At 60.1% G+C, this 249,451-nt stretch overlaps 14 protein-coding genes and 5 non-coding genes across 24 annotated transcripts; 8 read left to right on the top strand and 11 right to left on the bottom strand.

Moving 5' to 3' along the window:
- The first annotated feature begins 30,080 nt into the window (after positions 1-30,080).
- Positions 30,081-31,419, top strand: FAM163B (family with sequence similarity 163 member B). Its single transcript, XM_065928141.1, has 2 exons — positions 30,081-30,173; positions 31,018-31,419. Exons 1-2 carry the CDS (start codon positions 30,081-30,083, stop codon positions 31,417-31,419), a joined length of 495 nt encoding a protein of 164 aa, XP_065784213.1.
- Positions 31,420-35,649: 4,230 nt separating this feature from the next.
- On the bottom strand, positions 35,650-69,356 carry ADAMTSL2 (ADAMTS like 2). Of its 4 annotated transcripts, none has more exons than XM_065928081.1 (19): positions 69,137-69,356; positions 67,077-67,167; positions 66,369-66,511; positions 65,449-65,502; positions 64,228-64,330; positions 63,578-63,718; positions 63,317-63,440; positions 59,378-59,458; positions 56,978-57,153; positions 52,093-52,441; positions 50,522-50,894; positions 45,828-45,925; positions 41,359-41,485; positions 40,704-40,917; positions 40,304-40,459; positions 39,732-39,902; positions 38,891-39,067; positions 36,511-36,655; positions 35,650-36,240 (listed from the first exon to the last, which is right to left on the bottom strand). In XM_065928081.1, the coding sequence occupies exons 2-19, from the start codon at positions 67,164-67,166 to the stop codon at positions 36,122-36,124; spliced, it is 2,841 nt and encodes a 946-aa protein (XP_065784153.1). In that variant the 5' UTR covers position 67,167; positions 69,137-69,356; the 3' UTR covers positions 35,650-36,121. The 4 variants fall into 4 exon arrangements, with proteins under 4 accessions (XP_065784153.1, XP_065784154.1, XP_065784151.1 ...); XM_065928082.1 differs by having other exon boundaries at positions 63,573-63,718; XM_065928079.1 differs by having other exon boundaries at positions 63,573-63,718; positions 65,427-65,502.
- Positions 69,357-77,691: 8,335 nt separating this feature from the next.
- On the top strand, positions 77,692-85,108 carry MYMK (myomaker, myoblast fusion factor). Its single transcript, XM_065928137.1, has 5 exons — positions 77,692-77,826; positions 81,358-81,472; positions 81,692-81,840; positions 84,290-84,406; positions 84,959-85,108. Exons 1-5 carry the CDS (start codon positions 77,692-77,694, stop codon positions 85,106-85,108), a joined length of 666 nt encoding a protein of 221 aa, XP_065784209.1.
- Positions 85,109-116,545: 31,437 nt separating this feature from the next.
- On the top strand, positions 116,546-124,419 carry SLC2A6 (solute carrier family 2 member 6). The gene is made up of 10 exons (XM_065928106.1): positions 116,546-116,710; positions 117,230-117,392; positions 118,661-118,867; positions 119,500-119,599; positions 120,533-120,744; positions 121,149-121,301; positions 121,869-121,977; positions 122,299-122,484; positions 122,659-122,804; positions 123,670-124,419. The coding sequence occupies exons 1-10, from the start codon at positions 116,619-116,621 to the stop codon at positions 123,823-123,825; spliced, it is 1,524 nt and encodes a 507-aa protein (XP_065784178.1). The 5' UTR covers positions 116,546-116,618; the 3' UTR covers positions 123,826-124,419.
- Positions 124,420-126,143: 1,724 nt separating this feature from the next.
- CACFD1 (calcium channel flower domain containing 1) lies at positions 126,144-133,646 on the bottom strand. Of its 2 annotated transcripts, XM_065928138.1 has the most exons (5): positions 133,449-133,646; positions 130,244-130,316; positions 129,642-129,767; positions 126,906-127,013; positions 126,144-126,378 (listed from the first exon to the last, which is right to left on the bottom strand). In XM_065928138.1, the coding sequence occupies exons 1-5, from the start codon at positions 133,567-133,569 to the stop codon at positions 126,288-126,290; spliced, it is 519 nt and encodes a 172-aa protein (XP_065784210.1). In that variant the 5' UTR covers positions 133,570-133,646; the 3' UTR covers positions 126,144-126,287. The 2 variants fall into 2 exon arrangements, with proteins under 2 accessions (XP_065784210.1, XP_065784211.1); XM_065928139.1 differs by lacking the exon at positions 129,642-129,767.
- Positions 133,647-134,597: 951 nt separating this feature from the next.
- ADAMTS13 (ADAM metallopeptidase with thrombospondin type 1 motif 13) lies at positions 134,598-163,510 on the bottom strand. The gene is given in 29 exon segments (XM_065928716.1): positions 134,598-134,762; positions 135,368-135,552; positions 137,046-137,222; positions 137,556-137,702; positions 138,182-138,488; positions 139,194-139,398; positions 141,467-141,649; positions 142,768-142,897; positions 144,289-144,409; positions 145,010-145,179; positions 146,021-146,223; positions 146,764-146,893; positions 146,975-147,110; positions 148,849-149,030; positions 149,849-149,929; positions 150,379-150,499; positions 150,824-150,972; positions 151,410-151,539; positions 153,936-153,999; positions 154,085-154,236; positions 154,596-154,700; positions 155,465-155,627; positions 155,878-156,024; positions 157,847-157,993; positions 158,114-158,238; positions 158,738-158,821; positions 160,847-160,986; positions 163,166-163,243; positions 163,438-163,510. Coding segments are annotated over 29 exon segments (4,200 nt in total).
- Positions 163,511-172,625: 9,115 nt separating this feature from the next.
- On the top strand, positions 172,626-180,363 carry REXO4 (REX4 homolog, 3'-5' exonuclease). The gene is made up of 8 exons (XM_065928117.1): positions 172,626-172,882; positions 174,864-175,198; positions 176,423-176,560; positions 176,723-176,916; positions 177,546-177,634; positions 178,370-178,444; positions 179,007-179,081; positions 179,591-180,363. The coding sequence occupies exons 1-8, from the start codon at positions 172,682-172,684 to the stop codon at positions 179,702-179,704; spliced, it is 1,221 nt and encodes a 406-aa protein (XP_065784189.1). The 5' UTR covers positions 172,626-172,681; the 3' UTR covers positions 179,705-180,363.
- A 72-nt stretch (positions 180,364-180,435) lies between these two features.
- Positions 180,436-202,335, bottom strand: STKLD1 (serine/threonine kinase like domain containing 1). The gene is made up of 19 exons (XM_065928142.1): positions 202,112-202,335; positions 197,971-198,057; positions 195,811-195,855; positions 194,488-194,562; positions 193,649-193,750; positions 191,110-191,180; positions 190,355-190,470; positions 188,645-188,763; positions 188,033-188,196; positions 187,465-187,595; positions 186,745-186,828; positions 185,355-185,471; positions 183,842-183,982; positions 182,918-183,046; positions 182,288-182,416; positions 182,088-182,216; positions 180,912-181,052; positions 180,704-180,783; positions 180,436-180,569 (listed from the first exon to the last, which is right to left on the bottom strand). Exons 1-19 carry the CDS (start codon positions 202,244-202,246, stop codon positions 180,492-180,494), a joined length of 2,073 nt encoding a protein of 690 aa, XP_065784214.1. The 5' UTR covers positions 202,247-202,335; the 3' UTR covers positions 180,436-180,491.
- A 150-nt stretch (positions 202,336-202,485) lies between these two features.
- Positions 202,486-213,911, top strand: SURF4 (surfeit 4). Its single transcript, XM_065928134.1, has 6 exons — positions 202,486-202,686; positions 209,302-209,488; positions 210,019-210,095; positions 210,460-210,503; positions 210,809-210,995; positions 211,618-213,911. The coding sequence occupies exons 1-6, from the start codon at positions 202,639-202,641 to the stop codon at positions 211,882-211,884; spliced, it is 810 nt and encodes a 269-aa protein (XP_065784206.1). The 5' UTR covers positions 202,486-202,638; the 3' UTR covers positions 211,885-213,911.
- Positions 213,820-217,754, bottom strand: SURF2 (surfeit 2). Its single transcript, XM_065928135.1, has 6 exons — positions 217,632-217,754; positions 217,380-217,534; positions 216,076-216,179; positions 215,126-215,311; positions 214,797-214,963; positions 213,820-214,280 (listed from the first exon to the last, which is right to left on the bottom strand). The coding sequence occupies exons 1-6, from the start codon at positions 217,707-217,709 to the stop codon at positions 214,197-214,199; spliced, it is 774 nt and encodes a 257-aa protein (XP_065784207.1). The 5' UTR covers positions 217,710-217,754; the 3' UTR covers positions 213,820-214,196.
- Positions 217,755-217,807: 53 nt separating this feature from the next.
- On the top strand, positions 217,808-221,670 carry SURF1 (SURF1 cytochrome c oxidase assembly factor). 2 transcript variants are annotated; one of them, XM_065928131.1, is made up of 9 exons: positions 217,808-217,916; positions 218,013-218,064; positions 218,962-219,095; positions 219,176-219,258; positions 219,919-220,110; positions 220,873-220,945; positions 221,026-221,188; positions 221,340-221,421; positions 221,498-221,670. In XM_065928131.1, the coding sequence occupies exons 1-9, from the start codon at positions 217,839-217,841 to the stop codon at positions 221,565-221,567; spliced, it is 927 nt and encodes a 308-aa protein (XP_065784203.1). In that variant the 5' UTR covers positions 217,808-217,838; the 3' UTR covers positions 221,568-221,670. The 2 variants fall into 2 exon arrangements, with proteins under 2 accessions (XP_065784203.1, XP_065784204.1); XM_065928132.1 differs by lacking the exon at positions 218,962-219,095 and having other exon boundaries at positions 217,847-217,916.
- Positions 221,671-221,848: 178 nt separating this feature from the next.
- RPL7A (ribosomal protein L7a) lies at positions 221,849-224,801 on the bottom strand. Its single transcript, XM_065928717.1, has 8 exons — positions 224,797-224,801; positions 224,432-224,685; positions 223,737-223,886; positions 223,293-223,433; positions 223,022-223,101; positions 222,572-222,702; positions 222,226-222,295; positions 221,849-222,041 (listed from the first exon to the last, which is right to left on the bottom strand). Exons 1-8 carry the CDS (start codon positions 224,799-224,801, stop codon positions 221,937-221,939), a joined length of 936 nt encoding a protein of 311 aa, XP_065784789.1. The 3' UTR covers positions 221,849-221,936.
- On the bottom strand, positions 222,394-222,458 carry LOC136165759 (small nucleolar RNA SNORD36). The gene has a single exon (XR_010662741.1). It is a non-coding gene; the product is annotated as a small nucleolar RNA SNORD36 (small nucleolar RNA).
- On the bottom strand, positions 222,774-222,846 carry LOC136165757 (small nucleolar RNA SNORD36). Its single transcript, XR_010662739.1, has one exon. It is a non-coding gene; the product is annotated as a small nucleolar RNA SNORD36 (small nucleolar RNA).
- On the bottom strand, positions 223,175-223,249 carry LOC136165758 (small nucleolar RNA SNORD36). The gene has a single exon (XR_010662740.1). It is a non-coding gene; the product is annotated as a small nucleolar RNA SNORD36 (small nucleolar RNA).
- On the bottom strand, positions 223,961-224,033 carry LOC136165762 (small nucleolar RNA SNORD24). The gene has a single exon (XR_010662744.1). It is a non-coding gene; the product is annotated as a small nucleolar RNA SNORD24 (small nucleolar RNA).
- On the bottom strand, positions 224,732-224,806 carry LOC136165761 (small nucleolar RNA SNORD24). Its single transcript, XR_010662743.1, has one exon. It is a non-coding gene; the product is annotated as a small nucleolar RNA SNORD24 (small nucleolar RNA).
- A 435-nt stretch (positions 224,807-225,241) lies between these two features.
- MED22 (mediator complex subunit 22) lies at positions 225,242-231,761 on the top strand. The gene is made up of 5 exons (XM_065928136.1): positions 225,242-225,460; positions 225,971-226,132; positions 227,554-227,634; positions 228,416-228,624; positions 230,959-231,761. The coding sequence occupies exons 2-5, from the start codon at positions 226,010-226,012 to the stop codon at positions 231,149-231,151; spliced, it is 606 nt and encodes a 201-aa protein (XP_065784208.1). The 5' UTR covers positions 225,242-225,460; positions 225,971-226,009; the 3' UTR covers positions 231,152-231,761.
- Positions 231,762-232,572: 811 nt separating this feature from the next.
- Positions 232,573-239,256, top strand: SURF6 (surfeit 6). The gene is made up of 5 exons (XM_065928130.1): positions 232,573-232,923; positions 236,528-236,722; positions 237,068-237,156; positions 237,974-238,183; positions 238,276-239,256. The coding sequence occupies exons 1-5, from the start codon at positions 232,830-232,832 to the stop codon at positions 238,753-238,755; spliced, it is 1,068 nt and encodes a 355-aa protein (XP_065784202.1). The 5' UTR covers positions 232,573-232,829; the 3' UTR covers positions 238,756-239,256.
- Positions 239,257-249,451: the final 10,195 nt, after the last annotated feature.

Here is a 249,451-nt window from a genome sequence, read left to right on the forward strand (position 1 = left end):
AGGACTTGTCCTGAGGTCCACTTAAGGAGCCCTGAGGGACCCTTGTCAGGGCACCTCACTCAGTGCCAAGGCTTCCTCGCTCAGCAGCCTTGGAGACTCCTAGAGAACGAACGATCAAGCTTGCTGTCACAACGTTTTAAAACATTGCGGTAATTAAGAACCACCAGTCATGTCTCTTCAAACAGACGAGGCTGTCTGTTCCAACCAGGGCAACTGGGATCGCCCCACTCACCACGTGTGCGGAACGCTGGCACGCACACACACACCCGCCCACTCCCGACCCCCTGCACGCCGGGTCGCATAGCCCTCTTGTTCTCACACACTTCGATGCCTCGTTTTTCTCTTGGTCACGTCCAAACGGCATCCAATCCAAAGTCCTTGATCTAGGATGTGAGTACACTCTGCTAGCCCACATCACAAAATAATCCCAGTGTCACGGCACTGCCTATCTCGAAAAAAAAATTTTTAATTATCTGTTCTCTGAATGAACTTGACCTGTGACCTTGATATAGTGACATCAGCGGACCTGCCGCCAGCCCATTCAATCCGGCAGAACCGCTGGGAGAGCAGACCAGAGAACTAAACAACTGGATGAGCAAACAAAGTTTAATGCAGAACTGCCCAAAGGTATGGACGGTTTCCATGAGCACCTCGGTCATCTGGCCTAGAGCCCGCAACCTTGGAAAACTCAACAGGGGGCCCTTCTAGGTGCCCAAGATCCACCATCAGCCAAAACAGATGCTGAGGGAAGTGGGAGCCCCTCTGGGCAGCCATCGGCAACCCTTTCTGAAATCTCATGGACTTCCAAGGCTGGAAACGTCCCCGGGGCCAGGTCAGCCAGCTCGTCCGACCCTGTTGTAAGTGAAGGCCAACCGCTGCTTGGACACTCCTGGAGACGGCGAACTCACCCCCTCCTGAAGACATACAAAGAGTTGGAAAGGCTTTGGGCCATTAGTCTCACATCCTGGCAGAAACTTCACTCCTCGAGCACTCTGCTCCTCTGCAGGACCAAATTCAGGCCAGAGATCGCAGCTGGGCAAATACCCTTGGCTCCCAATAACTTAATTCAGTTACCCAAACTTGCAAGTGGCTGCATGTGCGATGTGGCTGTGAGGAGAAGGCTGAGTCCCCAGGTGAAGTTGTGGTCCCTCCCCTGCAGGCTACCCGCACTGCATCCAAGAAGCATGTGGCCAGAGAGGTCCTGTCTTTACGTGTCGGACTCAACTTCCAAGAGCCCCGTTTGCTCTTAGTGGGAAATGAACCTCTGTGAATTGCCATGCGTGATCCAACGTGCTGGGATTTTTTTCGACCAACTTGGCCATCTGCTGGATTTGAGTTCTATCCATGTAGCTCTGCATCGCGGAAAGACGGTGGAGCCGGGGACAGAGTAGCTGCCGTAGACTGAAGTTGCCATGCAACGGAAAAGCAGATTGTAGTGGAGGCAACGCCAGCGGGGCGGCGCAGGGCTGCTCCTCCCGCCCCCGGGCCTGCTTTTGGCCAACCTGAGAGAACTGTGTGTAGCTCAAATCCTTTTTTTTCATGCACGGGAGAAATTGCTATTTAAGGAAATCTGAAGGTGAATTGTTTCTATAAAGTCAGACCAATGAATCCTCATTTCCCCCCATTTTTATTTTTGGAAATGAGGTTTTTGCTTAAAATGAAGCCACGCGTTGGCCACACAAAGAACCAGTTTGGTGGTGACCACGAGGCATGGTTATCCAAAGAAAATCCATTCAGTGCAGCCACCTCCTGGTCAGTCGCGTGACCACGGGTAAACTAATTCACCCTCTGCTACCATCTATAGACTGAGGATAAGGTGTCTGCCTTACATGTCAGTGGGCGATATTCAGGCTGGTTTTAATAAAATGCGCTTGGACTGCAGCGTCACAAGCACCAGGAGTCCATCTCTCTGCACAGCCTGGGAGGAAACAAGTGCTTCATCAGGTCAAGAGCTCCAGAGCCTAAATCAGCTTCAGAGATTTGCAGCTGCCCAGACCCACGGCTGTGAAACTCCGTAGAGTGAATGAAAAGCAGGCCTGAGGAGAAGAGGAAGGGCCTGCGAACTGGTTGGTAAGGAGGGTTTGGCAGTGACGCTCCTTTTAAAATTCCTGGCACACAGTTGCTAGGATCCAAGAAATCTTGAAAAAAAAGAAAAAGTTGCTCAGTTGTCAAAACGAGGATTTTGACTGGAAATGCTGATTTAAAGGATTCCTGTGCCGCCTGCTAGGGCCCTGAATGGCCGGCTACTTTGCCCCTGTCTCTCGGTCTGCTCTTTCTCTCTCTGTCTCTAACTCCTTATATGGAATTTCTATTCATATTTCCACCTCTTTTCCTAGTTTGGGGACAACGTGGAAAATCTGGAAGGAGACTACTAGGAGCCCATGCTTGACAACTGGTCTGACCCACCTCCAGCCTACTGCTTTTAAAAACCTCAATCTTCAGCTGCAAACTTAGGCACCAAGAGTCTCCATCTAGCTGGGCTGGTGAGGAGTAAACGCAGCAATGCAGGACAAGTGTTCAGCCTTTGTGTCTAGAACATATTCAGCACGTAATGATGTTTATCATGAGATACGTGCCTGGTGGAGGCAGGCACGGCTCACAGTCAATTAATGAATTAAGCACAGCCACCAGCCCCTGGGAGATGAGGCAGGTGACATTTAATTACCCTGCTTGGAAGGGACAGAGATACTTGCAGGGAAGCCTGCAGCTCTTCTCGTTAGTTAAGAGGAACGAGCTACTTGCCTGGTTTGCTATAAGGAAGCTCTCCAGAGTCAAAATTGCTTGAATAACTCTGGAAAACCAGACAGGGACCCTTGCCAGAGGAGGCGGCAGGGGCAGGCTGCAGTGGAGCCTGTCTGGTTTGTAAGCACTCACCTCTTGGCCCTCTCGTGTGGCTCTGAGCAAGTTGCTTACCCTTCTGTCCTCAGCCCGTCTGTAAGGTGGGAATGGACTCCCTGGAGGTCGCTTTACCTCCTCTGTCTGTTTTCGGTATTCTCATCTCGAGAACGGGGTGAAGTTACACGTTCTTCCTACCAGGGTATATCTTCTTATAGAGAACATCAGGGTCAATAAGGGGCTTCCCTGGTAGCTCAGCTGTGAAGAATCCACCTGCAATGCAGGAGAGACCCTGGCTCAATTCCTGGGTCGGGAAGATCCACTGGAGTAGGGAGAGGCTACCCACTCCAGTATTCTTGGGCTTCCCTGGTGGCTCAGCTGGTAAAAGAATCTGCCTGCAATGTGGGAGACCTGGGTTCAATTCCTGGGTTGAGAAGATCCCCTGGAGAAGGGAATGGCTACCCACTCCAGTGTTCTGGAGAATTCCACGGACTGTGTCATCCATGGGGTTGCAAAGAACTGGACACAACTGAGCAACTTCCACTCTCTCTCTGAGGATCGGTAAGGGCTCCCCAGCTGGTGCTAGTGGTAAAGAACCTGTCTGCCAATGCAAGAGACATAAGAGATGCATGTTTGATCCCGGGGTCGGGAAGATCCCCTGCAGAAGGGAATGGCAACCCACTCCAGCGTTCTTGCCTGTAGAATCCCGTGGACAGAGGAGCCTGGTGGGCTACAGTCCATGGGCCACAGGGAGTTGGACACGACTGAAGCAACTTAGCGCACACGCAAAAGTCAATCAAGCAAACATGCAAACAGCGCTTTCAGAGAGCCTGACGTGGTTTTCCGTGGTTACACATTCAAACTCAAAGCCTTTTAAATTCCAGAACTTTCTCAGTTCAGGGTCTCTGTGGCCGCAGCCTGGAGTGTCCGTGGGGACAGAGGTCACAGAACACTCCGTTCGGGTCAAGGACCCTCCATCAGAGCGTTTTCTCTGGTACCCAGCCCAAAGCTGCCTCACTTTAACTTCTGACCGTTGGTCCTGAGTCTGCGTTTTGCGGTCCTGAGGAAGAAGTCCACTCCCTTCCCCTAGGAACGCTCTAAGAGGTCCAAAGACAGCTATCAAGCCCCCAACACCGGCCAGCCCAGCTCAGGATCAGCACTGCCCCCTTCTCTCACTTGCTCTGTGCCTGCTAACCAAGAAAATGGGGGGAGGAGGAGGAATCGTGATCAAGGCAAGCATTTCCTACGCACTCATTGTGCGCCAGGCACCTGGACGTGGTTGAATTTCATCCTCAGACCGACGTCCCAGGCACTGCTCCTAGTCCCATGCCGAAGATGAGAGCCAGAGGGCACCCCAGCAAGGGACTTGCCCCAAGGCTGCACTCTTGGTAAACAAGCAGCTTCGGTCCGGGTCCCAATCTCAGCGCGGTGGAAACGGGGACCGCACGGAAAGCAGGCGAGGAGCCAGGGAGACCCACAAAGCGCGGGGCGAGGGTGGGGTCGCTCCCACCCCGGCCCGGAGCGCACCCGCCGTCAGCACCGGGGACAGCTCCCAGGCCGCTCCCCGCAGCCCCCGACGGCGCCGCGCGGGGTCGGCGGCGCGCTTCTCGCCCGGCTCGGGCGCGCGCCCTCCCCGCCTGCGCGCGCGCCCCGCGCCCGGGACGCGGCCGGAGCAGCGCGCGTGCCGCTCGCCGGGAGCCAGCCTGGCGTCCGGAGCAGCGGCGCAGCCGGCGCTGGCGAGGGGCTGCCGCCTGGGCACGCAGCCGCCTGCCGCGGTCCTCCGGGGCCTCTCGCGCGCTCGCCTCGCCCGCCGGGCCCCAGCAGGCGCCGCAGCCGCGGCCTGGGCATGAGCGGCCGCGACTAGCTGCGCCTGGCCTGGGACGGACGCCGGACCGCCCCGTCACGTGCGCCCAAGTCCTCGGTCAGCCGGGGCCGCGCCGTTCCCATGGTTCAAGGTAAGGGCCGAGCGGGCGCGCGGGTCACGGGGCGCGTGGGCAGAGGAGGCAGGCGGGGAAGCCCAGGCGCAGTGCCTACTTGGTCTGAAGCGCCCACCACAGCCTGCCCCGGGCTGCCTTGCGCCAGGCTCCTGTCCCGGGCAGCTGCGGGGCCGCTGACACCCGTCCCATCCCTGGATGCCCTCAAAGTACGCGCCTGTCGAGGAGGCTGTGGACAGAACCGGAGGTGGGCGGCGAGGGCCTGAGGAAGAGCCGGGGGCACCCGCCGTGCCAAGGGATGCCTAGTCTCCCTCCCTGCCGGGGGATGAGGGATGCTGGAAAGGGAAAGTTTCCCAGCGAAGCCTGGCCCCATTCTCTCTGCCGCCAGGGGCTGAGCCCTTTCTTTACCAAGATCGCCTCCCAAGAGACACCCTGCTGGGGCCAGACCTGCGGTGTCACCCATTCAAGGCACTCAACACCCAGGAGAAGAGGGGCATTAGCCCTCCTTGACAGATGAGGAAACCGAGGCCCAGAGAAGTTTAGCCACTTGCCCAAGGTCACACAGCTAGTAAGGGGTAGAGCTGGCCTCAGACACACCACCTGCTACCCGCCTCACACCTACCTTTGTCTGTCCAACATCTCAGCTGAAGTGGGGGAGGGGAGCACCAGTCTGGTGTTTGGGTTTTTCCAGCCGGGGGTGGAAAGACTCTGCAAACACTCAAAGTCCAGGGGAGGTTTCCTGTCCACCCTCCCAGCTCTGCCATTTCAACTCACGCCACGTCCCAGACTCCCAAGGCCAAGGGCCACGTGGGCATGCGGGATCCTGCCAGTGGGCAGCCCCCTGCAGCTCTGAGACTAGGATCTTGAGGGTCAAGTTCAAGGACCCATCTGGAAAATCAGGGAGCATCCTGGAGGCCATCGCCCCAGCAAGCCCCCTCTCATGCCCCCAAGAAGCTGGCCTGGGAGACTAGGAGGGACCCCTGCTGGCCTTCCACCAGCGATGCTCTCCACCCAGGCCAGGCCAGACTTTTGGGGGCCTTCTAGGAACAATGAGAACTTCCAACCCCCAAAGTTCGGGCTTGCCAGGAGAACGCACGTGCCCATCTTCCCACCCTCCTCCTCCTCCTTGGGGGGCATTGGGTCTTAGTGACGGGGCTCTTCTTGTCTAAGCAGGTGGGGGTGAGTACCTCCTGCGCTGGGAGCTCGTTTAACCCCAGGCGTGCTGACCACTCGCTTTCTAAAGAGCTTGTGTGCTAGGAGCTTCGGAAAAATCCGTCTTGCTCCTGAAGCCAGAGCTCAGGCAGTGTGGGATTTTCTTCATTCATTCCTTTATGTGGTAGTGGCTGGCTAGACACCTGGAGAACAAGATGAAAAAGAGAGTAATCCTCATGCCCTGGATCATGCTGAGTTCTTGTCTCCCCATGGACTGCATTTCCAAAGGGGCTGAATCCCAGGGATTCGCTAGGAAAGCTTGGGAGTGGTCTCCTGAAGGGTTTGGGGTCTGAAAAGGACCTCCAGGCTCTCCCAGCCTCGGAGCTCCCAGGACGCACAGGAGTAGGGGGGGGGGGAGCCCTGCTGGCCTTTCTGGAGCGAGCGGATGCTCTGCTCCAGGCTCTTGCCCACAGAAGGGCTGCCGCTTCTCCATCTTTGTCTCTCTAGCCTGGGGAGGGGAGAGCTCCCCAGAGCTCCCGTCCAGCCTCCAAGGCGTTGAGCCCCCAGACACCACGACACGTCAACACGGCGGTCAGACATGAACGAGGGTGCTGGGCGGGGAAAGGCAGCCACAGCCAGAGGAGCCGGGACTTCTCTGCCCAGTTTGGTCCACCTTTCTGGGTGACCTTGGACAAGTCGCTCTCTCTCCAGACCTCGCCTTCCCATCTGTGAAATGATGGGGTGAATCACGTCACGTCCCCCTGGGCCATTGTAAGTCCGTTCATCGCAGCCCCAAATGGAGCAGGTAAGGTTGGGAGGAATTCCAGTCTTAGAGGAGTTCAGAGGGGTTTTGAAATCTCAGGGCTGGCCTGGGGCTAATCCCACCAATGCCACTTCCCTCTCAAGTGAGGACCCCACTTGAGTGTGGGGTCTTGCGTGTCTGGGGGCTGGTTCAAAGTCACCGACTCCCGGCACTGATTCCGGACAAGCCAGGCAGTGCGACTGGCCGGGAGGCTGCGGAGCCCCATTCCCGCAGACAAGCCTCTGGGCTCCGGCCACGTGGGCCGGCTCTATGGAGTGATGGCAGCGGGAGCCCAGAGGAGTGATTACAGCACTCGGGAGGGGCAAGGGGCCAGACGGGGCTGCGGGAGAGATTCATTACATCTCAGTAAATCACATCTGACTCGAGGCAGGAGGCAAGGCAGAGTGGCAGCCGGCCCTTGTGCCGTCCTCCACGGCAGCCCCCAGCCTGCCACTGTCTCCAGAGTAGCAGGTCCACATCTGTGCATCAGTGAAAAGGCAATTCCCATGGCAGAGAGAGTGGATTCCAGGCTGCCCTGGGCAAATCACTCAGCCTCCTCATGTGCAAAAAGCGGGTGCTCCTGCCTCCACCCCCAGCACATGGGGGGTAACTGAGAGTCCTGGCCGCGTCACCGGTGCCCGGAGCCTAGTCCAGGGTCGGCCTTGCCGAGGTCACGGGGCTGGGCTTCTCTGCCTGGCTCTGCTGCCCTGCTTGGCGCTGGCTTTCTTTGCGGTGGGTCAGTCCTTTTGGATTTGGTCCAGAGGGGATTTGACAAGCCCAGCATCTTCAGTCTGCCAGCTTCTCTCCTTCCACTGTGCAGCAGAGAGGCTCCTGGGTGCCCAGCTTGCGCCTATTTGTCTTTGCAAAGCTCTTTGTTCCTTTTGGAATCAGGTCCCCTCCCTGCAGAGGCTCACGGTGGCGAACCTCCCCCACCCGCTTCCTGGGGGCGTCCGAGGGTGGAGGGGGGGATGGAGGAACTGCAGGAGGAAGCCCGGGTGGACGGGCCAGCTTGTCCTGGGCAGAGGGTAAGCAAGAACCCTGAACTCAGACCGAGGCGTGGGTTCCAAGCCCAGCACGGCTGCTTGCCAGTTGTGAAGTGGGGACTGTGGCCCCTAATTCCCTGGGGGCCTTGGAGGATTAAGTAAGCAGTCCTGGTGAGAGCCCTGGGACTGGAAGTGGGGAGCAGGTGGGGATCAGATCAGGCAAGGCTTGTGAGCCCAGCTCTGTGGGTGGGCTTTCTCCAAGGTGTCTAGGAACCACAGGTGGGAAGAGCCTTAGGAGGACCTCAGGCAGGTCTGGCTCTCAGGAGTGCAGTGCAGTGTGGAGGGGACCCGAGAGAGGGTGAGGCTAGAGGCAGGGAGGCTTGGGAGGAGACTGCGGCATTCATCCAGAAGGAAAGCAGTGGAAGCCTGGGCCGGAAGAGGGAGAGGCAGGCAGGTGCCAGGCTCAGCTTTCCCACCTGGCAGGGGTGAGAGAGGGCTGGACCAGCCCGGAGGCCCGAGTGGGGCTGATCAGGGGCCTGGGCAGCGGCCCCAGCCCAAGCCAGGCTCTCGGAGCTGCAGCCCGGCCTGCCACCTGCCCCCGCCGCTGAGGACAGGCGGGCAGTGCGGCCCAGTAGGCACAAGCGCAGCCTTCGGGGCCGACTGGAGCTGTGTTTGTGTCCACGCTGTGTGTCCTCAGTGAAGCTGCTTGGCCTCTCTGGACCCCAGGTTCTTCATTCACAAAGCGGCAGTAATGACGTCGAGTTCACACACGGCTGCGCGTTGGCAGGAACCTCACTCCCCAGCCAGGTCTACCCCGGGGCGGCTCCCGCTGGGGGTCACGGCCGGGCTTGGCCACAGGCTGGTCTCACGGCTGAGAAGCGGGTAGACCCCATGCTGGGACCACACGGCTCCCTGACGGCCACCTGCGTCTTGATCCTACCTGACCAGCGGCAGGGCCTCTGCAGGCAGCAGGAATGGCAGAGGTGCCCCCGGGACACTCGCAGGCCGGTTCTGTCTGGCAGCTGGCCTGTGTGCGGGCCTGGGTCCCTGGAAAACTGGATTCTCTCTGTGACTGTTATTGCCGCTGTTTGCCGTATTTAGTCGCCCATACCGTCCGGTGCAGAGTCCGCCTGCCAAGCAGGAGATGCAGGAGACCCAGGTTCGATCCCTGGGTCGGGAAGATCCGTCCTCTAGGAGGACCTAGTGCCTAAGCAACAACAACCGTCCAAGCATCAGCCCGGAGCAGTGGTCCTCTGCAGACCTGCAGCTTCAGCATCCCTGGGGGCTGGTTGGTGGCTGGGAAATCAGGTTCTCAGGCTCCCTCCAGACCTGCTGTAGAACTCTCATGCTCAGCGAAGTTTGAGACACGCTGTTGTGGAAAACATACTCTAATCCAGAACAGGAAAAGGGCTGTGCCTGCAGAAGGCTCTTGTAGGTGACGGTCTACCTTATGCTCCTCACGTTATTAATTAACATATATTCATTGTAGTCTACATTGAAGAGTTTTTTAAATAGAATAAATGCACGCCTGCTGTTAAAAAGAAAAAAAATCAAGCCATGCAGCTTTGTCACAAAGTAAAGGCGCCGTTCCAGCTGCAGCCCCCAGCCCTGAGCGTAGCCGCCAGCGTCGCTGCAGCCACGCTGGGCGTCACCGGGGCTGTTGTGCCTCCCTTGTCCTTTTATCGGCTGGTCTGGAGCATCTTCCCACGCCAGCACCCCTTCCTCTCGTCGAGTTACCGGACGCCTCTTAGCAGGTTTTTGCCTGTGATGTGTAGTTTGTACAGATGTGTTCAGTAATCCCCACAGGGAATGGCTTGGGGTGAGGGAGGGAGGCAGGGCCCCAGGGGAGGAACATGCATGAATTGAATGAGCTGACAGGACAAGGGCAGTTCTCTGTGGATCGCACCTGGGTGTGAGCTGTCCTGGGCTCAGAGGAAGGTACCCTGTGGGCTGGGGCAGTCAGGGAAGGCTTCCTGGAGGTGGTGTTCGAGCTAAGCCCTGAGAGATGAGCATGGAGTGGAGAGGAGCAGGCACGCTGGAGAGATGGCGCGTTTCTGCCATCCCTGGGATGTGGGGGCACCGTCGGTTGGTAACGGGGGACCCACTGAAGATGCTCTGGGTTTCCCCACCTCTCTGCTCCCTGTGAGAACCACCTGGGCGCCTTCCTGGGGGTCTCTCTGGCTCGAAGCACTCGAGAATGTGCTGTGATTGAAGTTGGTTTCCCCATTCACGGCCCCCTCTCTCATCCTCTGGCCTCTCTGCCTGGCTTGAAGAGGCACACGCGTGCACACACACACACACACACCCTGCCCCCTGTGCTGAGGGATTCGGCTGCAGTAAATGAAGGACCCGCTGCAGAGCCCCCGCCCCCGGCCCAGCTGTGGCCGCCGCGTTTGCAGTTGCTGCCGACGCACCCCTAGTGTTAGCGCCTGTTGTTTTGCCGAGCGTGGGAGGAGGCAGGAAAGCCTGAGGCTGCAGTGGGGACCTTGGGGTGTGTTTGACCCAGCGGAGGTGGGGGGCGGCCCGGGAAGCATCATTAGTTCATCCGGAACACTGTCCCGGGCCTCACCTTGCAAGTGGAAATATCACGTTAACATCCTGTTTTCCAAATTCTTCCACTTGGCTTTGGCAAATGTGCCCACACTCTGTCCATTCAGGGACTGTCTTCAGACAAAATTAAAACACTTTTCAGTTCAAAGGCAAGTCTTGCCGCCTTTCTCCGCAGGGGGCCCTCCCCCCGCGCAGCCGCTGCTCCCGGGGCCCAGCAGAGCCGCTGGCTTAGAGACGCACCCGCGTGTACAGTCAGAAACCGCATGTCTTTTCCTGCCGGGGTCTCCCCTCGAAGCACTGCAAAACCAAGCCTGGCTTTCAGAGGGCCGATCCCAAGATGCAGTGACCCCATCCTGGTTTGGAGGAGGACGGTGAAAAGAGTCCGTTTCACCACAAAAACGGCAACCACTCCTTTGTCACTTTGAGCGTCTGGTGTTTACCTGTGTTGAGGGTTTGTTGGGTTAAAGCACTCATTATGCAGAAAGCTCCTGGCTCAGTGCAAACCCGTTTACAAAATGAAAAACATAGTCAACTTTAATTGTACCTTCGTGGAACTTCCCACATGGGAGAGTTCCCCCTAATTACTAAACAGATTTCTCTTCCCCCAAAATATTTTGTTTTATGACACTGTGTCTTGAATAATCACTTTCACTTTGGCTTCCCTGGTGTTTCAGACGGTAAAGAATCTGCCTGCAAGGCAGGAGACCCAGGTTCGATCCCTGGGTCGGGAAGATCCCCTGGAGAAGGGAATGGCTACCCACTCCAGTACTCTTGCCTCGAGAATCCCATGGACAGAGGAGCCTGGCGGGCTACATGTCCATGGGGACTGAGCCGATGCGACTGAGCGACTATCGCTTTGTCACCGCGGGGCTGTGTCTGGGTTTTTGCTGTCTGCCCTCCGCGTCGGTGCCTTTAGACGTCAGGCTGACGGAAGGTGACGGCAAGGAGGAGGGCGTGGGGTGGGGGTGGACGGGGGCCGGCAGGGCTGCAGATGCAGTGGGGAGCTCAGAACAGGCACAGGTCTTAGGACCCGGCACGCGCTCCTCCAGCTGCTGACCTTAGGTGTGTGACTGAGCTTCTCTGTGCCCAGGTTCCTGGTCCACACGGGCAGGGGCGGCCGTCCGCCTCTCACAGTGAGGATTCGTCATCACCCACCTAAGACCCCGCACACCAGAGGCGCGTGACAGATGCAGCCTGCCGCTGGATTCTGGGGCCTCTGGCCTGGTGGGTGGGGGCCGTGGAATGGCTGTCGTGCTGGAATTCAGGTTTTCCGTGCGTGTGATTGGCACTCGTGCGTGTGTTCAGGCGTCTCCGACGCTTTGTGACCCCGGGACTGCAGCCCGCCAGGCTCCCCTGTCCATGGAATTCTCCAGGCAAGAATACTGGAGGGGATTCCCGTTTCCTTCTCCAGGGGATCTTTCTGACCCAGGGATTGAAATCACAGATCCTGCGTCTCCTGCACTGGCAGGCAGGTTCTTTACCACTTCACCACCTTGAAAGCCGTCCCCACTGAGGCCAGCTCCCAGATGCCTGGTGTGGTCCAGGGGCCCTGCAGGGGACAGACCCTGCCAGCTCCCACCCCCAACCTCCTCACTGACCTCCCCTGCCGCACTTGCTTCCATTCTGGAACATTTGAGACCCTCGTCCCTGGGGGTCCTCCTGCCGCCTCGCCTCCCTGCCTGAAAGATCCATGATGGCTGGCACAGGTCTGCCCGTCAGGGAAGCGACCCTGACCTCACGCCGCCTCCCGAGGAGGTCAGGTCCAGGACACACTCTTGGCCGGTCAGCACCCGGCTCTGAGGCTTGTCCCCCGGCCTCCTTCCAGCTACGGCCCAGTAGCCCGTCAAGGATGGCAGCTGTCGGTCTGGCTCATCAGAGAGCCCAGACCTGGCACCCGAGTAGGGGCACTTACGGAGTTTTGTCAGACGGCTGGATATTTCTGTGCCATTCTCCAGGTCAGCCTCATCTGCTGGGGACAATGAGGGAGCAGTGGCCTTCGCCGACTTTCCCTGGACTGAGGACCACCCCCTCCCCCCAACATCTCAAGTCAGAAGCAACATCTATTTTCCCATCTGGATCTCCCTTCCAAACAATCCAAACCTGTTCGGGGAAGGAAGGGTTCAGAACCTCCCAGAGACAGGAAGTCAGCCAAGCTGGCAGGAGGTCGGCCCGCACCCAGGGGTCTGGCCATCAGCAGAGTCTGTTCCATGCAGTGCCCACCGCCCTCCAGCGGTGGAAGCGTCATCATCAGACAAGGTATTGGTTGACGGCCCCGAATTCGCGGCCTCACTAGGTGGGGCCTCGGCTCCTGGCCCAGCCTTGGGGGTTAATGCCACTCTTCACTGACAGCGACTCCTGATTTTGAAAAAAAAAAAAATCCTTTAATCTGCAAGACGGGCCCTTTCAACAACACGCCTACACTCACTTAAAAATGGCTGAGCCCAACTTTTTTTTAAGGGAAAATGGATGTAAACAGATCGCTTTGAACAGGGTTTTCGCTGGCTCCTGGGCCAGGGAAGACTGCCCAGGGCAGCTGAGCGGCCCCCAGAAGCGGACGAGGGGTTGCTGAGTCGGCCGCGGTGGCCAAGGGTGGGAGGAGGGCTTGCGGCGAGTTTGCAGCCGTGGTGCCGGCAGGCCCGGTGGGCAGTCGAGCTCCATACACCATCAGACGAATGAAGAGGCGAGGGAGTGGGCCAGGGGTGAGGGTGGGGCCAGGGGCTGACTGCCGCCCTTTGAGGCCTCTGTCCCGGGATGGGGGTGCACAGGCCGGGAGGAGGCCTTCTTCAGGGGCCCCCCTGGCTTGTACTTGGAGAGAACCAGCCGTGACTCCAGGGAGGAGCAGAAAGCTTAGCAATTGGCTGAGTGTCAGAGGTGGTACTGCCCTCCTCTGCCCCCTGGGGAGAATTGGAGATCCGACCCCTTGGGTTGACCACATTGGATGAATTGTGATTTCAAGAGGAGAAAAGTTCCCTTACTGTTCACGGAGCAGGTGATTAAGCCAGGTAACGTCCAAAGGCCCTTCTGAACCTAGGAGGAGGAGACTGGGGGGATTCCGCTTCTAGGCATCTGTGGCTCAGACGTTCTGATTTTCTAAGACAGCAGGACTTGGGTGCGTGGGTCCTGGGAGTCCCTGAGTCCACCACCTCAGAGCAGCCTCTTTCCACCTGCTCCACGGGTCCCCTGGCCACCCATCCACCCTTCACCCTCTGCCGCCCACCTTCCTACTTCCCCACACCCAACGCAGACCCTCCCTGAAGTCACAAGGCAGACGCTGAACCTGACTTAAATGAGTTGTGCTGGTCAGAGGCAAGGGCCGGGGCCCAGGGGGGTTTCCTTGGCAGGGGCCAGGTCCCCCGAACTTAGAGGGTGTGTCCAGACAGAGTGGTAGTGACAGCCCCGCCCCCAGTGCTGGGCGGTCCAGCCTGTGTCTGAAAAGCCCGGTGGCTTGGTTTACCTTTGCCTCTGCTCATCTGCTCTTTAATCACCATTAGCACCGCACACACACACACACACACACACAGATGTGCATACACATGTACACAGGAGCACGGAAACACACGCACACATGAACACACACAGATACACGTGTGCACACACACATACAAACAGATACACGTGTGCCCCCCCCACAGACACACGCACGCAGCTCCAGGGCAGGTGGCCCGGCCTGGCTTCAGCCGGGGGCGCTGGCCTGGCCCCTCCATCTGCTCTGGGTGGTCTCCAGCGGGGGTGGGAATTTCAGGGCCACCCCGGGCGTGCCGGGCATGCTGGGTGTGAGTTCACAAGTGCCCCAGCCGCCCAGGCCTTCGTTTCACTGAGTGTGGTTTCCTGGGTGGCCCGGGTCCCAGGCGTCACTGCCCGCCTGCGGGGAGGGTGGCGTGCTGCCGTCCGAGCCCGCAGGCTGCTGGTGCGGGGGGTTCCCCGCCTGAGAAGTCAGCTTACACTGGAGAGCGCGGTGACGTCACGGGCGCTGTTCTACTGAGCCACCGGAGTCCGTGCCAGCCGGGGCGGGGGCCCGGGGGAGGGACGGGACATCCTGGCTTGCTTTCTGCCCCCCTCCCCGCTCCAGCCCCGCAGCCAGGCGCCTGGCTCCTGGGCCAAAATTAACTGTGCCAGTGAGTGCCCTGCTCCCCCGGGTTAAGGGGAGCCCCACCTCCTCACCCCAGTGCGTGCCGCGCAGCGGTAGCCATGGCAACTGCCTGTAACCTTGTGAACAGCTAAAGTGTATGTAGTTTTTGGTTGGTTGTTTTTAAAAACATTATGCAGATATCCTTTGCGCTTTCACACTCCTGTGGGGATGAGTGAGGGGAATGCAGGGCACGAGGTCGTCCTGCCAGTGTGCCTCCACCCCCTCCCCCTGCGCTCACGTGGCAGGGCCCGGATCCCAGAAGCCGGGGTCCCCAGTGGAGTGAGCCCTGAAGGGCCACTGCCCCTTCCACTGGGCCTCCCCCAAGACAAGCCCTCTCCACCCAGCGTCCCCAAGAGCAGGGAGCTTCCCACGCAGCTCCCCCGCCCACTGCTGAGGGAGGGTCCCTGGGAACCCAAACCCAGTGAGAACCTAAGACTTCTCCAGCAGAAGGTCCAGATGTGTACCCTGGCAAGGAGCAGAGCTGAGGGCCCTGCCCTCCAGGGCTTTCTCGTCGAGAAGAGGAGCGCGTGCTCGTATTGTCCTTATTTCACCTTAATGTCACAGAGCTGTTCTGCTGGGCAGCGCATTCTAGGTTGGGGCGCCTTCTTTGGAGACGCTGCCCACTGTCTCCTGGCTTTCATCGCCTCGGTGCAAAGTCGGCCGTCCTTACCTGTATCCCTCTAAGCGGCCTGTGCCTTCTTCTCTAAAGGCACCTTTGTCTTCATCCTGGTTTTAAGGAATGTGGTTTGTTCCTTGGTGTTGTTCTCTTCCTGTTTCTTGTGTTTGTGTTTCTGAGTGTTTGGGTCTGTAGGTCCACAGTTTTGCATCCACTTTGGAAATTTTTCATCCAGGACTACTTCTGATCATTTTTCTGCATCCTCCTTCCTTTAGGATTTCCAGTTACACGTATATGAGGTCACTTGAAGTTTCCCCATCTCTCTGAGGCTCTGTTTGCTTATTTACATTTTGTCTTTTCTCTCTCTGTATTCATTCTGGATAGTTTCTATCGCTGTCTCTAAGCTCACCTGTCTTTGCTTCTGCACTATGTAAATTAGTGTTAACCCCATCCAGTATATTTTTCATCTTAGACATTGTACCTTTTTTTATCTCTAGAAATTTGATTTTGTTCTTTTTAACATCTTCCCTGTTTCTACTTAATGTGTCCAATTTTTTCTCTAGTGTTTCAACATGTGGGCGACAGTTACAATAACTATCTTAATGTTCTTGTATCCTAATTCTATCATCTGTGCCATTTCTGGGTTAGTTGATTTTTCTCTTCATTGTGGATTATATTTGTTTTTGCCTTTGCATGCCAGGGAATCTTTTACTGGATGCTCACCTTGTGAATTTTACCTTGTTGGGTGCTGGACCCTGTACGTGTTTGTGAACTTTATTCTGGGTTTTGGTAGTTGCTTGAAGATAGTTGGTTTCGGCCCTAGCTGTTACGCTCTGGGAGGTGAGAAGAAAGCATGTTTAGTCAAAGCCCTCTGAGTTTCCTACCCAAGGCTCCAGGAATTATGAAGGTTTCCTCTCTGATAGGAGCAGGAACTATTCCTGGACCTGTGTGAGCTTCCAATATTGTTCCCTAGAATCCTTTCAAATGGTTCTTTCTCCTAAAAAAAAAAGTTTCTCTCTCTGACCCCAGGGAGTGTCACCCACATAGCCATGCTGAGCGGCGTGCAGCTGGCTTTTCAAGGGGACCCTCGTCAGGGACTCCTACTTCTCTCTATGTAGCTCCTCCTGCTGGGACTCTGCCGTGTGCAGTAGCATCCCTCAGCTTCCGGGACTCAGCTCTCTCTCCCCAGCTCAGGGGGACCACCAGGCCCCACCTGGATTCCCCGCCCTGCAGCCCGGAGACTCACCAGGTGGGGAGCCGTTCAGTCTGGACTCTCCTCGTTCCTTGCCCATCTCTTGAGGATGGTCCTTCGTCAGCTGAGGTCAGTGCCTTGGGAACCGTTGTCTCAGAGATTTTGTCCTGGATGCTTAGCTGTTTCAGGCCGTAGGGTGAATCTCAGCCCAGTTCCTCCGTCTTGGCCAGGACCCTGATTAGCCAGTGCCGCTCCTCAGGGCATAGGTTAGTGCTCCCACTTATGAGGGGAGTCCCAGCATCGCCCCCACTTTGTCAGTGAGCACAGAGACACAGAGGCGTTGAGTGACTCACCCGGGGTGATGCCGAGCCTGGAGGTGAGCCCCGGGTCACCCCATGCCGCCTCTCAGAGACAGAGGCTCCCCATCACGCAGCCACCCAGGCCCGAAGCCTCGGGGTCCCCAGGGCTCCTCCCCATCCTGCCTCCCAGTCACCCCCTTCTCTGTCTCCACCGCCCTTGTTACCTGAAGCCGATGCTAGCCTCCAGATGGCCCCTCCTACCCTGCCTCGATGCCCAGCCACCCACCCCACGGCCACAGCGGGACTTTTAAGAAGCAGAACTGAACCAGTGGCCGTCCTTGTCAACGCCCTCCTGTGCCTGCCCGCTGGGTTCACTCATTCACTCGTCACTCAACTGAGCTAACACAAGCCACTGTTCCGGGCACCGGGACACAGCAAGAAGCAGAGTGACAGAGCCCTGTCCCCGGTGACTCGGATTCCCGGGAGAAGAGACAGACAGTAAATGAATATATAATGTGTGAAGGGGCAAGGGCTGGAAGGATGAGACTCTCGGGGTATGGGGCGGCCATGGTAGGGAGGGAGGTTATTTTGGACAGATGGTCACAGGTCTCTCAGGAGGAGACATTTGAGCAGAGACCTGCGTGGAATGAGGCCAGGAGCCCCACAGCCCGTGAGAGCAGTGCATCGCAGGCAGAGAGGCAGCGTGCAAAGGCCCCGCGGCCGCCGTGGGCCTACTGCGAGGCAGAGCAGGGCCCGGGGAGCAGGCGGGCTGGGGAGAGCGGCAGGGGCCACGGCCCGGAAGGGCTGGTGAGGCGGGAGGGCCCCAGGGATGCAGCAAAACAGTACTCAAAACACAAAGGGGAGGCGGTCAGCAGGGCTCTGTCAAGGCTCCCTGCATCTCTGGGCCAGGCTCTGGGCTGCCCGGAAGGCCCACTCCCTGAGGACCGAAGAGGCTGGCACCCCAGCCCTGTTCCCCGCTGTGACCTCCACACGGCACAGGCTGGCTCACTGCCCACACCCCACAGATGCTCGCAGAGACTGGCGTGAACATCTTGTTCCAAAGAAGAGGACATGATGCCCGTGGTCGCCCTGGCACCAGGGCGAGGAGCCTGGATTCACCCCCAGGTCTGTCTGACTCCCAGACAGACCAGGGCTGCCGCCTCCCCCAAAGTCTGTGCTGACCATGACCTCTGCTCTGAGCCGTCCGGCACTCAGCCCCATGCGCCTCTGTTCCCTGGAGCATGGGACAGCCCCTCCAGTCCTGGAGTCAGGACGCAGTGGCTGGCTGTTTATGCTGGATGGGGTGCTTGTTCAATCACTGTGCGATGCCAGAGGTGGCCGGCGTTTCTGTAAAAGTCTCCTGTCCCCCTAGCCTGGCCCCGAGTTCTGCCTGTCACTGACCCTGGGCGAGTGCCAGTCTCTCCTTGAGCCTCAGTTTCCTCATCTGTAAAATGGGGTCAGTTTTTCTGACTCCAGGGACAACGTGTGTGTGTGTGCTCAGTCGCTTGGGTCGTGTCCAACTCTTTGTGACCCCAGGGACTCTACGCTACCAAACTCCTCTGTCCACGAGATTTTTCCTGGCAAGAATACTGGAGTGGGTTGCCACGCCCCACTCCAGGGGATCTTCCAGACCCAGGGATTGAACCCACATCCTCTGCGTCTCCTGCATTGCAGGCACATTCTTTCCCGCTGAGCCACCGGGGAAGCCAAGGATGATGGTGCAGCGTAAAGATGTGACTTGCGCGGTCTCCCCGCAGCGCCAGTGGCGCGGGCGCTGTCCCCATCTGCTCTCGCAGACGGTAAACCGGAGCTCTGGGGGCGGTGGGGCTTTCCTGACGCCATACAGCAGGCCAGGAGCGGAAGCAGATGTGGTCAGGGTCTCCTGGGCTCAGCAGCCTCAGTCTCCCCCTCCACTCGCCCCTCTGGCATGAGCCCTTCACAGCCAGCTTGAATCTCTTCCCAGAAATGCATCAAAGGCTCCAAAGGCTCCGTCCGCCTCCTCCAGCACTTAGCTGCCGGGGCTCTGCTGTGGCCAGTGACTCCATGCACGGGTGCGCAGAGAGCGCCTGCTGATTACCGGAGCCTGTGCATCGAGGGCAGGCTGACGGTGCAGGGCTCCCAGGGCCTCTCGGGGACTGGCAGGAAGGTGGCGGCTCATACGAAAGCGCGGGGTATGCAGAGGACAGCTGGGTGCACAGAGGAGGGAGCAGGCTTCCCTCAGACGGGGAGACCCGCGCATCGGCCGGCAGGGTCAGCAGGAATCGGCCGCCTGGAAGGAAGCGGGCGGCGGTCCCAGGGGCGTCCCAAGCCGAGGGACCGTGGGGCAAGGACAGGCTGGTGCCCCCACAGTGCAGAGGCGGGGCACCCAGGCTGGCCCCAGGGAAGTGGCTTCCATCCTTCCGACGGCAGTCCTCCTAGGGAGCTCCCTGGCCCAGCGGCATCAGCAGCTCCTGAGGACCTTCTAGATGTGCATTCTCAGCCCACCTGGGCCTCTGAGCAGAAGCTTCCAGGGGAATCCGTGCAGCCCACAGCCCCCCAGGGGAAGCCGGTGCGGCCTAGGGTGAGAATCTCCAATTTGAGGGGGGCCCTCGAGGGGGGCAGGCACTGGCTGGGGAGCCAGTCTGGCCCAGGGTCCAGGAGGCAGGAGGGAAGGGGGCGGGATGGAGCGCTGAGGCCTTGGTGTTGTCTCAGGGGCCACTCCTGCCCCCGACTCACCCAGGCAGACAGCGCCCTGAGGTTAGGCCTGGGGGGGGGGGCTCCCCAAGCCACAGTGGCACTGCTCTGTCGACTCTTGGGCTTCCACGGGCCCCTCACGGAGAGGGGAGGTCTCGGAAGTTGGGGTCGGCGCCAGCACGTAATAGACACAGACGTGTCAAAGGAGCAGACAGGCAAGTGGCCGGGACCGGCCGCGGTGTGGGCGGGAGGCTCGTGCAGGTGGGGGTGGCCGACTCACTTGGATGCCTCAGCGATCTGGCGGCCGCGGGGGTCATGTCACTGTGGCCCCCTCAGGCCTGGGCAGTGGCCGGCCCTGAAAGCCCGCCCTGCCGTGCCCGGGACAGCCGTGCGGCTGCGGGGGCGGGGCCCAGCCTGCCTCGGGCGCGCAGTCCTGGGTCACCGGGGACAGGCGCGTCCCTGCCGAGTGTCTGAGCTTCTGTTTGCCCCCCGGGGTCTGGCTGAGTCACGAGGATTTTACCAAATGCTCGTAGGGTTTTATGGATCCCAGGGCTGGGCCGCGGCCCTGGGCCAAGGCCGAATCGGGTCCTGCTTGTGCCCCGGGCAGACCCGGACACCCCGCATCTGTTCCTTGCCCGTGCTGAGGGTTCCTGTGAGGGCAAAGCGAAACGCGGCAGGCAGAGCCGCGCCCAGCGCCCAGCGCCCAGCGCCCAGCTTTCGTGCGTGCTTAGTAAGTGGGGCTCTGGCGGTCCCAGGAGCCGTGGCCCGGATGCCCTCCCGCACAGCTCCCCAGCTCTAAGCTGGTTCCGGGGGCTGTGCCCAGGTCTTAAACGAGGAAGGTAAAAAGAATAAAGTTGCCAAGGAGCAGAAAGGGGTTTTGCAAACCCAGCTTCTGCACATGGTTATTTTAACGGAGAGGAAAAGCCTGCCGCTGAGCTGGGCTTCCCTCAGGGGTCTCAAACCGCCCTCCCAGAAAGCCCCTGAATGGTGCACCCCAGTGCCTTTCTCCTGACCGGGACCCCCGCCCTCCACGCCCTGTCCTGGCCTGCAGCACCCACCGTGTGTACCGTCCGCTCCACCTCCCCAGGACACGCTGGGGGCAGCCATGCCAGAGCTGGGAGCCGCGGGGCCGAGACCCCATCCCTCGCTTTCCCACTTTCAGGGCCCGCTCAGGCAGGCCGTGCCAAACGGCCCCTGACAGTTCAGTCCGCCTGCCGCGTGGAGCCATCTCTGTGTCCTTGGGCGGCCCTGCCCCCGGTGGCAGGAGGAGTACGGAGCCAAGGCCCCCCAGGTCCCTGCATTCAAGGGGCTTCCATTCAGCGGGGGGCCGGGAGACACGTGCGTCCCGCCACCCATAGGCAAGCAGGGGTGGGCTGGGAGCAAGGGTGACCAGACAAGATGCCGACCCGGGGCGGCGTGCCCAGGCTCCGCCCAGCTCCCCACCTCTAATCGTGTGAGCTGTGTCTGGCTTTGTTTCCTTGTTGGCCGAAGGGGACCATGACGACCCTGCTCAGACCCTCCTAGGGATTCAAGATGCTTGTCAAAGGCGTGGTGCCCCGCCTGGCACATAGGAGGTGTTCAGGATAGGACCATGTGCTTACTGCTATTGTGAGGCCCTGGGGAGCCGCCCAGGGTGTTGGAGGGAGGCCGGGGCCTGCCCAGACTCAGGTTCAGGGGCCCCAGGGCAGTGGCGTGGGCAGGAATGCCAGGTCCTGGGACGCCCTTGCAGACTCTCTGCTGTGTTGCGTTGCTGACCTCAACAGCTGGGGGGCCCGCCGAGAGATGGGCTTGAACTGGGAGCGTCTCCACAGTGTGCAGACTCTCTCAGACCATGAGAAGGGCAGGCCGGTGAGGTCTGGGCGCTGCTGAGCTCAACGTCCAGCAGCTGGGGGCCTCGCCCTCCTCCCCGCTCCCACCCGATTCCCGCCGCCACCTGGGGGCCCAGAGACACAGTTCAGGGTCGCTGGCCTGTGGCCCTCTGAGCAGACGTTGGGGTGACCCTGAGCCAGGCTTCCCGCCGAGCACAGCCACCTGTCGGTACGGTGAGCAGGCGATGATGTGTTCACAGCCTTCCACACCCCTGGGCCGGCCCCCAGGGAGCCAGGGCTCTGGCTTCCTTTGACCGCAGTCCACAGCGCGTGCACCCCGAATTCCTGCTCCTCTGGACGAGCCGGGCAGTGCGGGAGGCAGGGGCTCTGGGCTGGACAGCAGTGGCCACAACTCAGGCTTTAATTTTGCAGTGGGTTCTGAACGCTGGCCTCACAAGAGGACCCTCTGGGCCAGGCACCCACCCAGCGCCGCCCACTGTCCCAAACGGCCAGGGAGACCCCGGGCAGCGTTGGCCCAGCTCCTTAATGGAAGCCAGGAGGGGCTCCTCCTGCTGCTCCCTGGGGACAGCGCCCTCCTGGGGACCAGGCCAGAGGGGGCAGGAAGGCCACCCAGCTGGGGGTGCCCAAGTGGTGGGGAAGCCGGGACGCCCGGCCCACTCAGGTGTGGCAAACCCCTGCTCCCCCCAGTTCCCCAGCCACCAGGCCCTGGGGTCCGCCCAAAAGCCTCTCCTCCCAGACCACAGAGCCTCGGACTTCTCCCCTCAGCTCCAGCTGTATCCCCAGCAGGGCGGACAGGGCCACAGAAATGGGGTGTCCATCTGATCGGGTTTTCCTCTTTCATGGTGGGTTGACTCACTCCTCCAGCCTCAGTGGACCCCTGGGAAGCGCGAGTGGGGTGATGGTGCAGAGAGATGCGTCTGAGCCCTGCTTCCCATGTGGCCCGGGAGTGGGGGTGGGGGGTGCCCTGCGGTGCACCCTGGGGGAGCTGCGGGGTGAAATGAGATCAACACGCAGATGTGGTGATCACTGACGTCCTCCTGAGGCCTGACGTTGCTGAGCTGAGGCCCGGAGAAGTGGGGAGCTGCGGCTCACCATGGCACCCCAGTCTCCCTCCCAACCCCAGTCTGGAGCTCTGCTGGGGCCCCACTGGGAAGTTCTGGCTCCTCCTTCAGAAGCTCGAGGACCCTGGCAAGTCTTTCATACACAGTCGGTGCCCCCGAGTCCCTGCCGGGCGCCCTGCTCTGGGCGGGGCAGCAGAGCCGTGGACCGCAGGCAGGGCCCTGCTCTTGCGTTGCTCACCCCCAAGGGGCTGCTGGGAGAGCTTTTGGATGTTCGTGAACCCCAGAAACGGCTGGCAAAATGAGACAGCCCCTGTTCTCTTTCTGGGGTCCCTGGAGAAGTGCAGACTGCAAAGCGGACCAGGCCGAGGCATCCACAGCATTTTCTGGACACCAGTAACCCAGCCCCAACCCACCTGGCGGTACCAAGGCCCGCTGCTGCAGGCATCCTCAGGCCTTGGGACCCAGGGTGAGCACAGGCCCGGCTCACTAGATCCCGGTGCCCGGCTGGCCCGGGTGCTCTGTGGGCTGGGCTGGACTGGGCTGCCTGAAGATGGAGCTTGGGGGGGCGGGGGGCCGCTCCAGGTGCGGTTGGGCACAGCCTCTCCGGGCTCCGTGCTGCTCCCGCCACCGCCCCCCCCAACCCCAGTTGGGCTCTGGGTAATATCTCCGAGACCAGCCGCAGCGATGCAGAGCGATTCGCCGTCTATTTATTACCAAACGCAGGAATCTGGGAGCCCGCGGAGCGTGAAATTAGGACCAAATGTGGAGGAGGTCTAGACAGGAACTCCAGCCGCTCCCGCTCGTGGACGACGGGGCCCCTGGGTTCCCAGGAACCAGACAGATGCTGTGGAGGGAAAGCCGTCGGCCAGACACCAGGGTGGAGAGAGGCTGGCGGGGGCGGCAGACCCGGGTCCCCGGCCACGCTCTGCCCTCTGCCCGCCGCCCCAGCCCTGGCTCCCGGTCTAGAAAGGAGCAGGAGCATCACCACTGCTGGGTCCGATGCTGCTAGCGAAGCAGGCGGATTCCAGGGCCCCATTTAGACCCGCTGAAGCTTGGGCCTCTGCAGGCTGCCCAGGGTCTGGTCCCAGAAGTGGCTGGGCGGGTTGAGCCGGAGGCCCCGCCGGTGCAGAGGGTGCAGGGATGGGCTTCTCCTTGGCTCCTGAAAGCGCAGACTGAGCCTTCAGGAGGCACAGAAGGCAGGGCCTGGCGGGCGGGGAGGTGGGGGCAGGGAGGGGGGACGTTTGCCTACCAAACAGACTGAGGAGCTCAGTCCTTGGTCCTCAGGGCAGGGAGGGGTGGGATGGAGCTAGAGGAGCAGCGAAGAATCGAGGGTCTGAAGCGGGGCGGGCCACGTGGTCCAGATGGCGGCCACGCGGGGCTTCTGCCAGGGGAGGGGCTCCGGGGCGGGGGACGGGGTGCAGGTGGGCCAGTGTCTGGCTCCCCCGCCAGGTGTTTCCTGCTCCCACCTCCACTCGCCCGCCGGTCTCACGCCCACAGGAGACAACCAGAGCGTGCACAGCGGCGGCTCCCCGGAGACTGTGGCTGTGGGGAGGGGGCCGAGGCCTGCCCAGCCCCCCTCCACAGACTCCGGGGCTGGGGGTGCCCAGAGGGGGCACCCCCCCTCTCAGCTTGTCCCTGTAAAAGCCAGGGGCGGGACAGGGAAGCAAAGCCGTTTATAAAGCTTTAAAACCGTTTATGGTCCCAGGGGGCAGATTAACAATTCAGCGCAATCCTGGCCAAATCGTCTTGGCGGGCGGGCGGGCAGACGGGCGGTGCGCGGAGATTGCGGTGGGGGCGGGGGCTGGAGGAGGCCCGGCGGGCGGCTCCCCCAAGCTGTCCCTGGACCCGCGGCCCCTCACTGTCCCTTGCCTTCCTCTCCCAGCCTGGCCCATCAGATGGCCATCCTTCTGGGACGGCTCAGAAGCCTCCTCCTCCAGGAAGCCCCCCACGGTTCCCCAACACAATATCACCCCCTGAGCCCTAAAGCAGTTGGCTGGTCTCTGGGGCACTCAGCCACTCGCAGGACGCAAGTGTCAGGGGGACGCTGGGTCAGCCCGGTTTCCCTCTCAGCCCCCAGGCAAGCGTGTCAAGGGTTTGCAGGGTTTGCATCCTGATCCATTGCTTGGATCAGCAGCTCCACGCTTTCACATTCGTGTCCTGAAACTGTGTCGTGCATCTCAGCTATCGGGACCCCTCACGGGCCGGGCTGGGTAAGGACGCACACCTGGATGCTTGCAGTCCAGGGCTGACGGAGCCGGTTCTCTACCTCCTTCTGTAGCCACAGTACAAAGGAGACTGCCGAGGCCCAGGGGGCGGCCTGTGACCCAGGTTCTCGTGAGCAGCCGGCAGGGCGCCCCCCACCTGCCCTCACGGGCAGGACAAGGGCCCGCAGACTGCTCACCTCGGCGTCCCGCTGGGCAGTCCCCGGCACAGGAAGGAGAGCCGGAAAGCGACAGCTCAGCAAGGCCTGGGCCTCTGGCTGCCGTTCTCCCGCTGACTTGCTGTGTGAGGTCATGTGTGCCCCCCCCCACCCCGTCACTACCCCTGCGCTGGCCTCAGTCTCCTCCTACCGCCCCCGTTAAGCAGAGGTGTGAGACGTGGTCCTTGCAGCAACTGGCACTCCAAGGTTCTGTGAGTTGCTTTAAGAAGTCCAGGAAGGCTGCCTGGAGGAGAAGGCGTGTTCTGGGCACTGATGGCAGGGCAAAGCCTGCAGAGGCAGAGGGAAGCGCGCCCTTGGGGTGGGGCCAGGTAAGGGCGGAGGGCGGCTGGAGAGTGGGGGTGAGGAAGCCACGTCACAGTCGGCGGCTGATGTAAGGCTGGGGCGTAAGCGAAGCTGCCAGGGGTGCCTGTGTGTGCCTGCTGCCGGGCCTGGGCCTGGGACCAGCGCCCAGCTCGGGCGTTGCTGCCCCTTGGCATGCCCATGTCTGCAGAGTGAGGCTGAGGCGCTCCAGCTGGACGGGGCGGGGGTGTCAGAGCCGTGGCTGCTGACAGCCCTGGCGCCTGGCCTGTGAGGGCACCCTCCCATCACGCCGCCAGGCTGCCCGCCGCTGGAGGCCCCCCCACCCAGAGCCAGGAAGCCCGAGGGGCCATCTGTGTCTCAGACCCGGAGGGTACGGCGTGGTCACACCCTCGGGGACCCGGTGGAAGGTTTACAGGCAGAGAGTGAGGTGTGTCCCAGCGCAGCACACCTGCCTTCTGGCGGAATCCTCCCGTGCGCTCCCATTCTGCAGGGGAGGAGACTGAGGCCCAGAGAAAAGGAGGCATTTGGAGCCCCGTCCTTGCAACTGGCAGGAGACAGGGCCACGCAGGGAGCAGCTTGCCTGCCGGGGCGCGGTCCGGCTTCCCTCCTGTCCTGCCTCCCCAACCTCTGCCCCGGCCGCCGAGTCCCCTTATCTGTGAGGCAGGACCATGGTGAGCTTTCCGTGATGTAAGTAGCAGAGACACATGCAAGACGGCGTGTTATCAGCGAGTCACCCCGTGGACCCCAGGGAGGGTTGGGACCCTGTACCCGGGCCCACAGCCGCCTCTCCGCCCTGTCCTCCCGCGGCCCGGCTCCTCTGGCTCCACACCCAGGCTGCCCTGCTGCAGCCTGGGCGCCCACCGAGCGTCAGGGAGTGGGGACTGGCCAGTCCCCAGGCCCCGGTTCCGTTTCCTGGGAGAGAGAAGAGGGCCGGCCCAGCTGGGGTGGGGCGAGTCCTTCCCACCCCGTCCCTGGCAAGCGTGTCCAGAGGGGCAGCGGCAGTGCGCACGAGGCTGCGGGACCCTCTGGGCTCCCTGCGACAGGCGATGGGTCCCACATGGCCTTCAGCTGTGACGGGCCCGTTAACGGAACGACACGCGTGCTTCGCGTGGGGGCTGGGCTTTGGCTCAGCCAGCGGGACTGACCTTGGCCAACTCTGAACCTCAGTCTCTTCATCTGCAAATTCGGGGTCCCAATGCCTGTGCTGCCCCCCACCGCCCCCGGGGGAGGCCAGGGAGGGCCGCCGGGGTCCCGTCCACTGCCCGCTCTCTGGCCACCCCAGGGTCAGGCTGAGATGAGCCGTGGTGTCCCTGTGAGTCGCCGGAGGGCAGCGTGGGGGCACGTGGGGCCCGGCGCTTCGCCGGCAGCCGCCTGCTTCGCTTTGCCTCACCTCCGTGAAGGGCGTGCAGTGCATCTGGACAACAGGCCTGGCCCCTGGCCAGCATCCCCCCCTGGCCGCCGCCTCTGCACAACCAGCTCCCTGGATCAGGCCCCGGTCGGCCTGCACCCTTGGCAGGGCTGGTGGGCCAGCTGGCCTCAGCCCCCCCTGGGGGCCAAGGGAGGTCAGAGCTGCCCGGCAGGGTGCCCGGGAATGCAGGGGTCCCTGGGGCTGCTGCTTCGTCTGTGTGGCCTGTGCTGTGTCTTCCTGACCGGGCCCCGTGGGCCCAGCTGTCTGGACCTGCCTGTCTACACTTCTGTCTGTCTGAGTTTGGAGCTGTCTGTGAATCTGGGTCTTGTCTCGCTGCTCCGGGCCTGTCTGGATCTACCTTTCTGTCCCTCTGACTGTCTGCTCGGAGTCTGGGGTCCCCTCTCCACGTGGCCTCTGGCACACAACGCTGGCTGGGCCCGACCCCACGGACACGTCCACGCCCTCCTCTGTGGACTGGGGTCCGCGGGACCCCTGCCCAGCCCCTCCCTGCCAGGCTCCCTGACCCTGCAGACCAGCCTGCGGGGACCCCCTGAGCCTCCAGCCTCGCCGCGCGGGGCTCAGGTCCCCCCACCTCTGACCCTCCGCCTGCCAGACCCCCTGAGTCTCCCGACGAAAGCCCCGTCTGTCAGTTCTTCTCACACATTCCTGGAAGAAGGAAAATCAGCCCAAATTCCAGCAAGTCTTTGGCAAGGCTTATCAGCAACTTTAGAAACGTGCACACCACAAAACTCTTCACTGCGTGTTCCTAGGAACCTGGGATGTAATGCAGCTCCTGGCCTGCGGGGCCTGGCTGAGTGAGCGGGGCCCCTCCATGCGGCGGGGCCTGTGACAGGGGTCCCTGTGGACACTGTCTCGTCTAGGAGAACCTGGGCACCTGGGGAGAGATGTCTGTGTAACCAGCGAAGGTGCAGAGGGTGCAGACAGAATGTCACGTTCGCTTAGGACAGGGACAGAAATCTGTATTTGCTTACCTTTTTGGAAAGAAGCCACGGAAGGGCAAACCCAGAGCTCAGTGAAACTGTCAGTTCGGGGCAGAGCAGGGAGGAAGCAGGACCTCTCTGAATGCACCTGGTTTTATGCTTTTGACTTTGGAGCCAAATGTTTTCTGCAGTGAACAAAGTGGACTGGTGACTCCCTGGAGGCCCAGTGGTTAATTAAAACCTCACCTTCCAGTGCAGTCAGGGGCTTCCCTGGGAGCTCAGATGGTGATGAATCCGCCTGCAGTGCAGGAGACCCGGGTTTGATCCCTGGGTTGGGAAGATCATCTGGAGGAGGGCATGGCAACCCACTCCAGTGTCCTTGCCTGGAGAATCCCGTGGACAGAGGAGCCTGGCAGGCTACAGTCCATGAGGTTGCCAAAGAGTCGGAGGTGACTGAGCGACTGGCGCTTTCATTTTCCAATGCAGGGGGTTCATGTTCCATCCTTGGTCAGGGAGCTAAGACCCCGTGTGCCTCACAGCCAAAAAACCAAAAGAAATAGCAGCAATATTGTGACAAATGCAGTAAAAACTTTAAAATACTAAAACCACCTTTAAAAAAAAAAAGCTAAGCTAAATCAGTGTGTTTTTCTTTTTAAGACAGTTAAAAACTAACTGAAATAAATGAACCTAAATATCGAGGTAGTGGGGGAAAAGAAGCATCCTAAGAATTATTTCAAGTGACTGCGAAACAGTCTTTTTACTTCACATCCCTAAGGGGACAAAAACAAAAAGAATAACAAATATCAAATTCCATTCAGTAGTCTTGTTAGTAAAAAGTTTGGTAAGGAAACTTTTAAATGGGAAAAAGCAAGTAAGTGATGAAGTGTATGTTATGAGGAAATAAAACTTGCACTGTAAAAGTCACATAGACATCACATTTTAACATGGAAAAACCCTTTCATCTTCTAATTTTAAGTGGAAATATCAGTGTAAACTCATGTTCATTTTTCTCTCCCTTAAAAGAAAAGTCTTTCCTAGATCTGGCCACTGAAAAAGCCCAGAACCATTGCAAAGCCAGAAGCAGCTAGCTCCTCTAGGGCCCAGACTGTGTTCTCTAGAACCACTTCCCAGCAAGAGAGCTGAGCATCCCAGGACTGCAGCAAGAAGAACTGGGACATTTTATGCCTAAAAGCAACATGCCATCAAGGATTAGTGGGGTCCCATTAAACTGACTTTGGGGCTTCCCTGGTTGGCTCAGCCGGTAGAGAATCTGCCTGCAATGCAGGAGACCCAGGTTTGATTCCTGGGTGGGGAAGAACCCCTGGAGAAGGGAGAGGCAACCCACTCCAGTATTCTTGCCTAGAGAATTCCATGGACAGAGGAGCCTGGCGGGCTACAGTCCACGGGGTCGCAAAAGAGTCGAACAAGGCTCAGTGACTAAACCACCACCATCAAAGTGACACGGAAGTCAACGTGGAGGCCAAACCCATGGTCCCAGGGAGATCACTTAAACATCAAAAGGAATAACGGCTGCAGTGCATTGAAACACATCAAATATGTATAAATCAGTGAGAACAAGATGATGCTGTAAAACGACCGCAGCCCTCATGGGGTGCCAACTTGTTCTGAAAACTGAAAAATTTACAAGCTGAGCATCTATGCTTTTCCTCTGCAGTCTGTTAATATGACCGGCTACGTAACAGGGAAAATTCTTTAGAGAAGAGTCGAAGCTGATACGCACAGAATAAGTGATAGCGTCCGCGCAGTCTCTGTCTGCAGCGCCTAATGAAACAACAGATCCAGGCAGGGATTCCCGGCCGCTGCTGAGAGAATGAGGGAGAGCTGGCGGGGAGGCCTGGGCTACCAGCAGCTGAACACGCGGGCTCATCTTAACATCACGACAAGAGGAACAGTGGTCCTGGGGCCCTGAAAGTGATGTGGTGGGAAGCCAATTTAGAGGGCAGAAGCATGGCAGAGGAACACGTGAAATGCTGCTGGAGGAACTGCAAGCCAGCTCTCGTACATGGAATATTCTGTGAGATCAGTGCCCCAGATTCTTCTGTAAGCAGCCTGCAGGGAGGGGGATGAGGGGAAACAACAGTCAAAAGAGCCAAACTCAGCTGGGTCTGGATTTGAACAGCCAACTGTGGAAAAGCACTTTGGAGCCGAGTGGAGGCTTGTTAAAGGCCCTCACCTGTCAGAGTCTGCACGGAAGTGTCTGTAAATAAACTGATATGCTCTGGGATTTCCTTTAATGGGCTCAGTTACCCCTGCCATGCAGTTCCCCGGGGTGAGGGGAATGGAAGGGATTGGGAGGTTCAGGCAAGGTGTACTCAGCAAACCCCTTGTTAAGCCTTGGTCCCCTGGAATGGGCCACAGCGGGAATCTACACGACGTGCGTGTTAGGTTGCTTTCGTCGGGTCCGGCTCTTTGCCACCCTATAGACTGTAGCCCGCCAGGCTGCTCTGTCCTTGGGGATTCTCGAGGCAAGAATACTGGAGTGGGTTGCCGTGTCCTTCTCCAGAGTTTCTTCCCAACCCAGGAATTGAAGCCAGGTCTCCTGCATTGCAGGCAGATTCTTCATCTACTGAGCCACCAGGGAAGCCCTTCATTCCCCAGCCAGTGACCGAGCTACCCGCCCAAGAGCAAGTGTGCTCGGCCGAGCGCCCACACAGAGGCTCACGAAGCCTTCGCGGAACCCCGGGAGCGAGGCCGTGTGCTGCTCGCGTCCCCTCCTGCAGACGTGGGAAGTGCTGGCAGGGGCAGGGGCGCTCTCCCAGCCCACCCCAAGCCCCTGCCTCCTGCCGGCCCTGGGGGTTTGTTTTCCCTTTCAGAGTACTTGCTTAGCGTCCTAACCTAGAACAGGCTTCTTCTGCAAAGAGCTGGCAGTGAAGGTGGTGGCGTGTGTTGCAGGCTGTTGATGGAGAAGGGGGCGGATGACAGCCGGGACAGTGGTCATCACCGGGGGCATCTTGGCGACTGTGATTCTGCTCTGCATCATCGCGGTTCTGTGCTACTGCCGGCTCCAGGTACTCGGGGGCGTGGGGGGGTGGAGGGGAGCCCAGGGTGGGACCCTGCAGAGGGCGGGAGCCCCCGCCCAGGGCGAGGCCTCCAAGAAGGTGCAAGGCAACCAGCCCTGCCCAGCCTCCGCGTGTGAGGGCTCAGTGGTAGTGTCCCAGACGCCCTGCGAGGCAAGGCTGCTGAGGTTCAGCGAGGTGAGGGCCTTAGCCGACGCCAGGCAGGGAGCAGTGGTGAGCCCTCGGGCTGTGCCTCCCTGCCCTGCCCTCTCTTAACGGCTGTCCTGGGCCCCGTGTCTTCGTGAGAGGAGAAGCCGGGTGTGCAGGGCAAGGCCGTGCAGCCCGGCCCCCTCGAGCTAGACTGGGGCCGGACTCCAGCTCTGCTGCCCTCAGGCTGCCTGAACCCTGCCCCTGGGCCTCAGTGTCCCCACCTGCGAACTGGACCTGGTCACGGCCCCTGCCCCGTGGTTGCTGTGGGGCAAAATGAGTGAAAGTGAGTGAAAGTCGCTCAGTCGTGTTCGGCTATTTGCGACCCCATGGACTGTACAGTCCCTGGAACTCTCCAGGCCAGAATACTGGAGGGGGTAGCCTTTCCCTTCTCCAGGTGATCTTCCCAACCCAGGTCTCCTGCATTGCAGGCGGATTCTTTAGCAGCCGAGCCAGCAGGGAAGGGGTGAAATGCGAGAGCGCCTCATTTAGGGACCCCAGGAGTTCGGGGCGCCTGGGTCTCGCGCTCCCCTCCATGGTGGTGGTGGGGACACGGGCGTCTGAGCCGGGGGCGTCCCGGCGCCCTCCCAGGCTGCGCGGGGGGCCGGGGTGGTGGGGGGCCAGGGTCACGGCGGCCCTCTGCCCACAGTACTACTGCTGCAAGAAGGACGAGTCGGAGGAGGACGAAGAGGAGCCGGACTTCGCCGTGCACGCACACCTGCCCCCGCTGCACTCCAACCGCAACCTGGTGCTGAGCAACGGGCCGGCGCTCTACCCGGCCGCCTCCACCTCCTTCAGCCAGAGGTCCCCGCAGGCCCGCGCCCTCTGCCGCAGCTGCTCCCGCTCCGAGCCGCCCGCCTTCTTCCTGCAGGAGCCAGAGGACGAGGGCGTCAGCAACGGGGGGGAGCGCGTGGCCTACAGGAGCATCAGCCAGGAGGACGTGGGGCCGCCACCCGGGGCCTTCGGGGGGCTGGAGGCACTCAACCCCAACCGCCTGTCGGCCATGCGGGAGGCCTTCTCCCGCAGCCGCAGCGTCAGCACCGACGTCTGAGTGCGCCCCCTGCCCCCGGCAGGGCCTGAGACCATGACGGGGGTCCCGGCCTGGCCCCGGGGCCCCGAACACGGTGTTCCTCATGTGCCCATCGTCGCGGGCGCTCCAGGGCTCCCTGCAGGGGTCAGACCCAGTGAAGGCCGATGGGGCTGCCCCGGGCAGCGGCCGCTGGGGCCTGGGTCTGCAGGGAGGCAGGCGTGATGCGGGCGCAGGTGGGGCCTCCAGGCGCCCGGGCTGCACAGTGAGGCGGGGCTCCAGGGCACGGACGCCGGGCTGCGGATGCCAGGGCTGCCGTCAGGAAGGGGCCAGGGGACGGGGACTCCCTGGGTCTCGGTTACCTACTTGTTTAAGGATGACGCAGCCGCCAGGCTGGGGCCCTGCAGCTCAAGCCTTGGGGGCCAGGTCTCCTGTCCCCTGAATGAGGCGCCCCCACCGTCCCCACACACCCCGGCTTCCAGTGCAGCTGAGACCCTGCTTGAGCCCGCCTCCCTGCCGATGCCCAGAGAAAAGGGGGGTTTCTCGGGAGGTGCAGCCCCAACTGGCTTTTTGGTGAAAGTGGAGTGGGGAAGAGGCCGTGTGCCAACGCTCCCACTTCAGGAGTAAAACACGCAGCCCACTCCTCAGCCCTGACGTGGCCGGGCGGACAGAGTCACGCACCAGAGGCGGGAAGACCCATCGATGCCCCATGGGACCTGAGACACCCTCCCACCTGGCGGGTCTCAGGAGGACCTGGGAGCAAGGCCTCAGGCTGCCCTTCCCTGCGCTGGCCCCCGGCCCCCCGGCCCCCTGGCCCCCCGGGTGAGGACAGCTGAGCTCAGCCCCCACCAGGCCCCCTCAGGCCCAGCGGCTCCTCCCTCCACCCAGCCAGAGAGCTGCCCCAAACCCAGGGATGCCTGCCGTGACCAGGGGCGCCTGCCCCAAACCCAGGGGCGCCTGCCGTGGGGAACACAGCCCCCCGCGCAGAGGCCCTGTCTCCTCTCTCTGCAGCCTGGCCCCCGGAGCCCCCGCCCTCTCCTGGGCCCTATCTCTCTCTCTTTCTCCCCCTCTGCCTCTGGGTCCCAACATGGAGCACCCCCGTAGGGCAGCCCCCATCTGCCCAAGAAGACAGCCCGAGCTCCCCAGCCACGCGGCCTTCCCGGAAGACGAGCTCCAGGGCCAGCGGCTTCCCCCCGGCGTGGGCACCACAGCTCCCGCGCTCTCTCGGAAGCGCTGCTGAGCTGCGACTCCGGACGTGAGCAGAGTTAGGAAGACGTCCTATTTCGGGCATTCTAGATTTTTTTTTCCCTCGTCTCCCCTTCGCCTCCTGCCTCCGTTTGGACTCGCTGATGGATTCATGCCCAAGCTTCCCGTTCCCTTGTCAGACCCCACGAGTTTCTTTCTGATGTATTGGCTGGGGTGGGGGTGGGGGAGGGAGGTGGGGGGGGAGGGCCCGGAGGTGGCACTTCTCGTGGCCCTTCTGTTCGGTCTCCTGTTTCCTTGTCTGGTCTCTGGCCTCTGTATAGATTCCTAGATCCATCTGACATCATCAACACGCACACACCCATCCAAGCTCTCCCTCAGCTCTGCTGAGGAGACTGGGGGAGCTGCCTGCTCCCCGACAGAATCGTGAGCCAATAAAACTCTCCGACACCTCGCCCGCTGTCTTTGGTCTGCCCGGGATTCCTCTCCTGAGCTTCCTGGCAGGGGCTGCGTCCAGCCCAACCCCAGACAGAGTGGGCCCTTCCTTCCCATCCAGCCCCAGGGGTCAAGGCTCAGAGGGACTGGCCCTGGTCGCAGCCGTGTTGGGTTTTGACTTTCCTGGGGTGTCTGTATTCATCTTAAAAGATTGGAAGCCACTGGCCTGAAACCCCCGGGCTCCTGGAGCGTGGGTTGGGGGAGGCGAGCTGTGGCACCTGGGGCGAGTGGCTGACCCCTGTGGGCCTCCTTCTTACCATCCACACAGTGGGCGGTGGTGACACGGGATTCACGGGGCTCTGAGGAGGATGAGAGGAGGTGCTGGTGATGCTCTGGGCACAGAACCTGCCCGTGGGATGCGGGATGCGGGATGAGGGATGAGGGATGCGGGATGCGGGATGAGGGATGCGGGATGAGGGATGCGGGATGCGGGATGAGGGATGCGGGATGAGGGATGCGGAATGCGGGATGAGGGATGCGAGATGAGGGATGCGGAATGAGGGATGCGGGATGAGGGATGAGGGATGCGGGATGCGGGATGAGGGATGCGGGATGAGGGATGTGGGATGCGGGATGCGGGATGAGGGATGCGGAATGCGGGATGCGGGATGAGGGATGCGAGATGAGGGATGCGGAATGAGGGATGCGGAATGCGGGATGAGGGATGCGGAATGCGGGATGTGGGATGAGGGATGCGAGATGAGGGATGAGGGATGAGGGATGCGGGATGAGGGATGCGGAAGGCGGGATGAGGGATGCGGAATGCGGGATGAGGGATGCGGGATGAGGGATGCGGAATGCGGGATGAGGGATGAGGGATGCGGGATGAGGGATGAGGGATGAGGGATGAGGGATGCGGGATGAGGGATGCGGGATGAGGGATGCGGGATGTGGGATGCGGGATGAGGGATGAGGGATGAGGGATGAGGGATGCGGGATGAGGGATGCGGGATGTGGGATGCGGGATGAGGGATGCGGGATGAGGGATGAGGGATGAGGGATGCGGGATGAGGGATGAGGGATGCGGGATGAGGGATGAGGGATGAGGGATGAGGGATGCGGGATGAGGGATGCGGGATGAGGGATGCGGGATGTGGGATGCGGGATGAGGGATGCGGGATGAGGGATGAGGGATGAGGGATGCGGGATGAGGGATGCGGGATGAGGGATGCGGAATGCGAGATGCGGAATGCGGGATGAGGGATGCGGAATGCGGGATGCGGAATGCGGGATGAGGGATGCGGGATGAGGGATGCGGGATGAGGGATGAGGGATGAGGGATGCGGGATGTGGGATGCGGGATGAGGGATGCGGGATGAGGGATGCGGGATGCGGGATGAGGGATGCGCACAATAGTTGCTGGGGGGTGGGGAGTGATCAGGGGAGGAGGACGGGGGAGTGGGGAGGAGGGGGAGGTGGGGAGTGACTGGTCGTGATGGTGAGGTATGTCAGGGAGCCCTGGACCCCTGGATTGCCGTGATCCCACCTCCACTGGAACCGAGTCGCTGACCCTGAGGAAGCCTACCCCACAGGCCTCCACCTTCACGGCCACTTGCCCAACTGTGACGCCATCCTAAACACTGCGGCCCACCCTGCTTTGGTCCCACTTTGGGGACAGAAGGCCCTGCATCCCAGCCAAGCAGCCAGGCAGCCTCTCACCTCGCTGCTTCCTGTCCCCGATGGAGACCCTCCCCGCGGCATCCGCGACCGGGGCCGGCTCGCTGTCCCTCAGTCAGCGGATAGCCAGACCCTCCCTCCTCCGCTGCAGCCAAACCAAGGTGCTTTCAGCATCATAAACACCCACCCCTCTCCCCGGAGGCTTTAGAGTCACTCCTGCGGCTGGACCAGCCGAAACATCACCTCCTCTGGGAAGCCCACCAGTGTCCCGGTGCCCGCCAGTCCAGATGAAGTGGCTCTTCTAAGAGGCCCAGAAGCAGTAACGAGGGCTGTGTCCTGAGCTCCCCACGTGGGCCCACGCTGTGCCTCCCCCCCACCCGCCCACCTCACACCTTCTGTTCTTCCCAGCACAGGCGGCGGTGGGAACTTCCCCCCAGGGTGCGGGCCTTCCCCCCTCGGGCCCGCGGGCCCCACAGCCCAGTTCTAACTCCAGCACCTGAGTCCAACCCCCCTGAGCCCCTCCCCGCAGGCGCCCTCGCTTTTGTCCTCTTCTGTCCACTTCCCCCCGACTGGCATTTCCTCAGGGAAACACTGCAGCCCAGTCCTAGTCCCCCCAGCCCCAGCCCGACCCAGATCTGGTCCCAGACCCAGCCCCGGACCCGGTCCCAGACTCAGCCTCAGAACCAGACCCAGCCCCAGACCCAGCCCCGGACCCGGTCCCAGCCCCAGACTCAGCCTCAGAACCAGACCCGGCCTCAGACCTGGTCCCAGACCCAGCCTCAGAACCAGACCCGGCCCCAGACCCAGACTCAGCCTCAGAACCAGACCGGGTCCCAGACCCAGTCCTGCACCCAAGGCTGCGTCAGACCATCTGGGGCGGTGAGCGGGAAAGACACCCCACCCCTCCTGGCAGAGCCCCGGACAGCCCACAATGCCACCATAAATACAACCACTTTATTAACATACAGAGATTACTGCCCGATGACAGCACGGCCTCGGGCCGTGAAAAAGACGCCCCTCCCGGGCGTAAAGTGCGGTGGGTCCATCCGTGCCAAGAGCTTCCGATCAGGGAGGCGAGCGATGCTAAGTTGTGAGATTACGAGTGCCCCGCAGGGAGTCACCCGAGGCGCTGGGCGCCCCCGCGGCCCCTGCCTGTCTCCTGGGCCTGCGGCCCCGCAGGGAGATGGCGTGCTCCCGGGCCCCTGGGGGGGCGGGGAGCCATCCTCGCAGCTCTGCCCCGGGGTGGGGGGTGCCGACGGGCGCGCCGGGGGTGGGGGGCTCTCCTGCCCAGGGAGAGCAGGGGCTCAGTGTCACGTCTTCACAGCTGGGCGCCCCGCAGGAAGGGTGTCCGTGGAGGGGCTGCTGCGGCCCCAGGGACGGGGTGCTTGGTCTCTGAGGGGCGGCGGCCGGGCTAGGAGTGCGGCGGCCGGCAGGAGCGGCAGCAGGCCTTGCTGTAGTACCAGTGGCCGCAGAGGTTCACCTTGATGGCCAGGGCGCAGTTGGTGCCCGGCTGGTCCTGGCAGCTGTCATCTGGGGAAGGGACCGCAGCGTGTCAGGGGGCGGTGGGGCGGGGCGGGGGGCGACGTGGCAGGACGCCCGCCCCGCCCCGTCCATCTCCCCTCCTGGAGCTCTCCCTCCCTCGTACCCCTCGCCAGGGACATCAGGACCCCACAGGTGATGTGAAGCGCTCACAGGGAAGGCAGATACCCAGGGACCAGGATTTGGAGGAGGCCCTGACCTCACCCCAGGGGCCTGCTCATCCCTCAGGCCCCGGCGTGGCCTCGGCCTCTGCGTCCTCACCTGGGGGCTCCGTGGGGCAAGCCTGCAGGTCGCAGGCTTGTCTGCCAACAGGCTTCACCAGCGGGTCGCAGCCCCGGACGATGTCGGTCCCCTGGTAGCACTTCACGTCGCGCATCCGCACGCCCGCCCCGCAGGTCTTGGTGCACTGCCGGGAGAGACAGCGTGACCGAGGCCCCTCCGGCGGGGCGGGGGGCCGCCAGAGGAGCGGTGGAGCTCCCCTCCTCTCGCCAGGTTGCTGAGTCTCCGTGGACGCTCGGGGGCTCGGGGTGGTGAGCGAAGGAAGGACAGGCCAGCAACCAGGAGATGCTGCTGCCCCGCCCCCACCCCCACTCCCACCCCCTCCGTACTCAGCTTCCCAGTGAGGGCGTGGACCCCCATCTCTGCCCCCAGGAAGGTCCTTTGGTTCCAGCTCTCCAGCGTCCTGTGCTGCGGGAGGCTCGGGACACAGGGGCCACAGCCCAGGGGGAGGCTGGCTTCCCACTCCAGTTAAGAGCTGGGGGCCAATTAACTACATCTTCCAGAGCCAGCACCCCCACCCGCAGCTCCCCATCCAGATGTTCCCCTCGGAAAACCCCGCCAAGCCGCCCAGAATGCCAGGGCCATCTGCTGACCCCAGTTACCCCGCTGTCCTCCTGCCGAGATCCTAGAGGCGGTGGCTCCCTCTGGCTCCCCCCGCTGTGGGTGACCCCATCTCACCCAGGCTCAGCTGGGACCTCAGTCTGCGGAGGTTGGGGGTTGTGGTTCGGGTCCTGACCACCCTCCCCACCCCCCACCAGTTCTGTTCGCAGAGGCACTGGGAAGGCTTCCAGCCCGATGCCCACACCCAGCTTGAGGGAACTAGCACAGCCTGGAGGACTGAGCCAGACAACAATCAGCCTTTGGGGGGATGCCCCAAGGGGCCCCGAGCCGTCTCCCGCCCCCCAGAGAGAACGCACATCTGGCCTTTCCTGGCACCCACTCCTCCACCCTGGGTGGACAGCTTGGAGGACGCATTCTTACTAAGCCCCCCTCCCAGGCAGAGGCGGCCACAGGGGGAGAAAGACCCCACCCCAACCAGGGACAAGGACACAGAGGTCCTCCTGCCCACGGTCTGGTCACCCCTCGCCACCCACCATCATCAGGGTGATGGGTGCCCTCCCCCGTGCCCCCAGGCTCCTGGGCAAAGACCTGTCTGGGCCTTCCCGTTGGTCCGCCCCCGGGAGCTGTGCATCCCCAGGTGGAGGGGGGCCTTGGGGTGGGGGCTGGTGATGCGGCCCAGGAGACGGGGGGGATGCGTGGGAACCAGTAAAAACCTCCACCTGGACGTGCCCCTGGACTGTAAGAGGGGCTCGAAGGGGGTCTAGTCCTGAGGCATCTCCCCGCAGGAAAGGGGCCAGAAGGGAGAAGCAGCGGTTAGATGGGTCCCTTCGCTCGGCCAGAGACCTGGGGAGCAAGGTGGACCTGGGCTGTCCCCTCCGTCTGCAGGCAGCCCCGCACCCCTCCGTTTCCGTGGGGGCCCGTGGACCTGGGCTGCCACCCCCCACAGGCAGCCCCGCACCCCTCCGCTCTCGTGGGGGTCTGTGGACCTGGGCTGTCCCCGCCGTCTGCAGGCAGCTCCGCGCCCCTCCGCTCCCGGGGGTGGGGGCTGGCTCAGGCCTCCGTCACTCTACAGGTCCCTCCCCCCGCCCGGAGCAGCGTCCGACGTCTGCTAACTTGGGTCAGTTCTGTCTCTGTACCTGGGTTTCTTCCCCCACAGGGGACAAAAAGGGGAGCCCCCTCCCACAGTGCTGTTGGGAGGAAGAAAGGAGCCCCTCTGTCAAGCGCTGGGCCCGGCCCACCGGAAGGGCCTGGAAGGTGAGGGTCTACTCCCCGCTGTAGAGAGTGGAGAGGCCGCGCTCTGGGCCACCCTCCCACCAGAGGCCGAGGCAGGAGCCACAGGCCCGTATCAGGGCGGCGGCCGCCACTCCGGCTGGCTCCCCTCTGCCCGGGGCGCTGTCCTCCCGCCCCCGTGCCTCTCGGATTCTCTGTCCCTGGCTTGACTCTGGCTCCCCACACTCCCAGTGCCCACCTGGGATCTGTCTGTTCCATCCTGGGTGTCAGGCACACGGGCTTTCAAATGAATGACTGAAAGGCTTACAAGGCAAGGCCAGAAGTGACCTGGGCCAAAAAAAGGGCCCTGGCCGAGCGCAGCAGGGATCCCAGAGGTGAGATCCGGGAGAACTTCCTGGAGGAGGTGGCCCTCATGGTCGCCAACGTGGAAGCACTGACAATCCCTCCAGGGAGAGAAAACCCTGATGGAGGCTGAGCCAGGGGATGTGAGGGGCACTCGGGGTGGGACAGGAGGTCTTTTGGCAGGACCAGAGATCAGACCTGGCCTTAGGAGGGCCAATGAAGCGCTCACCTCAGACCAGGGGCTGGTGTACCACTTGAAGCAGGGCCTCTCGAAGCAAGTGCTCTCCTCGGGGGGCTTCTTGGCCAGACCACACTCGGGGCCGCTGCGCGTCTGCGGCTTCCCATTGGCCAGTTCCATGCACAGGACCAGCCTCTTCTTCACGCCTCTGCCGCAGGTCGTATTGCACTGGGGTGGAAGGGCAGGCAGGTTAGGGGTCAGGGGCTAGAGGTCAGGAAGACCAGGACACGGGGTCCACAGCCATGCCCTTGAAAATGACTCGGTCAGCAGCACGTGAGTAACAGCTAAGATCAACGACACACGGGCTGAGAACTTGCGGGTCGATAACCACGTGGCCCCAAACAGATTTGCTCAGAAACAATTTAGCAGAAAAACCATCTGTTGTGAAACAAAATGGTTAATGACCATTTGCCTGGCGATGAATTAGCTGATAGCGATCTGCCTGAACCAAGCGGTTGAAAGCCATGTGGTTGGGCACCGTGTGTCTGAAAACGGCAAGCTGGTGACCTTCACAGGTCGCCAGAGGTCATGAGAACAAAGCAACGTACAGGCCCACGGCCCAAGGACCCCCAACCCTGGGCTTCTACCTCGGGAACATGGGGTCGTGGGAAACAGATCGGCCCCGCACGCCTCACCGAACACACGCTATTTAGATTTGGGACGTTTTAAGCAGTTTTCTTACCTTTTTTGTTTTTTGTTTTTTTCTATTTCAAGTTAATGTTTAGTGGATTGTGGCATCATAATTTCCAATTAATTCCTCGTTTGGCCGACCTGCCCCTCTGGCCACCTGGCTCTCGGCCAGTTAGATGCCCGCCGGGCGGGGGGCACTCACCCGCTCCCAGTCCTGGGCCAGCCAGTGGGCGGGGCAGTTCTTGTCCCCGCAGGGGTGGATGGCCAGCGGCTTGGTCTCCATCTGGCACTGAGACTCGGGCACGACCCGCCCGTCGCTGGTCTTGCAGTACACGTGTCTGATCATGCGGCCCTGCCCACAGCTGCCGCTGCACTGCAGAGAGACACCAGCGTCAGAGGCAGAGCCCCCTCCCAGGGCCCCGGACCTCCTTCCACGGAGAGAAGAGCAGCGGGGAGGGGGTGGGGAGGCGTTGCCATGGTAACCGTGTTGTAAATACCATGCTCTGTTCTAATTACAGAAAGATGGCATGCTCGATGAAAAACACACAGAGAAGATCACACCTAAGGCCCCAGAAGAGTCCCCTGTGCACCCAGCACCCAGAGGGGACCCCAGTGGGCATCTGAGCGTCTCATCCAGGTGGGAGAAAAGAGAGCCAGGCAGGCAGGGAGCTTATAACGGGGGCGTCGCAATGGGCCCGCTTGTGTCGGTTCAAGGTTCTGATCCCCGTGATCACACAGGTCAGCCCTCTGAGCACCTGGCCGGGCTGCCCTCACCGGCCCCCAGTCGGAGACGGTCCACTGGCGGTCGCAGGGGGGCCCAGTGCAGTCCTTCTCCCCCACAGGCCTGGTGCTGGGGTCACACAGCTTCTCGTCCTCTGAGCAGCGGATGTCCCGGGTCACCACGCTGCGCTCCCCACACTTGGCCGTGCACTGCAGGGAGACGGCGGAAGGGTGGGCTCGCGGCAGCCCTAGCTGCATGCAGACCCCGGCCGGGCTCCCACCTGGCCCACTCGGCCCCCACCCAGCCCACAGCCCCCGCCCGGCCCACGGCTCCCACCCGGCCCGCTCGGCCCCCTCCCGCACCCCCCCACCAACCCGGCCCCCACCTCGGACCACGCGGACATCTCCCACTGTGGCCCGCAGGCCCCCACCCGCTCCCGGCCCATGCACACACCTCAGACCACTCGGACATCTCCCACTGCGGCCCGCAGGCCGGGTTCCGGCAGGTCTTGCGCTCCTCGGGTCGCACGGCCTCCGCCGCCTCGCACAGGTCGCTGTACACGGAGCTGTCGAAGCCGGGCGACAGCATCTTCCAGCAGCGCACGATGCGTGACTGGTAGCCCTCGCCGCAGGTGCGCGAGCACTCGCTCCAGCTGCTGGTCTCCCACCTGCCTCGGGAGGGCGCGGCCTTCAGCGACTCCACCCCGTTCCCAGCTGCGCCCCCACGGGCTCCCTCCAGCCAGAGCCCTCCAGTCAGGCCCTGCTACCGCCCCCCTGCTGATGCCAACTTGGGGTCCTGCCTCAGTGTCCTGGAGCCCCCAGCCCCACTGAAGGGAAGAAGGCACCCCCATGACTGCACAGCCAGCTTCTCGGAAAGGAGCAGACACATAGGGCGCAGAGACCCCAGGACGGGCTAGAGACCCCAGGGTGGGTCAGAGACCCCAGGATGGGCCAGAGACCCCAGGATGGACCAGGGACCCCAGGACGGACCAGAGAGCCCAGGACGGACCAGAGACCCAGGACGGAGCATCCCCCTGGACGCGGCATGGCAGATCCCCAGCGCACCCGCCGCCAGCACGTGTCCTGTCCGGGGCCTGGGGGGCAGGTACCTGGGCTGGCACTCCCTGCCTGCACAGAACTCCTGGACAGGCTCGGGCCGCGTCAGGGCGTCGCAGTAGCTGTCGTCCACCTCGATGCCGTCATAGCGGACACACATGGCGTAGGTCGACATGACCCCTGGGTTCAGGACAAGGGAAGGCGCTGTGAGCCCCCCGTGAGCACCTGGAGGCCGGCAGGTGGGCCCCGAGGCTGTGGGCGGGGCACCCGGCCTCTCGGGGCTTCCTGGTTTCAGTCCCGCTGACCGGACTGGGGGTGGATCCCAGCGAGGCCGGGCCTGTGCATCCCTCCCCGCCTGGGCCGGGGGCCTGAGCGCTTCTCTGCACAGCCTCCCTGCCCACCCAGTGCTGCGTCATAGATCCTGAGCTGAAACGAGCAGGTGACGTGTTGGCTGCTTCAGGCATGTCCAACTCTGCGCCCCCGAGGACTGTAGCCCACCAGGCTCCTCTGCCCATGGGATTCTCCAGGCAAGGCTACTTGGGAGTGGGTAACCATTCCCTTCTCCAGGGGATCTTCCTGATCCAAGGATCGAACACGGGTCCTTGGTATTGCAGGCAGATTCTTTACCTTCTGCCCCCCAGGGAAGACCAAGAAGTCACAAACCCTGCGCTTTTAGTAAACTCAGAATGGCCCTTACAGAGGCGCAGAGGCAAACCCAGCCAGGTGTCACTCATTCATTCATTCAATAACTATGATGGGTGGGTAGATGGATGGATGGATGAGTGGATGGGTAGGTTGGTGGTGGATGGACAGATGGATGGGTAGGTTAGTGGTGCAAGGATGGATGGTGGATGGACGGATAGATGAGTGAATGGATGAATGGGGAGGTTGGTGGATAGGTGGGGAAGTATTTATGGACGGTGCATGGATGGATGGATAATCTAACCATTCCAGCCCTTCACAGACTCCTCAGATATGACTTAGACCTTCAGATCCTCCCGCCCTCCCATGGCATGCCCTAGTCCTTATCCAGCTCCCTCTCAAACTTTCTTTAATGATTTTTGTGATTAAATACCTGCTACTCTATAAATCTAGGTCTTCCCTGATAGCTCAGTTGGTAAAGAATCAACCTACAATGAAGGAGACCCCAGTTCAATTCCTGCATCAGGAAGATCCACTAGAGAAGGGCTAGGCTAACCGCTCCAGTATTCTTGGGCTTCCCTTGTGCCTCAGTGGGTAAAGAATCTGCCTGCAATGTGGGAGACCTGGGTTCGAACCCTAGGTTGGGAAGATCCCCTGGAGAAGGGAAAGGCTACCTACTCCAGTGTCCTGGCCTGGTGAATTCCATGGACTAAGTCCATGGGGTCACAAAGAGTCAGACATGACTAAACAACTTTCATTTCACTTCACTTCACTCTATAAATCCCATGGGGGAACCGTATGTAAAGGGCCAGCCCTCAACCAAAATTATTCCTTCCTTGACCACCACCTCCACCTTCTGCTTCTCTGGTCTTCCTGCCCTGCACTCCCATGCCAGGCACCAGGCTGACGCAGGGGCCAAACTCACTCCACAGTGCGTGGTTCCCTCCCTGCCAAGGAGCCAGGGTGACTCAGGGCGAGTGTGAACACGGGTGGGGTCAGGGGCCATGGTTGTCATTATCACTGGTGTATGTGTGCCAAGGGGCAGGGACCCAGCCTTGCTGGATGCTGGAGAGAGCAGCGTCCTCCCCTTGGGGGTTGCCCTGCCCCGTAAACCAAGGGCCCCCGCCGACTCGTGCTCCCTGCCCAGGGGCGCGTGTCTGAGAGCCGGCAGCTCCTGCCTCTCCAAGCCCCAGCCTTGGATGGAATGAAAACAGCCTGGGAGGCAGCCCACACGGGGATTTTTTCTTTTTTCCGTGAGGGACGAGCCAGGTTGCAATCACGGCTTCCTCTCTGCCAGCGCCGGGCTGTGTCGTCTTCAGCCGTCGCTGAGCGGGGAGCTGGCTTCCTGGCCAGGCCTGCTCAGAATGTTCCAGAGACACCAGTTCTGGGGCCCAGGGAGGTCCAAGTCAGGGGACTCGCAGACCCTCAACAAGTGTCTGTTGTTCTCTCCTCGTCATCCAGGGGAAACCCAGCAGGTCCTGGTCAGGAGGGACGGGACTCCTGGTCCCAGCGCCGTCCCCGGCTGGGGGTGATGTGAGGGCGGTCAGACTCTCCAGGCCTCCACTTGCCACTCACCCCCTCCCAGGGATCCCCCACGCGGGACGGGAGGCACAGCTCCGGTCTTCTGGACACCACCTCACGGCGTCAGTCCTGAATGTGGGGCTTCTCAAACCTTCTTACCAAGCCCTTCCTCTAAAGGAAAGGAGCAGAAGGCCCCGACGCCGGACTGAATGGGCCTGTTCTGCCCGCAGGCCGGGGATCTCAGAGCCCGTCGGGTCCACTCCCCCCGCCCTGGGCCAGGGGGTTGCCGAGAACCCTCGGGAGTCATCCCTTGTGACTCAAGTGAAGGGTCCAAACTGATCCACCTGCCTTTCTCCCGCTCTCAAGAGCATCTTTAAGGAAAAGAAGGAACGCTTGCTGCTATGACCGGGGCTCAGGACGTAGGAGACCTGCTGATCGCCAGTGATGAGGTGGAAGCTTGCACAGGCCCCGCAGGCCACAGAGGGTTTGTAAACCACCACCCTCTCCCCCATCGCCCAGAGCTGGCCTGGGGTCGGCGCCCCGGCAAGTGGGATTTCGAGAGGAGCCCGCCACAGGGTGTGCAGAGGTGAGCCACTCTGCGGGGACTCAGCTCACCACTTCTCTGGGGTGCTGCCCACCCTATCTGGTGTCTCTGTGGCGACGGGGAGCTCACTCGGTCGGGGCCGCTCACTCCAGTCCCAGAGGGGCTCTTCTGAAGGAGAGTGCGTCCTTTCAGCAGAGCCAGAACCTGTCTTCCTCACTTCCTTTCTTCTTGCATCCTACTGTGCACCTTGGGCCACCCAGGGTGGGCCAGCCCACCCCCTGCCCGGCACTCTGCGGGCATCGAGTCACCCTGGATGACCTCCCTGGGGCCTGCCTTCTGCCCAGGGCCAGGCTCAGCCGCTCACCCCCGGGGTGGCTTCATCCCGGAGGGATCTCAAGCCTTGTCACCTCCCGGGCAGGGGACATGTGCAAGGGGGACAAAAGACACTCCCCGCCAATGTGCTGGGGCCACCTCGGCACGCGTGGGGCCCGAGGGATGACGTCGGGCTCCCGATTCAGAACGGGAGCCTGCCCTTCGAGGGCAGGCTCTCAAAGCAGGCTCCCCCAACACGCCGCTCCCCCCAGCACTCAGCCCCGACTTCACTCCCGGACCAGCGCTGTGGCTGCTCCTGGCCCCATCGGTGGCACGCAGCAGCAGCCCTGCTGACGGCGCCCAGCTGTCAAGCTTTGACCCTGATTGCTTGTTTTTCTTCCCATCTACCCCTATAGCCACGTTTGGCTAGGTGGACGTCCCATCTTACAGGTAGAGAGGAGAGACTCAGCAATTAAGAGCGTGGGGTGTGGACGACCAAATAGTTCATCCCAAGTGCTCACCACACCCCCACAAAGCCCTCCTCGAACCCTCGAGAATATCAGGGGGCAATCTCAGCCCGTCGCCTGCCCTGCTCAGGGGAGGAAGGACGGTGTGGCAGGAATGGGCCCGGCTTCCTGCCTGAGACAGAGAGCCGTGGTCCCCTCCGCACCCCGCAGAGCTGTCTCCCCAGCTCCTTCTTCAGCCCCATCTCCTGAGATGCCGGTTACCCCAGGCCCCCGGCTGCCCAGGGCCCAGTCAGCCACTTGCTTCTTTCGCCACACTGGCCAGAGCGGGTGGGGGTTCCCAGAGCTCCGGCCAGCTGGGGTGGGAGTGCAGGGGCAGGAGCAGCGGCAGCAAGCCCAGTCTTGCCGAAACACCAAGTCCCAGGTAGAGATAAGGCAGCACCCGCAGGCCGGCGCCTGGGTCTGATGTCTGACCTTACAGGGGAGGGGACCAGGGCTGGGGGTGGGGTCCCAGCCTCTGGGCTGCAAGCCAGCGTCTTGGTGCAGCAGCGGCCGGCCCAGTGAGCAGACAGACATAGGTTCAAGCCCTGGCTTGACACTTAGTGATCCCATGTGTCTGTCTGTCCAGGCAACCCCAGGGTCTCCTATCCCCCCAGCTGTTTCCTCCCCAGACGAGGTCCTAGAATCTGAGAAGTTTCCTCTCTCATAGTCCACACGGGTCTACTCCCCCCTTCTCACCGCCTGAGATTTCCTACGTCTTAACCAAGAGAAGGATTTTCCTAACAATGTACGAAACGCGGAAGGATGAACGAGGGAGCCTTGGGGGTGCTGACTGACCCCCACGCGGCTGGGCCTTACATGGTCCATCACGAGGACACCCAGAGTGCCACCGCGTCCCCCCACATCCTGTGGGCCAGGAAACCGCTAGACTAGCTCCCCGCGGGCAGTTCGGGGCCACAAGCAAGCGGACGGGCCCCGAAGCCCAGACACTCGCCCGCCGGGGAGGTGGGCCCGCGGGCGCCCCGGCCGTCTCGGGTACCTGTGGTGCAGGTGGAGCTGCAGGGCTCGTGGGACGAGAGCTTCCACCGGTACATGTCCGCGGGGCTCACGCCCTGCTTGCGGGACTTGGGCCTGGTCCTGAAAGCAGGTGAAGCAGAGAAGGGGGTGAGTGCCGTGGGAGCGCGTGTTCTCATCGCTGCAGGCGGAGGGCGCGGCTGTGTGTACCCGTCCTGAGCTCCTCCCCCGGGCAGGAGGGCAGAGTCTTGCTGCCCTGCTAGGGGCCCCAGTACCCACTGTTTAGAAGGAGCGCCCCCGGGGTGGCAGGGCTAGGAGGAAGGGGGAGCTGGCATTTTCCATCCCAACAGCTGGCTAAGCACAGGGCCCTGCAGCTGTCGGGGCCCCACTGGGGGCTCTGGGGGGGGTGGGTGAAGAACTTGGGGCTCCCCGCCATCATAGCGGCCCCTTCCACACCCACAGGCCTCTCACCGCCCCCCTCCAGCAGGAGCACGCCGATGCCTCCTCCCCCATCCTCGGGACGGGACCTCAGAGGCACCTGGTGTGCGTGGAAGACGCCGGAACCCTCTCCAGCAGCCTTCCCCAGCGGGTATTCTGGCCACCGGGCCTCTGGGGATCAAAACAGACCAGCCCGGGGCAGACGGGGGAGGGGCCGCGTCCCCTGCAGACGCCTCTGCCCAGGTCTGCGAGGGCTGCTGAGCAAGGGAACGCCGAGCTGGGTCCCCGCCAGCGACGGGCTGGGATTCTTGGCCGGAAGTCAGGCGGCCCGGCCAACTATTGTTCGGACTGTTTGCTTCTTTGAACCAGTCGGTGTGCTGGGCCCAACTTCGGGATCCAATGTGCCGGCTCGTTGTGGACTCGGCAGGGGCCGAGCAAGGTGGTGGAGACGTCTCCCGGAGCTGAGAGGCAGACGCCCCCGGAGCCAGTCGGGGGGCACGGGGCGATGGGCCCACCGCCCAGCCCCGCTTCCCTTCCCATCCTGGGGGCTGACGGAAGATCCTCTGAAGCTGAGACCCTCGCACGGGGCACACCCACAGGTCCTTTCTTGGGACCTTCTGTCACCGCGGAGGTCAGGCTTAGAGGAGGGTTTGCAGGGCACACATTCTAAAAGGCTTTCCAGGGACTTCCCTGGTAGTCCAGCGGTTAACACTTTGCTTTCCAATGCAGAGGTTAAGGGTTCGATCCCTGGTCAGGGAGCTAAGATTCCACATGCTTCATGGCCAAAATGCCAAAAATTCATTAAAAACAGAACTAATATTGTAACAAATTCAGTAAATACTTTTAAACCATGGTCCAGACCAACGACAGCAACAACAATAACCACAACCAAAAAAAAAAAAAAAACAAAAACCTTTAAACAAATAAATAAAAGGCTTTCCAGTCGAGTCTGTGATAGAGACATCGGTTTGGACTTGACTGGGAGTTTACTGTTTGCCTTCCAACTTCTGGAATTTCACAAGAACAGCTCTTACACTGCACTTGTGGCCTTGAAGGCACATCCTGCTCTGAGAACCAGGAAATAATCTACCCACGGATGGACATGAAGTCATGAATTCACTGATATGGTTCCATGAGCCCAGGAAGGAGCAAGGCAATGGAGTGGAAAGCCTACGGCAGTCCGTTGCTGGGTCACGGCCGCCGAGACCCCTCGCCGGGTAGCCTCACCCTCCCCGCCGCCCCAAGCCTGCCCCGGCCTTGCCACACATACAGGGGGAATCGGAAGGTCCTCCCCCGTCCTCCTGAAAAGTGAGGGGGCCCTTTCAGATGGGCCCCCCACCCACCCGAGACCAGGCGACTCAGAACAAAGGGCCACAGCGCCTCCTCAGGGAGGGAGAGCGGGATGCCCTGCACAGCACCATGACCCCCGCCCTCCTGTCAACAGCTTCCAAATCTCCCCAGGAACAAACAAGTACCAAAGGCTTCAGCCCCCACCCTGCCACCCCACCCGTGGGGGAGCCGCGCCATCTTTATCTAATTACACACTCCTGGGCCAGCAGGCAGCGTGACTCATGGCGGAGAGACAGCAAGCCGTTCAAAATAACCCTCTGGGTTTTCAGCACCAAAGGTCTTTCCGGAGGGGCTACCTGCCCCTGTTCGCACCAGCGCAGCGCAGGGGGGGCCCTCCTGCTTGAAACGCGTCTTTGCACAATAATGCAACGCCTAATATGCTCCGCTCCCTGCAGAGAAAAACACCCGGGAAATCGCTGAACCAACAGCCCTCCACCGCCTCTGTCTGGAGGGAAGCTAGCGCCCGCTGATTGCCAGGCTGGGCCGGGCACCCTGCTGGGACGCTCCAAGTCCTTCATCTCCAACTTTCCCTAGACGGCCTCGATGGTTCCTAACAGGCTCGGAAAGAGCTTCGCTTCCCCGCCCCCACCCAGGCTGCGAGAGAGACCCCAGGTCTGCATCCCAGCCCTGGCGTCTGGAGTCAGGCCTCCCCTGGTTGTTCGAGGCGGTTCCAAGAAGGTGAAAATAACCTTGCTCTCTGGACCGCGCCTGGATTGCGCCCTCCCTAAGCAGACGCGACTTCCTGTGTTTGGACAATTCGCCGCGCCGGGGCTATTTTGGCCTGGCGGTTTCCCCCGCCGCCTCCTCAGCCCTTTATCTCCAAAGACCATCTTTGGTCTCCGGTCAGCGGTGTCCTTTGAAGCCACTGGGGTCAGCGGCCCCATCTCACCCCGAGGCGACTTTCTGAGCCCTGATGGCCATTGTATTGGTTCCTGCATCCTAGACATCCCCCTAAGGGCCCAGGGGTGGGGGCAGGAACCCACGGGACCAGACGGGAGAGACTTTTTAAAATGTGGCTTAAAGACCCGAGAGCTGCTGCTGTGACCCAGCCTGGGGATCCCGGGATGCCTGAACTCACAGCCCTGACGAGCCCCCGACAAGCCCCGCCCCCGGGGACAGGGCACAGAGGCCCACAGAGGGTCACCGATGTGTCCTAATGCCGTGGGTCTCAGGTGTGCGCGTGTGTGTGCGTGCACGCGTGTAGCGGGGCAGAGTTAGGATGGTGACCCGGATCTCCCCCGCGCTTCCCGGGCCTGCAGCCGCATTAAACAGCAGCCTGTGCTCCACGTCCATAAACCCATTCAGGCGGGGACCGACCATCGGGCAGCTGGCCATCCGCACAAGCGTGGCCCCAGGAGGGCCCGTCCCCCGTCCCTGGAGGCTGAGTGCATTCATGACCAGCCCCTGGTTCCTGGCTAGGTGCCCTGGATAGAATTCAGTCCTCTGGACACCCCTGGGGCTTAGAAGAGCCCCTCAGGATCAGAGAACAACTAACTGGCCCCAGGTCACACAGGCAAGTGCAGCTGATTCTGAATCCTGCTCTCACACTCAGAGCCTGTCCCCCTCCAGCCGCTGGGTCCCACATACCCCTGAGGCCCACTTCCTGTGAGCTTCTGGACCCATGTCAGGCCAGCAGATGGCCTCGACTGGCCCTGGGAGAGGAAGCACAGCCACAGGGGCTCCGGGCCACCCACTCTGTCCACATTTGCAAAGTCTCCCCCTCAGAAGGGCCCGGATGTGCCGGGGAGTCTCACGGGGCCTCAGAAAAAACACCTTGGGAACAGGGCCAGAGGGGCATCTCCTGTGGGCTCAGGGGCCCAGCTCCCTGCTCTTGTCCCCTGGGGGTGAGTCGCCTCCAACCGTGCCACCTTAAGAGTGAACCCCAAATATTCCATCAATCTCAGTTCCCTAAGGATGCCCCATCTGCACCCCCAGCCCCTGCGAGGGTTCTGCTGGCTTGGTGTCTAAAGCCAAGGGGTCTAGGTGGGTCCGCAGAAAACAGGACGAAACAAAACCCGGGGGGCTTATTCTGGCCTCTGGTCCCCACCTGCACTGGCGTCTGCTGAGCCCTCCTCCGCCTGTTTAGGCAGCCGCACTGCCCTGCGAACCTCTGGATGACAGGACAGCAGCCCTCAGCCAGGGGCCTGGTCGCCAGGATTGTCCTCTCGTAGGGACAGTGACAGCAGCAGGCCTGGAGCCACCCTGCTCCCAGCTGGCCCCAACCCCGGGAGTCTCTTGGCCTCAGATTCCTCCAGGGCCAGCTGTGACTGTAGGGGTCCCCAGCTGTGGCCATCCAGGGGTCCCCAGCTGTGGCCATCCAGGAGCCCCCAGCTGTGGCCATCCAGGGGTCCGCAGTGTATCCTCGACGCTGGACTCTCCCACGTCCCAAACCCAGAAGCAGCTCCAGCCCGCACAGCCGGAGGTCTTGTTCCCAGTGCCTGACTCTGGGGCCTGGCCCCTGGCTGGGGACCCCACTGGACCATCCCCAGTCTCCTCCCTGGCCAGCGGGGAAGGCTGTCCTAGCCACTCCACCTTCAGGGAACGTCCGCCTCACGCTGATGGCCTCCTGTGCCACGACCATCCAGATGAAGAACCACAGGACAGCACGCCTCCAGGCTCTGAGCCCCGAAGGCGTCACTCACCTACCTCTCTGAGCCCCATATCGGTCCCTGAGGAGGGGAGGCTGGGATGAGAGCCCGCCCCTGTATGGGGATGCTCAGCCCCAAGCGCACGGAACTGTCCGCCTCCCCGCTTCCCGGCCCCACTGCAGAGCAGGAACTTCAACCCATGGTACTAACTTGTGGGAAAGACGCTAAAACCCAGGCCTCCGGCTCCCCGAGGGGCCAGGCAGGGGCAGCCCTCTCCACCTCACCTCTGCCCTGTGTCCCCACCCCAACACCCCTGGCCAGATGGGGCCGGGGAGGCGCCTACCTGGCCTTCTGCGTCCGGTTCCCGGCCAAGGCGGGGAGGCTGGCGCTGGCGTTGGGGAACGGGGCCTCGGAGGACGTGTTGGCCACCCTGTCGCTGCTCAGCTCCAGGTAGGACCCGTTGAGCAGGTAAGCCCCGGCCCCCTCGCTCTCCTCGTAGTCCAGGTAGAGGCTCTCGGCCGGGGAGCCCCTCGGGGCGCCCTGGGCGAAGATGCTGTTGACGGTCTCGTTGAGGGGGAGCTCCCTGGAGTCGGAGCCTGCACCCAGCAGCTGGTCGGAGATGGCATTGGGTGAGAGCAGCTCCTGGGAGGCGAAACGGGCGTCGGCCTCTCGGTCCTCCGGGTCTCCCGCCAGAGCCGTCCGGGTGGCGTTACCGTCTACGGGGGAGACGAGTGCTCAACCTCCCGTGACCCCTCGGAGGGGCAAGGGTTGCCCTGGGGAGCGCAGGCCGGGGGGCAAGGCTGCAGGAAAGGCCCGATCCAGGAGGCACCCAGAGGCAGGCTTCCACCCAGTGAGAGGACGCACATCGCCAGCGGAGCCCCGCAAGCCAACCCAGACAAGCTCTCGCTGGGGAACCTGCCTGAGCTCAGCAGGGGCGTCGAATAGGGTCTCCCCGAATGCATGCCTGCCCCGCAACCACAGAATGTGAGCTTCTGTGGACATGAGATCTTCCCAGACTGCAGAGCCCCAGGGTAGATTGCTACAGGTAAGAGTGGGTGCTGACTGCAGCGCCCCCGTCCTTAGAAGAACGCGGGAGACGCACAGACAGAGGGGCAGCCGGCTGAAGACAGAGCCTGTGCGTTTCTGAGGCTTTACGCCCCCAGCTTGCGGTCGGTCGCCACCGCAGCCCCGAGGGACTAACAGCCTCCAAAGTGTTTTCTACCTGAGGACTCCGAGAGTCTCGGAAACCCAAGTTAGCAAGCAGATTCTCCTCAAGCCTGGTCCACCCTCCACCCTCGGCAGGTGTGATGGTCGCGGCCAGCCCCCCACAGCCCTCGGGAGCACAGCCCAGCTCCCAGCCTGGGGCTCGGGGACCCCAATCAGGTGCCAGGAGGCACCCCGCGCCTCCCCCTGCACCTCCTGCTGCTCCCCGCTGGAGACTCCCCCTCGGCCCCTGCCTGCCCCAAGCCCTCCCCTGGCTCACCCTTAACTCACTCCTGGGCCCTCAGTTCAGGGGCCCCCCGCCAAGGGCTCGAGGTCTTCCCTATACCCCTCAGCTGCCCATCACTCCCTTGCAGAGCTCTCACCACACCTTGCTGCGTTGTCTGTCTGTCTGTCCCCACCAAGTGATCAAGGGCACAGGCTACGGGGTCAGACCCACTGGGATTTGCCCCCAGCAGATGGGGACGGCGTCACTTGGGAAAGACCCCTCCCTGGGGCTCAGTCCCCACTTCGGTCAAGTGGAGACAGCCTTACCCACCTCGAAGAAGGTGTGTGGAGGTCACACCTGCCCCGCCAGCCCGCACGTGGCCGGCACCGCCGCTGCCCTCCTCTGCAGGCTGCGGCTGCTGAAGACCCTTCACCCGAGGGCCCTCTCCCTAGGAGCCCCCCCACCCCGCCCCTCCTCCTGGTTACCTCGGAAGCCCTTGCCCCTGGGGGGCCCCTCGCAGGCCCTGCCGCTGGCCTGCGCGCACACCTCGTTGGTCTCCTGGCCTCTGCTCAGACCCAGCTCGATCCCCGGGCCCCGGTGGCCAAACAGGCGGTTGTCCAGGCCCAGCCGCTCCGAAGAGGCCTGGCCGAAGAGGGAGGCGTTGTGCTGCAAAAGGCCCACCAGCCCCGCGCCGTCCAGCTCCTGGCTCTCCACGCTGTCGGAGGCGGGGTCCGAGAAGCTGTAGTAGATGGGCTGGAGGCGGTGGGCGTGCGGCGGCTGCAGCAGCGTGTACTCGAAGGTGATGGAGGGGCTCTTGCCATTCTGGTTCCACACCTGGGGGGAGGAGCAGAAGTGGGACCCTGGCCCCTCCCCTCCCCCAAACCTTCCCCACCAGCCTAGAGCGGCTGCTCAGCCCGCCGCCCACGAGCCCCTTGAGGATGGGAGACTCTGGTCCCGCAGCTGCAGCAGGGTTCCCTGCCACACGCAGGCCTACAGCTGAGTCCTTCCCGGGGACTCCCCCTTGCCTGGAGGACGCTGCCTCGCCTGCCCAAGGCCACACTTAGCCCCACGGGCAGCCCGTGTCCAAAGACAGGTGAACACAGCCCAGAACCAGCGGACAAAGCCCAGGCACAGGCAGTCAAGGGTGCTCGGGTAGTAGAGAGCGTTTGAAAGGAAATAAAGCCAGTTAAAACCCAGCCTGCATTTTACCATCACCACGTGCTGGCAGTCCTAAGCAATAAGTCTGGACCGTCCCCGCCACCTGCCCCCCTGGCCGCACAGGAAGGGCCAAGGCCAAGGCCCCTGAGGGTCCCCCACCATCACAGCTGGTGGGGGATGTGCTGAGGCTTCTGTTGAGACCACATCACCGCCAGCGTCTCCCCTACTGGTCCAGTTCCCACCATCCACCCTCCCCGAGGGCTTGCCTGGTCTAAGTCAGCTGGTGTAAGAAGCCCCAGGAAGTGGGCTCTCAAATGGGAGTTTAGAGTAGGGTCCTCCCCCAGCAGGGGTGATTCCCTGGCGGTGCACAGACCCCTGAGATCCCCCCGCGCGGTGGGCTGGGGCGGACACGAGAGGAAGGAAGTGTGTTGTGGGTGCCGTGTCTGACGTGTTGGGAGCTGGCTGGGGTTGCAGGGGCCTGGAGAAAAGGTAAGGGTCTGTGGAGAAAGACAGCAAAAGGCTAGGGTGATGTCACCACCTAACCTGCAACCTCAGGCCGAGCCAGAGGGCCTCGCTGGTGTCGCGTGGAGAGGCGGACGGCGCCCAGCAGGACTAGAAAGCGTACCAGAGCCAGAGAACCAGGCTGGCTTCTCCGCCTCACCAGGAGCCCGACCAGGGGATGGCTTGGAGCCTGGGGATCTGAGTGAAACTGCTTGAAAATTTTGAAATCTCAGATTCCCCTGAATCTTGGGGCCTGGAATGTGGTCGTCCCCACTCCCGTGACGGCCAGCCCCCGGCCCTCACCGGAAGATGGTGCAGAGATCTCTGCCTTCAAAACCCTGCCAGCCTCCCTCGGGGCCGTGCCCACCTCCTCCCTGGACCACCCGGCTGGAGGCTTGCGTTCAGACCCCTTTCCACCTGCTCGGGACAGTCATGGGGCTGCTCAGGGGAAAAGAGGCAATCCGTGACGGGCCTGCAGGACCAGCCGCCGGGGGCAGCAGAGCTGAGCCTGCGTGAGGCGGGGAGTCTCCTAGGGGAGCCCTCGTTCAGGATGAGGGAGGAACCACACTGGCAAGAACCCCAGGAGGAGGTGAGGGAACAATCCACGCTGGGGCCAAGGCAGCAGACACCGAAGGAGGGAGCCGCCAGGCGACTATTTTCTGTAGCATCGCCTAAGGACATGCCGTCCGCCGCAGTGAGAGGAAGTGTGATGGCGAAGAGTCGCCAACGTCACTCAGAGGGACACCCGGAGGGCTGATGGGTGTCCTCACGGGCCAGGGTTGTTGGCAAGAGGTGCTGTTACGTCTGCTCTCCAGGATAGTCAGAACAAGCAGGCTCAAGTACCATGATGAGCAAGAAGGCTGACACCGTAGCCAGGGACACATTTGGACACAGCTGATAAAACAAAGAACGCCCTGGGGACAGATGCGTGGGCCCAGAGAAGTGCTTCTCCATCCATCTGATCAGAAGAAATCAGGGGTGGATACGCACAAGGCAGAGGCAGCTGCCACATAAAAGTATCCATTCCCGCTCTATTTCCCGGACCACTTTTTAGACCCAGAATCCTCTGAAGGATGGAACAGCCAGTCCCCGGGAAAAAGGCTCCCCCAGTTCTTCCTCCAAAAAACTCACAGCTATTTACGTGGTGAACTGCTCAGTGGAGAAACAGGTAGACACTGTGGAACCTGGGTCCACATGGTCCTTGTTGACCAGGGACCCAAAGCATCATTATTACCTCCCGTTACTGTGAGAACACGTGGGTGACAAGTGATGGCCCCATCATGACTCTGGTCTGATCCAGAATCCATCCACTGGATCCAAGGCTCACCCAGGCCCCAAACGCATAACTGGGAGTTGGCAGAACTCTCATGTCGGCTCCTGGACCTGGGGGGAGCAGCTGTACCATAGTTGGGAAGCCTGTGAACCTGAGTCCCAATCTCATGCAAGAGGGTAGATCAGAAACCACTTTGCTTCCTTGAGGAAAACACAGAGATCGGTGCTGCTCAAAGACCTCAAGGATGCAGGGGTGCTGACCCCATCACAGCCCCCATTTAATTCAACAGTTTGACCCCAACAGAAGCAAATCAGATCCAGGAGGTGAACTGCCACAAACTCAGCCTAGCAGGAGCCTCAAGTGCAGCTTTGGGACTGACGTGGCATCTTTTCTAGAACAGATTAACGCGCCCTCCAGCTGAATGTATGTGGCCATCCATCTGGCACATTCTCATCTGCACCTTCGGGAACGAGGAGCAGAAGAGATCTGTTTTGTGGCTCTGCCCCAGGACCACCCTGACTCACCTATTCCCTGTCACAGCACAGGACAAAGGGGTCTGGCCCGTCCCACACTACATGACCTTGGTCCTCTAGGCTGACAACATCGTGTTTATCAGATGAGCAGGAAGGGGCACTAGAGGCCTTGGTAAAACATAGGTGCTCCAGATGCTCGGAGATTAACCCCCGGGGAAGACTGGCCCCAAGTCACTGAAAATCTCCGGGGCCGGTCGTCAAGGGCAGGAAAGGACCTCTCCTTGAAAAGAAAGGGAAAATGACCACATCTCATGCTCCCCCATCATGAAGAATTTTGGACACAGCGTATTCCACGTCTGGGAATATTGGTCCAGTCCATACACGGGATTTGCTTTGAGTGGGGTCCTGAGGGCAAAGGGCTCTGCAGGAGGTCCAGGTGGTGGTGCACACATCCTCTCTTCTGGGCCACAGTACCCGGCAGCCCTTGTAGTAACAGAGGTGTCTGTGGTGGAGAAAGATGGACTGCAGAATTTCTGCCAACCTTAGCTGAGAAAATGATAACGTAGACCCTAGCATTCTAGAGAAAGGCCATACCCCCTAAAATAAATAGACGTTCTTTGGGAAAAGCTCCTGGTAAGCTACCAGGCCCTTTGACCACAGGGCATCAAGTGACCAGAGCTGGACAACATAACACACGGCCCCTCAACTCCATTAAGTTCGGAGCTTGGGAGGGCCCAGCAGCCGTCCAGGGCTCGAGGGTCAGAAAGCTGGTCAGCAGGTGACCCAACTGCCATCACCCACGACTCTGGCACCAGCACACTCTCTTAGCTCACGCCTATGGCCGCGTGGGGTACCCTTGTGATGAAGTCAGAGAGGAGGACAATGGCCAAACTTGACACGAAATCAGGCCAGTTTGGTCTGGAGGTGCAAGCTGAAAATGAGCTCTGCTCCGGAGTGACCCCGAAAAGTTGCTGTGAAGGAAAACCCTCCCAGCGAGCTTCAGGCAGTGCGTGTAAGGTGGTCATCCAGTTTGTAAGGAAGACAGAGTGGCCCTAGGTAAGAATAAATGCTGACTCATGGACGGTGCAATTGGCTCGGCTGGTTGGTCAGGCTCCTGGAAGGAAAAGATTTTAAGACGGGGAGGAGGTGGTCTGGAGAAGGCGCACATGGGTGGATTCAGGAAAGAGGGTCTCTGGTTCATCTGTTAATGGCCTCAGGGGAGCCCCCGCCCCAGGAAGGCCTGGAACAACCAGGCAAAGGATGGAAGGAGTCTGCCAGCTACATGGGCCAGCCTCCGGCATCAGTCAGGAGGGTGGGCTCTGTTCCCACCATATCCCTCGGTGACCACGAAGGCCAGCAGGCCTCCAAGAGCCTCAGAACTACCTCTTAACATCCCCTGATCTCCATGACGTTCCTCTGCATTTCCAGAGCCAGGGCGAGGCAGCAGTGACCTTCACTTCTGGACAGGAGCCCCGGGGAGAGTCCTGGCAAGCTGGGCCTAACAGGCTGCACTCTCCCGCCCTCTGCTCGTGCCCCTGCCCTGCCCCCAGGAGCCGTGAGCACCGGGGACAGCATCGGGGGATGGCTGTGACAAGCTCCGGCACGTCCTTGGCACTGAGGGTCCATACGGCTGGGAGTAGGGAACTCCATGGGGGGTCAAACCCCAACTGCGGAGTGGGGTGGGGTCCTGCACCCCCGCACCCCAACCAGCCCTCTGTCCTCATCCCCCCCACGCAGTTCCTGGGGCTCCTGCTGTGTGTGCCCCCCCAGGGGAGCTAACTTGGGAGGGGCGAAGGAGGAGGCAAGTGGGGGGGAGGACCACACAGGTGAGAGGGTGAGCGAGTGAACGGGCCAATGAATTCACGAGTCCCTGGGAGGCCAGTGAAGGAACGCGAATCTGAGTGAGGGCTGGGATGAGGATGTGAATCAGCGAGTGAGCGTGCGCGGGGGCGGCGACCCACGCACCATGACGTTCAGGCCCTGGGTGGTGGGCCCCTGAGCCACGATATACTCGATGCCCGTCTCGTACACGTCCATGGGCCGCCGGTACTTGACCACGGTGCCGGCGATGTTGAAGTTCTTGGGGCTGTCCACCTTGAAGTTGCCGTTGAAGAAGAAGTAGCCGGCTTCATCTGCAAGAGCTGAAAGGGCACGGCTGCCCAGTCACGTGTGCCAGGGAGGGGGGCGCGCAGAGGGGGCCGAAGGACCGGGGGGAGCGGGACCCCACGCTCGGGCTCTGGTCAGTCTGGCCCTGTGACCCTCCCCAAACCCCCAGAGCCGGGAACCTCCACGTGGCGTGGGAGTGGCAGGCTCCATCTGCCACAGCGTGTGGCCCTGGCCAGGGAGACGGGAGTCCTCCTTCTTAACCAGCCTAAAATAAACGAGGGCTTGTCTAAACGGCCCGAGGATGGCTGGCCCAGGGCCTGCTTGGTCCTGCCATTCTGGTGGCCTCAGAAGGGCCCGGGGCTGCAGGGCGATAAGGAGCGTCAGGACCAAGCGGCCAGGTCTAGACACATGCTGGACCCCAGGTGTCACCCAGGTTGGGGCCAGCTCTGCTAGAGATCCCCCATGAACTGGGGGGACTCGCCACTTCCAGCTTCCCGCCCCGACGGGGCCCACGCAGAGCGACACTGTATCCCTGTCCCAGCATCCCCCGCAGGCCCTACCAGACCACCCCAAGCTGACCGGCCTGGTGCTCTTGCTGGGAGCGTGATGCTCTGCCAGGCTGGGGGACCTGGCCGCCCCTTCTCCCGGGCAGGGCTCCCAGTCAGCCTCTCTTTGAGGCAGGGTGTGGTGGACACTTGGAACCGAGGACCTCGGAAGGACGTCTGCTCCCGGAACTGGAACCGCACCCCCCCAACACCCTTGGCAACAGGCTGGAACGCCTGCCCAGAGCCGGGCCGCGAGCCCTCCCCGGGAGCCTCAGGGCTGGCGTGGGTGGGGGCTCCACCTCGGGGGCAGCGTCTCTTCCAGAGGGTGTCCTTAGAGCCTGTCCCAGGAACTGGCCTGAAGGCGGGGAAGAGCTTAGCTTCCAAAGCTCCTGATGCAACATGCGCGGCGGGGCCCGGCAGTTAATTTTTTATCAGACACAGCTAGCAGCCCCCGCCCGCTGAAGGAGTACCCTCTGTGCAGCTCCATCAGAAATAACGAGGACAAGAGCGTGGGCCGGGCAAGGGGACCCGCGGGGCCGGGCTTGTGCACGGGGTTAAATCCCCGGCCCACATCCAAAACCTGCTTCCTGACAGTAATGACCTTCCTTCCTGCGGCTTCCCCGGCACTCCGGGCCGCCCTCGGTATTTCCACGCGTCTGTTTCAAGAACGATGTCTTTGCAGCCAGCTCTGGGAACACGGTGTTTCCTGGCCTCAGCACCCTCCCCGCAGGCCACAGAGCAACCGGCCTGGCAGAGGCCCGGCTCCCGCTCGGGTCCGGGGCTGGCGCCTAGAGCCTGAAGACCCACTGGGTCAGCGGCTGGCGCTCAGGGGCCCAGGCGCTGGGGCTGACAGCCTGTGCAGGGTTCAACCCCGGGGAACTTTAGCAAACACTCCACCCCCACACCAGCACCCCCACGAAGGTTGGCTGCACCCCGCCAGCCCTGGCCCCCAAGAAGATGCCTCGAGAGGCAGGGAGGTGAGTCAGGCTTCGGGGACAGCCTGCCTGCCTGGGTCCCAGGCCTGCCTGGCAGAGATCAGCTCCCAGTTGTCAATACCTGTCCTCCTTGACCAGAAAGGGCTCCCCAGGGGTACAGACAATGTGCATGGCCCCACCAACCTCCAGCTGCACAGGGAGCCCTTCCAGACATCGTCACCCAGGTGGGCCTCACTGCCTCGGCCACCACGCAACTTACTCCAGAATCCTCAAGTCAGAGACCCCAAATGCCTCCGGCTTCCCACCAGAATGGCCAGTGGCCAGAACATCAACTCTGGGCCCCAGATGGGAGCTTGCATCCCACCCCTGCTTTTTGTCACCCTTGGCTTCCAAATGGCCCCCCACTTCCTCTTGCTCTGCCTCAAATTCTCACCCCCAGACTCTCAGTCCTCAGACCCTGGGGCAGGACGGGGGGTCAGAGATGCCGCCTCCAGCACCTCCAGTTTTTTCCCGTGCCTGGTCCCCGGGGATGGGGCGCTCACTACCTGAAGTCACAGCCCCCTCTGATGTCAAGCTGCGCTGAGTGCGAGGGATGAGGTCAGCCTCCCGATGAGCCCTCACCCCCACCCCATGCATGGACACAGACACCCAGGCAGAGTTCTGGCTTCCAGGGTCACCCCTCTTCTGCAAGGTCAAGTGCCCCCCATCCACCCACAACCCACACATTTCGCCCCGTGTAAATTCATAAGCCCCACGAGCCGCCAGGCCCACATACACACCCAGCACGTCCGCAGACTTCTTCCGCTCCACAATCTGGATGTCTCGGGCGCCAGCCGGGATGTGGGTCACCAGAGAGTAACCTGGGGAAGGGGACAGTGGTGAGCGGCGGGTCGGCCGCGACAGGCGCCTCTCGGGCGGAAAGGCAGCCCTGGATGGCGGTCACCACGCTCTTGCGCTCCTGGTGGGTGAGACACAGTGTGTCAGGGCAGTCCCGTGCCCACCCGAGAGCTGCACCCAGGACCCAAGGGGTGCGCGCACGGCGCTGCGGGAACCACCCGTGCGGCTGGAGAGCTGGCTGGCCGTCCCGGCACGGCCTGAGCGGTACCGGATTCCGAGAAACTTTCCGATCGAGGCTGTGGGTGCCGCTCCCGAGTACCTGCTCTGTTCCTCCCGAGGGACGCCACAGGCCACGGGGGTCATAGATCGGCCGGAGTCAGACATCCTCGGTCCTGCTCCACCGCTATCACCAAGGTGGCCCTGGGCAAGCTGCTAGAGCCTCGGGCCTCCACGTTCTCATCCACACACGGGGATGACGGCCCCCATGCTCGGTGAGGGAGGAGATTCTGGGTAGCTCAGAGCCTGGCCCTGAGGACACTCTCACTATTATTATTTTAAAAAACCCACACTGTCATAGCATCACATTGATTTTACAGGCTTGCTACATTACAAATGTAGGTGAGGAGGTACGGGGCCCCAGCTCGGGGCCTGCCATCAAAGGCCCCAGCAGGTGAGGAAGCAGCCACGGAGACTCCCGCAGAGCTCCCTAAGAGGGACCAAGGGTCGTGGGGGCAGGGCCTGAGGAAGGGGCAGTGCTGCCAGAAAGTGGTAGAGGGTTTGCTGGGGAGAAGGAGGGGAGATTTTTAAAGCCTTAAGAATGAAAAGCCTTTTAGGAGATGGTGAGAAGGTTCTGGAATCAGGTTTGCTGGGGCCGACTCTCAGGCCACCTGAGGAACGTGTGGCCCACCTGGCAGATGAGATGCTTCCACAGGGTGCTCCCCTTTGCAGGTACCTGAAGACCCGGAGCCTGTCCTTCCGGCCAGCAGGGGCCCCTAAACGCCTCACCACCGGCTGTCTTGGTGGGAGGGCAGGGGCTGTGACCTGCAGCCCTGGCCTGTTTCCGGGGTGCAAACACTGCCTGTCTCAGTGGCCGATTTCAAGCTGCCGACTGGTGTCGCTGGGAGCAGGGTTGGGAAAAGGGACACAGTCATCTACCTGCTGCCCTAGTACTTCCAGCCGACAGACACAGTAATTCCAGAGGTAAGTGATTAGGAAGTGAGGACTGTGCTTGCTGGTGTTCAGTAGCCCAGTCGTGTCCGACTCTTTTCGACTCCATGGACTGCAGCACGCCAGGCTTCCCTGTCCTTCACTATCTCCCAGAGTTTACTCAAACTCATGTCCACTGAGGCAATGACACCATCCAACGATCTCATCCTCTGCTCTCCCCTTCTCCCCGACCCTCAATCTATCCCAGCATCAGGGTCTTTGTCCAATGAGTTGGGTTTTTGCATCAGGAGGCCAGTGTATTAGAGCTTCAGCTTCAGCTTCAGTATCAGTCCTTCCAATGAACACTTAGGGTTGATTTTCTTTAGGATTAACTGGTTACTTTGCTTAAATATCACTTATTGCAATGAAGGTGTGTGTATACTTGCTCAGTTGTGTCTGACTCTTTGCGACCCCATGGACTGTAGCCCACCAGGCTCCTCTGTCCATGGGATACACCAGGCAAGAATACTGGAGTGGGAAGCCATTGAAGGTTTCCATATCAGTTCAGTTCAGTTCAGTCGCTCAGTCATATCCGACTCTTTGCGACCCCATGGACTGCAGCACACCAGGCCTCCCTGTCCATCACCAACTCCCAGAATTTACTCAAATTCATGTCCATTGAGTTGGTGATGCCATCCAACCATCTCATCCTCTGTTGTCCGCTTCTCCTCTAGCCTTCAATCTTTCCCAACATCAGGGTCTTTTCCAATGACTCAGCTCTTCGCATGAGGTGGCCAAAGTATTGGAGCTTCAGCTTCAACATCAGTCCTTCCAATGAACACCCAGGACTCATCTCCTTTAGGATGGACTGGCTGGATCTCCTTGCAGTCCAAGGGACTCTCAAGAGTCTTCTCCAACACCACAGTTCAAAAGCATCAATTCTTTGGCACTCAGCTTTCTTTATAGTCCAACTCTCATATCCATACATGACCACTGGAAAAACCATAGCCTTGACTAGACGGACCTTTGTTGGCAAAGTAATGTCTCTGCTTTTTAATATGCTGTCTAGGTTGGTCATAGCTTTCCTTCCAAGGAGTAAGCGTCTTTTAATTTCATGGCTACAGTCACCATCTACAGTGATTTTGGAGCCCCAAAAAATAAAGTCTGCCACTGTTTCCACTGTTTCTCCATCTATTTGCCATGAAGTGATGGGACTGGATGCCATGATCTTTGTTTATGTGTACTTATTTTTAAATTAGCAGCCAGCTCACGAGACCCTTCACCGTGGTTACCATGCACACACCAGGGGACAATGTAGGTCAGTGCTTAGGACCCCAGACCCAGGAACAAGCCATCTGGGTTCAGACCCAGCTCTGCCTCTTTTGACTATGTGACCTTAACCTATCTCTTAACCTCTCTGTTTCCACATCTGTAACACGACAACAGTGGTGGTCCCCGCCCAGAGGAGACGCCGCGAGGTGGGAGCAAGCTAACCCCACTGCACGTGGCTCTGTGCACAGAAGGTGTTTGGCAGCAGGGGTGGGACTGGTTCCGTGTCAGCCCCCAGGCCCCCAGGCTGCGAGCTCCGTGCAGGCATGGACCTACGGTACCCTGTAGCTCCTGGCACACAGCGCTCAGAGAGACGCACTGCCTGAGCGCCACCTCTGCCGTGTCCTCACCCCGGGACCTGGCAGAAGGTCCTGCAGGCAGGTTTGTGCAAGGAACGGAGGAAACACGCGATGTCTTTGCCCACGCTCCTTCCAAAGTGAGCCCTGCGAAGAAAGCGGCCTCTGCCCACTGTGCCTGTCAAGCGTTATCCAGAGCCCTGTCCAGCTGGGCCTCCGCTAAGACACCTCTCCTTTTCTTACTCTGACCCTCCTCAGACGGCGTGTTCATCCCTGGGTGCCACGTCCAAGCTCTAACACTAACTCTGAAATTATCCATCTGCTCCGCCTCCAGCAGAGGTGTGCTCCCAACAGCCAGGTTCTCAGGGGCCCTCCAGGGGTTGGTTCCAGTCCAGATGTGCCTGGCCTCCGTGGGGGACTTCAAGCAGGCAGTTCCCACCCTGCACCTCAGTTTCCCCATCTGCTAAGTGGGTTTCGGGCTGCCCTGCCTCTCCCAGTCCAGAGGTGGTGATAACCCAGTTTAATCCCACGGCATTAATTGAGGCCCGCGAATGCCTCCAGTTTAGCCCCGAGTGTCATAAGCGACATCCCTCCAAAAGCAGCAAGTCCCAGCACATGCACGGACCCCCCTGTCGGCCCAGCCCCCAGAGCCGGATGCTCCTGTGAGGCCGCTGATAAGCTGCAGCCCGGGAAAGAGAGGGGGCGGCTCTGCACTGGGTCAGCTGGGGCCGGTGGGACCCAGCACGTCCCTTCAGCCCTGGAGACTTGGGTCTGAGAGCTCAGGCCCCAGAATCTATGTGCCCAGGCCCCACCCTCAGGTCAGCGGCGAGGACCGAACACATGCATCAGTTTCCCCCTGTTACGAGCGGGGCTAATGCCTCTCTGTAGGCTGTGCTGAGTTGGAGGTGGTCTCCCAGCCCCATGCGCACCGGGGCACCTGGGATCTAGGGATGGGCCACGCAGATCTGCTCTTAGTCCTGTGGCCAAGGGGGTCCTCCCAGAGCTGCTGGACCAGCCTCGCCAGGCCTGGGCAGAGGATCGGGGGGCGCCCAGGAGGGGAAGGACCCTGCGCGGCCACTCAGCGGCCGGAGGCAAGCCAGGGGCACTCACCCAGGTGGGCGTTGCCCTTGCGGTAGTTGCCCGTCACGTGGGTGCAGCTGCTCCCGTCGCCCTGGCAGACCCCGCACTTGTCCAGCGTGTGGGTGGAGAAGAGCACCCCGTCACAGCCGATGGGCTGCAGGAAGGGAGGCGGAGAGGCTGCTGGGAGGGCGCGAGGCGAGACCCCGGGCCGCCACCGCCTGGGGGGACGGGGTGGGCGGCGGGCGCGAGGGGACCGGTGGGTGCTTGTGCTACCGTGTTGAACAACCTCACATTTTCCAGACACGCAGACCCCTCGCAGGTCGGCGAGCTTGCAGGACGTGCCGTCGCGGGCGGGCACCATGAGCTGCCGCTGGCCGTCCACGGTGGTGCAGTGCAGGTCACACGGCTTGCTGGAGATGTGCACGTAGTCGTCTGCAGAGAGACGGGCGTCTCAGGGCGCTGCGGAGCCGGAGTCGGGGATGTCTCCCGCCCCTCCCCACCCCGACGGAGACAGCCCTCTGTCCGTGGCGCAGACGGGGACACTGAGATATGGAGAGGGGAAGGAACTTTGCCCAGGGCCTCAGCGGTAGAGACGGGGACTGAGATGCCTGTGATCTGTCCCAGATCGGCTCAGAGTCCAGCCTCTGCGGCCCTGTGAGTAGCGGGCAGCGTCCCCTCTGCAGGACATCTGAGCCGACTTGGTGGCCCCGGGCTGCCGGTCCTGGGGACCCTGCACCTCCTCCGTGAGCAGGAGAAGCCAAGTCCTGTACGCTGTTGCCTGAACTACTGGGGACCTTCGACAAGAACCGCCCCCCAGGCCTGTTTCCCCCCCTGCCCTCCCGCTGGACAAGGGCGCAACCTCCCGTGGTCCCCAGGGGGTGGCCACAAGGAATGGATTCTTCTGGAGCGGGCCCCGGCTGGGTGGCCCAGGGCTGCGGTACCCGGGTAGAGTGGCTTCCACTGGTGCGTGCGCCCGTTGTACACGCGGGAGTTGAAGGAGATGCACTGCTCCTCACGGAAGCTCCTCCCGTCCGGCGGACACTCCTGGGAAGAAAGAGGCAGGGAGGGCGGCTCCGGGAGGAACTCGGCCCGACAAAGGCATTTTTGTCCAGGCTGAGCAGGAAGTGGCTGCAGCCGGCACGGCCGTGCCAGGCCGAGGCCCGCGGGGTGGCCTCTCCTCCCTGCTCTCTGGAAGGAGGGCGGGGGCGCCGGGCCTCCAGACCCACGTGTGCCGGCCCTCCCACTGCTGCAGGCTGGATCCTGTCGCCCCCCGCCACCCGTCTCCCCCGCTGCCCATGGAGACGTGGGGACACCAGCCTGGCCTGTGCTCACCCTGCCTCCCGGGGAAGAGGGCCCATCTGCGTGTCTGCAACCACAGCCACGGGGCCTGGGACACGGGCATTGACTGAATGGGCTTGACTTCGTGGAAGAGGAGCCCAAGGGGGCCAGAAGCCCAACCGGCTGAGTGTCCCTCCCGAGCTCAAGTCTGGAGGGCAGCGGACACACGAGGCCGACCCATAAGCTGGGCTGCTCACTCCCGCCGGCCCCCGAGCCCTCACACATGCACACAGACGCAAGGACACACACGGTCATCTCTCTGCTCCCGCACTCCACCCTGGGGGTGCGGTTCAGACTGGCTCGGGCCCTGTCACCGAGAAGCGCGCGGAGGCCAAACCAGCGTGGTTGCCTCCGGCCAGCCCAGCCCGACCACCTCACCGCAGAGCGAGGTTAACAGACAAGGCGCGGGGGCTGCGTGCGTCGGCGCAGAGGGGGCACACGGGGGCTGCGGCCGGAACGGGGCCGCCTGTGACGTCAAGCCTCCCCGGGAGCGCGGTTCACCCTGGGTGCAGGGGGTCACAGGCGGCCAGAGACCCCCAAACTCTGAGGTCACATGACAGCTCTGCCAGCAGAAGCGAGTCCTTCCCACTCAGGTGCCCGCAGCGCGTGGCGGGCACCACGGACCTGACCTGAGGCAGGGAGCGGGATTCTGGGCTTGGGGGCCCGCACTCCCACTTCTGTTCATTGGGATGCAAGGGGCGGGCCCAGGACAGAGTGTCCGGAGGGCTGGGGCCACCGGGAGGCCGCCCAGCGTCCTGCGTGGGACGGGGTGGTGGGGGTGGTCCGGCCAGGCAGGCCTCACCTGCACTCTGCATAGCTGGTACCTCTTGGATGTGCCCGTGCAGGTCCGGTTCCCGGCGCCCGTGACGGACGTCTTCCTGGAGGGAGGACCGGGCTGTGAGCTCAGGTCAGGGGTGGCCGGCTGCCATCCTGACCCTGCTCCCAGCCCTCCCCTGGACGGCCCCCCCAGCCCCGAGCCTCCACGGGCTCCTCTGACTGAGGCCGCCTCCCTCCCTACTCCATCCCCGCTGCTCCGGCAGAGCCCGCTCCTGTCTCAGGTGCCCCCACAGTTTCAGGGGGTTTCTCAGCCTCCTTCTGGGGGAGGGGCGAGGCCCCCTTCACCTCTGTATCCTCAGCACACGGTGCAGGCTCTCAGGCCACAGAATTAGTGATGGCAGAACAGCGTTCAGCCTGGGCCCGGGCCCTCTGCTACAGTGCACGCGCGCACACGCGCACACACACACACACACACACACGGAATCGCGTGCTCAGAAACCTCAGGTGGGCTCGAGCATAACCTCCCCTCCACAAAGAGGAAACTGATCCTCAGAGAGGTCAAGCGACTTCCCCAAGGTCACACAGCTAGGGAGTCGCAGAGGCAAGATGTGAACGCAGGTCTGGCCAGCAGTAACCACCGCACCGCAGGCTTACCCCATGTTTATTCAACTCGGGTCTTCAGGATAGAAGGTCAGGGAGGCCTGACCACTCCCTGAAAGAGCCCTAGGCAGGGGCCTCTTAGCCCAGTGCCCCAGAGCGGGATGAGCCGCAGGACAGTCTTGCCTGGGACCCGACAGAAGCCGCGTCCCCACGCAGAGGTCAGTGAAAAGACTGACCGGCTCAGCTGGCCTGTGCAGCCTCAACCTGAAGGCTGCGTTCAGCCCGAGCCACCCCCCTGCCCGCCTCCCTGCCCCCCCGCCGCTGTCTGGGCAGCCAGCCCCACGGGGCCCCGCGCTCACACCAGCACCTCTGCTGCAGGCAGTGCCGCTCCTGGGACGTCACCCCGGCCCCGCAGCTGCGGGAACATGCCGTCCACTTGGTCCACTCTCCCCACCAGTAGGCGGTGGCGTCGGGGCCCACCTCCAGGCTGTTGGACGTCGGGCTGTTGTCCTGGGTGAGAGGCCCCACGACGGTTAAAAGGAGGCTGGAGCGCCTGGCCAGACGGGCCTGCCGACCCCGTGCCCTGGACAGGAGGACACAGTCCCCTGGGTGGGTTGCTCAAAGCCCCAGCTCAGACCTCCGGGGAGGGATCTCTGAGGGACCTCCCAGGGAGCTGAGTGCCTCAGGTGCTACCTGATCTTGAGATCCAAAACCTTCTGCGGGCTTGGCAGGATCCTGACGCCAAACCTAACCATCCTCTCTCACTCCCAAGTGGCCTCGGGGTGGGGGGGGGCCCAGCCTGGGTTCTGCAGGACCCAAACCCATCTGTATACACGCTGCACCCCAGGCCTTTGTGCTGAAGGGGAGCACCCAGTCCCCGCAGCCCCCGTCCTGCCAAATCAGCAATGACGCCAGAGTGGCCAGAGCCCACCACCCACCCACCCAGGGGCTGGCCTGGAAGTGGAGGGGGCCCTGGAGAGTGGGCGCTCCAGATGCCCCGGGCCCCTGTCCCGCATCTTGTCACGCAGCTCTCAGCGTCAGCCCACTTGGGTGAGGGCCTGTGCGCCCCACTCACCGTGGTCCCCGTGGACGACGCGCTCCCAGTCACTAAGGCCATAGCCAGCAGGGACCAGGCCCAGCGTGAAGGCTGCCATCTGCCCTCCATCCTAGGAAGCAAGGCCACAGTCATTGCCAGACCAGGCCCAGCTCCCCTCGCAGACAACCAGAGTCTGTTTGGGGCAAAACCCCCTGGGGGCCCACCTAGTGAGGCCTGCGATTATCTGGGATCTGTTGGTAGTGGCTGCCTGCCAGCCCTGTTGGGTGGGCTCCATGAGTGATTAGAGATGCCTGCCATGGGCTTGAGACCCTAGGGTGATGGTGTGCGTACTAAGCCCGATCCACCGGATCTGAGGGCGTTTGGGGACATGGGCCAAGCTTTGCCTTGGAATACCTGAGCTCCTTGGAGGATGCCTGGGGAGAAACCCAGGGACACAGAGAGGCCTGGGCTGCACCCCCTGGATGAAGGAGCTAAGGATCAATCTATTACCTCGGCGCTGGACCTGGCCCAAGCAAGAGCACCCTGGGATTTTCGTCTGCTCAGCACGTGCTGACCGACAGGGGAGACCGAGGCTTCCCACCAGCCCTGTGGAGCTGCTGGAGCGGGTGTGGGTGAGCAGACTCTGCCAGGCCCTCCCTGGGTGCAGCTGCCCCCTGCCTCGGAGGGACCCCAGGCTACACAGAGCCCTCTGTCCCCTCCCCCCCAAGAGAAGACACGCAGCTTGTACCTCCGGGGCCTTGGTGTGAGGGTGGCCCAGGGCCACCCTGGGGCTGTCTCCTTCCCGAGAAGTCCAGCATCCCCAGCCCAAAACAGACTTGACCTCCCTGCTATGGTTTAGTCACTCAGTCGTGTCTGACTCTTTGTGACCCCATGGATTTTAGCTCTCCAGGCTCCTCTGTCCATGGGATTTTCCAGGCAAGAATCCTGGCGTGGGTTGCCATTTCCTTCCCCAGGGGATCTTTCCGGACCCAGGGATCGAACCTGCGTCTCCTGCACTAGCAGGAGGATTCTTTACCATCTGAGGCACAAGGGAAGCCCATACTTGTCCTCCCTGCCAGAGATCAAATCAAGGCTGCCTCCAGCCTCCTGGGCCCTCAGCCTCCCTTATCTGGCCCTGAGATGGGAGGACCAGCAAGCCCTGCAGTGACCTCTGGCCAGGGTCTGTTTTGGGTCCTGAGAGTCACTTGCCAGCGAGTTGAGGGAGTTTCGGAAACCCCCAAGCCCATCCCCCTCTAGCCCGGAACCAGAGAGGGGAGCCAGTTTGCCCAAAACCACACAGCCATGTATCTGGCCAACTAGCCCCCAGACCCCAGAGCAAACGGGGATGGGTTCCAGGGAAAGAAGGTAGAAAGCACCCGCCGCCCGCTGCCCGCCAGCCCTGAAAACAGCTCCTCATCTGCCCGCTGTCCTCCTGCACCAAACGCTCACCTCCTCGTGGGCCCAAGCACCTGCAAGTTTCCAGGAGCTACACCAACGCCAGCCTCGCACCCCAAGAGTGTGTCTCTGCCCTAGAAGGGGCAGCAGTCCACTCCGGAGTTTGGAGCTGAGACCTCAAGATCAGCAGCCCCCCAACCGCCTGCCCACCCACCCGCCCCCTGGGGGCTGCCCCTCCCCCGCAGGTCCCCACCTGCACCCCCACCGGCCCCCCCGCAAGCACAGACCCCCGTCCGCAGCCCCATTGGCTTGTCTGTGGCCCCGGCTCCTGCCTGCAGGCTGAAGACAGGTGCTGAGCCGGCCGCACACTTGGTTTTCATTAAGGCTCCCAGACAGCCGTGGCTGCAGGCCAGGCCCGGCTCACGCGGGATCCAGCCCTCCCTGGGGTCCAAAAACAGCCACCACCGGCCAGCGGGAGAGGCTTGCCTGCAAGCGAGGGCTTTGGACTCGGTGAGGCTAGGAGCTGGGAGACCCCCCACCCCCGCCCCGGGCTGGGCTCAGAGGGTCTGGACCCCTCCCCAGGAGCCCCTGCTCCGGTTATATAACGGCTCCCCAAGGGGCCAGGGGCTGCCCTGCAGGCACTGGGGGCCGCACCTCCGTCCTGGGCGGGCGGCCGTGGGAAGGGAAGCCAGACGGCGGCCTACCTGGCCGGGGCTGGGCGGGGTGTCCTCGCGGGGGAAGGGGCCGCGGCCGCGGGCAGGCGGGCCAGGTGCGCGGCGCAGGGGAGGCTCGGACGCCGAGGGCTGCGGGCTGTGCCTCTCTCCCGTCTGCTCCCCCGCCCCTCGCTGTCTCCCTCCTCCACTTCAAAGCGCACCCACGAGAGGGGGTTCCCAGGGAGGCGCAGCCCAGCGGCGGCCGGGCGGGCGGGCGCGGCGGCCTTTATAGCTGTCAGGCAGACGGGGAGGAACTCACACTTCCCACCAGGCTGCTCCCCCGCCCGCCGCCCCGCCGGCCGGCCCGGCGCACACTTTAACCCGCTCCGCGCCTCTGGAGCACGGCCAGGCCGGCCCAGCTGCCTGCCGCCCGCCGCCGCCGCGAGCAGAAAGGCCGCCGGCCCGGGGCCACCACGCGGGACTGCGTGTCTGGGTGTCCAGACGGAGTGGCCGCTGGCCCGGGGTCACAGGGGAGCTCGTGGGGAGGGTGGGAGAGCAGAACTGAGCCCCAGGCTCAGTCCGTTGGATGCCTGCCTCCCTCGGCGTGGGGGATGGGGGGGTGGTGGTGCCGTCTCTGCCCCTCCCCAGAATGGATCCTAGGTGTGTGAGACAGCCATCTGATGCTGGCACTTACAGATGGTGAGGCTGGGGTAGGGAGGGGAGACCCAGCTCTGAGGTCACCCAGCCAGGCTTGGAGACATTCCTCCTGAGCAGCGGAGGGACTGACAGAGACCCAGCGCAGGCCCCAGCCAAGGGTCCGGGGATGGGACAGGAGGGCCCGCAGCCCGTGAACCAGACAGCTCGCGTGGCCGGAGCCAGCGGCGGGGGAGGCGCGCAGAGCTTTACAGATGTTCACACCAGCTTGGCGGGGCACACGGCCTGGCTGGGCGCACGCCAGCTGGGCAGCCCCTGGCAGGCCGGCGTGGGGCTCCAGCCTGCGTTCCTGCTGAGTCAGAGCGTGGAGCAGAGCACGGAGCCAGCAGCATGCACTCCGGCCGCACCCCCCTCCCTGCCCGGCACCCAGGGGGGGACCCCAGACACTGCAAGTCGCCCGGAAGCAGGCCAGGCCCCCGCCCCACACACCAGGCCCTCTGGAGCCCGGAACGCAGGGGCACCTCCACACACGGTGGGGGTGGAAGGGGGGCAACCCCGGGCCGCTCCAGCCATCCCCCTGCCTCTACGCTGCAGATGGCTCACAGTGGCGCCTGGAGAGCCCTCCCCCTCCTGCGTCCTCCCTGCCGGAAGGAACTGTGGCGAGCTCCTCCAGGCCGAGAACCGTTCCACCCCTAGGGAAGCTCTGCCACCAGCAGGAGCGGCGGGGGAAGAGAGCCAGCAGCCCTGCCCGCTGCCGTGCCACCATCCTGTCCCTCCCGCAGGAGTCCTTCCTGCATGCCAAGAGCTAGGAACTCCCCAGTTTACAGACGGAGAAACTGAGGCTCCGAGACTGCCCAGGGGCGCCCAGGGGCGCACGTCTGGTGAGCGGCACAGGCCAGCCCCCTGGTGAGCCCATCCCCGCCTCGGCAGGCTCTCGGACCCAGACTTTGGGAAGGCAGGTCTTATCCATCTCTGCTTTTCTTCTGCTGGGGCCCCGGGGATGTTCGGCAGAACCCAGGCCCACGCTGCCCCCTGTTGGCACGCTAGATCGCAGACACAATGGGACCTGTCACACAGCACTGGTGAACATGCACACACATACACGTGTCAGGCATGAGCACACGCACACACGTGTGCACTGTGTGTACACATGCATACATGTGTGTGTCCTGCTAGTGCGTGCGTGTGCAACATGTACACATGTGTGTGCGTGCGTGTACATGTGTGTGCATGCACGCACGCACACATACGGGGCACACACTCACCGACCCCCTCACAGACACCCTGCTGATCACTCCCGCACTCTGGGGCCTCTGCCCGCCCCACCCCGCCCCTCCAGCCGAGCACCAGGGCTCTGCATCTCCAGTCAGAGTCCCCAGCTCTCCGGACATAGCTGGATCCGCGTACAGCCAGAGCCAGAGTGACTAATGGTTTCCCGTGGGAGGGACCCTACAGCCAGCCGGCGCAAACACCCCAGCGCCTTCTCTTAGCTCAGTGGGACAGCACCCAGGAGGCAGGCTGCCACCCCAGCTCTGAGACCTCCAGCAGGTGTGTGACCTGGACTGGCCCCCCATCCACCCCACCCCACCCTCTACCTCCAGGAGCTGGCCAGGGCTCCCCCTCCTGAAGGGACACCAGCCTTCCCCCAAACTCCAGGCCCGCAGGGAGCTGTGACCACAGCTTGGTCCACTGGTGGTCTGGGGGAAGGCCCGGGGCCCTGAAGACCCCAGGAATCGCAGGCGGGTGGTTGGGGATAGAGTCGAGCACAGGCAGGAAGCACGACGGAAGGCCTGGTCGTGTGCCCGGCACAGAGCTGCCGTCAGTTCCGGAGAACCGGTCGGGCAGGGCCTCCTGGTTCCCACGTGCCCTCTGGGCCCACCTCGTGGGGCTGCAGCCAGACCCGGACGGCAGATCCAGAGGATCTAACTGTTGGCGACCAGAACATCAGGCCAGGCTCAGAAGAGGTCCACACTCTGGGGTCCACTCTCTGCCATCACCGTTGCTGAAGGTTTAATCGCATCATCTTAGAATTTGTGTTCTGGGGGTGACATCGCATGGGGCAATGGGGCATCTGCTCGGGACCCCCACAGACTGTACCTCTCGGGTCTGCCTCATGCCCCCTGGGGAACCAGGATCAGGCGGAGCCTCTGGTGGAGTCGCAAGGGTTCCCGCCACAACCTCCCCAGGCCCAGCGGAGCACAACATTAAGAGGAAGCAGCCCTGGAAGAAAGAGAAAGCTTTGACCTGTTGGTGAATGAGGGGCTTCTCGTTTTGCACTGAGCCCCAGCTCAGTCACCCGGGGGCCCTCGGAGTTGCTGTTTCCCAGCCCTGACAACGCCCAGGGCTCCCTGGGGTGTCACAGAAAGAAGTGGCGTGGGGCCCCCACCTTGGTTCCTGCCATCTCCTCCCTGGAGCCCTTGTTCACACCCATCTGGATGTGCTTGGCCCTCCAGATGGTCTCCTGAGCACACCTCCTCCAGGAAGCCCACCAGGCAGCAGTCCAGCACTTTGATCTGGCTTCCCGACCCGTGGCTGGGACTCACCTGCCAGCCCCAGCATAGAGGAAGTGCTCGGCGTGTGGAAGCGTGGATTTGTCTGGCAGCCCCTGTCCTTCGGGGTGAGGGGGAGGTGTCCCCACCACTCTCTGGGCAGCCCTGGCTGGAGATGCTGTGGACACCTGTTTTTTTAGAGATTTTCTGCCAGACCTGGCTTTCTGAAGAGCTTGGAAACAGGAAAACGTGCACATTTCTTCAGGAAGGTGAGGTGAAGCGTGGGAAAGCAAGGCGGGAGGAGAGGAGCATGCAGGGAAGGGACAGGTCAGGGAGCGGGAGGGGCAGAGTGCGCCGGGGTGACCAGCCTGGCGGTCCTTGTGGTTAGACGGTCACGCTGGGAGCTGGGCCCTCCGAAGGTGAGGGACCAGGGCCAGAGGTCCTGCGAGGGGGTCCTCAACTCTGGCATCCAAGGCCCGCCAGCTCAGCCTGGAGGGCCATGACCCCCACCCTCTCCTGCCACGTCCTGCTGCCCACCCAGAGCCTGGAGCACCCTGGGCCCCTTCTGACAGCAGAGCGCTTCTTCCCAATGGGGGCTGGGCCACCAGGGCCCTGTGGCCAGTTTGGAAGTGGTGGACGGGACCCGAAGAGGACCAAGCCCCAGCAGAGGCCCCAGCGGCCGACGCCACCCCCAGAGCTCCCTGCCCAGCCCCAGGCAGGCCCAGCTTTCTCTGCCTTGGGTCTTCCTCCCTCCGGGAGGACCCGCCTCCACGGCCCACTGGAGTCAGCAGTGCACATGTGTGTGTCTCTGTCGTGTCCGACTCATCACGACCCGTGGACTCTATCCCGCCAGGCTCCTCTGTCCACGGGGATTCTCCAGCAAGAATACTAGAGCCGGTTACCATGCCCTCCTCCAGGAGATCTGCCCCCACCCAGGGATCGAACCCGGGCCTCCCACCTTGCCGGGGAATTCTTTACCATCTGAGCCACCAGGGAAGTCCCGGGAGTCAGCAGGCTGGACCACAAAACAGAGCGCTCCTCCTCCCTCCTTCCCAGCACTGGCGTTTTCCATTAGGCCCAGTCCTGACGTTCAAGCGGGGGACTCTATGTGTAGGCCTCCTCACTCTTAAAACTCACAAGAAAGAGGCGCCCTTGTCCCCAGATCTGGAGGAAGGATGGGGCCCTGGGGGGCCCTGGCATGACTGGGAAGTGAGCTGGCCGCTGCAGCTCCGGGGACAGCCCACCACCAGGCCCGGGGCCGGGCAGCACCTGCGTCCTGGGGCTCCTGGATTGCACAGCCCGCCCGGGTATGCAGGAGGCCCCAGGAAGGCCCGGTGCCCAGGAGCCCCGTCCCGTCTCAGCCCCACTCCCCACTCTGCACAGAGAGGCGGACCCAATGCGCGGCCACAGTGGGGGGTGCGGGGCAGGGGACGACAAGCCTGTGTCCCCGTCCAGCCCTGCTCCCAGCCCCCAGGGCCCCAGGCGTGGAAGCTGAGGCCCACCTTTCAGAAGAGAGTCCCCCTGCAATGACCCACGTTGGCTCTTTGCTGCTTCTCATTAACAGACACGCTTCCTGGGCCAGCCGCTCCCAGAGCCCAGCGCACCTGCCCGTGATCACAGCGCCCCTGTGGGACAGCGACGGGCGTCCCTCGTGTCGGTGAGGAGACCGAGGCTCTGGGGCCAGAGGGCACAGCAAGGCCCCGAAGCGAGGAGGGCAGAGACCTTGCCTGGCTCACCCGGCAGTTGTGGAGGAGCTGGGGGCCGCGTGAGCTGCTCACGTCCGGCCACTAGCCGAACTCAGCACGCCTGCTGTCACAGCGCCGGTTGTGGAGGTCCGGGCTGGTGCTCCAGCCTGGGGGCCCCAACAAAGGGGTCAGGAGCATCAGTGCCCAGACCCTTCCCACCAGGGACGGGGCAGTGGGGCGCCTCGGGGGACCCCTGCACCCGGAGCCGAGGCCTGCTGTGCCCGGGGGCGACCAGAGCTCCAGGCTGGGGGTTCAAAGCGTGGAGGACGCGAGTGCAGCAGCTGGCCCTGCTCTGCAGGCCCAGCCGGGCAGACAGGCAGCTGTCCGGGAGACGGGAGCCGTGTGGCATTCCGGGCATTTCAGCACCTCTATAAAAGCCGAGGGGAGGGGAGGGCGGGTCGGCTTCCCCTCCCCGCTCCCCAGGCTGTGGCTGCCTGGTCAGGCGGACCCCCACCCCACCCGGAACGGCCCCTGCTGGGTCTCACCGGGACCAGCACCACCTGCTGGGTACAGGGGGCATGCTGCCTGTGGTGGGGGCGGGGTGCCTTGGCTAGGAGCAATGCCAGCCTCCCCCCCCGAGCCTCAGTCTTCTCCTCTGTAAAATGGGGAGAGAGAGACGTCCAGCCGCTGACACAGCCCAGAGGGACAAAATAGGAAGAGAGCTTGGCACACACCAGCGCTGAATGAATGTCTGTGTGCGTAAATGGTTTTCAAGATACACAGGGCTGTGGGGCTGAAAATGTGGGAGCTCCCCGCCCCGTCGCCAGGGGTCAGGCAGGATGGAGAGCCACACTGTGAACTCGGAGGCCGCCCCCGGGTGCGGGCACCCTGGCAGGAGGGTCCAGGCCCGCTGCCTGTGGGGTCTGCGCTGACCCCAGCGCCAGCAGGTGAGGGCGGGGTGGTGGGGGGCGTGTTGCAGGCCAGCTGGCAGGCGGAGCCCTGGGCGGCGGGGAGGACGGGGTGCCAGCTGACATCTCTGCTGGCTCCGGACCTGCCCAGGTTGAGCTGGGCTCCCAGCCCCGCTTGCTGCCCTGTGCCTCCGGGGGCAGTACCACCCCCGAGCAGCCAGCCTGACTCTTTTCCTCTGCCCCCCATCCCACCTCCCCAGGCCAATCACGTCCCTGGCACCAGTGAGAGAGGAGGTCATTCCAGTCCTGTTCAGAGCAGGACGCCTTCCCCCGGGCCAGCTGGTCTGTCTCCAGGCGATCAGGTCTCAGAGGGGACCCCGACCTCGGCCCTGCGCTCCGCCCCCCTCCTCAGAGGGGGTGGGGGTGGTCCTCCGCCCCAGCCCCTCACCCCGGCCTGGCCACCTGTCTCTCTTCTTCAGGGCGAGCCCCTCCTCAGCCCCCTTCTCCTTAATCGCTACAACACATGTGCAATCCCCTGCCCCCGGCCCCTCCCCCCTTCTCTATTTCCCTTCCCCGAGCTCGCAGCCCTGGCCCTGGAGTTAACAACTGCAAAAACACACACACACACTCATGCACAAAACCAACTGTGGAATGTTTTCCCGCTTCCGAGTGGGGGGTTGCGGCTCCAGAGAGCTCTCTCCTAGCACCTGACATCTAATCCACGTCCTCACCGCGCGATTTCTGCTCCTCCTGGAGGCCGGAGCTGGGGGCAGAAGTGGTGACCAGCTCGCCGGGAGTCGCCTGCCTCTAACCCAGAGCCGCACGCACGCACGCATGCACGGTAGGACCTGGTTTTCCCATTTGGAGTGGCACGGGGCTCCTAAGTGCCAGACTGAAGCGCACTGCCACCCGCCTCTCCCGACTTTGATTCATTCTTTTCACAAAGTCATTCATCCAGTCAGTGTCTGCTGACCACCCACCACGTGCCAGGCTCCGCCCGGGGCTGGGGTGGGGAGCTGGCCAACCGAGCCCCGGGCACACGACCCGAGCCGCTCCGCACAGAGGCGTGGATGCTTGGATGGGAGGGAGCAGCGTGCCGGGCCCAGCGCAGAGCACCTCAGCTTACCTGTGCCGGGTGGCAAGCCTTCCCCACAGACTCAGAGGTGGAGGACGTGTGCTCTTTCCGGGGAGGCGGGGAGGCCAGGAGGAAGTTCTGGGCACACAAGGGTGGCTGCGGTTGCTGAGGGGAGACGGCTGGGCAGGGATGGCCCCGGGTTCTCCTGGAGACCTTGGACTTCACGCTGAGAGTGTGGGTACCTAGGAAGAAGGCACTTGAGCAGAAGAAGAGGTGACCACATGTCCCAAGTAGGACTTCTCATTGCAGGCAGCAGAAACGGGCTCCAGCCGGCGCATGACAAAGCAGAGAGCTTTCTGCAAAGGTGTGAGGGAGCCCCCAGGAGGGAGGAAAGGAGGATCAAGTGCACCCCGAGGGCCGGGAACAAGCCGGCAGCCTCTGCTTGGGGCACCGACTGCCGAGCGTGGGCACCCCTCAGCCTCGTCCCCCGCCTGCCTCTCCCATTCTCCAAATTCCAATTCCCAGGAGAACAAAATCCGGAGTAGCCACCCAGCGACCACAGGAACAAGCCATGTGCCATGCATGGGTGACTCCCAGGGGCATTCTGGGGCCGTGAAAGAACGCACCCGGCATGCGTCCGTTTATGCAGGCCGAGACAGGTGTCCGCAGGAGCCAGAACAGAGGCTGCCTCTGCTGGGGACGCAAAGGACCGCACCGGAGTGCAGGGGCACTCGGCAAGTCCCTCCAGACCGCACGTTATGAATCTGTGCGTTTTGCTGCAGGTGACGCCCTTACACCATGATGAAGCACAAAATGTTTAACAAAAGCTGTCCTTTTGCTGACAACAAATAAATCAATCCAGCGGTCCTTCCCGGGAGAGAGTCAGCCTGGGTAACTCACACAGAGTTACGAAGAGGTAACTTGGCCAGAGGATGGGGGCCCTCTGCCAGGCAGTTCCCCCCAGTCCTCTTCAAAAAGCAAAGACTATCTCCCGAAGGCATAGGAACGCTGAGAGGGCTGGCGTCAGTCCTGCCTCGGTGACCCTGATAGAGCAGTTCCTGGTCTGTGCACTGCAGGCTTGAATCAATGTAACCAAGCAGACAGGAACAGTTTCATTCACCTAGTTACCAAGGAAACCTGTCTGGGCGAGAACAGGTGAATTAGACGTGGATGCGGGCTGGTAAAACGTTAGACTTATCTACAAGGCCCTTGCGGTGATTGGTGGTGTGGTTTGGCCGCTAAGCCATGTCCAGTTCTTGCAATCCCGTGGACTGCAGCCCTCCAGGTTCCTCTGTCCGTGGGATTTCCCAGGCAGGAGTGCTGGAGAGGGCTGCCGTTTCCTTCTCCAGAGGAACTGGCTAACCCTTGGTTTCTCCCACCTCTCGCCCCCCACCTGTGGACTCGTGACTCAAGCAACAGCGTCTGTTCTTTCTCATTCTGGGCTCCCCAGCGCCCCAGGGAGGGGCCAGGATGGAAAGTGGCTGGATGTCGGGGACTGTGTTCACGGGGGACTTTTCTCCAGTGCTGCTGCCTCCGAGAAGTATGGTCTCCCTGAATCAACAACTCTGACCGATCCCAAAAAAAAATCAGAGACAAGTGCTGATCACATGGTCCGTCAGCTGTTGGACCCTCCCCGTGAGCTTCTCGACATGTGCGCTCACATCCCTGCCTCCTTCAGGGCATTTAAACCGCAGCTGCCACCGGGGGCCCCCACTGGAAGGAGCAGGCCCCGTCCTTCTCTTCTGCCTGCCCTGGGGACCCCGGCGGCCTGCACCCCGCCTCTCCTCCCCAGCCCATGGGGACGCTCATGGCCAAGCTGCTCCTGCCCACAATCAGCAGCCTGGCCTTCCTCCCCACGGTCAGCATCGCCGCCAAGAGGCGGTTCCACATGGAGGCCATGGTCTACCTCTTCACCACGTTCTTTCTGGTGGTAAGTCTGGGGGTCTGGGGAGGGGACCCCCCCCCCACCCGCCCAGAGCACCTTCCCAGGGACAGAGGATGGGGGCTGCCTTTTCACCACTTTCCCATGTTGGGGGATGAGGAAAAGTGATGGGGGTCTGGTGAAAGAAAGAGCCCAGGGGAGAGGGCTGGGGGATGCCTTCGCCTCCCTGGACCCGTTTTCCCGTCTGGGCCAAGAGGCCCTCTGGGGTTGGTGTGAGTGAGACCAAGCCCACAGGGTCCAGGGACAGTAGGTCCAGGCCTGGCCCCCTGGAGGTTCCCCTTCTCTTGTCACTGGAAAACCGCCCCTCTCCAGGCGGCTCCTGGCTCCAGCTCCCTACCCCCGCCCCCTGGTACCCCGGGCCCCGCAGCGGGGCTAGCAGGGCCCCGGGAGCGTGAGGAGCCAAGGAATCTTCCTCCAGGATGCTGCAGCTGGCCTCGGCTCAGGACGGCCTGCTCACGTACGCGGTCCCTCCTTCGTGGGGCCTGCGCGTCTCCCTGGGTCCTTCCCGCTCTATTTATACTTCTGGCTGGCTCTCAGCTCCCCTCCCTGCCCCCGCCCCCACCTCCCCGGGGGTCTGTCTCCCTCTGGGGCTGCCTTCTCTTGTTTCTCGGTCTGTGTCTGGTTCCCTCTTGATTTCTGGAGCTGTACGCCCGTGGAATTGACTCTCTTTCTGAATGTCTGGGTCTCTCCCTCCCTGGCCTCGCTCCCCCTCAGCCTCCACGCGTCTCTCTGGCTCCGTGGATCCATCCCTCTAGCTTCTGTCGAGCTGTCTGTCCAGCTCCCTGCCTATGTGCCCTCTCTGTGATCGATCATCTTTACATGTATGTAACCAGCCACCTCTCTACCTACCTGACCATCCATCCATCATCTGTCTATGTCCTAGTGCCCTCCTGCCTCCGTACCCCTGACCCTCTGAAGCTCCTTCCTCCACCCTCCCCAGGGGACCCCCCGAGTGGCCCCACTGTGTCTCCCCACCATACTCCATCAGTCCCAGCCTTGACTGAAGCCCAGCTCCCTGGGGTGGTACGCTCAGGGGGAGGTGAGTGACCCGAGCTCCGTGCAAGAGATGGCCTGCCCCCTGCCCCGGGCAGCTCGCTTCCCCAGCAGCAGCCCGGCCCCGCTCGTTCACGGCATCTTGTCCACAGCCACTTCCCTCCCCCCCACCTCTGCTCAGGACCCCAGCTTGGGTGAGGGCCAGGAGGTCTGCCCGGCAGGTGGGAGACTGGGGCCAGGCAGGCAGGGGGCTTCCTTGCGGGGACGAGGGCCTGCGGCCGGGGAGAGAAGCCGAGGTCTCATCCTCCAAGACCCCACGGGAGACCCAGCCCAGAAAACCACGGTCACCGCTGGGGCTCCCCCTCCCTGCCGGGGTGAGCTGACCCTGCAGCTGCCTCCGCGGCAGCCTCAGAGGCCCGCCCGGCCTGCCCCACCCCACCAGAGGGACAGGGCCAGCTGCCTCCGGTGACAAATGTCCTCTGGCCACAAAGACTCGCTCAGCCTCTTTCCCAGGAGACCCTGCAGGCACCATCAGTCCCCTTGGAATTTTCTGCTGGTGTACAGCCGACACCATCCCCACTTCTGCCTCCCACGTGGCATCTTCTGTGTCCCGACCAGAAGGCGTGACAGCGGCTAGACACGGCGCTGTGTGCTCAGTCACATGGAACTCCCGGCCCATGCCACCGTGGAGCAGGGGCTCTGACCTCCAGTTGACAGAAGCCCCCACCCTGGCCCCAGGGGCCGTCAGTCACCCCTCTGAGCTCACAGCCAGGACCCGCCAGGTCGGCCTCCAGAGGCCGGTCGTTTCCTGCCAGGCCCCCAGCCGCACGCCCCACCCCCACCCCGCCGGTGCCGCACGGAGCCAGGTCCTGGCAGACGCAGAGGCCGAGTGCCCCCTGCCGCGTCCCCTGCTCCTTGGCACCTGGTCCCTCCCCGAAGGTCGCGTGCCCCACCTGTCCCGCAGCAGTGAACCAAGGGCCTGGGCGTCAGGGCCCGTCCTGGGCCAGCTCTCCGCCAAACCGCTCCAAAACCCACCTCCCTGACCCCACGTTCGCAGGCAAGCCGCTGGCCGAGGGCAAGCCCGCTCCACTGCGAGCTGGGGTCACGGCTGGGACAAGGCAGACGGGAGGGAAGCACAGACAGCACCCAGAATTTCACAGCGATGAGGTCTTACGGCCTACACAGTGATCTGGGCTATTACGGATGTACTGAATACAGAAGAGACGGCGGCCCAGGGGACTCGGGTGGGGCTGGGGAGAAGGGGACCCGAGCCACTCATAGAGTCCGGTCCCACCTGCCAGAGCCGTGCGGGGGAGCAAGTGTTCTTCCTCTATCCTGGAGGGCTGAGCACCTTGATCAGGCCCCACCTGAAGCTCCTTCTCATTCCTGCACCAAACAGTCACACCCACCACCTGGTTCCTCCCCTTCAGCCTTTTCTTTCCCTGTGTCTCTTCACCCAAAGCCCAGCACGGTCCTCTACGCAGGTCTGACCGGACAGGAAGGAGCAGCACCCTCTCCTCCCCTGCCCTGGACACTATATCTCTGTTAATGCCGCCTCGGCGCCCCGCAGCTCTAGGTCACATAAAGCTGCAACCAGTGGAAGCTCTGAGCTGACCTCACCTGGGCTCCACACACCGGGAGACCCAGGGCTCCCCCCAACCACACCCCACCCCCACCACAGCACCCCCGGCGTCTCCAGACGTGGACTGCTCTCCCGCACGCCTCTGCATCCTGCTGAGACGCGTTAACCAAGGGTCCGTTGTGCTGGTCCCCAAGCCTGTTTATGCCCTTGAGCTTGTCAAAATAATTACATCACGTAATTAAATATTGCTGAAAATGATGAAATGTGTATGCCAAAGGAGAGAGCTGTCCAGAAATAAGTGGGCAGCTTTGAGAATACTGGCACTTTGCTTTCAGACTGCTTTCAAAGTCGATGCTGAGAGACGGCCGTGGGAGTCGGGGCGGGGGCCGAGACGAGGATGCTGAGTCCAGCACCTGCCCCAGGGTGGGTGTGGGGTGGGGGGGTCTCCGTCATCTGCCCTCACTTCGGACAGAACTTGAGAGCTGCCAGCCGGCGGTTCTCAAAATGGGTTCCCTCCCGGCAGCACCCTGAGACCAGCCCGGGAGCCTCTCAGGAAAGCAGCTCTCCACCCTCCACTCCGACCTGCTGGCAAGGCGTCTCACAGGCCGGGGCCGCGCCTGCATCTTCGCCAGCCCCCAGGGCTCCATAGCCTCGGTGGTCAGAGGGGTCACTTGCGGGAGAGGAGGCCCCCCAACACTGGCCGGGGCAGAGCAGACTGGTGCCCCAGGGAAAAGGCTCTGGCCTCGGCTGAGCAGATGCTGAGGGGACGTGTAGATCACGTGGGAGGGTCTCCACCTCAGTGGGGCTTCGGGGGACCCTATGGGACAGTGGATGGGGAGACGGACACTGGGCCGTTCAGTGTTCTGCCCGAGGCGCCGGCTCGCAGGGCCTGGGGCCCCGGCGCGCTCGCCTCCCCGCTGAGCCTCCGTCTGTGGCTCCCGCAGCTCCACCACGCCTGCACCGGGCCCGGCCTGTCAGTCCTCTGTTTCCTGCGTCACGACGTCCTGGAGTACTTCAGCGTCTACGGGACGGCCCTCAGCATGTGGGTCTCGCTGATGGGTGAGTGGCCGCCCCCCGTAGCCCCCGGCCCTGCGCGTGGGGTCAGGATGCCCCACTGCCCGCTGCCCACCCGGGCCAGCCCGCTGACGGCCCGGCCCTCGGCTCACCTGTGAGAAGTCACGTGCAGGGCACCAATGCCTCGACTCCCTTTTTTTGTAACCTTTTAAAACTGTGCGTCCAGAAGAGGCCCGTCACCCTGCCCCGCTCTCTCCCCCGCAGCGCTGGCCGACTTCGATGAGCCCAAGCGGTCGACTCTTGTGATGTTCGGGGTCCTGACCATCGCCGTGCGGATCTACCACGACCGCTGGGGCTACGGCGTCTACTCTGGCCCCATCGGCTCGGCCATCCTCATCATCGCGGCCAAGTGGGTACGTACCGTGTGAGCCTCAACACGTGGGCCGCCTCCCCTGGCGGAGATTCCTCCCTCCCGGGGTCTCAACCCACTTCCCATCTCATGGGTTGGCAGGCAGGACACAGGGCCTCAGCTAACGCACAGAAAGTGACCGTCCGCTGCGCCCGCCTTGCAGACCCAGTGTGTATTATGTCTGCACTCACCAGCTCTGGATCTGGCCCAAGTTACTTAACCTCTCTGCCTCATTTTCCATATCTGTAACATGGGCATTACAGTTCAGTCCCTACCTCATAGGGGTTGGTTCAAAGATTAACTGAGATAATGCATCTCAAGGACTGGCACAGAACCTGGCTTCTAATATGCTCAACAAATAGGAGCTGCTATTATAGTCATTGTTATTATTATTATTATTGAAGAGAATGGCCGGTTTAGAGGTGCAGTATCAAGTGGAAGTGGCCTGGGTTAATCTGGGAAGACTTCCTGGAGGGGGTGAGCCTTGAGCCTGGTTCAGATGAAGAAGGAGGATGCAGTGTGAGGTCGACAGGAAGACGGAATCACTCGTGAGCATGCAAGTGGCCTGAGCCAGAGTTTCTAACACCAATGGCCCTTCGCTGGGCACGCAGGGATCTAGCACTCACAAGGCCTTTTACATATGGTCCCCAGGCTTCCCCCACCCCAAGGCCCTCCTGGCTGCAAGGACCGAAACCCACTCAAACTAGTCCAAGTGAAAGACGGATGCTGGGCAGAGTAGACCCAGGGCACTTCTGGGCCCCCAGTGCAGGGTTAAGGAACTGCACCCTGAGGGGACCAGAACGAAGGCCTGGGAAAGAGGTGGGATGGGGCAGGAGGTGAGAAGGTTCCCACCGATCCACTGTGCAGTCTGGGGAGGGAAAATGAAGTCCTGGGGGTGAGCTTTCCAAAGCTCCCCCCTCCTCTCTGTGCCAGAGAGCAGAGGATTTAGTTTGCCATTTGGGTAGTGAAGAAAGCAAGGCTGGGAGGTCAGCGACTTAACAAGAAGTCACGGCAGGACAAGCGAGGCCAGGCTGTGACTCCTCACATCTTGGGGAAGCCAAGCTGGCCCCGAGCTGACCCAGGAGGCCGTCAGAGAGGCCGGGGGAGGAAGCGCGCTGGGGTCTGACTTGTCTGGACCCGAGGAAGGGCCGCGTTAATTAACATTCTGGAATGCGTAAACACAGAGAGCTCCCATCACTGATAACTCACTCCCTCCCTGGCAGGAAGTGGGATAAAGGCTCCTTGTTCCGCCCTGAAGGGTTGTCCCTCCCGCAGAATCTTGACCCGTCTGGCTCTGGGCTGAATTCTAATTAGCCAGGAGAGCAGTCCCTTGCCAGTGTCCCCGTGAAGGCCCACGGGAACCCAGGGCTGCCTGCCTCCCTCCATCTGGGGCTCAAATTGTGTTTTCTAGACCATTGAATGTGGAGTTTATTTTGGCTTTTCCAGGGCAGTTGTTTCCTGGAATGAGGGTGCATTTTTCTCCCGGAGGCTCGTCCCTTCTTGAGCAACGGTCAGGCAGAGGAAGTGCAGAGAGGGGGTGACCAGGGCTGGGGGAGGGGCCGGGCCAGGCTCCCCTGGGGCAGGGGCCTCGAGTCCAAAGGTGCTGGACCAGCTGAAGGCGGCCTCCCGGGTCCCCGGGACCCTGCGCCCAGAGTCATGCTGTCCAGCTGTGCCCATACACTACCCGCGACTTTACAGGCCCTGAGTCCTCACCAGTGATGGAGAAGTCCAGAAAACTGGACACCGGATATTGGTGCGGGATTTACTTAGTGGCAAAACTGGGCCAGACCCAGCAGGAAGCTACTGACAGTCTCTCTGTGGGCCGCTGCAGGGGGAGTGCACACGGGGTCCACCACCCAGAGCGCGCGTGACGGCAGGTTCCCTTGCTGGAACCCGAAACGCCCTGCCGTCTGTAGCACTTGCGGTTCGGGCTCTCGGGGCGCGGACCTGCACCGTCTCCGTCTGTCTAGCGAACGTGAACCCGTGTTTCTAATTCCCACTGGAGTCTCACTCTGGGCAGCCCGGCTGAGGCACGGCCCTCTCACGCGCCGGGCAGGTTTGTCTAAGAAATGCTACGACGAGTCGGTCCACTCTGAAGGTGGCTAGAGGTCTCGCGGGGTCGGCCACACGCCTCCCACGCTGGAGGGCAGGTCCCACACCGCCAACACCCCTTGGCTGGGGAACACCGCGTGACTGGTCCCCTGGGGCTCCCGTCTGGCTGGAAACTTGCAAGGGGCAAGTTTCTGCCTCCAAGAGGCAGACGGGGCAGGGGGTCCGAGGCCGAGGGCAGCCCCAGTCGGCCCACCCAGGGGGGCCTCCCGCGCGTCCTGCAGCCATGGAGTCCGACGCGCCTGGGCCCCTCCCCGAGCCCTGTCCCCGCTCCCCCCGGGGTGCCCGGGCGCGCGAGCCGTGCCTGGGGCCTGAGACCCTCCCTCTGGCCGCCGTCCCCACAGCTGCCGCAGATGAAGGAGACAAAACGACTGTTTCCGGACAAGAGCGTGTACACCCAGCAGATAGGCCCCGGCCTCTGCTTCGGGGCCCTGGCCCTCATGCTGCGCTTCTTCTTCGAGGTACCCTGGGAAGGGGCGGGGAAGGAGCCCCCCACAGAGGCCCTGCTTGGCCTGAGGCTGGATGGGGCCGCACCCCTCCGGGAAGCTCCAGCAGCACCCCACTCCTGCTGACACCAGCACCCCCGTTCAGGCACGGCCTGGCCCTTCCCCGGCACCACCAGCATCCCCGGGGTGGGGGGCGGCGCAGAGAGCTTGCCTTTGGTGGGTGCACAGCCCTGAAGGGGCCGGGACAGGAGCCCCTCCTGGGGGGCGGGGGGGGACGGCATGGGGAGGGAGGGAGGAGCCCCGCCCCACCGGCAAAGCCCCAGCGAGTCAGCACAGACCTTCGTGGTCTCGGCGTGGAGGGCGGGACCAGCGCGGGCTGGACAGTGTCAGGAAGCCTCGTGGAGGGGACACTTGGCCAGCTGGGCGGTTGGGGAGGGGCCCGCTGACGCCGGCAGGTGCCCGGGCTCAGCAGGCCCAGAGCCGAGGCCCAGGGCAGGCGGGGACGGGTGGAGGAAGACAGGCCTCGGGGCGGGCCGAGGCGCAGACTGGTCCGGCTCGCCCCCGCAGGACTGGGACTACACCTACGTGCACAGCTTCTACCACTGCGCGCTGGCCATGTGCTTCACCCTGCTGCTGCCCAAGGTCAACAAGAAGGCCGGGAGCGCAGGGCCCCCCGCCAAGCTGGACTGCTCCACCCTCTGCTGTGCCTGCGTCTGACCGCGCACCCTGGCTCCGAGCCCCGCTCTGCCGCGTCCCCCGCCTGCCGGGAGCGCCTGTCCTGCCTGACCCGGGGGAGCGTCCCTCCTCGGAGCCTGAGGCCTCCCCAGGGCTTCGGGAAGCACAGGCCAGGCGCTTCCTGAGAATCCACTTCTTAGGTTTGTACTGGGTGCTATGCGGCACGCTGGGAAGAAAAGAACTTTCTCCCTTCTGCTAAGTCAAGGTCCTGGCAGATGGGAGTGTCTGCAGAGCCCCGGAGCCAGCGTCTGCCCACCCCTCCCCCTTCTCTCTTCACCCAGTCCCAGCCACAAGGGGCCCTGCCCGCCGTCCCCAGCCGTGCGCCCCCCACGTCACCCGCCACCTGTTTTCTCTTGGCAACCGGTCTGCCCACTCCTGACCTGTGCCCTCCGGCTCAGCGCGCCAGGGCCAGCCAGGCCTGCCTGTCCCTTGCTGCCCTTCCCGCCAGGCCCCTGAGTCAAGCCATCTGCCCGTCCTGTCCACCCTCCTCATTTCATCCAGTCCTTGAAGCAAGTCTGAGTAGATGGCAAGTTCAAGGCCCAGAGGTATCCTACTTTGACGGGGAGAGAAGGTTGGAAAGTGATGTAGGGTTAAGATTATAGTACGAAAGTCATTCAGTCATGTCTGACCCCGCGACCCCATGGACTGTAGCCTGCCGGGCTCCTCTGTCCATGGGGTTCTTCGGGCCCCAAGCTCGAGACGGCAGGGATGACCTCAGCCCACTGTCCCTGGGGCCTGGCACCACTCCGGGCACCTCACTTTGGAGCGCCTTCCGGGCCTTTGAGAGCCCACCCAGGGTGGGCCGGGACCCAGAACCCCAAGCGAGGCCGCCGGGTCCCCAGGCTGGCCCCATGGGGCACAGCTCACTGCCATGTGCAGAGGTCAGCCCGCTCCCGTCCAGGGCCCGCCGGCACCGCCCGGTCGTGGGGGCGGGAGCCGGCCGCCCAGACATCACCTCACAAAGCCGAGGCTCCCAGCTTCCCGAATGATCCGGGCACACTCGTCAGGCAGGAAGTTACCTACACCTGTCTGGGGCCTGTTTGTGTTTCCAGACGTGCAGCTGCCCACGTCCGTGCCCACCACGTGGGGCGGCCCCTGGTGTGTCCTGAAGTCACCCCGGCCACGCTTCAGGGAGACAGCTGGGCCGGGCGGCCCCTGCAGCCTGCCCCCGTGTGTCTGTGGGCCCCCTTGACTGGCCCCAGGGTCCCGCATCCTGGGGGCCTGGACACCCGCAGCCCGGCCCTGGCCCCACCCTTTCTGTCTCCACAGTCCGCTAGTGGCAGAGCGGCCCGCCCACGCTCAGGGTCCTCGCCACGCCTCGTGGGGCGAGAGCTCGCTCATCACAGCTCCTGGGCCGTGACCCGGACGCGTCCCCACGAGAGGGCACAGAACACAGGGGGGCCCCGGCCCAGGGGCGGGCAGGTGACGCCTTGATCGGCCTCGGGCCTTGCTGTGGGGTGTGAGCACAGGTGTGCACACACAGACACGCGCGCACACTGCGGACCTCAGGTCTGCCCCTCTGGCCTCCCAGTTCCACGGGGGGAGACGCACGGCTCAGCGCCAGCTGGTAAGGCAAAGGACTGACTCTGCGAGCCGCGCGGGTGCAGGGGAGCCGGGCGGCATCACTCCATAAATCTGCAAGGTGGCCGGCCCCTGCCCACCACCTCCCGCCGCCCCCTGACCATCCCCCAACCCATCACCTCCCTCCCAGCCCCCCCAGGCCCTCCCAGCGAGCGTACCCCAGCTCCCAGCCCCGCGGCAGTGCAGTGCGTGGAAAGTTGGAGGCCGCAGCCTGCTCCCGAGCAGGGAGGAGGCAGAGGCCTGCCAGGCGCGTAGGGGCTGCACCCACAGGCTGCTCACTGCGGCTGCCCTGATTTATGAGGCCGTCTGGGAGCCTGGCCAAGTCTGTAAGTCACGGACAATTAGGAGGCGCGCTCCAGGCCTCAGCCCCGTCTGCCTCTCGGGCTCCAGGCCTGACTGCGCCCCTCCCGAGCACCGCTGGCCCCCGCAGAGACCCCCTCGGAAGGTCCCAGGGGCGGGTCTTGAGCTCACTTTGCAGATGAGGACCCTGACGGCCGGGGAGGCAGCAGCTGGCCCTCATGTCTTGGGCACAGATCACCGAGTTGGTGGCGGTGCCCAGGGTCTTGCCAGACATCCCAGAGGCATCTTCCTCTGGCTTGAAGGATCACTTAGGCATCTTGTGGGCTGGAGGGGTCCACCCAAGGGTCAGAGGGGAGTGCCCAGGAAGGTGAAGAGAGGCAGCCCCCCCAACACCCCACAACTGACAAGGACGAAGTGGGATGGCCTTCACTCCAACACCTCCGGTCGCAGTGTAAGGGAGTCCTGGGGTCTTCAGGTCCCTGGAATCTAAGACTCAGGTCCCTGGTGCAGGAAGCGCCCCCTCCCCAGGCCGTCCCAGGCCACCTTGGGCTCCAGACAGGACTGCCCCTCCCACCCAGCCCCGAGGCAGGGAGAACTGGGGTCCCCGAGTCCTGAGATTTCCAAGAGTGAGTGCCTGAAAACGTCCTCCGAGATGTCACTGGAGGCCTCGAGCGGCGGCGTGCCACGGAACCCACTTTAACGGTGGAGACGCTCACCCCGACCGTGCAGCATCCGCCTGACACACGGGCTCTTTGAGAGGTGAGCCTCTCAAACGTGCCTGGCAGAGCTGGCTCTTTAAATGTCAGCTGAGTCTAATTGATCTGAATGTAAACAGCCACACGGGTAGGGTTGCAGATAAAATACAGGATGCCTGGTTCTATCTGAATTTCAGATAATAGATAATTATCTTGCCTCAGTGTGTCTTACATTCGGAGCACACTTGCAGGAGACCTACTTAAAAATGACTCTATTCCTCTGAAACTTAAATGTAACCCGATGTCCTGTGTTTTATGGGGTATCCAGCCCCCACGGCTAGGAGGGCCCCACAGGGCAGCGCGTCTGCAGGAGACCAAAGGATAGGCAGCTCCCTGGACACGTGGGTTGGGGTGCCCGGGGCTCACCCAGGCGACAGGCAGGGAGGCTGCGTTGCCCCGTTCAGGCTGTGGCCTGGGCCGGGCGAGGCGGGGGCTGGGGGTACAGGCCCGCACTGGCCTCTCAGGGCTGGGCTCGGCTCCCAGACCCTGCAGAGCAGCGGGTGCCTGGCTGAGCACGCGCGTGCCCCGGGCCCACGCACACACACAGCCCCCCTCCCCAGCCCACTCGGAGCCCCGTCAGAGGAGGAGGAGGGGGACTGCCCGCACACCTCCGGGTCCCAAACGGAGAAGTACTATAAACATTCGCAACAACGTAGACAAAACAGTCTATTGTAGCGGGCCCCTCCGCCTCCCCCCGGAGCTGGGCGAGGTTGGCATGCGTGGCAGGGCTCGGGCCCCGCCAGGGCGTCCGCTGTTTGCACAAGCGGAGGTGTTTTCGTCTGAGGGGAGTCTGAGCGCTGTGGCCTTTGTCGCGTCTGCTACTGAGATTTCCTGTCTCTGCTATTCTCTTCCCAGCAAGACCATCTGAAACCCAAAACGTTTATTGCCCCTTTAAAAGCCGGGTTTAGGGCTCGCCGTCTCCCGCATCCCGGGCTGCTCCTCCTCCTCCTGCTCCGAGCTGCTGCGATTGCAGTTAGGGGAGGCCTGCTGGGTGCTGTGCTGTGGCAGGAATTCGCCCTGGTCTCCGCCCGCAGGGTCTTGGCGGCAGGAGCTGCAGGGAGGAGGGCCAGGTATGTGGGCAGGACGATTCTGCAGAGTCGGCAGGAAGCCCCGGGGTGTAAAACTCAGGCCTGCAGCTTAGCTGGTTAGCACACAGAGCCGAGAGCCGGGTCCACAGAGACACACACGGCTCGTGACCCCGGGGACCTGGCCACCCACCTTGCGGCTCTGTGCCCTGGAGCGTGGCTCTCCCCATCCCTGCGCCTGCTTTCCCCACCTTCCACGGGGAGCGGCAGCCCCTCCCTGCCCAGCTCTCGGGCCCATGAGGGTGAATTAGGTCAGAGGCTGGCTGGATTGAAGAGGTCTTGGAATAAAGAGAAGGCAGGAGCAGGAGGCAGGAGGTGGGGGCCGGGGGGTTGGGAGGCAGTCGAGGTCCCACCTGTAGTTTCCCCGCTACGTCCCCGACCCCGAGGCAGGCCCGCTGAGTCCCCCGGTCCTCTCCGCCTCAACTCGTCCATTTGTAATAGCGCTCACTTCACGTGGGTTTTGCCAAGATTAAATGAGATCATTGAATACAGAGCACCAGCAGAGTGTTTCATTAAGCGTCATTGTGTAATGGCGTCATTGTCACCTTCATCATCAGTGGTCACGGACAAGCAAAGGAGTGTCTAGAATGTAAGTAGAGGATCCTGACCCTCGGGGGATGTTCACCCCAAACACTCCCATTTGACAAGGAAACAAAATGCTTCAAACAAGTGTCTATCATGCATGAAGGAATTAAGCAAGGCAGGCTGCCCGGTAGAGGCAGGTTTTAGACCAAAACTAGAAATGCCAAGTGGCCCAAACCACATGGGCCTGCACACACCTGGCTCTCGGGCCTCACCGGTGATGGCTTCACAGTTCCACACTCCGAGTCTGACCGTCTCCCTGAACTCCTGCACCCTTCCCGAGAGTGGCGAGAAAACCACTGCTACCCAAAGGAGACGGTGCAACAGCCGAGAGGGGAACGGTGCCTGCTCCCATCTCTGGCGTGGGTGCCACGGAAATCGCCGAGATGCCTCTCTGGGGCTCCAAGGAGCGCCGGCTCATTATGTCTCAGCTCAGAAAGAGTTCAGCGAGAGGCAAAGTGAGAGATCGGTGATTTAGGAGAACAGGACGCTTAGGAGACTTCCTAGTGGTGGTCGAGAGGGGGCCGCACCCTGAGAACCTGGTGGGCTGCGGTTTTATAATTAAGGGCAAAGTGTGGAGGGGAGAAGACCACCTTCCTCCTTTCTCTTGAGGAGACATCATGCTTGCATCAGCAGCTCCTCCTCCACATCAGGCAGGGGGGCCCCTGCACAGCACTGCGGAAATGAGCAGAAGGTGGTGACACACGCTGAAAATGGCAGATGGTCTCAGATTTCCGTCTGATACCAGCTTTGCCTTACATTCTTGTTTCCAGTGTACCCAGAGGCGCGTGTCCTAGGAGTCACTAGCTCGCTGAGCTCCCGGGGCAGGATGTGGGGCTCACGCACTGCGGTTTTACGGTTCCGGGGCACGTCTCACGCGTCTGCCGCATGGCTTTGTTGCTCCGCAAGCCAGCTCGGCTTTGCGGTTACACAAACCTACCTTCTTGAGTGATCATTAACTTCCACGGGTCTCCAGTACTTTTTTTTCTTTACTTAAAGTAAAGAAAAGTTTTGGCCACAGCAATCAGAGCAGAAAAAGACGTAAAAGGAATCCAGATAGGAAAAGAAGAAGTGAAACTCTCGCTGTTTGCAGATGACATGATCCTCTACATAGAAAACCCTAAAGACTCTTCCAGAAAATTACTAGAGCTAATCAATGAATATAGTAAAGTTGCAGGATATAAAATTAACACACAGAAATCCCTTGCATTCCTATATACTAACAATGAAAAAACAGAAAGAGAAATTAAGGAAACAATACCATTCACCATTGCAACAAAAAGAATAAAATACTTAGGAGTATATCTACCTAAAGAAACAAAAGATCTATACACAGAAAACTATAAAACACTGATGAAAGAAATCAAAGAGGACACAAACAGATGGAGAAACATACCGTGTTCATGGATTGGAAGAATCAATATTGTCAAAATGGCTATTCTACCCAAAGCAATCTATAGATTCAATGCAATCCCTATCAAGCTACCAATGGTATTTTTCACAGAACTAGAACAAATAATTTCACAATTTGTATGGAAATACAAAAAACCTCGAATAGCCAAAGTAATCTTGAGAAAGAAGAATGGAACTGGAGGAATCAACCTGCCTGACTTCAGACTCTACTACAAAGCCACAGTCATCAAGACAGTATGGTATTGGCACAAAGACAGAAATATAGATCAATGGAACAGAATAGAAAGCCCAGAGATAAATCCACGAACCTATGGACACCTTATCTTTGACAAAGGAGGCAAGGATATACAATGGAAAAAAGACAATCTCTTTAACAAGTGGTGCTGGGAAAACTGGTCAACCACTTGTAAAAGAATGAAACTAGAACACTTTCTAACACCATACACAAAAATAAACTCAAAATGGATTAAAGATCTAAATGTAAGACCAGAAACTATAAAACTCCTAGAGGAGAACATAGGCAAAACACTCTCTGACATAAATCACAGCAAGATCTTCTATGACCCACCTCCCAGAATATTGGAAATAAAAGCAAAAATAAACAAATGGGACCTAATGAAAATTAAAAGCTTTTGCACAACAAAGGAAACTATAAGTAAGGTGAAAAGACAGCCCTCAGATTGGGAGAAAATAATAGCAAATGAAGAAACAGACAAAGGATTAATCTCAAAAATATACAAGCAACTCCTGAAGCTCAATTCCAGAAAAATAAACGACCCAATCAAAAAATGGGCCAAAGAACTAAACAGACATTTCTCCAAAGAAGACATACAGATGGCTAACAAACACATGAAAAGATGCTCAACATCACTCATCATCAGAGAAATGCAAATCAAAACCACAATGAGGTACCATTACACGCCAGTCAGGATGGCTGCTATCCAAAAGTCTACAAGCAATAAATGCTGGAGAGGGTGTGGAGAGAAGGGAACCCTCTTACACTGTTGGTGAGAATGCAAACTAGTACAGCCACTATGGAAAACAGTGTGGAGATTTCTTAAAAAACTGGAAATAGAACTGCCATATGACCCAGCAATACCACTTCTGGGCATACACACTGAGGAATCCAGATCTGAAAGAGACACGTGCACCCCAATGTTCATCGCAGCACTGTTTATAATAGCCAGGACATGGAAGCAACCTAGATGCCCATCAGCAGATGAATGGATAAGGAAGCTGTGGTACATATACACCATGGAATATTACTCAGCCGTTAAAAAGAATTCATTTGAATCAGTTCTAATGAGATGGATGAAACTGGAGCCCATTATACAGAGTGAGGTGAGCCAGAAAGATAAAGAACATTACAGTATACTAACAGATATATACGGAATTTAGAAAGATGGTAACGATGGCCCTATATGCAGGGCAGAAGAAGAGACGCAGAAGTACAGAACAGACTTTTGAACTCTGTGGGAGAAGGGGAGGATGGGATGTTTCGAAAGAACAGCATGTATATTATCTGTGGTGAAACAGACCACCAGCCCAGGTGGGAGGCATGAGTCAAGTGCTCGGGCCTGTTGGGCTGGGAAGATCCAGAGGAATCGGGTGGAGAGGGAGGTGGGATGGGAGACCGGGATGGGGAATTCATGTAACTCTATGGCTGATTCATATCAATGTATGACAAAACCCACTGAAAAATAAAAATTAAAAAAAAAAAAAAAAAATCCCCAGTGGGATTAGCTGTTTAATCACCCTGTACTCTGTCCCTGACACCAGGACTGGGCTTCCCTGCTGGCTCAGTGGTAAAGGAGCTGCCTGCCGAGGCAGGAGACGCAGGGCATGCCGTTCAATCCCTGGGTGGGGAAGATCCCCCGGAGAAGGAAATGGCAACCCAGTCCAGTGGTCTTGCCTGGGAAATCCCATGGACAGAGGAGCCTGGAGGGCTACAGTCCATGGGGTCACAGAGAATTGCACATCACCAGGACAAGAGAGGTGATTTCGTCTGGAGACTCGGGGTCCAGAGGAGGAGGAAGAAGCCGGCTGCCCCGGGTGGGTGCCGAGCGGTCCCCCGGCCCCTCGGTTCACCAGGAACCAGGCAGACCTTCCAACTCCCACGGTCTAGCAGGGGCAGCAGAGCCAGGGATGAGAGGCGAGGGCTGGGGGTCAAGAACGTCCCTGCAGAGGGAGTGCTCTTCACTGACCTCAAGGCGGCGGGGCAGAGCTCCGGGAAGAGGGTGCAAGGTCAAACAGGTGCATCTGGGGTCCGCAGGGTCTGAGTGGCCATGGACGGCTGTGGGCAGGGCGAGGTGGAGAGTGGGTGGGCTGGCTCCCAAGGGCCCAAAAGGCTGTCACTCTGTGGGGGGACTTTAGGGGGTCAGATCCCACTGCCGTGAGAAGGGGGGCAAAGTCCAGGGAAGGGAACAGAGGCTGCCGCCCAGCAGGAGGCCCGGGGGGGCCTGGCAAGGGCAGAGGAAGGGGGCGTGGGGGAGAGGTGCCCCTGAAAGAGGGCAGGCGGTGCTTGCACCGGGCTGGCAAACGCTCGCTGGCTCCCCTGGCTGCCCCCAGGGAGGTGTGTCTGCATGCTCTGAGAGTCCAGGGAAGTCATCCGAAGCTTCCGAACGGCCCGCCGGTTTTGTCAAGTAGCGTAGAGTCACGGTCAGCCCCAGGGTCCTTGGTCCCTCGCCCTCCTGCATGACTGTGGGGAGGCGGAGAGAGAGGTGAGGACCGGCTGGCCCAGCAGGCAGCGGGTACCACCTACGCCAGCGTCATGCCCGGAGGGGCCAAGAGGCATCTGAGACCCTCTGAAGTCTGAGGGCTCAGCTGGAGGGTCACACTTACCCAGTGTGGGCCAGACCAGTAAACGGGCACCCTTTTCCATATCTGCTACGGTGAGGGCCGGCTCACAGATCCTGGAAGAGCCCACACTTGATAAACGGCTGGCCTGTGACCTCAGAGGCTCTAGCCTTGACCCCTTGCTGACTTGTCCTCACAAAAGCCCGAGAAAGGGGAAGGAGCTGACTCTGGAGTGCCCAGCCCCCAGGAGCCACGCAATCTTGGGTGACCTTCAGCTCTCAATACCTCCAGAAACAGGGACCCCTGCTTACCCTGCTGGGGCCATCCAGTGGTACCTCCCCTGTGCCCTCCTCCCCTGCAGACCGCCTCCCCTGGCTCAGGAGGGCCTGCAGTGGTACACGGGAACCCCATTCCACCGGCAAAGGGGCGCCATACTGTGGATTACCACCCAACCCCCTGCCCAGCAGAGAAGCAGCAGCTAACAGCTCCATCCAGGCTTCTGGGAGCCGGGCCACAGCTGGAGAGACTAGGGGCCAGGCCAGGAGGCACCAGAGGCGGCTGTGACCACCCCACATCCAGGGCCAGGCTGAGTGGGCCGTGGAGAAGGAAGGGCTGGCGTGTAGCTGGAGCCGCACGCCCAGCCTGCCCGCCGCCTTGTCTCCCGTCAGGGAAGCTGGGCCCCCTGCGCCTTCAGTGGGTTTCGTTCTCCTCACGGGAGACTGTTGGCTGAGAGCCCCAGGCAGAGCCTGGTGAGCGGGCAGCTGTGGCCACATCTGGAAGAGGTTTGGCAGAGCCCCGGGCCCCCCGCGCCACAGCCGCCAGCCTCGGAGCTGCAGCTGATAAATGCCCGCTGCCAGCTGGGACTCCAGGAACCTGCTGGCCCCAGATTCAGAGCCCTGAGTCCAGGGGTGGGCGAGGCCGACAGGGGCATGGGGCACTGGGCTCGGGCCTCAAGTTCCAGAAATCACATCACGACAGGACCCAAACGGCGACCTCAGAGGCGCCGAGGGCTGGCTCATCGCCACTGCAAACTGCAAACGCCTGTTTTTCTGCACGAGGTTCCCGACGCCTGTGGCCTCGGGATGGTCGTCGTCACCCTCCGGCGTCAGACTCCGAGGCCTGGAAGGGGTTTGCACACCTGTGATCGCCCCTTCGTCCCCACGCATCTTGGCCATCCCCCTGCACAGGCTGGCAGATGCAGATGGCTGCGTGTGGGTGTGTCTGGGATCTCAGACCAAGAGATCTGAGACGTTACCCCATCTGGCGTGGGGTTTCCCCGTCCAGCCCGGACGTCCCTGGGTTTCCTGTCTCCACGGAAACCTCACTGTGGACTGACTAGGCCACTGGGTGCCGCACCCTGCCGTGAGCGCTCCGGGAACTCGGCTGCTGGCTCCGTGGCCGCCTCTGTGCAGCGGCGACCCCCTCCAGCTGCCCCGGGGTCCCAGGGAGCCTCCTCCCTCCCCCCCGCCGCCAAGTCTGGGACACGACTGATCAAACTGGCAACCCCGGCAAACAACCCGGGGCAAGAATCACAAAAGGAGCAGGAAGGAGAGGAGGCGGAAGGAGCCGAAGGACGAACGCAGCCCTCACCTCGCCTGCCGGGCGCTTGCCCACGCGGCTTTGTGTTGATACGAACTGACTCCTGGCCCTCAAGCTCCAAGACAAGCCCCGAGAGCCGCCTTACTTTGATTTCCATGAAGATGTCTTCTTGATTAATTTGTGGATAAGGGGATTCTCAGGCTGTTTTACCGTTGTCATTATTACTCATTTCTGACTGGTCCTGAGCTCTGGTCACTTTACGACCGAGGGTGTGTGGTCAGATGCCCTGGGGGCCCCGGGGGAGCCTGGTCACACTCTGGAGGGGTCCAGCAGAGCTGGCGCGCCCGTTGTTTTGCTCAGACCGCCTACATCCTTACTAAGTGGTTGACGTCAGTTGTTTGTGTCTGGCGGTCACTCAGTTGTGCCCGACTCTTTGTGACCCTGTGGCCTTTGCAACCCGTCCGGCTCCTCTGTCCATGGGATTCTCCAGGCAAGAATACTGGAGTGGGTTGCCAATCCTTCTCCAGGGGATCTTCCCGACCCAGGGACTGATCTCGGGTGTCCTGCATTGCAGGCAGATTCTTTACTGCTGAGCCGCCATTTAGAGGGTTTGTAAAGCTCATGATCTGGGACACACAGCCTTTAGAACACAGGATGCAAAACAGTTGGATGTCCATAGTCAGAAACCTCACACACTGTCCCAAAAATTAACCCAAAAAACCAGAAAGCTTCCAGCAGAAAACATAAGAGAAAATCTTTGTGACCTTGGGTGAGACAAAGATTTCTAAGATATGACACCAAGTGTGTAATCCATCCAAAAACTATCAATAAACTAGACTGTATCAAAATTTAAAGCTCTTGCCCTTCCAGAGGCATCATTAAGAAAATTTAAAAAGACAACAGACTGGAAATACTTGAAGGACACATAGACAATGAAGGCCTTGCATCCAGAACATACAAATAAACTTTTAAATCTCAATGAGAAGGCAGACAACTGAAGGAAAAAATGGGCAAAAGATTTCGACAGACACTTCACCAAAGATTTATGAGTGGCCCATAAGCATATGAAAAGAGGCTCAGCAGGGAAATGTTGAATGAATGAATGAATGAAATGAGAAGAAGTCAACAGGGAAATGCAAATCAGCGAGATACCACTGCCCACGCACTAAGGTGGCTGTAATCATGATGACAGCCCTTCATGTAGACAGAATCACCCAGTTCCTACGAGAAGTAAAACTAGAGAGGCTGGTTGGTGACTGCCTAGGACTGGGGGTGGGGAAGCAGGACTCGCCTCCAAACGGGCGCGGGGAATTTGGCGGGGAGGGTGGTGGACGCTTCTTAAAACTGAGTTGTAGGACTCCCCTGGCGGTCCAGTGGATAAGAGTCCACCTGCCAACGCAGGGCACAGCAGTTCACACTCTGGTCTGGGAAGACCCCAGGTGCGGCGGGTCGCTAGGCCCGTGTGCCGCTCCTGCGGAGCCCACCTGCCGCAGCTCCTGAAGCCCGCGCGCCCTGGAGCCTGTGCTCTGCGCCCAGAAGCCTGGGGGCCGCAATGAGGAGCAGCCCTCGCTTGCTGCAACTAGAGGGAGCCCAAGCATGACCACAAAGACCCAGCGCAACCAAAAAAACTGGATCGTAGTGAGGGTTACATTTACAAAAGCATGGAGTTTAATATGGGTGGATTTATGGCATGTAAACTGCACACCTAAACTCGTTTTTTGAAAATTCTCCCATTCCACATGGTGGATTTGTGGCTTCTCCTTCTAGTTCTGCCAAATTTTGCTTTATAATATATCTTGAGGTTTTGTTATTAGGTACATTCAAAAAAAGAACAGTTCTATCTTCCCAATAAATTGATTTCTGTTTATTATTAAGCAAGGAATGAATGACTTTTTCTAGTAGTTCTTTTTGACTTACAGGGTGTTTTTCCTTTTTCCCCCCAAGCTTTAAATTTTTTATTTTGTATTGGGGTATAGCCGATTATAGTCGAATACTCATTGGAAGGACTGATGCTGAAACTCTAGTATTTTGGTCATCTGATGAGAACAACTGACTCATTGGAAAAGTCTCTGATGCTGGGGAAGATGGAGGGCAGAAGGGGAAGAGGGCATCAGAGGATGCGATGGCTGGACGGCATCACCGAAGCAACGGACATGAACCTGGGCAAACCGCGGGAGGTAGGGACAGGGAGGCCTGGCGTGCTGCAGTCCACGGGGTCGCAAAGAGTCGGACCCGACGGGGCAGCTGGCAACACCGTAGCCGATTAACGATGCTGTGGCCTCAAGTGAACAGAGAAGGATAAAGTGTGTTTTCCTGATGTGAAGAGTCTTTCCAACATTCTCTGGCCTAGGATTGCATAAATGCTTCCTTTCTATCTTATTGTATCTGTATGACTTAGATAGGTTTCTTACAAATATCAGCTGGATTTTATCCTTTTTACCTGGCCCGAAACCATAAAGTCTCATCACTATAACTTTTAACTATCCTATTAGTTTCTATGTATTGTAATTGCCAATATAGTTGGACTGATTTCTACCATCTTATTAATATTTTGTCTTTTTTATGTTTTGCTTTCTCTCTTTTTGCTGTCTTCTGGATTCTCGAGCTTTTTTGTCCTACTGCCCTCTCCATTGGTTTAGAATTTATGCACTATTTCTATTCTTTGAGTGATTGCTTATTGAAATCGATTCCAACTTAATATTTTTTTTCTCTTTTAGAACCTTTTCATTCTAACTGACCACACACACCCCGCCCCTGCAGCTTGAAGGCCAGTCTTACCTTGCGCTTTTGCACTGTCTTCACTTAAACCCCACACAGCATTTTGCTGTTCCCGTTTATCCCGAGGTGCCCACACGCGTAACAGTGTCTTTGACTGCCGTCCTCTCTAACATTCCCGCTGTTCATCTGCGGTCACTGTCCTTCCGCCTTAAGCATGTCCTTTGAGACTTCCTCAGGCGCAGCTGCTCGTGGGACTCTTTCTTGGTTTTCCTTTGCCTCTGGCCGCTTTTCGCTGTTGACTTCTAGGCCAGGAGCCTTCCGCTGGTGGCACTCTGAGGATACCACTTCTCTATTTTCAGGTTCCCGTTGTTGCTACCGAGAAGTTGGCTCAACATCAGAGTCCTTGAAGGCGACCTGTGTCTCCTCTCTGACCGTCTCAGCGCTTCTTCTGGCCTTGGCGTCCTGCATGTTCACGCTGACGTGAAGAGGTGTGGATCCCGTGTTCTCAGGGTGCCTGCGGTTCCTGGACTTCTTATGCTTGTGGTCAGCTCTCTTTCATTAAATTGGGAACCATTTCAGCCTTAATCCTCTACAAACACCGCCTCTGTCCCTGTCAGCTTCTCTCTTCATTCTCTGGAGCTCCAGCTAGCAATACGTTTATCCTCTCACTCCAGCCTCTGATTGTTTTGTTCATATTTCCCAGGTGCGATTTTCCTAATTCCTTTGACTTTATCCTTCAGGTCACTAATTTCTCTCCAGTTGTGTCTAAGCTGTTGTTACATTTATCCTTTGATTTTTAACTTCAAGTGTTACGTATTTTTCACTTCTAGGAGTCAGCTTGCTATTTACTGATGTATTCAAGTCCCTTTTATTGCCTCTATAAAACACATTCACTTTGTTTTCTGGGTCTGATAGTTCTAATATCTGCAATTTTCTGCCAATCTAACTCTGCATGCATGCTTTATAATGACACTCAGTCATGTCCGATTCTTTGTGACCCCATGGACTGTAGCCTGCCAGGTTCCTCTGTCCACGGAATTCTCCAGGCAAGAATACTGGAGTGGGTAGCCCTGCCCTTCTCCGGGGGATCTCCCCAACCCAGGGGTCAAACCCAGGTCTCCTGCATCGCAGGTGGATTCTTTACCAGCTGAGCCGCCAGGGGAGCTTGTGTATGTAGCGAATCTTTACTCTGAGTTGCTCATTGGCTCTGGGACTCTGTGAAATGTCTCCGAGGCTTGAGATGAAGGTGGGTTCCTTTAGAAAGTGCTTACAGGACTTCCCTGGGGGGTCCAGTGGCTATGACTCTGCACTCCCAATGCAGGGGGCCCGGGTTTGATCCCTGGTCAGGGAACAAGAGCCCACGCGCCACACCTGAGTGTTGGCGTGCCGCCGCTGAAAGCGCCCACATGCCGCAGCGCAGACTGAAGGTCCCGAGGGCTGCAGCTGAGACCAGGGGTGGGAAAGTAAATACTCAGCTCTTTCTAAAAACAGAAAGCGCTGGCAGTCTGAGAAGCCTTTAAACTAAAATCCCCTGTCTGAAGTTTGGGGATAACTGAGAGGAGATGGATTCGGGCTGCCCAGACCCCTGAGGGCGATTCTGTGGGGATGGATTCTTAGAGCCCAGTTCCTCCTCTCCTCAGCCCAAGGCCTGAGACAGCAGAGCCGACGCGCTACCTGGAGGGCAGCGGGGTCCCAGCATAGCTGGCCACGAGGTTGAGCCCTCGGGAGCCCTGGATGCATCAAGGGTTCTTCCTTCGTCTTCCCTGGGTCCCAGTATGCCCCTCTGTGCTCTGTCTTCTGACTCTGAGATCAAAGGGAGTCAGAAAAAAAAAACAATAAAACAAACAAAAAACGATGCTCTGGTTTACCTCCAAGGATAGAGAAGTTTCGATTCTTCCAATTCAAAATGAGAAGACAGGTTGTTCTTCTCATCATAGCCAGTGAACAACAGAACCAGCTGTTGGTAACCACCAGCTTCGGCCAGCCGGTCAGCGAGGGTCACACCCCAGGAACAGCACCCCCTCGCTGAGGACCAGCCAGTCCCTACCCGCTCCCCTCTGACAGTCCTCCTGGCCGAACACCGCAGTTCCCTGAAACTCTGTGCCAGGCCGGCAGGCGGCAGCCCTGGACACCTTCTAGGGGTGCCTGGGCTCACGACCGTGGCTCTCTCCACCCTAACGATCAACCCATTCAGCACTTTTGCTCGCATATGGGGGGCAGCAGCCTCGTGTTACCCCCTCGGAGCAGAGCCAGTTTTGGCGTGGCTGCTCCTCTCTGGGCCCCCACTTTTGCCAGCCTGCCCTGAGGACTCCGCACCTCCTAGCCAGCTCAAAGAGTCTCCCAAGTGGCTCAGAGGGCAAGAATCCGCCTGCCCAGGCGGAAGCCACAGGTTTGATCCCTGGGTCCGGAAGAGCCCCGAGAGAAGGGCATGGCGACCCATTCCAGTATCCATGCCTGGATGACTCCATGGACAGAGGGCCTGGTGAGCTACAGTCCATGGGGTCGCAAAGAGTCAGACACGACTGAGCGACTGCTTACACACACACACACACACACACACACACACACGTGCATGCACACACATGCACACACACGCATGCAGCCATCTCAAGGCAGCGTTCAAGAAGTCCCTCCCTGATGGTCCAGTGGGAGGACTCTCTTGTTCACTGCTTAGGGCCGGGACTCAATCCCTAGTCAGGGAACTAAGATCTCACAAGCTGTGTGGCGTGTGGCCAAAAAAAAGACAGCTTTCAAGATGAATATCTTATTTTACCCAGAACGTGTAGCTGCTTTTAGTGACAGGGTTTGTACAGGTTCTTAACTGGGTGTTGTGATGGGAACAGACATCTTTTACCTTTATTTTACAGAAGGGAGACTGAGGCTTAGTATGAGAGTGCATGTGCAGTCCTGTCCCACTCTTTGCAACCCCATGGACTGTAGCTCGCCAGGTTCCTCTGTCCACGGGATTCTCCAGGTAAGAGTACTGGCGTGGGTTGCCATTTCCTCCTCCAGGGGATCTTCCTGATGCAGGGATCGAACCTGAGTCTCCTGCATTGGCAGGCGGATCCTTTATCACTGAGCCATCTCAGAAGCCCAACTGAGGCTTGAGGATACTCATCATTCACAGACCCTAACCTCGGAACCCTGAGAGCCTGCCTGGGGGTCCATGCACTTAACCTCTGCTGTTAGCTTGCAGAGGCGCAGGCAAGTGCTCAACAAATGAGTCAGCAATTGGTGAGTTCATTCATTCATGCATCAAATATTCATTGAGCTTCTTCAACTTGCCGCGTGGTCTAAGGCCCTGAAGATACAGTAGGGGCCGAGAAGGGTGACATCACTGCCCCCAGAGAGTTCACATTCCACAGGCCATCAGGGACGGTCAGAGGCTCTGCATCTCCACGGAGACCTCGGTCCACACTGGCCACTCCAGCTGGGCCTCAAGTTTGGGACCCTTCCTCTAAGTGCTCGTGCCTCTGGGAGGCCGCGGAGGTGACCCTGCTGACTTTGGGAACCCCGAGGCCCAGGCCACCTCTGTGATTTCCCAGGGTTCATGGCTGAGCTGGCCTTGAACTCAAGCCTGTGGTTTTCCAACCCATCTCCATCAAGGTGAGAGTTCCAACCAGGATTCAGGTGAGCGATTCTGGGTTGACATCTCTGGGCCCAGGGAGGGCAGCGGCCACAGCGGTCGACTGGCCTCCCTCTGCTGGTGACCCTGGTGGTCATGATGCGGGAGTCACGGGCCACTCCGTCAGAAGCTGGTGCCACCCCTGGTTTGACAAGCCTGGCACCTTTGCCTGCAGGCGAAGGACACCCCAGGGGCTGGGCTGTAGACAAACCTCAGCTCTGACGCTCCCGGGAGAACTCGGGGCTCGGCCCTCGCCCACAGCTCGGCCGGTCAAGCAGGCCTCGGCCTCCACCCTGTTGTCCCCCCAGAGTCCTGGGTCCCCGAAAGGGCCCACACCTGTGTCCCTCGGGAAGGACGGTGGTGCTCCCGGAGCAGCTGGGCACAGCTGCCTCCCCAGGACACTGCCCTGGGCGCCTGGACACAGGGTCAGATGCCAGTCATTCCCCACACGGCCCCGCTCCAGCAGGCCAGGCCCAGGGACGGCTGTGCCCAGCCTGACACAGCAGCGGCAGGGGCAGAGCTCCAAACCCGAGGAACGCACGGCGTCCTCTCCACGCCTCCTCTCCGCAGCCGCCGCCCCGCGCTGGGCGCTGTCTGTGGGGCAGGGCGGCGTGCTGGCCCTGGAGTGGTGGGGGGATGGGGGCTGACCCGAGCTTGCAGAGCCCAGGGCTATGGCTCCCACCCTCCTGCTCCAGAGCCAACACTGGGATCCGGGGCCTGGTGCAGCTTGTCCCAGAATCCTGGGCCACCGCGGGCCACGGGGCACCGCCCTCCCAAACCCCGCCCAGCCAGCCCGGCGGTGCTCGGACCAGGTCGCCATCTGTCTCCTGCTGGATTCCCCGTGTCAACCCCCCTGCCCGCCAGACCTGCAGCCTCGGGGTGGGGGTGGGGCTGACCTCACCGGCTCCCTGGTTCCGTCTGGTCACACACCCCACCCTCACCCCCAGAGCACTTTATGCCTCCGTTAGGAAGTTGGGGAGGTGAGTGGATATTCGTGTGTAGTTGTGATGTGTGTTGGGGGAAGGGGTGGGTGTGGGGGGTGAGTGGCTGGGTGAGGAGGTGAGTGGGTGGGTGTGGGGGTGAGTAGGTGGGGGTGAGTGGGGGGTGGGGAGTGGAGGTGAGTGGGGTGAGTTGGGGGTGGACGTGGGTGTGAGGGTGAGTAGGTGGGGGGTAGTGGGTGGGAGGGAGGGGGAGGTGGACGTCATCTTCCCGGCACCTGGACACCCCATGTGCTCCTCTGCGCGCCCCCCACCTGCTTTCATCCTGCCTGCCTTCCAAGACCAGGGTCAGCGCCTGCCTCTCCCCTGAATGCCTCCCAAACCGCACCTTCTATCACCCCGCCCCCCGCCGCTCCTCCCTGGGTTGCTAAGGCAGCTCTTGCATCCAGGTGTGCCTCACCCGTTGAGACCCCTACACCCCCCACCCCCACCCCCGCTGACCTGGCCTGCCTTCAGCTCCCAGACCTGCAAGCATCTGCCGCCCGTCAGCCTGCGATAGATGAGAGTTTCCTGGTGTTTTCATTCATTTTCATTTTACTTTTTTTTCGTTTAACCACATAAGCAACACACAGGTAGGCACAGGTTTGGTCAAAGCAACCATTTAACTCTCTTACAAAATGGGAATTCCCTGCGGCCCAGTGGTTAGGACTCTGCCCTCTCACCAAGGCCCAGGGCCACTTCCTGGTTGGAGAGCTAAGATTTCACAAGACGTAAGGCCAAAAAAGTATGAATAAATAATGACTCCAATCGTTTTAGACAAATTCAACCGTGGTGAACAAAAAGACTGTCCAAAGTACCTGAGGTCGCAGGCACTTTTCTCCGCAGACGGGGGCTGGCGTGGTGCCGAGGGGCCAGGTCTGCTCCGGGAGCTCACTCCATCCCCAGACGACCCTGAGGGGCAAGGCCGCTCTCATCACGAGTTACAGTGAAGGCATCCAAGTGTGAGGTCAAGGGTCAAGGGCGCGGATGGCTGGGAACCCGTGGGAACACCACCTGCGGTGTCTCCTGTGACCACATCCCGTCCCTCTGACCACACCCCCATCCCTCTGACCACACCATCCCTCTGACCAAACCCTATCCCTGTGACCACACCCCGTCCCTCTGACCACACCCCGTCCCTCTGACCACACCCCATCCCTCTGACCACACCCCGTCCCTCTGACCAAACCCTGTCATCCCTCTGACCACACCCCCTCTCACTGACCACACCCCCATCTCTCTGAAACAGCTTCTAGGTCGGCTGCTGGGTCCTTTCTCAAGTCTGTCACCTCACAGGGTGGACAGGCGCTCTGGGGGGACCCCGTAGGGACAGCCCGGCCCCAGGACCCCTTCCCCGAGGCCAGGTCGGCTGCCGCCTCCGCTGGCCGAGGCAAGAAGTCCAGCTCCCGACAGAGGAGAGGCCAAGTCCACTACAGCGCAGTCTCCCAGAGGCCAGGGGCTGGTTCCAGGTCTCCAAGGCTGCAGTCCAGGTCCGCCAGTGTCGGGGTAGCAACGGAGGGATCCGCGCGGCGAGGGCGCTGCCCGACCTCAGGCTGAGACCCAGAAGGACTCCAGTCACAGGACACGCCCCTGCCCTCGCTGGGAGGGGCGTAGGTGAGCTGGACTTCCCACTTGGCACGTCCCGTCCAGTGGACAGTATAAGCATCACGAGACTGTTGCCCCGGCAGAGTCCAGGGGGACCGGTGCGCTCAGCACACGCAGAGAAGCCAGGGCCGTGTCCTGCAAACAAGCCACGTCTGGACCCTGCAGAGCAGAGAGGGGGCCACGGGGCGACAGTCAGAGGACGCGCCTGGACCATGTCAGTCACCAGCCTCGGTGGGCGGGCCGCTCCGGGCCATCCTGCTATTAATACACTCCTGCAGGGAGCACATGGCTTCTCCCGAGGGCCTGCTCCCAGGGCCCCAGGAGACGGTCGCCACGGCCCCTGGCGAACTGAACTGGAGGAAGGCCAGTCAGCCGCACACGTAGGCCGCCCACCTGGTGGATGCTGGGGAGGCCTGGGCCTGGCCAGGATCCCGGGCCGTCCAGCCCACTCTCAGCCCCTCCCACAGCCAGGCCTGCTCCTGGGGAACATTCCAGAGAGAGTGGGAATCCAACCCCAACAACCAGCGGCCCCCTCCTCCTCTGCCACCACCGGACTCCAGATCTTTCACTGCAAGCAAGCCCATGGCGCCATCCCTTTAAGGACTGTGGGGACCCAAGCTCCATCCTTCAGGCCTCAGAAAGCAAACCCCGCTCCTCACCTGGGAACCAAGCCACACTTCTCCAAGAGCCCTCTCCTGGGGCGGCTACTCTGTCAGCCCCGAGACCTCAGTCTTGCCACGCCAGACAGCCCCTGAGACCCTGGCCTCCGCCGGGCTCCTGGCTCACAGACCCGCCGGGGGCTGCACTCCCCAGGGTCTGCATCTCCCCAGACAGAGCCTCCAAAGGCTGGGGGCGGCGGAGGGCAGGCCCCCCGGCTGCTTCTTCCCCTGAGATCGCAGCCACGATTCCAAACGCACGGGGCCGTCCAGGCTGACAGACAGGCTGGGAGCCAGGCCCCGGCTGCGGAGACAGTGGACGTAAAACACACACGTGGCACCACGAGGTCACCCCACTCCTGGCTCAGCCCCGATGTCCAAGGCTGTCCCTCGACAGCCCGCTCAGCCCGAGGCTCCAGACGCCCCGGATCCCACCCTGGGGCCTCAGGAGCACCCAGCCTGTCCCCAAAACCCAGCACCCGGCCACCCACTCGTGCATTTACGCTTGAGCTCAGGCGCCCTCCATCTGTGCCAGGAGGCGAGGGTGGCCCCCATGCAGGCCGGGTCCCGGGCCACCTCCCACATGCCCTCCCGCCGAGCTTCTGTCTTCCTCAGCAGACCCCGAGCCCCCATGGGGCAGGGACGGTCCGACCCCTCCTCTCGGCCCGGAGCCGGGCATGAGCAGTACTCATGATGGAGTGGCCGGTGTCCCAAAGCCCAGGGCCCCCAGCCGGCCTGTCCCACAGGAGGCAGGGGTGCACACACACACACGCACAAACATACTTGTGCATGCATGTTCAGCCACCCGTGCATGTGCAGTGAGCTTGGCCTCCCGGCCTCCCTCCCCCGGAGGGCAGCGAGCATTCTGGGCACCCTGAGAAGAAGAGCTGGTGGGAAACCAGGGTCGGACACCAGCTCGAGCAGGGAGGACCCCTGCCCCCAGGGTGCCGTCCTCGGCGTGCACGTGGCCCTGGTCCCTGGACGTTGGGGTGCTCAGCCTCCAGCCCCGGTTCAGCTCCCACCCCAACTCCTCTCCCCGGAGACTCCCGACCCTTCTGGAAACTCCCTGGTGGTGGTGCTGAGGCTGGCAGAGAGATCAGGGTCTGAAGCTCGCCCCGAGCCCAGGCGGTGAGCCCGCCCCCACCTTCTCCCAGATCAGGAACAGGAGACCCCCGGGTCCGGACCGCCGAGCTCCCAGCAGCCTTCCACTGTCTCTCTGCTCTTGGCCGGTGGACGTTCCTGAGGGCTGGGCAGGGAGTGGGGGGTGGCCTGGGCCCAGGATGAAGCCCACCAGGCAGAATCTAGCCTCATGCGACCCTGAGGTCCTCCCCGGGACAGCGTGGTGTTCCTGCTGGAGACGCTAGAGTCGAGGAGCCGGGGTGCAGACCCCAGGGCCACACAACGGAGCCCCTTCAGAGAAGATGGCCAGGCCTGGCCTGCTGTCCTGGCCTCTGGTCCGTGGCTCTGAGCGCAGCATGGGGGAAGGGGGAGACCCCTGGGGGCAGATCCCGCCTGTTCTTTGGAGCCCCCGAGCCCTGCCCACTGCAGGGCAGGGTGAGCCCACCGCCCACAAACAGGGGGCAGAGCCCGGGCTCGAGCCCCGCAGCCACCTCCCAGCGTGGGGACGCAGCCGGTCACAGGGCAGCTCTGAGCCTCGGAAGACAGACCCACCCCCGTCCCGCATTACCAGGAGCAGGCTGTCAGTGTCTGCACATAGGCTCGCCCCCCCGGGCGCCGACGGACAGCAGCTGCAAGGGACGGCCCTCGCTGACCCCTCCTCCCCCTCTGCCTCGCCAGGGACGCCAGCAGTCCAGTCCCAGGGGACCCCCACGGGGCGCCCAAGCCCCCTCCGCACCCCTATCTTGAGGTGCCCTCAGGTCTCCCCGGCGGAACATTGTTGGCATATTCTAAGCCGTCAGCAAAGCAAGATGAAAATTCAGTAATTGCTTTTGGCAGAGAGCCCCTGGGCCAGCACAGGGGCCAAAAATAACCGAGGAGAGGGTTCCCGGGCCACCTGCAGCCACGGGCTCCGTCTGAGCGCTGGAGAGGGGCCCCGTCGCGGGGCAGGGTGGGCGCAGGCTGGGCTGGAGGGACACGGGAGCAGTGGGGACAGAGCGAGGCTGTCGCTTCCAACACTGCAAAGCAGGGAGCGTCTGGCCAGCCGAAAAAATGTAATGTCATCCTAGAGCAGGAGGAGCAGCTGCTGGGCGACTCGGCGGCCCACAAATAGTTGGCTGCGTCCCGGGAGAGGGTGTTGGCTGAGTCCATGAAAAGGCGGAAAAAACGCCAGGCTGGCCAGCCACGCTCAGCCCCGGCCCCACCCTCCCCAGGCCCGGCCAGTGCTGGCCACAGGGGAGGGGCGTGAACCCCAGGGTGGTGAGAACCGGGGTCACAGCGCATCTGGCCAGGGCGGAGGGCAGGACTGGGGGGGACCTGGGTCTGACCCTTCCCAGCGCAAAGGCCAGAGCAGGAAGGAACGCGCTTCACCAGTCAGGCCTGACCCAAGTCCACATCGCAGGGCCCAGCAGGGGCAGGCAGCCAGCACAGAGGCCGCTCAGCCTCACCCTGGCCCTCGCTGTTGCCTAGTCGTGCCCCAAGCAAGACACACCTGCCCATGCGGCGTGCCCGGCCAGAACCCCGAGAACGTCCCCAGAAGCGCCTGCTGGGGGCGGTCTGGCCGGCTCTGTGGTGAGAAGGAGACCAGAGGGGTCCAGCCAGGGCCGGGCTCTGGGGGCTGGCCACCCCACACCATGGAGAAGGCTGGCTGTCCCCTCTGCCCACCCGCCTTGGTGCCAGCCCCTCAGACCCCGCCCCTTGAGGGGGGAGGGGGCTTCCACCATCACCTGCCTCCTGCCTCTTTAACTCTCACCTCGCCAAGGATGCAGCGCAGGAGCAGGTCTCAGACGCGGGCCCTGGAGGCCCCCGCTCCCAGTGGGAGGCCAGGCCAGCTGTCGGGGTCCCCTCGTCCTTCTCCCCTGCAAGGGGACCGTCCCCCGGTGCCCCGGTGCCCCAGCACAGAGGGAAGAGGGGGTCCGGGTCTGGAGCACACCCACCACCCGCCCCTTCAGTCTCCAGGCCACTTCCGCAGGGAAGGAGGAGTTGGTGGCCTGGAGCAGTTAGCAGTGCTTGAGTCTGCGGCACCCAGGAAACCAGCTCGAACAGCAAGGTGCCCAGTCTCCACATCCCCAAAGAACCAGCTCCTGCTTCAACCCAGCTCCTCATCATCCTAGCTTGGGCTCCCACCTCCTGGTTGCAAGAGGGCTGCTGCGTCACCAGACAACATGACTGAATTCCAGGCAGGAAGAAGGGGATAGGACCCGAAGCCTTGCTAATCAGGAAGGTGGCCCTCCCTGGACACTCGGGACTAACCAGCCCCCGGGCCAGAACGGACTCACATGGCTGCCCAGCAGCAGCGCAGCTGGAAGACCTGTGAGCTTAGCAGGCATGCTGCCGCCGCAGACACACCAGGGCCCTCTTGGGAAGGAGGCAGGATGGAGTAGAGGAGCAGTGTGGCCCCACCGGCCCGCGGACTGATGAGGAAAGGAGACTCGGTCTGGGGCTCGCCCACGGCCCCGGAGCTGGAGAGAGCCTGCTGGGGAGGAAACCATGGGAAAGTCTCTCCCCCGGGGTGGGGCCTCCAGGCCGTGGGCGCCGTTTGAACCCTGCCTGGCCAACACCCACAATCTCACACCCACGCTGCCGGGAAAGAGGCCAGCTCCAAGCCATCCCAGCCTCCTGTAGCAGGACCCCACAGATCAAACACACACACACGTGTGCATGCACACACGCCTGCTTGTATACACACAGGTACATGCATGCGTGCATGCTAAGTTGCTTCAGCTGTGTCTGATTCTTCGCAACCCCGTGGACTGTAGCCCGCCGGCTCCTCCATCCATGGGGATTCTCCAGACAAGAACACTGGAGTGGATTGCCAGGCCCTCCTCCAGGGGACCTTCCCGACCCAGGGATCAAACCTGGATCCCCTGCACTGCAGGCAGATTTTTTTTACCACTGAGCCACCAGGAAAGCCCTTGCATGCATTCAAACACAAACGTTCACGGTGCACATATGTTCACATACATGCATGGGTGTGCACACACATTCACACACGTGTGCAGGCACACACACACATGCACACGAGCCTGTGTACGGAGACTCAAACCCACAGGTTCATGTGCATTATGAGCGTGTACCTGTGCGGTGCACGCTTGCAGCCCGTGCCACAGAGGTGCACACGCAGACACACGTGTGCACATACATACTCACACACGAGCTGCCAGCTCCCAGACCCCTCTCTGCCAGAGGGCTCCAGGGACAGGCCTCCAGCCCCGGCCCGGCCCTTCCTGTCACCCTTGGCAACGTCCAGCCCATCAAAAAACCAGACCTCCCCAGCCTCAGACGTCTGGTTCGCCCCAGCACCGCTGGAAGAGAGGGGAGACGGGGCAGCAAAAGCCCCAAAGGGAACCACGGTGTTTATGAAGTGGGTCACTGAATCACACAGAGCAATGTTTCTCTCACAGGTGCAATTCCTTTCTGGGCCAGCTTCAGACAGATGCCTGTGCCAGCCTCGGGCTGGGGGCGGGAGTGCAGAGGGGGCTCCACGCCTGGAGAACCACAGCGGTGGGCCGGAGGCCGTGAGGCAGCCGCTGAAACCGCGATGAAGCCACGCGGCCTTTTCTGGGCGCTGGACAGAAATGCAAGCAAGAGGACACACACAGCCTGCCCTCACCCTGGGTGGGGCAGCGGGCAAGGCTGAGGCCTCGGCAAGGTCCGGGGGGGCCGCTTCTCCCTGGAGGATGGACGATTCCGCCTCAGGAGGAGTCTTGACAAGTGCTTGTTCAATGAGAGTCGGGAGGGTCCCGGGCCTCCAGCCCCGACCTGAAGGTCTCCACGGCCTGCCCATCCCCAGAAATGCACATCTTCCCCACCAAGGCCCAAGGAGGACCGCTGTGGGGCAGAAAGGCCCCGCCACCCTGGGCAGACGCCCCCTTCCTGCCCCCACCGCCCCCACCGGACCTTGCACACAGTTCTTCCCCACCCCCTCTGCCTCCTTCCCGATGCTTTCTCAGGAGATCATAGATATGGAAACAGAGGGAAAGAACGCAAATAGAAAATGGTTAAAGAGGCTCCCTCTGGGTAATGAGATGTATGCTTGTCCACAGTCTCAAATTTTTAAAAATGAAACACCTTCACCTCCTGGGCCCTGAGGGAAACCCCAAAGGGCTCGCAAAGCAAACGGCGTGATTCTCAACTTCAGCCAGCAGGTGGCGGCCGAGACCAGCGCATCCCGCCTCTGTCGCGCCCCAGCGCGGGGGGAGGGCGTGGGACTTCCTCCTGGAGTTTTCTGGGTCCCAGGAGGTAGGCGAGGGCGACTGTCAGCTGCGGAGGCACCGCAGAATACCTCCCTACTGGTGGGCCCTCCCAACAATGCCCAGGGGCAGGGACTGCCACCCTCATTGGATGACTGGGAAACAGGTCGGGGATGAAGCAGGGCCTTGTCCACCCTCGCACCGCCCAGCGTGGACAGAGTCTGAGCTGCAGCGCTCATCTCCCAGCTGGATCTAACCCACTCCACAGACACCCAGGGGTCACCTGGCTTCACTTGCCGCCCTCAGGACGGCAGGGCCAGGGCGTGCACCCAGCTGTGGCCTGCAGCAAGCCAGGATGAGCCAGCCTTGAGCCCAGTCGGCCTGAGCACTCGCAGCCGCCTGGACCCCGCAGTCCACCTTCCGCAGCCATCCCCGGGGTGAGGCTCCAGCAGCGGCCTTCTGCAGCCGAGTCCAGGACTCATCGGGGCTCCTGCGCTCCAGTCTTCCAGTGGGGGTGGCGCTTGGGGGCCCCCTGGGGCTGCCACAGGCAAGGGCTGAGGCTCTGGTGCAGGGTTTGGCCCAGGACGCGGCTGGGAGGCTGGGCCACGCCCGGCCCAGGGATAGATACCCTGACCCCCACTCAGGAACCCACATCAGCGGGCGTCTCAGAGGGGCCGGTCCCATACCAGCCAGACGGAGAGCAGAAGGAACAAGAGGACCAGGGCTGCAGCCAGCGTCAGAGAGGGCCCCAGGTCCGAGTCCTCGGGGCCGGGAATGACGCCAGCTGGGGCACGGTCGGGGGCGACCAGGGCGCCAGACAGCTGAGTGTCAGATACCTTGGCCCCGCGGGGCCCGGGCTGGCCCATCTGCAAGGAGGAGATGAGGGACAGGACTTCCTCTGGGGGAGCCCACCTCTCACCCACCTCCCCCAGCTGTCTCCCTGGGGAAGCCCCCATCACAGCAGGAGCCAGGGCCAGGAGGTGCCCCCGGGCAGGGATTCCTGAGCCTCAAGGGTTTCCTTTGTGAAATGGGCACCCGGAAGGCCACAGAGGGAGGACAAGGACCGGATGCAACAGCCCCGGGGCCACCTGCAGTCCCGCCAAGCTTCCCACCTTCTCCCTCAAGATGACGGCTGGAGGTCAGGTTCAGCCCCACTGCTCCCCTCCTCGGAGACCTTCCCCCTGCGCCAGGGAGCCTGGACTGCAGCTCGGTTAGTTTCTTGGGCAACTGGAAGCCAGTAGACTCGTCTGGAAGGCCCTTGTCGCACTGCAGAAGGATTCGCAACAGGACTACCAGCTGCTCTCTGCCCACGGGGCAGCAGCGAGGGACAGGAGCACCAGGTTATGTCCATCTCACAGATGAGATAAATGAGGCTCGGAAAAGACAGTGCCTCCTGGAGCAGGATTCCCGAGAAGCCCCAGAGTTTGGCAGAGGGTCGTGAGACCCTACCCTCAGTCTCCCGCACAGGAAGCACTGGCTTTGGACTAGGTCGCTCGTTGAGCTCCAGGCCCTGGATCAGCCAGCGAGGTCCAGGAGACACGGAGCGTCTCTGCCCATCCCCTCCCAAGCCCCCAGCCCCACAGTTCTGCAGGACGGTTACCTTCCAGCCATCGGGGCTCCCGTGTCCTGGGAGAAGCCTGCCCCAGAGCTGCCATGTTCCCCAGGGACAGGAGCCAGCGGGTGGCAGCCTGAATGATCACCTCAGCGGCCTCCTCTTTCCTCTAAGGAAGCCACCCGCTCCGGGGCTTCCCGCAAGGCGTGGCTAGAGCTGGGAGCCGGGAGTGAGCCCCCCCACCGCCACCTGGGTGTGTCCAGGGCCCTCCCGGGAGCTGCGGAGCAGGTGCCTCTTCCCCCAGGAGTGCTTTCTGCTCCCTCTAAGCTGAGGCTTCCGCCTGGGGGCTGGGGGAGCTGAGGGAAGAGAGGCTCCGTCCGACTCTTTGCGATCCCGTGCACTGTAGCCCGCCAGGCTCCTCCATCCATGGGATTCTCCAGGCAAGAATACTGGAGTGGGTAACCACTTCCTCCTCCAAGGAGAAGCGGCAGACTCTAAATTCCAGTTGGCAAGGGGCTTCTGGGCACTGTACCAGGCAGGGGGTGAGTGGAAGAGGGGGCATAGGCCCACCCCAGCACCAGGGCCAGGCTCTGGAGCTGCCCGTCTGGGGCAGACCCGGGGTGGGGGGGGGGAGCAGGAGGAGATAAGATGGGAGGGTTCGGAGGCCAGAGGACCACAGAAGTGATCTTTGCTGAAGGAAGTTATCCCTTACGGGCAAAGACGTGCATCCCGTTGCTAATTTTAAAAGCAAAGAAAGCTAAGGACTTCCCTGGTGGTCCAGTAGCTAAGACTCCATTTTCCCAGTGCCGGGGGCCTGGGTTTGACCCCGGTCAGAGAACTAGTTCCCACATGCCACAACTAAGGATCCCACATGCCACAACTAAGATCCAGTGCATTCAAATAAATATTTTTATAAACATATTAGTTTAGGGGGAAAAAAGCAAAAGGGTGTGAAATAACCTTAATGCCCAGGGAAAAAGATTAATGAGCAATTCCAGCTTCATCCACTTAAGAACCTTAAAAACCCCAGAAGAGGGGTCTGTGAATAAGGAGAGTCACACAAGATTTATCCTTTAGCCCAAAACTGAAAATAGCCTGTCCAGGAGGGGACCTTGCCCCCTACCCTTCTTCGTTATTTCAGCTCATCTAATAATTAAATGGACACAAGACAGATCAACAGGAGGAAAATCAAACAGACAAATTGAATTTCACACATATGGCACTTTCATAGACATAGGACCCAAAGAAATGACCAAAGGCAGGAAGCCTGTATGTTATTTAGACAAAGAAACGACAAATCTGTCAGGAACTGACAAGACAAAGACACTCAGGCTTGGGTACTAGTTAGTGAAGAAGCTCAGCAGGGTTTGTTACCAGCCTTCAGGCCCTGATTTCCCCATCTCTGGGGATAAGCCTGACTCTCTGCCTCCTGGTGCGGGAAGGCTAGCTTCCACATGGGAAATTTATTTCCTACTTTCAAGGGGACAGAGAGGAGGGTCAGAGTCTCCTTCTTGCATCTACTGCTTTTCTCAAGTAGCTTAAATCCAGAGTAATCAGTGTCTGCCACTTTGGCATATTTTAGGGTGGCTTGCCCTGAGCCCCGTGAAACCCAACCACCCGTAAAAGAATGGAACTCACACGCAGAGCAATATAAGGAGGGTAGGCCGCTGCAGCACGCAGCACAGATGAGTCTCACGGAGGTGGTGTGTGAAGGCAGCCAGAGCAAGCACTCACTAAGGTGTCTTTCTATGAAACTCTAGGAAAGATGAATGGAATCGACAGTCAGAGACGGATGATCAGCACTTGCTTAGGGATGGGGGATTCTGGAGGATGGCAAGTTTGTGTTGATTGAGGGGCCACGGGGTGATACAGTTGTCAACACTCGTTGACCTACACACTTAAAATGAGTTCATTTTCCTGTGTGTAGATTGTCCCTCAATAAAGCTGACTGTAAAAGGGAAAAAACAAAACAAACCTGGGGACTTCCCTGGTGGTCCAGTGGTTAAGAATCTGCCTGCCAAGGCAGGGGACACAGGTCCAACCCCTGGTCTGGGAAGATCCCACATAAAAAAAAAATTTAATGGGAAAAAACTGGGTGGGGGGAAGAGCCAAAAACAAGAGCAGGAGTCCATTCAAGAGGTTTAAGAGTAGGGAAATCTAATCCACAAGGACAGAAGTCAGTGATGGGACCTCAGGAGGCTGCACATGACTGCAAAGAGGTACTGGGGACTCTCTGAGGGTGATCAGAAGCTTCTTTTTTAAAATGTATTTGGCTGCACGGAACCTTAGTTGCAGCATGCAGGATCTTCGATTTTCACTGACGCACGTGGGTCTAGTCCCCCAACTAAGGATCGAAGCCAGGCCACCTGCATTAGGAGCTCAGAGTCTCAGCCACTGGACCACCAAGGACGTCCCAGAAGCTTCTTTCATGATCTGAGCTGCAATTCCTGGGGGCACACAGAGGTTTATTCATTGAGCTTATGTCTGAGATGTTGCTACTGAGCTCAGATTTGGCTGCTCGAAGCTTGAAATACAATACTCAAGAAACAAGTACTGGTAAGAAAGGAAAGCTTGCTTTCTATAGGAGGCCAGCAACCTGGGGGAGAAGGGCGACTCGGGTCCAAAAGCCGACTTCGCTTGCTACTCAGGATGTTCAGGGTTCTCGTAGGCGAAGGAGGGCTTCCCAAGTGGCGCTGTCCTGCGCTGTGTCAGTCGCTCAGTCATGTCTGACTCTTTGCGGCCCTGTGGACTGTAGCCCACCAGGCTCCTCTGTCCATGGGGATTCTCCAGGCAAGAATGCTGGAGTGGGTTGACATGCCCTCCTCCAGGGGATCTTCCGCACCCAGGGACCAAACCCAGGTCTCCCGCATTGCAGGCAGATTCTTTACCATCTGAGCCACCAGGGAAGCCCAAGTGGTAAAGAACTGTCCTGCCAATGAAGGAGGCATAAGAGACACAGGTTTGATTCCTCTGTCACCACTCCAGTATTTTTGCCTGGAGAATCCAACGGACAGAGAAGCCTGGCGGGTTACAGTCCATAAAGTCACAAAGATTCGGACACAACTGAAGCGACTTAGCACGCACACATAGGTGGAGGGAGGGGGCTCCCTACAGAAACAGCACAGTCAGCTCCAGCGATCCTCTTGAAATTGGTCACACAGTGGTCTCATCAGCGTCATCTTAAGTACAGTTAAATTTCAGTTCCACGGTTGGCTTGGGTCCATTTCTTTGAGGCCAGTTCTTGGAACTGTGTGTGATGGAGCACCTCATGTCATGCCTACGGTCTGGTCATCAAAGAGTTAACTCCTTCCACGTGATGGGGGTTTCAGTATCAGCCAACAGCTCATAGGAGATGACTCAGAGTATTATTTATAGCCTTTGAGGAGGAACTAAGAGGTCCTTGACTTTGTTTAATTACTAAACTTTATTATTTTTCCTGTTTGCTTTGCTTTGCTTCTGCATTTTCCCCCCTTTCTCTGAATAAGTTCATTCTATGGCTAATGATTTTCTGTAGACAGAACGCAGTGAAGGACATCAGGGTGGTGTTCTGTCCTGGGAAAGCCCCATCGGGTCCTGCTCAGGGTCAGTGTCTTCTGTCTCAGTTTCCAAACTACGGTCATGAGGACTGCGCAGGACTGCAGCAGGAATCGCCACTTACTGGGTGTGCTGAGTCCAAAGATGATGTCCTTGATAGCAAGAAGAAAATGCTTAAAAGACAGTGTGAAGTATCACACGATCTGAGGCACATTTGGTGTGCGAATACGCAAACAGATACGTGGAGAAAAGAGGGGAAGGTGAGGCTGTTGGCAGAGCTCGTGGTTTTCCCACGTCTCTTTTCTCTATTCTAATATATACGGTTATACTTCAATGAGTATAAAAGAGAATTGTAACAACTTTTAAAAACTCTTTGCTATTTTGACAGATAAAATTTGGAAATAACCCAAATGCTCAACAATAAAGGATCAGTTTTAAAAATACATGTGGATGTCCATTCAGTACAATAAGGTCTGATTCATCTTCCTCTCTCCTCTCTGAAAAAGTCCAAACGGAGAGTTGCCACTAGTAACTCAAGACGTTTTGTCGCTGTCGTGTGGTGTGTGGTGTGTGTGTTTGTGTGCAGGTTGGGTTGGTTTTTTTGTTTGGCTGGTTGGGGGGTTTTTAGCTTGGACTTCCAGGGAATTTTCAGTTTCTGCTTTTCCTATTTGTAAATTTTATCTTATTACCTGGATGATTTGCTACAAGCCAGGTTACTCCCCCAATCAGAAATGGGAAAACATACAAGTCTCGCCCAGGGGAACCGCCACCCCCTCCTCCCTCTGCCTTCACGCCACACCCCCTGGCTGAGGCGGTCCTGGATCTGGCGAGCCAGCTTGGGTCTCACCCCGTTAGGGGACTGCAGTGACTCCAGACGTATTGTGGCGGGCGGGGGGGGAGTCGAGCGCAAGGCGGAGCCCACGGCCTTCCTTCGAAGGGGCACAAATGTCCCCTGGGTGACCCTGGCGCCTTGCGGCCCCTCTCTGGGTTTCAGCTTCCTCCCGCTTATACCAAATGGGCCCCGGGTGGGATGCAGGGATGCGGTCTACGCCCCCAGGGCTGGTACCCAGCTTGGACCAGGCCCCGCACGACTTCCAAGAGCCTCCCCCCGTGAGGGGCTCCTATCCGCCTAGCGAGCCCTGCCGCCTCCAGGGGCGCACGAGGGGCCTGCGGCGTCCAGGGAAAACCCTGCCTTCCGGTGTGGGTTACTCCGGCCGGGACGCGAGTCGGCTCCCGGGGAAAGCCCGGCCGCCCCACCCAGCTCGGCGCCGGCATCCTCAGCATCCGCACCACTCGCGGCCGCCCCATTGGCCGACGCCCGCTCTGCAGGGCCGCCCAGCAGCCAATCGCGGCCTGGGGGCGGGGCTCCGGGCTCCGCCGGATGAGCCCATCCGCTGCGGGCCGACGCGCCTCGGGACAGAGCTGCCCCGGCCCCTTGCGGCGCGCCCGGGCGAAGGAGCCGGTCATGCAGGAGCCGCTGCTCGGAGCCGAAGGCCGGGACTATGACACCTTCCCCGAGAAGCCGCCCCCGTCACCAGCGGAGAGGACGCGGGTCGGGTGAGAGTCTCTGGGCGTAGGGTCTGCGGGTGGAGGATGCGGATGGCCTGGTAACCTCCAGGGGGCAGCTGGCTCCCCGACCTTGGGCCTCCACTGACTGTCGGGGAGTGGCCGCCAAGGGGCCACCTAGTTCAGACACACTAGTCCTGGGCCCCCCTGAGTACTAGGCCCAGCCCCAAGCTGGCAGAGATAGGGCCATGGACGCCCCGAGAAGGTGAGGGGTTTGCCTAAAGCAGCAAGCCTTGCATGGCAAAGCTGGGGGCAGCCTCCAGGGCTCCTATTCTGGGAAGGGCGCCCTGCACGCGTGTCCCAGCCCCAGCAACGGGCTGTCCTCATGCCCTGGGGGTTTCCCCCAAGGGAGCCGGTGCTCAGGCCCGGGAGGTCTGACCAGCTCTTGACCCATCTGTCCCCAGCACTGCCCTCTGAGCAGGCAGCCATTGTGCTCAGGCCAGACAGCAGTTGGGGGGGGTGGTGGACTCAAAGATCCTGACGGCTCTGCACCGCCCCCACACACGCCAGGGTCCTGCAGAACAAGAGAGTGTTCCTGGCTACCTTCGCTGCTGTGCTGGGCAATTTCAGCTTCGGGTACGCTCTGGTCTACACATCCCCTGTCATTCCTGCCCTGGAGCACTCCTCGGATCCAAACCTGAATCTGACCAAAACCCAGGCATCCTGGTTCGGGGTAAGAGCCACGCTCTGAGCTGACAAGGGGCAGGGCAGGGGGAGCAGGGACCCACTGAGCTCTGTCCCCAGCTAGGAACCCACCCCCCCAAGCTCAGCCATGGGACCCCCTCCAGGGCCCTGGTCTGCCCCTCCCCCATCCACTCCAGGTTGGCAATAGGGGTGAGGGGTAGTGAGGCCAGACAAAGGCTCCGAAATGAAAGGGGGAAGTGAAAGCTGATGGAGAAGGCGTGGGAAGGAGCAGGTGGGGAGGTGTCCCGTAAGATCTGTACCCTGTGGGGCTGAGGGCTCCACAGATCACCCCCACACCTGGAGCTGGGCCGTCACAACAGAGCAGGCACCTCCCTGGACAAGGGGAGGCCGGGCACTCTGGTACTAATGGAAAGAGCACTGCTGGGCCACGAGGGTGCCTGGGTCTGCCGCCTCACCTCGAGAGGGGTTCCTATGGCCCTTTCAAGCCGCGAGGAGACTCCCGAGGGGTCCCTCGCAACTAGACAGGAGTCCTGACGTCGCTGAACACACCCGTGTTTGGAAGGGCCATCCCCGTCGTAACTCGAGAATACACCCCAGGTTCCCGCCGCAACTCGAGAAAAACCATGAGACTCCCGTCTCGCCGCGAGATGAGGAGAGATGGCGGGCGTGTGGGTAGGAGGAGCACGGGGCCTCGGAGTCCCAAGATTCTGGAACTGCCATCTTAGTACTCTTATATTTGCAACCACGGCACGTTAGCTAAGATAGTAACACCCAACGCGCGCTGTGCACCTAGTCTGTGCCGGGCCTGCTCAGCACTTCCCACGCGAGCTGGTTCACTCTGGGGCCAACGCTATGAGGTGGGTGCTACTGCTGTCCCTGTAACGCAGCTGCAAAAACTGAGGCTCAGACAGGCTAGGCAGGATGCCCAGGTTGCTGACTGGATCCAACTCCCCATATACGCAGCAGGGAGTCCGAGAACCCCCAGAACTTAAAATCCCAAGGGCTTCAAGTCACAGAACCCTCCTGTCTGCTTTATGACAGTACTCGGCGTTTAAACAGCAGTCTGGACAGAACCACGGCAGACACCTGTTGTGGCTTCCCTCACAAACAGCTGTCCGCGTGCTGCTTGTACCCCTCTGGGGACAGGAGACTCACTACCATCCAGAGCCCCAGTCCTGCAGCCCAGGCTCCCAGGACAGCCTGGGAGAGCAGCTGTCTCTAGGCTCTGACGGGGGCGGGGTGGGGGCGGCGGTGCTGGGTGCCCAGACATGCCTGCCCTGCATCCTTCCCCTGCAGTCCGTGTTTACCCTGGGTGCGGCGGCCGGGGGACTCAGCGCCATGGTCCTCAATGACCTCCTGGGCCGGAAGCTCAGCATCATGTTCTCAGCTGTGCCCTCGGCAGCCGGCTATGCGCTGATGGCAGGCGCCCACGGCCTCTGGATGCTGCTTCTGGGAAGGATGCTGACGGGCTTCGCAGGGGGTCTCACAGCTGCCTGCATCCCGGTAAGGCCAGGACTGCCCAGCCCGGGCTCCTCACTGCCTCAGTATTTGCACTGACCACCATGAGCTGAGGGCTCCTGGCTTCGGGCCCGCCCCCCGCACAGTCTGTGGGGATGTGTTGGCCAGGGAGCCTCAGCTCAGCACCCCCAGGGCAGCTCACCTGGGGGAAATGTGACACCATGCCCCAAGCTGCCCCCACTCTGGACTCCCCAAACTTCCTGTCTCAAAGCCTGGCAGACTCGTTGCTCAATCAGAGAAAATCCACATTGAGCAACATAACGGGAAGAAAAGGGAAGTCCCTGCCCTGCACCCCTCCTGGGACCCCGCATGTTACCCACCACTCCCATGTTGGGGCTGGGCAGGCCCAACTGGGCACAAAGCCCCGGGTCGGGGGAGCGGAGGCCAGAGTCTGGGTGCTTCCGGGCCTCCACTCCCAGCCTCGCGTCCCCATGTCAGGGCTGAGTGGTTCTGCCCACTTCACCATTCGGGCAGCTGAGGTCCTGCTGAGATCACGACCAGGGCGAGAACCCACAGAAGCCCCCACTGCCCGCTCCGCGGGCTCACTGGGCCACCCCGCTCACCCCAGCCGGCCCGGGGCGTGTGCTCAGCAAAGGCCGGCGGCCTGTGTCTTGCAGGTGTATGTGTCTGAGATTGCTCCCCCCAGCGTCCGCGGGGCCCTGGGCGCCACACCCCAGCTCATGGCTGTGTTCGGGTCACTGTCCCTCTATGCCCTCGGCAAGTATCATCCGGATGCACACACGAAACACCTCCTGTGTGCGGGCTGGGGGGGTGGGGGACGGGGCCGCTGAGCAGCAGGGGCTGGAAGGGACAAAAGAAAGTGAGAGTGTGAGTCACTCAATCGCATCCGACTCTTTGTGACCCCGTGAACTGCAGCCCGCCAGGCTCCTCTGTCCGTGGGATTCTGCAGACAAGAATACTGGGGTGGGTTGCCATGCCCTTCTCCAGGGGAATCTTCCAGACTCAGGGATCAAACCCAGGTTTCCTGCACTGTAGGTAAACTTTTTTGCTGTCTGAGCCACCCAGGGAGGCCCAACCCGAGAGGAAGGGACAAACCTGCCCACAATGACCCCCTGCTGGGAGGCCAGGGGCGGGGCCGCCATGGTGCTGTGTGCCTCCGGGCCGTCCCCTGCCCCTCTCTGGTCATGAGGCCCCACCCCTAACTGGGCGGCGAGGGTTCTCCTAGGCGGGCAGTCTTGTAAACCGTCTTTTAATAGCAGAATGGTTTCTGGCAAATAGTCTCAGGTGGGAAGTCCATAGATAAAAGTGATCAGATCTACGGCCATACCACCCAGAATGCTCCCAACCTTGTCAGATCTCAGAAGCTAAGCTGGGTTGGGCCTGGTTTGTACTTGGATGGGAGAAAAGTGGTCGGAGTATGGCCGGCGTGTGGGGGGTGGTCAGTGTTTGCTGGTAGAGGCCCCCAGGGCCTTGCTGCTCAGGCTACTCCTCCGTCACTCTGCAATGACCCTGGGGGCCCTCCAAGGACCTGTGATCAGAGTGCAGCCCAGCTTGGAGAAACCAGGGTAGGCTTCCTGTAGGAGGCGGCCCTGGGACTGACCCTTGAAGGCGAGTGAGGCTGCTCAGAGGCCCCCGGTGGGAGGGGTTGTGTCCGGCCCCGCCCCAGCCCCTCACAGCTCCTGTCCACAGGCCTGCTGCTGCCCTGGCGCTGGCTGGCCGTGGCCGGGGAGGGGCCGGTGCTCGTCATGGTCCTGCTGCTCAGCTGTATGCCCAACTCCCCTCGCTTCCTGCTCTCCAAGGGCAGGGACACGGAGGCGCTGCAGGCGCTGGCCTGGCTGAGAGGGGCCGATGCCGACACCCGCTGGGAGTTCGAGCAGATCCAGGACACCGTCCGGAGACAGGTGTGTGCGGGGTGGGTGTCCCGCAGTGCTGTGGGGCATGGGCCACTCGCACCACTGGCCTGAGCCTCGGTTGCCTTTCCTGGAAAGCAGGGATGAGAGCAGTTCCCACCTCCAGGAAGGAGGTGGGGGCGGGACGTCTCGGGGCCTGGCCCAGGGTGTGTATGCGCCACGCCGTGGAGGCCCGGGGCCGGCCGTGTTGCCATCGGGGCCTGCCTCAGCCCACCCACTGACCCGGGAGCCTGGGTCCCCTGGGGGTCCCCAGAGGTAGGGCTGCCCCAGTGGCAGGGACCTTTCCTGGAAGAGGGAAGAAGGGAGCCTCCTGCCTAGCCTGGGCACCCCAGGCCAGGGTGGCTCAGCCGGAGGGGCCGGCACAGCCCCCTGCAGCGGCAGCCTCGTGTCTCCAGAGCAGCCACCTGTCGTGGGCCGAGGCCCGGGACCCCCACATGTACCGCCCCATCGTCATCGCCTTGCTCATGCGCCTCCTGCAGCAGCTGACGGGCATCACGCCCATCCTCGTCTACCTGCAGTCCATCTTCGACAGCACCGCGGTCCTGCTGGTGAGAGCCCGCCCACGCTGCCCCCGGGCCCAGGGAGGCCGTGCCCGCTGAGCGCCCACCCTGTCCAGCGTCCGGGGCGCACCCACGTCGCGTAACTTTCCGCACCGCCCGCTTGTCCTCAGAGTAACGTTTGTGAGTAAAGCTCACGTGCTTTATAAATAAGATACTCAGAATTACAAGGGAGACCAGTCTTCTAGAAGGACAGACCCCTGGGAGCTGCAGATCCCAGGCTCAGAACATCTGTCACTTGCTGAGGAAGTCAGTTCCCATGCCCCAAACCTCAGCTTCCTCCTCTGAGAACTGGAGATAATAGCCAGCGGGCCTTCACCCGCCTACCCTGGGCTCAGAGATGAGATGAGATGTGAAGATTAGGGGCTGTGGTGCCAGGGTCCCGTACCAGCCCCGGGCTTACTGGTGGGCATGGCGGTTGCACCCTCTGCCAGCGAGGCCCCGCCGGCTGGGCTGGGCGACCGGTGCCACTGCCTGGCACAAAGCAGCTGAGCCGGGGCCTGCCCCTGCGGAGCCTTGGGGGCTGGGGCGCTCTGCCTCAGGGCCCCCTCCTTGCAGCCCCCCAAGGATGATGCTGCCATCGTGGGCGCCGTGAGGCTCCTGTCCGTGCTGATCGCCGCCCTCACCATGGACTTGGCCGGCCGCAAGGTCCTGCTCTTCATCTCGGGTGAGTGCGGGTGGGTTGCCTGCGCTTCCTTTTGCTCCTTCAGCTGCTGCCCTCTTGGTGGGAGCATCAGGGGGCCTGGGTCACAGCTGCCCTGCCGGGTGGACTTGGGTCTCCCTGGCACCTGGCGCAGCAGAGCTGGACATCCAGGAAGGCATGCTGGGGCTCGCGGGAGCGAGCACGCCGGCTGTGACACACGCTGGGTGTGACGGCCCAGACGCCGGCGGGGTGGGAGCGGCCTAGAGGGCAGTGGGCGGCGCAGGGCGCCGAGGGACTCGGGCTCACGGCATCCCGGCCCCCTGAGGGCCGCCGGTCTGTCCACAGCAGCCGGCATGTTTGCCGCCAACCTGACCCTGGGGCTGTACGTGCATTTCGGTCCCAAGTCTCTGGCCCCCAACAGCACCGTGGGCCTGCAGCGTGCGGCCCTGGCGGGCACGGAGCAGCCCCTGGCCACGCCCACCAGCTACCTCACCCTGGTGCCCCTGCTGGCCACCATGCTCTTCATCATGGGTAGGTGCGGCCGTGGAGGGGTGGCGGCGGGCCAGCGTCATGCGCTTGGACGGGCTGGGGTGCTGCTGTCTTGGTGGTTGGGGAGGGTCTCCCAGCAGTTCCAGGGAGACACCGAGGCCTCCCCCAGACCCCAGATGGGGTTTGAGCATGCCCTTCCCCCCCCACTCCCGGCAGGCTACGCCATGGGCTGGGGGCCCATCACCTGGCTCCTCATGTCGGAGATCCTGCCCCTGCGGGCCCGCGGCGTGGCCTCGGGGCTCTGCGTGCTGGTCAGCTGGCTCACTGCCTTTGCCCTCACCAAGTCCTTCCTGCTGGTGACGGTGAGTACTCGGCCCGCGGGCCCGGGGGCCCCCCTGGCCGGTGCTGGGGGCCCACGTGAGGGCGTCTCCTTGTGTCCCCTCAGCCTCAGCACACGCTCCCTTCACACCAGGCCAGGGACCGCCAAGTGACTGTAGCGAAGGCTCCTTCAGTTCAGCAAACACTCGGCTCAGGGAACTGTTGGGAGAAGCCAGGCGGCTGACCCCCAGACCGGGGTGGGACCACAGAGCCGGGCCCGCCCGCCCTGCCGCACCTCCTGGGCAGCGAGCGTGGTCTTCCCGCCGGTGGGCAGCTCGGGTCTCGGCCAAGCGCTTCCCCGTCGTAACTTGGCTCAGACTCCCAGCAGGCCCTGAAGCCAGCTGCAGTCCCCAGTGCCCCGGTGGGAGCTCTGACGCGGACAGCTTGGGCAGGGCCCGTCCTGGTGCAGTGAGTGGGTCAGGGCAGGGTGGGGGCACCCAGAGAGGTGCCAGCAGGAGGCAGAGCGATGGTGGAGAGGAGGGGGCGGCAGGCAGAGAAGGAGCACGCCCCCAGCCGTGCCGTGGTGGCGGGCCTGCTGCAGGCAGGCGCGTGGGAAGGCTGAGAGGTAAGGTGGGCTTTGGAACCAGGGAGAGGCTGGTATCTGGGACCAGGGTGGGCTCCAGCTCAGAGGAGGAGGTCAGTCCCAGGGCCCAGCACCAGAGGAGGGCTGCCTGCAGCCCTGGAGGGCCTCGAACACCCTGCTAAAGCGGCTGGATTTCCTGCAGGTGGTGGGGAGCCCCAGGGTGTCTGACGGGTAATGAGATGGAGCGCTGCACCCCAGGCTGGCTAGCACGAGCTGAGCCAGAAGCTGACGCTGGCTCCCCGTGAACCACACGCTCTCCCCCCCAGAATGCCTTCGGCCTGGAGGCCCCCTTCTTCTTCTTCGCCGCCGTGTGCCTGGTGAACCTGGCCTTCACCGGCTGCTGCGTGCCCGAGACCAAGGGCCGGTCGCTAGAGCAGATCGAGTCCTTCTTCCGCACCGGGAGGAGGTCCTTCCTGCACTAGGGAGGGTCCCCGCCAGAGAGGGCCACACCCCTGGGTGGTGGAGCTGGGCTCTGGCCCCGAACCTGCACCCTGCATCCAGGAGGCAGCAACAACCCGCCGACGACGACGCGGGCACAGGAGGGCGGCCCTGAGGCCTGACAGCCCTTGGAACACGTGCCGGCCCTGGGCAGGCAGCACTGCCGGCCAGCGGCGTCACACACCCATCCGCCGGACCTGCGGCAGACGCGGCCATCACACAGCCCCGGGCCAGGGACAAGGCCTCGCTAGGAGACCCTGTGCTGAGGACAGACGGGCCGGTGCTGGTGGACCGGCTCTGCACGGGGGCGCCGCCCCCATCCGGCTGCTCCCATCGCCTGGCGGCCGTGCAGGGACCAGGGCAGGAAGCTGCACCTGTGAGGCCCGTGGACACCACAGGGGACGCGCTGGACGCCCACTGGCCAGGGCACAGGACCCAGCGTGGACTCTGCCTCCTATAACCACCCCGCTTCCGGAACAGGAAGTGCTTGGGGTGAGCCGTGTTCACCGTATTTATACCAATAAATGAGAGGAGGGCATGGGGAGTACTCCCGGTGGGGGAGCCCCCCAGCAGCCAGGTCAGACCCAAGACTCAGCCGAGGTCACCAGGGCCTGCTTCCCCAGGCCACCCCAGTCTGCCCACAGCGAGGCAGAAGGAAGGGGTGAGAGCCGGGGGTCCCCAGCCATGAGGTTCCAGCTCCTCCTCGCTGTGTGCTTGGAAGAGCCACCTGCGCCGTCTGAGATGCTGGGAGCAGGCCGCACGGCACCCCGAGGACATGGCGGGTTCCCCCGGGGCAGGGGTCCCCTGCTCAGCTGCTCTGGGGCCGGGGCATCCCTTCCGGACCAGAGGGGAAAGGTAATGAGCAGAGCACGGGAGAGAGCACACAGACCGCCATCAGGCTTTATTGCTCAAAACGCAAGGCAGACACGGAGAGTCGACAAGGGCCGTGGGGGACAGACCCCAGACCCCAGGGCGGGCAAGCCCTGACCACCTCGGCGGGTGACCTGCCCACTCTGGCCTGTGACCCGGGGGCTGGACGGCCTGCCCAACACCCACCAGCTTCCTCAGAGGCCAGAGACACAACCCTGCTCTACACAGGCCAGCTCTTCCCTCCCGCAGCCAGGAGACCCCCGGTCAGCAGGGAGACCCCAGTCAGCAGAGAGACCCCCATCTGCAGGGAGACCCTATCAACAGGGAGACCCTGGTCAGCAGGGAGGATCCCGTCAGCAGGGAGACCCCCCAGTCAGCAGGGAGACCCAGCAGAAGCAGGAGTGACCCTAGAGCCCCTCCTGGGGAAGGATGAGCCAGGAAGGATGGGCAGGGCCCTCACTCCCCCAGGGAGGCAGACAGTCTGATCCACGGCACACACAGGAGACACACACACACACCCTGCCGGCCTGGAGAGGCCTACAGTCCACAGCCCTCTGACCCCGGCGCTGGCCTAAGGAAGGTGGTCCCGGAGGACCCCTGAAGGCACGTGTCCTGCGGGGCTGGCCACACTGTAGGCCCTGTTTCCCCGGAGCTCAGCCTGGCTGGGCTCCCGGGGAGAGCTGCTGGGTGGGGGGCACGCTGCTATCCCTGGGACAGGGCCTGCCTCCCAGCCGCCAACCCTAGCGAACCCCAGAGAGGAAAGTCCATCTGGAAGCAAAGATCGGGTGCCGCCCTGGGGCTGGCTCCAGAAGGCAGGAGCAGCTGCCCAGGGTCCTGGGGGTAGCAGGGGCAGAGCCCCAGAGCAGCGCACGGCTGGCCCGGGCCGGCCAGGCCCAGCGGAGAGGCCTGCTCCTGCGCTCGTCCACAGTGCCAGGACCAGGGGCTGGAGCACACCCCGGCCAGCAGTCAGGCTGCCAGGGCTGCCGGCGGGGGCACTGGAGGGGCATCTGGGGGTCCCCGCGGAGGAGACTGGCGGGGCTTGGGTGGCAGTGGGACGCCGGGGGTGGCCAGGCAGAAGTGGCCCAGGAAGCTCAGCTCATGGGGTACGCTCCTGCCTGGGGGCCAGGAGGCCCGAGTGGACGTGCCCCCGCCTGGAGACCCACGTCCCCAGGAGCAGCTCCTCCCAGGCCTCCAGCCGGTCACAGTGGGTGGTCCCGCCAGCCACAAGTCTCGAAACCCACCCCATGGCCTGCGGTCGGCCAAGCCGGGCCAGCTGGGAACAGCGGGGCCAGGGGGCTATCTGTGCGGAGCCCTGCAGCTGGTCACCCGAGGCTCCCTCTGCTCGCCCTGCGGCCTCTGGTGAGGCCCTCACCCTGCCCCTCGGCGCTTGGCTCGGGGTGATGCCAAGGGTGGGGCACGGGGGGCAGAGAGAGGAGGACTCCAGGCGTGGGGACAAGTGAGAGGGGCTGAGAGAACCAGACACGGGCTCCTCCCAGACCCCTCGGGGTCCACGCTCCTCGGCACACGCTCACACAAACCAGAGGGCGAGTGGGGGCAGGAGAGCCCCCTGACCCCCTCACAGCTCCCCCTCCAGGGCGTCCGTGAGCTTCTCCTCATCCACCTGCTGCCTCTGCTGCTGGATCCTGGCGTAGGAGATCGCGTCGCCCCTGGGGAGACAGGGCAGTCAGCGCCACACGGGGGACAGACCCCAGACACGCAGTCGCCCGGCCTCTGCCCCGTTCCTGGCCTGGGGTCCTGGGGGTGCCTGCCTAGCGCCTGACGCACCCCCTGGTTTCCCGAGACGAGACCCTGTCACTGAGGATGGCAAAGACCCATCCTGTCACCTCTGAGAGTGGCCCGGGCTGCCAGGGACATGAGTTGAGGAGGACTGGGACCCTCAGGCTGGGCTCTGCGGGACTGGGGGGGCATGGGAACAGCGAGCCGGGAGCGGCCCTATGGGCAGAGGCTCTCCAGGAGCTATGCCCCTGCGTCCCTGCCATCTTTACGCGCCAGGGGTCCTGTGAGTTCTCCTGCCTCCATCCCTTAGAGCTCAGACACCCGGGAGATGCTGACGAGGGTCACTGACAGCAGGAAACAGGGCCGCTCCCAGACCTGCATCCCCGAGAGGCTCCGGAGGGAGAGACCACCCCCACCCCCACCCACACCATAGCCGGGCCGGGACCAGCAAACGCACTTTTTGCCCAGCGCGGACAGCCCATACAGCACTCCGGTGGCAAAGGCGATGGCGTTGCCCAGCAGTGTGGTCAGGGTCAGGCTGATGACGATGGGAACAACCGCCATCCTAGGGGAGAAGCAGAGGTCAAGGGGCATGCCCACCCACCCGTGGCTCACGATTGGGCTTCACCCCTGAGCCTGTCTGCAAAACTCTGCGCCCTGGGGAGAGAGCCCAAAGCGTTCACCGGAATCTGGGGAGACCTCCCTGGTGGCTCAGTGGTAAAGAACCCCCCGGCCAATGAAGCAGACATGGGTTTGACCCCCAGTCACCCCCCACGCCGCTGAGCAACGGAAGCCTGGGCCCCAACTCCTGCGCTCCCGCTCTAGAGAGCCCACGCTCTGCAGCAGGAGCCACGCGACAGGAAGCCTGCAGACCACGGCGGAAGAGCAGCCCCCTGCTGCAACTAGCGAAGCCTGGGCAGAGCAGCAAGGGCCTGGCACAACCGAAACACAGACAAAATTATTAAAAAAAAAAGATTTTTGAAAGGGTCCCTGATCCAAAAAGGTTGAAACAGCGCTGAGATGGTCCAAGCCCTCAATGTGCATAGATACAGGCAGAGGAGAAAAATCCAGTGTCAGGTCAGGCCCGTGCTGGCCTTGTGACTCAGGGCACGTTATTCAACTGAGGCTCAATCTCGCTATGGTGAGGTGGGATCAAATCTCAGAGGTTTGTGAGATGAAGCAGGCAAGGCGTGTTGACTACCTAATGCCTGGAACAGCATAAGCAGTAAATAAACTAAGGCTCTTAGTGGCGCAGTAAAATCAGCCGTATCGCAACATAGAAGGTTCCAAAGGTTAAACTGCACGGGGCTTCCCTACGGCGAGGCGCACGCGGAGCGCATCACCGGTGAGGCAGCCCCTGCTCTGTCTGGTCCCGCGGGCGCCGCCGGGAGGAAGGTGGCCGCTCTGGCTCACGTGTCCACAGGGTCAGTGCTGGGTCCTGGCTGGGACGTCCGGACCAGGGGCAGCGATCCGGGTTAACACACACACCCTGTACGCAATGAGGACAAGACTGCAGCCTCTCCTTGGGCTTGACCAACTGAATTCTACCTGCGTTTGCAATCTGGCGGGATGTGTGGTCATGAGGTTTTACTGGAATTATAAAATTTCCCAGTGATAAAATAATAATAGAAACTGTGAAGGAGAAAAGAGACCGTGGGGAAAAAAATCTTCTGTCAAAACAAAATTAAAGGCAAACAACAGGCTGGAAATATTTTTACAGGAAACATAATAAAGATGATGGAATCTTTAATATAGAAAACACATGCAACTTACTAAGTAAGACGTTATGTCAATGGGTGAAAAGGAAACGAGACCATTAATTGCCAAAAAGGAAAATGCAATGAGTGAAAGCATAGAGAAGAAGACTTCACCTCTCAGCTAACAGATACAAACATGAAAACAGCACGTGGTCCAGGGCCAGGGGCAAGGAGGAAGAGACCCAGGGAACCGCTGCAAATTGTGGAAAACAATTTAGCCACACGTTGGAATCATTTAAACGATCATAATCTTTGACCAAGTAACTCCACACCTGGAAACAGATCCTAAGGAAATCATCAGGAACACAGACATTTTTAGCACCAAGATGTTCATCACAGCCTGATCTGTACTTCAGTTTACAAATTAAGAGAAGCACGACACATCCAGTGGAATAAATATTTCTATCACTAAAAGTCATCTTATGAAGCCTTTGTGGTAAAACTGAAAACGTTTTTACCATGATGTTAAGGGGGAAAAACCAGGACACAAATTTACTTGCAATGGTTAAAACTGGGTGAGAAATGGGTTTTTAAAAATGCCTGCAGACAGACTGAAAGAACACATATCAAAATGTAACAGGTAGTGGGACTTTGAATAACAACTTTCTCTTTTCCAGGTTATCTTTAACAAACATACGTTACTGTTAGCATTTTAAAATACATTTAAAAAATAAAGATCAAGGCAAAGGACAGGTATTTCATATTCCTCCGTGATCAGACACAGGGGGAAGCAGCTCTAGAACCGAACACACATCTTGTGCTCAGACTGCCACAACCACTGGCCTCCAGGAAGGGAAGAAACCTTTGAAATAAAAACCTCCATGTTGACGCCTAAGGATAATCCAGATAGCCACTCCTCCTGCAGCTGCCAGGAGCTGTTAACAGCCTCCCAGATACCAGGCGCTATTCTAGCAGCTGCATGAGACACATCCTGAAGTTAGTTCAACCTCGGGGCTCAGACGAGAGGACTCAGATGCTGAACTTGTCGCTAGAAGCAGGAAAATCTGAGAAAAGCGTGTTTGGAGCCCCTATTTCCTGTTCTTCCCCCTTCCGTGTCAGGACACCTGGGTCGGCCCCTCTCCTGAAAGGCTGCACAGAGGGACACAAGGATCTACCGGAATCTGCCCAACTCCGAACGGATGGGCCGGCAGCCCAGGATGGTCTCCTTTCCGCTATTACCCCCAGTGCTGCAAGGCGTGCGGACCTCACGTCTGAAGCCTGTGCAGAAGCTGAGGCTTCTAGACGCAGAACCGCTGGATTATGTCATACAGTGGGCCCACCGTGTGACTCGGCACAAAGGCCATTCCCGTTTAAACCTCCACGGGGAGGACACCGTAGTGGTCAGCCGTCCCCTCCCCGCTCCCGGCCAACACCGCCACATGGGGCAGAGGCAGGGTCTGGGGGAGCCGAGTCACGCCCGGCCCGCGGCCCCTCACCCGCAGTAGAAGATGGCCTTCTGCCAGGAGCGCAGCCTGTCCGCCTTGGCCGCCACGGCGTTCGCAAACTCCATGAACTGGCAACAGAAGGGCGCCTCACACAGCAGCAGGACAGAGGCGTTCATGCTGGAGGGCCGGGGAGAGAAGAAGGCTGACACCGGGCCAGGCTGGCGGGCCCTGGCGCCCGTGTCCCCAGGATGCCACCCCTCCCGCTCCCGGCTGCTCACCCCACCAGGCTCCGAGATGAGCCAGAACAGGGCGGCTGGAGCAGAGCCGAGGCTGGGGGCTGCCATGGAGGAGCCCAGGGCCCAGTCGCAGTGACCAGACCCTGGGCCCTTCCAGCAGACCAGGCCCTTCCACCCACCCCAGGAGGGAAAGAGCCCCCGTTTGCCCCAAGAACCCCCTGAGCCCCGGAGCAGGAACTGTTCTGCACAACTCACACCCCCCCAGGTGCCCGAGTCCCCCGCACACCACCAGCATCCGTCAACCCTCATGGACCAGTGCTCCCAGCTCGACCCCCGGGGGCTCCCCCAGCCCCCCTGGGAGGTGAGGCTCTGCACATACCCCCACCCCCCAGGCAGGACCGTCACACGCTTACTCACATCATCCACACGCCGGCCGCAATGTTCAGAGGGTGGATGGTGATGCAGTTGAAGAGGCCCGAGATCGCACAAGCTGTAAAGAGAGACACACGAGCGAGAGTCGGCCGGGGGAGGCCCCCAGGGGAGATGGCTCGAGTCGGTGCAAGAGGCCCTTCCGACCCAGCCCCAGGTTCTCCTCACAGCGCCCAGACATCTCCCCTTGGACAGCTGACCCAAGCGGGGCCAGCACACGGCTCCACGGACCGGTGAGGACAGCCTCAGGCAGGTGAAGCAGCTTGCCCAGACCCCACAGCCAGAGCGCAGCTGGATCCCGGAGCTGGCTTGCTTGAGGGCTCAGCGAGGCCTTACCGAGGGCATCCCGCCCTCTCTCTGTTCCGGGCCTGGGGGAGCCTGCCTTCTGAGCCCCAGCCGTCCCGACACCCACCTGGCAAGGTGCACAGCATCAAAGAGAGACCCTCTCTCAAGGGCTCGGGGCAGGGCAGGCGGCACCACTCACAGCGCAGGCCGCGAGAGAAGCCCTCTGGGTGTGGGTGCGGACAGGGCTGCCCCTCTCGGAACAGAAACTGAGGCCAGGTCAGCCTGGGTCACAATCCCCGCTCTGACCACAACCCAGCCCAGTGACTCTGAGTGCGGTCTTTTCACCTTTCCAGGCCTGTTTTCTCTCCAGCCCAGCCCGCCCACCCAGAAACACCCAGGGCCTGCGGCGGGGAGGGGACATCCTCTGCTACCCCGGAAAGTGGCTTCCCTGGGGCCCCAAACGCAGAGCCAGCTCACCCCTCCCGACGGCCTCCCACGGCAGGGTCTGTGCACTCGCCTCCCTCCATCCCCAGGGCCCCAGCCCGCTTCACCAAGAACTCCGGGAGCCTGCCAGGCTGGGCCAGGAAGCCAGTTGCTGGGCAGGAAGCTGCCCCCTCCACCAAGGCAGCAATGAGCAACCAGTTCATTAAATCTGCAGCAGCTCCCTCCGCACCTGATCCCCAAGAAGGCCTGGAGCCCTCCTGATCTGCTCCCGTGTAACCCTACACAGACAGCAAGCGATGGAAGACGAAACCACGGAAGTGAAGGGGGCCGCCCCGCGCCCCCCCACCAAGGTCTGCAGCGACAGACGCGCTCTGCCCTACTAAGGCTGGCACCAGTCCTGGATCGTCACACTCATTCAGGCAGCGGGGCTCCCCAGGGCCACAGATATGAGTGCCCACGACATGACACTGCTTCTGCCCGACGGTCCGCTGTGCCTGGTCTCGCCTGACAGAGGCCCATACGTCCTGCCTTCCACCTCCACCCCCGTGTCTACCAACAGCCAACCTTCCGGGAGGACCAGGTGTCAACCCAGCCAGGAGCCCTTTAACCATCAAGGGCTGGAAGATGTCCCCTCGGGGGCCTCCGATGCTCTTCCCAAGTGAGGGAGGTGTCCAGGGCCAGCCTGTCTCCTCCAGATGACAATCAAGACCCCGAGGAAACGCCTCTCCAAGGCCCCCGACCTGCGGAAGGTGGTTCTCCCGCACAGCAACCACACAGAAGCAGGAGCTCTGTCTGAACTCGAGTCTCATCTCTGAGACTCCTCTGTGCTTTGCAATCTACCCTGTTATATGCTGTTGGCGATCCACACGACAATCACATTCCCAAACCTGCAGGTGAAAGTGACATTTCAGGGTGAAGCCACAGGTCTCTCTCCATCTTCACGGGTCAGTACCCCAACACCGTGAACTCCTGGAGCGGCCCAGGTATCCTACTTCAAAAGCACAGAGCTGGATGGGATGCCAGGGTTAACAAGGGACTCAGCCTCATGGCTCAGCTGGTAAAGCGCCTGCCCGCCCGCGATACAGGAGACCCGGGCTTGACTCCTGGATCGGAAAGATCCCCTGGAGAAGGAAATGGCAACCCACTCCAGTATTCTTGCCTGGAGAATCCCATAGACAGAAGAGCCTGGCAGGCTACAGTCCACAGTCCATAGCGTCGCAAGAGTCAGACAAGACTTAGTGACTAAACCACCACCACCAGCAGGGCTGAGGACCCCAAGACAGAGGGAGGAGGGTGACGGCCCACAGGACACAGTCAGGCCCTCCCCTCCCCACCCCACGCCTCCTCAGTGTCAGCCCCACAGCAGCCTCACTTTGATCTGCCAGGGAAACAGCTACCCAGACTCTGAAGGATCATACTTAAGACCTGACCAGTCTCTCCTACAAAGTCAAAAGCAAGCTTCCTCTGAATCGTAGTGACAGGGACTCAGAGGCCCTTTGGTGACTGGCGGAGGGCCTGTCCTACTCTGGCCCCTGGAGAGCGGCACGCTCCTAACCTGCAATCCTGGGCTTTATTCGGGCCTCCACCCACCTGGGAGGGACCCTAAAGAGGGGCTCCTTCTGGCATATCTGATCAGGGTCCGCCTGGCCCCGGCCCTCTGTGCCAGGCACTCGCTGTTCAAATCCTGAGAACGCCTGGACAAACAGACACTACCTTTCTAAGACCTCGGGCTGTGCCCGCCCCAGTCCAGTAATTCACAAGGCTGTGGGTAGCAGCACCATTCAACTAGACTGAGGCTTGCCTCAGAAGACCTGCCACGAGATCTTCCTCTCATTGAGTAGCAGGTCCGCCTTCCTATACCTGCTCTTTTGGGGGTGGTTGTGCTAAAAGAGCCGGGCTTCCCGGAAAACTTGAGGTTGGGGGTGTGTCCAGGACGAGCCTGTGTCCCGGGAACAGGAGGGCGATGCGAGGCGCTGCTGCGGCTGAGCTGACAGCCGGAGGCAGAGCTGACACCAGAGGAAGCGCACCGTCTCCAAGTGGACAGCGAGGACCCAGAGGAGGGGCCACCTCCCTTCCTCGGGGATCACCTGCTCCCTGACACCACCACCCGCCCCTCGGGAAACCTGGCCAGACCTGCACCCGCCCCACGTGTAAACAACCTTCGCCCAGAGGATAAGGCGACCGCCGTCCGCACGCGCAACAGTCAGCAGGCGGGGCTGCCCTCCAGCCAGGCGCGTCGGCGGGGAGGGGCGGCGGGGAGGCCACGTCGGGCCGGCAGCTCCCCGGGCCGGTCACGCTCCTCGCCCCGGAACGAGCCCGGAACCCGGGCCGCCGGCCGGTAACCATGGCGACCACAGAAGCTCCCGCTCCCCGCGCTCCCCGCGCGCCCGCAGACTGCACCCCGAGCGGGTCCCCTCCCGGTGGCACGCGGGGTGGGGGGCGCGGGGCCGAGCCGGGTACTCACAGACTGCCCCTAACACTCCCGACAGGCGACACAGCCAGCGGTACCACCACGTCATGCCCTCCTCCTGCGCCGGCTGCGCCGAGCTCGCGGGCGCCACCGCCGCTCCGCCCGCGCCGCTCATGGTGCCGCAGTCCGGCGCTGCTCGCCGCGCGCACAAAGGGCCGCGGAGCCGGCCGCGTCGTCCCGGCGCGCGGCCTTGTGGGAGAGGCGGCCGCTTATTAGCATAGGGGGCGGGGCTGGCGGGGCCGGGCGGAGGGAGGGCGCCCGGGGGCCCGGACTTATTAGCGTAGGGGCGGGGCGTCGTGTTATTAGCGTAGGGGGCGTGGCCCTCCGGAACCTGGACGGAGAGCGCCCGGGGACTTCACGCTTATTAGCATAGAGGCGGGGCTTCGTGTTTATTAGCATCGGGGGCGTGGCCCGCTGAGACCTAAACAGAGAGCGCCCGGGGGCCTCGCGCTTATTAGCTAGGGGGCGGGGCCGCGGCGAGGTGCGCCCGGGAGGCCCGGGCTTATTAGCATAGAGGCGGGGCGTCGTGGTCATTAGCATAGGGGCGTGGCCGCGGGTACCTGGACGGACCGCGCCCGGCCCCCTCGCGCTTACTGTCGCAGGGCTGGGCCCTGCCCCGCGGGACTCTCCGGCGGTCAGCATCCAGACCCAGACTAGCAGAGGGGGGAGCGTCGCAGGGAACAGGCGCGCGGGCATCGGGGCCTCGGGACTCCAGCCTCCCTCCCCGGGTAGACCGACGACCGCTAGCGGTGGCCGGGGGTTTCCTGGAATCTGGTGTGGATGTGGAGCCCGACCGCGGCCAGGGAATTCCCGTCGTGCGGTGGGCCGGGTTTCCAAACCGTGTTTGGGCAGGCTGGATAAAGGAAACGCCACTCAGACGGAACCCTCCGTTTATTTGTACCCAGGGGCTGGGAGCCGGCTTTCAGGGAGGGTCCCGCCTCCCACCCTCTAGTGTTCTGCCTATTGGAGGAGGCACCCAGACCCCAGAGTCAGCTCTCCAGGGCTGGACGGACACCTGCCAGGTGTTCATCAATGTCAGGCGCCTTCCTTTCCCTACCGGGCCTGGGAGGAAGCGTTCCACTGGGTCCACTGGGCAACTTAGGGATGCGCTTGGAGAGGAAGCTGAGGCAGGGGATCTGCCGGCTAAGGAGCTCTCGTGTGGAGGGTCCAGTACTGGCCCCGAAGGCTGGCCTGTGCTTCCAGGAAGCCCTGGCTAAACTCCATCTCTGCCTGGCTGCCCTCTGACTCCCAGTAAAGCGTCTGCTGCCCACGAAACGCCGTTGTCCTCAGGCTGCGGATGTCCCGGATCTGCGAGGAGAGGGGCAGCCCAAAGGACCAACCACAAGTAATAATTAGCACAAGTCCTTAATGTACAAAGTAGCATACACCCAGGTCACACAACAGCCCATCACGAAGACGCTGTTATTCTGCCTAAGCAACTGAGGCTCAGAGAGGTGGTACTCCTTCCTCAAGGACACACAGCCAGAATGCCAGAGCTGGGGTCTGAGCCCAGATCTGTACAGAGGCCAGACAGCCTCCTGCAGGGAGCTGATACCTTACAGAGGCCAGTTCTCCCAGCACACACAAAAGTTCATCAAGGAAGAGCTTGGCCTACTCTTCTAGTAAAATTATCTGAGGGTCTAAAATTATGCTTCAGTCCTGGGTGAACCGGCTGCCTACATCAGCCAGTTCCTGTATTTCCTTCTTGTAGGGAACTCAAGAAACATTTGTTGGTGAATGAGTGGAAGAAACTTATCGCCCATTCATTCATTGATTTTGAGGATTTTGGTCTGAAGTAAACTCAGTGGGCCCAGCAACCCTCCAGTCCAGCCCCTGCTCCCTGTCCCCAGGGACGGCTGTCCAGAATGATAGCAGAAGTCAGCCCCTTCCTGTCCCCATCCCAGCAGCCTCACCAAGATGTAGCTTGCATCAGTTCCCTCGGCTCTGGTGCCCCTGTCAATGGTCAAGGCATGGATGGCAATCCGGGTCTGCGGGGCCACGTCAATGAAGATGCGACAGCCCCCCACGTTCCTCCCACCTGGACTCATCAATGGGCTCGAGATTTCACCCCGGGGTCCGAAGAGCTGCGTGTCACATCCTGCAGGGGAGAGCAGGTGGACAAACTGGGTGTGGACCATCTCACAAACAGAGGATGCCCCAGGAATGGCTGCTCTTGCCACAGGCCAGGGCAGCTCACAGCTGGGGAGCAGTGGGGATCAGTGCAGCACCACACTCAGGATCAGGGCCCCTCAGCAGAAGACCCCACTGAACCCCATCTCTACCACTTCCTGGCTGGGTGACCCTAATGAAGGTTTTAAATGCTCTGGGCTTCAGTTCCTTCTGTAAAGTGAAGAGGACAATAGCACACAGTGGGCAGGACAGACTTTAAGAGGACTCAGTGCAGTCACGTGCAAAAGGGCTTCACACTGAACCCGGCCCAGGGGCAGCCCTCCTAAGCCTCCCCCAAGGCAGGCGCCTGTGCATGGGGAGCCTGGGAAGTGAGGAGCGATGACCAAGCCAGCAGCCAGAGCTTGTGCTCCTTGCTGAGGGGCCAAGAAAGGAGGGGTCCAGGGTCCCACTTCCCACCTGAGGTCTGGGGGACCCAGAAGTGCCTGGAACCCCGGGGGGAAGCCACCTTCCAGCAGCTTGGGCTGCAGGAAGAGGGCAAGACCCCCAAAGCAAGCCGGAGGGCTATCCATGGATGCACTGGGGCCCCAGGCTTGCAGGGCTCCCGGTCACGGTCCTGCACACGAGGTGCATGTGCACACACACCCCGCTCTGTGGAGGCTGAGCCGAGAGGACAGTGCACTCAGTGGGGCTGGGCAAGGCGCTTGCAGAAGGCCCTTAAAGGATCCTGAGGGACCTGAGTGCCAGGCCGCGGTGGCCTGAGGGAGGGTGTGCGCCCGTGGGCCGCGGGGCCCGGAGAGGAAGAACACAGCTCAGGACCCCGTGCTGGCCACACGTGCAGGGAGCGGGTGTCGGGGGCCTGGAAGGCACTGCATTTCATTCACAGTCAGCGCATTACTTTGCAGACAAAGGTCCGTCTGGTCAAAGCTACAGTGTTTCCAGTAGTCATGTATGGATGTGAGAGTTGGGCTATAAAGAAAGCTGAGCACCAAAGAATTGATGGTTTCAAACTGCGGTGTTGGAGAAGACTCTTTAGAGTCCCCTGGACTGCAAGGAGCTCAAACCAGTCAAGTCTAAAGGAGATCAACCCTGACTATTCATTGGAAGGACTGATGCTGAAACTAAAGCTCCAATACTCTGGCCACCTGATGCAAACAGCCGACTCAGTGGAAAAGACCCTGAGGTGGGGAAAGATTCAGGGCAAGGGGAGAAGGGGACAACAGAGGATGAGATGGTTGGATGGCATCACAGACTCAGTGGATATGAGTTTTGAGCAACCTCGAAAATAATGAAGGACAGGGAAGCCTGGCGTACTGCAGTCCACAGGGTCACAAAGAGTTGGACACAAATGAGAAGTTGAACAACAGCAGCTCAATTCTCTGCCTGCCTGGCCCACCAGCCCATCAGGACTGGCCCCGTTGGCAGGTTCTGGGCAGGTGGGGAGGCTCCATCGCCTCGCCGTACCTCGGGGGAAGGCTCCCGGGGCAAGCTGGCTTGAATACCGCAGCAGCACTCCGCCTCCAGCCTGCACGAGACGCTGCCTCACCAGCAGTGTGTTGGCTTGGGAGCTGAAAGCCATGCCAGCCGGCTTCCCGCACATCTTCCTCCACACAAGCCGGCCCCAAAGCAGCAGCATCTCCCCTGGGAAGGGGCAGTGTAGTGAGGACCCAGCACCCCCAGTCCAGCGGCAGCCCAGTGGCCTGGGGAAGACTCAGCTGAGCTCAAGTCCCGACACTCCCGCTTACTGGCCATGCAACACTAAAGAACTCCATGTATAACTTAATCTCTGCTAGCCTCAGTTTCCTCATCTGTGAAATGGGGACAACCACACCCCAGTCCTGAGCAGGTTAAAGTGATTACACGTGGGGAGGCACTTGCAGCATGCCCCCAGGCATGGGGCAGCCTTGAGCTACCCTCACTGGCATCCCCAGACCCCAGCACTGGCAACAGCTGCTTCCATGGCCCCAGACATACCAGCACTGCAGTTGAGAGAACCCTCCAGGACCCGGAGGGTCACCACTTCACCCAGGGGCCGCCCGATGGCCACCGCACAGTCCACCCGCACCATGCCTCGCATGTCGATGATTCCCGTTGGCTCAAGGTGCTGCCGGCCACAGACACCTGGCAAGGGAGCAGCAGGAGGGCAGTTGAGCAGGGCTTCCAGGTGGGGTGACCCGCAGGGCAGGGCCGCAGGAGCTTGGGAGCTGGGGCGGCTCATGTCCTCCCAGGCCCCACCGGAAGGCTTCTCGGGTGAGAAGGGGGCTGTGTGGGTCAGAGCCTCACCGCCCCAGGCACAGAGCCAGGCCTGATGCGCCAGTGGGTCACACGGGCAGGGCTTCTGACTCTTCTCAACCTTCGGGTCCCTCTCCCCGATGATAATAAAAGTGAGCTTGCGCTTTCCCAGTGAGGCAGAGGGCCCAGCCTCCCAAGCCACCCCTCCAGCTCAGCCGCGCTCGGCCCAGCGTCCGGAGTGCTGCAGCCACTGGTCCACCCCACTCCGGGAGGTCCCCACGAGGAGCGCGGTCTGACTCTCCCTGATGAAGATGTCTGTGCCCACCCCTCCTGCAGCCGCCCCACACAGAAAGAAGGATGAACCTAACTGGTCTCCACTGGGCTTTCCTGGGGCCCGGGCAGGCGTCCTTGAGCTGGGGAGAGGAGGCGGGCATGGGGCTGGGGCCACTCCGGGGACGCAGCTGGGGCAGCTGTGGTCTGGCCTGGAGTGGCGGCTTCCTCGTGGGGTGCCGGGCTGGCCGTCCCTTGCCCCGCGCAGGGCCCAGCCCAGCAGCCCCGCACGGTCAGCGGCTTGGGCAGCTGCTGGCAGAAGTCTGCAGGCACAGGCACCCGGGTCCGGGGTCCTAGGCAGGCGTCATGCCGACGCTGGATGCCCTCCCCACACGAGACGGAGCACTGCCAGGGAAGAGGGACAGAGTGAGGCTGACCCTGCTGGGACGAGACAAACACAGTGGTTGACCAGAGGTCAGACGGGATCTGATATAATCTCTGCCCAATGCAGGAGGTGAGCATATGTGCCCATTCTCCAGACGAGAAGACTGAGGCTCAGAGAGGTCACCCCGCCAGGGTCATAGAGGGAGGAGGAGCACAGATTCAAACCCGGGTCTCTCACTGTCGCCCCCCCAGGCCTCGCTGCCCTCCGGGCCCCCTGAGCGGGCACTGGTGGCTTCCTCCTTCTGCCCTCCGTCACTCAATGCAGCACAGCGTCCACCCTGCCATCCCGCCCCGTGCCGCCCCTGGCGGCCGTGTGCTCCACCTCTTCTCCCCTCCGCGCTGTGAACGAGCCCCTCCGGGGGAGGGACCCGGCCCTGTCTACCTTCGTCTCTCCAGGGTCTTGCAAGGTGCTGGGTGCGGGATAGCAGCTGCTCACCTTCCGGAGTTATCAGTCCTTCATCTTCCGGCGTCTCCAGACCTCGGGGCCTCTGAAGGCCTACCTGTCCCCTGACACCTCTAGGCCTTGCTGTGTCTTCCATCCCTGGGTGCCCTAACAGGCCTGGCTCTCCCCACTCCTTTCAGGGGATCACGACCCCCCCCAAGGTCCCCATGCATGAGGACCCTCTGCCGACGCACTGGCCGGCCAGCCCCAGCTGCAGCGCTTACCTGCGTCCAGGCGCTGACGTGCCACCGGTAAGCACAGTCAGCGACGACGCAAGGGATGCTGGCCTGCGGCCGCACCAGACCTGCACAGGCCGCCCCGTCCACCTCCGTGTCCTTGCCGCTGTCCAGACGCACACAGGCCACCGAGCGTGTGGCCGTGCCAAGCCCACAGCTGGCTGAGCACGGGCCGAGGGACGTGACTTTCCACCTGCAGCAAGAGAAGACCCCAGAGAGAGGCTCGGCTCCCCCAGAGGTGGCATGCCCAGGGGAGGTCCTCAGATGGCCAGCCAAGACCGGTTCCAGGGCCCCTGGGGGGGTCCAGCAGCGCAGCCCCTGGGCCCCTCCTGGCTGATCACGGGGCTGAGTGGCACGGGGGAGGCTCTGCAGGAAGGAGAGCTCTATTTCCTTAAGAAGGTCCCCCCTTGCGTTCTCTTTGTCACAGAACACCCGTGGCACGAGCTGCTGGCTGGGTCAAGAACAGGGACGGGGCAGCGTTGCCCTGGGACAATGGACAGCTGATCTCCGTCCCCATCATTCAATCCAGCCTGTGGTGATTTATCATCATTCACCAAATGATGACGACTGGTACATTTCAGAGCCGGGGCTGAAGCCCGGCAGGTTGCACTGGGGCCTAGAGTCCTAATCACTACACTAGGCTGCCCCAGCCCTGAGACCCGAGATGCCCCCTCCTGCGGGCTGGGCGCTGTTCTAGACGCCGAGATACGGCCACGAACCAGACCCAGTCCTCCCCACCTGTCTCGGAGCAGGTCTCCACCTCGCGACGTTTGGGGTCAGATGGGTCTTTGTCGTGGGGCCATCGGTACAGTGGAGTGTGTGTTTAGGGGCACCGCCGGCCTCCACCCACTAGATGCCAGGAGCATTGCACCCCATGCCCACCCCGCGCTGTGACAGTGTCCCTGGGAGGACCCCCTGCCTCCCTGTGATGGCACTTCGAGCAGAGCCTCAGAGTGGGATTTCTGAGAAGACACATACAAGAGCCACAGGAAGGCAGGTGTACAAGCATCGCCTGGAATGTTCCAGAACATCAAGGAGGCCAGGTTGGCTACAGGGACATTCCAGGGGTAAGCAGAGCTCCTGTGTGCACGAAATTCCCATTAAAAAAATCCCAGATCATCTCAAATATGATGCACAAAAATAAATGGAGTGCACGTTTTAGCATGAGCAAAAAAATCAAGAAACACAGGTATGGATAGCAGATGGATCATAAAGTTACAGTGATTAAAACAGTTTGATTTCAGGGTGGCAGTAGGTGGGGGAATAAATCAACAGAGCCTGGCAGGAAGCCCTCAACACAGATCCGACACACAGGAGAAGTCAGGATGCAATAAAGGGGGGACCTGGCCGGGTGAGGAGTGGAATGCAGCAAACGTTGCCGCTAGCTAGTGATTTGGAAAAACAGTTTGCTCTCCCACTTTGCACGCATGCTGAGTTGTTTCAGTCGTGTCTGGCCCTCTGTGACCCTATAGACTGTCACCCTCCAAGTTCCTCTGTCCATGGGATTCTCCAGGTAAGAATACTGGAATGGGTTGCCAGGCCCTCCTCCAGGAGATCTTCCCAGCCCAGGGATCGAACCTGAGTCTATTATGTCTTCTGTATTGGCAGGCAGGCTCTTTACCACTAGCACCACCTGGGAAGCCCCCTACTTTGCAAGAGACCCCAGATAAATCACAGATGAGTTTAAAGCTTTAAGTGTAAGGGAAGTCTCTCTGTGGTGGCGTACTTCTTCAAAACTAAGAAGACAGATGGTGGAAACACAGAGGGTAGCATCTATGAAATCTGGTGGTAGGACGTGGGTGACTTACATTCTTTTCTGGATGTTTCTGAGTGACACAGAGGAGCACTGCATTATTTAAAGTGTAAAATTACAAAGAGGAAGCCGCGGGAGCACTAGGAGGAAGGAGGTGAATGTGTGCACTTCATCATCGGGCTCCCACCCGTCTCTGGACCCCCCTGGTGGGACCTGCGCTGTCCCTGTGGCTTCAGCGGTGCTGAGCCCCCGGTGGGCCGCCCTCGGCTCTGCTCAGATGCTGCCTCTTCCAGCGAGAAGTCCCCAGCCCCAGCCCCATCAGGATCGACGCGACTGAGTTTGCTACCTAGTTTGCTACCTAGGCTGCGGCCAGATGCAGCCTCCTGGGAGGGGGTGGGGGTCGTATTTCTGGTGCCCCTGAGACACCCTGTAACCCCCACGGGCCCAGCCCCACGTTGGCACACGCCAGGCGCTCAGGCTTCCTACTCCGCACACTGGGGCTGCTGACCTGGGCGGGCAGGGCTCCAGGCTGCAGGCCTCCTGCGGCTCCGGGCGGGGCAGCCCCTGGCACTGGGTAGCCGGCAGGATCTCCTCGTCCGTGTCCTCCCCGTGGGCCCGGGCGCAGTACAGGATCCTCTGTGCCACCCCTCCCCCACAGCTCAGGCTGCAGGCCGCCAGCTTGTACCGCCACCTGGGGCAAACGGGAGTCAGGGGGCGCCCGGGGGGAGCCCGGCTTCCCCTCACGTCCACCCCAGACCAGAAAGGGCCTGGAAAAGGTTCTCTCTCCGGGGAGTCACTTTTACATCTCCACCAAGAGGCTCAGCACAGTGGACAGAGAGTATTCAGGAGACCCCATTTTACAGAAGGGGAAGTTGAGGGCAGATGTGTCCAGAAAAGCAATGGGGAAGAGGTGGGGCACCCAAGGGGCCCTGCAGAGACATCGGTCTCCAACAGGAATCCCAGCCCCACCATCATCCGGGCCCGCCCCGCCAAGACTCCCAACCTTCTTTCACACTGGTTCCACGTCACACCAACACCGTCCCTCAGATTATACATATATACACATACATACATATATCGCCTCCTCAATCTTCTTTGTCATCTGCCCCCCCGCCCCCAGCCCCCAGCGTCTGCCCCGGGAGACCAGGGCTGCCTGACTGTCTTGTTAGCGGCGGGGGTCCGCCTGTGACAGCGCAGCACCGGGGCATAGAAGCCCAGTAAAGAGCAAGTGATGAGAAACGAGCCACCAGCCGCAAGTGCCTACGGCATTCCAAACCCCGCCCCTGTCTTCTCTGCACCAGTATGACCCTCTCCTGCGGGTGAGGACGCCAAGGCTTAGGACATGACAACGCCGCTCTGCAAGGACGCCGGCCGAGGACCACCTGCCTCCTGACGGAGGCTCACCTGGCGGGACAGGGCTCCGGGCTGCAGTCCTCCAGGGGCCGAGGCCGGGGCACGGGCCAGCACTTGGAGTGGGGCAGGGAGACGAGGCGGCCCCGGTCCATCCTCACACAGCGAACAGCCAGTGGCACCTGCCCGCCTCCGCAGGTCACTGGGCACGGTGCCAAGGCCCGGGTCTCCCACCTGCAGGGGGGGAAGCCAACGGTCTGCAGGGAGCCGCAGCCAGGGGAGGGGGCGTCCCAGCACCCGGAGCTCTGTGTCGAAGCCTGCCCTCTGCCCAGGGGCCCCCCGAGGACAGCAGCCCTGCATGAGTGCCGTCTTCCAGCTCTGGCCGGGAGGCCAGTGTAAGAAGAGCTCCCCCTTCTCCCCCCGGGGGGCCCAGACTGCTGCCCCTCTGCACGGCCTCACCTGGCCGGGCACGGGGCAGCCTGGCAGGCCTCCCGCCGACTCCCGGGCTTGCTGGCCGGGTCACACAGCTCTTCCCGGACGGGCGTCCTGAGGGCAGGCTCCATGCACACAAAACGCAGCTCCGCCAGGCCTGCAGGGAGGAAGGGGGGACCCCATGCCCTGAGAAGGGGGTCAGCACGGACCACGGGTGCACCGTCCCTGGTCAGCTCTAGCAGAAGAGGCATCTGTGGATTTGAGTCCCAACCGCCCTCATAGCTCAATTAAAGAATCAGCCTGCAATGCAGGAGACCCCAGTTCAATTCCTGGGTCGGGCAGATCCCCTGGAGAGGGGATAGGCTACCTACTCCAGTATTCTTAGGCTTCCCTTGTGGCTCAACTGGTAGAGAATCCACCCGCAATGCAGGAGACCTGGGCTCAATCCCCGGGTTGGGAAGATCCCCTGGAGAAGGGAAAGGCTACCCACTCCAGTATTCTGGCCTGGAGAATCCCATGGACTCTGTAGTCCATGGGGTCACAAAGAGTTGGACACAACTGAGTGATTTTTCACTTTCTGCCACCTACCAGCTGTGTGACCTTGGACAAGTGACTTAACTTCTCTGAGCCTCAGATTTTTCATCTAATGGTGCCTGACTTGGAGGGACATTTATCAAGATTTTTCCAGGAGACTAGAAAGTGCTTGATGGGCTTCCCAGGTGGCTCAGTGGTAAAGAATCTGCCTGCCAATTCAGGAGACACAAGAGACACGGGTTTGATCCCTGGGTCAAGAAGATCCCAGGGAGAAGGAAATGGTAACCCACTTCAGGATTCTTAACCTGGAAAATTGCATGGACAGAAGAGCCTGGCGGGCTACAGTTCATGGGGTCACAAAAGGCTGGACACGACGGAGCTACTGAGCATGTACGCACACACAGAAAGTGCTTGGCACATGGTAGGCACTCAAAAACGGTGGCTGATCTTTTTCTGTTGAGGGGCATTATACGAGTGGCTACATTAAAACCTCTCACTGTGTCTGCCGCCACGATGTTATTACGGCCGTGTCCTTGAACCTCTCCTTTAGGAGTACCCACAAAAGAAATCTCTGGCCTCAGTTCTAAACATGCTGGGGTTTAGCTGAGCAAGTGATTAGGGTTTTAGTTTAGCTAGTTAGTTATTTTCAACCTTGCCTTGCAGCTTGCCGGGTCTTAGTTCCCTGACCAGGGATTGAACTTGGGCCACGGCAGTGAGTCCTACCCACTGGCCCACCAGGGAATTCCCAGGGTTTTTACTTTAAAACACTCTGTATCTTAACATTAATTTCTGCTTCTCTGGATTGGCCACCAGAAAGCTCGGAGCTAAGTTGAGTCCCAGCACGGCTGGGTTTTATGATCACTTCCTACCTTCCAGCCAGTCAACGAGCACGGTCACCTGGCCGCTGTACTCAGCTGGCCCCAGTCTCCTTGCTTATTACGTCATGTCCCTGGGTACGCCACCTCAAATGCTTTTCTTGAGTTAGCTGACCCTCAGGAGCACCGGGAGCCTCACCTTGACCGCAGGAGGCTGAGCACGGCCCCGCCAGGGGCATCCACACGTGTGCGGCAAGCGCCTCCAGCCTGGGGCTGCCCGCTGGGGATGCAGCCTCCTGTCCCGGGGACTGGACGTCCAGCTGCAGGGGCCAGGCACCGAGCTGGTGGATCTGGGCCTCCCACCTCCAGACCCTCGGGCACCTAGCCCTCCACTCCCACCCACCGCACTCCTTCAGGAGAGGACAGAAATGGTCACCAGCACCCAAAGGCCACCCACCCCGCGGCTGCTTTCCCAGGAAGCTGGCTTCCTGGCCCCGGCGGTGCCTTCAGGCCCCACCCTGACCTCTACACCAGCGTGAGCGGTCACCATGGGGAAGGCGGCGCTGGGCCTTGAAAGCCAGATCCGCAGACACGCCTGGCCCTGAAGTAACCCCGCCTGCCCCAGCCCGGGGGAGTGGGGGGCATTGGCCGGCATGCCTGTCTGAAAGCAACACCCCCCAGCCTGAGCCCACGGACGCCAGCGGGAGCCTGGCAGAAAACTGCCGCCGTCCTATCAGGCTCTGGATGCTTCAGGCTGCTTGCCGTGGGGAGGGGGCGTCCCAGCACCCGGAGCTCTGTGTCGAAGCCTGCCCTCTGCCCAGGGGCCCCCCCGAGGACAGCAGCCCTGCATGAGTGCCGTCTTCCAGCTCTGGCCGGGAGGCCAGTGTAAGAAGAGCTCCCCCTTCTCCCGGGACACTCACCTGGTCCCAGCCGGGAGGACACGCCGCCTCGACACAGGGCTCCGGGGCAGGCGGCTTCTCATCTGCAGAGCAGGGCCCAGCAGCTGCCGGCAGCCCTGTGTCACCTGCCCCCAGCACACACGTCGTGTTCTGCACGGCCGGGTCTGCTCCACAGGCTAATGAGCACACGTCTGCCTCCCTGAGGATGGGACACGACAGTCATCAGGCCCTGCCTCTGCCTCCAGGCAGTCGGGGCAAGCCAGCTCCTGGCGCAGAGAGGCGGTGAACCTGCTGCCCAGTCTCCAAGAACCCAGAGAGGGAACCCCCACAAAGAGGCAAGGCCAGGTGCCTTTCCCAAAGCCTGGCTGAATGGCTGTGGGCCTCCATTCCAAACCTAGGGCGCAGAGACCAGCCCTGACCCTCCCGCCTTCCAGAGGCAAAGACGGGTCCCCAACCAAAGAGGGCGGCTCTGCACGACCTAGACCCAGCAGTGCTGGGAGGCACGTGCCAGATGCAGCGGCTCGCCAGCTAACGCGTCTCCTACGCTGGCCCTGAGAGCTGGAGCCGGCCTGGAGCGCCGTGTGGAGAGGACCCTGGGGCAGGCTCAGCCCTCAGCAGGAGAGAGCAGTGACTGCTGTGTCTGCCACGGTCACACGGCGTGCGGGGGAGGGGGAGGGTGCCCAGAGCCACCTGCGGACCACCAGCGGCCTAGGCCACCCCCCTCCAATCTGGGACCCAGAGAGGGAGGGGACTGGCTCAGGTCCCCCAGACGGCTAGCGGCAAATCAGACTGATAAGCCTCCATCAGCTGGGACGCTGCGGGGCGGCAATGACAAAGTGACGTCTGTGGCTGGACATCTGTGGCTTTGCTTGGTCCTCACAAGTTCAAAAAATAGTTCACAGAGAGGGGACTGGCCAGTCCAGGGCCTCCTGGGTGGGAGGGTGGTGGGGCCCGGCCAGAGGCCTCGGGAAGGGCTCAGTGCAGGGATGAGCCCCACCAGGGAGGTTCTGCCTGGATCTGGCCTTGGGGGGCCCTCCTCATCCCATGCTCACCTCTGGGGGCAGGGCTGGGAATTGCAGGTGTCCACGGCTGCCGGCTGCGGGGCCAGCGCTCTGCACCGGGAGCGGGGCGCGGTCCTCAGCAGGCCGCCCCAGGCCTCCACGCAGCGCACCTCCCGCTCCCGCAGGCCACCTCCACATGAGGCACTGCAGGGGCCGAAGTCTCCAGCCACCCAGCTGAGGAGAGGAACAGGGCATCGGGCAGATCCGTCTGTGACCCGCCAGACCACTTCCCCGGCCGGGGCGGGGCCCAGGGTCCCTTCAGGGACCTAGACGCCATGCGGGGGGCTGCCGGCCCAGCTCCCCCACTCTCCAGGTGTCCCCGAGCCGCATCTGAGCCTGAGGACATCCGTTTGAAAGTACCCGCGGCTGGCTGCCCCCACCCCGCACCCAACACAGATGGCCTTGTCCCTAGCGTCGTGCTCCCACCGGGGTGTGGTCCCTCCCCGAGCCAAGCCACAGCCCGCCCAGGCAGAGCGGTCCTCTCCCCATGCGGTGGGCGCCTGAGCTCAGCGAGGGAGCGAGCTGCCCATAGACGGGGGCAGCAGGTCCCACCAGGCTGACCAGCCACCCGGGTCTGCCCGAGTCTCACTGTCCTCACCTGCCACCTCCCCAGACACTGCCAGAGCTGATCAAGGACATGCCCAGGCCCTGTCAGCTGTGCCACGAGGGCCCCTGAGCCACCCCCACCCCCGGGGGGCCGCGGCCAGCACTCACTGCAGGGGGCAGGGCTCGGGGGCGCAGGTCTCTGACCACGCGGCCGGGCGCCGGCTCCCCGCACAGCGGGCGGCCTCCACCCACTCGCTCCTGGCCTGGTCCCAACAGCTGTAGGTCACCGCGCGCAGTCCTGGAGGGGAACGGGGTGGGCTGGGACACCTCCACGGGGAGGCACGCCAGGCTTCCAGGCGAGCCCCGCCCCGGGCCCCACCTGCCCCGCAGCTCACGGAGCAGGGCCCCCGCACCGGGGCCCACGCCCAGGCCTGCCGCTGCTCGGGCTGGAAGTAGCTGAAGGTGATGTCTGGGCGGGCGGCGCTGCCGTACTCCTCGCCGTAGCGCCTGTAAACCTGCGTGGAGGGCGGGGGCTGTCACGGCCACCTCCTTCAGGAAGCCTTCCACCCTGCCTTCCTCCCCCTTACGCTCTTTCACTCAGCAAGCCGCCACTGATGCTGAGCCCAGGCCACACGTCACAGCCAGGATACTGCCCCCGGCTCCGGGAGCTCATGGAGCCTGGGGGAGGGTGGGCGGCAGGCAGGTACAGAGACAGGGGTGTGCCCAGGGGCCAGGGAGTGCAGAGAAGGGCCCCGAGAAGGCTGAGCAGGGTGGACAGCTGGCAGGAGGCCTCAGAAGGGGCCTTCCAGGCCCAGCCCGGGGCGAGAAGCCCACAGCTCTGGCTTCTGCAGCATGAGTGAGGCCCCGGGGAGGGCAGGAACGGGCTGGATCTGGGGCTCTGGCGGAGCGGGGGGGAGCTGGCAGTCTGGGCTTGGCCCTGAGGACACAGGGGGTTAAGGAAGAGGGTCCAGCAGGGAGGCTGGGCTTGTCTGTACTGCAGGAAGGTCCCTGGGTCCCGGGAGGGGCCAGCCTGGCAGGTAGAGGCCAGGAGGAGGCCCCTGGGTCCCAGCACCTGCCCCCACCCACCACAGCCCTCTGCTAACGTGTAGGCTCTCAGCACACACACCACCCTTCATCATCCATCAACAGCAGGTCCTGGGTCAGAGGTCCCGAACAGGGCCTGGGAATCTGTGTTTCTATCCGCACCGCAAAGGATGCCAACAGAACTGCTCGACAGCCAGCCAGTAGGCTCCTGGAGGTGGGGAGGGGGTGAACTAGATATGACTCACAGGGAGGCAGGGAAGGGGTTAACTGCTCCCAGGGGCTCACTCTGGCCTGGCCTTCTGGGGGGGCCCCAGCTGTCTCCCCAGCTGTGGGAGCAGGGGGTGGGCTGCTAGGCCCAGCCAGGGGCCGTCAAGATGCGGACCACCCCCAGAGGTTCTCCGGGGCTATTTCAGCCTCCACTGCTTCCTGTCCAGCCCTCTAAGCACCTTCCTCAGCAAAGCTCACATGGGGCCGCTCGCAGGCCAGGTCCCAGCGGGAAGGACCCGTGCAGACACAGCCTGGGCTCTGCCTGCCCCAGAGAGAGAGCAAGACCCACGTCCACACTGAGCTGCCCCGGGTGGGGCCTGGGGCCAGCACTGCCTGGCGCACGCACGCGTCCACTCCCCGGGCCTTCCCGTGACCCTAGCAGGTAGGTTTGCCAGCCATGCGCACGTGGGGGCGCCAACGCTCTGCCAAGCACTTACGGTGCAGTATCTTGAAAAGAAAAAGATGAATCTTCACAATTACTTTATTTAGGGGTGATCAGTTTCGGTTCACAGATGGGGGAAACCGAGGCTCGGTCTGACACGGCCCAGTCCCCACTGCACCTGCCCAGGGCCCCCAGGAGGAAGCCTGAACCCCTCACACGGCCAGCATGGCCCCTCGAGGTCTGCCCAGCCCTCCAGCAGCCTCCTCACTGGAGGGCCCCCTTCCTCCCGCCCCTGAGCGCCCCTCCACTGCAGGCCCGGGTCCCCCTCCCCGCCTGCTCGCCCGCAGCCTCAGCTCGCCCTCCCAGACCTCAGCTGCACGGCCCGCTCCCGGGAAGCCCCCGGCCCCTCTGCAGGGCTCTCCCTCTGAGCCACTCTCAGGACTGCACGGGCTCCGGTGGGCTCTGAGTCCCAGGACGCCAGCCACCCAGCGACTGCTGAAGGAGCGGGTGTGGGTCTGAGCCGATGGACAGGCCGACACCCGGGGAGGCCCTGCGGTCACCTGGATCTCCATGTCGCCCCGGGTGGGGCCCTGGATGCGGATCTCCTCCCGGCGGGGCAGCCGGTCCTCACTCAGGGTCACCCTGTACTCCACGCGGCTGTCCTCCAGGAGGGAGGGGAAGGTGGTGCTGGCCGAGATGCTCCCATTTCCGGCCACGACGTAGCGCCCACGCACCCTCACTGCTGTGGGTGGAGGGGCCGTCAGCACCGCAGGGCCCCCCCACCCTGGGAGCCAGAACCGCCCCCTCCCACAGATGGCCCTGTTTAGGGAGAGGGGACAATGGGGCCGACAGGACGCAGCGTCCGGGGCTTCACCTGCCACGCCGACCCCAGGGCCGCCCGCCCTCCCGGGGAGCAGACCTTCCTGGTACCCCACGCTCCGCTCCGAGAGGCACAGGGCGTCTGACCGAGGGAGGCTTCCCCACATCTTCCCGGAACCCGGGGAGCGCTGTGGACCTGCTCCCTCACCAAGTGCAGGCACAAGGACCTCAGGGTGAGCACCCCAAGCCAGATTCAAAGGGCACCCTCTGGGCATAAGAACCCATGGTGTAAAGAGGTCGGCCTCACACAGAGATCCGTCTTTGTTTAGGGTGAAAGCTCAGATACGTGATTTAGGGTGGGGGCTGCGAGTCAGCACGCCTGAGCCAAACGGGAGACTGAGACCGTGATCAGTCAGTCCCCCCACCTCGTCGACACAAGGAAGTCCCCGAGACACCCGGGCAGTGAGCTCCGCAGAGCGCCCAGGGAGGCAGGGCACCGCGGGTGTGGCTGCTCTCGAGGCTGGACACAGGCGCTCCCCGCGCCACGCTAGGCACCTCTCCCTTCGGCTGTCCCTTGGAGTAAGCCGTAACCGTGAGCGCAGCAGCGCTCAGAGTTCTGGGGGTCCACCCGGTGAACCCCCCAACGGAGGGCGCTGGAGGGATCCTCAGACTTGCAGGTGGCGTCGGAAGTGGGGACACCCTGGGGCGGTGCCCGCACACTTCACCGTGTGGCCGGCTCACCCAGGTGTGTGAAGAGGGGCCTGCGGTTGACGACGTAGATGCTAGTCAGGTTGGGGGTGACGGTCAGGAACGTGACGTACTCTAGGGGGAAGCAGAGGTGGGGTGGTCTCAGGCCGCTGAGGTCACAGTCAGAGGGAGGAAACGGGAGCGCCCGAGGGAGCTGGGACTCAGCTCCTGGACCGACTCTGCAAGAGACCTGACTTCTTGCATAAATAGATCAAAGTCAAGGACTGTCCCAAGCATAGCATCCCCGTGCTCAGATGCCTCCAGCGGGAGAGGAGAAAACAGCCCACCGCAGGCTTCCCCAGTCTGTGTTCTTCCTGTGTCACGGATGCTGAGAGCAGCCGTGAGTGATGGGCCACCTCATGACCGGCCTGAGCCTCCTGGGGAGGCCGAGACCCGCTGAGAGGGCCCAGGACCGAGCGAGCACGCGGCCCCACCATCCAGGCCGCCGGCACCCGGGCTCTGGGCTGGCGCGTTTTCTTGGAGGCTGGGGGGAGCCGGGCCCTCCGCCCCTGGGGAGGCCCTACCTCTGGCCCTTCCGGCCGTGAAGGAGCCGTTCTGCGGCCGGCACGTGCTGTTGTCCCCGCCGCACACCCGGCACACGTCCCGCACCTGCCCGGAGTCCATCCTGCCGTCACAGCCGAACGTCTGTGCAGAGGACAGTGGCAGGTGAGGCCCGGTGGTGTCGTCGGACAGGGCTGGCCTTTGAGGTTCACGCAAGCAAACCGGCCGTTTTGCCATTTCTGGTGTGGGAGGCGAGCTTAGGTGGCTTGCCCCAGGTCGCGGCAAGGCTCTTGACTCCAGGCTCGGCCTGTTCCCCAGCACCACCCAACAGAGACGCTGCTGTGGCTCCGTGGGGGCCGCGCCCCCAGACCTGACCCCCTCGAAGGCCCCGTCCTGCCCTGGCTTCCCTGGGGAGAGCCCGCGGGGCCACAGAGGGTAGCAGGGCACCTCCGCCGCACACACGCCTACCCGGCAGCTGCCCGACACACACAGGCTCAGGGCCCCGTCCTCCTGAGGGTCGCCCGGCACACAGCGCGTGCCGTCCAGGAAACGGTCCCCACGCCGCACCATGAAGCTCTCGCCGACGGCCCGGCACACGTGTCTGCACAAGGCGTTCCCTGGGGAGAAGCAGAAGAACAAGGAGGCCGGCGGGAGGGTGCGGGGAGCCCGGGACAGAGACCCTGCGAAGCCGGGTCCGAGTGGGCCCTCGCTGCCCCCCAGGCACCATCTCACTGTGCTTTTTGCATCTGGGGTCGGGGTGGGCTTTACTTCCCACCCGCCCCGCCTCCAGAGGCAGCAATTGCATCACCGGGTGATGAGTGTGCCGACTTATGAGGCAGGTGTTTCTCCAGCATCACGCCACGCCTCTTATCTCCGTTTTATAGACAGAGACTCAGGGAGCAGAGGTCAGGGCTGACCTGCCGGCCAGGGGCCGAGCCGGGGCGGGTGGGATGCAGAGCCCGAGCCTGCTCCCAACAGCATCAGAGTGACGCTGGGCCTCCCCCAGAGGCTCTCCCACCCGGGGTCTCGGGCCTGGCCCCCCACCCAGGCCCACCTTCGCTGTACTGCTCCGCGGTTCCCCAGCGGTAGAAGGTGGCGCTGCCCCCCGGGGAGAGGCGCAGGGGCTCGCCGTCGGTCTGCGCGCACTGCTCGGACATGAACTCCAGCTGGGTCTTCTCACAGGCCTGGATGGAGGAGGCGGAGGACGGGCACACGAGGGGCCGGGGCCGGGGGCTCCGGGAGGGAACCCTCGCCCCCGGGAGACAGCAAGAGCCCTGCAGCGCGAGGATGAAGACGCGGGCTTGAGCCTGGCTCCTGGCTGCCCCTCGGTTCCCTGCCCGGGAGAGTGGGGGTGTCGAGAGCCTCCCTCTGCTGGCGGGAGGATTCTACAAGAATCTGGGAAGGCACGGGGTAGGGCCTGCCCCCGGCAAGGAAGAGGAAAGTGGGCAGAGAGCTCGGCAGAAGGGAGGCCCCGTTTGTGTGCGTCTACCAGGTCTGCGCGACGTCTAGTCAGAGCTGCGGTTGCTCCAGTGGTCATGTGTGGATGTGAGGGTTGGACTATAAAGAAAGCTGAGCACCGAAGAATTGATGCTTTTGAACTGTGGTGTTGGAGAAGACTCTTGAGAGTCCCTTGGACTGCAAGATCTTCACGCCTGCACTTTCAGTGTTACTATCACTCCTTTTTAATCAATGACATGGTTTGTTTATTTGGCTGTCATGGGTCTGGTGAAGCAAGGAGATCCAACCCGTCCATCCCAAAGGAGATCAGTCCTGGGTGTTCATCGGAAGGACTGATGCTGAAGCTGAATCTCCAGTAATTTGGCCACCTGATGCGAAAAGCTGACTCATTGGAAAAGACCCTGATGCTGGGAAAGATTGAGAGCAGGAGGAGAAGGGGAGGACAGAGGATGAGATGGTTGGATGGCATTACCAACTCAATGGATATGAGTTTGGGTAAACTCCAGGAGTTGGTGATGGACAGGGAGGCCTGGTGTGCTGCGATTCATGGGGTCACAAAGAGTCAGACACGAGTCAACAACTAAACTGAACTGAACTGAACTGAACTATGTCTGTGCAGGTATCAGTATTGGAAAAGTCACAGGAGTGGAGAGCAAAGGGCCTCTGCACAAGAAGCTGGCCGCCGAGGCGGGCTGGTGTCCTGGCCTGCTCTGCACTGGAGTCTGAGGAAAAGAATCGGAGTGGGCCTGCTGAGTCCACCTGGGGAAGGTGGGCAGGGAAGGTCTCACCTGGTGCAGATCTTAGGTCAAGGCCGGAGGAGTCTCCCTAGCCCTCCACACCCTCTATGATGGCCACGTGGGAAACACAGGTAAGTGCTGGAGGGGATGTGGAGATAGCGGAACCCTCGCACATTCCTGGTGGGAAGGCCAAATGGCTCAGCTGCCACCGGAAATGGCTTGGAGGTTCTCAAGGAGCTAAATGTAGAATTACCACGTGATCCAGCAATTCCGCTTTTAGGTACACACCCCAAAGAATGAAAAGTTGGTACTCAAAAAAGTCCACATACACACATATTCATAGCAGCGCTATTCACAACAACCAAAGATGGAAGCAGTCCAAACGCATCGACAGATGGACAGTGGATGAACGGGTGAGCAAAATGCGGTCCAACCATCCAATGGAAGGTCGTTCAGCCACGAGGAGTGGAGTTCAAACACATCCTGCACGTGAAAACGCCACGCACCGAGGGGAAGATGCCAGATGCAGAAAGCCACACGCTGTGTGATTCCCCTTATATGAGATGCCCAGTGCAGGTAAACCCCCAGAGGTAGAAAGTGGACTGGTGACTGGCAGGGGCTGGGGGGCGGCATGGGAGTGACTGCTTAGCGGGCTGGGGTTTTGCCCTGGGGTGACGGCAACTGTTTGGAACTAGAAAAAGGTGGTGGTCGCATGGTGTTGTGAAGGTGACACCGACCCGCACGATTTCACACGGTTGCTTTATGGGTGTGCGAATCCCCTGAACTCGTAACTAAAGAATCACCCATGCTCTCCCAGTACCGGCTTGGCTGCGGGAAGGGGGGGTGTTCTCAGGCCAGGGCGGTGGAGTCCGGGTAAGCAAGGGGACACTTCGGGGGGGGTGCTGCTTTCAGTGGTCAGACAAGCCTGGGTATTGCGCCGTGGTCCAGAAAGTGAAAGTCGCTCAGTCGTTTCCGACTTTGCGACCCCGTGGTCTATACAGTCCATGGAATTCTCCGGGCCAGAATACTGGAGTGGGTAGCCTTTCCCTTCTCCAGGGGAGCTTCCCAACCCAGGGATCGAACCCAGATCTCCTGCATTGCACGCGGATTCTTTACCAGTTCAGCCATAAGGAAAGCCCAAGAATACTGGAGTGGGTAGCCTATCCCTTCTCCAGCAGATCTTCCCAACCCAGGAATCAAACCAGGGTCTCCTGCATTGCAGGCAGATTCTTTACCAACTGAGCCATCAGGGGCAGGTATTAATAAAACCACTTTTGCTCTCAAAAGTGCCCTGGCCCAAATCACAGCCATCCTGACCCTTGGGCTCTTCCAGGCCAGTGCCGCCTCTGACCGCAGCCCTCCCCTGCCCAGGGAAGCAGGCCTACCTGGGTGTTGCACATCTCAGCCTGGAGGTCAGAACCTACGCACGCGCGCCCCCCAAAGGCAGGCCTGAAAATGCCCACAAGACGACGGGGTGAGACGTGACCCAGGGCCCCGAGCCTGGGAGCACGGAGCAGCCACCTCCATGCAGTACCTGGGGTTGTTGCACCACCGCCTCCTGGTGACCACGCCGCCTCCGCAGGACCGGGAGCAAGGACTGGCGGGCCCCCAGCCAGACCAGTGCCCGTGGACCACCCCCACGGGGGCCAGCTCCGCCAGCGAGCGGCAGTGACCCTTGGAGCACCACTGCAAGAGAAGGATGGGACCGTGTTTTGCACCCAGGACCCCCACACCCACAGGCGCCCACACTCACACGTACCGCACACCCAGAGCATCCTAGGCCCACAGGCACCCTACACCCAGGACCCCCACACCCACAGGCGCCCACACTCACACGTACCGCACACCCAGAGCATCCCACACCCACAGGCGCCCACACTCACACGTACCTCACACCCAGAGCATCCCACGCCCACAGGCACCCTACACCCAGGACCCCCACACCCACAGGCACTCCACACCCAGGGCATACCTGCACCCACAGGACACCCCTCATACACACACACACACACACACTTGCACATGCTCCTCCACCCCCCGCTGACCTTCCCCACGCCACACTCTGTCCCGTCCAGGAGAGGAATAAGTAGGCGGCTACAGCTGCTTGGGTCCAGGGGGTCTGTGTGGCAGGAGAGAGCCTGGCACACGTCCTAAGAGGGGGACACACAGTCAGCTGAGGGGCCCCCAGGGCCTGTGGGGTCCGTGTCCAGCCGCACCTGTCCCTCCCAGACCACAGGACAGCGACACAGCCAGCACCCCGGGCAGAGGAGGGTGCAGGGGGGCCTGGCTGACCCCATTATCGGGAACAGGAACACTGGCCAGGGCCCACAAAAGTGTCTTCATTTCTTTTAAAATCAGAAGGAAAAAGGATGGTCTTTTAGATCAAACAGAATGTCCTAACACAGAGCATGAATATATTTGTGTTTTATAACAACACCTGTAGTATCGCATATTTTACAAAAACGCTAAGCTGTAATTCCAAGTATTTTGTAAGCAGGAAGGGGCTCACAGAGGCAAAAGTGCCTGCAAGTCCTGTGCAGCCCTGGGAGAAAATCTGTCTTTAGGGCAGCCCCCCCCCCCACCCCCGACTCCTGCTTGTAAGGGTCAGCTTGGAGGTCACTTCCTCCAGGAAGCCCTCCAGCTCCCATTGTTTGGCAGCTGTTGGTAACCACCTGCGCAGGATCAAGGCCCATGGGCTCAGGGGCTCTATCAGAGCCAGCTCTACGTAATTTGTGGGGCTTCCTCAGAAGGAAAAGGTGAGGGCCCTTGTTCAGAAATTGAGAACTTCCAGGGGCATCGAGGGTCTGGGCCAGTGGGCAGGAGGGCGGGGAAGCGCGGTGGGGGCATGAGCCTGCAGAGGGAGGCCCTGGTGCGGAGCGGCGGGTGGCGGGCGCGTCCCCCCGGCCAGACTCACCAGGTGCTCCCCGCGGAAGGTGCAGGCGACCGCCGCAGGGCCGAAGGCGATCCGGCACTGCTCGTCCGCGCCGTAGTAGAGGCCGGGCTGCGCCTGCAGAGGCCGCCCCGCGGGCGCGGACCGCGGCCCCGGAGGGTCCCGCACGCAGCGCGCCCGTCCTGCGCTGGAGAAGGCCGCGGTTCAGGCCGGGGTGGGCCCCGCGAGGGGGCGGGACGGAGGAGCGGGCACCGCAGGTGAGGGCGAGGGAAGCCGAGACGGAGGGGTGCCCCCCCGAACGGGCTGCGAGCCCAGGGAGAGGTGGACGGGGCCGACGGGAGCGGACACCCGGCGGAGGGCCGCGGGGGGGCTGGGCCGGGCCGGAGGAGCAGGAGTGGAGACGGGGGCGTCGGCACGGCGGGGCGGGGCGCGGCTACCTGAGCAGGCTCAGCAGCTGCCGGCGGCTGCAGGGGGACCACGCGGGGCCCCCGAGGGCGAGGGCGGGCGCCGCGCCGTCCGAGGCCATCACGTGCCCGCCGGGCCCGCAGCCGCTGCCCGGCGCGCCGTCGTGCTCCAGGCCGAAGCTGCGGAGGAAGCGGCTCTGAGGGCGGCCTTGACCCGGGGTAACCCCCCGCCTCGACTCCCGACTCCCGCAGGCTGGCCCCGCCCGGCCACCTGCTAAACCCGGGTGCAGCACCCAGCCTCGTTCCCCCACGGAGGGAGAGAGCGCTGGGCCGGCCAGGTAGCTCTGGCCTCTTTCAGCCGATACACATCTAAAGGCTTTAGAAACGTGCAGGCCACACTCTTCACCGGGTGTGAAATCTGGGAGGACGGCGCTCCAGGGAGGGCCGTGGAGGCCCTGCTGAGGTTCGCCTTCTTCACACCCCAGGGGTGGATCGGTGGGGTGAACACAGTAAAAACACCGCATTCTGGAGAAGTGGAGAGGTGGGCCTCTGGCCAGGATTTCTGCTCCCAATGGAAGGCAGTGGTTTGCAATTCCTGTTTGTTTCTCCAAACAGGATAGATGGAGGAGGGACTTCCCTGGCGGTCCAGTGGTTGAGAATCATTCATTTTCCAATGCAGTGGGGGGTTGGATCCCAGCACCGGGGAACTGAGATCGCACATGGGGAGGGGGGAGGGCAACTAAGACCCCATGCCACCAAATAAATGAATAAACACTTGTTACAAAAAAGATAGATGGAGGAATTGTGATGGCTGGGTGGGGGGAGAAGCCAGGCAGAGACAGAGAGCTAGGGTAAAAGTGGCGGCTGTGGGTAGGAGCCCAGCCTTGTCCTGGAGGTGGGGGTGGGAACCCTCTGCCCTTGCAGGGGGCTAACAGGCAGGGTGTGAGCGCGGGGGGCCGGCGGGCGAGGAAGTTAGACACTCACTTTTCACTTTAGGAGTCTCTGGTACTATTTGAATTTTCACAGAAAGCAGGTATTTGCTTTCGTAATGAAAAGACTAAAAGTCAAAACAGCAAGAAGCCCTCCACGCTTGGTAAACAGCACAGAGGAGCAGAGTCGCCCAAAGAACGTGTAACAGTCACACAAGGAAGTCTGAGAGTCATCTAATATCTAACGCTAGGGAATGGATTAGGTAAAGTACGTGCATACCAAAAAAGTCAACACACATTGTAAAAAGACGTTTGAGAGAAATGTTTGGGATGTATTCTTACATAAAAAGGCAGTTAACTTGGCTTCCCTGGTGGTCCAGTGACTAGGAATCCGCCTGCCGATTCAGGGGACATAGGTTCAGTCCCTGGTCCAGGAAGATCCCACGCACCTCGGAGCAACTAAGCCCGTACACCACAACTACTGAAGCCCACGACCCCCAGACCCTGCGCGCCGTGGCGAGAAGCGCCGCAGCAAGGAGCCCGCGCACCCCGGCTGGAGGGGAGCCCCCACTCGTAGAAACGAGAGCACGCCCGAGAGGAGCGATGAAGACCCAGCGCAGCCAGAGATAATTAATAAAAAATGGTTACATGGAAAAGTTTTTTTAAAAGGCAGTTAACCAACGTACAGCATAATCCCAATTTTGTGGATAAAAATGATGTCTGTGCGTGTGTAAAGAAAAGATGGATGGTTTCTCTCAGTGGTGGGATTTGGGATGATTTTTACAGCCTTGTTTTCCTTTACATGAGTTTCCTACAATAATCACTTTTTAACTCCTAAGTTTGTTTTGCTTATATTTTTGGGGGGGACATGTTTTGTTTTCATTATTTGGTAATGAAGAAATATCAGATTTCCCAGCCCTTGCCCCTCACCCTCCCGAGTCCACTGGGGTCAAGAGTAGCGGCTCCTCCCACTTGGCTCTTCCTGGGACCACCGCCAGTCATGACCTCCCCTCCTGGGGGCCCCAGGTCACGTCCTTGCCTGGAGCTTGGGGCCAGGGCATGGGGCCCCTTACCTGTGCCCAATCTCGTGGGCGATGGTGAGCCCCAGGTCGAAGCCGGTATCCTCAGTGATAAGGCAGCTCCAGGAGGGGGAGCAGGCACCCCCCAGCTGGGTGACCCCCCGAACCTGCCGGTTACCATCGGGCAATTCCAGGTCAAACCTCAGGAGGAGAGAACAAACGCCCAGGGGCTCTGAGGTGCCTGCCTGCCAGCGGGCCACCTTGGCAGAGAAGGGGAGCGGCTCCCGGGCAGGCTGGCAGGCCCGCGGGGGGCTCAGCTACCTGGTGATGTACAGGACCAGGTCAGCATGTGCGGGGTCTGTGTCGTCCTCGGGGTTGACCGTCCTGCTCCACTCACAGACGCTCAGCAGCGACGCGGTGATGTTGGCTGTGATCTTCGGAGCATCCTGAGAGGCCAGTAACAGAGCACATATTTAGGGGCTCCACCCCAAGCAGGGTGCTGACTGCTGCTGCAGCCTCAGTCCTCATGACGATGCTACCACCATCCAGGGCACAGAGGAGGGGCCCGAGGCCCAGCAGGGCAGAGCTGGAGCTTGGGGCCAGGGCCAGCGGGCAGGAAAACACCACCCCTGCTGTGTATCCACTGGAGAAGTGAAGTGCAAGTCACTCACTTGTGTCTCACTCTCTGCGACCCCATGGACTATACGGTCCATGGAATTCTCCAGGCCAGAATACTGGAGTGGGTGGCCTTTCCCTTCTCCAGGGGATCTTCCCAACCCAGGAATCGAACCCAGGTCTCCCGCATTGCAGGTGGATTCTCTCACCAGGGAAGCCCAAGAATCCTGGAGTGGGTAGCCTATCCCTTCTCCAGCAGATCTTATGGACGGAGGTTAAAGACTGCAGACACAGGTTTCCCAGGGACTGGGCTCCCGGCTCAGCACCTACCTCAAGCTGGGTGAGGATGACCATCTTCACCAGGTGAACTCGGAACTGAGCCCCCAGGGATGGATCCCTCAGCAGCTCTGACCCCTGCGGAAGGGCGGGCAGGAGAGGTGACACGTGAGGGCGGGCGCGGCCGACTTCAGGGATCCAGGGGCGGGGGTGGGGTGCCTGGAGAGGGTGCTCCACCAGCGTGGCGGGAACCGGAGGTGCTAGTCCTCCAGCCGGGAGCCAGCCAGAGGGACACTCAGTCCTCTGGCCCTCCTCTGCTCACGGCTCAGGAAGGCCAGCCAACATAGAGACCCCCGGAACCACAGGATGCAAATAACTGTCATGCATCTAGAATGTTCCTTCAAACACAGGATTCCCTGGTGGTTCAGACAGTAAAGAGTCTGCCTGCGATGCCGGAGACCTGGGTTCAATCCCGGGGTCAGGAAGATCCGATAGAGAAAGAAATGGCAACCTCCTCCAGTATTCTTGCCTGGAAAATTCCACGGGCAGAGGAGCCTAGTGGGCTACAGTCCAGGGGGTCGCAAAGAGTTGGACACGACTGAGCGATTGAGCCCTACTAAACCCGGTTCCCAGCTCTCCCGGTGCATCTGCCGAGATGCCGACTGTTGTCAGCTTGCACGGCGGCTATTCACGTGAGCTCGTCCTCTAGAGACGTGGCATCCGGCAGAGAGGATGTGGCCGCCACTGGCCTCGGCTGACCTGAGTCTGAACCAGGCTCTCCCCCTACCTACCTGTGTCGTCAGGATCCTGTTAACTAACCTCAGGGGCCCAATTCCCTCCTCCGTAAGAGTCAGAGAAACACGTCCATAGCTGTTGGCAGACCTGGTAACCATGCAGTCGGCACAGGTGGGTGCCCGGCATGACGCTGGCCGCTACCACGACCAGCACCACCTGGGAAGGAGCCAGTCCAGTCTACTACCTGACCATCACTGGGCCTCATAAAACACGTTGAATGGCCAGAGGGAGCATGGTTTGATTATCAAATTTCAGTATATTCAAGGTGGAGGGCCTCCCACCCCGCCCCGCCCAAAGCTTGAAAACAGAGCTTTCAAGTGACTTAGAGGGAATATTTTCCACCTCTGGGGCTGGCAGTTGGAAGCCCAAGCTGGCTTGTCCTGGACTTGAGCCAGCTTCTCCAGGGGTTGGGACCCCAGGGGTATGACCCCTGGCACCCAGCCTCCATGCAGGGTGGGAACCCCAGAGAACATCTGAGAGAAGAGAGGGCTCGGAGGGCCTGGGGCTCTGAGAGTGGGAGAATCCTTTCCTTTGGTCCAAGACAGCCGGGCACACCTAAGGCTGGGAACATGGTGATGCCAAGGACCCCACCTTCTGATGCCGCCCGCCCTCCAGGGTCCACTTACCAGGGGAGCAACTCGGGCCCTGGTGCTGCCAGCAGTGGTATTGATCTCCTAAGGTTTGTGGAAATATACCTGGCTGCCTAGAACACGTGTGTTTCTGTGTATTTACAAGCAAATGCGCTCCGGCATGGCCCAGCCCCAGCGGGGATGTGATCACCAGCTTTGGGCCACCTGTTTCTATGCTGCCTCTTTGTCTCTGAGATAATAATCAGTGGGAGCTGTGCGTCCTGCCCCCACCGTTACCCCAGAAGTCAAGTGAAGGGGAGCCCATCCCAAATGGGGGTGTCTGCAAGAAGGGTGCCCACTACTAGGCAGTGTGAGCTGAGGTGTCCCCAGGTCGAAGGGACGTTGGGGGAGAGGCCAGGCTTGAGGGTCCCGGACCACAGGGACCCAGGAGCAAGAGGCTGGAGGTTGTACTGCCAGCTGTGGAGGGGATAAGAACAGATCACACCTCTCCCCATCCTAGGACCCTAAGCCTCAGATGTGACCCCAGCCTCAGGCTTACCCCGAGTTCAACCCACCAGATAAGCCAGCCCACGGACATTGTGCACAAGCCCGGGTGCGGGACGCTGACTCCACAGGCTCCCACGGATGGGCCAGCGGCGGTCTCCAAGGACCACTGCTGCCCCCCAGGCCCCCGAGCCCGCCCCCGGTCGGCACTGCCCACTGCGCCCGCCGCCCCCGGGCCCCCGAGCCCGCCCCCGGTCAGCACTGCCCACTGCGCCCGCTTGACGCGAGGTCTCACCATGTTGAGGTTGGTGAGCACGTAGCGCTCTGTGTCCTCCCCGTGGGCCTGGTGGACGTCGGGACCCGCGGCCACCAGCAGCTCCAGGTGCAGGACGTTCCCGGCAGCCCGTCTCCGGAGGCGAGGGGCAGCGGAGCGGCCTGGTGAAGGAGTGGGCAGGGCTGAGAGCCAGGGTCCCGGAAAGCGGGTGAAACGGGGCTCTGGTCAGCTGACCTCAGGGCCCCCCATGGCCAGGCCTCGCCACCCCCTGGGCTCCCAGGCTCGGAGACACGGTGGTGGGAAGCCCCCCTGTGCCATCCACGGTGGGGAGGGGGGAGCTGGCGGGCCCCGGCCTCAGCTTTCTCGCGGGGAGCTGCCTCTGGCACAGGGAGACTGAGTCAGCCTAGTTCTTTTCTAATCATTAATTTGCTAAGCAGTTTTTTAGTTAGTTAATTAACTGACATATAGTAACTAATAATGTGTTAGTTTCAGGTGTACGCCACGGTGACGCAGTTAAGTGTGTGTGTGCGTGTGTGTGCATGCTCAGTTGTTAAGCCATGCCTGACTCTGCAGCCCCATGGACTGTAGCCCGCCAGGCGCCTCTGTCCATGGGATTCTCCAGGCAAGATCACGGGAGCGGGTTGCTATGCCCTCCTCCAGGGGATCTTCCCGACCCAGTGATCGAACTGGAGCGTCCTGCTTGGCAGGGGGATTCTTCAGCACTGCGCCATGTATAAACACACACACATGTGTATGTGTCCTTTTTCAGATTCGTTTCCCTTTTAGGTTATTAAAAAAAAATTTAGCAGTTGAGTAGAGTTCCCTGTGCTATAAGTAGGACCTTGTTTATCTAGTGTGCATGTGTGTGTGTGTATTCAGTCATGTCTGACCCTTTGCAACCCCACAGACCGCAGCCTGCCAGGTTCCTCTGTCCGTGAGATTTTCCAGGCAAGAATACCGGAGTGAGTTGCCATTTCCTCCTCCAGGAGATCTTCCCAACCCAGGGATACAACCCAAGTCTCTTGCATCTCCTGCACTGGCAGGCGGATTCTTTACCACTATACCATTTTATATGTAGTAGTGTGTATATACTAATCTCAAGCTCCTGATCTACTCCCCTATCCTCCTTTGCTAGCTGTAACCTGTTTGCAGGGCTGAGTGAGCAGCTCCACACTGGCCCTCCTAGAGCTGGCTTCTCAGCGCCCGTGGTTTTGTTCCCTCGGACAGCCACTGACTGAGTTAGGACGTCTCTGCCCCCCTCGGGCAGGGAGTGGGAGGTCCCAAGCTCTCACACGTCACTCACGCTGTGACTGTTAGAATAGACGGCTTGGCCGGCTCGCAGGAGAGAGGTGGCCAGGTCTTGGGAGGACGGCTGTCTCGGGTGGAGATACTTCATCCCCCACCCCGGGCTGACCGGGCATGCAGGGCAGTGCAAGGCCCAGGAGTCAGCTACGGTGTGGATTCTACGTCCTTCTGGTCACCCCAAAGCCCCACGGTGGGCGCACTGGAGAACGAGGTCGCCCCGGGATGGTAAGAAAAGCCCAGGAGCCCACCCTGCTTGCAGCAGATGCAGCCTGGGGAAGGCACGAGCAGGCCTGGGGGCAACAGGGCCAACTCCCGCCCTGGCTGTGCCCGGCAGTCGTTGCGTAGGCTTGCAGCGGCCACTTCTCATCTCTGGGCCTCTGGGTTCCCATCTGCAGCGTGGGAACTACCAGTGACCTCTGACCCAGGGCCCAAGGCTCCAAGGCCCACGTCAGTGAACGCGCTTTGTAGACGGTGAACGGCTGTTCAGAGGCAGGAGGTCTCCGTGTCCGCCGAGCAGATGGTCTGAGGGCAGGGCTGGTGGCCATACACTCCCCTGGCCTGTCCCGTGGGCTCAGGGGACACCCTGCATGCTCATGAAGGCGGCTCGCGGAGCTCGGCCGCTCCGACCCCAGACATCAGGAGAGCTGGTCCCTCCCCTAGAGTCGACCCTGCCCACAGCCCCCTCCCCCTCCAGGAGCTGTACCTGCAGCGGTGGGGGCCCGGGGGTGGGCCTGTGGATCAGGTGGGGCTGTGCTCCCCCCCAGGGATGCACCAGCGCCCGGTGCTGCCTCCTCTATGGCTGGATGTAGAACCTGTCTGCACCCACCAGGACATCACCCTCTTGGAGGACAGAGAGCCATCTGGTCTACCAGCCCTTCTCCTGTGCATTCAGGGAAGGGCCTCGCTGGGCCGTCCCAGCCCCGGGCACGGGCTGGCCCTGGGTCTCCCCAGGACTCCTCCCCGAGTCTAAGGTCCAAGAGCCCATCTGTGGGGGACAGCGGGGGACCTGTGCCCTCTGGGGCTGCACCCACTGACTGCCACCTGCCGCCAGCCCCCACGCCAGGTGCCCGTTCCCCGTCACGTGCTCAGGCTTCAGGCCCCAGACTGCAGGGCCTGGTGAAGACCACGGGCAAGGAGGGAGGGGGTCTCTAGGGCCGCTCTAGGCCCGCGCTAACGGACAGCGCTGCCTGTCACCAGGGGGACCGCGAGTGCCCCCTGTCTCGGCCCAGGCTGGACCACCCAGCCCGGGAACCTAGCGGCGGGGGGCGGGGGGCGGGGGTTGTAGTGATATCAGTGGCTCTGCTCACCGAGAGACACTTCATGACAACGCACGACACCAGTCCCCACAGCCCCCCAGAAGGCCGGTGCCGCCTTCACCATACCTCTGTGACAACACGGGTTCAGCGGAGGGGCCGGCCGCGGGCCAGCTGCACAAAGGGGCACAGCTGAGCCCGAACTCAGCTCTGACTGCAAAGCCCACGCTCTTTCCGTTCCCCGTGCCCCGGGCCTGCACTCAGCTCTGTCCCCTGCTAGCTGGGTGGCCCGAGGGAACTCAGCGGCTTCTCTGAGCCTCCGAGGAGCAGGCCCTCAACTGGGTCAGAGTCTGGCTAAGATCCAAGCGGTCTTGCTCTTGCATCTGGGGGCTGGGGGACACGTTTGCCCCATGGTGTCCCCCCAGCCAGCCCGGGCGCCCACTCACCACGAGGCCCGAGTAGTAGGTGAGCCTGGCCGCTGTGCCCGGGGCCAGCAGGGCCCGGCCTCCCGTGAGGCAGGGGTGGGGAGGCCCCCTCAGCAGCCGCAGGGAGGCACTGAGCACGCGCTAGCTGGTGAAGGAGGCGGCCAGCAGGCCCAGCTCAGGCCGGCAGCGGAAGGAGAAGAGCCGGCCCAGGGCTGCCAGGGAGCCGCGTGGGGCCCTGCAGGGCAGCCCCGCCGGCCCACCCTCGTCCTTGTGCTCGCAGACGCAGGCCGGGGGGCCACGTCGAACGGGGGCACTGCGGGAGACAGGAGGCCCCGTGCTCACCCCTGCTCGGCTCTCCAGGTCCTCTCAGGGGTCCCCACTGGCCCACCAGCCCGGCGCCAGGCACCTGACCCCGATCCCAGAGCAGTCACGAGCGGGACACCCCTCACTCTCTACCCTCCGACCCCTGACCACTCGCCCGCCCTGCCCCTGGTCCCCATCAGCCTCTGAATCAAAGTCCCCGGTGGTCCTCGTCGGAAGGGGGGCAGGCACCACAGAGATGCCCGCGGTCACGGCCCAGGAAGAATGGGAAAAGGCTCTGGCCGGAGCACGACCCTGTGCCCATCTTGCTTCTCACGGAAAACATAAATGCTTACATCCTGGCCAGAAACCCGCAGACTTCCTGCGCCGGTCGGCCCGGGCAAGGCTCGGGGGCGGGAGAGACCCGCTAATGAGTGACCGCTGCCTCGAGATAGTGAATAGAATCCCAGGGTCAGAATCCCAGCTCGCCCAGAACACCCGGACCAGTCTTTATCAACTTGGCAGAGAGGACCAGAATTAATTAAGAGCGACAGCGGCGCCTCTGACTTCCTCCCAGCAGAGCCTCCAAAGAGCCGGCCCCCTGTCTCAGTGGTGAGATGCCCCTGCCTCCCCCCACCCCCGCCGTGGGCTCTGAGAAACCCCCGTTGCAAGGGGGCTGCCAGGGCGCGTACCTTCAAAGGCAGCTTCGGGGCCAAAGTGAGAGGTCACGTCCCCCGGCTCCAGGGCCCACAGAAACTGCTGTGAGGAGTGAGAGGACACAGGGAGGGGAGGTGGGGGCCGGGCAAGACAAGGAGCAGGCTGAGCGGGGAGGGAGGGGCCCTGGATGGAGGGGGACAAGCCCCTCAGCCCGGCGCGGACGGCGTCCGCCCCTCACCATCGGGCACGCAGCACTGAGGCCAACTCCATCTCCAGGGAGCCCAATTCGTCCCCTGAACCCCGAGTTCAGACTTCCTCCCCCTCTGCCCAAGCGCTGTTGGGCACCCTCGCCCCCAGGGGACCCAGCCCTCAGCCCCAGAAGAGTCTGGATGCCCAGCTCCCGGGCTCCCCCAGCACCGTGGCCCTGCGGGCCCACCCACCTGCCGGGGATCAGGGAGCGCCCAGCAGCTCAGGAGGAAGAGCGCAGAAGTGAGGGTCCCCCGTGCAGAGGGAGCCATGCTGCCTGCGATGATCTGCGGGAATCCTGGAGTGCCGGGCAGGCGGGCCCGCGGGGCTGGACCAGGAGGCTGGGTTTACTCGAGGGCGCTTCCTCCCAGGGCAGGCGCTGGGGGGACAGGGCGGCCTGCTGGCTCCTCCTGGCCGTGCGTGCGCGGGGCTGGGCCCTGACTCAGAGGATGGCCACCCGGCCCGTCCCTGAGAACACGGGGCTGGGGTCGGGGATGGGGTGGGGGGAAACGGTGGGATTCATCTCCCAGCGGTGTGGCTGCCGCTCCCCTGGGGACACTCTGCGCACCCACCCGCATCTCACTCCCTCCCTCTCGCCGCTGCCTGGTCTGTGTCTGCACCCGGCGGCAGCGGCTCACAGCACCAGGCTGGGGACACCCGCCCCGGTGTCACAGGCTCCCTGGGAGATTCTCGAGAACGTGTGCCCCACTCCCTCCTGCCTCCAGGACGCCTTCCCCGGCTGAGCCAGGGGCTAACAAGGGAGGGGGGTCCGCCCCCACCCCGGTCCATGCCCACCTCAGCCCTTCCGAGTCCCACTACGCTGGGGGCACCTGCCCGTCCATCTGGGCCGGTCTGCTTCCTGTCACAGGCGTCAGGAGTGGTCTGAGCCTGCCCCCTTTATCTGCCACGGGCATCCCACCCAGTGGGTGGTGCGCACACCTGACTCCATCTCTGGGAATGCATCCCGAGACCCAAACTGACACAGGGTGCTCGTCCGGCCATCTCATCGACCTGGGCTGGGATCTGGACGGGGCTCCCCACCTGGCCCCTCGGCCTCTTCCTCCCCGGTCCCATACCACGTCCTCAGGCCCAGCTCTGCCCTTAGGACGACGTGCCCACCGAGCCTCCAGGCCTTGTGATTCGCGGTCTGGCCCCTGCCAGCCCTCCCCCTGTGCTCACGGACCTCTAACTACACGCCCCCCCCACCCCCAGCTTGCCTTCCATCCCTCAAACAGTTCCAGGTTCTGCTCCTCCCTCTCACCTCTGGGCTTCCCAGTCCGGTTTCAGCTAAAACGTCACCTTCTTTAAGGCACCGTCTAAATACCCCTTCACCCACAAGGGGTGCCACATTTAGGAAAACAAAAAGTCAGGACAGCAGTGGAATTTGAATTTCAGATAAACATTGGAATTTTTTTATTTTTCTGGTGTAAGGGTGACAGTAAATGCAAGAAGGCAAAGTGGTTGTCCAAGGATGTCTTACAGATAGCTGAGAAAAGAGAAGCAAAAGGCAAGGGAGAAAGGGAAACATCTATCCAAATGAATGCAGAGTTCCAGAGAAGAGCAAGGAGAAATAAGAAAGCCTTCTTAAGTGAACAATGCAAAGTAATAAAAGAAAACGGCAAAAAGGGAAAGACTAGAGATCTCCTCAAGAAAATGAGAGCTACCAAGGGGACATTTCACGCAAAGATGGGCTCAATAAACAACAGAAACAGCAAGGACCTAACAAAAGCAGAAAAAATTAAGAAGAGGTGACAAAAATACACAGAATAACTATATAAAAAAGGTCTTCAGTTCAGTTCATTCGCTCAGTAGTCTGACTCTTTGTGACCCCATGGACCACAGCATGCCAGACCTCCCTGTTCATCACAAACTCCCGGAGTTTACTCAACCTCATGTCCATTGAGTCGGTGATGCCATCCAACCATCTCATCCTCTGTCGGCCCCTTCTCCTCCTGCCTTCAATCCTTCTCAGCATCAGGGTCTTTTCAAATGAGTCAGTTCTTCCCATCAGGTGGCCAAAGTATTGGAGTTTCAGCTTCAGCATCAGTCCTTCCAATGAACACCCAGGACTGATCTCCTTTAGGATGGACTGGTTGGATCTCCTTGCAGTCCAAGGGACTCTCAAGAGTCTTCCCCAACACCACAGTTCAAAAGCATCAATTCTTCCGTGCTCAGCTTTCTTTATAGTCCAACTCTCACATCCATACATGACTCCTAGAAAAACCACAGCCTTGACTAGGCGGATCTTTATTGACAAAGTAATGTCTCTGCTTTTTAATATGCTGTCTAGGTTGCTCATAACTTTCCTTCCAAGGAGTAAGCGTCTTTTAATTTCATGGCTGCAGTTACCATATGCACTGATTTTGGAGTCCCAAAAAATAAAGTCAGCCACTGTTTCCACTGTTTCCCCATCTATTTGCCAGGAAGTGATGGGACCGGGTGCCATGATCTTAGTTTTCTGAATGTTGAGATTTAAGCCAACTTTTTCACTCTCCTCTTTCACTTTCATCAAGAGGCTATTTAGTTCTTCACTTTCTGCCATAAGGGTGGTGTCATCTGCATATTTGAAGTTATTGATATTTCTCCTGGCAATCTTGATTCCAGCTTGTGCTTCATCCAGCCCAGTGTTTCTCATGAAGTACTCGGCATATAAGTTAAATAAGCAGGGTGACAATATACAGCCTCGACGTACTCCTTTTCCTATTTGGAATGAGTCTGTTGTTCCATGTCCAGTTCTAACTGTTGCTTCCTGACCTGCATACAGGTTTCTCTGGTATTCCCATCTCTTTCAGAATTTCCCACAGTTTATTGTGATCACACAGTCAAAGGCTTTGGCATAGTCAATAAAGCAGAAATAGATGTTTTTCTGGAACTCTCTTGCTTTTTCAATGATCCAGTGGATGTTGGCAATTTGATCTCTGGTTCCTCTGCCTTTTCTAAAACCAGCTTGAACATCTGAAAGTTCATGGTTCACATATTTCTGAAGCCTGGCTTGGAGAATTTTGAGCATTGCTTTACTAGCGTGTGAGATGAGTGCAATTGTGCAGTAGTTTGACCATTCTTTGACATTGCCTTTCTTTGGGATTGGAATGAAAACGGACCTTTTCCAGTCCTGTGGCCACTGCTGAGTTTTCCAAATTTGTTGGCATATTGAGTGCAGCACTTTCACAGCATCATCTTTTAGGATTTGAAATAGCTCAACTGGAATTCCATCACCTCCACTAGCTTTGTTCGTAGTGATGCTTTCTAAGACCCACTTGACTTCTCACTCCAGGATGTCTGGCTCTAGGTGAGTGATCACACCATCGTGATTATCTGGGTCGTGAAGATCTTTTTTGTATAGTTCTGTGTATTCTTGCCACCTCTTCTTAATATCTTCTGCTTCTGTTAGGTCCATAACATTTCTGTCCTTTATTGAGCCTATCTTTGCATGAAATGTTCCCTTGGTATCTCTAATTTTCTTGAAGAGATCTCTAGTCTTTCCCATTCTATTGTTTTTCTCTATTTCTTTGCACTGATCACTAAGGAAGGCTGTCTTAGCTCTCCTTGCTATTCTCTGGAACTCTGCATTCAAATGGGTGTATCTTTCCTTTTCTCCTTTGCTTTTCACTTCTCTTCTTTTCACAGCTATTTGTAAGGCCTCCTCAGACAGCCTTTTTGCTTTTTTGCATTTCTTTTTCTTGGGGATGGTCTTGATCCCTGTCTCCTGTACAACGTCACAAACCTCTGTCCATAGTATCAGGCACTCTATCAGATCTAGTCCCTTAAATCTATTTCTCACTTCCACTGTATAAAAGTTCTGTAAATAAGGTCTTAATGACCCAGATAACCACGATGGTGTGATCACTCACCTAGAACCAGACATCCTGGAATGCAAAGTCAAGTGGGCCTTAGGAAGCATCACTATGAATAAATCTAGTGGAGGTGATGAATTCCAGTTGAGGTATTTCAAATGGTAAAAGATGATGCTGTGAAAGTGCTGCACTCAATATGCCAACAAATTTGGAAAACTCAGCAGTGGTCACAGGACTAGAAAAGGTCAGTTTTCATTCTAATCCCAAAGAAAGGCAATGCCAAAGAATGCTCAAACTACCGCACAGTTGCACTCATCTCACACACTAGCAAGGTAACACTCAAAATCCCTCAAGCTAGGCTTCAGCAATACGTGAACTGAGAACTCCAGATGTTTAAGCTGAGTTTTGAAGAGGCAGAGAAACCAGAGATCACATCGCCAACATCTGTTGGATCATAGAAAAAGCAAGAGAGTTCTGCTTCATTGACTACACTACAGTCTTTGACTGTGTGGGCCACAAAAAACTGTGGAAAATCTGTAAAGAGATGAGAATACCAGGCCACCTGACCTGCGTCCTGAGAAACTGGTATGCAAGACAAGAAGCAACAGTTAGAACCAGACATGAAACAACGGACTGGGTCAAAATCGGGAAAGGAGTACAACAAGGCTGTATATTGTCACCCTGCTAATTTAACTTACATGCAGAGTACATCATGGAAAATGCTGGGCTGGATGAGTCGCAACCTGGAATCAAGATTGCTGGAGAAACATCAACAACCTCAGATATGCAGATGACACCATTCTAACAGCAGATAATAAGAGGAACTAAAGGACCTGTTGATGAGGGTGAATGAGGAGAGTGATAAAGATGACTTGAAATTCAACATTCAAAAAAAAACTAAGATTAAAAACACACATGTACCCCATTGCTCACTGCAGCACTGCTTACAACAGCCAGAACATGGAAGCAACCTAGACGCCCATCGACAGATGAATGGATAAAGGAATTGTGGTGCATACACACAACGGACTATTACCCAGCCATAAAAAGGAACGCATTTGAGTAAGTTCTGATGCAGGGGATGAACCTAGAACCTATTAAACAGGTGAAGTGAGTCAGAAAGAGAAAGATAAATATTGTATTCTAACGCACATATACAGAATCTAGAAAAATGGTTCTGAATGATTTATTTGCAGGGCAGCAACGGAGAAACAGCCATAGAGAATAGACTTATGGACATGGGGAGGGGGGAGGAGAGGGTGAGATGTGTGGAGAGAGTAATATGGAAACTTACATCACCATATGGAAAACAGATAACCAACGGGAATTTGCTGTCTGGCTCAGGAAACTCAAACAGGGGCTCTGTGTCAACCTAGAGGGGTGGGGTGGGGAGGGAGATGGGAGGGAGGTTCAAAAGGGAGGGGACAGATGTGTATACCTATGGCTGATTCATGTTGAGGTTTGACAAAAAAACAACAAAATTCTGTAAAGCAATCATTCTTCAATTAAAAAAATAAATTAAAAAATAAAACTAAGATTATGGCATCCAGTTCCATCACTCCATGGCAAATAGAAGGGGAAAAAGTGGAAGCAGTGACAGATTTTATTTTCTTGGGCTCCAAAATCACTGTGGATGGTAACTGCAGTCATGAAATTAAAAGACGCTCATCCTTGGAAGGAAAGCTATGACAAACCTAGACAGTGTATTAAAAAGCAGAGACATCACTGCTGACAAAGGTCCATAGAGTCAAAGCTATGGTTTTTCCAGTCGTCATGTACAGGATGCGAGAGTTGGACCATAAAGAAGTCTGAGCACCAAAGAAATGATGGTTTCAAACTGTGATGTTGGAGAAGACTCTTGAGAGTCCCTTGGATTGCAAGGAGATCCAACCAGTCCGTCCCAAAGGAGATCAGTCCTGGGTGTTCATTGGAAGGACTGATGCTGAAGCTGAAGCTCCAATAATTTGGCCACCTGATGCAAACAGCCAACTCCTTGGAAAACACCCTGATGTTGGGAAAAATTGAGCGCAAGAGGAGAAGGGGACGACAGAGGATGAGATGATCAGATGGCATCATCAACTCAATAGATATGAGTTTGAGCAAACTCTGGGAGATGGTGTAGGACAGGGTAACCTGGTGTGCTGCAATCCATGGAGTTGAAAAAAGTTGGACCGACTTAGCAACTGAACAACAACGATACCCTCAGGGCTTCCCAGGTGGCTCAGTGATAAAGAATCTGCCTGCCAGGCAGGAGATGTGGGTGGATCCCTGGGTCAGGAAGATCCTCAGGAGAAAGAAATGGCAACCCACTCCAGTATTCTGGCCTTGGGAAAGCCCATGGACAAGAGAAGCCTGGCGGGCTACTGTCTACGGGGTCGAAAGAGTTGGGCCACAACCTAGCGAGTAAGCAACAAGTATGCCCTCAGTATTGTAGCTATTATATGGAACATATTATAGTAAAAATTATTCTTTATCTGAAATTCCTGTTTCTCTGGGCGTCCTGCATGTTCTTTGGCAGCCTTAACCCTCCTTGGTCTCTACCACAGCATCTCATTTTCTCATCTTGGTGGGAGTTGCTAGGATACAAAATTGATGATTTGGTATCTGAATTTCCCTGAAGGCCCCCCAGCACAGGTACAGAGGTGGGGATGGGACCTTTGGGGAAATGCAGGTCTGGCCTCCAGGTGTTGTCAGAGCCAGGCAGGAGGTGTGAGTGACATCACCATTATCACATAACATACAACACTCTCTCTCCTTGGAAGAAAAGTTATGAGCAACCTAGACAGCATATTAAAAAGCAGAGACATTACTTTGCCAACAAAGGTCCACCTAGTCAAAGCTATGGTTTTTCCAGTGGTCATGTATGGATGTGAGAGTCGAACCATAAAGCTGAGAGCCGAAGAATGGATGCTTTGATCTGTGATGTTGGAGAAGACTCTTGAGAGTCCCTTGGACTGCAAGGAGATCCAACCAGTCCATCCTAAAGGAGATCAGTCCTGGGTGTTCATTGGAAGGACTGATGCTGAAGCTGAAACTCCAATACTTTGGCCACCTGATGCGGAGAGCTGACTCATTTGAAAAGACCCTGATGCTGGGAGGGATTGAGGGCGGGAGGAGAAGGGGACGACAGAGGACGAGATGGCTGGATGGCATCACCGACTCCATGGACATGAGTCTGAGTAAACTCCGGGAGTTGGTGATGGGCAGGGAGGCCCGGCGTGCTGCAGTCCATGGGGTCACAGAGAGCTGAACGCGACCGGGCAACTGACCTGAAGCGAACCTAACAGACACCACTTGCCGCAGCGCTTTATCCTTGTTACCGGATGCTGCTGGACCGCGGAGAGCAGGCTGTGCCACCGGGCGTCCCCCCTCCCGGCCCTGGGCCTCGGTGTCCCCGCCGCGGAGGCAAGACTGGCCGGGGTGGGGACAGCGGCCGGCTGACAGCGGCCCGCAGGACCGGGCGTCGGCTCCGCGCCCGCAGCTCCCGGGCCCAGCCGCCCAGCGCCCCCTGGCGGCCGCCTGCCGGGCGCCCCGCCGGCCCGGCCTCGGTGCTACACCAACGGCGGTCCCCTCGCTCCCCTTCCGGCGCTCGCCTTTCTCGGCCCCGGGCCGGCCCTCAGAGACATTCCGGGCTTCTTCCAACCCGACCCGGGGCCTACAGCCGCGTGCACTGCTCACCAGGGCGGCGGCCCTTCTCCTTAGCAGTCGAGGAGGCCCGCCCTGCTCCCTGCGGTGCGGAACCAGAGGCTAAGGCCCGGTTTCCAGCCCGGCTGGGTAGAGAGCGAGCACTTCCTGGAACCCGGCGCCCACGTGAGGGGGACGCGTGCCTGGCGGCTTCCGGGGTCCGAGCGGGCAGAACCGGGCTCGGGGGCCGGGATGGTGAAAGCGCGGCGGCGCGCCCCGCGTGCCCCAGCGCCTGAGGCCGGGCCCGTCAGGAAGCCGAAGCGGAAGAAAAGAGTCTGGAGGAACAAAGCGCGAGAAGCCGGCGGGACGCCGGGGGACGACCCCGGAGTGGTCGCGGTGCGGCCCCCAAAGGCCCCGGAGGACTTTTCCCCAAACTGGAAGGCGCTGCAGGAGGCAAGGGCGCGAGGGCCCCGCGGGCGGAGAGGGGGCGGTGTATGGGTCCCGGGGCGCGCGGGCTGGAGTGGACGCGGGGAGCAGAGCCGCTCGCAGGGGCCGGAGAGCGTGGGCTGCGGAACGGCGGAGGCTCTATGCGCAGCGTCCTGCTGACAGTTAAGTTCAGTCGCTCAGTCGTGTCCGACGCTCCGCGACCCCATGGACTGCAGCACACCGGGCCTCCCTGTCCATCACCAGCTCCCGGAGTTCACTCAAACTCATGTCCATCCAGTGGGTGATGCCATCCAACCATCTCATCCTCTTTCGTCCCCTCCTCCTCCCGCCTTCAGTTTTTCCAGTATCAGGGTCTTTTCCAGTGAGGCAGTTTTTGGCATCAGGTGGCCAAAATACTGGAGTTTCAGCTTCAGCATCAGTCCTTCCAATGAACACCCAGGACTGATCTCCTTTAGGATGGACTGGTTGGATCTCCTTGCAGTCCAAGGGACTCTCAAGAGTCTTCTCCAACACCACAGTTCAGAAGCATCCATTTTTCAGCGCTCAGCTTTCTTTGTGGTCCAACTCTCACATCCACATATACTGGAAAAACCATAGCTTTGACCATATGGACATTTGTAGGCAAAGTAACATCTCTGCTCTTTAATATGCTATCTAGGTTTGTCATAGCTTTCTTTCCAAGGAGTGTCTTTTAATTTCGTGTCTGCAGTCACCATCTGCAGTGATTTTGGAGCTCCAAAAAATAAAATCTGTCACTGTTTCCACTATTACCCCATCTATTTGCCGTGAAATTCTGGTAACACTGGGCCCTTAATCCATGACCACTGCCGCTGATCACTGAGCACTTCAAATGTGCTTCAGACACTGCTGGATGGGATGAGCTGTATGTGTTCATATTTAACCTGAAACCGACTCAGATCTTTTAGCGTCTGCATTTTACAGATGAGGAAATGGGTCTGAAAGGTTAAGTAGGTTGCAGCCAGGTCAGCAGAACCAGGAGTCAGACCCCACACGCCAACCCCCCACCAACTCCCTGCTTGTAATGTCACGTTATACTTCCTTGCCTTTCTGGGCCCTCAGTGGGCCAAGACTTACCGGTCAGTATCTCCTGAGTGCTGTTTGTCGGCTGTGCTTCACTTGTAAATTGTCTCCACCTCCGCCGGAGTTGACTGCTGCTGTTTCTGCTGTTTTCTGGATGAGGAGACTGGGAGGGGTCAAGGGACAGGGCCCAAGGTCACACAGCCAGCTCCTGGGCCGCAGTTGCGCGGGGCTGGGCGGGCGTCGGCGCTGTGTGCTGCTGCTGACCCTCACGGTGTCTCTGCAGCCGCTCCTGAGAGCTCTCCCGGAGCCTCAGAGTGGGTACGTGGGAGAGCAGAGAAGGGCTTCTGAGACTGTTAACCTGCACCTTAAGGGGGGAGTCCAGATCATTCTCCCGTCCTGACACACAGACCGTGGAATTCCCTCGGGCAAGCCCAGGGATCTCGGACCTCCTGAGCTGTGACTCTGCCTCTTTCTCACAAGAAAGTAAAGCAAAAAGAAGCGAGCAGAGGGATGGATATTTATTGTGAGAAGAAACTCCACATTTTCTCTAATTTATACAAGAAAGGCACTTCTCCTGTTCTTTAAACATTACGGGAACAGGTGGGTAGGAACCGCCTTCTTGCTCAGCTGGTTGCCGCATAGCAGGGTCTTAACCGAAGACGCAGGGCTGGGAGACCTCAGCCCTCCCTGGAGGGGAGCAGGGGCATGGCTGTCCACCCTGTGTCATTGGACATGACCATCTCTTCCTGAGAGCCTCACAGCAGGAGCAAACCAAGAAATCTGACTAAGGAAGTGGCCCCCGTGCGCCAACTCTGAAGCAGTTAACTCTAAAATAACTATGAATATGGGAACAAGTTGCTTTTAGACACGTACACGCTTTTTTTTCAGTCTTCAGTGTGTGATTTCCAAATTACAATGTTATGTATTTTGTTTTGGGTTCTCTTAGCTGCTGAAACAAAGATCACAGACCCCACAAGAGCCTCTACTTCACTCTCAAACGGATTCCAAAAAGCAGCCCCAGTGTGTCCAACAGAATAGAAACTGGATTTCAGATAAAGCAAAGAGAGATGCGATGGGGATGGAAAACACAGACCCCGAGGCCAAAGGGGCCTCTGGGCCCTCAGGACTGCTGATGAGCTGGAAGATACCGGCGCAGCCCAAGGAGAAGGGGGCCAGCAAAAGGACCAGGGGTGACGTGTCTCCGCAGCAAGGCGGCATCAAACAGAAGAAGCGGAAAGCTGGGGAGCCGACTGCCCCCTTGCCTCCAGCCCCGCCCACCGAGTAAGCACCGCAGGACGTGGTGATGGACACGGCCTCCCTGTGCCTCCGCTGGGCTCAGCCTCCTCCCCAGTCACGGCGAGTCAGCCTCCCTAAGGAGGCTGAGGCTGGTGGCCCCTCTGTCACCTTACCCCGGGGCTGTGGGTTTCTTTGTGGGTAATTCAGGTAATTTAGAATTAACCTAGGGTAAGTCTATTCCCCTAGAACGTAGGCATAGCGAAGGCTGACCCTGTCCCATAGCTGCTATATCTCCAGGGCCCAGAACAGGGCTTGGCACCTCATGGGCCCTCAGGAAAGACTTGTGGAATGAATGAACACCAAAGCCAGAAAGACTTGAGTTCAAAACCGATGCCCGTGTCTTGCCAGCTGGGTGCTTTGGGGCAGGTTCCTGAGGCGCCCTGAGCCACAGCGTGGTCACCTGTGCTGGGTCTGTGAGGCTCCCATGCCGCCCCAGTGCCAGGCGCTTACTCAAAAAAGCCTGGGTGTCGCCCACACAGGAGCCCAGTCAGCAGCTGCCTCTCAGTGGCTCGGCAGGGGATGGAGTGTCTGTAAGTCCGCCTGGCTGCGTGCCGCCGGGGGTTGAGGACACAGTGGCTGAAGGTCTCAGGAAGCAGAGTTTGAGGGCCTGCCGTGTGTCCCAGTGCCAGGCGCCCTCTTAGGAAAGAGTGGTCCCTGCTGGGCCCTCCATCGAGAAGGGGCAGCCGAGGGGAGGGGACGGACGACGCACTGCAGTTGTTTCAGTGATTCCCGCGGTGTGGTCGGGATCAGTCCCGCGAGGGCGGAGCATGTCGGGGCAGAGGCCAGAGGGCCTTCCGGTCAGCCAGTGCATCTCGGAGGAGAGGACTCGGCGGCTGTGCATCCCAGCCTGGGCGTCCCTGTCTGCAGGCTCGGCACGGGGACGCCGCGGGCACCAAGGGCTGTCTGAGTCTCCATTCTCCTGGCAGCGTGTTCATCTGTGGTTCCCAAATGCCCGGTAGCTGTTTGTTCCGTCATTGAGAAGAAAGTGTTAGCAACCGTTACACCTGAGTGGGGGTGGAGGTATTTCTGTTTCCTGTTCTCTGTGTTGCTCTGCGGTTCCTGAATTCTAGCTATAGAGTGCATTTTTAATTAGACGGGCAAGTGCCAAGGTGATCACTGTGGCCAGCGGCCAGGCACATGGGCCTGAGCGCCCTCAGAGCGCGCCACACTTGCCACCACGCTCAGCCCGTTCTCCCCTCTGTCTTTTAGAGACGATATCTGGTTTGACGATGTTGATCCAGCAGACATCGAAGCGGCCATCGGCCCAGAGGCAGCCAGCATAGCGAGGAAGCAGCTGGGTCAGGGCGAAAGCAGCGTCACGCTGGTGAAGGAGCGGGCCTTCAGCGGGTACGCAGGCCCCATGGGACGCGCTCAGCCTTGGGGGTCCGGCGGGGTCTTCAGGGCAGGTGCCTCGGCGTCTGGCTGAGCCCGGTCCTCGGCATGTTGCTGAGTGGCGGAGCTGGGTCCCAGGCCCCACAAGGTTAACCTGGAGCTTTGGTTCCCCCCCAGGCTGACTAAAGCCTTAGCCATGGACTGCGAGATGGTGGGCGTGGGCCCCAAGGGGGAGGAGAGCATCGTGGCCCGCGTGTCCTTGGTGAACCAGCACGGGAGGTGCGTGTACGACAAGCACGTGAAGCCAACCCAGCCAGTGACCGACTACAGGACCGCGGTCAGCGGGGTCCGGCCCGCGGACCTGGCGCAGGGTGGGTGGCTAAGCTGGGCACGTCCCCGGGAGCCCGGCGGTCTCTCCGCCCTCCCGGGTGGGCGGGCTTTATGTTGGCCTGGCTGCCTTTTGGTCACCTGACCTTCAACCGGGCCAGTGTTCCCGAACTGCACTGGGCAGCGGGGATGGAGCGGGTGTTGGAGGAAGGCCGCTAGGAGGTGCAGACGGGCCTGGGGAGGCGGGTCAGGCGGCAGGGGCCTGGCCTGGCCAGGGCGGGTTCTCGCAGGTTCCCTAAGGTTCCCATCTTGGGACACACCCAGGGGGCTGGTCTGTAGAGTCTGCCCTTGGACGAGCTGTGCTCGGGGCCCTGAGATCGGGCCTGGAGGGATCCTGAGGGCAGGAGCTCGAGGCGTGGCCCCCCACCTCCTCTGGGCGTGTGGTCGCTGCCATCCACGCCTCTCGGGTCCTCGAGGACGGCCCACGAGGCCGCCCGGCCACTCCTCGGCCGCAGGCTCTGCCAGTGCTGCCTGGGCCGGGTGGGCAGCCCCAGGGCACGAGCAGGGTTGGCGCCCCCTTCTGAGGGCCTGACCCACCCAGGGCCCCAGTCAGACGGGGCAGGAGCGCTCGCTCTCAGCACCGTGCTGAAACCCCTTCTATGTGTGGCTCCAGGAGAAGAGTTTGAAGTTGTTCAGAGGGAAGTTGCGGACCTGCTCAAGGGCCGGATTCTGGTCGGACACGCGCTGCACAACGACCTCAAGGTGTCTGCCCGCGCCTCTGTGCCCCGCGGTGTTGGAGGCGCCGCGCGCAGTGAGAGCCGGGGCCGATGCTGCTGCCCCGCCCGGCGACGGCCCCCACTCCTCAGGGCAGAGCCCCTCCCCGGGCGGGGGCACCCTGGTCCCTGTTCCTTCGAAACCCCAGGCAGCCCCCGTCTCACAGGCTGGCCCCTGGTGGCCAGCACGGAGGGCGGCAGGCCAGCCCCCAGGGCCCCTTCCTGCCCCCGAGGGTGCGGCTCGGCCTGTGCCGGGCAGGTCTCTGCCGCGGGCCACGGTGGCCCGCTCGTTGGGATGGGAACTTGGGGCAGCAGGTGCTCTCAGCTCGGAGGCCCCAGGGCTCAGGCTCCCCCTTCAGCCCCTGCGCCCTCCCCGCCCTGGTAGCCTGGGCAGACTTGCCCTCCACCCCCCTGGGCCTGTCTCAAGGTTGTGGGGGGACCCGTTTCATCTCTGACACCCTGTGTGTATGTGACACAAACTCAAGTACGGGACAGACGGTCGCGGGTTCCCTGGTGACTGGGTCTCCGTCTTCCCCACCTCTAAGGCTGTGTTTCCGTCCGTGCGTTCTCTCTGCTGAGCGTCCCTGTCCCGCGATAATCGCCCCCGGGAGCTCAGGCTCGCATCAGTGCCTCGTCCTGCCTGTGTGTGAGGTGTGGGACTCTGAGAAAGGGGCACCTTTCTGCAGACAAACACCAAACCGCCCGTCATACCTTCCTCCTCCAGGCACTGTTTCTGGGCCACCCGAAGAGGAAGATCCGGGACACTCAGAAGTATAAGCCTTTCAGGACCCAAGTGAAGGTACCGGAGACCACGCGGCTCTGAAAACCTGGTTCACCTGATCATGGGTTCTGGTCCCTGGAGGCTGGCTTCCTGGTTAAAGGTGTTTGGGTTGGGTTTGGTTTGGTTTTCCCTTTTAACCTTTAAAACTAAGAGGAGGGACTTTCCTACTTGTCCAGTGGTTGGGACGTGGCGCTTCCATTGCTGGGGGTCCAGGTTCAGTCCCTGGTCAGGAAACTGAGATCCTGCATGCTGCATGGTTCAGCCAAAAAAAAAACAGTGAAAAAATAAACGAGAGTCACAGGAGAATTAGACATTTAAAAAGGAAAAGGAATCTTAGAGAAAAAAGACTTGGCCAACCCAAAGTTCGTGCTGCTGAGGGCAGTGCGTCCACTCTCCTCTGATCACACCCCCAGCCGCGGGTCGGAAGGCACGTTGTGTGTGTTCCAGAGGCAGAGGCCCCCCCCCCAAGAGCAGGGCCGTCCGGGGCCAGCGATGCACCGTCCCTCCCGGGTCCTCGACAGGCCAACCTCCTGCCCAGGCCCCACCCAGACGTGATGACGTGCTCCCCTCTTCCTGGCAGAGTGGACGGCCATCTCTGAAGCTGCTTGCAGAGAGAATCCTGGGGATTCAGGTGCAGCAGGCGGAGCACTGTTCGGTAAGTGCATCCTGGGTGACAGGCCTCCAGATGCCGGGCGGGTGACGGGTGACGGGTGATGGCCTGCGGGTTGGGGGCCGTGCTGAGCTCGTGGGCAAGGTGCAGCGTCACCCGATGTTGGCAGACGCACTTCACACTGGCTGCTCCTGGTGTGCGGTAGTTGGAGAGAAAGGCCCGTCTAGATCTCAGGCCCCCAGGGGCTGAGGGGGAGGCTCTGGGCCCGAAGAGCCTGGCCCTCTGGGCGTCAGTCTGGGCCCGCGACCCTCCTGTCTGCCTTCCAAGTCGTGTGGCGTCCGGGGCCCCTCGTGAGCCAGCATGCCCGTCCCTCCCCGTCTGTGGGGTCCTCCCCCACCCCCCGACCGGGGGCTACGTCCCTGGACCCCTGCTGTCATCTCTGGTCATTGTTGCCCCACGTCTGGCAGCAGGACTCAGGAGCTGCGGGATGGACGGGGAGGGTGGCCGCACCGGTCACCGGCAGGATGGCCGTAGTGATGCCCCACATCCCCCAGGTCCAGGACGCGCAGGTGGCAATGAGGCTGTACGTCCTGGTGAAGAGGGACTGGGAGAGCCTCTCTGGGGACAGGCAGCCCCCTGCCCCCGAGGCCGGCAGCCAGGACGCCTAGCAGGACCCCGCCCCGAGCCACCCTCGCGCCTGCGGGAGCTGCAACCACGCCAGACGACGGATGGAGCTCCTAGAGCTGCGGGTGGTTTTCAGAAACAGGCGCATAGCGTGCATGCTGCTGAGCTGAGCGTCTCGTCTGGTCATGGCGTCCGAGCCTCTCCTGCACAGGGGGCCGGGTGGCTGTCCCTGGGGCTCCCCGGGCCAGGGCGGGGAGCGCCCGGTTGTCTGCCGGGTCTTCGTCACCTTCTCTGAGGGGGGGCCTTGCCCCTCGCTGCCGTGACAACAGAAAGAAGGGCTCCGCGGACTCGGGCGTGGGCCACGCGGTTGCCCCAGCGCAGCCTCGCTGAGGGCGTTTCTCTGCCACCGGACACTCGGGGGGATCTGAGGCTGGGGTTCCGCTCACCCCACCTGTGCACACCCGCCATATTTAAATTCCAGGTTAGAGCCTGCAGAAGGCAGGGGGGCTCGGGCTGCCCAGCGCGGTTTTCCGGGAGGTGGGTGCCCCCCCCGACCCGGACGGACGTGTGAGCGCAGGCCCGGGGCGCGGGCTCGCTGAGGGGAGCGTGCGGCGCCCCAGGCTGTGCTGAGCCCCCGCCGGCCGTGGGAAAAGTCCAAAGCCACCACGAAGGTTGTGTGACATAAACGCATGTTTTTACTTGAGCTGCACCTGGTGGAGGCCCGTGTCTGAGAGGACGGCTGGGTCCCACCTCTTCTGACCCCGCTCCCCCAGGAGATGCCTGTGGCACTGGGCGCCCGTAAGGTACAGGTCGAGGAGGGCAGGGTGGCGCCTACCGGCCGCCCTCAAAACTGGACTGGGTGGCCGCCTCCAGTCTATGGAGCACGCTGGCTGCGTAAGAAACGAGCTCCTGCAAGGAGAAGGCGGTCGGCTGCTGTGGACGGTCCCTGGGCGTGCGCCGAGGGCACCGCCTCTGCCCCGTGGGGTGTCCTGCAGCCCCGGTGGGGCCGTGCGGTGAGGCAGGGAGGGCCCCCCAGCGCTCACCAGGCTGGAGGTGAAGCGTCCGTGGATCTCCGCGACCAGGGGCTGGATGCCGCTGCACGCCAGCTCAGACAGGATCTCCTCTGCGGTCAGAGGGGGGTCCTGAGGCCAGCACGACAGGGCCAGGCCCCCACCCTTCGGGGCTCAGTGCTTGGCCCAGCGTGTTCCTGCCCCCCCCCCGCCCCAGACGGCCACGAGCCGGGGCCCTCACTGTGCGCGGCCAGGCGGGCCAGCAGCAGGCACATGCTTTCCACCACCTCCGGGTCATCGCGGTGCAGCTGGTATGTCTCCAGGATGAGGTCCAGGCCGCCGCCGCTCTCCCTAGGCATCACCACCTGCAGGGCCGCCAGCTCTGAGGGAAGGTAGGGGTCGTTCCCTGATGGGTGGGCCTGAGGGTCCTCCAGCAGATGGGGGACGGCCATGCTGAGTTTGTGGGGTTGTTGAGAGCCCAGAGCGCTGTGGGCAGCAAGCGTCGGCCAGCTGAGGACACCACGGTGGCCTCGGGGACTTCAGCAGTCAGGCTGTGACCACTCTGCACCTCTGGAGTCTTCTCCGGCAGAGGGCACCCGTCTCTGCACCCCTAGCCGTCTCCCAGGCTGGAGGAGGGAGTGTGCCCCCACGCGAGGAGGTCCGTCAAGGCAGGTTAGACCCGGCTCCTGATGCCATGTGGTCATCAGGTCCGCTGGAGTTCTGAGGGAGGCGGACACCCCAAGGCATCGATAGACCCTCGAAGGCGGCAAAGCCAAGGCTGTCCCCAGACTCTGACTCGGGTCTGGCTAACTGGGCTCTGCCGACCCAGCTCCTGTGTGCTGAGCCTCCAGCCTTTTGCTCTCAGGGCTCCAGGCCCTGTCTCCTCCCGGCTTGACGGGATCCCAGAGGGAGTGGGGGCAGGCCTGCAGCCTAGGCTGTCTCCATCAGAAAGGGGAGACCCTGCCCCACTCCAGAGCTTCTCCAGGAGTGGGGGTCACCCCGTCTAGCCTGTGCACCCAAGGGGACTGGACCTCACAGGCTGAAGCAGCCTGATGCGGCGGGCAGCCTTGGCGGACTCCAGGCCCCAAGAGTCTCAGAGGGCTGTGGTCCTGGGTTGGGTGCAGAGCCTGGCCGGGGGGCTGAGTGACAGGTGGGGTCAGACCCTGTCTGCTCTGCTGACTTCAGAGCCACACTTGGAGGAACCCCTCTGCTCATACCAAGCGTGTCAGGCGGGGGAGGTGGTCACGACAGGGTCGCAGCAGCGAGTGTGACGTGGGCGCAGAGGACGCCTGCACGCTGGGACGGGGTGTTTCCCTGCTTCAGCTGTGTGCGTGGCTTTGGTCTGGGCCACCAGCAGGCTTCACTGGGAAGCCCGCCCCCCGCCTCCGAGCAGCAGCCCCGTTGGGCCCAGGCTCACCGGACACCTTGGCGAGGCTGGCCAGCCCGCGGTAAGCGTTGTTCAGCAGCAGGACTCGGTCCTGGAACAGCTGCACGCTCCGCAGGAGCAGGTCCGCCACCTCCGCGCACTCCTGCTCCTGGATGCGGCCTGCGGAGGGGCCCGCAAGCCGTGTCCAGGGGCCTGGCCAGCCCCCCGGCCCCGGGCCCCCGGCTGCTCACCCAGCAAGGACAGCAGCCACAGAACCGAACAGCCGGCTTCGGCCATCTCTGCGTCCTTGGGGAAGGTGGCCAGCACCTCAGCAACAAGAGCCGGGGCTCTCTCCAAGGGGGCCTTGTTCACGATGTCAGCTGCAACAGGATGGGGTGAGGAGGGGTCGCCTGTGTCCCGGCGTGGGGAGAAGCACCTGCCGTGTGCATGGCCCCCACCCCCACCTGCCATGGGGACAGCAAGAGCTGCGGGTTCGAGGTCTGCCGTCCGAGATGGGGAGGTGGGAGGGCCGACTCCAGCCTGCTGAGCAAGTCTGGACAGGCATTGGACCCCAAGGGGAGGCTTGGGGCATCTTGCACCCAGCTGTGCTCAGGGCCTCCAAGGCTGGGAGATCTCTTCTTAGGAAAACGACTGTCCAGGTGCTGGAGGGCCAAGTGGGACCTGGAGAGGGAGCCATTCAGCCTGCGAGGGTCCCCATTTCTGAATCAAAAGTCAAAGAGAGGTCGCCCAGGGCAGCCCCTGATGGGCGAGCAGAGGGCCTCCCGGGCCTGGGCCCAGGGTCGGGGTCTGCCCCTTCCCTTCTTCCAGCTCTCGGGTGGTCAGGGAGCAGCGGAAGGGGTGCCAGCCCTGGGCTCACTCACCGTCCGCCAGCAGGGCCCAGAGCAGGCTCAGGCCGTGGATACAGATATCCCTGTTCCTGGGGAGGCTGTCCAGGCGCTGCAGAATGTCCTCAAACAGCCCAGCCCTCTGCAGCTCGTCTGTGGCCAGTCCTGTGGGTGGGCCCTGGGGTGAGGCCACAGAGAGCCCCTCCTCAAGGGCCTTCTCTCCTGACCTCGGGCACTACGATCTCAATGCATGCTTAGTTACTAGAGCCTGCTCTGGGCCAGCCTCGCGCCCAGTGTGGGACTCGGAAACAAAAGGGTACTATTGGACCACCCCCTGGGCCCCCCACTCCAGCACCTTGCATCCCATTACTGGGCTGGGACCAGCCTCCAGGGCTTCGCTTCCAAGGTGTTTTCGCTCGGGTGGTGAGCGGACGTGGCCAAGTGGCCCTGACTTATACCTGTCGTCCCGGCGTGAGGGCGCCTGGCAGCCCTTTTCACTCCCTGCCTTGGGGTCTGGACTGTGGTGGGCTGGTTAGAGCGGGCAGGCTCCAGGTGAGGGCCCGGCGTGAGGGCGCCTGGCAGCCCTTTTCACTCCCTGCCGTGGGGTCTGGACTGTGGTGGGCTGGTTATTGCGGGCAGGCTCCAGGTGAGGGCCCTGGGCTCTCTGGGGCCCCAGCTTCCTATTGCAGAGGTGAGTGGTTGGACAGGAGTCAACTCGGGTAAGGCCCTGGGGGGTGACCCTCTCCTGCACGCCACCCCTCGGCCAGGACTTGCAGGTGGCCATTGTGAGGTGGGGCGGAGGGGCCTGAGGGGCAGCAAGGGCAGGAACCTGAAGCCCAGGCAGTGCCACTGCCTGGCAGGGCCTGTGTCCGTGGGCAGAGGGACGCACGTGGGCGTGGGGCAACCAGAGCAGTGTCTGTGCCCCCCACTGTGTGCCCAGTGCCCAAGGGTGGCACCCACCTTGGCTGGCCACGATGGTGAGCAGGCTGTAGACCATGACCAGGAGCTGCTCCTCTGCGGGGTAGCTCTGCAGGACGCTCAGCAGCACGGGGGTGATGTTGCTGGTGTTCACTACTGTGGCGGCCGGGTCCTGGGCCAGTGCTGCGTGGGCCACAGGAGAGCAGGGTTTACCCCAGGCTGGGGCAGGGCTCCGTGGTTGCGGGGAGGATGCTGAGGGTGGGGTGCAGAGCAGGTCCCCACAAGTGCTTCTGTGACCAAGTCAAGGACTGAGGGGCTGGGGGCCCGTGCCAACATAGACATTTATCACAGAGTGGACATGTAAAGTGTTATGTGGGAATTCAACCTAAATGATAAAGTTCAGAAAAGTAGTGAAATACTTCCAGTTTAAAAGCCAGGTATTTAAAGCTTTCTTTATAAAGACTCCAGGAGGAGCCCAGACCGTCGGCTCCAGCCTCTCTCGCTGCCCCCTCAGCTGACCCCCTGGATGCCCACACCTAGGACCCTGCCCAGCCTGCCTGGGGGGTGGGTGGTCACACCACAGAGCCCCTCCACCCCATCCAGCTCCTCCTCTCGTGCCTGGAGACCAGCCAGAGCAGGGAGGAGCCGGCCCAGGGCCCCAGAGCAGGTCACAGGCAGGCCCCGGGTGCTGCCCCAGTCTACTGGCCACGCTGTGCCGTCCTGGGGTGGGGTTGGGTGGCAGAATGCCCAGAGGGTCGGATGCCAAGCCCAGACTTGGTGGGAGGGAGGGAGCCGCCCCGGGCCCAGGGTGGGTGTGGGGGACCGGGGGGGGGGCCCACCTTGGCCCAGGGAGGGCGTGGGGGTGGGGGGGTCCCACCTTGGCCCAGGGAGGGCGTGGGGGGCGGGGAGAGCCCACCTTGGCCCAGGGTGGGTGTGGGGGGCCAGGGGGGTGGGTGTGGGGGGCGGGGGGCCCACCTTGGCCCAGGGTGGGTGTGGGGGGCAGGGAGAGCCCACCTTGGCCCAGGGTGGGTGTGGGTGTGGGGGGCAGGGGGAGCCCACCTTGGCCCAGGGTGGGCGTGGGGGGTGGGGGAGCCCACCTTGGCCCAGGGTGGGTGTGGGTGTGGGGGGCGGGGGGCCCACCTTGGCCCAGGGTGGGTGTGGGGGGCAGGGGGAGCCCACCTTGGCCCAGGGTGGGTGTGGGGGGTGGGGGAGCCCACCTTGGCCCAGGGTGGGTGTGGGGGGCGGGGGGCCCACCTTGGCCCAGGGTGGGCGTGGGGGGTGGGGGAGCCCACCTTGGCCCAGGGTGGGCGTGGGGGGCAGGGGGAGCCCACCTTGGCCCAGGGTGGGCGTGGGGGGCAGGGGGAGCCCACCTTGGCCCAGGGTGGGTGTGGGGGGCGGGGGGCCCACCTTGGCCCAGGGTGGGTGTGGGGGGCGGGGGGCCCACCTTGGCCCAGGGTGGGTGTGGGGGGCGGGGGGCCCACCTTGGCCCAGGGTGGGCGTGGGGGGCGGGGGGCCCACCTTGGCCCAGGGTGGGTGTGGGGGGCGGGGGGCCCACCTTGGCCCAGGGTGCGCAGCAGCAGGCTGCAGGCACACAGCTGTATGTCCAGCATCCTCTGGTGCTGCCTCATGGTGGTGAGCAGCACCTCCACCAGCTCCGCTGGCCACGGCAGACCTGGGGGGGACAGGAGCAGGTGAGGGGAGGGGCGTGGACCAGACGAGGGACCAGCCCCCGCTGGGAGTCGGGGGCATCGCGTGTGGGCCCTGGGTGACCAGGCACCACCTGTCAGGTGGTAGCTGGCTTCCTGTCCCAGCAGCTCTACGAGGTCAGCCCTCCCGCTGACAGACGAGAACCCAGGTGGTGTGACTCGAGAGCGCCAGCGCCCTTGGCCGTGGCTGCCCTCAGAGGGGACGTCTGCAGTGCCCTAGACTGGCGGCTCAGCGGCCAGGGACCTGTGCCGAGCACGGGGGTGGGGGGAGCAGGCCATGGCGGCAGGGTCCAGGCCCAGCTGTGCCCCTTCCCACTGCCGTCCCCTCTCCCAGCCTGTGTCCTTGTGGAGAGAATGACAAGGTCAGAGGTGCTGGCGCCTGGGAGGCCGCTCGTCCCTTCAGAAGGGACCCAGCACTGCCCTCACCTTCCCCGGGAGCAGACTCTCCCTGCCCATGGACTCTGTCCTGGCCACAGCCCAGCTCCAAGGGATTGCGGGGAGGGAAGAGGGAAGGGAAACGACCGAGGGGAGGTCTCCGAGGCCTCATGACCGGGCTGGGGCTCGGCCTCCATGATATCTGCAGCCCAGCCACTGGGACAGCCTGCTATAGAAGGATGGACGGTGGGTGGATGGAGGGGGATAATGGACAATGGATGGAAGGGATGGATGGTGGGTGGATGGGTTCATGAATGTAATATTCAGGCTGGTGAGACAGGTTGAGTGCAGACATCTTCCGAAACCATGTTTTGGCAGAATTAATGGTATTATTAGTATTAATAATCAATGGAGATGCACGCTTGAGAGGTGGGTAGGTTGGTGCATCTATGCAGGCAGTGAGCAGTGTCTGTGAAAACATGAAGTACTCAGGCCTGCACATCTGGGGTCTTACTGCGCAGAAATGGACAGAGCGCACAAACGCCCCGGTGGTCCGTGTGACCTCGGTTATGATACTGGGAAATCAGCAGCCACTCAGATGCCTGACCAGAGGGACGGTGGGGAGGCATGTAGCGTCCATGAAAAGCAGGGGGGAAGAGGCCACAGGAGATGGTTCTGACCCCGAGCCACCCACCACCCTCGGCTCAGTAAGAGAAGTCCAGGCTTCTGCTCCCAGCAGGTGGTGAAGCCGCGGATGCTGACGGGTCAGGCCGCAGAAGAGTCCAGCGAGGCGGGTCGGAGGGGGCGGGGCTCCGCAGGGGCGGGGTGGAGCTGGGACAGGGGGCTGGGAGGGGGGAGCTCTACCCAGCTGGTCATCAGTCATCCTCAGGAGCCTCTTCAGGGCCCTGTGCTGGACTTCGGGGCGGCTGGAGAAGTTCTGCATGACCTCTGCAGGGGACAGGGCAGCGCGGGGAGGCCTCGGCTCAAGGCCCATCTGTGAGCCCCCCACCACACAGACACAGGTGACCAGGAGTGGGGCCATGCCCTTATCTCCACCTCCTGGGCGGAGCCACTGGGCCAAAGTCCAGGGTCAGCCTCAGCGCCCACCCAGGAGGTTCAACTCGGGCGACTCCCTCCAGGCCACTCAGTCAGCGGGTGATGGGCTTCAACTGGACCCAGCTGTCCGCCTCCAAAGCCCATAACCACGAGACCGGGAACCTGGGCAGCTAGGACCCAGGGGGTGCCCCTTCCCCAGAAAGGGAGGCAGAGGTGGTCCACTGGGGGTAGGTGGGGGAGGCAGTCCCTTATCGTAGCCCAGACGGGGGGCCACTGAAGGGGAGGAGGGAGTGAATGGCCCACCCACACCAGGGACAGGGGGTGGGAGGGCAGAGCCAGGCCTGAACTGAAGGTAACCTGCAGACCCAGCGTCCACCCGAGAGCAGAGGCGTGGCCCCGGCCGGAGCAGGCGGAGGGGTCTATTGAGCAGGGCCACGCTCGGGAGGGACGAGGGGCAAGCCCACGGGCCGCACGGGAGGAGCAGTCCCGGGGCCCCCCCGCGCCGGCCCCTGGGGCCCCCGTCGTCACCGAAGGTGCTGGCCACGTTGCTGTCGAGCAGCATGTCGATGATGAAGTCAGGCACCACCTGCCGGTGCAGCACCAGGGCGATGCTGGAGGACCGGAAGTTGTTGCGCACGAAGGTCAAGTGAATCACATCCCTGGGGAGGAGCAGAGAGCCGCCGCCTGCGCCCGCGACCCGCTCGCTGGCAGCTGCGGGACCCCCACCTTCTGTGGGCGCCCCAGCTCGTCCCGTCCAGGAAGGACCCTGCACTCGCACCCGCGTGGACGCCTCCATCCATAATGTAGACCAAGGAAAAAAAACCCCACAGTTCCCGACTATGTTGAAATAAAGGTGAACAGAACGCAGGATGGATCATATTGTCCTTCTGACTTTAAAATACCTTAGAATTCAAACATGCTCCTGGGCCCGGGGCCACGCCCCTGTCGGTCCAGGACTCAGAGGCATGGCCACAGTTTGGGACAGCCCAGCTTGGAGGAGCCAGTGTCCGCGGAAGAAGCGCTTTGTGGCCGCTGAGAGACTGAGGGGGAGATGGTGAGAGCCAGAGCGAGATGGGACCCCGGAGCCTGAGCTCACCTGACGGCGACTCGCTCCGCGGGGTCGGCCTGGAGCATCAGAGGCAAGAGGGACTGGAAGGTTTCCGCGTCGGGGACCTTCCTCTCCTCCATGGTCCTCAGGACACCGCTCAGGCTGTCGGGGGAGCTCCGGATGTTCTTCCGCAGGTGCATGGCCTCCAGCGTCTAGGAGGAGAGAGGGCCGCTGTGTACTCTCCCAGCGGCAGGGAGGAGGCAGAGGGAGCTGAGGTGGCCCCCGCTGTCAGGAAGGCATGGAGACCGCCTGTGCCCCGGAGTTCTGGTCCAAAGAAGAAATGCAGGTTTGGAGAAAAGCCCGTGGCCATCTCACGGGCCGGAGGGAGTTGGGGACAACCTCCCCCCACGGCTGGAACCCCAGGGCGGGCCGGTCAGTGCATCTGAACTCGGTGGATCTTGTCCCTGAGGGGCTGCCATGGGCGGCGGGTTGGCATGTTACCAGCATCGCCCCCACACAAGGGCCCAGCGGGGCTGAGTGCTGGGGGCTTCACACGGGGCACACCCACGGCAGGAGGATGCCATGGGGGGTGTGCACCCCCCTCAGGGCCAAGGTGGGCTCCTGGGGGCTGAGGGGCAGGGGCAGGCGGGAGGCCCTCACGTCCAGGAAGGAGCAGCTGGCCATGTCCAAGATGATGCAGCCCAGGGACCAGATGTCAGATTTCTGGCTGAAGGAGAAGCTGAGGGCTTCGGGGGCCATCCAGGACTTCTGGAAGGGGTCTGTTGGCAGGAACGAGGCGGGGCATGTATGAGTCCTGGACTCCCCGGGGAAGCAAGCAACTTGAAAATGGGCCCTTGGTCACTCTCCTCGGGGGAGGGAGAGACATGCTGTCTGAGGCCCCGGGGCAGTAAGATCCTGGCCCGAGAGGTTGGGGCCCACCAGGCCGGCCGTGTGCACCCCTGATTCTCACGGTGGCTGCAGGAACAGGCAGACGGGGCATTTCCAGGAAGGCTGAGACCCGCGTGCCCGTTCAGCATCTTGCCTCTACGTGTCCGGACCTCGAGGCAAAGCTCTAGGTGCCCTGCCCCAGTTCCTCAACTTGCAGCCCAAACGGGGAGCCAGAAGAGCAGGATCCCCATCCAGCTCTCAGCACCTGACCCGCCTCAGGCAACCCTCCCTCTCTGGACCCGCACTGCCCAGACAGGGGTGGCTCCAAGGAGCCCTGCCATCTACGCCGCCAGCAGAGCTGCCCATTCACGCACCTGCCCGCCCACCCGTCCATTCATCTACCTGGACCGTTCACCCACTCATCTGCCAACCCGTCCATCCACGCATCCACCTGTCCACCTGTCTGCATGTCCCATCTACCCACCCACCCCCCGACCCACTCATCTGTCAACCCATCCACCCACCCACCTGTCCATCTGTCTGCATGTCCGTCCACCACCCACCTGCTCACCCTTCCAGCAAGGGCAGCATGCCACCAGTACCTGCCAGCCCAGGGCTCTGCCGTGTCCCGTGGAGAGCCGCCCTCTCCTCTCACCGTCCTGATGGCTGTTAGGCTTGAAGCCCAGCTCCCTTTGCCCTGTGGTCTTTTCAGAGGATGGAAACGTCTGTCTGATTCCTCACCTCTACCACCTCCTGGGTTATTCTGAGGCTCAGTAAAGAAATCCAGCCCAAGGGGCTTCCCTGGTGGTGCAGTGGATAAGAACTAGCCTGCCAGTGCTGGGGATACCGGTTCAATTTCTGGTCCGGGAAGACCCCACAGGCTGTGGAGCAACCAAGCCTGGGTACCACCACTACAGAGCCCGCGTTCTGGAGCCTGCGAGTCGCAGCTCATGAAGCCTGCATGCTCCAGGGCCCGCAGGCCAAAACTACTGAAGCCCATGTGCCTAGAGCCTGTGCTCTGCAACAAGAGAAGCCCCCGCAGTGCGAGGCCAGCACACCGCAACTGGAGAGCAGCCCCGGCCGTCTGGAACTAGAGAAAGCCTGTGCAGCGAAGAAGACCCCGCACGGCCAGATGTAAACAAGGAAACGCAGCCGAGCTAGTGCCCGGCGTCCACCAGCCCTCTCCCCGCGCCTCCCTCCCCTTCCTTCCTGCGGAGACCTCCCTCCCCCCTCCATGAAGGTGAGCATTTTCTGAGTGTCTTCAGGACCCTGCGTGTGCCCCCCCCCCCCCCCCGTTGTACCCTGCTCGGTTACAGCCCAGGCAAGGGGGTCTCTGTGGAGTCCACAGAAGCCTGGGGTGGGGGGCGGTCTCTGGGGCCCTTCTGAGCAAGGAGAGGTTGCTGTTGCCTTGTTTCAGCTTCTAGAGTGGCCCCTGCCCTTGGACCCCCCCTTGAGGGAATGGCCCCCACTGCTCCCAGCCACCTTCCTCCGCGCGGACGCTCCACTTGGCCTTGTCGGTCATGAGCGTGTCGGAGCTCAGATCCTGCAGTTTGCAGTGGTCGTTGCTGACGAGGGCGATGTTGGAGGGCTTGAGGTTCCTGCAACCGAGAGGCGAGCCCTTCCACCCGCTGCCCGGCGGGGCCGCTTCTGTGGACCCTCCATTCCTGTCACACCTAGGGCCCCCACCCCTTCTCCCCCCACCTCAGTAAATGCTCTATTGGGACCACTTTAAAAATACCGCTTCATGTAAGCTAAGTACACTGTCACTTCAAACAGGGAAAACGAAGCAACTACAAGCAGGGAACCTGGCGATTGGCCCGCGGTCCCTCCGCCAACAGCCTTCCAGATCTCAGCCAAGAGCTCGTTTGTGACCTTAACAGGATCACGAGCGCTCCCTTCCTACGTCGGTTCACAGAGTTTTCTCTCCTTCCGACGAGGGCTCTACGGCATGCAGCTGCACCGCTTCTGCGACGCCCAGGGTCAGCAGCTCGGCCTGGGCATGCCCGGAGGCCGCGGGTGCTGCTGTCTGCTTCTTTCCTTGCACTTTAGAACCTCCCACCCCGTGTGTGCCTGGGGAGGGTCATGGAGGGGGTGGCACTCCCTCTGAGTCTGGGAGGTGCTCCTGGAGGAGCAGGGCCTGCCCTTGTCCGGCCGCCCCTCCCTCCCGTGGGCCTGCCCCCCGCGGACGCAGCCCTGGGAGGTGCCACCCCCCGGGAGGGGCCTGGCCACCCGCTCACCTGTGGATGACGTCCAAGTGGTGCAGGTAATCCAGCGCGTCCAGCACCTGGCCCAGCATGTTCTGCAGCCACTGGGGAGGAAGAGATGCCAGGATGGGGGGCCGGAAAGCACCCGCCCTTCACAGGCAGCTCGGGGCCGCTCAGTGCAGCCCATGGGGTCAGGCCCATTCCCCCCCTGTGGGTCGAGATGGGCCTGAAGCCAGTGGCCGACAGCTCAGAGCCAGTGCGGGAACTTCTGCTGCAGGCTGCGTGGGGTCCCTCAGGACAGCAAGACCTCGTCAGTTGCAAGGCCCTGGGTTCCAGCTCTACCTGCACCCTACCCCTGGAGGGTACCAGAGATGCTGAGTGTTCACCTCTCACTTGGACTTCCCTGCCCAGGTCATTAGCGTGAAAAGAGCCCTGAGAACATTCTGGAAGCAGTTTGTGTCAGCAACAAGATCCATGTAGTTTCCAGGGCAGTGAGTTTCACACCGTGTTCCTTGAGAGACCCCACCCAGGGTGCCAGAGAGGGGCTGAGGGGGCAGGATCTTGGGCTTCCTCCTCCCACTGACCCCAGGCCCGAGTCGAGCGCCTCTGCTCTCCCTCCTGGGGTTCTGAGAACATCGTGTGCTCCTGACAGGGCTGTCCTACAAACAGAAAGTTTGAAGCCCACTCTGAGCCTGTCTCCAGGCCCCCCTGGGGAGAGCAGCTGGCGGCCCCTCAGAACACCCCACCACCACCCAGCCACCGCCAGCGGGGAGGCGGTTCCCAGAGGCCCGCAGAACAGAGGTGTGTTCAGAGCAAAAGTCATGTGGTGTGGGTCGCAGGCCTAAATGTGAAAACAGGATAGATCCAGTCTGAGGACGACAGAGCAAAACATTGTCCTAATTCTGGGCCAAGAACAACTTCCCGGAAGGCTCAGAAGGCAGCAACCAGAAGAAACACTGATGAACCGCAGCTCATGACAACTGAGAGAGTGAGCCGGCGGCCGAAGACTAGGAGACGTCTGGACACCGTGTCCAGAGCGCAGACACAGCTCGTGTCAATCAACAAGACGGACGACCTCGCGTTTAAACGGGGCGGGGCCTGAACAGACACCAGGAAGATACCCCGGGCCAAAAGGTGCTCACCGTGACCACGCTCGAAATCAGCGAGCTGAAAGGTGATGTTTAATTAAAACTAACAAGTCTGGGATGTCCCTGGCGGTCCTGTGGTTAGGACCCTGTGCGCCCAGCGCTGGGGGTGTGGGTTTGGTCCCTGGTTGGGAACGAGCTCCCACACGCCACAGCTAAAGATCCCGCGTGCCGCAGTGAAGACCAAAGACCCCGCGTGCTGCCACGAAGACCGGGCGCAGCCACAGGAAGAAACACGGACAAGAGGAGGACTGACGCTGCAGCGCAGGCCGGACGCGCAGCCCGAGGGCCACCGCTTGAGGGTCAGCACCGTGTCGACTAACCATCCCAGAAGCCCGGGACGCTGGCCACAGCAGTGCACGCAGCCACTCTCTGACCCGGCGGCGCCACGCCGAGGGACTCCCCCAGGAGACGGATGCTTCGGCCCATCAGACACACGCCCCGCAGTGTTCGTCGTGGCCCTTTGTCACAACAGCCCCAAACTGGAAGCAAGCCAGACGCTCACTGCCCTGAACCAGCTGCGCGACGGAGGTGCGGCCATCCAGTGGAGCGGCACCTGGCCGTGGACAGGCACGCTCTCCTGACACAGTTCAATTCAGCCGCAAAGCCGTGTCCGACTCTTTGCGACCCCGTGGACTGCAGCACGCCAGGCCTCCCTGTCCATCACCAACTCCCAGAGCTTGCTCAAACTCATGTCCATCAAGTCGGTGATGCCATCCAACCATCTCATCTTCTGTTGTCCCCCTTTCCTCCTGCCCTCAATCTTTCCCAGCATCAGGTCAGTTCTTTGCATCAGGTGGCCAAAGTATTGGAGCTTCAGCTTCAGCGTCAGTCCTTCCAATAAATATTCAGCACCGATTTTATTGGAGCTTCAGCTTCAGCATCAGTCCTTCCAGTAAATATTCAGGATTGATTTCCTTAAGGATTGACTGGTTTGATCTCCAAGGGACTCTCAAGAGTCTTCTCCAGCACCACAGTTCAAAAGCATCACCTGGTGTGAGTCAGGCGTGAGTCACCTGACACTCACAGGTGAGCAAATCTCAAAGCACCAGGATGAACAGGCGAAACCAGACACAGGCGAACGTCACGCTGTCCGAGCCCGTCTGCAGGAACTTCAGGGATACACGGGATCTCCGGAGGCGGCAGTCGAGCCTGGGCCCCGGCTGGAGGCGTCTGGAGGGCCAGGAGCACTTGGACCTCACGGGAGGCAGGGACAGAGTGTCCACCCATGCAAAATGCAGCCCGCTCTACAGAAAGATCTATGCACGTTGCGGTAGGCAAATACCTTCATTCCCAAGCATCAGAAGAAATGAGCCCGGGCTCCCGTGGTGCCAGCCCCCACCACCGGTGCCCCTCTGCCCCCCGCTGTGGGGCCTCCCACAGTCCAGGTGGGCCCCAGGCCTGGCATCCCTGACAGTCTGTCTTACCTCAGAGTCCATGGCTGTCTTTGCCGCCCTGTTCTTCTCAATGACATCCTGGAAGCTTTCCTTGTGGTACTCCATCACCAGGCAGAGGAACAGAGAGGAGATCTGCTGGGGACACAGTCCCTTAGCCGGGTCCCACCTGGACCCCTTAGCCAGGTGCCGAGTTCGGGCCCCTGGCAGCCCAGGCCTGGGACCTCCTGGGCCATCACCGCTCCAGGACCTTCCTCCCCTGGGCCACCACCGGCGGTGGCTACGGCAGCACTGCCCCCATCCCCCAGGGTGGACACGGCCCATGACGTGTGGCTCCCTGCTCCTGCCCCACCCGTCTACACGAAGCCCCTTGGGCTTTTCTTAAAAGTGCGTGTGTCCACCACGGCACATGCAGGCCACAGCGCTTGGGGCCCTGGCACCTTCATCCCTTAGGGCTCAGCTGAGACCCACTCCTCCCCGAGGGGCCTCGCCTGACGGGACCCAGCAGCCCCCAATTCAGCCCTGTCTGGGGTAACCGGCAGGGAGGCCTCGGGGTCCCTGGAAAGACAAGGAGTCAGACGGCCACTGGGACCCAGCGCAGGGCTTAGGGGCTGCCAGGCCCAGACCTGAGAGACACGGGGTTGTTGCCAGCTGGTTTCTCCCAGCCTTCTCCTGGAAAGTGGGATAATGAGCCCCACGCAGAGGCTGTAGGGTCCCAGGCGAGATGCCACCCAGAAGCCCCTGCATGGCCCGGAGGGTGCAGAGCCAGGGGGAGCCTCGCAGAGGTCCTGCCATTGGCGCTCACAGGGTTACAATCAGCCAGGTGGGGGGCCCTCTGTGCCCGCTGAGTCCGCGGGTCGGCTCTGACCCACCTCACTGTTCCACGTGATGAAGAGCTCCTGGTAGATGGAGATATGGGCGTGCTGAAGCTTCAGCAGCGGCATCAGCTGTGGACAAGGGCAGAGGAGGTGGTGGTGTGGGGAAGACCGCATCTCAGCCATGCTCCTCTGCCCAGGGCAGGGGCGGGGGTCCCGGGAGGGCGGGCGGCCTGGAGGTTAGGAGCCAGATGGCCCAGGGTAGGTCCTGTTTCCGGCTGTGCTGGCTGGGCTGTATAACGGAGGGCCGGCTCCTCCACCTCTCAGCCGCCCAGCCCCATCTGGAAAGAGCAGCAGCCATGGTGTCTGCCTCGCGGGGCGTCAGGAGGACCAGGTGGGCCAATGCAGGCAGAACGCCTGGGGCCGAAAACAAGCAGAGTCCGGGATGTCTGGAGAAGGGGGTGTGGCCAAAGGGAGGAGGGGACTGCTGTGCCTGGGCCCCCTGGCCCCCTGGCCCCCTGGCCTCCTGGCCTCCTGGCTGTGGGCACTAGAGGTCCCAGGACCCTGCCCTCAGCTCCAAGTGCTTTGAAAACAAACACAGTTAGGCAGCAGAAGTGGCTCCCTTAGCAACTTGGAGCCAGATGGACAGCTGCTCCTGATGGTGGGTTGGGTGTGAAAGGCAGTGGCCTAGCAGGACGTGGGAGGGAGCTGGGGGGAGTATGATGCTTGGGGGGGTACAGGATGGCTCCCCACTTCTTTCTTCCATGAATGTGGCCTGGGTCCATCAGCGTGCCTCAGACACACTGTGGACAGAATAGCTACTGGTAAAGCTAAAAAGCTCCTGATTCCAGAAAGAAGAGCTACGGGTGGCCATTAGATGGGAGGGGAGACATTTAGCTTCGTGTAAAATTCAGGAAGAGCAGAGAAAACAACTCAGAGCCTTTGCCCAGCAAACTGAAGTATACGCAGCTGTTTCTGCTCTTATAAATCAGGATGTTACCGTCAGTGCCGACTGGCAGATCTAAGGAATGTAAAAGAGTTTATGTTTTCTTTGTTAAACAATTCTCTATTTTCCAAATTTTCTGTTTGGAAAGAAAAAGACCTTTTAAAAGATGGTTATTGGTAGAACAGCCTAGGGACCTAGCCAACATTTAAAGGTAGTCTTCTTTGAGAATGTATATTCTAAGTTGTCGGCACCTGGATTTAGAAGTAAATGTTTGGGGCATAGACTCCCTTCATGACCTGGGGCATCTGGCTCCACGGCACCAGCCAAGAGCTGGTCCTGACTCTCCAAGCCCCCGGCAGCTCCCACCCTTCACTCCACAGGCACTGGGTGACCTGTATCACGTCCTCTGGAGAGGTGGTCCCCCAGAGAGTTACCTCCTCCAGGGCCTCGTTGGCCTGATGCTCATCAATGCACTCCACCTAGAGGAGCAGAGCAGAGCTCGGTCAGTCAACACGCAGTGAACACCCCCATCAAGATCACCACCAGCGCCATCACCACCTCCACCATCAAGATCCCAGTCATGACCATCATCATCACCACTGCTGTAATCACCGCCATCACCATCAAAATCCCAGTCACGACCATCATCACCACCACTACTATAATCACCGCCATCACCATCAAAATCCCAGTCACGACCATCATCACCACCATTGTTACAATCATCACCACCACCACCATTATTCACCAGGGGTGCCAATCTCCTATCATTCAGGACCCACCACACAGCACCAGATGGGCCTGGAGAGGTTCTAAGGGATGGATCCAGAAATACCTTAAGCAGTGAGATCATCTTTGCTCCTATTGCAAGGGTAAGTTTAGGACAGCCTAACACAAACCCCAGAGAATCATTGACCATTTTCAGACCATCTCGAAAGCCGGGAAGAAAACAGCGTGTCACCTCCAGAGCCAAGGAGCCTGGCACATGCCAGCCTTATGGCTCACTGCTCACTCAGGTCGGGAGGGCTGTGCCTGGCGCTGAACGTGGGTGCTGGGGAACGTGTGCAGAGGGAGAGAGGGTGGTGGGCAGAGCAGCATCAACTTTGACTCTGCGCCGTACTTGGCGGCAAAGACTGTGGGTGCACGCTATCACCGCATCTTACCAGACCCTCACCCAGAACTTTTGCTCCTAAGATTTACCAGTGAAGGACTCTTGTAATCAGCTGATCACAGATGAAGGGGCAGCTGGTGGGTGATTGCCAGGCCCACGTAAGGACCCCTGAAACAGGTGCGCCGTGCATTCCTTTCCTGTCTTCACGGCTCACGCTTAAGTCATTTTGGCCAAAAACATACTGAGAGCTTTAAAATTATCACCTCTTTTTGAACTGGAAATCCCACCTCTAGGAATTTATCCCAAGGAGATCATGGATCCTCAAAAAAACTAACTGTAAGATTGTTCATCAGAGTTGCTTATTGTTGTTTAGTCACTAAATTGTCGCTGACTCTCTGTGACCCTATGGACCCCATGGAGCCCGCCAGGCTCCGCTGTCCATGGGATTTCCCAGGAAAGAATACTGGAGTGGGCAGTCATTTCCTCCTCCAGGGGATCTTCCCAACCCCGGGGTCAAACTCGAGTCTCCTGTAAAGGCGGATTCTTTACCACTGAGTCACCAGGGAAGCCCTATCAGAGTTGCTTATACAGAGGGAAAAATCAAGGAAATTTTTGCGCTTGTTGTCCCGAGTGGATAGGTGGGGCGTCAGGCCTCGAGGCCAGGCCACAAAGGAGCAGGAGGCTGGTATGGACTCCGGGCCTGGCTGCCTCAGGGGAGCTGCTGCAGAGACAGGAGGCCCAGCGGAGCGGAAGGGCGCCGGCAGCAGCCAGCGGCGAAGCTTTGGCCTAGACCCTCGGCTCCTCTGGGCCACCTGGGCTTGGACACGCCAAGGTGCACACTGCACATCCCCTGCAGGTGCGCACTCCACCCTGCCGTGCCAGCCCTGCTGAGGAGGGGGAGGAAGGGCCCAGGGTGGGTGTCCTGCCCTTAAACTTGTGTGACCTTGGGCAAGTCCCTGCCCCCACTCCCCAGCCAGCCTCCTTCAGTTCAGTTCAGTCCAGTCCTCAGTCGTGTCCGACTCTTTGCGACCCCATGGACTGCAGCACGCCAGGCCTCCCTGTCCATCGCCAACTCCCAGAGCTTGCTCAAGCTCATGTCCGTTGAGTCGGTGATGCCATCCAGCCTCCTTATCCTTGGCTATAAAGAGGGGTCATTGGTCCCTCTTTGCTGAGTTGGTGGGAGGTTAAATAAGATGACAGTTATGCCTGGCACCATGTCCACGTAAATGGGGAGTATGGTTGTGGTTGCTGGTGGAATAATCATGAGCATTCCTTCCCCATCAAGGTGGAAGAGTTGAGTCTCCAGGGAACCCCAAGGAGCCTCATACCACCCCCACGTCTCCCCCCGCAGCCCCTCGCAACCCCTGGATCTGCCTCCCCGACTGCTGGCAGACAGGAACCCGGCTGTCACAGGAGAAAGCCTTCCTCTAGGGTGGGGGAGATCCGTGTACGGATCTGGAGTGCCTCAGGCACGGCCTCTTACCTGCTTGATCATGCGTTTTGCTTTGGTTTTTGTCTCCTCTACCACCAGGTTCACCCCCAAAGCCCCAGGATTCAGCCAGTCCAAGATCTACCAGCACAAGAGAAGCTTTCAGGAAAACGTACACATCTTTGTACTTCCCCAAGTGTGCCCACCTCCAGTGTCTTTTCCAGTCCTCCTAACTTTCTTCGTGGGCTAGCAAAGAAGGAAATGACCCAGAAGGCTGAGGAGGGCTGCAAAGGCAGAACCTGAGCCCATCTCTCAGGGGCCGACTCTGGAGCTCTGTCAACCCCCCCAGGCCCCTTCTCCAATCCGTGGTTAGGACCAGCCAGGCGTCCGAGAGCCAGCACCTCCCCAGGGCAGAGGGTTTCTTCACTCACTGTAGCCCCTTAGGATCCCAACTTTCAACAGCCACCTCCAAACTGGGCCGCCAAATAAGAACATAACTGGTCCACAGTTGGTGCACTTATAAGCCATGACCCCATGGGAACCTGGCACGTGCCAAGCGTGTTACAGCCACCCACACAGTTGGCACTGTTGCCATCTCCTCGTTTCCACCGGAGGAAACTGAGACACCGGGAGCTGGGTCCTTGCCCAAGGCTACAGCACTAATACCCCAGAGGGCCTGGCTTGGGCTGGAAGTCGGGGGTCTGGCTCCAGAGATGGTGCATGGATGCATGAGGCTGGGTGATGTGAGTACGTTCATCAGAGGATGAAGGGAAGGGTGCTGCAGGGTGCAGAGGAGTTTGTCCAGGCGGTGGGGCCCTCAGTCTAGGGACCCTCAGAGTCCAGAGAAGTTTTAGGGTTCTGTAACCCAGCACTTGTGGCCTGAAGCCTGCTCAGGGGGTGACAGGGGCGGAGACCTGACCGCATCATGCCCGTGTAAGAAGGCTCACACTCAGGCACGCTCAGGGGGCAAATGAAACAGTAAAATGCACTGGTGTCTCAGAGCAAGGCTTTTTTTTTTCCCCCTCTTAAAAAGTAACCTTGTTTTTAAAATTCTCTGGTCACCCAGAAATGCATCCGCTTTACCACTGGCTCACTCCCCACCACACCCCCTCCCCATCCCTCCCACACAAAGGGGATTCTCACAAAGGCAAATCTAACGTAATGAGTCACTGTCAGATTAACGAATCTTTTTTACAAAGATTGACTCTAACATTTAATAAAGCTGACATCTAATAACATTCAAATGGCTGTCTGAGGAAGCCTTACAAATAGCTGTGAAAAGAAGAGAAGCAAAAGGGAAAGGAGAAAAGGGAAAGATACAGTCATTGGAATGCAGACTTCCAAACACTAGCAAGGAGAAGGAAGAAAGCCTTCCCAACTGATCAATGCAAGAAAACAGAGGAAAACAATTGAATGGGAAAGACTGGAGATCTCTTCAAGAAAATGAGAGATACCGAGGAAACACTTCATGCAAAGGTGAGCACAATATAGGACAGAAACTGTATGGACCTAACAGAAGCAGAAGATATTAAGGTGACAAGAATACACAGAAGAACTACACAAAAAAGATCTTAATGACCCAGATAATCACGATGGTGCGATCACTCACCTAGAGCCAGACATCCTGGCATGTGAAGTCAAGTGGGCCTTAGGAAGCATCATTACAAACAAAGCTAGTGGAGGTGATGGAATTCCAGCTGAGCTATTTCAAATCCTAAAAGACGATGCTGTGAAAGTGCTGCACTCAATATGCCAGCAAATTTGGAAAACTCAGCAGCGGCCACAGAACTGGAAAAGGTCAGTTCTCATTCCAATCCCAAAGCAAGGCAATGCCAAAGAATGTTCAGACTACCACACAACTGCATTTATCTCACACGCTAGCAAAGTGATGTTCAAAATTCTCCAAGCTAGGCTTCGACAGTATGTGAACCAAGAACTTTCATATGTTCAAGCTGGATTTAGAAAAAGCAGAGGAACCAGAGATCAAATTGCCAGCATTCGTTGGATCATCGAAAAAGCAAGAGAATTCCAGAAAAACGTATACTTCTGCTTTATTGACTACACTAAAGGCTTTAACTGTGTGGATCACAACAAACTGAAAAATTACTCAAGAGATGGGAATACCAGATCACCTGACCTGCCTCCTGAGAAATCTATGCAGGTCAAGAAGCAACAGTTAGAACCGGATTGGAACAATGAACTGGTTCCAAATTGAGAAAGGAGTACGTCAAGGCTGTATAGTGTCATCCTGCTTATTTAACTTATACGCAGAGCACATCATGAGAAACACTGGGCTGGAAGAAGCACAAGCTGGAATCAAGATTGCTGGGAGAAACATCAATAACCTCAGATACGCAGATGACACCACCCTTACGGCAGAAAGCAAAGTGAAACTAAAGAGCCTCTTGATGAAAGTGAAAGAGAAGAGTGAAAAAATTGGTTTAAAATTCAACTTTCAGAAAACTAAGATCATGGCATCTGGTCCCATCACTTCATGGCAAATAGACAAGGAAACAGCAGAAACAGTGAGAAACTATTTTCTTGGGCTCCAAAATCACTACAGATGGTGACTGCAGCCATGAAATTAAAAGACGCTTGCTCCTTGGAAGAAAAGCTATGACAAACCTAGACAGCATATTAAAAAGCGGAGACATTACTTTGCCAACAAAAGTCCATCTAGTCAAAGTGAAAGTGAAAGTTGCTCAGTCATGTCTGATTCTTTTCGACCCCATGGACTATACAGTCAGTCCATGGAATTCTCCAGGCCAAAACACTGGAGTGGGTGGCCTTTCCCTTCTCCAGGGAATCTTCCCAACCTAGGGATCAAACCCAGATCTCCTGAAATGCAGCCGGATTCTTTACCAGCTGAGCCACCAGGGAAGCCCAAGAATACTGGAGTGGGTAGCCTATCTCTTCTCCAGCAGATCTTTCCAACTCAGGAATCGAACCGGGGTCTCCTTCATTGCAGGCAGATTCTTTACCAGCTGAGCTATCAGGGAAGTCCCCATCTAGTCAAAGCTATGGTTTTTCCAGTAGTCATGTATGGATGTGAGAGTTGGACCTTAAAGAAAGCTGAGTACCAAAGAATTGATGCTTTTGAACCGTGATGTTGGAGAAGACTCTTGAGAGTCCTTTGGACTGCAAGGAGATTCAACCAGTCCATCCTAAAGGAGATCAGTCCCGAATATTCATTGAAAGGACTGATGCTGAAGCTGAAGCTCTAATACTTTGGCCACCTGATGTGAAGAACTGACCTGATGCTGGGAAAGATTGAAGGCAGGAGGAGAAGTGGACGACAGAGGATGAGTTGGTTGGATGGCATCACCAACTCGATGGACATGAGTTTGAGCAAGCTCCGGAAGTTGGTGATGGACAGGGAGGCCTGGCGTGCTGCAGTCCGTGGGGTCGCAAAGAGTTGGACACAACTGAGCAACTGAACTGAACTGAAACATTCATTTCTCTTTATTTTCCAAACTTCCTTTTGTTTTGTGAATTTTTTAGGCCCTAAACATTTTCACAAGCCCTGGAAAAGGCCCAGTTTCCCCCAGTTAGGGACTAATGATGGAGCGTCTGGGAGTGTGAGGGCTGCAGATGTTGAATTCTGAATGTTCTGTGGGCTGCAGGAGCTGAAGCACATGGACCTGTGGGGGGAAAGGACGAGGCTGTTTTCCAGCATCCTGTATTCAGACTGGAGAGGCCTTAACTTCATCCCTCATTTTAGAGAGGGGGAAACCCAATGCCAAGGGGCAAAGGACACCCAGGAGGCCACCTATGAGCTAGAGGCCAACACTGGCCCAGCATGGGCACCTTGCCTCCCCGGGGTCAGGCGTGGAAGCAGGGCGGCTTTTCAGGTGTGCTGTGCTTGCTCGCTCAGTTGTGTCGGACACTTTGCAGCCCCCGTGGACCGTAGCCCGCCAGGCTCCTCTGTCCATGGGGTTCTCCGGGCAAGGATACTGAAGTGGGTCCATGCCCTCCTCCAGGGGATCTTCCCCACCCAGGGATCGAACCCGGGTCCCTCGCACTGCGGGGCGGATTCTTCACCAGCTGAGCCACCAGGGAAGCCCTGGGGGCCACAGGGACTGTGACCGTTAAACCGGTGGGGGGGCGGTAGTGGCAGCAGGATCGGGTCCTGGGTTCGGCCCTGACCATCGGCCCCTCGTCGTCCCCACCTGCTCGCCAGGGGACCGCTCGGCACCTGGTACTTTTCCATAGGGTCTTGAGAGGAAGACTCGGCCTCCCTGTCCCTCTGCGGGGCGCTGGGGTGCACCTCTGGCCCAAGCCGCAGTCGGACCCCGGACTGAGCATGCGCGGTATGGCGGTGTGCGCCCATCCCCCATCCGGGGGGCACCCATCAGCCCCCGGGAGCTTGCCTGCCGACCCGGGCCCTCCCTGCAAGAACTGCGCCCGCTGCTGCGTCCTTTCAGCAGGCCGGCCCTCAGGGGCGGGGCCTCGCGCGGGGAGGGCGGGGCCTGAACGCGGCGGGGAGGGCGGGGCCTGAGTGTGGCGGGCCGCGCGCGGCCCCTTTAAGGCGCGGCCGGGGCGGGCCCCGCGGCGCGGCCCCTTTAAGGGTTGGCCTACGTGGCAGCCGCTGGAGCCGCGGACGCGGAGCGAGGCCGGCCGCCGGGCACTTCCTGTGGAGGCCGCAGCGGGCGCGGGCGCCGACGGGCCGAGCGCCGAGGGAGCGAGCGAGCGACCGAACGAGCCGAGCCTCCCGCCGCCGCCATGGGCCAGAACGACCTGATGGGCACGGCCGAGGACTTCGCCGACCAGGTGCGGCCTGCGGGCCCGTCGTCCCGCGGCGCCCCCCAACTCCCGCCCTCCTGTCGGGCCCCCGGCCTGGGTGCCCCCGGGGCCCCGCCCGTGCCCCGCGGAGCCGGCCTCCGGGCCGCCCCGAGGCCTGGGCCGGGCGCCCACCCCCCGATACCCCGCCGGGCTCGCTCCCCTCCCCCAGCCGGGCCCTGCCTCCCGGGCTCGCCGCCTGCCCGGGCCGGGGGCACCCCCAAACTCGTCCTCGGGGGCCCAGCCCGCCCTTGCGCCGCCTGCGCGCCGGGGCGCCCTGGGTGTGTTCGCCGGGCCCGGGCTTCGGGCGCCCAGCTCTGTGGGCCTGTCCTCCCTGCCGGATCCGGCCCGGCTCGTCCTAGACGCCGAGGGGCGCCAGCGGCTGTCTCCGCGCCTCCCGAGAAGGGGCCTGAGGCCCCGGGGTGGCATGGGGGATGCTTGGGGAGCGTCCTCGCCTTTCTGCACCGCTGGGTCGTCCCTGCACGCGTGTCCTTCCACTGGGCATTCTTAGGGGGCGGATCCTGAACAGGGGGGTTGGTCAGACTGGAGGCCTGAGGGGGTCCTCCCGGTGGAAAGGGGGGCGCCCGGGTAGGCACCCCCACTGCAGAAAGCCACGGCACTGTTTCTTTGCTGTGTCCCTGACTTGTTGGGTTCACGGGGTCCCTTTGACCCTTCCCTTCCATCTTCCTTGCCTGTCTGGACTCTGCCCCGCGTTGCAATGAATGGGTATCTGCCTGTACACACAGCTGGGGGAGGCGCCGCCTGCCTTCCTGTTTGAGACCAGGAGTGTCCAGGTGGCATTCCCAGCAACAGGGAAGCGGGCCCTTGGAACAGGCCACTGAGTCACTGCTAAAGGAGCTCGGGATCTAGACGGACAGAACCAGGTCCTGCAAAGGGTCTCCCACCGTCTCCTTCGACCAAGCTTGGCCCGGACACCATGGCGGTGGTTCTTTAGCCGTGCACCTTTTACTTCTGAAAGTGTCCCGTTATGTCTACAGACCTGTAGGAAGAGCTGCGGCCGGCCCAACCGCCATGCTGTGTTTGGTTACTTAATGGGTGTGTGGCTTCGTCAGAGTTAAAAGTAGTGAGGTTTAAGTTTGTTTTTATGGGGGTGGTTATAATTCATCGTACTCCAAGGCTGGGCTCACTGGAAGGGGTGTGTGTGTGTGTGTGTGTGTGTGTGAGAGAGAGAGAGAGATTTTTAAACAATAGTTAAGTGAGCTGTTTTCTAATCAGTTATTGGTGAACAAGATTTCCTGTCGTTCCCCTGACGGATGCGATCTCTCTAGCGTGGCCTCCCTTTCGGGTTCTCCCAGCCCCACTTTCCTGTGAGCTGCTTATGTTATAAAACAGTGTGGGGCTAAAACAGTCAACTTTAAGAAATGTTTTTCCCTCAGGTCATGATTTTGTGTTTACAATCTAAAAGTTGTATCCCTTGCACAAACAATTTGTAGAGAAAGCTCTCAAAAACCAAGCCAGTCCGCTTTCATTGACATGATTTTAGTGACCCAGTTTTGTTTCCCCAAGTAGCCGCCACCTAAGGAGACGGCTCCGTGCAGCCATGGTAGCCGTAAGAGCCTCGTACACGCTCTCTGCAGCCCGGAAAAACCCCGGTTTTGCAAGTGAATTTCATAACTGAATCTAGATAAAATGTCTCCACTCAAGTTGCTGCCAACTATCAAATGATAAACCCTCCTCCTGCCAAAAAAAAAAAAAAATCAGACTCTCTTTACGTAATCCTTTCTCTTTTTTTCTCCATGCATTTTGTTTGCTTTAAATGAAAGCAGCAGAATCTTGGAACCGAAAGGCCCTCGAGGGGCGCACAGGATCAACCTGTACCGGTTTCACTGCTGAGGCTCCTGGGGCCAAAGCCCTGGGCAAAGCCCAGTGTCACACGCAAGATGCTTCTCATGCCTGGTGTTTTTCTGTAAGAGAGCACGCCGCCTAAGATCTGGGAAAACAAGGCTGCATCTGCCGGGCAGGGCAGGCTCCTGCGGTCAGTTTTTGAGGGCCAGAGCCCACCTTGATGGTGACAGCTGTCCGCAGACACCTCTGTGCCCTTCCGTGGGCGACTCGGGAGGGCGGGGCTGGGCTGTGCTGTCACCACCAAAGTTAGGAGCTGCTTCTCCCAGGTGTGAGAGAAAGACGTGGATGGGTGACGGGGCACAGAGCAAAAGCGGTGGGTTCCTGTGGACAGAGTCTGGCCCAGCTGGGCTGGCGGTTTTGTTTTTTGCCGTTGACCACATAGTGTTAAGCCAGCTGCCAACAGTAAAGGTGCAGAATGTCTGGGCTTTTAGGATGAAAATGATCTCCCTTGGAGGGATTGGGGAAATGTCATGAAAGTCACTGATGTGACCGATAAATATAAACATGACACATCTGTCTTTTCTAACTTCATCTTCGGAAAAAGAAAAGCAAAAATGAAGGGACAGAAAGCCGGCCAGAAGTGAGCGGGGTCTCAGAAGGGCCGTGTGTCCCCTGAGAGCCACGACGGTAACCCGGGATCTCCAGTGCTCCGGCATGGGGCCAGGTTGTCCGTGCACACTCGTTGTGTTGCCCCAGGGTCCCGGGAGCTTGGGCCACAGTGCTTCCGTCTTCAGATGCAGAGAGGGAGGTCTGTGTGGTCTTGCACGCTCCTGGTGGGCCACCACATTGAGTCGGCAAGCTGCAACCTTCCTTCAGGCCTGCAGAGGCATGAGTGTGGGTGAGTGGTCTGGCTCCTTGCGGCCAGCAGGCTCAGCTGCCTCTTTGGCATCAGGCTCCTTGCCCTGGGTGGCAGGGCAGCGTCCTCCTGCTGGAGAAAGTGCTGAGAGAGCTGTCTGCGGAAGCTGGCATCCGGAAGCCATCTGAGCCTGGGTCTGAAGGGGCCAGAGACTCATGAACTCGGCAATCCAAAATGACGCCCATCCCCTGCCGCTGGGACTCACGGCCAGGCTGCAGGCTGTGACTCCCAAGCACATTTGCCCCAGTAAATAATATTAGCACTTAATGGGTTGTGTCACCAAGGTGACAGATAAGCTGCATGAGGCCTTGCTGTCCGTGTGGCCTTTGGTATTTCCACCTGTCCTCTGGCAGGACAGAGCCAGTCCTGGGCGCTCTCACCTCCGGGAGCTCCCTTTGGCCTCTGGTCAAGCGCTGGGGAGCGGGAACGGCCCTGGCGGGACACTGAGCCGGGCCTCCGTAGCCCCCAGGTCTCGGGCTGTGCCTTAACCCGTGTGGAGCCCCGGTGTGGGTCGGGTTTGGGACGGTGCTGGGTGGCTTCTCCGTGTTCCGTTCCTTTGTCATCCCTCCCCCACAGGGGCTTCCAGACTCACACCAAAAAGGAGCAGGGAGAGGGCAGAGAGGAGCCGGCTGACTCACTCTCCCCTGCTCCGATCTCAGACAGGAGATTCTGAGAAGGCGCCTTGCCTCCCTGCCTCTTGGGGAGCGGGGCGGGGGTGGCGGGGGCGGCGGCGGCGGCAGCGGGGCTTCTCCCAGAAGGTCAGGAGCAGCCTGGCCCTGCTCCTCTCTCCTGGTGCTGTGTCCCATGTGGGCTTTCAGTGGGGAAGCCAGGCCCTCTCTCCAGCCCAGGGCCGACCGACACCTCTTTCTGGACCTCCAGGTGCTGCATGGCCTTACAGAGCTCCTGGGGAGACTCGGCCGGGAGTCCGGCGGTCCTGGTGGATGTGCCCCTGTGAGTCACTGGCCTCAAGTACCAGCCCTGACTCAGCCTGATGGGCCGGAGGTCCCTGACTGCAGGCTCTAATCTTCTGGGGTGTGCAGGCTCAGAGCGGCCCTGGAGAAGGGCAGCCCCAGTTCTCAGGGTGCATGGGAGCCTGACCCACCTCTTGCCTCTGCCTGCAAGTTCTCATGAACCAAGAATTGTAGCCTGTTCTCCTCAAGTCCCTTTTGTCCTGAGCACTCAGAGAGAGTAGGTTTCCCTGTGTTCTCTGGGAGCTGCAGGTGGCTGTGTGATGTGATGGCCATGTCACAGAGCCACGTCCCAGCTTGGGTACAGCTGCCGCTTAAATCCCTGCCGCTCGGAAACCACAGCCCGTTGTACAGAAACTTCAGCTCTGTAGGTGAGCCCTCAGATGGGGTCCTGCTTAGGACCCATATGGCATACTTGACCTTCCTGCGAAAGGCCTGCCCCCCCAGAGGGTGACAGACCCTGTCCCTTGTCTTGCAGGCCCTGCCCACTCAGCGTCTCCCTCCGGCCTTCCCATTGTGATCCTCTGCCCGGCACACGGCATGGGTGACCACTCTGGGTGCATGGGCCGCAGGCAGCCCCGGCCTCAGGACCCATGGTGTGTGCAGGAGGCCGGCTTAGTGTGAGCACTGGCCCGGTGGCCTCTGGGTGCCTGCTTCAGGGGCCCCCCTGCCGTGCCGAGGGCACGCTGTCTGCAGCACAGTGGGGGTCCAGGGGCCAGACGCTGAGACCGCGATGTGTGCAGGCAAGGTTCAGACTGGGGCTGGCCTCACGCTGTCACACCTAGCCGTCCTCCTCCGTGTTCAGTCCAAACAAGTGCTCATTAGACGTGGCTGGTTACAGAGAGGCTCTGTGGCCTGATATGTAAAATAGCCCGAAACCCAGCCCACATTGTTGTTTAGCTGCTAGGTCATGTCCAACTCTTTGTGACCCCATGGGCTGTAGCCCGCCAGGCTCCTCTGTCCATGGGATTTCCCAGGCAAGAATACTGGAGTGGGTTGCCATTTCCTTCTCCCGGGGATCTTCCTGACCCAGGAATCAAACCCACATCTCCTGCACTGGCAGGCGGATTCTTTATCACTGAGATGTGCTTAGTTTAGAGCGCAGATACCTGAATGTTTGCAGTTTTTTCTAACGCAGAGAGATGTCTGTCTTGGCATGTCTGCACTTGGAAGGAGTGAATTACCTGTCCGAAGAGAACTTCTCTCTGCCGCTGTCTAATCCCCTTGACCCAGACACTCAAATTAAGAGTGCAGACATGTCATGGAGGCTTTAAACACTGCCTCCGTCTTGCGGTTTGGGGGCCAGTGGAGGCGAGTTGGCCCCTGCCTGGGGCTCACAGTCCACACTGCCCCCCTGGTGGGCTGTGCCAGCCTCATACGGCTTTCCCCAGGTGTCGACACCCTGCTGAGGCCTGTGTCGTGGCCAGGACTTCTTGGCTGGTGGCGGGGCCTCCCGGGCTGGATGATTACCCTGCTGCTGGGCGTTTTGATTCAGGCCCCGAGGCAGAAACGGGAGGGGGTGTGGCGTCCGCTGTCCCCACAGCTCCTGATCTGAAGTGCTTCTACCTATGTGGCCTCCAGACTTCATGTAGGTGTATTGGGGACCTCTTTTTTTTTTTCTTTTAAAGACAAGGTTCATTGTCCTTCGCTTTTTTCCTCTGCTCATTACTGTTGGAAAGAATCTTCGCGACTGTTAACCCGCTGGTCCGCGCTCTGTAGGGTAGTGGAGACCCCCCGCCCCCACCAAAGCATTCACTCGGCTTATGTACGGCGCGCTGGCCGTCGGGTCAGAGCCAGGGCGACAGCACCCGCCGTCAGCCCCAGCCCTGGCTTCCTGCCCTGGGCCGCCCACCCGCCTGTCTGCACATCTCCCTCTCTCCCTGGGGCTCCGGCGCGATTCCGTGGGGGTCAGGGGCCAAGCAGACGCGTGCACAAGTGACACCTCAGGGTCCAGGCTCTGGAACGTGGAGAGCGTGGACGCCTGGCCTTTCACCCCTCTGTCTTCAGGGCAGGCTGCTGTGGCCCAGAGCCCGGGGGAGGGGAGGCGTCTCTGTGCCAGCTAAGCCAGAACTGACAACTAAAGCTTGGTCTAAATGGCTGGCAGCCTGCTAACCATGGTGGACGGCTCTAGCAGCGCCTAGGACTTCCAGTCAGCTTTTCAAAGCACCGAAGTGGCAGAAACGCTCCCAGGCACACCTTGGTTTATTCCAGCAGCAGGTTAGCCAGCCTCAGAGGTTGTGACGCTCACTCGGTGTCCCTTCGAGGGTCACACTCACGGGTGCCCTTCGGACTCTGGCTGCCGACACGCCAGTCACGTGGGCGGGTGCCCGATCTTTCTCCCGGGTTCCTGCTGTTAGCGTGTGTCACGGGGCGTCTTTCCCTTTGTCCCTCCGCTTCGAGTGCCTGGGAAGAGAAAGTGCGTGTGGTTCACCCGAATGACATTTGTCCCTCGGTTTCAAGGTGCGTGTGTGTTTCCGGGTCAGCCGTCGTGAACGGCCTGGCTGGCATGGGGCAGGAGGAAGCTGTGTCTGCAGGCGTTTGCAGCGGTCAGTGCGGGAGCGGGGCTGCCCCAGCGGCTCGAGGGTAGCGAGGCCAGGCAGGTCTCACGGCGTTCGTGGACGCCCCGTGATGGACACAGTGCGTGCCGGGGCAGCAGCGCTGCGGCAGAGAGACCCTGGGCCAGTCTGGCCTCTCACGCCCTTGGCTGAGGGTGGACGTGGTGTCCTGCAGCAGTTCCACGGGTGCTGACTGTAGTTGACACGCACACGCCGGCTGCAACGACAGAGGAGGAGGTCGGGGGCTGGACTGAGCGCTCCCTGGCCTCCAGGCAGGCTGCCCGGACGCCCCCCTGCCCTCCGACCCCTGGGCGGTCTGGCAGCGGGCGCCGGGCCTCACCGCAGCTTTCCCGGCCCGCAGTTCCTGCGCGTCACCAAGCAGTACCTGCCGCACGTGGCGCGCCTCTGCCTGATCAGCACGTTCCTGGAGGACGGCATCCGCATGTGGCTCCAGTGGGGCGAGCAGCGGGACTACATCGACACCACCTGGAGCTGCGGCTACTGGCTGGCCTCCTCCTTCGTCTTCCTCAACCTGCTCGGGCAGCTGAGTGAGTGGCGCCTGGCCCCCAGCGGGCCTCCCGGGCGGCGGCCTGCGCCCCGCTGCCCCCACCGGGGCGCCGGGCGGGCCTGGCAGCGAGCCCTGCTGGCCCCTGGCTGGCTGCTCTGTGTATAGTCCTGGCTGCGTTGCTTTGCGGCCCTGGGTTCAGTGCCCAGAGCAGGAGGTACAAGGGACTGGGGGCGGCCAGTGAGGAGCCAGGGAACCCTGAACCTGGGGTCTGGAGAAGAAAACAGCGGCAAACGGAGAAGGGCGGGCCTCGGACACCAGTGCGGCCACGTGGGCTTTGGGCCCGGCTCCCGCCACCCGTCCACCAGGGATAGGACAGGACTGCGGCTCCCAGCAGAGCTGCCTCTAACACACGCGACTCTAGCCAGGAGTCTGCTTTCTGGACCAGGGCTTTTGATAGGTAGAGACCGCCCCCTGCCAGAGGCTGCTTTCTGCTCGGGGTGGGCGGCTGGGCTGCTGCAGTGCCAGCGGCCGGGGTGGGGGGCCGCAGCCCTGACCTCAGCCTCCTTGCAGCTGGCTGTATCCTGGTGCTGAGCAGGAACTTCGTGCAGTACGCCTGCTTCGGGCTCTTCGGCATCATCGCGCTGCAGGTGAGCGGGTCTCCCTCCTGTCGCCCTGCTTAGAGCCGAGCCCCTGGAGGGACGCTCTGAGGAAGCGGGGCTCTGAGGAAGCGGGGGGCTCTGAGGAAGCGGGGGGCTCTGAGGAAGCGGGGCTCTGAGGAAGCGGGGGCTCTGAGGAAGCGGGGGCTCGTCGAGAGGTCTGGGCCACCACCCACCCCAGGGACGCTGGGCCCCTTGCTGAGTTTGGGGCTGTTGGTCCCGAAAGGGTTTTGTCTGTCTTGTATTTAGATTTCTCACGTATGTTGGAAGAATTACCTGATGCTGTTAACTCTGTAAAAACACAAATTTGTCTGGAAATGCTGAGACTCCAGTTTCTTTTTCCTCTGTTCCTCAGACGATCGCCTACAGCATCTTGTGGGACTTGAAGTTTTTGATGAGGTGGGTGTCTCCTGGTCGGTGGCTAGTGTATGTCCTCCTGTCTCTAAAGTCAGGAGCTCCTGGTTGAAGTGAGTTTCTCTGGGTCAACACTGTGCTGCTCAGACTCTGTAGTGGACGTTGGTGAGGCCTTTTCCTCCCCATCCCCGAACCCCGAGAACACAGGTGAGGACCCCACGTCTCATGAGGGCTGAGGGTCCGGGGGGCGCTGGTCAGCGGAGTCCCCTTCCTGCGGGGCCCTCCGACCCGGCCGCCCAGCACAGGCGGGGCCTGGGGGCCCTGAGTGACCGCCGCGGGGTGTCCCGCAGGAACCTGGCCCTGGGAGGCGGCTTGCTGCTGCTGCTGGCTGAGTCCCGCTCCGAGGGCAAGAGCATGTTCGCAGGCGTGCCCACCGTGCGCGAGAGCTCCCCCAGGCAGTACATGCAGCTCGGAGGCCGCGTCCTGCTGGTGCTGATGTTCATGACGCTGCTCCACTTCGACGCCAGCTTCTTCTCGGTACGTCTCCCCGGCCGATCCCCGGCCTTCTGGAAGGCACTGCCCCTTTCTCTCTGCGCGCCGCACACCGCCGAGGGGCCGTCCTGCCCTGACCTCTCATCACAGGGCCCCTCCAGTGGGGGAAGCAGGATCCCAGCACACACACCTGCTTCTCTCTCCTTCCAGGCACGCCCGCCTGCAGCGTGTCCTGTTTGCACGCCAGGGGTTGGGGCTGCAGAGTCGAAGGCTTCATCCTTGGCTCCTAGGATCTTATAGAGCTGGGGCCCTGGCTGGGCAGGGTCCCCATGAGGGGCTCCTGGCACTGGGGGCAGGGAGCGGTTGATCCTGAGCAGCCCTGGGGAGTGTGGTCCAGCTAACAGGGTTCCTAGGGTCAGCCGTGAGTGAGCCCATTAATAACCCTGCCTGTGAACTGCAGACCTTGTTCCCTCCGGGGCGGCCTCTGCTGCCCTCGCCTCGGTAGCACCTCTTTTCCTTCCCTGCTTGTGAAGCTCTCGGCATACGCTGAGTTACTCCACTCTGCTGTGGGGCCTGCGGGGATGCGGGCAGCTGGAACTCGCCTTCATATCAAATGGGACACATCTCTTCACATTCATTCTCATTCCATACCTTTCAACCTACGCAGATCCTCCAGAACATCGTGGGCACGGCTCTGATGATTTTGGTGGCCATCGGCTTTAAAACCAAGCTGGCCGCCTTGACTCTTGTCGTCTGGCTGTTTGCCATCAACGTGTACTTCAACGCCTTCTGGACCATTCCCGTCTATAAGCCCATGCACGACTTCCTCAAGTATGACTTCTTCCAGACCATGTCGGTGATTGGAGGCTTGCTCCTGGTGGTGGCCCTGGGCCCCGGGGGCGTCTCCATGGACGAGAAGAAGAAAGAATGGTAACAGAGTCCTCCCTGCCTGGCTAGGGCCTGCGGCCGTCGAGGACTGGTTCAGGGTGGATTTGAGTAACTGCCAGCATCTCCTGTACCCCCTTCCCTTCCCTCCCTTGGTAAAGGCACAGATGTTTTGAGAACTTTATTTGCAGACACCTGATAATTAATGGCTAAACCTGCTATGGACCCACAGCCTGGTATCTGACCGCGTGGAGCCGGCCGGCCGAGGTCAGCGCCCCCCACCCCAGGGCAGGGCTGTGGCCTCTTGGAGTGGGCATCTTGCTTGGCTGTGGCCTGTCAGCCCGTTTTTTTTGTTTCATTTTTGGGGTGGGGACCTGGAAGCCGTACTGTGAGCAGATACATTTGTGTATCATTCAGACCAGTCTCCCTCTTATTTTTTTTTGAAGTTTACCTTTTTAGCTAAAACTACTCAATGATCAGGGTAGCCCAGCCCAACACCAACACACTGGTTCAGACTCGCACCAGTGCCTTCCCCGTGGTCTCCGCCCTGCGCTGTGAGCCTCTTAAGGGCTGGTGAGAGCGTTTAGAGAAACCCCAGACCCAAAGAATAAGGCAGTATTAGAGCGGCAGCCGAGGCTGCGGTTCTCGGCCAGGGCGTTCCTCGGAGAAGCGGCTGGGGCCAGTACGGTTTCCGCGGGGCGATGCCTGGGAGTTGCGAGGGGCTCATGGTGGGGACAAGGCCCTCAGAAAGGCCACCCGGAGCCCGCAGGGGCTGGAGCCCAGGCCTGGCAGCACGTGGGCCTCGTCGGCACCTGCGTGCCCAGCCAGGGAGCAGCTGCCGCTGCGGGCTGGGCTGGGCCGGAGCGGGCACTCAGACCAGTTACCTCAGGCCGACCATCCCAGAGCCGTAGCCGCAGCCGGCCTGGCATCCCCCGGCCCTGCTCGCTCCCCGCACTCATGAGGCCGCTGCTTGCTCAGATTGTCTATTTGCTATGCTGAATGCAGCCCCAATTACTTTTTACGATTTGTGATGCCTTACCGATTGGATCTTGATCCTGTATTTAAAGTTTTCTAACATTGCCTTATACTGTGTTTCTCTTCTTGGGGGCGGGGCCGTGAGCTCTTCTCGCTGTTCTTCACTCGTCCGCCTGGTAGCAGAGGCCACAGGTGACCACAACCCCTGTGCCACCCCCGGACCCCTCCCCAGGTCCTCCTGGGGGCCAGGCCCTCTGAGGTCTCACAAGCCTTGCCTTGGAGCAGGCCCCGTCTTCTCTGGATTCACCTGCTGGGGGTACGAGCCTGACCTGAGGGCCTTCCCTGGGGTTTCCGGGGCCAGTCCTGAACCCGGATCCACACGGACCTTCGTGTTGAGCCAGGATGAGGGGAGCAACCCCCACCCCGATCCACTCGAGTCCCTGGCCAGCTTCAAAGGGCAGGGGGAGGCTGGCTCTTACCCACCAGAGCTGCTAGAACCTTCCCTACATCTGGACCCAGCTAACCTGAGGGGAGCCATCGCCACCTTTCCAGCACCACCCGTGTGTCCCCCCCTCCCCCAGCCCCACCACTGCAGAGGCTCCTCACACCCCACCCCCAGGAGCCCACTTCCCTGCTCCCCAAGTATTTATAAGGATGGAGGGCTTTCTACTTCCGTCCCGCGGGCGCTCCCACGCAGGGGGCAGACTCGGTGTCAGTCTGGGCAGGGTGGCCTCTGTCTGCGCACCCTGCCCAGTCACCCAGCCTCCCGGCCCAGGGAGCAGCGCGCTTGGCCAGGCCGCAGCTGCTCTGTGGCAGGTTTTGGTTTGTAAGAGCAGACTGACCCCTGATGGTCACCATTCCACCGCCCCTGCCCCTGAGTGGGCCACACTCAGGCAGGGTAGATGCTTATGTGAGAGGAAAAAGGACCTACTGAATTGGTTTGAGCAAAAACAATATTTGAAGGAAAAAAAAACAAAAAACTTTTTTTTGCTCTCTGTGGGAAATAGGTATAAATCTCATGCTGTATTTTATATCTTAGTTGTGTTTGAAAACATTTTGATTTTTGGAGACACGTCAAAATAAATAATGGCATTTGTTGTACGCAGTGTGGTCCTCTGGTGTCCGCCAGCCAGGTGGGGCCTGGCCAGGGCGATCTCTGGGTGCTCCCGCCAGGCGTCGCCCGAGACCGTGTCCAGATGGAGGTCTTCCTTTGGGTCTGCGCTGCTCCCTGGGTGTGGGGGTCAGACCTCAGCCGTGCAGGGGCAGCAAGCGAGGAGTGCGTGGAGCAGGTCTTGGGACACCAGCTGGGCCAGTGGGGACCCTGGCAGGCTACTTCCGAGGACTTTCAGAATTCTCTCAAGATGCGTTGTCCCCAGCGATCTTTCATTAACCCGACTGTTTAAAAGAGCTGAAGCTCTTAGGTTTGCGGTGGTGACTTTTGAACTTCTTTTTCAAGGAGCTGGACCGTTTCTGTGGCATAAGCAGAGGACTCCCATCAGCAGGGCATTCTGATGCGATGCTGGGGTGTCATGAGCCTGCCCCCAACCCCAGCCCGCAGGGGGGAAGGGACTTCAGTGGGAACCCCTGGGCAGCTTTCTGCCTGCGGCTTCCCTGATGACTCGGCGGGGCAGTTAAAGGCCGCACAGCCCCGCCCCGCCCTCTGCCAGCCCAGTGCTGCATCACTGACGGAACCGTGTTTCCTGCCCATCTCAGAGGTTCCGGGGGCTCTGATCGAGCCCTCTCCTCAAGGTTCCTGCGCTGCGCCCGGGCCGCCCTGCCTTAGAGCGGGGGCCCTGAGCCTGCTCCGTGCAGCCCCTTCTGTGAAGGCGCAGACCAGGAGGCAGCCCCGCCAGCACCTGTCTTGTACACTGCTGGCTTGAAATTTCAGTTGTAAAAGAAAAAAAGGATCTGATTTTTTCTAAAGAAGTTAAAACCCACGGCTACAGGAAACCGCTGCTGCGCCGGCACCCTGGGAGACAACACTACCTTCCTGCGCTTGAGGACGCGCTCCCGGCCCACTCCCAGGGCCCCACTGTCTTCAGGGCCCGTCTCTCGGGGGCCCCTCGGCCTCTTGTCCTCGTCCTCGGTCAGAAAGTTGTCGGTGCTATCCCCAGGCCCAGTCGCTTCCAGGTCCTTCTTGGTGAACAGCTCAGCTGCAAGGGGCAGAGGTTTGCGCTGTCTTAGGTCAAGTGCACCGCCTATGCCGAGGGGTCAGCCCGCCCAGGACCAGAGGCGGACATGCAGCAGCAGGGAGAGGCTTGCTGATGGAATCCGCGGGGACAGCTGTGACCCGGGTCCCGAGCACTCGAGCTTACGCGGGTACAGGTCTGTCATGCTGTCATCACTGTCACTCGGGGCGGCGCCGTCATCGCTGGATGGGGGCTCCCAGAAGGCTTCTCTAGGACGTGGCGGCCCGTCACCATCCTGCTGGTCTTCCCTCCTCCTCTTGTGCAGGAGGCAGGCCGGCACAAACTCCACGCCCTGCTCCTGACACTCCTCATCTGTAAGACAGACCGGTACGCTGCCTGGCTCCCTCGCGTCTCCCCAGCATCCTCCGGCACACAGCTGGGCTTGGCCCGGGGCCCTGCCACCCTCCAGGGAAACAGCAGGAGAGCCTTCAGCTCAGCTCCTCTGGGGAGAGCAGCCAGGTGTCTGGGGGTGCGGGCCAGTGGAGACCGAACAGGCCTGGAACACCCGTTCATTCGGCTCCAGCCAGTTTCCAGGAAGCCACGCCAGCCTGCCGCCCGGAGACTGACATCCACTCAGGCAGAGCAGCTGGGACCCCTCCCTGGATGCTTCATGAAGTCCCGGCTCTAGCCCTCCAGCGCACTCCCATCCACAGCTGCCAAGACCCTCTGTGGTCTCGTCCCCACCTGCCTTTCCAAGTCCACTTGCCTGGTGGCACAGTAACCATCCTACAGACCCCCCCCCCCACCACGGCCAAGCCAAGCACTCTCCCAGCAGCCCCTCAAGTCCTGTCTGAAGAGAAACCCTCAGAGAGCCTCCTGTGTGAGGCAGGCCCACCTGGGGATGCTTCAACACCGTCTCCTTCACAGCACTTAACCCAACCCGCGTCACTCCGAGTCTGCTGCTCGCTCTGAGCCGTCTCTACCATCACCCTCTCCTCACCGTGCTGGGACCGGGCCTGGTGCATCCACCAAGGGCCACCAAAGGCTGACTGGGCTGCCGCTTCTGCCTTCTAGGGGTGCTGGTCCTGGGGAGAGCACGCAAGCACCCAGACACCCACGTCCCCGAGGCTACTCACACTTCTGCAGCGCCCTCTGGTACCGCCGGCCCTGGGTGTGCCTCAGGACGTGTTCCGGGGACTTGTTGATGTGTCTCAGGGTGAGTTTGCAGAACAGCTGGCGCCTAAGGGACAGTTCACAAGCCAGGGTCCAGACCCACAGCTCTCCACCATGGCCACATCTTAGAATCACCCCTAGAGAGTCTGATGAGGGAGGTTTGCCGTGTGGCTTAGGCATCAGGATTCTTCCAAGCAACTGCAGCCTGCCACTCCTCCAGACAGCCTCACCGTCCACCCAGAAAACAGGCCTAGACAGCCTGGCCAGCCTCCCCAGACTGCTCCAGCAGGAGAGGCATGTGAACCACCGCTTCACAAAGTGCTGGACAGTGGGACTGTCTGCCACCCCCCCTTCATCTTGACTATTACTGTCAACCATGCCCTCTCGGCTAAATCAAAGCTCTCCTTTAAACTAAAGAAGGAAAATGACCGCCTTCAGAACCTCAGGTGACAGACCACAAGTGCACCAACACTCTACGAAGCACACAGGCCAGGTGGCAAACCTCGTGTTTACAAAAAGAAAACGAAATATCAACTTCAGATATGCAGACGGTACCACTGTAATGCACTACCATCCAGTAGTCATGTATGAATGTGAGAGTTGGACCATAAAGAAAGCTGAGTGCGGAAGAACTGATGATTTTGAATTGTGATGCTGGAGAAGACCTTTGAGAATCCCTTCTACAGCAAAATCAAACCAATCACTTCTAAAGGAAATCAACCCTGAATGTTCACTGGAATGACTTATGCTGAAGCTGAAGCTCCAATACTTTGGCCACCTAATGCGAAGATCCGACTCAGTGGAAAAGATCCTTAGGTTGGGGAAGATTCAGAGCAAGGGGAGAAGGGAACGACAGAGGATGAGATGGTTAGCTAGCAACACCGACTCAATGGACATGAATTTGAGCAAGCTCCAGGAGATGGTGAAGGACAGAAAAGCCTGGTGCACTACAGCCCACCGGGTCGCAAAGAGTCCGACACGACTGAGCGACTGAACACACACACATACAGACATGAGCGAGATGGGGGCCTCACTTGGGGTCCCAGGTGACTCAGCTCCAGAACTCCCACCTGCATCTCAGGTCTCCTATCAGAAGGGAGGCTGGGCGCTGCCAAACTGGCCGCATCTCTGAAGAGCGCTCACTTTGCGGGGAGGGGTCGGGGCTCCGAAGTCTACCCAGTCCCAGCCAGACTCAGCACTAGAAACTGTCCCTCCCCGGGTCTCCCCGGGCACTGCCCGGCCGCCCCGCCCTGGCCCGGCCACGTACGGGTTCTTGGTGCTGGGCACGATGTGCGGCTCGAACTCGGCGTAGTCGAAGGCCGGGGAGGCGCGGACCAGCCGCCGGTACTTCTTGCCGCGCGTGTAGACCTGGAGCTCGGGCAGGCGACAGGGCAGCTCGTGGCCGGTCAGAGCGCACCGCACCTGCGGGCGGGAGCGCGGCGCGGTCACGGGGTCCGGGCGCTGGGGGTCTCGGGGCCCGCCGTGGGGCTCCCGCACCCCACCCCCGCCCCGCTCCCACCTTGCAGGCGCCGGGCTCCAGCCGCAGGCTCGGGTGCTCGCGCAGAAAGGCGCGCACGTCGGCCGGCAGCTCGTTCATGGCTCGGCGCGCGGAGCTGGGCGCCGACCTTCGCCGGAACCACGTGGGTCGGGGGGCGGGCCGGAGGCGGGGCCGAGCGACGTCCCGGAAGCAAACGCCTCCAGGGCCCGGAAGTGAGCGGGCGGGGCGATGGCGGCGGCGGTGCTGCGGCTGGGGCTGCGCGCGGCGGGGCTGCGGCCGCTGCCCTGCGCGGCGGGCGTGGGGACGGTGAGCGGGCCGGGGCGGTGCGGCCGGGCCGGGGTGCGGCCGGTCGGGCGCGCCCTCGGAGTGGGTGAGCTCAGCCGGCCTCTCGCGTCTCCGCAGACCCCGGCCAGCGTCGTCTGGAGGAGCGTCCTGGGGATCGCCCCGCGCGCATGTGAGTTCTCGTGCAGGGACGCCCCGGGCGCCCGGGGAAAGCGTTTCATTCCGTGCGTTCACTTTGCCGGGGGACGAGGGTGTCGCGATAATCTCTGAAACTGCCGCCCCAGCCTCGGGAGTCGGGCCCTGGGTGCGCGCGGGCTGTTCTCCGTGTTGCCACCCGGCCGACAAGTGCAGCCACTGCCCGAGGCCGCCTCAGGCTGAGGCGGGGCCGACCCGAGACCGAAGCCGTCTGGGATCCTAAAGGAAAGCATGGCTTGTCTGTACAGTTGGCGTGTGGTCCCCGCGGTTCAGCAAAGGGTGTTTGTGTTTAGAGCCCTGTGCGCCCAGGAAAGGCGGCTGTAAGTCTGGTCCAGGCCTGCCTTTTTTAACCTTCCGTAAGACCTAGGTTGCTTTCCATTGATGGAACTCAACGCTCTGAGAACTTAAAGGTACCTCTTGTGTACGTTTTTCCAACTTTAAATTTGTGAGCGATTCAAAAGAAAAGTCGTTCTGAGAGCTCTGTAAACCACTGTCCTGAGGTGTATCACATTCTGTCTCTGCAGAGCATGGGGAGTCCGTGCGTGTAAGTGACAGGATAGGTCTCAGCATGTCCTTGCAGGAAAGCCATGAGGTGGTTCCATGAGTTACCCAGGGTCATGACGGGTGGCAGAGCCAGGCCCTAATCGCTGGATCTCATTCAGTCGGTGACTGCTGAGTAGGGGTCCTGCGCTGGGCGCTGGGTTAGGAGCTGGGCCGGGCGCAGGGGCTGCTGGTTAGCTCCGACTGCCCGTGGTGGCCGCCCTCCTTGTGTTCCACGTTCTCTCAGGCAGTCAGGGCAGCTTCAAGGAATTGGCCGCTCCAGTTCTTCTTTCCAGGGCTTCCGGCCCCATGCCCATGCTGTGACATCTCCTAGGGTTGGCCTGGAGGCCCCGCAGGTGTGGCAGCTCTTCAGCCGAAGCAACTGCCACAAAAAGCGAAGATGAGTCCTTCCTCCGCTGGTTTCTGCTTCTTATTCCTGTGACTGCTTTTGGCCTGGGGACGTGGCAGGTAAAGGCTGATGTGGCTCTCCTGGCCCTGAGCCCCTGACTGTGCTGCCGCCCACTTGGGCTTACGCCCTGTGCCCACAGGTCCAGCGTCGGAAGTGGAAGCTACAGCTGATAGCGGAGCTAGAGTCGAGAGTTATGGCTGAGCCCATCCCACTGCCCGCAGAGTGAGTTTGTGCGGCTGCCCAGCTGGGGCTGGGCTCGCTCACGGTCAGCAGTGAGGCCTGGCTGCACCTTGCCTTCCTGACTCCTCAGTGGGCCTGCTCGGCCTCTTGTTGACACCCAGCTGCTGCCTGACACACACGTGTAGAAAGGCCTTTGGGCTTCACCCGTTTCCAGGCCCAGTGTACTGAGGGCTCCCGCAGTGCTGACGACCTCCCGTAGCAGTAGTTCTTAGGTGGCGGGAGTGCAGACGTCTGTCGTGTCTGGACATGAGTCGTGTTTTGAAGATGTGCCTAGTGATTCTCCTGCCTTCTTCCCTCCTTTAAAAGCACTCGCCTACAAGGACAGCCGTCGTCATGACCCTTCCCATTCAAGGGAGCAGACAGTGGGTCATGTTTGCCTTGCAGATGGTCGCTTTGGCCCCTGTATTTTACTGAGTTCACACAGGAGTCCACAGCGTTAAGCTTTTCTTGAAAACTGGGACCGTTTGGCAGCAGAGATCCTCGTTCTGCATGCTTCCCAGGGACCCAGCCCCGCTTCGAGGGCACAGCATGCAGCCCTGCAGCCCCCATGGTGCTTGTGCATCTTCTGCTCAGGCCACGGTGGGTGGCGTGGTCTGCAGACCCTCAAGTGGGTCTCGGCTCCCCTTCTCCCGCCCCGTATAGCCCAATGGAACTGAAGAACCTGGAGTACAGGCCCGTGAAGGTCAGGGGGCACTTTGACCACTCCAAGGAGCTGTACATGATGCCGCGGACGATGGTGGACCCGGCCCGGGAGGCCCGGGAGGCCGGCCGACTCTCATCGGCGGCTGAGAGCGGTGCCTACGTAGTCACTCCCTTCCACTGCACTGAACTGGGGTGAGTGGTATGTCAGGGAAGGGGTGCTGAGTGGCCTGGCAGAGGTACTGGTTCCCATGTTCCTTCTCAGCCCCCAACCCTGGGGAATCCAAGCTGCCCAGACAGCTCAACTCCTTGGAAAGTTTGAAATGTCATCCTGGTGTCATTAAGACAGCTAAGTACTGAACTTTGTCTGCGTTGTTGCGCTCTGAAGGGGAAGGAGCATGAAATAGACCTCTTTGGAGAAACTGTTCAGCGGCTGACACTTAGTGATTATGGGGCAACAGGAGGGCCAGCAGAGGAGCCCCAGCCTTGCATGGAGGGTTTCGGGTCAGGGGAGCCTTCCCAGGAGGCTGTTTGAGTAGAAAGTGGTATGTAGTCAGTGCCAGCCCTGCAGCGCCGCTTCCCCCCCCACCACCAGGACCCAAAACTGGACCATCAGCCTGAGAAGGAACCCCAGGGCCTCGGCCTTCGCCTTCTGGTTTTCTGCGCAGGATGGGCCCCAGTGCTCCAGCTAGGCTAGGACAGGGAACTGAAAGCAGGAGTTGAAGGGAGAGGCAGTGGGGAGACGTCCACCACCGGCTGTGTTGAGCAGGTGAAACAGCAGAGGTTGGCGGTGGGGAGGGCATGAACCCACCGCACTCCCGGGGCTGGAGCCCCCCCACCCCCAGCTCTCTCTACTTCAGTCTTTCCCTTGTGTTTGCCTGAGGCGCCCAGTGACCACTCATCACCTGCATTCAGAACCTCTTCCCTGCCTGAAATAGCATGTTCTTGCTACTCTAGAATCACCATTTTGGTGAACAGAGGGTTTGTGCCCAGAAGGAAAGTGAATCCAGACACACGGCATAAAGGCCAGGTGAGGGCTGTGGGCTGTCCCCTCTGGGAGGAGCTGTCCCAGCTCTGCAGAGACACAGCACCTCTCACCTTCCCTCACAGATCGAGGGAGAGGTGGACCTGGTGGGGATGGTGAGGCTCACAGAGACCAGGAAGCCTTTTGTCCCCGAGAACAATCCGGAGCGGAACCACTGGCATTACCGGGACCTGGAGGCCATGGCCAGGCTCACAGGCGCAGAGCCCATCTTCATCGACGCGGACTTCAGTATGTTACGAGCAGCACACCCCAATGCCTCCCTCCTGGCCGTATACACCTCCTCCTGTCCTTTACACCCCAGCGTGTGTCGGTGGGCGGGAGTGTGCCCGACTTGGCTGAGTGCCCCAGACACCATGAGGACACTTCCATGTCCCTGCAGAGAGCACAGTCCCTGGCGGGCCCATCGGAGGGCAGACCAGAGTCTCCCTGAGGAACGAGCACCTGCAGTACATCACCACCTGGTAAGCCGGGGCCTGGCCTCGCCACTCCCTCCCCCCACCCACCCACCCCGACAGCGTTCCCTGCTTTCAACCCAAGGTACGGACTCTGTGCGGCCACCTCGTACCTGTGGTGCAAGAAATTCCTGAGTCGGACTCCTGGTGTGTGAGGTTAGCAGAAGTCAGCCTGTCCCTGAACAACTGAAGCCACTTCAAGAGATTTGGTTTCATGCTGATCATGTGCTCTTGGTATAAATAAATCTCTGCACCACACGAAGTGCCTTTTTTTCCACCTAAACGCCAATGTACCACCTAAGACAGCCTTTTAAGAAACTGGACACACACACAGGGCTTCCGTGGTGGCAGTGAGAAGCCCATGCACAACTTGAGAATGAAAACCAAGCACAGTACCCCCCCACACACACACAGAAAACTGGACGCACAACTGATGAAGTCCTTGTCACCATCCCAGAATGCTTGATACCAGCTGAAGCAGCCTTTTTATTACTTTTATGTACAGAAAACTCAATAGTGTACACTCAGCCCAGCTTGGTGGCCAGTTCTTTGGCCTTAGCCTTTTCCAGCTTGGCAATGCGAGCCACTGACTTCGGCCCCAGGACATTGCCTCCCCAGTGACGACGGATCTGTGGGAGAAGAGAGACAGTCAGCCTGCTGTGTCATTTTCTAACGCTTTCAAACCATGCTGGTTCATGCAATTCTATTTCATTGTTCCAAGTTCACTGGCATATACAGCTGCTCAGAGCCAAGAGCAGCCAATCTTTGACTAAAGGCTTCAAAGACAATATTTTGTATGAATGTGTTTCTTACCTCATCGTATCTGTCGTTGTAATTGGTTCTGATGGCTTCCACCAGCTTAGCCAGGGCACTCTTGTCCTCCCTAACAAGGCAGAGAGGGAAATTAAGGTCACTGGCCTGTCAAGCTACCCACCTCCCTCAAAGCAGGCATGACATCAATTTAGCTCCAACAGAAGCCTCTTGCCTCAGATATAGCATGACCACATGGCTTATTCAGGTGAAGAAATTCATAACCATCATTGGCAAAGATTCAGAAAATGTACTTTTTAAAGTAAGACCCTGAGAAATTATGTGACCTTGGAGTGGGGGCAGGGTGTTCCCTTAACGACTTGGGAATGCTGGGCTCCGCCGCACTTACGAGTTGACTTGTGTGAAGGCTACGGTGGTGCATGTCTTCCTGTGGACCAGGCGCCCCAGCCGGGCCTTGCCCTTGATGATGCAGTAGGGAACCCCCATCTTGCGGCACAGGGCAGGCAGGAAGACCACAAGCTGGAAGACAGCGTTAGCTCTAGAGTTATCTGGAGCAAAAGCAGTAACTTAAAAAGGCTAATGTGAAAGCAATTGCTCAGGGTTAAAAAGCTCATGTGTTTGCACTTCAAGGTTTAATTCAGTCAGAAATTCACATCATCGCAAAAGCCAGGATCTGGACCCCTTGTCAGGACTTCCTTATATGAATAGCTGACAATTCTTGTCACTCCACCAAGAGCCTGTCAGACGCAGCATCTAGTTTGGCACTATCTTCCTGGTACAGACAAGGACCCACCAATCTAAGTCCAGCAGTCAACACCGGCAAACAAGTCACACATACCTCGATGGGATCCACATCGTGAGCAATCACCACCAGCTGAGCCTTCTTGTTCTCCACCAGGGTGGTGACAGTGTTGACCCCTAGAACACAGCCAGTTTGCATGAGGGCGGGGTGGGGCTGCTGTTCACAAAAGCAGTTCCACGCAGCCTGGCTCTGACTCAGGGTTAAAAAGCTCGGGTTTTACTCTCCACAGTGATTCCAGGGGAAGAAATTCATGCATCATTGCCAACAGCCTGCCCCACAACTCACCTTCAAGGAAAGGTGCACTCACCTGCTCTAAGGACAGGTGGCCTCTTGGTGGGGACGTCGCCTTTGCCGGCGGCTTTCTTCTCAGCACGGGCCAGCAGCCTCTGCTTCTTCTCCTGCTTTGTCTCTGGTCTGTACTTGTGGGCCAGCTTAAGCAGTTGAGTAGCTGACCAAAAAAAAAAAAAAAAAAAAATTCAGATAGATCTGAAGTTGCAATATTTATCACTTAATAAATGTTACATCAGTCCTGGATACAAGCACAGTCCAAAAGATCTCAGACACAGTTCATTAACCCATCAGTATGTCATGTTTTGGAACTAGACAAGAAATCTTTAAGTTTTAATAAACCAGCCTATTAAAAACACACACTGCCCCTTCAAAAGCCTGAGTTCTAGCAGGTCCAAGAAAGGGTGGCAACCATGCCCAAGAAATCCCTTCCCAATGGTGTTTTTAGGCCACAGAACCTCACCTGTTTGTCGGTCCAAGGCCTGGGTGAATTGGTTAATTGCAGGAGGCACTTTCAGCCGCTTATAGAGAATAGCCCTTTGCCGCTGCAGCCGGATGTAGCGGGGCCATTTGACAAAGCGGGTCAGGTCCCTCTTGGGTTGGATGTCCTGTCCTGTTAAGTAAAAAGTAATGAGGTGAGGCTCAAACTCCTTGTCAAGTTCAGGTATAGAAACACACAGACGTAGGTGCATCAGCGATCTTGGTGGTTTAAAATGTCATCACCAGATTCCAGGTAACAGATACTTTTACATCATTTGCACACAAACACCAAAGAACACAGAGGAGACTATAGCGCCACCTCCTGTTCCACAAGCAGCCAAGGTGCAGTCAGCGCCATCACGTCTGCGCTGGGAGCGCCCGTTTCTTGATGGCCAAGCGGAACCCCAAAGGCCAGCACCTGGGCTCCACGGTGACTCATGTTCGGGCTTACAGTGAGGCCACTGAGAAAGGACCGTCACTATCCCACCTCTCAAAGCGAGAGATTAAGAGCCGAGCACAATTTAGTTAGAAACTGACAAAACGTGAGAATTACAATCCAAGTAAGCCTCGACTCCGAACCCAGTGATATCTAGGACAGAATACGACCTTCGGTTCAACGAACTATTATTTTTCTCCATCGAGGATAACGTGAAAACACATCTCCCGTTTCTGACTCACCAATGCCAAAATTCTTGGGCCTCTTCTCGAACAGGGGGTTGACCACCTTCTTGGCCTCCTGCTTCTTCACCACGGCGGGGGCCGGGGCCACCTTCTTCCCCTTAGCCTTCTTTCCCTTCGGCTGGGCGAGAAAAAACACCAGCTTTCGCCACCGCCGCCTCTGCCGGTTTCTCTGCAGAGGGGCGGGGCCTGGCCCCCCGAAGACGAGCGCGGACGGCGGGCGACCCCGCCACCCCCGAGGGCGAGCCCGACCCCTCGTGTGTCAGGCGCCGCGCGGGCCCAGAGGCCGCCTCCGGCTCGTACATCAGCGATCTTGGTGGTCAGGAACGTCCTCACCATCACTCAGATAGCAAATATTCTTTCACATCATCTGCACGAGCGCGGCGGGTCCGCGAACCCGCGGCGCCGCCCCTTCCCCGCGACGGGGACAGCGGGCCCCCTCTTCGGGGACCGGCAGGCTCCAAACAGTAGAGGCGAGAGAAGACACCGCGCGGACCGAGACCCCTGAGCGGGCCCCTAAGAAATGGAGAAGCCCCCCCCACCCCCGACCCCGTCCGTCCCCCAGCTCCGCACTGCGGCGCTGCTCTCCCCGGATGATCATCCCTCCCTGCCAGACGAAGGCGGGGAGTCTTATCCAGCCCCAAGGTGGCTGAGCGAGGCCCTGCAGGGTGCCCCTCGCTCTGGGAAGTGGAGGCACCCCCGCGCGGTCGCGCTCCGAGGAGGATGGCGGCGGATAGAGCTCAGACAGCCGAACCGGCACAACGAACGGAAAACAGACTCACCATCTTGAAGGGCTGGCGTAGAGAGAAAGGACGGAGAATTGTGGGTAATTTGTAGGCGCCCTCGGAGATCGCGAGAACTGGCGCCGGCGCGGGATTTCGGATTTAAAGAGAAAGAACTTCGTTTTCCCTCCCGCTCGGTCGGGGGCGGTACCTAGAGCGGGAAGAACCGTGGGAGCCCCAGGGAAGGACCGCGGAGACTGACCCCGGAGGGGCGCGCGCTTGTCCCCCCAACTCCGCCCCCAGCGAGGTACCCAGCGGGCCCCGGCTCTGCGGACCCACTGCGGGAGCTGGGGCGGCGTGGCTCGGTCGGCGTCCTTCTGGTGGGGTTTAGCCCCTCGCGAGTTCGGTCGGGGAGCCTCGCCGCGCGGGAGCGCGCGCAGCCCGGAGGCACCTGGCGCGGGGCGGGAGGGCGGTCGGTCCCAGGACGGAGGAGCCCCGACGCGTCGTGGGGCGGCCCTCCAGGGCCCCCGGCGTGGAGACGGGGGAGGCAGAGTCGGGATAGGACCCGAGCGGCTCCTCGGGTCCGCGCGGGCCGGCGGGGACGTGCGTCAGCCTGGCCTCCGAGAGGGCTGCGCCGGCGCCGGCCGAGTGGTCGTCAGGGTCCGGCCGAGGGGGCGCAGACCAGAGGAGAGCCCGTAGCGCGCGTTTGGTGGAAAGGGCATCTCCGGAGAGCCAGCCCGAGGGTCCTACCCAGGCTAGCGCCTGCAGCGGAGAGAGGGGCCGGAGCTGGCCTGCTCACACCCAGACTCGCTTCCAGGTGCCCCCCGCCCCGTCCTGCGCTGCCTGAGGCCCAGCCATGGCCCAGCAGAGAGCCCTGCCGCAGAGCAAGGAGACGCTGCTGCAGTCTTACAACAAGCGGCTTAAGGACGACGTCAAGTCCATCATGGACAACTTCACCGAGATCATCAAGACCGCCAAGGTGGGTGGGGCCGCCGGTCTCCGGCTCCCTTGAAGACCAATACTGAAGTGAGGAGAGCTGAGTCGGGGCGTCCGCTTTCAACAGCACCCACTGCACGTGGGTGCTCCCAGCCAGGTGGTGGCCATCCTGCAGTGAGCCCCCAGGCAGGGCCCTCGTCCCCATGGGGAGAACGTTTGGGAGGGTGGGGGAGGGGGTGACCGCAGCAAACAGGGAGACAGGTAAATCACCAGGCTAATCACAGTCCCTGGGGAGGCATTTGTATGGGACTCCAGCCACAGTGCTGGGATCCAGCGTCACTTACTAGCAGCAAGGGGTTGGATGAGGTCTTGCCTTCTCAGTGCCTCAGTGTCCCCTGCAGCATGGCGTCCTTGTCTGGCTGGATGAGTTTATCTGCCTAAAGCAGTCACTGGGGACTATTGTGATAGCATGTGGTCGGGAGAGAAGCTGGGGAAAGCCCCTCATGTGGGCAGAGAGAGGGTCAGCAGCCGGTTCTGGGCAGGCAAGCCCACTGACTGGAGTGGGGCTGCATCTCTGCATGACTGTCCAGTCCTGTAACTCGCTTGAGCCTTAATAGTGACGATGGCAGCTAGTGCTGTCAGTGATATTTAGTGCTCACGTAGTGTCAGGCTGAGCTGTGAGGGCCCTTTGTGTCCGGTCCCATTTAATCGTCACGATAATGCTATAGGGCAGGTTATTACTCTCCAATTCCTTTTCAGAGGTGGGAACAGAGACTCAGAAGCTTTAGCATCCTGCCCCAAGTCAGGATATTTTGTGAATATCCAACAGGCCTGGGATTGGGACCTGGGAAATCTGGGTCCCTACCTCTTAGAGTGCCCTGACCCCTGCCTGCATCCTGGCCTGGTGGGTGGGTTGGGACAGTTAATAGCCCGGACCTTGGACAGGACAGGTGGAGCAGGACTCCTGGGTCCTCCATTGACCGTCTGAGACACCTGGAGTGCACTCAGGTCTGTCCCGGCTTCAGGTCTGCCCCCCAGGGAAGATTGTCCAGGCTTCAGTTGAGAGTTTCGTAAGATGATGGTCAAGTGCTTAACACAGTGCCTGGCACCCAGAAAATCCTCAGAAAATGGTCACTTAAAAAAATACACTGTCCTTTTCTTCATCCATTCAGGAGGTCGCTGAGTGCACGAGCTGAAAAGATGGGGCCAACCCCTCCTTGCACCTGGCCCAGCAGCCCTCGTACTTGGGCATCTGTTGGTCCTGTGAGGGTGCCCCTTACCTCCTTAGAATGGGGCGGGGGGTGGGGGGAGCTGGAGCATGTGGCCTGAGGTCTGGGGGCAGCATCTGGTACAGAGGGCAAGATAGGCCACAGGGTGTGGCGAGTGTGGGTGCACCAACGCCACCACTGGGTACCTGTGGGCCGGGGCATCTGCCCACGCTAGACTTTCTCATTTGCCCTCCAGATTGAGGACGAGACGCAGGTGTCAAGGGCCACTCAGGGCGAGCAGGACAACTACGAAATGCACGTGAGAGCCGCCAACATCGTGAGTCACCAGGTGGAGGGGACAGTCCAGGCTCCAGAAGCCTGTGGTCTGCTGGGGTTCCCGGGGGCAGAGGGGCAAACCTCCCTTTGAGAGGAGGGCTTTCCTCGGCAGCTGAGGGAGGGGCTGGCATGTAGTGGGTACGGCCACTCTGTCCAGTGCTGGGCAGGGGTTACAAAGAGGTCAGCCCTTCCTCTCTGAAGAGTCTCTGTAAGTGCAGGTTCTCTATACACAAAGGTTTCTTATAAGTAAAGGTTCTATAAATGCAAAAAGCAAACGGCCAGATGAAACAGGACAGGCATCTTGATCCCTTTCAATGCCACGGAACAAGCAAACCCACGAAGCGTTTCCATGGGTCCACACCCAGGATGGAAATGCATAGCGCAGGGTCCTAAACGGTAGGACCCACAACTGGCAGGTATGCTGGCCCTGACTAAGGAAGAACAGGGCAGGTTAAATGGACGGCAGTTTTGTCTGGGGTTCGAGGTTTTCAGAAGCAGGATACGTGATTGAATAAAGTGTGCGACTGGCCATCATACCTGCAGGAGTGGAAGCCAGAGGCCCGGTGGCACCTGCCATGGCAGGAATTCACGTGCCTGCAGTGGCTGCCAGGGACCCTGCCCTCCCCTCGCTCACCTTCTAGTCCCTCACTTCTGGCGATGACCCTGTGTGAGTGCCGTGGCCCCACTTCGAGGATGAGGCCACCGCTGCCATTGCCTACCCGGCGTCAGGCACACGGAGGCAGGCGGCCCCTCACCATGCCGCTTGATCCCTACGGCCGCAGGTCCGAGCCGGCGAGTCCCTGATGAAGCTGGTGTCTGACCTCAAGCAGTTCCTCATCCTCAACGACTTCCCGTCGGTGAACGAGGCCATCGACCAGCGCCGCCAGCAGCTGCGCGCCCTGCGGGAGGAGTGTGACCGGAAGCTCGTCGCCCTGCGGGACGAGGTCTCCATCGACCTCTACGAGCTGGAGGAGGAGTATTACTCGTCCAGGTACAAATAGGGCTGGACCCCGTGCACGGCGGACCTGCGGACCCGGGCCCGGCCAGCAGGGGTGGCCCAGTCCCACCCGGCAACCCGAAGGTCCTTGCTTCCAAACCTTTCCTGGTCTCGGCAACAGAACCCTTTGTCTGGGTTTCAGAGCAGACCTCAGGGTCAGAACATCTGATCAACAGACAGCTGATGCTGCCTCCCGGGGCCCGGGCATCAGAATGAAAATCAAAGCCTCGAGGGTTGGGAGGGCCAGGCCAGCGTTTCTGTCTGGGGGCCCATCTGTCTGTCTGAATCGTCTAATCCAGGTCTAAACATCCCAGCCTCGCAGGGCCAGCGCTCTTGGCTGCCCAGCCCCCGTCCAGGACCCCAGTGCTTGCCCAGGGTTGTGATTCGCCGTGGGTGTCACTGAACACCCACTCTGTGTGTCGGGGTGGGGGTTCCTGGGAAGGAGGAGGAGAAAATCCAAGTGGAGTGTGGCCTTGAACGCCAGGCCTGGGCACTTGGACCAGAATTCCTATTCAGCTCAGCGTTATTCACAGACCACAGCCCTCCTGCGCACTAGGCCCAATCACAGCAGTGGGCAAGGCCTGAGACGCCAGCCCTCGTGGCCTGCTTACAATTCCGAAACCTAGGCAGTTTGAGCTGGAGGGACCCCAGGAAATCAGAATCCAGGGGTAATTTACTTACGGGGAAGCTGAGGCTGGAGAGGCTTCACACATCCGTCGTTAGCTTGGAAAAATCAAGACTCACTCCAGCAGACACGGGGTTGGCACCCCCTCGCCCTCGCTGGATAAACATGTCTTTCCTATCATGGATTTTCATTGCTCCTTTCTGTCCCGTGGCGGCCAGGCTGGGGCCAAAGATGCCCAGAGCCAGCGTGTCTGTGGCCTGAGGCTTGATTGCTGTGTGCATTCCAGTGCCACTCCTCACGGTCCCTCCTGCCTTTACCTTCGTGGGAAGGGACAAGTGTCACTGCTCAGTTGGAGTGGTTTAAACTCTTCCAGAGGGTTCTGGGGCCACCTCTCATCCCTGATGCCTATTGGCTCAGCAGACACACAGTAAGTGCCTCCTACATAGTAGCCTTCAGGGAGGGGTCCAGAGTGGTCCCTGGGGGGGGGTTTCAGACCCTGCTGGGGGCATTGCTCCTTATGTCTTTGTGTTTGCCCCCTTGTGGCCCCCATGGGCCAGGTCCATGGACTGAATGTCTGCAGGAGAGAGCTTAGCCCTGCCTCTTGAGGCTGAGGGCAATGGGGGCTGAAGGGGAACGCCTGAGAGCCAGGCTCCTCCTGTCCTAGCTCCAGGCCGTCAGTCTGGCTCAGAGGGGTTTCTAGTCCAGCCTGGAGTCTTTGAGAGGCTGAGGCCCTCCATCTGTGGTGCCTGTGGTGGCCAGGGCTCAGCTGAGCCAGGGCCAGCCAGCTGTGGGCCCCTCCCTTCTTGTCCCCTACACAGGCGGCGTGTCCCCCCGCCCCAGCCACCAGCGCTCAGCCCATTCTCCGCGTGCATCTCCACTGCCCACAGGCTCGCTTCCCCGCTTTCTGCTCACGATTTGCTTTCTCTGCCTCTCGCCCTCCACTCTCTGCAAAACTCTGTTCTGTGTCCAGGATGGTTCTGAGGCTGGATGCTGGGGGCGGGAGCGAGAGGCAGGATTCGGGAGGAAGCCCGTGGGACAAGTGTGGGGACGGGCACACTTGTGGACGGCCTCCACGAGACATGCTCTGTTCACCTGCATCCCTGCCCTGAGAGGCCAGCCGTGCTGTTCCCACACTAGATGAGATCTGGTGCGTTCAGTGTGGCGTGGCCATAGACTGTCCTCATGTTAGAGACAGGAGCCTGAGTTCAAGGCGCTGGGTTTCCGTTTGAGGTCACACAGCTGGTGCAGGGCTGCAGGACAGAACGCCAGGGCCTCTGCTTCTAACCGACACCCCATTCAGGCTGAGTCCCAGGCCCAGAGAGTAGACAGGGTCTCTGCCCCCAGGGGCCTTGAGAAGTGCAGGGACCGTGGAGACCACCTCTGGATGCTGGTTCCTGCAGCTAAAGAGTGGAGCTGGCAGCTCCCTGCAGGAGGAAGGCAGCCGGAGCCAGGAAGGACACGGATGGGTCAGTGGAAGGGACCTGCCGAGGTCACACAGCCTGCCAGTGGCTGGTCCCAAATGGGTCCCTGTAGGAGCCCCTGGAGGACCCGGAAGCAGGCGCAGCACCCTGTGCACACGGGAGGAGGGGAATGCAGGTCTGGGGTGTGATCTGTGTTTCCTTAACTGCTTCTATCTTGCTTTCCTTCCCTGGCTTCATCTCTGCCTGCTCCTGTCTCTCCCTGGGTTTCTGGTGGTGGAAAAGCTCAAGTCTATGCGAAGCTAATGATCTGCCTCTGTGCGAAGCTTACTGGAGGCTGGACCCGGACACAGACTCCGCTGACTGCCCCTCAGCCCCTCTGCTCGCATCCCCGGAGCCCAGTGCTGGCGGCCCCCTGCAGGCTGCAGCCCCTGCCCACTCCCACACTAGTGGCCCCGGCCCCACGGAGCACACCTGAGTCTCCTGCCCACCCCACCCCCCGCCCCAGACTCCTAGGATTTTAGGAACGAAATCCAGTCCTCTCCTCTAGGCCCACCCCAGCCTCCACTCCCTTCAGCCCTGGTGCCCACTTGGGGAGCCACTGTGGCTTCTTTGGGAACCTTGTCAGCCCAGGGACAGCCCACCTAGGAGTGTTGGGGGGAAGGAGTGCCCCCCACCATTCCAGGGTGGCCCATCCTTCCTATTTGCTGCTTTCTGGGCTGGCTAGAAGGGAGTTTCCAGGAGAGTTTGTCCCACTGAGGACCTGGCAGCAGGGCAGGAGGGTGCCCAGTGTTGGGAAACCTAACCTGTGCGTGCTGTTTACCGTGGGGGAGGGGGCCGTGCTCAGCTCTGCCCACTGCCTCACCCTGAGGCTCCTCTGCTAGCTGACTGCCCCTGCAGGGCTGTGGGGAAAGGGGGCTGCCCACTCTCATGGAAGTCAGGCAGAGTGCTTCCTAATTCTGTTGCTGCATATATTGGGTTATTTTTGTAGTAAAAGACTGTTGAATAAAACCACCTCTGCCCTTTTGCATCGGTTGGTTCCTTTTGTTTTTGGACCACTCAGTCTCCCAGTGACTGTCGGAAAAGAGCCCCTGGGCTCTGCCTAGTCAACCTTGGCCTTCAGGTCAGCCTTCTGGCCCTGGGGGGCCGTATGGGCATGGGGATCATGGATGCATTTCCATTGCCTGGAGAGAGCTGGCTAGGATCTAGAAGGGCCTCGATAGTAATACTTAGTGACTGTATTAGAAACTGCTACCGTTACTGCATGTCATGTGGCCCGGAAGTCTGAACCTCCGGTTGCCCCCCCAAGTCGGGGCTGTGGTTACCGGCATGTCAGGGAGGACCGACCGCGGGCTCCAAAGGGGGTGAAGTGTTGTGCTCCGTGACCCTGAGAGGGGTCAGGACTCAACCCAGGTGGAACGAGGCCCCGTACCTGGAGCCAGGTACTGTTACCCAGAGGCTGTTACCCAGAAGAGCCGGGACGTCAACCCTGCGCCCTGTCTCCTTCCAAGAGGGAGGTCAGCGTCCCAGTGTATGGAGGAAACGACAGCCCACGACCCGACACCTCCGATATTCGGAATTTATCACTAGTCACCAAGAACCACACACTCGACGGGGCCACCGCCGCGTGTTTTCTTCATCGCTTGCATGCCCGGGGCTTGGAACCTGCCTGGCGCGCAAGTCCTTTCCGGACGAACGCGGTCTCGCCAGCTTCCCCTTGGGGGCTGAGCTCCAAACAGGCCCCAATTACTGCGGGTCTATTACAGTCGCCCGCCCCCGCCCCCAGGTAACCGGGGGTCCGCCGCGTACGGGGAGCCGCCTCTGCCCCACAGTGCTTTGCGTTCCGCCCCACAGTGCTTTGCGTCTCCCGCCCCAAAGGCTTCTTCCGGCGGCACCTAGGCCCGGTTAATCGAGCGCGGCGCGCTGGCGGCTCGGCGCTCGGCCAGCCGCGCCTGCGCACGTGGTGATTTCCGGCGAGCGTTGCTGGGCGGGTGAGGGTCTTGTGAGAGGGTCTCCTGAGGCGATCTTGTGGTGAGGGTCTTGTCTTGTGGTGAGGGCCCTGAGGGCCCGGTGGCGGCCCGGAACGCTGCACCCCGGCCCTCCTCGCTCCGAGCAGGACGGTGAGCGAGCCCCGGCCGACCCCCGAGCCTCCAGCCATGACTTCTCTGCTAGCGAAGGACGCTTACCTGCAGGGCCTGGCCAAGAAGATCTGCTCCCAGCCCAGCGCCGAGCCGCAGAAGCGCAAATCGGGTAAAAGCGCAGCCCGGGGGGCCGGGGCGGAAAGGGCTTCGGAAGGGGGACCCCGTCCATCCTCGCGGCGCTCCCGTCCCCACTCCGCTGCAGCGCCCATGAGCCGTCTTCGGGCGGGGTAGAGGCGCAGATGCGTGAAGCAGGTCTGCGAAGTACCAGAGGGAGATACCGTGAGAGACGCTTCGGGGCCGCGCTACTGCCCTGGCCCGTTGGGGGCCCCTGTGTCGGAGTCCGAGGGGGCTCAGGCGTGCGCCCCAGCAGGCAGGAAGCTCGGCCGGGGTTTGGTGGAGGTGACTGTGGAACAGGCTCGGCCAGCTCTCCACATTGGGTTGAAAGACTGGTGTGAGCGTTGATGAGAAAAATGGCTTGTTCAGCCCCTTACTGTGGGTAGTGTGGGGAGAAGGGAGGAAGAAGATGGCTCCTGCCAGTGGGAGCGTACACGGCAGGGGTCGCAGGGCCCCCTCATATACACAAATAGGCGAAGCAGACAAAAACTGCCTTGTGGGGAGCCGGGGCTTGTAAGTCCTGTCCAGCCTTGGAGGAGAGGGAGAGCGGCAGAGACGGGCGTGGACCTTCCAGAGGAGAAACGGACTTTCTTTATACCAGGAAAACCTGTTCACTCTAGAGGTTAAGTGAGTTTCTCATCACTCAGTGAAAAGTTAGATGTGTCTTTCTAGTTCCGTTCCTGTGTATTTGTCCCTGAACCAATTAGGTCCCTGCTTGGTGCACTCATTTCTCATTTTCCTTTTAAAATGTAAACATTTTCTCCACCTTTTCTTTGCCAGATATGGGACCTTAGTTTCCCAACCACACATTGAACTCAGGCCCTTGGCAGTGAGAGTATGGAGTCCTAACCACTGATTCGGTTCAGTTCAGTTGCTCAGTCGTGTCTGAGTCTTTTCCACCCCATGGACTGTGGCACCCCAGGCTTCCCTGTCCATCACCAGCTCCCAGAGTTTGCCCAAACTCATGTCCGTCAAGTCCATGATGCCATCCAGTCATCCCATCTGTCAGCCCTCCCATCTCATCCTGACTCCTTCTACTCCTGCCTTCACTCTTTCCCAGAATCAGGATCTCCAATGAATATTTGGTGTTGATTTTCTTTAGGACTGACTGGTTTGATCTTGCAGACCAAGGGACAGCAACTCCAAGAGCTTACTCAAACTTCTGTCCATCGAACTTCTGCCATTCAACCATCTCATCCTCTGTTGTCTCCTTCTCCTCCTGCCTTCAGTCTTTCCCAGCCTCAGAGTCTTTTTCAGTGAGTCAGTTCTTCACATCCGGTGGCCAAAGTATTGGAGCTTCAGCTTCAGCATCAGTCCTCCCAATGAACATTCAGGACTGATTTCCTTCAGGATGGACTGGTTTGATCTCCTTACAGTCCAAGGGACTCTCAGGAGTCTTCTCCAACACCATAGTTCAAAAACATGAATTCTTTGGTGCTCAGCCTGCTTTATGGTCCAAATCTCACACCCATACATGACTACTGGAAAAATCATAGCTTTGACTATATGGACCTTTGTTGACAAAGTGATGTCTCTGCTTTTTAATAGGCTGTCTAGGTTGGTCATAACTTTTCTTCCAAGGAGTGTCTTTTAATTTCATGGCTGCAGTCATTTTGGAGCCCAAGAAAATAAAGTCTGTCACTGTTTCCCCATCTGTTTGCCATGAAGTGATGGGACTGGAGCCATGGTCTTCATTTTTTAAATGTTGAGTTTTAAGCCAGCTTTTTCACTCTCCTCTTTCCCTTTCATCAAGAAGCTCTTTAGTTCCTCTTCACTTTCTGCCATAAGGGTGGTATCATCTGCATATCTGAGGTTATTGATATTTCTGCCGGCAATCTTGATTCCAGCTTGTGCTTCATCCAGTCCAGCATTTTGCATGATGTACTCTGCATATAAGTTAAATAAGCAGAGTGACAATATACAGCCTTGACGTATCCCCAATTTTGAACCAGTTCATTTTTCCATGTCCGTTTCTAACTGTTGCTTCTTGACCTGCATACAGATTTCTCAGGAGGCAGGTAAGGTGATCTGGTATTCCCATCTCTTTAAAAATTTTCCACAGTTTGTTGTGATCCACACAGTCAGAGACTTTAGTCAATGAAGCAGATGTAGGTGTTTACCTGGAAATCACCTTGCTTTCTCTGTGATCCAACTGATGTTGGCAGTTTGATCTCTGGTTCCTCTGCCTTTTCTAAAACCAGCTTGAACATCTGAAACTTGTCAACTTATTATGTACTGTTGAAGCTTGGCTTGGAGAATTTTGAGCATTTCTTTGCTAGTGGGTGAGATGAGTGCAATTGTGCGGTAGTTTGAGCATTCTTTGGCATTGCCTTTCTTTGGGATTGGAATGAAAACTGACCTTTTCCTGTCCTGTGGCCACTGCTGAGTTTTCCTAATTTGCTGGCATATTGAGTGCAGCACTTTCACAGCATCATCTTTTAGGCTTTGAAATAGCTCAGCTGGAATTCCATCACCTCCCCTAGCTTTGTTCGTAGTGATGCTTTCTAAGGCCCACTTAGACTTCGTACTCCAGGATGTCTGGCACTAGGTGAGGGATCACGCCATCGTGGTTATCTGGATCTTGAATATCTTTTTCGTATAGTTTTTCTATGTATCCGTGCCACCACTTCTTAATATTTTCTGCTTCTGTTAGGTCCATACTGTTTCTGTCCTTTATGATGCCCATCTTTGTGTGAAATGTTCCCGTGGTGTCTCCTAATTTCCTTGAAGAGATCTCTAGTCTTTCCCATTTTATTGTTTTCCTCTATGTCTTTGCATTGGTCACTTAGGAAGGCTTTCTTTGCTATTCTTTGGAACTCTGCGTTCAAGTGGGTATATCTTTCCTTGTCTTCTTTGCCTTTTGCTTCTCTTCATTTCTCAGCCGTTTGTAAGGCCTCCTCAGACAGTCATTTTGCCTGAACTGTCAGGGAATTCCCTTTCCACCTGTTAATATGGAAGTGTGTGTGTGTGTGTGTGTGTGTGTGTGTGTGTGTGTGTGTGTTCAGTCGCTTAGTTGTGTCCCATTTTGCGGGCCCTGTGTACTATAGCCCGCCAGGCTCCCCTGTCCATGGGATTTTTTCAGGCAAGAGTACCGGAGTAGGTTGCCATTTCCTACTCCAGGGCATCTTGCTGGCACAAGGATCGAACCCGCATCTCTTTGGCAAGTGGATTCTTTACCACTAGCACCACCTGGGAAGCCCAAAATGAAAGCTTATGTTGTTATTTTTTATGACTACATAGTTTGTTGTAGGAGGTGCTATCATTGTCCCTGTGGATGGGTATTTAGGTTTTCTTTTTTCACTCAAAAAAGGATACTATGATGAACATCTTTGAGGCCAGATCTATCTGCTCACCAGGAATGAATTTCACCAAATAGACCACTGGGTCAGCGTGTGGGTGTTTTTCAGGGATTGATAAGTGTGACCAGTCTGCTTTCCAGGAGGTGTGTGGTTCTGAACTCAGTGGATGAGGGTCCCCACAACTCCCATCTCAACTGGCTTTTGGCATCCTTCTGGAATCAAAACCTTTGCAGGACCTTCTTACCTACTCACTGGGTCACAGAGATTGAAGTGGCAGCCCTTTCTCGTTTCTTGTTTCAGCTGGCAAAACTCAAGTCTCAGAAGCTGCTGCACCCCCCAGAAAGAGGAGGAAGAAAGCGCAGAAGAAATCCCGGGAGCGGGAGAAGACTGCAAAGCCCAAGGCCCAGGCCCCTGCGGAGAAGTCTGAGGCCAGGAAGCCAGTGGCAGCCAAGGAGGAGGAGGAGGAAGCCGCCCGCTCCACCAGGGCCCCGGCAGGTGAGGGGGGCAGGCAGGCAGGCAGGGCCCCCTGGGATCTGGGATAGGTGCAAATGCGGCCCTCTCTGGTTGTAGCAACACGATCAGGTGCACTGGGTGCCTCAGGAGTTGGCGGCACCCAGAGATGGGTTTGGCCCGTGCTACACGAGCAAGCCCTACCCTGGAGGCCAGTCCAGCGTGAAGAGGTGAAGAGCTCACTGGACCTGCCCTGCAGGTCCGCTGGTGGCCACTGGGTGGGAGGAGGCGGCCGCACACGGAGGCTCAGGCTTTGAATCGGGCCGCTGGGGGAGGGCACAGGAAGGTCGAGAGGGGCTCTCCTTTCGGATTTGGGATCCTCCTTTGCAGATGGCCTGGCCACAGAGCCTGACTCGTTATTCGCCTTGGATGTTCTGCGGCAGCGCCTGCATGAGAAGATTGAGGAGGCTCGGGGCCAGGTAGGTGGGGGGCGGGGGGCCGGCAGGGGTCTCGGTGCTGCAGGGCTTTCCCCACCCTGGGGCTCTCCGAGGTCGGCTCCCTGCTCTGCCGGCTGTCACGGGCCTGACAGGAGGGCCTTGGCAGCTCTGTTCAGCGGGAGGCCAGGTGCCATTCTTCTCATTTGGGGGGGCGGTGCAGGCTAAGCCCCCATGTTGAGCTGCTGGCTCTTCTCTGCTGTGGCCTTTGAGAGGCTCGGGCTCCTCCCTCAGCAGCATTTCCTAGGCGTTTGTTCTGATTGTCCTGACGGCTCCTGAGGTGAGCCAGGGCCTGAGATGAGGCGACCTGCCCCAGGGGACCGCCACAGGCCCGACCCTCCAGGATGTGAACCAGCCTCAGTGCCGAGTGCTGAATGGGGTCACCGCCCCCTCCTTTTCCTGGGGGCCCTGCCTTCCTGTGGCGGTCCAGACGCTCTGCCCCGCGGAGCTCAGTAGCGCCGGGTCTGCACAGGCGGCGCTGCCTCGTCCTGACAGAGCCTCCCCGCCTGGTGGGGCGCCTGAGCCCGGCTGACCGGATGGGGGCGGTGTGCGCCTTGTCGGGTCCTCGGGTAGACTCGGTGGCCCCTTCTGGGGAGCAGCCCTGGCGTGTGGCCTCTGCCTGGAACTCGGGAGGTGTGGTTCTCACGGCGACCCCTCGTCCTTCTCTCGGGTGCACCCTGGGGCCTGGTCATCCTGGGGTGGAACGCCGCGCCCCGCCGGCCCTTCTCCTGACCTGATTGCACGTGCTAAGCTGGGGGCCCGTTACTAGAACTTTGTGAGTGAGCGCGGGATCGCCCTGCAGGGTAGCGTCAAGGAACTGTCTGCCGCCGTTTTGGAGAAAAGACGCCGGAGGAAGCAGGAGCGTGACCGGAAAAAGAGGAAGCGGAAGGAGCTGAGAGCAAAGGAGAAGGCTGCTGCGGCACCGGCACCGGAGGCGGCAGAGGCCGCCGAGCCGGGCCCTCGGGTGCCCGGGGCGGAGACGCAGGCCCAGCCGGGGCTGCTCTTCAACAAGGTGAGAGCCCTGCGCTGCCACCAGGCGGGCGGAAGTGGGCCCCCGAGGCAGGCGGGGAGCAGCCCTCAGCTCGCGCCGCCCTCTCCCCCGAGGTGGAGGTGACCGAGGAGGAGCCGGCCAGCAAGGCCCAGCGCCGGAAGGAGAAGAGGCAGAAGCTGAAGGGGAACCTGACGCCCCTGACGGGCAGGAACTACCGGCAGCTGCTGGAGCGCCTGCAGGCGCGGCAGGCCCGGCTGGAGGAGCTGCGGGACCGGGACGCGGGGCAGGCCCAGGAGCTCGAGGCCAAGATGCGCTGGACCAACCTGCTGTACAAGGCGGAGGGCGTGAGGATCCGCGACGACGAGCGCCTGCTGCAGGAGGCCCTGAAGCGCAAGGAGAGGCGGCGCGCTCAGCGCCTGCGCGCCTGGGAGAAGCGCACGGCGCACGTGGTGGGCAAGATGCAGCAGCGGCAGGACCGGCGGCGGCAGAACCTGCGCAAGAAGAAGGTGGCCAGGGCCGAGCGGCGCCTGGAGAAGGCCCGCAAGAAGGGCCGCATCCTGCCCCAAGACCTGGAGCGCGCCGGCCTGGCCTGAGGCCCGGGCTGCCCGGCCCCATCCCGGGTGGGGCAGGCTCCGGGGGAAAGCGGACTCTGCCACGTGTCCCTCGCCAGCTTGTCCCGGGCTTAGGCCCCACGTGCAGAAGAGCCTTCAGATCCGGGGAAGGGGGTGATCCAGCTCTAGCCGCCTCTTACTGGCCAGAGGCTCCTTGCAGGTTGTGGAGCAGTGGACCAGGTAACTGTGAGGAGGGAGTGGGCATCTAGGGAGGGCTTTGCTGGCCACCTCTTCCTCTCATTGTCACAGGAGCAGGAAGGGCATGGCCTCTGTGACTGCGGTGTTAGCCCCCGGCTCGCTTGGAAAGGGTGGAAACCAGCTCCTGCAGCAGAGCTGAGGTGGAGTTGATGGGCTTGATAATGGAGAAGGCAGGTGGCCCCAGGCTGCCTGTAATTGAGTTACACCAAGTTGATATGTAAAGTGGGTAAAGAGAATTTAAGGTGAAGATGGTTATTAAAAATTCTAACTACTAAAAGATAGAAACAGTGTTATTGGAGTAGGAGGGAAAAGATAATGGAGCTGGATGGATAGTATCAGTCTAGGGGGAGGCGGGAGAGAAGGGGTAAAACCTGGAGAACTACGTGGGGTGAATGGAAGGTACACAGTGGCAGACAGGTAAGTCCAGGCCCACAGGCCGTCACAGTGAAGGCACGCAGATGAATTGTATGGTATGTGGATTGTATTTCAGAAAGACTTAGTAAAATTCTTTAGACTAAATTCCAGTTAAGAAACAGATGGTAACCAAAACAAAACTGGTATGACTGTATCACTAGATAAAGATGTGTTACTAGAATTTAAAAGGTATTACTAGAGAGAAAAGATGTCACTGAGTAATGAAATGGGTTCAGATCACCTGGAAGGTAAAACAGCCTTGCGCCAGAAACAGCTTCAGATCTGTCTAACAGAAGCTGACACAACTGCAAGGAGAAGTCAGTTCACAAACCCAAGTGGGAGATGTTTAATATCTGTACTAGGGACTGATGATCAAGTAGACAAAATCAGATGGATATGGAAGATTCAGCCGAGAGCGTTTATAAGCTCGGTCTGATGGACGCACAGCGGCCTCTGTTCTGAGAAAAGCGTGTGGGATTTCCCCAGCAGTCCAGTGGTTCTGTTCCGTCCAGTCAATCAGTCCCGGCAAACTCTTGGAGATCCCATGGACTGCAGCACACCAAGCTTTCCTGTCCATCACCAACTCTTGGAGCTTGCTCAAACTCATGTCCATCAAGTTGGTGATGGACTCTGTTCCAATGCAGAGGTACAGGTTCAATCCCTGGTTGGGAAACTTAAGATTCCAGATGCTGCGAGGTGCAGCCAACATTTTTTTTAAAAGAAATTAAAAAAAAACAACCTCAAGCACACATGGGACAGTGGTGAAAACTGACCATCACCTAGTCCACAAAGCCAGTCATATTTCAAACTTCAGCATCATACAAAGTGTGTTATTGGGCCATAAAACATTTTTAAAATTTCAGAGGTAACTGTTACATATTTGGAAATTTAAAAACACACTTCTAAACTACCTGTCAAAGAATCCTCATAGATGTGAGAGACTGTTTAGGATTGGAAGATAATGGAAGTTGTGCATTAAAATTTGTGGGCCACAGCTGAGGCAGTGCAAAAAGCACTTTATAGCCGTAAAGCTATGCTTCTGTGTATCCTTGGTTATAAATGTTAGGAAGCGATTCCATCATGTAGTACAATTTCCTGCTTGACCTAGAGCCTCATTCCTGGGTTGTGTTGACCCACTCTGCCCCTGGCAGTTGCTTCCGAATTAATGCCCACACATTGCAGTCAGGAGAGTTGGGAGAGTATGACCCCCTGTGGCAGTCGCAGGAGCGTCTCATCGCCTGGTGGATGTGTACCATTGGGTATTCCGCTCCTTCCCCTGAAGCCCGGAAGGCCAGGAGCATGCCCCTCCAACCTAGAGTGCTGCTGTGGCCTTACTTTCATGTAGCTGGTGTGCGAAGCCAGCAAATGGTGCATTTTGGTGGCAGGTGGCATCAAGCTGCCCTGGACGATAGGAATTAGAAGAAAGGGTGAGGAAGTATGGAGCATTCACCTGGTGGGAGACCGTCTGTGTCCAAGTATAAACGCAGATGGTGCTGCAGCCCTGGTGCAGAGGACAATGCTGGTGGCCCCGGGCTGGGCCACCTGCGCCCCTCCCCGACCCACGGCTGGGGGCTGATGGTGCACAGAAGCAAGGACGTGCCACACAGGGTTTGGGGCAGCAGAAGCATCTCACTTGCAGGGAAGAGAACGTTACTGGTTGAGTCTAGGAAGCCTGATGCCCACTTGGGTGCTGTGTGCCTCGAGTGCAGAAAGTGAAATGCAGAGTAAAGAGAACTCTCAACAGGCCTCATATCTCATTTTCAGAACCAAATGGCAAGAGTCTCCAGGTAGGAAAGTCCCCCTCCGGGTCTGTCCAGTGAGTTGGAGAAAAATAGCCCTAACCAGGATACGTTCGTGGACTATGGTTCACCAGGAACTGGGGTTCCAACAGTCCTGCAAAGACAGGGTGGTCTTAGCCCACTGGCCCCCTTTGGGTAAAGCTGGGAAGAAGGCCCCCAGCCAGCCTTTCCTTCTACTTGGGGGCTCCAGGACTTGGGTGAACTATGGTTAGAAATTCAGCGAGGGGCTGTAAGCGATTGAGTAGCTCAAGTGAAGCTTCTGTTCCCCAGAGCTGCCGCCCAGGCGCAGAGGGCAGAGAGCTGCCCCCAGACCCCCGTGGGGGAGTCACTGTGCTGCTTCTCTGATGCTTTTCCCGGGACCTTGGGAGAGGAGTCTTCTGTAGGCTCCCCAACCTATGAGGTGGGTGGGCAGGTAACACAGTTAAGACCCTCCAACAAGCCTGCCCCTCTACTGAGAGTTCTTGGCTCTTATAAAGTTATTCCTAGGGATTTCTGGAAGGTTCACCTAACCTGAGCATGGGCCACTGTGGGTTCCAGGTTTGGCTGAGCAGCAAAGGAAGTAATGGGATTCTTTGCAGTTCCCTAGCCAGCCCACTAGATCCTGCTTCTGGAAGGAACCACGTCGGAAACCACCACTCCTTTCTTGGCCAAGCACTTCTAGAATCAGTTCCCACATAGTTTTTTTTTTTTTTTTTTTCAAACTTTTTTTTTCTTTTTTTAAAGGGAGCTTTTCAACTTTTTTTAAAAAACAATTTTATTTATTTTTGGCTGTGCTGAAAATTCGTTACTGCCCAGGCTTTTCTCTGGTTGTGGTGAGTGGGGGCTCCTCTCTATAAATAAATTGGCTTTATTTCCGTGTCCTCTTGTGGGGCACAGGCTCAGTAGTTGCGAGACACTGACTTAGTTGCTCTTTGTATGTGGTATCCTCCCAGATCAGGGACCGAACCCATGTCATCTGCACTGGCAGGCAAATTCTCTACCACTGAGCCACCAGGGAAGCCCCTCAAACTCTTCTGACTTTGACTTGGTAATTGACCACATGGGTCCTGCTGAGATCTCACTCTTACGTATCAGTAGAGACAAGGTGAAATGGAGGAAACCGGCTTCACCTTGGAAGTAACTGCCTCAGATGAGAGTTTTTAGATGGGGCAGGGACTGATTTCTCAAGGTGGTCCTTGGTAGGTTGGATATTCAGAGTGCATGAGGTACCCAGGATTGTCCAAATACCCCAATTCAATTCCCAGGACTGATGAGTGCTCCAACTTTCCCATGAGAGATCTGGTAAGATTGTGAATTCACCTGTTGGTAGGATTTGCTGGTGAACGAGCTAAAACTTTGGTTTTCCGTTAATTCAGTCTTGGCAGTTGCAAACTCAGAGATTCTTCTACAAAGTAAGAGAAAGTTCCTGATTCTCAGCCCTTGTCTTAACCTAAAACTTTAGGACTTGGAGCCTGTCGTTGTCTGTTGACTACCCAGCACTGTTAGAGGAGACCTCCACACCCACTGCCTTGAGTAGTCCTTGAGTTCCTCAAGTCTTTCTCATTGTTTTTAAGGTGGTGTCAGCTAGTCTCAAAGTCTTGCCTTCAAGAGATACTTGTCTCTGGTGTCTGCATCTCCAGCTGAGTTGTTTTGTAGCTGTGTGTCAGTATATCCAGCGTCCCCTCCCTTGGTGCCATCTAGATTTACCCTCTGCCAAAATCATAGGCTTCCCAGTGGCACTAGTGTAAGGAATCCACACACCAATGCAGAAGACGTAAGAAATGTGGGTTCAGTTCCTGGGTTGGGAAGGTCCCCTGGAGGAGTGCATGGCAACCCACTCTGGTATTCTTGCCTGGAGAATCCCACGGGCAGAGGAGCCTGGTGGGCTACAGTCGATAGGGTTGCTAAGAGTCAATATGACAGAAGCGCCTTAGCATACACAGCTAAAATCCAGCCAGATAACAAATCCCAGATTTTCCCTAATTCATTCATGACAGGTCATGTTATGTTGCATTCACAAAAGTGCTTCTTAACAAAACTACTAGTTTAAAGCCACACTGATAACTGGATATGTCTTAGCAACTATGAATAGAGTGAAGTGTCCTCAACTGGATAAAAGTTTACCAAAAGTGTAAAAAAACCATCACCCTTAATACCATCATCAGAGCTTTCTTGCCAAGATCAAGAGCACGGCAAGAATGTCGCTTCTCACAGCTGCTGTTCAGTGCCACACGAGAAGTCCTGGCACATGCAACAAGACAAGAAAAACAAAACACGCAGGCTGGGAAGGAAGAAGTCAACCTGTCCTTGCAAATGACATGACCATCTATATGAACATCCAAGAGACAACAAAACCTGAAACTAATAAGTGATCATGTCAGGGTTGCAGGGTACAAGGTAAACATGTGAAAGTCAGCTGCTTTCCTGTATACCAGTAACGAACAATGGACTTTGAAACCAAAAATGTATTATCATTTACACTATGTGAAAATTGATACAAGCATACCTCACATATATTGCAGTTTATTGCAATGTCCCAATATTGCAGATAGCCAGACCACCACAATAAATGGAATATTGCAGTAGAGTCACACCTTTTTCTTTTGTTTCCCAGAGCATGTGAAAGTTATGTTTACACTATATTGTGGTCAGTTATTAAGTGTGCAATAACATGTCTAAAAAAATGCACATACCCGTACTTTAATTTTGAAGATATTACCGAAAAATGCTGTCATCTGAACCTTCAGTGAGTTGTATTAAAATCAAAGATCACAGATCACTAGAACAAATACAATAATAGTGTAAAGTTATCTTTCAATATTGTGAGAGTTGCCAAAATAGGACATAGAGACATGCAGTAAGAAAAGGCTGTTGTAAAATGGTGCTAACAGATTTGCTTGATGCAGGCTTGGTGCACCAACCTTCAGTTTTTAAAAAAGCAATATCTTTGATGTTTAATAAGGCAATGTGCAGTAAGAGGAGGTGTGCCTGTAAAAGGGAACCTTGCTAAAGTGGAGCTGAAAGGACAGAAGCAGACGCGCTCACTCACATATCACTCAACACAGCGTCCATAGGAGATGGGCCTTGCCTCTCGGGCAGGAACGACGCCACTACTGCCAACAGGAGGAAGAGAGACTTTCTCGATGCCTGGTGACAGCTCAGTGTCTGGCTGTCACAGCTCAGCTAATGAAATCCACTGTGCGTCAAACCCTAGCTTGCTCCCATGGACACTTAATTTCTAGTAGCCCTTCCCAACTCCCCCTTCTGCTCTATAAACGAGTTTCCTTGCAACTTCCGTGGAGGCCCAGTGGCAAAGAATCTGCCTTGCAATGCAGGGTCAGTGGGTTCAAACGTTGGTCAGGGAACTGAGGCTCCATATGCCACAGGGCACCTCAGTCCACAAGGAAGAACGCCCGAGCCCATGCACCACAGCTAGAGAGTCCATGCGCTGCGAGGAAAAGGTCCCGGTTACCCAAGGAAGATACGTGCTGCAACTAAGACCTGATGCAGCCAATAGGTTTTTAAAAAAGTCTCCTTTACTGAACTTGCATGCAGTTCACCACAGTTGCATGTCCTGAATTGCAATTATTTGCTGCTCCTGAATACCCCTTTTTTTGATTGGTGGTGGTGAAATAACTGGCTATCTTATTGCTTTAGGTTAGCAATTAGCTTCCCCAAAATGAATTAGGAATAAGTCTAACAAGCTATATATTTGATCTATATACCAAAACTCTGATGAAAGAGACCAAAAGAAGAACTAAATAAATGGAGAGAGATTCTATGCTCATGGGCAGGGAGACTCGATGTTGTCAAGGTGTCACTTCTCCCCAACTTGATCTACTTGCATTTCCAGCAAGTTAGTTTCTGGATATTGACAGACTTATTCTAAAGTTTATGTGGAGAGACAAAAGACCCAGAACAGCTGACTCAATATTAAAGGTTCAGAAGGATGCAGGTGGAGGACTGACACTACCTACCTTCAACACTGTAATAAAGCTACAGTAATCAAGACAGCATGGTATTGGCAAAAGAGGACCCAGAAACAGACCCACAAACACGTAGTCAACTGATCTCTGAAAAGAGAGTAAAGGAATACAGTGGAGGTGAAGAAGGAAATGGCAACCCACTCCAGTATTCTTGCCTAGAAAAGTCCATGGACAGAGGAGTCTGGCGGGCTGAAGTCCATGGGATTACATGACTGAGCATGTGTGCACGAGGGTGGAGGGAAATGGGTTGGTAGCAATAAAGTGGTAGAACTAAAAAAAAAAAAGAGGAATACAGTGGAGGGAAGATAGTCTCCTGAACAGACGGTGCAGGAAAAACTGGACATCAACCTGCAGACAAACAGCCTAGACCTTACACCTTACACAAAACTTAACTCAAAGTGGATCATAGCTCTAAACATAAAGTGCAAAACTATAAAACTGAAAGTGACAATGACTAAGAAAGCTAAGTGACCCTGGGTATGGTTATGACTTTTTAGAGACAAAAAGGCATTATACATGAAAGAAGTAATTGATGTGAATGACTTCATTAAACACTTGTGCTCTGTGGAATACAATACCAAGGGAATAAGAAGAGACTTATTCTTCTAAGCCATAGACATAAGACAGACTAGGAGGAAATATTTGCAAAGGATGCAACTGATAAAGGGCCATTATCAAAAATATTCAAAACAAAAACAAAACCCTCTTTAAACTCAGCAATCACAAAGTGAACATGATTCAAAATGCACAAAAGACAAGAACAGATAACAGGGGAGAGATTCAGGAGGCAAGTAAGCACATGGAAAGATGCTCAACGTATGTCGTTAGAGAGAGGCAAACCACAACAGCAGCTAGATATCACTAACACGCCTGCTAGAGATGGCCAAATGCAGAACACTGACAATGCTGAATTCTGGTGAGAAAATGGAGCAGTACAGTTTCATTCACTGCCAGAGTGCAAAATGATACAGCTGTGTTAAAAACACTGGCAGTTTTTTATGAAATGAAACAAGCTCTTACCATATGACCCAGCAATCATACTCCTTAGTATTCACCCAAATAAAGTGAAAATTTATGTCCATGCAAAATCCTGCAGAAGGATGTTTATCACAGCTTTATTTACAATTGCCAAAACTTAGAAGCAATCAAGATGTCCTTCAGAGCAACCTAGATGTTCATTGACAGATGAGTAGAGAGAAAAACTGTGGTACATATATACAATGGAATATTACTCAACTATAAAAAAGAATATGTTCGAGTCAATCCTAATAAGGTGGATGAACCTAGAGCCTATTACACAGAGTGAAGTAGGTCAGAAGGTCAGTTGCTTAGTCGTGTGACTCTTTGCGACCCCATGAACTGCAGCACGCCAGGCTTCCCTGTCCATCACCAACTCCCGGAGCTTGCTCAAACCCATGTCCACTAAGTCGGTGATACCATCCAACCATCTTGTCTTCTTTTGGCCCCTTCTCCTGCCTTCAATCTTTCCCAACATCAGGGTCTTTTCCAATGAATCAGTTCTTCGCATCAGGCAGTCAAAGTATTGGAGTTTCAGCTTCAGCATCAGTCCTTCCAATGATTATTGAGGACTGATTTCCTTTAGGATTGACTGGTTTGATCTCCTTACAGTCCAAGGGACTCTCAAGAGTCTTCTCCAACACCACAGTTCAAAAGCATCAATTCTTCGGTGGTCAGCTTTCTTAATGTCCAACTATCACATCCATACATGACTACTGGAAAAACCATAGCTTTGAGTAGACGGACCTTTGTTGGCAAAGTAATGTCTCTGCTTGAATATGCTGTCTAGGTTGGTCATAGCTTTTCTTCCAAGGAGCAAGCATCTTTTAATTTCATGGCTGCAGTCACCATCTGCAGTGATTTTGGAGCCCCCCAAAATAAAGTCTCTCACTGTTTCCCCATGTATTTGCTGTGAAGTGATGGGACCAGATGTCGTGATCTTAGTTTTCTGAATGTTGAGCTTTAAGCCAACTTTTTCACTCTCCTCTCTCACTTTCATCAAGAGGCCCTTTAGTTCTTCTTCACTTTCTGCCATAAGGGTGGTGTCGTCTGCATATCTGAAGTTATTGATACTTCTCCTGGCAATCTTAATTCCAGCTTGTGCTTCATCCAGTCCAGCATTTCACATGGTGTACTCTGTGAAAGTTAAATACATTAAATAAGCAGGGTGACAATATACAGCCTTGATGTACTCCTTTCCCGATTTGGAACCAGTCTGTTGTTCCATTTCCGGTTCTAACTGTTGCTTCTTGAGGTGCATACAGATTTCTCAGGAGGCAAGTAAGGTGGGCTGATATTCCCACCTCTTTAAGAATTTCCCACGGTTTGTTGTGATTCACACAAGTATCCACACACAACTATAAAAAAGAATGTCTTCAAGTCAGCCTTAATGAGGTGGAGCCTATTATACAGAGTGAAGTAAGTTAGAAAGAGAAAGACGAACACTGTGTATTAACACGTGTGTGGAATCTAGAAAGCTGGTATTGATGAGCCTGTTTGCAGGCAGCAGTGGAGACGCAGACAGAGAGAGTGGACTTGTGGACACAGTGGGGCAAGGAGAGGGTGGGGTGAGCTGAGAGCAGTGTGGAGATGTATGCGTTACCGTGTGTAACACAGAGGCATGTGGGAGTAGCCGTGTGACCCGGGGAGTCGGCCGATGCCCGGTGACAGCCAAGAGGGGCTGGGGTGGGAGATGCGAGGGGCGTTCACGAGGGAGCGGGCACGGGTGTGCCTGGGACTGATTCGTGCTGATGTGCGGCAGAAACCAACACAGTGTTGGAAAGCAAGTGTCCTCAAAAAGAAAAAAAAAGATGTCCTTCAGGAGGCCAGTGGATAAATAAATGTTGGTCCATTCAGACCAACATAAATACATAATACTAAGTGAAAGAACCCAATCTGAAAAGGCTACAAACTGAATGATTCCAACTATTTATGACAGGCTGGAAAAGGCAAAACTATGCAGACAGTAGAAAGATCAGTGGATGCAGGGATGAAGGGGGGATGGAGGGATGAAAAGGCAGAGCACAGAGGAGGTTTAGGGCAGTGAAACAACTCTGGATGATACTGTAATGGTGGATACATGTCATTACACATTTGTCAAAACCCACAGGATGTACAGGGGTTTCCCTGGTGGCTCAAACAGTAAAGAACCCACCTGCAATGTGTGAGACCAGGGTTCGATCCCTGGGTCAAGAAGATCCCCTGGAGAAGGGAATGGATACCCATTCCAGTATTCTTGGCTGGAGAATTCCATGGGCAGAGGGGCCTGGTGGGCTACAGTCCTTGGGGTCACAAAGAGGCAGACACGACTGAGTAACTAACGCTTTCACTTTTCACTTTTGAAGGACGCACAGCACCGAGAGTGAATCTTAACGTAAAGTGGACCTGGGTGATAATGCCATGTCAGTGTAGGTCCACTGATCATCATCTGTGGTGCACGATGTCAGTAGTGGGGGAGGCTGTGTGTGTGGAGACAAGAGGTTTGATGGGAACTGTTTGTGCTTTCCACTCAATGTTGCCGTGAACCTAAAACTGCTCTTAAAAAAATTAGGGACTGCCCTGGCAGTCCAGTGGTTAAGACTTCATGCCTCCACTGCAAGGGGCGTGGTTTCAGTCCCTGGTCAGTGAATTAAGATCCCACATGCTGCTTGCCATGGCCAAAAAAGTAGTAATAATAAAGTTTATTAGTTGAAAAAAACAGAGTGATCATTGAAATGGAACGCTTTTCTCTGCAAGTGTGATGTGTCACTTCTGGTCACTCTTCACTGCCCAAAGCAAGTCACATGGCTACAATTCTTCCCAGGGCCTGGAGAGAGAGAGCAAGGATGTTCTTAAGAGCCCTAATGCCTCCTGAGCAAATGTCACCTGCCGCCACTCTTAGCACAAATTTTTATGTCATTCAGGACTCTTAGAAGCAATTAATTTAATTGCATTAATTAATTTAAGCAGAAAGGGGATTTATTAAAAAGATACTAGGGCAAATCCAATTTGAAGATTCCTCTATTCTCCTTTCAGAAAGTACCACAGAGCAACTCAGAAAGAAAAAAAACAAAACAAAACCAGAAACCACCTCCTAGAGGTAACTGAAGATGCATTTAATATCCTGGACCATAAAAAAGTGGACAGGGTGTGGAAAGTAGTAGAGATACGTCAGGAGAGCCAGATGAAGGGAGGAGGGGTGGTGCTTGGCTCCACATCTCCGGAAGCATTGCTGAGTCCCCTTCTCCAAGGTGCAAACACAGAATCCCGCTCTAGCAATGAGGATGGCATGGGCAATGCAGCAGT

This window comes from Muntiacus reevesi, chromosome 3 (assembly GCF_963930625.1).
Source record: "Muntiacus reevesi chromosome 3, mMunRee1.1, whole genome shotgun sequence".
NCBI classification, from domain to species: Eukaryota; Metazoa; Chordata; class Mammalia; order Artiodactyla; family Cervidae; genus Muntiacus; species Muntiacus reevesi.

What these genes read in the sequence shown, in the direction of transcription:
- FAM163B (XM_065928141.1), top strand. Translation starts at nt 30,081, where the DNA reads ATGACAGCCGGGACAGTGGTCATCACCGGGGGCATCTTGGCGACTGTG. An exon ending in TGTGCTACTGCCGGCTCCAG is followed by an intron (nt 30,174 to 31,017) that starts GTACTCGGGGGC and finishes CTCTGCCCACAG; the next exon opens with TACTACTGCTGCAAGAAGGA.
- ADAMTSL2 (XM_065928079.1), bottom strand. Translation starts at nt 67,166, where the DNA reads ATGGAGGGCAGATGGCAGCCTTCACGCTGGGCCTGGTCCCTGCTGGCT. An exon ending in AGATGTCCGAGTGGTCTGAG is followed by an intron (nt 40,460 to 40,703) that starts GTGTGTGCATGG and finishes GTCTCCCTGCAG; the next exon opens with TGCACGGCCAAGTGTGGGGA. An exon ending in CCGTCTCCGACTGGGGGCCG is followed by an intron (nt 39,903 to 40,303) that starts GTGAGGGCAGCC and finishes GTCTCTCTGCAG; the next exon opens with TGCAGCGGCAGCTGTGGGCA.
- MYMK (XM_065928137.1), top strand. Translation starts at nt 77,692, where the DNA reads ATGGGGACGCTCATGGCCAAGCTGCTCCTGCCCACAATCAGCAGCCTG. An exon ending in CATGTGGGTCTCGCTGATGG is followed by an intron (nt 81,473 to 81,691) that starts GTGAGTGGCCGC and finishes TCTCCCCCGCAG; the next exon opens with CGCTGGCCGACTTCGATGAG. An exon ending in TGCTGCGCTTCTTCTTCGAG is followed by an intron (nt 84,407 to 84,958) that starts GTACCCTGGGAA and finishes TCGCCCCCGCAG; the next exon opens with GACTGGGACTACACCTACGT.
- SLC2A6 (XM_065928106.1), top strand. Translation starts at nt 116,619, where the DNA reads ATGCAGGAGCCGCTGCTCGGAGCCGAAGGCCGGGACTATGACACCTTC. An exon ending in GCGGAGAGGACGCGGGTCGG is followed by an intron (nt 116,711 to 117,229) that starts GTGAGAGTCTCT and finishes CACACACGCCAG; the next exon opens with GGTCCTGCAGAACAAGAGAG. An exon ending in AGTCCTTCCTGCTGGTGACG is followed by an intron (nt 122,805 to 123,669) that starts GTGAGTACTCGG and finishes TCTCCCCCCCAG; the next exon opens with AATGCCTTCGGCCTGGAGGC.
- CACFD1 (XM_065928138.1), bottom strand. Translation starts at nt 133,569, where the DNA reads ATGAGCGGCGCGGGCGGAGCGGCGGTGGCGCCCGCGAGCTCGGCGCAG. An exon ending in GGGAGTGTTAGGGGCAGTCT is followed by an intron (nt 130,317 to 133,448) that starts GTGAGTACCCGG and finishes CTCTCTTTACAG; the next exon opens with CTTGTGCGATCTCGGGCCTC. An exon ending in GCGGCCGGCGTGTGGATGAT is followed by an intron (nt 129,768 to 130,243) that starts GTGAGTAAGCGT and finishes CCGGCCCTCCAG; the next exon opens with CATGAACGCCTCTGTCCTGC.
- REXO4 (XM_065928117.1), top strand. Translation starts at nt 172,682, where the DNA reads ATGGTGAAAGCGCGGCGGCGCGCCCCGCGTGCCCCAGCGCCTGAGGCC. An exon ending in ACTGGAAGGCGCTGCAGGAG is followed by an intron (nt 172,883 to 174,863) that starts GCAAGGGCGCGA and finishes GGGTTCTCTTAG; the next exon opens with CTGCTGAAACAAAGATCACA. An exon ending in GCCCGCGGACCTGGCGCAGG is followed by an intron (nt 176,917 to 177,545) that starts GTGGGTGGCTAA and finishes GTGTGGCTCCAG; the next exon opens with GAGAAGAGTTTGAAGTTGTT.
- STKLD1 (XM_065928142.1), bottom strand. Translation starts at nt 202,246, where the DNA reads ATGGGCGCACACCGCCATACCGCGCATGCTCAGTCCGGGGTCCGACTG. An exon ending in ACCCTATGGAAAAGTACCAG is followed by an intron (nt 198,058 to 202,111) that starts GTGCCGAGCGGT and finishes TTGTGCTGGTAG; the next exon opens with ATCTTGGACTGGCTGAATCC. An exon ending in AGACAGCCATGGACTCTGAG is followed by an intron (nt 191,181 to 193,648) that starts GTAAGACAGACT and finishes CTTCCTCCCCAG; the next exon opens with TGGCTGCAGAACATGCTGGG.
- SURF4 (XM_065928134.1), top strand. Translation starts at nt 202,639, where the DNA reads ATGGGCCAGAACGACCTGATGGGCACGGCCGAGGACTTCGCCGACCAG. An exon ending in CCGAGGACTTCGCCGACCAG is followed by an intron (nt 202,687 to 209,301) that starts GTGCGGCCTGCG and finishes CCCGGCCCGCAG; the next exon opens with TTCCTGCGCGTCACCAAGCA. An exon ending in TCGACGCCAGCTTCTTCTCG is followed by an intron (nt 210,996 to 211,617) that starts GTACGTCTCCCC and finishes CAACCTACGCAG; the next exon opens with ATCCTCCAGAACATCGTGGG.
- SURF2 (XM_065928135.1), bottom strand. Translation starts at nt 217,709, where the DNA reads ATGAACGAGCTGCCGGCCGACGTGCGCGCCTTTCTGCGCGAGCACCCG. An exon ending in GTGCCCAGCACCAAGAACCC is followed by an intron (nt 216,180 to 217,379) that starts GTACGTGGCCGG and finishes ACTGTCCCTTAG; the next exon opens with GCGCCAGCTGTTCTGCAAAC. An exon ending in CATGACAGACCTGTACCCGC is followed by an intron (nt 214,964 to 215,125) that starts GTAAGCTCGAGT and finishes TGCCCCTTGCAG; the next exon opens with CTGAGCTGTTCACCAAGAAG.
- SURF1 (XM_065928131.1), top strand. Translation starts at nt 217,839, where the DNA reads ATGGCGGCGGCGGTGCTGCGGCTGGGGCTGCGCGCGGCGGGGCTGCGG. An exon ending in GGGGATCGCCCCGCGCGCAT is followed by an intron (nt 218,065 to 218,961) that starts GTGAGTTCTCGT and finishes GACATCTCCTAG; the next exon opens with GGTTGGCCTGGAGGCCCCGC. An exon ending in TTCCACTGCACTGAACTGGG is followed by an intron (nt 220,111 to 220,872) that starts GTGAGTGGTATG and finishes TTGCTACTCTAG; the next exon opens with AATCACCATTTTGGTGAACA.
- RPL7A (XM_065928717.1), bottom strand. An exon ending in ACGATGTGGATCCCATCGAG is followed by an intron (nt 222,703 to 223,021) that starts GTATGTGTGACT and finishes GCTGTCTTCCAG; the next exon opens with CTTGTGGTCTTCCTGCCTGC. An exon ending in GCCTTCACACAAGTCAACTC is followed by an intron (nt 222,296 to 222,571) that starts GTAAGTGCGGCG and finishes CTGCCTTGTTAG; the next exon opens with GGAGGACAAGAGTGCCCTGG.
- MED22 (XM_065928136.1), top strand. Translation starts at nt 226,010, where the DNA reads ATGGCCCAGCAGAGAGCCCTGCCGCAGAGCAAGGAGACGCTGCTGCAG. An exon ending in AGATCATCAAGACCGCCAAG is followed by an intron (nt 226,133 to 227,553) that starts GTGGGTGGGGCC and finishes TTTGCCCTCCAG; the next exon opens with ATTGAGGACGAGACGCAGGT. An exon ending in GAGGAGTATTACTCGTCCAG is followed by an intron (nt 228,625 to 230,958) that starts GTACAAATAGGG and finishes GTGGTGGAAAAG; the next exon opens with CTCAAGTCTATGCGAAGCTA.
- SURF6 (XM_065928130.1), top strand. Translation starts at nt 232,830, where the DNA reads ATGACTTCTCTGCTAGCGAAGGACGCTTACCTGCAGGGCCTGGCCAAG. An exon ending in CTCCACCAGGGCCCCGGCAG is followed by an intron (nt 236,723 to 237,067) that starts GTGAGGGGGGCA and finishes CCTCCTTTGCAG; the next exon opens with ATGGCCTGGCCACAGAGCCT. An exon ending in TTGAGGAGGCTCGGGGCCAG is followed by an intron (nt 237,157 to 237,973) that starts GTAGGTGGGGGG and finishes ATCGCCCTGCAG; the next exon opens with GGTAGCGTCAAGGAACTGTC.